This window comes from Balearica regulorum, chromosome 5 (genome assembly GCF_011004875.1).
Source record: "Balearica regulorum gibbericeps isolate bBalReg1 chromosome 5, bBalReg1.pri, whole genome shotgun sequence".
In the NCBI taxonomy this organism is placed as follows: Eukaryota; Metazoa; Chordata; class Aves; order Gruiformes; family Gruidae; genus Balearica; species Balearica regulorum.
Genome location: NC_046188.1, coordinates 45,260,430 through 45,541,501, shown reverse-complemented (window position 1 = coordinate 45,541,501; position 281,072 = coordinate 45,260,430). Strand labels below are relative to the sequence as shown.

Below are 281,072 nucleotides of genomic sequence, written 5' to 3'. Positions count from 1 at the left end.
CCCAACTGTTCTCATCCCAGAAAAACTCAGAGGTTATATCATCTTCCAAAGAGATAAACAGACTTGCTTTCTTTTGTAATTTATTCTCTTTCTGGCAATAATCTTCAATCACATTTTCGTCTAGAAGAAACTATGTTTTTTTTTCTTATTGAAATGCCTACAACTTTTTTTGTGAAAATTAATAAAATCTGGAGTGAAAAGAATGAAGGGGATGTGCACTGCAGATTTTTTCTATTTTTCAGTAACTGAAAATCTTCAAAAGAAATCTGTCACACATTGCCCTTCATCTCTAAAAAACCCTATTTTCTTGTCTGGTCCCTGCGTTTATGTAGAACACCTTACCCTTTCCCTTCTGTAATGTTAAGATTTGTAGGCTTCCTTCCTGGCTGCTAGCTTTTCCTCCATTGAAGAAAAATAAAACCAGCAATAAATAGATTGAGAGTACTAAGGCTATAAATTTCTAAATTCAGTTGCCAAAATTAATTCATCATTTGAACATAGGCGCAAACTCTGATAAGATATGGACCTGTAGCATTCAGCCCATTCCACAAATTTTTATTTAGTTACTGCAGTTACTCCATTGGGAAAAAATTCTACTTAAGCCAAAAATTGGTGGGTCATTTCCTAACTAACATTTCCATACTGATATCAGAGGTGTTACCTACTAGGCCCCCATGTGACAGAGCTGTGGTTGTTTGGGAGCATTGTTCTGTTGCTCTGTATTTAGTTCAAGTCTCAGTACTGGGTATATAAATTTGAGATGTGTTTCTCCTATCTTTTCTGCTAACTCTTAATTTACAGCACTATAAAAATCCTCAGCCTATATCCCAGGTCCCGGTAAATATTTAGCTGTCTTTTAAATCTAGTACACAAGCATTTGTGATAAATAAAACAATATATTTATATAAACTATCTCATTCTCCTAATGGGTGCTCACTAAATTAACTTATATTACCAGAGTAATGTGTTAGTACATATATTCATATTCCTCCTTTTCTTTAATATCTTTTCAGGAATTTTAAAGAAATTATGTCTCCAAGTCTATCAAACTTACAAAATGATTTTTCCAGTATCTCTCCATTAAAAATATACACATAGGTTAAACTTTTAGAAGAACTGTATGAGATACAGAGTGTTCATACTGTGGCCCACAGTAAGCCTCCTGCTGTATTTAATTTCTTTTTTGCTAATAACATTTAGCTTCCTTACTTCTGATCTGACCTGGCCTGATGTGGTATTCATTCATGAGCTACCATTTATCCTGACATACTTTGGATTTAGCTAAATGAGGAGGCATTTTCTTTTATGCTCAGGGAGTTCCTGTGAAAATTAGTAAACCATAATGACTCCCTTGGGGTCTGACTTCAGTGGTAGTGGGGAGAGAGGTGGAGGTAGGGGGAGAGGTGTGGAGGTAGGGGCAGGAAAGGAAGGAGCCATAAAATTCAAAGAACAATTTAAGAACCTTATTTCAAAAGCTAAGAGTTCCCCAAAGTAAGTTTCATCTCTCTACCTTCAGGAACATACCTGAGATGCCTAAATTGATAGGCTAGCCACAGTTGAAAACCTAATCTGAACTGAGAGCTGAGCCCTTCATTTGCTGCATTGAGACTCAGATTGCAGAGTAGAGGCACTACTCAGGGACATTCGTATCTCTCTATCCATTGCCTATGGAGTCTGAACATGGGCAACTCTGTTACACTTACCACACAGGGTTACCCTGTCCTTTGATTAATCTCAAACTTAGCTGAGTCTTTCAAGTTTCCACTCTTGAGTAAGATCTGGAATGTCTCTTGGGCTACACTCATTGCAAACATATGTTGGGGTGTAGACCACATCTGTGGTGGTGATGGGGGAGAAAAAATGGTATGTGGAAACTTTTCTCTCCACTCCACCCTCATTGTCACCAATCCATCTCCATGGTTTAACATTTGTGATCTGAAGAATCTGTTCCCCAGGCCCTATTTCTGGCTTGCTCTGCAAGTTATTCCATTTAACAGGCCTTGCCAAAAGTGGTTGATGCTAGCATGAGGGAAAAGTCTAATGGCTTTCAGCTACACTATTCACATCAAACCCCTGCTATAGAGCTGACATTAAGTGAAATGACTGCTGAACTGGAATGTTCTAATCTCATTTAGTAGAACTTGCTCTTACTGAGGTGTCACATCCTTCCCACAGTGGCAATGCATGCCATGAGACTGTTGAAGATCTACAGATCTTCCCTATTTACAGGATTATCTGGCAAATATTCTGCTTTGCTGACTATACTAGAGATGTGCTGTTTGTACTTCACTGAAACTAGCCAATCCCAGACTACTAGGTTTTTTGTTTTATTTTGCACTATAGTTGGCTTGGATCTAGGAACCTCAGGTAAAATATCATTCATGTTGTCTGTGATGCCTGTACACCAGGCAGGAAAGGCTGTTTCAAGCACTATCAAGTAATGATTGTGAGGAGACTCCAGAATTCCTGGCTGAAAGCAGGCTGTTAGCCATGTTGTTTAAAACTGGAGAAATCAGTTAGAAAGCCATGAGAATTCATTGCTGAGAAGCAGAAAGATAGGAGCAGGGATAAGGTCGCATAAGCACTGCTAATGTCTCAGTTCCCTAACTCTTGAAAGCTTGGGAAGTCCTAGTGGAAATCCAAGGGGCAGTTTCAGAGATAATCATAGAATGAATCATAGAATGGTTTGAGTTGGAAGTGACCTCAAAGATCATCTAGCTCCAACCCCCCTGCTACGGGCACGGACACCCTCCACTAGACCGCGTTGCTCAAAGCCTCATCCTACCTGGCCTTGAACACTTCCAGGGATGGGTCATCCACAACCTCTCCGGGCAACCTGTTCCAGTGCCTTGCCACCCTCATAGAGAAGAATTTCTTCCTAATATCTAATCTAAATCTCCCCTCTTTTAGTTTAAACCCATTACCCCTTGTCCTGTTACTACACTCCCTGATAAACAGTCCCTCCCCATCTTTCCTGTAGGTCCCCTTTAGGTACTGGAAGGCTGCTATAAGGTCTCCCCAGAGCTGCCTTTTCTCCAGGCTGAACAACCCCAACTCTCTCAGCCTGTCCTCATAGGAGAGGTGCTCCAGCCCTCTGATCATCTTAATACATAAGGTGGGAGTGGTGGGTGGCTCTGCCATGTCACTGCTCTCTACATCACTGAGGTGAGCACAGAGTCAGCATGTGATGGTGAAAGAAGGATGAATGTTACAGCTTTTTTAGGTCCTATAAATGTAAGTAGTTCACAAGTACTTCATAAACACATGGTTAATTCTCACTTAAATCAACAACTAATCACATTTGTTCAGCTCCTTACCCACTATGCATTGCAGTAGCTTTCTGAGCATCTGAGTTCTGGAAACTGCACTCTTCCTAGCAACCCCACAACCAAGGAGAGCAATTCTGCTGCTCTGGTAGGGTCTAGATCTATTTTCCTGCTGTTGGCCCATGAAAGGGCAGAAAAGTCAAGCTTTCCACCTGAGATCCTTAGCAGACCACAATTCTGATTAGTGGTGGCTGGACAAGAACACCAGACTTCATTAGAAATTTCATCCTTTCAAACTTTTCCAGGAACCAAGCAAGGATAAAAAGAGCATCTACCAAATAGGGAGAATAATCAACATGTAGGCTGCTGGCAACAACACGCAGAATGAGGTACATCCTGGTGTTGCTCCCTAATATTCTCCATTAACAGCCCACAGGCATCCTGGGGAAGGAAATACAGCAGACCAAAGGCCAGGGAACAGACAAAACAGGAAAGGGACAAGCACTCAAGACCCCTTGTAAATTAATCTGATTTATTAAAATGCATCCCACCTTCAGTCAGAAACTTTATCAAGTGTCCTCCTGACCTTTTGTCCCTCTGCCTCTGTGCTTGACGCCTGTTTGCCCTGTATGTTGTCTAGCTGCGAGTGCTGCTTCAGCATTTGTACCCATCCCATTTTATCAAAATTGCTTCTTCTTTGACCAAATCTTTTTCTCATGCCCCATCAATTGAGCCATGTGAATTTTGCTTGGTCTCCTGTAACTATTTCTTTTTTCTGCTTTCAGTGAGTTAGGGAATGGAGGAGTTTGCCTTCTTTTTGTCATTTCTCTAACTCCTTCCAAGCAGCTGGAATCTATTTTAATAAAGTTTATTTCAATAGAGCCTGGAGCCATAATACATGAGGCTGTGATCTCAGAAGAGCTCATAAATTAAGTGGGGTCAGCTCTGGTCGATGCATGCATAGGAGACCTCCAAGGACACCCTGTGTGCTGATCAGCCTGTGCCAAGGATATAGCAACTGCCAGACTGTGTCTGCCCAGTAGGCTGTCTCTTTTGGTATGCTGTCTCTAGCCACTGCCAAATGCTTCAGAGGAAGATACATGATCCCAGTGGTGGGCAAGTTATTCTTAACTGATCATAATATCCTTCTAGACCTTTGTGGCATGAAGCTGTTGGTCTGCTGTCTCACTTGTGCAAGGGTAGTTGGGGGGCACTGGACCCTGGCTGCTTACACAATGCCTGGACCACTCTCTGACACTCGTACCAAAGGCTCTCTTGTAGGCTGCTCTGTGATCAGCCCCATTTCAAAATTCACTGCCTGTCCTGAAGGATGAACACACCACAGAGGTATCTTGACTTCACAAGGGAAGTAGCCATCTTGAACATACCCTTTGCAATTTTTCCCCTGGAGCTAAATGTGTTTTTAAAAGATATACAGTCCTGTCATAAAGACTCCAAAAGGTGGTGACCTCCACAGCTATGCTGTTGTAGTTCTAGCTGCCCAGAAATTACATCTTATTTAAATAAGACAGAATTTGTCTTGTTGAACGTCCAACTCCTTGCTCACATTATGTCTTTGTCAGAAAGACTGAAACGCCTGCCTGCTTGCCTTGTCCTCCTATTAAATGCTTTTCTATGTGTAAATCCCTATATTCAGCAATTATGTCACCTCTAAAACTTCCCTTCTGTAAGCTGAATTAATTGAATAGAATAAGCCTTACATTCGAAGTCTCGTTTTCTAGTTCCTGTGGTCTCTGCTACAGATAGCCCCACTCAGCGATAAAGCCTGTGTGCTTTGAAATCCAGCTGTGTGTTTTTGATTCAGATTACAATAAAATCCACTGATTAACGGTAAAATAATCCTTTAGGCTATTTTTGTCAGTAATTTTTCTTCATCAGTGAACATACTAATTTAACCTTTCCCCTCCCAAGTCAAGGAAGCTTCTGAAAATACTAAGCATTTTTTCTAGTAAATGTTAACTGCTTTCCTACTACCTTGACCTTGACTTGGTGGCTGAAGTCAGCTATGAGGCATGGTCTCTGTTTTCTGGAATAACACGATGTGGAAAGAGTGGCACTCAAAGAGCAGGAAGGCCTCCAGGTCAGTAACTTTCAAAAGCTGTCCTGTGACCTTCCCACTGTAGAGGGATGTACCAAGCTCTTTTATAGTCTCTGGTGGTGTTGAGTGAGATAGGACTATTTGTTTTCCTTCTCTTGTTATTCTAGTCCCTTTTCCTTTTGCCATAATGTGTTGCTTCACCAGCCTTGGAATCAGAGTTTGCACAGAGCTATTATTCACCAAAACATTAAAATCTTAGCACTGCTTTGCTTCCTATATCTCTCTCTTGGTGGCTTTTTTTTTTTTTTTTTTTTTGCATAGTTCCAGAATTATCTCAACACTTCTAAAGCAGAAGCAGCAAACTAGAGCCAAACACTTTTAGACCAGGCATTAGGTGGACTTTTTCTAATGACAAAACTACTAACATTTCTCATTTCTGACCAGAGGTTCTTTCTGTGATTCCCTTAGGTTTTTTTCAGTCTAGGGTGAAGAATCTGCTATCCGGCTAGACTGTTTAGTGTTTCAGGTTTTATTGTTTTGAATGTGAAACACATCAACAGCAGCTTTTAGGTAACAGACAAGCAGATGTTAATCTCCAAGTCTCACTTGACTTTGTTGGGTATCTGAATCCAAGTCTATAAAGGGGCTGTGATAAAACACAGCATTAATTGGTGTTGCCAGTTAGTTTCATCATCTTCTGAATGTCTGTGCCATTACCCGAGTTATGTTCCTTGCATGATCTAATAGGAGTGGCGAATGTTCTGGATCTGGATACCAGTGCTGATGCATGCTCCTGAAGTTTTGGCTGAGCAACGACAAGGATTCAGCCAGATGGTTTTACTTGTAGATGACTAGATTTACTCTGTAAGGGCTGTATTTTATTTTCTTCCTGCAGCAAAGAAGATACTCTCCAGCACACAGCCTGTGTTTCAGTTGTAATTTTTCCCAGGTTCAATTTCCAGGGCCTACTGCACATGCCTGCATATCCAGTATCTCTTGTATTTTGTGCTGTTGGTATCAGGAGACTGTCCCTTAAGTTTCCAAGGCAGCTTTATCCAATTTCAGGTACACTACAGGAGTCGTCTTAATAGCTATTAGGTGCCACGGATGACCAGGTTGAAGTCATAGAGACTGTTATGCTACTTAAATGGTTGATGTAGAAGAAATGTATACTTGGTAGAGTCAAACTGAATGGAGAGTGGGAGGAAATTGAATCAGAAGTTCTAAACATGTGGTGAGAAGGAAACTTCAAACTTTTTTTGTTTTCTTTTGCAGAAACAAATATAATTCTGTAATAGCCTGTGATGTGTTTTGTGAATGGGTGGGGATGTGGATGTGTCTGTTTCAGAGTGTGTCTCTAAAACCTGCTACAGATTTTTTTTCTGTTTGCTTCTTTGCTCTGGATGTTTATTCATTTCTTCTGCTGAGCCAGTAAATAGTGATCTGTGTATTGTTTTCCAGATCATGATAAAATAGATCATCCTCAATCACCAAGCACTGCTTGATGGGGTGTAGCATCCACTGATTTGAGATTTACCACTTCTTGAGATTAGGAGGAGCTGGAAAAGAAAGAAAGAATGTGGTATCAATATTAATACATGCATGATGGCTCTGGGGTGATAGAGAAGAGTCATTGGCATGAACTAGGTCGAGGGGCCTCTCCTGTGCAAGAGCCAGAGTTCAACAGGTTCTGTAACCTTTCTCCCCCTCCCCGGCAGGCTTCTGCTGCCTGTGCCCATGGCCAGCTCTGGTAAGCACAGCTGTCACCTGGGGTTTGGCTGCTGGCAAACAAGCTGTGTGAGAGCTGTCCGGAGCTATGTTGCAGATATGCCTGGTCCCTGACCCAGTGACTTGGATTCATGGCTTGACTTCAGACCTGCCTTGCCTTTGTGGACTTGGCTGGCAACTGCTGCACTGAGGCCGACCCTGCTTAGAGTCACTGGACCTGCTCTGCTTTCTTGCTCCTGTACTGTGGGTCTGCACTCTGGTTGGTGAGGGCACTGCCCTGCCTGCCCTGCTGTCACCCTCAGCCCCTTGCAGAGCAGCCCTCTCTTGCTGCTCTGACACCCCACATCTGGCAAAGCTACGAGCGAGATGTGCAGGGCATCCCTAGCTTGTACTAATAAAACCTTTACAACGTCCCATACCACAGTGCGGTTTTGGAATGCATCAGAGAAGTTAAATGCTTGATTTGGAATACTAATCACCTCCTTTCTATAAAGCCAAGATCTTTCGGTACTATCAATTTAGCTGTTCGAGGTTCAAGGGGAAGGAAAGCCTACATAATAGATGTGGAGAGACTTTTAAAAAAGATAGGGTTTTCATACAAAATGTCACAACTTCAAAGTCCACTAGCTAGCACTAGTAGTACATGATTTATTCCAAAATAGTTCCATGTGTTAATGTATTTTGAGAGGTCATCTGTGCCTTTTGTGGGATTGTGTAAATATATTAGGTTTATGGAAAGTTAGTTAACAGCAGTCCCAGCCTCAATGGATTAATGAACTATAGAGTGCATTTATACAGATCCAAACCATACAACACGTACAGTGTCTCACGTCACTCTGGACATGTATCACAGGGTTCTGCACCACACAGAGTGTTTTCAAATAGGATGTCTTTATAGTTTTTATTTCCAGTCTAATCAATGGCAGTGAAAACACTTCAGAGATCTTGCAGTTCATCTGAAAGAAGCCCTTACCACACTTCCAGCAAGCAATAGGAATTACTGTGGTCATCTTCCATGTGTGCTGGGCTAAGCTTAGTTTACCACTGTCTTTAGGAAAGTGTTTTCCAGCTGCTCCTTTATTATCTGACCAAAGAGACTGAAACCAGAGGCCGGAATAAAAGCCTCTTAGAGGCCACTGGAGGAGATACGGGGAGGCTGTGTGAGGAGGAATTTTCTGGCTGTGATTCCTTTTCTTGCTTCCAAAGCCCATGCCACATTCTGCATTCCACCTAATCCCCCAGATTCAGATGCCAGCACTGGGGCAATCTGTGGGTCAATCGGCAAATGGAGCAGCTTGCTGGCTGGGGATGACTCTCTCCTCATTGCCAAGAGATTTTCTTGACTGCAAAGTATTCCCACCACACTGACTGAATGCACTTTGCTTACAGTAACAGATCCTGACTTCTAAGATGAAGCCAGTATGGAAGAGTACACTGACCAAACTGACCCCAGAGTTCCCAACATGTAAGTATGCCAAACTGTGGGAAAAACTCATCCGTGCTTCTTGAAATCTCCACAATCCCTTCTTTGTGTCCTCTTCCAGTGCAGAACAGACAGGAACTAAATGAGACAGCAATCAGCCTCTATACTTAACTAGTGCAATTTCCCTTGAGTGGCCTGTTGCTTTTAGGCATAGATGTAATCTCCTGTGTATGACATCCATATCCTAGATATTAGAAATAAAGAGGGGGAAATGGTCTCCTGTTTCTGTACACTATCTTATCCATTCTCCTTTGGTCATGGACGGATTGTTCTCTACAGTCAAAACAGGACTGGGGAAAAGTACTGATGGGATCTCAGATGCACAGCCTAATAAAACTTGCTAAAATAACTACTTGGGGAAAGGCAGAGGATCTCCTCTGTCTCTGTAGTCCCTCCATGCAGCAGAAACTGGGTGAGTTGTTCTGGGCGAGTACAATTAGAAGGTCCATACTTGTGTCTACAAGGAGGGTCTAAATACCAAGAACGTGAGCTTGGAAGAAGTTTTAAATTCCCTATAGAAGCTGTAGGACTAGCAACTCGAGAAGCAGTTAGAAGCGCATCACTGAAGAAGAAAATTTCCTATGTAGTGAGTATTACACTTGTGTAATATTGCCAATAGAGCCATAGCACTTAAGATACCTCCCAGTTCATGAAATCCACTTGTCTTACTGTATCGGCGCTGCTACGGACCCTCAGTTGTTCCCCTGGGCAGCAGTAGAAGTCAGCAGAGCATGAATATGTACGTTCCCTGCTTGGTCCCTCCTTGCCATGGCCTTGTTATATAGGCTTGCATATCAAAGGCCTTTGGGATTTCCTTGCTTTTTCCCTGTTCCTTTTGAAAAGGTGGCACAAACTGAAATTTGCCCAATGCTTGCAATAGGTACACAGCTATATTCTAACTTGTTTTCTGGCAATCTCCCTCTTAGCCATTGGGACCACTTAACAGTGGGGGCATCTATCTGTGGGCCACTATTCCCCATGTCTTAAGAGAGAAATTTTATCATTAAAATTATTTTACCATGCCATGCTCTGGTCGTCGTCTACATGACAATCACACTGGGCTTTGTCATCTTCAAGTCTAGTGATCTGGGATTAAAGCAGCTCAGATTCTTTCTGCTCCTATAAATTAGGTCATTAGCCAATGCTCAGCAGAGTCTAGTTCATTCAGTTAAACTGCATTTGGACATGGGAGTAGCACAGCAGCTCCTGAGTCAAATGTAACTGAACTCTACTATGGTCTACATATCCACCTATCACCATCGGCAATGGATAATCCTATTATATGGTGTAAATTACTCCACTACTTTTCTTATCTACTTCCTTTGTTCCTAGCCACATTTCAAAAAGATGGCTTCTTAAACTCTGATCCCACTTCTCAATTACTGCCATTTCTGTTTCAGAGAGTAACCTGCATTGTGATAAGGAGCTGTTGAAAACTCAAGGGGAAGCTTAATCAAAATTTTCATTTAGAAACCAGTAAAATATGAGTGATAGTTTTGCTTCCGCTGAGGATGAGGAAGAGTTAACAATTTCACGACAGTAAAACCCCATTCTAAATGGGGCTGCACCCCTTTCAGATTGAATGTTCTTTCTTGATAGGCATTAGGATGGGTGGACTTAAAGAGGCTTCTAAGTAGCAATTTGGAAGGTAAGTATTAACTAGTGGTTAATACTTTATTACAGTGCTAGAGGGCACTGTACTGTTGAAGGTACTGTTTATGATTCAAATATAATAGCTAGGAGCTAGACAGTTTAATGGCTTGAGATTCCTTTGCACTTTTTGTTAGAGAGACATGTTAATCCTGACAGTGTTGTAACTCATAATAATTCCACTCTTCCTGTCTCATACATGCTGTGTTTAATTCTTTGTTGTCCTGACCCCGTGGACTCCTTTCTTCTGAAGATGTGCAAGAAAATGTAAACTGCTGCCATTCTGGATCGGAAAACATTCTGCATGCAGTTTGCACTAGCGCAAATGCCTACATGTTGTTCAGGCAATGTAAAGTCTGTAACGTCTGGAAGGCCATTAGCATTTGCTTGTGTAAGTACAACTGTGGGCAGCAGCGCTCCATAAAAATGGTCTCCTATCCACTTAGATCAGCTTTACACTTGATAGATAAGGATGAAATGTACTTCTAACTGCTGTCAGTTCACATAAACAGAACTTAAAACCCTTTTAACAGAATGCCACCAGTTGTCTTCTAACACTATCGCAAAGCTGGTGTCCATCTCTGTGACTTTAAACAGTTCTCACCTTGTGCACTTCAGTGTTGTGTGTTTCTCTGGGGAAAATTGCTTGTTTCATCTCCACTGCTGCACTTTTAAATTGAAAATGAGAAATAGTGTCACTATCTGAAAAATTCATACCTCGTCTACAAAGTTCTTACTTTTTGCTTGTTTTGTTCACACTGTTTTTTCATAAAATGTTCTTTCATAAACAAAACATTCATACGTTTGTCTAAAATATTATGATAGGGTTTTTTTGAATCAGAATTCCATTTTAAAGTTAAACATGAATCTTCACTTTTGAAAATTCATTTTGATTTTTTTTATTCTTGCTTCCATACTAGAAAGAGAAAAAAAGGAAGCTGGGATTTTTACCTGCTTTTTCAAAATTTTTGTAATTATTAAATTTCATACAAGTATTTTGTTTCTTCTTAAAGTTTTGAATCCCCATGTTTTCACTTAGAAATGTCTCTTAAAGTAACTTGACTAGTTCTCTTTTTGAACTTCAATCAGTGTTTATAATGTAAGTTCTTCCTGTATATACAAAATGTGAGGAAAACTAAGCTGTTGCTGTTTTTGGCTGATTCCATTACCAGAAATATCAGTCCCAGACTGTGATATCACGACAGCAAGCAAGCCTTGCATGACGAACAGTCTGTGTTTTTACATTGCCCCAATTAGAAATCCACACAGTTAACAGATCCATGAAATCTACTGTCCAGAAGATCTGTTGCAATGGGAGAAAGTGCCTTGGGAAAGTGTTTTCTGGCAGCAAATAGGCCGTGGGTTTGGACTTGGGTCACTACTCAAATGTAGTGAAGGGACAGCATGCAACTGATGGTCAGGGAGACTCGAAACTGTGAGGGCAGGCACCAACAGAGTAGATGCTGCTATAAAAATAACAGTAATTTTTATTGCCATTTTCTTTTTTCTTCTCCAAATTGTGGGAATTAACTCTGAAGAAAGAAGATCACACTGGGCACCTGAGCACTCTTCAGTGGACTTTCCTACCCTGCAGAATATGGCTTCTTTCTCCATCTTGCATAGCTGTGCCTGCAAATCCATCTTGCATGTTCCCAGGTGCTTGTTTCCAGTGCAATTTCTGCTTGGCGGTGAACTGCTATTTTTCCTGTTTCCCTTCCCATCTCCCAGCTTATGTTCTGAGCAGCTGTGAGGTGGGCCGATCCTTCTCAGAAAAAAAATCTAGCTGTTGGCCTGTCCTAGGAAGAGAATTAGCTATCTATGCTGCTCTGCATCCCATGCTTCTTTCTTCTTCCTTCCCTTTCCGTCTCATCTCAGCTTCCCTTTTTACTCCCCTGCTGCTACTATAGTTCTCTCTCATTTTAAGCTCTCCTCCCCCTCTAGCAGCTTAATGGATTGAAGATGCCAGAATCATGTAGCAAATTATTCCAAGTCCTAAGAATTCTTTCTAGAAGTGGTGAGAATTTTTGACATATTGGGGTTTTCTGGGGAGATATTTTATGAGTGTGCTGGGTTTGATTAAAATTTCAGCTCATATCAGGAAAGTGAGAAAGACTCCAAGCACTGTCTGACAGTCACCTGGAAGGTAGAAAAGAAACTTGAAGCTGGATTTACAACATTTCAGAAGTTTCTTCCAGGTTGTATGCATCTCCCTCTCCAAAATATGAGAAATATCAAAGATATCCACATACTAGAAAATGTTTTCCTTACTAGCTCTTGCACATCTGTGATTAGTTTATAAGGGTTTAATTTTGATCTTAGCTCCTTATGCTACAGTACGCTGAAGTATCTGAGTTGGGTTTTTTGTTTGTTTTGTGACAGTGCCAGTGGGTAAAATCTTTACGCACAAAATCCTTCTCGCAGGAGATCTCATCATTCTGTATAGCAGTGGATAGCACAGTCTTGGGTGCTACAAGATCTTGCAAAGCTGCAGAACTACTAAGAAAGCCTCAGGTAACAGCGACTGCAAATGCTCCTCATTAACAGATACGTGCTCCTGCTTTTCTGGCTTATTCAGTCCCCTCACAGAACAGTTGTGTGCTCCTGGGTGCCATTTCTGGTCTATGCTTCACCTTTTTTTCAAAATGTAGATGAAGCATGGGATGGTGGCCAGCACACAGGGAAGCAGCTAATGGCTGAAAGCGGGAAATAGCCAATTAAAGGATCAAAGTCAGGGAAATTAAGCCTTGAGAGGAAAGGGCAGAAATAGGGTGGGGTTGGGAAGAGGAGTGTAATAGCGGCCCTCAGGGGAGACACCAGAGTAGGAAATGGCACTAGAATCAAAGAAGCAGGGGGCAAAATGCAACTGCTATCCCTTGCAGGGATTGTCTAAGAAGGGAGAGAAGCAGCACAGGAGGAGGGAAACAGTAAAACTGTGTAATATATATACTGATTTTGAAAGTTGTTTAGCTACTGCACTCTCAGTGGGGTCTACCTGTAAGCAGGGCTGTGCAAGTAGACCTTCCAGTCTGGTTCGGTAGCTGAATTAGCCGGCAGTGAGCGCTCCCACTTTGCTCCTCAGCAGCCTCCTGCCACCACTGCGCTGCCTTTCTCTCTCCTTCCTTGCTGCCAGTGCCTGAGGACTGATTCCCCTAGTTCCCCAAGAGCCCCTATCATCTGACATCTACTTTTAAAGTAATGCTTCGAAATGCTTACTAATATGCCCCTGCTTTTGACAAGCTAGATCTTTGTTTTTATTGCCCTGACTATATGTAGTTTGTGACCCTTCCTAACTAAACCAGATATTTTTAACTTGGTGCAGCATGGCAGTGAGAATATTCATACCTTGGAGCAGGGGGATCCTACACTTACTCTACTTAAATCAACATGAGGTGGCTTGAACAACACTGAAATAGGACATTCCAAAGATTAAATAAGAGTGTCCTTCCTGCTTGGGCTTTACTGACCTCTTTTTTTTTTTTTTTAGGAATGAACTCATATTGTGCATAGACTAAAGTTGCCCAAGAGACACTTCTGTTGTAAAAGGTTTTTCATGGAAATTGAGATGTTTACAAAACAGGGAAAATACTGAAATGTTTGTTTGGGTTGATTTTTCCCCTGAATCATCTTAAATGGCAATATGCAAAGCAAAGCAATTTTTCTTGTATGCCACACTGTTTCATTAAGGCACTAACAGAAGACACTTGATCTAGAAATTAAGATAAGTTGCTTCAATCAGTACTAAGTAGCAGGTGCCCTTAGTGATTAAATGTAATAGAGTATTTCCATTATTCTATTAAGCTTTATGTCAGCAGTTGTCATAGTTCCTCTCATATCCTGAAATACTGTGAAAACACGTTCAGAACAACATTTCAGAATCTTGGAATGAATGCTTTCTGAAAGTGAGGAATATATAGATTTTCACTTCATAGAAAAATTATAAAATTCCTGTTTGGTCTATAGCAGATTAAAACCCAGGAATTTAAATATTTTCTTTTCCTGTGAAGGATAAACTATTAGGTATGATAATACAATGTATTGCTGACACAGTCTAGGTGCTGTTCTGCTTCTTTATTTACTATACTATTTGTGAGAAGCACAAAAGCCCCTTTCTGCTGAGTAGTGTGCTCTTTCCCTGCCCTTCGGAGCTTCTCACATTTATTGAGGGTGTCGAGGAAAAAACCCAACACCATAAACCCATTACACAGCAAGCTAATTTATTATAGCAGCAGATACGGACAGAGAAAAGCAATGGAAAAAATATTTGAATGATGATTAGGTCAGTACACTGGGCTTTTAGCTGCCATTTAAATTTAAATATGCACTGCAACATGAGGTAAATAGGCCAAAAGAGTCTACAGAGAGCCTTGGTAACATGCAGTCTGAGATCCTCATAGCACTCATACCTTGCAGATGACTATGGCCTGGCTTCCTGTGGTCAGCCACTGGGAGTGACTAGCCTATATCACACACTCCTGCATAATGCACTTGTGTGGAACAAGATAAACCTGTAAAAGCTGATAAAACTGTAAATGATACCTTGAGGTGGGTTATTGAGGCAACAGCAAGGGGGCTCATGCTCGGTGCATTGAGTGCTCTCAGGCCTCTCATTCACATCACGTCTGCATTTAGGTTTGACAATATCTTTTCTGGGCGTATATTACATTACAGAACTTGACAACTATAGAATTCCAAGTCTGGCGATCTTGTAAGTTAATAATGGACTTTTTTTTTCTCAAAGTAACCAGGAGGGAGGCATAGACAATGACTTATCTACTTAATTGAAATCTGAGGAGTTAAGTTCTGTTTTCATTTCTGTCAGCACAATCCCAGGGAAGTCAATCATATGGAACCAAGTGTGCAATTTAATCCTAAATTGTTTGTTATATTCAAGATGCCTGTTTCCACACTGGGTGGGATCCTACCAATCCAAACTGAAATAATTTAATTTCTTTCTCAGTCAAGCTTTCACTGATTTGAACAAAACCACATATTTTTCCTGACAACTGGTGCAAGACAGATGAGGTAGCAATTGTGTAGGAAACAGGGCTGGGGTACGTACCCTCTCCCACAGCCTAGACTCTTGCAAAGTGGGAGGGAAGCGGGGAAGGCTTGTGGTAAGACATGGAACTCTCTTTGATTCATCTGCTACCAAAATAGTAATGTGATTCTGTTATTTTAGATAAATATCTAAGGGCCTGGTACAACTTTGGCTTACGTCAACTGTTTGTTATACTAATGTGTAATATAAATGTTGCCAATTCTGAGATAACAGAATTCAGTGTCCATTCTGGCTGCATTACTGATCTGAGAGACTTGCTGTTTGCCCAGAAACATGAGTGAAAGAAACCCACAGGCTGTGGTCAGGAAAAATCGCAAACCTTTGAAAAGGTTTCCCAAATCTCCAGCTAGGCCCATGGTGACTGAAATCAAATAGATATACTGGTGTTCCATATATTCGAAACAAAAAGGCAAATTCAGTGGTCACCTGATGGCCCAGGTGCTATCAGGCTGCCTGGCCCCATCTGAGTATGCTGGCCCACGTGCTATCCGGTAAGACCTGGCTTGCCTGCAGTACTGAGGAGTCCTCGGGATATGTTCTGCCTGCATCAAGTGTCAGCATTCATCTGTGGCACTGATTTTTGATTTCTGCAGGTTGTGGTGGAAAAAACTCCATAAGCAAACCAAAGGTATACCTGGCCTTCCTGAGACTGATGAAAGCCTCATGGATGCGGGAGCCTCTCAGGCCACAAAGCAGGGAAAGACACTTAAGCCAGGTTTCTCTCATTCTCAGGAGATGGCTTTCCTGGAGGACCATTACAAGGAAGATAGTACTATAGAAAGCCTGGTCTCAAAACACAGGTATGCTTCTGGGCTGAATGCAGGATGATGAAGACCATGTTTTTTGGAGTAAGTTGTAGATCAACTGAGGTCAGAAGGGACCTCTGGAGGTCATCCAGTCCAGCCCCCCCCAGTTGAAGCAGGGTCAGCTTTGATTAGGTTACTCAGGCCTTTGTATCCACTCAAGTTTTGAATATCTCTGAGAATGGAGATTCCTCCATTTCTTGGGGAACCTATTCCAGTGTTCAACTCCCGCATTATGAATTTTTTTCCCCTGAATTTCTTGTGTTGCAACTTGTGTCCATTGCCTCTCAGACTGTCACTGCGTACCTGAGTGAAGTCTAGTTCAGTTTCCTCTATGGATTCCCATTATACAATCGAAGACAGCAATATCTCCCCCTAATCTTCTATTATGGGGAAGAAACCCAGCTCTCTCAGCCTTTCCTTGGTTTTCGAGTGCTCTGGCTGTCCTCTTAATTACTGTGGCCTCTGTTGGACTTGCTGCAGTACGTCATTGTTCTCTTGCGCTGACGTCCCAAAACTGACACAGTACTCCCAAGTGTAGTCTCACTAGTGCCAAAGAGAGGAGAATAATCACCTCTGACTAGCTGGTCCCATTCTTGCTAATACAGCACAGTATGGGTTGCATGCCTTTGATGCAAAGGTACATTGCTGGCTCAGGTTAGATTAGAATCATGTTAGACTAGAATCCCCAGGCCTTTTTCTGCAAAGTTGCTTTCTATCCAGCTGGTGCCCACTGAGTGAAAGAATTCCCTGGCTGTGGTCAGGACAAATGGCATTGACTGAAATATAGATTCTCAAACTTGCATGGAATTATCCTGTACCAGCTGCAGGACTTTGTCTTTCTTGAAACTCCATCTGGTTCCTCAACCCATTTTTCCAGCCTGTAAATGTCCCTTTGGATAACAGCCCTGTCCTCTAGCATCCAAATTTAGTACCATCCACAAACTTGCTAAGGTGCACTCTCTCCCAAAGTCCAGTTTATTAACATAGACAGCACCTGACATGAAAAAGTACTGTTCCCAGTCTTGATCCTTAGGGACCACTAGTAACCAGGCACAACCATTTGAGCCTGGAGGTTACTCCTGTTTTCCACTTACTTCATAGTCCACCTATTCAGATCAAATCTCACCAGTTTTACTACAAGGATACTATGGGAGACTGTGTCAAAGACATTTCTGTACTCAAGCTAAAACAAGATTCACCACTATCCTCTCATCCACAAGTAGAGCATACAATTTGCTAAAAAATGGTCACTTCATAACAAAATCCAGACACCAGTCCTTAGGGAGAGGCAGTGCTGATCATGTTCTCGGTGTTCCCTGGCTTCTGCCTTCCCTCCAGAGGTCTTCCATGTCTGAGAGCAGTTCCAGCGCTTAACTTCATTCTTCCAGGCCCCAAAGCTATACACTAGTTTCCCATGCAGAGCTCAGCTTCCACATGCTTTTCTTCTCATGTTATTAAGAAAGGAAAGACGCCAAGTACTTGGGAAAGCACGTCCCAAACCACAGTCGCACGTAGGAAGTCTCCTTTTGGCCTCACTTGATAGTGTTTTGTTTCCATCCAGTCTCTGCACATAATCTGAAGATGATAACATCCTTCTGTGGGGAAAGCATAAATGCTCTGTGTCAATCTGATAATCCCAGTTTATCTTGCACATAGTACTAGAGATGTTTATCCCTCTAGCTATCTCCTAGCATCCTGGTAAGTCTCTCTCCCATTTGTCTCTAATGTACTAATCAGTGTGATCTTTAGAATTGTTACCAAGTTGTCTGGAGATATCATGAAGTTCATGATGCTGCTATAGCAGGTGGTATCTAAACACACTTTACGCAGATATTTTTTAGCTAAATAAGACAAAGGAAAGGCAAGATGAAAACAGAGAGTAGTGAAGCAACTCGCACAATATTGTTCAAATCAGGAGCAGAACCAAGATCCAGGGATTTTACATCCATTTGACCACCTGCACCACAATTTCTGTAAATACGCTGTGGTGGTTGTCCACATGCCTCGATTGCTGGTCCAGGCCATAAATGCCTTTTATATTCCTTTAATTCCTTGTTCTTTGACAGTGCCCCAAAGTTACCCAGCTCTTCCTAACAGTTACTAAACCTAAGGTCACATAATTAACCTCACAAGAACATAGGAGTTGTGTACATAAATCTTAATTCCTGCTCTTGCAGGCATTTCTAGAACCCAGGTCCTATGCATACCAAGCTTTATCTCTGAGTCCTTTTGTTTGCCTCCCTAGACTTTTGGGTTAGGATTCAATGCTGTGTGTCTCCATGCTACACATACCATAACTGTCCACTGGTCTCAGGAAAAGCTCATTCCAAAAATGAGTGGAGTCTCTGGCCTTTGGCAGGCCAAATATTCCTCCATTACCTGCAGAAGAATGAATTCTCTTCCTGGTCCTGCAAGTACGTTCCCCCCCCCCCCCAATTTAAATAACCATATTCTGCCAAAATTTCCTCAAGAAAAGAAAAATATATTCCTTGCACAGTGTGATTAATCCCAGGAGCTTTTTCTAAAGTGTGCCCTCCAGATATATTTCTATTATTTCCCCTGCAAGGTCGCCCTGGACACGGCAATAAATGTAGCCTACGTTCAACCACTGAATTAGTGCACATGAAACCATGGGTAAGGGGAGCTGGAGTGCTGGTGATGTATGTTTATTCTGAGTGAGTCGTGGGTTTGGATTCTGCAGGACCTGGAGGTGGACCCTGGTTACAGAATGCACGACCCAACAACATCATTCTGCTGTTGCCATATCCATAAGGGGCAGAAAAACAAAAGCAAGCAGGAGCCTAGGCTGGCCTTGAAATGCTGAGTGGGGCTTTCGGAAGGAAAGGAGAGGATGAGGTGATTGGATTGTTTAAACAGCTGCAATGAATCAGCAGCTCTCTTCCCCTGCCCCTCCCTTGCTGCACAGCAGCCCCCTCCATGCCAAGTAAAACAAAGTAATCCGAAAAAGTGCCATCTACCACAGTGCAGCCGAGTCACGCTGAAGGACAGAACCAGCCCACAAACTAGAGAGAAAGAAAAGTGATGTTTTCAGATGAGATATGAAGCTGATGTGATAGTGGATTTCTTAACAGGAACTGCAGGAATATTTGTACCAGCAGCAAAAGAGAACAGGAGAAAAAACAGAGAGGGAAACAGACAAGGGAAAGGGCCAAACTTAGCTTTGCTGTAAGCAGAGCCAGCTGAGCTAATCACAGTAAAAGTTCATTTCAGTTAGAGCAGGATGAGCTGTGCTACTGCTGCCATCTGTAACTTGTGGTTCCTGCTTTAGCTGGTTACCCCAACAAGCTAACAAGCTGCTGCTAGCTTAAGTGGCAGCTGCTTTGTCCTGACTCAGTACAGCTCTCTGGGAACCTATAACCTCTGGAGCCATACTCAAGACACAACTGAAAGATTTGGAAGCTTGTAAGAATCACATAGATTAAAGAGGGAGCTTGGGGGCTGCTGTCCCGCATGGATCAAAGCAATGTTTTGAGGAGAACCCCAAATAGGACGATTCATAGGAAATCAGTATGAGAAACAGGTGAGTGAACATTGCTAATACTCAATATACAGTAGTGCTCAGTTTATTGCTACAAGGCATCTAATCTTCACCCTGCCCCCCCTTCCCAGCCGCTCAGCTCAGCTTTTTGTCTGGCTGCTGCACAATCTGTTAGGCCAATGCCCACTTAAGGATAGTTATTGCAGGGAGTGCAGTTAGAGTCTTTGTAATTGCTCAGCTGATGGTGTAATAGTCTCTCTGAGGATTCAGCCCAGCAACAGTAATGATACAGCTGGCCTGTCTTGCCTGATGGGATCATTTCCACTTTATTATAACTGCGATTTTCAGCTCAATAATTCCAGAGTATTTTTAGACCCTCGGAGATGAAAAAATATGCTGAATTTGCAATGTTGACTTTTTTGTTTTGGTTTTGTTCCCTCTTAACTGGTGGCCAGGAGAAAAATAAATTTCCAAGCAAAGTCAGGCAGGGATCCCCCAATTCAGCTTTCTTCCTGCACCCTTTCCAGAAGAGAAATGAACTCCCAGCAAGCTGCTGAAAGAATGGAAGAGGTCACTATGTTTCTGGGGATGAACTGGGAGCCCAGGCATAAAATAAAGTGAAGAGGAATTTCAGCAGAGACCACCTTCCATTCTGTCATCCCATGGAAAAAATCTCCCAGAGAGGTGAGGGGTGAACTTCACTTGTTCATTTAAAACCAGACTATAAGAATCTCTGACCAGAAAACTGGACGAAACAACATAGGCCTAATCGTCACCACCAGCAGCCATCTTTCTCAACCTCCAATTGCTAGAATCACCTCAATAGCCCTGTGCTTGCTCCAGGTCATTTGTCTCCCATGAGTCCCAAAAAGAAAAAGCAAATGGTTGCCCCTTGGCAGCTCCCAGAAGATGCTTCCTCCTTCTTCTGGCACATGATGGAGCATGACAGCTGTAACTTGTTTCTCTTGCACCTCTTTGACACAGGACAAAACAGTGCCCTGCTACATCTAGGGGAGCGTAACACAGCTGTGAAAGCTATTTCTCCTTTGTCATGTGTAGATCAGCAAGGGATACCCTGTCAGTTGTCATTTCTGTGTATGTCTACTTCATGTTCTGGTATTAAAGCCCAGGGCCTCAGGCATCTATTGGATTTTGTTTAAATGCTTTATTGGATTTTATGAACCTCATATATACCAGACAGACCATAGGAGACATGTCCTGGTGATATCCACAATAACCAATTAAATTCTCAGCCGTGTTTTAACTCCATTTTCAATGAACTATGGAGACACAACCCTCTTCTCTATAGGGTGAACAGAGATCTCATTAACTACATTTAATTGAGAGTGGCAGCTAGTGGATTTTATACATTAGGGAGCACTTCTGTAGACATTGCATCTTTCAAATGCATACACTGAAAAATTATAATGAATCCCATGATCGATACAGAATCATCTTTCTTGTTTCCAGTGTTGCTTCAATTCCAAGGTTACTTGAATAGATGAGCTTCAGTTAATAAAATTCACATTTTCTTCACCTGATAATATTTTTTACAAACTGACTTTTATTTTTTATTTTCTCTTTCTTCTGGCATCATCTTTATCAATTGGTCCTTCAAAATAACCTAAAAGATTCTTTTTATCCCCCTTGCTTCTTTTTGAGAATTTCAACGCGCTCAGGAGCTGCAGAAAGTACTCTTTTCAAGTATATGCTATTGTTTCTATTTTAGAAAAGGAAATTAAGGGAAAGCATGGTTAGGTGTTTCTCACACCGTGTGGCATGCAGGAAGGCCGTGGTTGAGCTGTGAGCCCCAGGTCTCAGAGCATAGCAGTAATACTAAACCATCTTTCCTCCATAATTCATTAGAGATTCCAGGGAAGGTGTGTGAGCTCCTTCACGTTATTGAGTGAGAGAACCCACCAAGAATGTCATTTGAGGTCAACAATCCACTGAATGCAATGAAAAGGTAGTGGGAAGAGCAGCCATATGGCATGCATGCTTATATGCATACACACACCCACGTACACACATAGATATGCTTTCCCATACCCTGCTGTGCCTGAGTCACAGTAATTCCTCATGTCACCTTCTCTTGAAAACTGTATGAATGGGAAGGTATGTGAGAAGACAGTATATTAGAGACTGTTTGAGATGGTGACAGCCTTTCTTCAAAGAACTGTGCTAACCCAGTTAATTCTACAAGAGTCAATCACTGTTTCGGTCATTTGGTATATAGTCTTTAGAGAATTGTATTCATCACTGTAGGTCAGCTTCACCCTGTGGATTATCGCTTCCTGTGGATGTTAATTCCCTTTTGAGCAAGATAGCTTTCTAAAGGTAGTTACATACTTCCTCCAGGACTTTCTAAGCCCCATTTTGATGTATGTTCAGAGCTTTGAAAACATCTGCTTTCTGACTGAAATGCTTTAGGCTTGGTCTCTGTTTGAAGTTTAATTGTTTTGGAAAGTTTGAAGAAATTCTTTTCTTCTGTTCATGTTTTTGGGTCAGGAGAAAATGAATGTCTGCTTGAGTCTATCAATAGTAATAACAGTATCCCACTGAAGATGTGCAGGTAGCAGATCCCACTCTAGCGGGGAAGGATTGGGAGCAGGAAAGCCAAGTTGCCCCTTCTGCCTCTCTTCCTGGTCCTCTGTGCCCTCACTGTCTTGCCACTTCAGAGCAGTGACAGGAGGTGCAGCTTGTGCTTATGAAGAGCTGGAGGCAGTGGCTCCCTGGCAGGAGAGAGGTGTGAGGCAGCTGCCAGGCTTTCATGCCATCAACTCAGTGGCTAATTGTTTGCATAGCTTTGCCTTTCCCAGTGATCCTCCCCTGTGTCCTGTGTTCCTCATGTGGTTTCCATTAAGGTCAGGAGGGGGGAAGGGAAGCATGTGAATTATCGCAGTATTTACTCTCACTTATCACGCCAAAGCTTGGAGTGCTCTGGGGTACAGAGGCTGCAGGGAGTTGCAAGCAGTGCACAAAGATGGTGTTTACTGCACTGATCAAAAGGCAGAAATTTCCCTCTGCCATCCCTTCACAAGACCCTGACCCTCCCTCTCCTTTTCTTACTGCAAGCTGCACGATAAGGAACACAAAGTTGACTCAAAAGTGTGTGAGAACTAGATCCTCCATCAGCTACAAAGAACATGACAATTTGAACAAAGTGGTAATCCATGGAATATGGCTACCATTTCCAGGTGGGAGAGATGGGACTGCCAGCAGAACCAGCATGAGCTCACCTCCACAACAGGGCAAACAACTGATCTCCCTCTATCTTTCCTTCTTTGTGTGTGTTCTGTGGCCAGCCTAAGGACCAAACTGCTGAGCTGATCTCTTCCTGAGAGCCTTCTCTAGCAATTAATGAACCTCTCAGAGTATCTCAGTTGTCATCTGGCCCCTTCTGGTGCATAAAATTAACAAGGTTTTTCAACCCTACACATGTAAAATTACTTCTAGGTAGTCCAAGTAGGTTTTATTTGCCCTCCTTTTCCTTTTCTCCTTTCTGCAGGTGGATATTCCTTGCCTTTAATGCCAGTGGTATGGGTAACTGGTAAAGCAAGTTGAAGTCTGGCAGTATGTGCCTGCTGATCAGTCACGGCCTTTTACTGGATGTGCTGCAATTGCAGGAGTCAGGAGGATAATCCTCTCTTAGGATGGGGTCCAATGAGCCTTTTCTTATATGTGGCTCCAAAGTGTGCACCTCTCCTGGTGTTCTGAATACTCTTCTGCTAAGTAGATTCCAGATTAGAAAGGGTACTGGATATAGGTCAGAGACCCAGAGCAGCTTGATACTGATAGATGTTGAGAACACAAAAGCTTGAAAGGGAGATAGCTACAGCCTGACAGCTCCTGGATGAGTTTCCCTAGACAAACTCCCCATCCTTCTCATGCTTAGTCCTTCCTTTGATGGATGAAAGGGCAACATTACATGTTGGGGGTTCAACAACTTGCATGAAAAAAAAAAGCTGCCCAGAGTAAAGATGAAAAAAAGAAGGAAAAAGCTCTCCCCTTTGACAGAGACACCTGAAGAAGTGGTCCTACACAGTCTTTGTGTATATTACAAACCTCTGTAATACAGGTATTGTTCCTAATGAGGAGGCTTTGTGTCTCCCTCCAGCTTCCTTGGGGAATGGTTTACAATGGGGTTGTTCATAAACTGGTCTATGTATAGACCAAGAAGAACAGAGAAGGAAAATCAAGGACTGGAAGGCAGAAAAGTTCAGCTTCTAGTATCTGCATGGACTAGAAATGACTCATGATACAGGCACAGCTCCAGGAGTAGCCTACATGTTGACTATTTTGTATCATGAACTGCACCTTGCGATGGCAGGAATATACTGACATTTTCTCTGGAGGCTGAACTGTTATGCAAGTCCCCACACTCTGAAGCTAGATGCAGTGGTTTTTGTAGAAAGATAAACCTAGAAGCTATTCACAAAAATGGCAGCAAGACCAGAGCAAATTGGTGCTACTGGTCTGGTGTGCATCTGGGACTGGGCACATCAGTGCTTGTATGGTTGTGTGCCAGGGTACGAGTACAGGTGGGCTCACAAGCAGGTGCATCAGTGGGGTTAGAGTGTACCTGTAGGTGTCAAAGCCAGATGGAAGCTGAAACTAAGTATGAGAATTTTCAGCCTGTTCATGGTGTTGTTTTCCAACTAGACTGATTTCATATTCTTAACTTTTTCAGCAGAACTGTGATCTTCAGTGTAATAGTGCCCACATGCCGTGTTATGCTTGGTGAAAATGAGTATGTGTGTAAAAAGCAACCTGCTGTAAACAGCTTCAGCTGTAAAGGCCAGCAGGTGGGTCTCCAACAGCCAGAAGGGACAGTGCAGAGTACTGGAGGGGTAGAAACCGGGAAGCCTAGGTCCCAGTCTCAGATCTCATTGTGTGAAATTGCTTGGGTTTTTTTAAATAAAAATGCCTATATGCTTCCCTAATAACCTAAGCACGTCAGTCATACAACATTAAAAAAATGCTAAAAATGTATAGTTCCATGAAAATCTGTTTTTAGTTAACATTACACTTCTGAAAAGCAATCTAATGAAACAAACAAATAGCCACATTGGACTAGTGAGGCCTGGCTTTCTACGATTCTTTCAAGGTTGACAGGGTTCTCTGATGTGTGATAAGATGTAAGTAGCTTTCAAAGATATTCTCACAGTGGGAATATTTATAACGATATTCTCTTCCATGGAGTCTCTGGTATCTGCTGAGTCCCAAGCTCACATTGCAGCTTTACTTCAGCACAGGATGGGTGTACTTCGCAGGGTTTCTCTCCTATACCCAGACACTGATTTTTTTCTGAACTTGTACAAGCCGCATAGTTTGGGGCCAAAAAGACCCCTTCGAGTTGGTTTAAACTGGCCAGCAAAATCAAAGTTTTGTTGGGATGGTAAAGAGACAAAACGTGAACTAGGGGGTTTCTGCCTTATTTCCTTAGTAAACCAGGCTAAAACCAACTTTGAATGAAAAATTCCAACCAACTCCAGTCACTACTTGGCATACCATCAAAAGTTGCTCCCTTGCTGTAGAGAAATAGGGCTTCATGGCTTCTTGAAGCTTAAAGAATGGGCCATAGCTTATAGTGTTATATAGGCTATATTGTCTCAGATTTCTATTTGTCAGGGTCACCAACAGTAGGATAAAATACGATAGCTGGTAACAGGATTTACTGAAAATATTTCTGAGTGTATTAGTGTGCTGGGGTGGAAGTGGGAGGGGATGAAGGGGGCAATTTTATGGAGTTTAATCTTCCTGTACACATAGAAAAACACCTGCAATTTGTTAGCAAGTCAGTAAATGTGGACTGGCAGTTCTGACATTTCCAGGAAGGTTAGGAATGAAACCCTAACTAATCACAGTTTCTACAGAGGACGTGGTGATGGTTTGTCATGGACTGGGCCTGCGCCTTTCAGCATGAGATTCTGCAGCAACTCCAAATTCCAGCAGCAAAGCCTTGCATCTGTCTCACACATGATGCATTTTCCTCCCACAATTCCTGATGAAGATTTGCTTGGTAAAGGAGAATCTCAGAGACAAGACGTTTGCTTGCAGGTCCAAGCTTTCATAGGAAAACGCTCTCTGCACATCATTAGTTTGCGGCAAGCTGAGTGAGCTAAACCTAATGGTATCCCCGTCCTTTTCCAGTAACCACTTGATACATAGATGCGATCATTTTGCCATTCACGAAAGTTTCTTGTATGTCATCTTCTTGCAAGTGCAAGCAGACTTAGTGCATTTTAAGGTACAGTCTAGCGTTATCCCAAGACCAGGCTCTCTGACTATATAGTGATTCAGCCAGGAGGGGCCCTGGTGCAGAGGTGGCTGTTCTGGAGAGGATGTCGCAGCCTCTTCCCAGTACCTTCAAACAGCCCGAGACAGGCAGACTGCAGGCTGCTGGGGAGCTGTAATAAGGATGGTAGATCACTGGCTTGCTGGGAATCAATTACATGCAGATACAGCTACCATTTCTAGATGCTAGGCATGCTTGAAGAGATCCTACAACATACTCCTACTTAAGAAGAATAAAAAAACTTTATGCTTAGGTGAGCAGGTTTTGATTTAGTGGTAGTCCATTGATTTCGGAGGGAAACTCTCCAGTTGTTCCTCACCAAATCTTTTGCCTTTTCTGGGTGCTGGGATTTTCAAGTATAATGAACCTTTCCATGAATTTAGAGATGAACATTATAAGACAGAGATCTGTATAGCAAATTTTGCCCAAGCACGCATAAGGCAAATTTCTCACATCCCAACCTTCACCACTACACGCTACACAGGATTTTGAGTGAATCTTGCTGGATATTGAGAGGTGGATCAACTTCTCTGGGTCACTAAAAGTTTGTAAGATTGTCAGTATGTCAGTAAGTTTTAGTGGTAGTTTTTTAAGCTGTACTTTCTGTTTTCTAAAATTAGGAAATCTATCCACATTTTTTGTTAAAGGGATTCCTCCCCACCTTTTTTATCCAGTAGAACTCAGACTGACATTATCCTCAGGGAAGGCTAACTATTCTATTCCTTTTGGAGCAATGCATTCTCACTGGAATTGAGTCTATATGCAATTTCTCTGAATTATAGTTTGGGATTGTTTGTGTTTAAGGTTCCTGTATTATAAGTTTGCTTCAAAAAGAAACATTGTGAGTTAAAGCAAAAATTACATAAGCCAAGGAGAATTAAAAGAGTCTGGACAGAGATAAATATTATTTTTCTATGAATCTCTAAAGCTTTCCTGAAAACATTTCAAACCATCCAAATGCCACTTTAATCTGTCAGTCCTAGAGAAATCCAGTAGTTTGGTGCAACAAGCTGCTGGATAAGTTGTTCAAAGCAAGGGAGACTGTGTCTTTCTCTGTGCTTCAGAGATACTTGTGTCGGTTCTCTCCTTCTTACAGTTGCGTATGGGCTGAAGCAGAGTCTGTGTATTCACCAGCCATCAGAAACAGAAATTTTAAGCCTTCTGTCACCAAACCCAAGATGTCGTGAAACATTCAGCAGCCAGGGAGGCAGTGGAAGTGTGAAACAGCATTTCACCTCTGGAGCTTTGGGATTAGGTTTTGACAAGGTCATGTCAAGAGAGTTTGTTTATCTGATCCTGCTGATGCAGACTCCTCCACAGATTTATTCACACTATTTTGCTACAGTCGGTAGCTTTGACTCCACTGAGGTTTTGGACTGGAACAGAAACAAGAGAGTTCAGGACTGAATCTCAAATAAGATGAGACAGGGCTGGAATAGCGGGAGGGTCAGTCCCAGAACAGGGTCAGTCTGTGTGCATCCATGAGCTGAGGCACTGGGCACAGGGGGTCGTGGGGCTCTGAACTAGAGTAGTGAAAGTTGTAGGGACCTGAAATGCCTAAGCTGAGCTGCAGAACAGAACCAGGCATGATCAGTTTCTGATTCAGCTGGGCTCCACATTGAAACCATCCTTCCCTTTCATTCATTTGCAGTAATGCAAGGTTTTAAATGAGAGTCCAGGGCTCCTCAGCTCCTGGATGGACTTACAGCAGATGCTGGCTCAATTCTGCATGCAATTTACAGTATTCTCGCCTAACAAACAAAGCCGTTTTGCTGTTTGGATGCTAATCTGATGTTTTGGCCATCTAAGTGCTTCATGGGCAGTCGCTTGCAAGGCTCATGGTCTTTCATCTATGAACACAGCCTGTGCAGCCACTGCCATCTTTCCTTGGTTCAGTTCCCTGCTGGTCCCTCCGAGCCTCCCTCAGCAATCCTACTGTGGACACCACAGGCAATCTCATTCCTGTTTCACTGCAGCTCCCATTAGAATAAATATTCTTCTAAAGGCACTTCCTTCAGAGGAGGCTTCTCCTCTGCAGTTGCCTTCAGGACTTGCAAAGTCTCCCCTCCTCGTGTGTGCTCACAGGACTTCCTTTTTATTCATTTCCTTTATTTGGGGGAACAGCTGGACAACTCCAGCTGTTTCCCTCCACGAGCAGTTTTGGAAATGAGGTGATAACCTCAGCCCTTCTTGAGCCTTGAGGTTAGCTGGGGAAGGGTTGCAGATTAAATTAACAGTCTGCAAAATATTTGAGGTTAAGAGCAGAGAGGTTGAGAACCAGTGGAATTTTCCATCTCGCCTGGGCTGTATCCCTTTCACCCTGTGCTGCTTGTCAAGCCTCAAGGGCGCACAGCTTGCCTACTTTTTTCCAATTATTTTAATCCTTTGGTAGTGTTAAAATTGGAAGCCTTCTAATTAAATCTGGAGCCTTGCACATGAATTATCCCTTAAGGGCCAGCGGGATGCACTGCCAGAGGAGCAGCACATTTTTTGGCGGGGGCGGGGGAGGTTTACTGAAAGATGATTTTACTCAAGTGCAACCCCTTTGGACTTCTCTCAGAGCACTGGTGCTGAGGGAAGGATTTGCAGGGCTACTTGCAGTAAAGGATATGCAGGTTAAAAGATTCTTTCCCTGTGTATGTCAAAATGGGAAATAAAATTCGTTGCTGTGGAAATGGCAAATGTGCATTTAATCTACACTCAGAAAACACAAAGACCAGTCAACAGCCTGTATGAAAGCATTGCTGCCTTCTGCTTTGACTCTTCTTTTGTATGCTACGAGGCATTGATTAGCAAGGTTCGGAGAAAACTATGATAAGGATGAAATAAGTAGTTTTGGAAGACACCTTTTATACATCTAAGGTGTCAACAAAAATAGAAGAAGGTGATTTACTGTGTGTTTTGTTGTTTCTGGCAGGTGTCACAAATGTAGTTCATCTGCCAGAGGTGTAAGAGATGGCATCATCTGTCAGGTGATATCCTGCAGCTCTTCAGTATACACTGTCATTTCTGGAGCAGCGTGAGGTCTGGAAGTTGTTTTGTGGGATGTAATGTTCTTCCCCCTCTTAAGGCCATGATCACTACAGTTGATGTCATGTGTCAGATACTGCAGCAGCATTTTATTACCCTTGATGCCTTGAGCAGTAACCACCCCATCTGTCCAAGCTGTTCTACTTTTGGGAGTCAGCCTCCAGATGACTAGCAATGGCAAGAATCTGCATGGACCAACTTCAGCCAAGCTGAAAGTGGCCTGCTTTTTTTTTTTTTTCCATGACTGTGGAGATGTGTGAGGGAGATCTACTCTGGTTACTTACTTGTCAAAAAAAGGTATAAGATGTGGCAGCATCAACTGTCCTTCATGAGGCCAGTGAATGACTAGACAGTGGCTTTCTTGTGGTCTGTGTATCATTGGATTTTTATGTTTAATGATCAGTGAAAGGTAACTAAGAAAGCAAGCCATCTGACTTACATTCACTATGTAGAGAAATTACATAGCGGGCTGCAAATTAAAATATACTTTTCTTTGGCTTTCTGGATTGTTTCTCGATAAACATTAAGTGGAGAATAGGTCTGTCTGCCATGTCATCCCTCTTACCCCATGTTTTGAGAATCTGGTATAAGTGTTTGGGTTCGTGCAACAGAAGAGTACAGGGTTTAAGAGTGGTGTCAACCATGATCATGTGGAACCACAACACACTTCCGTTGGATGCCCCCAAAAGGGCTCTGAGACAGTTTATTGAGAGTATGAATTGTTAATGGCCCTGACTAGGAACCTGACTTTGAGCTCAAGAACCAATTGTTTATTGTCAAATGGAAGTTCCCAAGGTGTTGCCTGTCACAGACACGGGAGAAGAAATGCCCAGGCTGGTGAATCGAGGCCCACAAAAAAAAAGAGCAGAGGGATTTTTGTGGAGTCATTGAGAAAAATCCCACATTAATTGACAGCAATAATTCTTTCAGGCCAGTTTTATCATTACATGAGTTCAGTCTGATTCATATTTTTGCTAGTAATACAAGAATTTATTAATGAGGGTGATCAGCATGAGGCAGGACAGCAGAGGAGATTGGGAAGTTTTTATGTGTAACTTGCCATTGCAAATCCAGTTCAGCTCAGCAGTGACGGGTAGTTATTAGTGTCTGATATTTCTTGGTAGGCCCTGCATGAAATAAATTAGCAAATCTTTCATTCAGTTCCTCCCCCCCTAGAAAAACATCAACCATAACTGACATTAATTAGATGCCTCATTGGCAGTCTTGCAGGGAGAGCAAAAACAGAGACCGTGCTCTCATTTTCCCCCTGAGTTATCAACACGTTCAGCGAAAGGGTCCTTGCCGATCAGGTTGGATGTATAATGGTGACCTGAGCAATAGACTGGAAAAGCTTGTCTTGATGTAGATTTAAATGAGGTTTTGATACCTTACTAGCATTGCTTGTAATACACCAGAAGTTTTGTTTAGCTAGAGAGCTGGCAAGATATCCCACCGCAGCCACCTACTACTGGTGCCAGCTCTCTGGCAGTCTGGACTGTTATTCCAAGAGTAACTATCTAGATGGTAAGCATCTGGTTCTTCTCCAGAAACCCAGCTGGCTTAGAGTCTCAGCCAGACCAAGGGGCCACTGAATATTTGTTCCATGGATAATAGACAGTTTTCAAAGGAGAAAAGCATTTCCTATCAGGGACCATGAGTACAGCCTCAGAGGCTGATAAAAATGTTGTGGGTTTTTTGTTCTTGAAGTGATTATTGGATGAAGCATGGGAGAGTTCTTCACCTCATAACCAGAAAAGGTGGAAGTTTAGAATTAGCTACGAGCAAGTGAAGGTGACATTTTTTTCCTTACAGACATACTCCTCCTTCCACTCTAGCACGGTGGTTTGCTTATTTCTTTGGCACCTTTTTGATACAATTGTAGGACCCCTTGGAAAAACTCCCACTTACACACCTTTTCCCCAGAATATGAGCCTCTGGGGGAGCCTTCCTGCACACTGTTTGCTTAGACACCTGTGCACTATAATGTATGTCTAATTGAGATTGCATTAATGGTATGATTCCATTACAGGCAAGCAAGATGCTTGCTGCAAGAACACTCCCAGCGGGCCCTGAATCAGCTGCAATAGATAATTTATAAAGTGCTGTGGATCTGCTCAAAGCTCCAGTGTTAAGTACAGGAGGCACAGGGCTATTCATTATTAACAAGACATTATGCTTTTTGCTCAGCAAAAAGTGTGGGTCTGGGATGAGCTAAGCTCTATCAAATGTGAGATTTGAGACTGCCAGTTTGACTGAACTATTCCTCAGACACTGCTTTTAAGTCTGTGCCAGCTTTTGAATTCTCTTTGAAAGGTAAAGTTCCCATCTCTGTTCTGACCTAGTATTCCAAGACTTTTGTAGGTTCTCTTTGGATTTCCTTGCTTTGCGTTGTAAGTTTTATGAAAAGACCAGGAGTGAAAAGAACTAACAGCTGCTTTGAGGTAGGCCTCTTGTAAAGCAGCAAGTCAGGCTTCTCTGAGCCTGGTTTTCTGTTATCACAAACCTGGGTTTCTCTCCTCCCTTATATATTTCTCCATGTATTTCCTAGTCTGAGTCTTCAACAAGCTCTTGCTATCTCAGGCGCAGGCTACCACTGTTCTGATAGGAAGAAAGATGTGGAGAAAGGAGTGGTTTTCTGGTGTGATTGTAGGGTGGTGAAAGGGTATTCACCTTAGGAATTAATATCCAGACTAAACTATAGTCCCACACTATAGAAGTGCCCAAGTGGGAGGAGGGAAGAAAGAAGAGGTGAAAGAAAGAGGGTACTGTCTGCATCTGAATCTTCAGCTCCCTGTTCCTCTTGCTGTCATTCTGCCTCCCCAGAGCCTCCTGCCATACATGCCTGGGGAACACTGCTCTCTTTGCCAGCTCCCTTCTCTGAAGCAAAGCCCCAGTTTCTACCTTTGGGGGAAGTTCAAAAACACAGACATAGGCAGCTCTCTGTGTTGCCAGAGAACATGAAAGGAAGACATATGCAAGGAAAAACAAGATGTAGGTTTGCCCACTCTGAGTCTTGCCTGCCTTCTCTCCAGAACTCTGCAAGTGTACCTATTCCACTGCATTTTAGGGGTTGACCTGCTGAGAAGCAGCTCTGCAGAGAAGGACTTGGGAGCCCTGGTGGACAACACGCTCTCCATGAGCCAGCAATGTGCCCTTGTGGCCAAGAAGGCCAATGGTATCTATCCTGGAGTGCATGAAGAAGAGCATGGCCAGCAGGTCGAGGGAGGTTGTCCTCCCCCTCTACTCTGCCCTGGTGAGGCCACATCTGGAGTTCTGTGTCCAGTTCTGGGCTCCCCATGTCAAGACAGACAGGGAACTACTGGAGACAGTCCAGAGGACAGCTACAAGGATGAGGAAGAAAGGCTGAGAGAGCTGGGTCTGTTTAGCCTGGAGAAGGGAAGACTGAGAGGGGATCTGATCAACACTTATAAATATCTAAAGGGTGGATGTCTAGAGGATGGGGCCAGACTCTTTTCAGCGGTGCCCAGTGACAGGACAATGGGCAAAAGGCACAAACTGGGACACGGAAAGCTCCACCTGAGAAAAAACTTCCTTATTCTGAGGGTGACCGAGCACTGGAAGAGGCTGCCCAGAGAGGTTGTGGAGTCTCCTTCTCTGGAGATGTTCAAAACCCGCCTGGACGCGATCCTGTGCAACCTGCTCTAGGTGATCCTGCTTTATCAGGGGGCTTGGACTAGATGATCTCCAGAGTTCCCTTCCAACCCCTGCCATTCTGTCATTTTCTGTTATTATTTGTGCTAGTGTCCTGTCCTCCTGCAACAGAGCACAAGCAGGGTGACTTATCCTTTTGCTCTCAGCTGTACGTCACGTGAGTGTATTTTGCTGAAGTGTATAAAGGTAATAAAAAAAAAAGTGTATAAAGCAACCAGAGCTGCTTCAATTTGGAAATTAAAGCAAAAATTGGTGAAAGCTGAAGACTTTCCAGAAAAGTTTTGCATGATTTTGTGAGGATGCTCTGGGTTATTTATCCTCTTCTCAATAAACTGTAGGAAACATTAGATGTTTTAATCTTCTAATGTTTTAATCTTCTAAAGAGAGAGAACAAAATTCTCACCTTCTTAGCCTCTTTGTAGTTAGCTCTACCAACAAGTCATTAGCAATTGTTATTACAAGAAAATTTCAAGTTGGAGGTGGAGAATCAGTATGACTTCCTTATTCTTCACTCTTCTTCCTCCACTCCACTCCACATATGTAGTCAGAGCTACCACCAATGTTTTTTGTAATATTTGATTTTTAACTGTGCATTTGAGAGGAAAGAAGGGGAGGTTCTTTTGGCACTGGATCTTCCAAGTCTACGCAGAGCTTTGGGTCTCTTGGCAGGAGGATGTGCATTTTTAAGGAGTCACACATTGAAATTATCAGTAGAAAGTTTGCCCTCTAAATGAAGACACTTAGAAAAAGATGGTTTGGTTTGGTTTGGTTTTTTTTTTTTAAATTCTTTTTCCTTTAAAAATAGAAGGGAAGTGCTGGCTTCAGAGCTTGAGAACTGAGATCAGACACACGCCAAGAAGTGTGGCCTTTTCAGTTATTTATTGGGTTGCATTTTTCATTTGTAGAGCTTGATGGTTGATCTTTATGAACTCCTTCCTCTCCTTCCACTGTCTTTTCTTCATCTGTCCTTTAGACAGCTTGAATACTTGTGGAAGCAGCTGGATTAACAGCTCTAGAGACTAGTAGGGAGAAATGGACATGTGCATTTGATGGGTCTAGCAGCTGAAAGTCTGATGCAGACTCTACCAAAAGTCATGGAAGAGAAGAAAGAATCAAAGTAGGGACATAGGCACTGTACACAACTGCAGTTCCTATCAGATCTATCCAGTCATACAGCTGCACACATAGAAATCCATCTGCTGGCCTCCCGACTCCCTAGAGAGATCACTAAGGAGTGTGGCTCTATTATATTGGCTGTCTAATGTAGGCTGCTTAGCCTGCCAGTTTGCTGCTTATCACTTTGGATTTTTTTTAAAGTAATTGGTGGCTTTTGACCTTCTGCTTTGGTTCTTCACATAATCTATCAACACCAGTGGACTGAGCAATCAAAAATCTCTAATAAGGTCAGCATGGCCCTCCCTTACCACCTGTCCTTGAAAAAAGCGCAGATGGGCTGCTATCAGCACAAACATCTTCAGATGCGCCTTCCTCCTGCTGAACTGTTCTTGTTTCATCGCTCACCTCCAGATGTGAACATGAACCAACAGGGAAATCAAGACAGTAGGCTTGACTGTGGTCTGCCTGGAGCCCAGAACACCACCCTGGCAAAAAGTGTAATTTGAAAATGTAATCCAAATGCCTTTCTTGGAGTTTTTTAAATGAAGTAAACTTGTCCAAATGGCACAAAGTTGCTGTCACTTTCCTTTCAGGCTGGCTGCCACACAGCTGGGATCCTAGCAGTCCTGGTTGTCCTGGCTCAAACAGGGGTCCTTGGCTTCCAGGCTTCCTGCCAGGAAAATCTTTAGTATCCCAGCTGGAGGTAGGTTTGCCAGGCTCTTGATTCTGCTTACTGATCAGGTACACAGGAGAACCTGTGAGGAACTGGGCAGATTTCTGCCAGAAAATTCAATTAAGCAAGTACATTCCCATGAAATAGTTTGATTCTGTTAAACTGGCATTTTTCAAATGGAAAACTGTTCTATCAGAAAGCTTACATCCAGCTCTGCTCATTAGTGCATCCATCCATGAACAAAAGGTAGGTTGTGCTGGAGACCAATAATTGAAATGCCTAAATCCCTTCCATCAAGAGCAGAGCACAGAGTAACGCTTTAGTGTCTGGCTCCATTTTAGCCCTTTAATGTTTTCTGCAGATATTACATCTTACAAGACTCCTGTAAGACAGGGATTACTGTCCCCATTACAGATAGATACAGGGCTGAGATAGATAGAGCAGGGAATAACTTCGTCCTATAGTGAGTCAGTGGAAACTCTTCAAGAGTTTCCAGTCCTGATAGAGCTTTCTGCATCAGCTGTGCCAGGTTATAGAAACTCTTGCAAAAACCAAAAGGATCAGTATTGTACAGGGTTTGTGCTACAGGATACTGATCAGGTTCAATTATAACAGTTTTAGAACAAATTCATGCCTAAGTTTAACCTCAAAATAGCAGCATCAGAAGACCACAGGGTAGCAGACAGCCCTACAAAACTGTATTGACACCATCAACTTGTGTTACATGACATCATTCTCTAGTACAGCTAGCAAAAACTACTAGGAAGTAGCCTGCAAGTTTCTCAGCACCATATGTACTGGGTAGAAGTACCTGTAAGTCTGTGCTGAACAGACAGTAAAACATGCTAACCATTTAATCATTGCTTTCCATTTGTAGCCTGCTTTCCTAAAAAAAAAATATTTTTTTGTTGTTGTTCTGACACCATTTGAACCAATTTCAGTGGAATTTTTCAGAAGCAGCAGTATCAGAGATTGTTAAACCACTACAGATTTTTTTGGAAGTGGGATGGTTAGGAAGAGGTAAGTGTCCTTTCAACGACAATGGCAATATTAGTTCACCTGCTATTAGGCATCACAAAATCCATATGAAGGGAGAGAGGCAGAGAAATAAAAAGCCTTAATTAGCACTCTAACCATGGGACAAGCTTCAACTCTATTTTGAACCTTAAACATGAAAACAAATCAAACCCAAGTTCATTTTTGGTGCCTGTGAGGAAGCCTTCAGCAAGGTGAAAGTGGTGGCATGAAACAGTGGATATGAACCTTCTGAAAATCACAGGAGCTTTTATTAATAACAAACATCTCTAGAACAAGAGCCCCTTTTCTTTGAAGGTTCTTCAGGAAGACTTCTCATGGCACTAAGATGTGGGGTTTTTTGACAGCAGTATTCAGAAAGCCTTGCCTCATCCCCTTTACTGAGGGCTGAAATTGTTTGTCGTGCACCTTCCATCCGAATCACATTTTCATACTGACTGTCCTCCTGATTCTCTCAGCTGCCTCTGTCATTGTTTGCTGCCTTTACACCCTCCAGTGGAACTGGATCACACACTCTCTTGTGATGAGTTCAGGGCAAGAATTTAAATAGGAAACAGGAAAAACTAAGCACGTAGCCGCTGCTGACGTCCCACTCAGCACTTCTTCGGTTACTGGCTGATTTAAGTGCTTCTTGCTGGTAACCACTGCCTTCCAGATTACAACTTCGAGAGATTTCTTAACCTATTTTGCCATTTCATCCTGATTGATGGAGCCTTGCAGCTGAAGTGGATGCAAACCATGGGAGGAGGGATTTATGAAAAGGCCCTCAAACTAAATTGCATGTGTGTAATGAAATTGGTTTTATTCTTCTACTCAGATTTTGTGCTGCACCAGTTAACACTGGCATATGAATTCCTCACTGGTGCAGTGAACTGAGAGACTTTCGCGTTAAAAGCACCAAAACCCAACAACATCAAAGATATATAATTTAACAGGCTCAAAGGTAAAAGGCAAATTCTTAGCTGGGATTGCAAGCAGAGATGAGGAGTGGTACAGTTTCATTATTTAACACCTTGTGATTTTTACATTGATGCAAACTGCTACCATTCTTATTTAGTATCATCTTACAGTCACTTTGCAACTGATGTAAATGACTGCTGGCAACTGATAGTTACACCAGCCATCCAAGTGTGAGGTTAGTAAGAGTGTGCAGACAAGTAACAAAGGATTCCCTTTGTTTCCTCCTATCTGGAGGAGAGGAGAATAAGGATAGATACCCTTGATCTGAGGAAAAAAGTCAGCCCCACTGTACATTAGGTATTAGTCTTTGAGGACAAAAAATGGAAATGGGTTTCGGTTAGTGTGTGGTTGATAATTTCTAATTAAGATTTATTGGCTAGTTTCCAACTCACTGCTAGAAATCAAGACATTTATTTTGGTACAATTGCATTTTAATTGAGCCTTGTTGCATTTTTAAGTGGTGTGTAAGCCTTGAGTTAGGTTAAATTTCCTAAGTAGGATATATCAGCTCAATGCTTTTTAGCAACAAAGCAAAGTTCCTGTTTAGGGAACAGGGCTCTGCAACATGTTCATAAAGCTTTGTTGTCCCTTCTACAGAGAAGGGACAACCTTCCTGGGGAGATTCTGATTGGACACAAGAGGCAAATTTTTCACAATGAGAACAATCAGCCATTGGAGTAATCTCCCCAGGGAAGCAGTGGATTCCCCAAAATTGGACACTTTTAATATTCAGCTGGACAAGGTGCTGGGCCATCTTGTCTAGACCGTGCTTTTGCCAAGAAAAGCTGGACTAGATGATCCTTGAGGTCCCTACCGACCTGGTATTTTATGATTCTACGATTCTTCCCACTTGCTGGTGTTCTTGTACCAAAAGTTGGAAAGAAATATTTTGCCTTTTTTTTTTTCTTTTCCTGCTTATCTTCTCTAGGGAACTTGCTTTATAAACAATAATAGAATAGGGCTGGGAGGCCTCCTACACTCAGAGAAGTGGTCCCAGTGAAGACTGTCTCCTCCATATGGCAGCATATGTTTCTGTGCATTTCCTGATAGAGCAGCCATCTCCCTGTGGCATTTGGGCACGGTATAATTAGCTGTGTACAGAAGAAGAGTGTTGATAACATTTTGCTGGAAGAGTGCCATCAGCATGACTGTTCTTGGTATTGGCTGCCGTAAGTAACACTGTCTTTAGATAACAGTCATTGGAAATCTGTGGGCTGCTGTTGCACACCCTGAGCTCTTTCGTGATTTTATCGTTAGTGGTGCCTAGAGAGTAGTCCTTTGAGTTTTGAATGTTTAACATAAGAGAGTTTCTGGCCTGTTTGTTTAGCTATGTATCTTCTTGACTGCAGTTTGACAGGATTAAGCCCAAATGCAGATTGGCATCATGACTGGATATACAGACTACTCCCTGTCATGACATACTTGCTCCCTGTTTTCTCCCAGCTTTTGCTGTCAGTACAGAACATTACCAAAAAAAAGGGGAAAAAATATCCACGGATATTTCTCCTTAAGAAGCTCAGTCTCCTCCCTGCCTTTCCTATAATCAGATCTTCCTGCCTTTTTGCCTCTTTCCCATGCAGACAGAATGCGGTGATTACAATGCACCATGCAAGAACTACCCAGAGTGATATATGAAAATATGATATACATATATGAAAATAAATACATATGATATACATATGATATACATATATGAAAATAAATACTGTCTCAGAGAGTATCCAATAGCAGAGCTTCAAAGAGTGCAGAAAATGTAGGGTCATCACTGATGAGTAGGACAAGGCAACTTCCATCTTCCTGTAGAAATTAGAGACTGGTTTATGGGATTATAACTTCTTTATCCATTTTACACTTTTTACAGTAACCTTGCATGTCCCATTATCCATGCAAGCATCCTGTAATCTTTTGAGTACTTTTAATCTGTTGACTTCTGTGATAACTGTAGAGGCAAGTCCCAACAGTTAAAAATATGATGGTCAAAATATTTTCTGATCATAAATGTACTGCTTTTGGCTTCCTTTTCTCCATTTGTAAAATCTCCTTCTATGCTTACACAATGCTCAGTTTTCAGCGAAGCTGCTGAGGCATGTCTATAACATCTGTGAGGAGAGAGGGGAAGAGCTAGTCCTGAGTTCTGAACCCATAATTCTAGGCAATGCAGCACAGCTCTGTGATGGCTTTCCTGTTTATTTGCTCACCAATAGCACTGAGTGATGTGGCTATGTTCCTCCTGAACCCAAGGTAATTAATTGCTTTGATGCCTCAGCATGATGCTCTCTAGTGTTTTCAGTTCCAAGAACATCATGCAAGGTGTTGGCTTGGAATTACAGTGCCCACAGTACATTTATATCCTACTGGTGGCTGCTCTGCACCCATGACAGATAGCGAAACACAGCACCACCTCCTCTAACTGGATATTCTTTAGACACAGAGGTACTATCAGTTATTTTATTCTGCATATAGTAGGGCTGTATAATCTCACACGCAGTCAGAGCAGGTACCCTGTTCAACAGACATTCTTGTGTGCTATGTTGTCATTGAATAATGCAAATGGATTTTCAAAAGGAACAAAAGGAGCCAAAACTTTAGACTTGGGAAAGGAGTTCTCTGTATTTCCCTGCCTTCACTTGGAATACATCAGGGTGTCCAGGAGAAAGCTAAAGACTGAAACTGGCTCATTCAACATAAAAGGACTGAAGTTGGAGAAATGAAGGCCAAGTCCTTGTGGCATGGTAAAATGATACAGCCAAGAAGATTTTAGAGCACAGAGTCCTCAAATGTGTTTTGCTGAGGTACTACTGGCAAAGACAACAGCAGCTCTTGCTTCTACATGTGTGCTGGAAGAAGCTTTTTTTTTATGCTCAGTAGGTGTTTTTATGCCAGTTTAAAACAACCTGTGTATCACACCAGAGCTTGAAAGCCCAAATATTCTAGACTGTGTATTGAAGGAGGGAGTGACAGGGAGCATATGCCTACTTCTCTGTATATATCTGATTTGGGTCTGAAGTCTAATCCTTGGGGCAGCATTTAACTTGACACCTTGCTAGGTTTGAATTTGGAGAAGCTATCAGGTCAAAGTAATGGGTGTGGTTTTTTAGTTCGTTCTCTGTTGCTTAACACCTTCTGACCTTGGAAGAGCAAAGTTTACCAAATATTTTGTCCATAGCTGCAGATAAATGCAGAGAAATTCGTCCTGACCTTTTCTGATTCTGCAATATTAATAATGGTTTCTTCTTTGCTGTGTGAACAAATATGAGTTTGGTTGCCTGTATATTCTACGTGGTAGGTAAAATTGCTGGTGTTGTGTGATAATCCTAGAGTTTGTGTAATTTTTTTTCACTTTACTCCACAGCTCTCTTGTAACTCTAGAAGCTGAGCAAATAAACTTTTGGAGAAAGTACGGCTGCGATCTCAGTAATAACAGAAAGAAAGAAAGAAGTTGGAAAGTATAAAATACTTCATTTTCTCAGAAGTTGTCAGTTCCTCAAAAAAAACCCAGGGGCACATAAAAATCTGCTTTTTCCCCGCAAAATTACTAAAGAGATGCCTGGGATTTGTGAAGCCGGAACAGAGAAAAGCTATGTTTTGGGGTTGTCTGCTGGGACATTGACTGGAAGGCTCAGGAAAAGCAAGGTCAAGTCCTCCATGTGTCCTGGGGCTGTGAAGTAGGAATGCTGACTTGTTTTAAGTAATTGGAAAAGCAGTCTGTATCCCAGCTCCCACCCTCACCTCTGTTAGTCTGAACTACTGGTGAAAAATAGCCATGCGTGCCCAGCCACGCTTACGGTATATTCTCTTTCCCATACGAACCCATACCAGAGTGCAGGGGCTGTTGGGCTCCATCTGAGGTACATTTCTTGGTCAGAATTTGGCAGTCACAGAGGTACAAAGAAATTTCCGGCTTTTCTGACCTGCAATCTTGACAGGAAATACAGTGGAGGGAAAGATAAAAACAAGAAGGGAGCAAATGAGGTTTTCTCAAGCCAGGGTTTCTCTGCCTTGAATTGGTGCAGATAGAAGAATGGGAGGAAGCAGCCTTTGAGGGCTGCTTGGGAGGCACGCTTCTATTAATAACCTTGTTTATGTGATCCCAAGGCATTGTTAGAGGAATTTCTGCAGACTGCAAGTTTCTTCTGTTGTTGCTTGGGATTTACCCACCTCAATTTTTTATTTTACTCTAAACAGAGAAATTTCAGAGAACACTCTTTTGGAGGAGACTGCCTTTATGCCCTTTTTATCCCCCAACTTTTGCTGTCCTCTAAAAGGGCATGAAAATCCTCACCTTGCCGCATGCTTCGACTTAAAAGAGCCTCCCTTTTTAGCCACAGTCCCAGCTGAGAAGATTCTCTCCTTTCCGCTGCAGAGCAAAGAATGTTCTCTTGTAATTGCAAAAGCCTTTCCGTGCCAGTTCTCCTCTCACCTGTGCTATTCTCAACTAGTGTTTCCTTTAAGCATTCCCTATTTGTTCCCACCATAGCAAACATTCAGAAAGGAATCATGGTTGTTTGTTCCACATCCTCGTGAGCTGCCATTGTTTGAAGCAGCAGTGGACAAAGGCTTGGAGAGTTAAAAAAAAGAACATTTGACAGTAATCTTTGGCAGTACGGTAGAGTTGGAAAGTATGCTCTTAGGCAGTGTTGCATACTGTTTATTGGGATATATTGTAAAGTAATGAGTTAGGGCCCTCTTTAGCCCTCTCAAAACAAGGCATCTGTGATAAACTGTCCTGCTATCCCTCTATTTCCCTTTTTCTGCTCTTCCTCCTTCCCAGAACAGTGCTAGCTTCAGATATTTTCTGGTGATGATTATATGCAAAAAACTTTACAGTGATACAAGTGGATGTTCTAAGCTAGTAACCGGGTGTCTCCAAATCACAATTCCTGAGAAGACTGGGAGCGTCTGCTGCTATCAGACCAATGCTTCCACACCAAAACAAAAGGAGTTTTAACCCTTCACAGTGAGAGCCTGAGAGGATGTGGAGGTGCACAGCAGCTCTTGAAACTGAGTATCTGAGCTTGGAAATACGACTGCAGTGTTCAAGCTGTTGCTGAAGAACTTTGAACACAGCTGGAGTAGATGGAAAAGACATTTACCTTGGTGCTGTTAGGATGGGAGAGCTTTTCTGCAGGGTTTGTTGGGTTGGGGTTTTTTTAATCTTTGCTTTATATTTTATTGAGATACTTTCTATATTAAATTAAATTGGCAACTACATTAATTCAGGCACGCAGCTTCCAGCAGCAGTCCCATAGTCACAGGGGTTTCTCTCTGCATTAACATATCAATGTTTAAAGCTAGGCCATCTCAGCAACTTCTAGAGCAATGTACTGTATAATTTAACAGAGGACAGAAATGGCACAAAACAAAGAACTACAGTATGTGAGAGAAGAAAAGCATATCAAGAAAAGCCTTTAAAACATTAGCTTTTCCCCAAAGTCTACCAGAAGAAAAAACCTCAAGCCCTACGATCTGCTTATAGCCACTGACACCCAGCAGTTACTTTGAGGTCTACTGGCAACAGCTTCCCTTCAGTTTTGAAAAATTCAGAAATCCAAAAGCTGATGCAGCTGCCCGAGAATCGAGGCAGGAACATGCTTATAAGGACAAACATGCTATATAAAGTACATCTGTATGGTCTGGTGACCAGGCTTGTTATTTGTGGTTTGGTATAGTGTGAAAGGTGAAGTCCATGTGATGTGAACTGAAGCCAGATTGACAAAGTTAAAATCATCTGGTAAAGCAAATTTTTTTGCCAGCTGCTTCCAGCTGCAGCCAATACAAAAGATTTTCAAAGGAAGATAAATATGTCTGAATGCTGCCCTTGACTCAGTATAGCGGGTGGGTGGCAGATATCTCAGGAATTCTTCCATGGTGATATCTGAGATTATTTTAGAGTGCACCTGTAAAGATCTGGAATATCAGAAGTCTCAGGAGTGTCCTCCCATGTGCCTCCTAGGCATCCCCCACATCCTAAAGGAATTGACTGGCTGAAAGATTTACAAAAGACCCCACTCTGTATGGCCTCTGCTGTTCTCAGCCAGAGCAACTGTTCTGCTGGTGTTCTCTGTGCTTGGGCCCACTGGGAACCTATAGGAAAATCCTGCCTGTCCCCAGCTAGCAATGAGTAAGTGCTGGAGGCACTTTCCTGTATGTATTGACGCTATGTCTTTTGAAGCTGAAGCTCCCACAGTGTATAAAGGCTGTATCCCTCTCTTTGATGCCAAATGAAGTCTAGGGTCACTGTATTTGACCTCAGTAACTCAAGGTTTGAAACGGAACAAAAAAGAGTCAGTAACCACTAGAAGTGGCCCATGAGGTCTGGTCTTGTGTAACACAATACTCCATGACAAGAGCTTCCACTGTTGCCGGGGCAAAAAGAGTGTGACATACGGCATGGGCAATCTCAATTTTTCACAACAGAGAATTGGGGCAAGCATATCTGTAGAGTGATACAGAGATAAACATCTCCTCTTATCCCATCTGTAAATTTCTCCAATGTGATTAAATTGTCACTACTGGTCTACTAACAGAATGTCTAAAGCCATCTGGCAAAATTGTAATGAGTAGGATTTGCCTCTTTTTGCAAAGTAAATGTCCAGGCACCAAACTCCACAGTATTTCTAAACTATTTTACATGGGAGAGGCCTGTAAAGGGCTCCCTTCTCCAGCTTCTGGTATAGTAACTAACAGTGCTGACTTTCATTTCTTGAATCAATCACTCTCATCTGGGTGATGATGCTTCCCTGGGCTGTGGCATTATGCCATCCCATTTTCCATAAGCCAGCGTGCAGACACAAAGAGTCTGGATTGCTGGCCAAGTGTTGAACAAGGAGAAAATCAGCAGGTCTAATGTTGAAATTATTGATATTGTTTTAAAGTGGTCTAGTAAATAAAGTGGAATCAGCCCTGTCATCTCCGTCAGAGTAATCAAAACAGTCATTAAAGCTTAATAAATTCAAGTGATTCATCTTTTGCTGTAATATTTTCAAATAATTATTCTACTTAAGATTTAAGCTCCTTGAGAGTGTAAAGTCTAGGCAGAAGTGACAAGAAGGGCTGAGTCTGAATCCAGTGCTACCTCCTGCCCCTAATGTCTCCTAAACTTTGTACCTTTTATTCCTGCTACTAGTACTCTGCAGTACTTAGAGTTTCAAGCTCATACTTGGTGAACACTGTAGATGTTCAAGCAGTTGCAAAACCCAGATGGATGCTTGGTCTAGATAGTCCAGGATCTCATCTCCAACAAATCCCCCTCAAACCATGCATCCTTGTACCCTGCAGGTGGCACATGTCCAACATCCCCAGGGCTTCTGGGGAACATGACAGTCCTGTCGTGCATACAGCGATGCAAGGCACAATGCTGCACAGAGACATGCAGATGTGGAAGCCGGCCAAGTGCCACCTACAGTGTGGACTAATGCAGATCTTCTCATTTATTCTGTCTGGCAGGTGTTTACTTCCAAATGTTGATTAAAACTTGGAACAGCTTTCTGCCCAGAAGAGGATATTGCTGTATGCACCTTGACTCTCTGGTACAGCAGATGGTAACAGCGACTGTTGTGGTGTGTTCAATGGTTAGATGTTTCCAGAGCCTCAGGTTGCTGCTTTGCTTGGCTGAATCTCTCTTCATAAATATTCACTTTTGAAAGACATTTATATAGAAGGGGGAAAATATGGCACAGGTAACTGCAGTCACCAGAAGCAAGGAGCTTAAAGGCAGGTCCTTATTTCTATCTGAAAGGACAACAATAAAAAGACTCAGCAGGTTAGCTATTATATCTGTGTATTAAATAAAAGGTATTCACTGTGAGCAGGGAGTGTACACAGTTACTTCAGTTCTGCTGGTATACACTCATTAAACTGTAGTAACTAATTTACTTGCAATTGTTTCTCCAAGCCCTAAATCAGAGCCTTTCAAACTGTGTTAATGCCAAACCTTCCTTTCCCTGGCATAGAAGGAAAGGCTAAGATGCTGATTTATCAGAGGCAGGAAAAACAATCCTTGCTAAAAGCTGAACAGTCAGAAAGTACACCTTAGATCCCAGCTAGGCATTTCAGCTTTTTTTCAGCCCAAACAGGAACTGAGTTCGTAAGAAATTCTGGTCATGGCATCAAAATATACTGTCCAAGTTTTTCTCTCTGTGTTATGTGTTATCCTTGGTGATGGATCACTGGACTACGTCCCTATATCTATTTCGCTGTCATGAAGACTTCCACCAGAAGGAATCGTATGTGCTTTCTTTGTGCCCAGGCTGAAACTATTTCTTGTAAGGAATCTGTCAGTAAGATGAGCTTTTTAACAACGAAAGCCTGGTTATGAAGCAATGGGACCAGGCACCTTGATAAAGACCAGCCAGCTTATCTTCTCCACAGCGCCCCAGAGTGGGCAACAGTCAGGCATCTGTCCAGACCCTGGAGTACGAATCTGCATTGTAGTAACGAGACCGACTACTTTGATAACACTTGTAACACACAAGGGGTAAGAAATGACTGAAGAGCTCATGGAGTGGCTTGTCAGACCCCATGTCAACCATTCTGCTGTCTGCTGAGGCACCAGCCTGACTGGGTATTATTAACCACTTAAAGCTCTTTCCTCACACCGATGGGAAGTGATTCAGAACTGCATTGCTCTCCTCTGGGTGAAGTAGAGAAAGTATGTGAAGAAAACACCCACCGCCTTGTTTTATTTCCTGATGGCTCCACAAAAATTGAACTTCCCGTGAAAAATGTTCTACTAAGAATGAGAGAGGATTTGGCTTTAAATCACCCTGGTAAGGTGCTTTAAATCCCTAAACTAGATGGTCAGATGTATCTCCCTTACCCAGGGCAATCAGAGACTCAAATACGAAGTATCTTTCTTTGAGAGCTGTGCATCCATTCTGCCATTCCATGATTATATCATGTTTGTGGTATTGGACCGATAATGCAGAAAAAACATTATTCTCTCACAGGGAGCACGTACTCCTTGACCCTTAGCCAGAGAAGCTTGCTTTTCACCAGGGAGATGGCATCTTTATGGATAGGATGGAAAATCCCCTTCTGGGGAAAACTGGTGCTTGAAATTTCAGACCTTTGTATGAGACAGAACTAAAATACATCCATTTAGTTCATATAGGAAATTAAGCAGCACTTAAATGAATTGTAGTTATCCAGCTTTCCAGTGATGAGTTTTGTTCATTTTTGGAAAGCACTGCATTCAGAGTGACATGGTTCAGCCCCAGCCGGCAGCTGAGCACCACACACCACTCGCTCACCCCTCCCCCGGCGGGATGGGGAGGAGAAGGAAAAACAACGGCAAAGCCTCGAGGGTTGGGATAAGGGCAGGTTACTGGGACAGCAAGGGAGAGGGAAACAATCAACAACAGTGCTGATAACAGATAGTAACAATGGGTGATAACAGAGAACGATTTACCAACCTGATGCTCAGCCCATCCTGGAGCCACACTGAACCCACCCCTACCGACTAGCCCCCTTTTATGGTGAGCATGACATCACATGGTATGGAATAGCCCCCGGCCAGCTTGGGTCACCTGTCCTGGCTCCTTGGGAAATTAACTCTATCCTTGCCAGAACCAGGACAGAGTGAATGTCTCTTAAGCCATCCTCTCAATGCATGCATTTTTGCATTTTCAGTGCCTAAATATTTGCCATTCCCCACTCAGGGATGCTGACATGGCATTAACTTTCTGCAAACATTCCCCGAAATGGCAGTCTGGGGACATTCAGCAAAAGGCTTAGTCTGGGTTATAGAACTGAGCATGCCTGTGCTCTGATGCTTGAATCAGCAAGAGAAAGGTTTAGGTCCATTGTCCCCACACAATTATTCTTTTTTACTTTGTACGGCATGTGACTCTGCCAACTAGTTGCAGAGTAAAAGCTGTTCTAGAGCAGTTTTAGGGTTTGCTCTTCATTTTCAAATGTAGGGAAAGGCACCAAAAACCAGCTGAAAATGATAGTCCAAGATTAGAATTTGGGATCAGCTTCTCATTTCAAGTCATTGAGGGGATTTGCTGGGTAGCTTGTATCCTTGTGCCTTGATTTTCTCCATATGATGGGAGAAGCACCTAACAGCTCCCATAGTTTTGATTTTGATGCCAGCATGTTTTGCTTTCTTTTCTCTCACCAGGAGAACATCTTGTCAAACGGAGATAGCTATTTTGGTCTGTTTACCTCCATTGGGAAGTGGGTAGAAAATGCAGAGTTGGGAGATTCAGCAGGAACAGCTGACACCCACCCCCTTCCTCCCTGATAACCACCATGGAAGGGAAATAATCTTGACCCCATAGATGGGTGACTGCATCATGCAAAGTGCCTGGAAATCGTTGGCCAAGCAACAGCAGAAAGGTAATGCAGAAGCATCTGCTCACTCAGAACTGCCCCCCATGAGATTGTGTGTTTTTTTCAAGAAGCAGAGACAGCTTTGTGTGATGCCGGAGAGTTTACCCAGACAATTGCACAAGAACAGAGACAAATGTACTAGGAATTTCATGCCCAACATTTATATTCTAGGAAGAGATGAGAAGAGAGAGACCTTAGCAGTGCTCCTCATCCCTGCCTCTTCCTGTATCCTGAGCTTCCATGTAGTGGTGTCTGTTTATTTGACACAATCCAGAAAATGTAAACAGTTAGTTTAAAATTAGATAGAAAACCTCTAGGGAATGATGAAACAGAAATGTTGTAGATGGCTGCACTTGTGATGTATGTTCACTTAGTAAAGAGGCACAAAGATGAATGCAGTGGCTTGTTTATCACTCACTAAGTGTATGTGGACGACTTGATGAAGTGACACGAGCCTGATGTACCTCTTTCAGCAGCCTGCAGAGACTGCACACTTCGGTATGCCATGAAACCAGTTACTTTCATCGAAGAGGCATGTTGCACCCTCGATCATGTGGTCTAGGAAAGCTATACTTTTGTATTGTGGTAGCTTGGCCTCAGCTAACAAACTCCCTACCAGCCGCTTGCTGACTCCCTTCCCCAGCAATAGGAAGAACAGGAATGAGAAAGCTCATGGGTTGAGATACAGACAGGGAAATCGCTTACCAATTACTGTCATGGGCAAAACAGACTTGACTTTGGGAAATTAATTTATTGCCAATTAAAATTAAAAATGGAATTACTAATTTGGGTAGTGGGAAACAAAAAAATGCCAAACATTAAAACAACACCTTTCATCCCCTCTTGCCCAGGCTCAACTTCGTTTCTTCATTCCAGACTCCTCTACCCTGCCCAGGTAGCGCAGGGGGGGTGAGGGGTTATGGTCAGTACGTAGCGGTTTCTCTCTGCTGCTCGTTTCCCTCTCATACATTTCCTCTGCTCTGGTGTGGGTTCTCCATGGGCTGCAGTTCCTGTCAGGAAACTCTGTTCCTGCGTGGCTTGTGTGTGGGCTCTCCCATGGGCTACAGGGAATATCTGCTCTGGTGCCATGGAGCACCTCCTCCTCTGACCTTGGTGTTCCCTCTGCTGTTTCTCATTCTTTTTAATCCCTCCTCTCTCTCTCTCTGGCATTTTCTGCCCTTTCTTACATACTTTTTCATAGAGAGGCCACCAATTTGGCTGATGGGCTCAGCTGTGTCCTGCAGTGGGTCTGTGGTGGAGCTGGCTGCAACTGGCTGCATCTGCCATGGGGCAGCTCCTGACCTCTTCCCACAGGGACCACCACTGTAGCCTCCTGCCCCACTACCAAAATCTTGCTACATACACCCAGTACATGTATACTGGATACTTTCGATCTCCAACCACTAGAAGTACCTTGATGGCTGTACAAGCACCAGGAAAGGTGAGCTGTGTTTGCCCTGGCCCTCCCCTGTTTGCTGGGGAAAAAGTCCTTCCTGCCTGTTGCAAGGTAGTGCATGGGAAAGAAGGACTCCGGAGCTGAGAAGCAGGCCCTCAGACTGAGGTGAAGTCTTGGTCACAAGGTTTTTGTGTGGTTGTTTTTCTCGGTACATTAACACTACCAGAGCATCCTCACTGGTTCCTAGGTGATATTTTCATAATTTTGTGTCAGGAGTGGCCTGAGCAGTGAAACTTTCAGAGAAAGAGCACAGGAAACTGTGTGCAAGAGATGATGAATCCAGTGAAGTGAAGTTGAGTGGAGACACGAGGAATATGCCAGTATCATGAAGGCAATGATAGCCGGCAAACTTTTTCCAAGTTGCCTGGTAGCAAATGTGGTAGGATGACCACCTGTGTTTGGATCTACTGGGAGAGGAAGCCTGAAGACTTAGTGGCATCTGAACCTTGTATCCCTGCTGGGTACATTTATTCTCTTACCCCTTTTCTTCAACCTCAATTCCTTTTGGCTGGTTTTCAATCCACCCCTCCAAAGCTATCACATCCCTCCAGCCACCATGACTTCCTTGTCATGCTGTATCATGCTTATCTCTTGACTGGTGCTTCAGCTGTAAGGTCTTCGGGCTAAAGGGAGATTGTTCTGGTCACTGTAATGCAGGGAAGGAGGTCATGGTCCACAGCTTAAGACTTCTAGAGGATGCAACATTATAAGAAAGAGATGAATCCAAACTCCCTGTCACTTTGCATCCCCTTATCCACACACTGGGATCTACCACATTGGTCCCAAAGACCTTATCACCTTTAATTGCAAATTCATAAGAAGAACAACCCAAATGTCATTTCTAAACTGAATGCACATGGAAGAGCAACACTAGCAAGAGAAAGCAGCGTGCCAGGCTGTGGTTGTGCAGGTAATGAGGGAAGCGAACCTGGCCCCTTTGGAACTCCCTTATGCTCTTCTCTCCACCCAAACCCCACAATGCAATGGCATGTTAGTGGCAAGGAAACAATAAATCACTTTTTTTCCACCCTGAGCTACAATCTGTGGCAATCAGACCCCTGGGAATTCAGACTTCTTCTCCAGCTCAGCTGGAAGGATTAATGCAGCAGAGTTGAGGGGGTTCTGCTTCAAATCCCAGCTCCCTTGCCTCCCTAATTACTTCCATGTGTATTTGTGCAAGGCTGCATGTTGTCTGGGGTCTGCAGGTGGCATAGTGACCTTTGGGCTATAGGTGGGTTTTCCAAGCTTCACCATATGTTACACAAATGAGCCAAGCAGTTAGAAGGCAATTGTAAGTATCCACGGCCAAGCAATCTCTCTCTGTACAGTGACTGATGGATTCTGTTTCTTTACCCTCACTTCTCCCTTTATGCTTTCTCCAGCTGTGAAAGAAGAAGGAATTTCTGGCCTTAGTTTATCATGTTTAATTAAAAAGAAAAACCCTCATGCAAAGATAGCTTATTTCCACAGCTTTGATGTTGGTGCCTGTGGGAAATAGATGAGTTTGAAGTGCATTCTGGGTAACAAAATGTAAATGAGCAACTTCCAGCATTCTTGTGAGTTTCCCAACTCTCAAAATCAGTACAGCCAGATCAATGTATTTTCCCAGTGAATTCTGTTGTGCTCAGTGCACTTGTACTAGTGATGGTACTGCTTTCTCCAGCTCCCTTAGAAGGTCTTTCCAGAAGTCTCCTCAGATATATTTTAGCTTTTTTCTCCATCAGGCGGCTGCATTGTTATGTGAGTGCTCTTGCAGGGAGTGTTGTGTTTGCAGGGAAAAAGCAGCAACCGTGGGTGCAAAAATCTGCCCATCAGTGCTCCTAGAGAGCACCCTGCCACTGGGGTAGAGTCTAGCTTTACAACAACTTCTAATTGTTCTTTACTTTGATTGTAATTTGGAAGTGCAACAGAAATTCATCTTTGGTTTTTGCCCTTTATCTTCTTGGGGGCTTTTTGACAGAAAAAAAAAGAAAAAAATGAGATCATGTCCAGTATTTTAGACAATACGGAAAACCTGTCAAGGGCTTTGGGATCAAAGGAAGTCACTCAAAAGAATGGCTCATCTCAGAAGTTTGGAGTACTGGCTACTGGTTCCAGTGGGATAATTCACATCCACCACTCAGGGAAATGTATGTTCTGCCTTATATTTTAGGCAGCCTGGATAGAAAACATGGTAACTTCTAATTTATGTTTTTCAGCAGTTTCTTCAAATCTTTTCTGCTAAGATCTCTGGTCTAGTTTCAGAGGATTTCTTTTTTTCGCAGTTTTGTTAAACTCACCTAAGACGTGTTATACACTGAAAACAGATGTACAAAGGGAATAGGTTCACTAGGGTTTTTTCCCCCATCTTCCTGGAATGAATGCTTGCCCCTGGCTCTTGCCTCCTTCCTGCTGTTAGATTGCCACCAAGACAAATAAGGCTGAATGAGAAGCCTCTGCCTACCGTGGCAGGAGGGACTAGCCTCAGCGAGCATTGCCACAGGAGGTTTGGCTCAAATGCCCTGCTGCCTGAATGATCACATGGAGGAAGCCTTTTGGGATGGGCTAAATTTGTTTATTAGTGTCTCTGCAGCCCTGATGGCTGCCCAGTTGTGTAGCCCTGGCTTGAATTCTTGTATGTGTCACTGGCCCTTCAGTGTATCTCTGGAACATGTCCTCTGTACTACACAAGAGCTGTCTTCAGGCAAGGCACCATCCCTGCAGACCTCGTGGCAGTGTTGTTAAAGCCCTCTCACCCTTGCACTGTCTCTGATCCTCTTTTACCAGGTTTTCCTTGTGAACCACCAGAAAGTCTACCTAAGATGTGCTGCCTGACTTATGCTATTCTCCGTCTGTGGCACAGAGCAAAAGGGAGCTGGGATCTCTGAGTGTTTGGCCTTTTCCATGGCTCCCCCAGCACATCTCTGCTGGGCCCTGTTGGGTAGGGCCACCCCTCTGGCTTTCCTCTGTCCCCATGTCCTGTCTGCTGGCACGGGTTGTGCCCGGTCTCTGCTGGTTGAGAGAAGATGGGGCATGGGAGACATGTCTGAATAGATGTCAGGACATATTGTCCAGCAATTTGTGACAACCTTGACTCACTGCTTGGTGCACAGTGTTAGAGAAGGGCTCCCAAACAAGTCTGAGCTGTCTATGATGGCAACTGTAGGTGCAACTTCTGTGGCCATGCTGATCTGCCAGCAAAATGTCTCCCTTCTCCTCATCGTAGCTGCGTTCTTCCTTTGGGGGAGACAGGTAGGGAATCCTCCTTTGACATGGGGTTTCTTCTTGCTGACATGCATCCTAGGACAGATGTAGCTGATCAGTGGGCCCCATAATTTGGAGAGCTGACAACTTTGCTGTGGTATAAAGGAAAAAATCTTCACATATGGAGTGGCTGAAGTAATTCAGAGCCCTCCCGGCAAGGTGCTGTGGTTTCTGCTGTGGTGGCTTACACAAGTGCTTTTGCTAGTGTGGTTTGTCCAATTTGGTACCGTGCTTCACTCTGCGTGGGGAAAATGGTATGAGTCAAGGTCACACAAGCTTTCTCCCCTAGGACTACAACTGAGGCACTCTCCCACTTTCCCTAAGGGCTCAACAGTGGGGACAGCCAGAAAACGGGGCCAAAAAGCGCTGTCGAGACACTGTAATGGTCCTTTTGGTACAGGCCCCAGTCGCTGGTACTCTGTTCTGCAGGGTGTCGGACTCCCCTCTCTTCTCGCAGACCAGATGGGATCCTGATGATTCCCTGATTGTATTTGTGGGTAGGCTGAATCGGAGGGAACATGTGCAGAGGACAGTGTCTGAGTAGATTAGGGCCGTTTCAATCCATTTGTTTTCAAATACACCATGTTTGGTTTGGGCCATGTGGGGTTTGTTTGATAAAGGAAGAACCATACTAATTGAATTCGCCGGGTCAATGGCAGTTCACCCGGGGGGGAGGGCAAGGACGCTGCCGGAGGGATCCGCTATTAGGCAGGAAACTGGAAGAGCTTGGCTTTTCATTCTGGCAAAACTCATGGGTCCTGATTCCCTGATGAGCCTCATGTGACAGCGGGGAAGCCCACTGCTAGGAAACTCACTACGTCGTCAACGCTTTTGCCTGATGCAGGAGGATAAGATGAGCGCAGGCTGTGTCTCTGAGCTGCTAGTCCAGTTTGTTGGTGGTGAGGGAAGGATCAAAGCTAGCTGAAGAAAACTGCTTAACCATTTCAGAGCCAGTCCCTTCTCCTTGCAAACCTGATCAAAAGGAGTCTGGTGAGCAGCAGCAGCTCCCCTTCCAGACTCCCTTAGCACAAAGGCTCTGTATTCCCGCGCTAGTTGTGGAGAGAGTGAGCCAGTGAATGGAAAAAAATCAGGCAAATAGCGAAGATAAAAAATGAATGAGTGTCTCTACCGCAGACTGGAGATGGGATCACTATGACTAGAAGCAAGAGGTGATGCAAATAATTATAAAAAAAAAAAAATCAATGAGAATAGAAGCTTTCATTTATCTGCTGGAAATTGCCACAGGCTATATTCAAGGGCAAAATCTATAGCTCTGTGTGTCCGTTCTAGTGGGAAATATTCCATCTGCCCCAGTAACCTCTCTTAATAGTCCCCACTGGCTTCAGGGGAGGCTGGCAGTGTTGACTGAACACAACTCTAGTCTGATGTGATTGCCCTACAAATGGGAGGTGAGTAGAAGAGCAACGGGGAGTCCTTAATTACTTCCACAGAATATAAATCCATGATGGCTTTGACAGCTTCTGGAGCTGAGAGCCGTATCCCATTGCCTGGCACACCTCATGTCAGAGAACAGCTGGCTGTAGTCCCACCTCCTTCGACACCACCATCAGCACGCTGGGAGGAAAGGGAGAAGCAGGAACATGTGAACGGTGTGACACTTGATGGAGAAATTGCCAGCAGGGCTGGCCTTATGGATCCTGAGGCTCTGATACTTCCTGAATTTCTACGCCTTTCCTCCTTGGCCTGCGATTTATGCTCGGTACCTAAAGTTCCTGTGAAAGACGTGGCCTTACATGTGTAAAGAGGATGTTTTGTTATTGTAAAATCACGCTAGAATGTGAAGACATTGGTCACCCATTCAGTGGGGACTCAGCCTCATCAAAGTGGTGGATTCAATTAATCTTCAGGACAAATCCTGGAAGATGGCAAGTCGTAAGTCTGTAGTCCTTTCCTCCTCCATAATTGCCCTTTATAGTGATCCTGCTAAAGGAAGCAAGCTTTAATGACCATGCCTGATTGATGAGGAAACCCATTGTGAACAGAAAAACAACAGTTCCTCCTGCCTGTTTTGGAAGCTGTTCCATCTTCCTCAGGTACACTGGCATATTCCAGTGCAAATATACAGGTAGGGATAAATTGCTTTGGTGTAGTTTTATCTTGGGTTCAAGCGATACATTATGACAAAGCATTTGTATCACCTGGTGGTGTCTGCAAGGCATTGTTGAGGCAGAACTGCAATATGTGCAGCAAATGTTGGTGTGGGTATGGCCCAGCAGATATCATGATGAAAGACAGTGGAAGCTGGCTGGTACCTGCTGTTTGAAGAGCACCCCAGTGCAGTCTCGAGGAGCAGCAGTTGTTTCCCGGTGATAGGATTAGTGGCTGCTGGAATCCAAGATCAGGGTGCTATAGGAAAAGGGTCTTGATATTGTTCTGAAGAAATTATTTCAGTAACATTTACTCTCCAGATACAGACAGGAATGCTCATGTCATCCGTGTATTTAACTGGTTTGTTGGGTTTTCCTACAATAACAGATTATTGCTAACTTCACTGACCAAAATTAAACTAAACCACCGAATTCACACAGGCCCTTGAATATGTATATAAATCTCATTCTGAATCTCACAATTTGGATGCATCTCTAATGTAGTGGAGTTGTTACTTTAGTCTTTACTGAAATGCAGCTTCCTTTGGGTGAATCACGGTAGACTGGCAAAGCAATGCTAAATGACACTCTGACAGGAAGTAAAGAGGATAATATTTCACTAAAGGAAAATTGCAGGAAGTCAGTAGAATGTCTGTTATCTTAGCTGGAGCTGGCATTTGGCCTGGTTACTAAAGATAACACCTTTTTTTCCCTCCAAGACTTGTCACTAGCTGCTTTATGACCATGTATCTTGTTTTACATCTCACTCAGAACACCTCCAGCTGCAGAGCATCACCAGTGCCTGGGGGTGACTCAAGGCTTCTCAACAGCATAGACCAATTTGAATTTTTCAGCCCCCAAGATGAGGGACTGGTGGGAGACTGCTTTTTCTACAGACAAGAGGAGAGGAGCGGGAAGGGGTGCAACTGTAATTGCAGGCTGAAGAGGAGAGCACTGGGGGACTGGGATTGCTACAACTACTGCTGCCAGGCACCTGAGAGAGATCAGGTAAGTGACTGCTGCATCTGTTCCGAATAACCCTGACTTCTGTCTGAGCAGCCGCAGCCACTGCCAGTCTGCCTTTCCAGAGCTCCCGCAGAGACCAAGTAGGCAGCACGCTGTCCCTGAGCGCACTGCTGTCCTAGGCAACTCTCTGTTTTGCTTATTTCTATGACTGGCATCACATTGAGATTGTGAATTCTCATCTGGCATAGAAGAAGAAAATCACATCTGACTCATAGCAATTGTTGTGATCTGGATTTATTTTCCAAGGCCTAGTCAGTGCTAGAAGCTGCTCAATTTCCAGGACCTAACAGGACTACTGCCCCAAAAAGATAAGTGCAAAATGTGCACAATGATCAGTTGGATGTTTCTGATGATTTTTATCAGGAATAGGAAATACTTAATTTTAGAAATTCTTGATCATGGATGGCGGTGTATTTTGTGAATTGTACACCACCTGTCATGCTGAGCACTAAGGAAATACCACTCTTGCTTCATAAATGGTTGATTTAAGTAACAGGGAAAGCTACTTGTCAAGGGACATGCATTTACTCTACAGCTTGAAAAATAAAAAGGTTATATCTCCAGCTGATCTTCTCGTAAATCAATTTCTGACTAAGTCCATGCTGACTTTGACAGGCTGCGATGTGAGCTTACAACTTCTCTTGGTGGCTAAGGGAAGTTGTGTGCTTTCTACCACAAAGATCTCTTGTGACCTTGATAGCAGCTCGTCTTGGATGACTAATTACAAAGAATTTAGAACTAGGTGTTTTGCCGCTTTGGTATTTTTGTTCATACTCCTCTTCTGAACTCTTTTCCTAGTTTCCTTGAGCTTCTCTCTTTCTCTGTTGCCAAAAAGTCATGTGTGCATCTGGGAGGCATTCCAACTTCCACTTGCAGAAGTGGGTCACTCCTCATACACGCACATTTAGTCTTTTGCAGATGCCCAGGCTCTAAGCATAGCACTAGGACAACCTAAGAAGTGCTGTCATAGCCTGTTGCTTTCAAAGATTCACAGTATTGCCAGCCGGCATAAACTCTTACATTTGTTCTCTCTGAATGTCTGTCTACAAAAAGAGATCTCGTAATGATCGCCCAGCTAAGGATGAATTATTAATTTGAGATGCTGAAGGAGATTTGTGTCAGAGCCCAGCTTTGGATGGGTGACTTGCACAGATCTTAAAAGCATCTCTAGCTCATCTCCCTGCTTCATTCTGCATTCTGTGCCATTTCTCTCACTGCCTCAGGGCAGAATGTTTCAGAAAGTTGGAGTGGGAATATTTTTATTCATCCTGTTACATGAAGTTAATCTCGTGTAGCAAAGCAGCTGTGTAATGTTTTGTATTAAATCTCATGTCTTCCCTTGGGTGTGATTAAAATTCAGGTGAAGGGGTTTTTTAATTTTATTTTATTTCCCCACTCCCAATGCTCTCAAGGGGCCATTAGACTTCATTCTTAATAGCTTGCCATCCCCTCGCCTCTGCCGGTCCTGCTGCACATGCAATTGCACTTCTCTGACTGATGAAGGGTGAAAGCTCTTTAGTGACTCGTGCACATGCTGCACATTAGTGAAGCCATTTCTAGCTCAGGTGAAGGGATGGCTGCTCGCTGGCACATTGGATAAAGCCTTGGTTGGCAAATTCTGTATTTGCCTGATTACAGCCCTGGAACACAGCGAATCCCAGTTGGAAGGAGACCAGCTGGTCTATCAATACCCTGGGCTTCCCAAAACTATTGCTTCATTTCAGTGGCTGTTTCCAAGAAAGCCAGAGTTTCCATTCTCATCCTTTTTAACATGCCATTGCTTCTGCTTGTGACATAGGTTTTTGTCCTGATTCTGTCAGGTTAAAGAAAAAAGCCCCTTCTGTCTGTCTCTGACCCTCCTTTCCCTACTCGCTGCTTTGTGCCTTTATCTGTGGAACCAAGATGAGATCACCCAGAAGACAACACAGGGACCTGAGAGTGAGTGAGTGAGTGATTATCACAGGGATACATGGGGGAAAGTAAAGAATTAGAGTGAAAGTCCTACAGAGAGCACATCAGGGCTGGAGACAGAGAAAATGAGCCTAGAGAAAAGAAGAGGAGATGAAAGCAGGAGAAAGGCTGTGAGTCGTGTACTGAGGAGGAAAATGGAAATGTACAGACTGGATTGCAGACCACCAGAAGGAGCTAGCCTGAGGGCTTGCACTGCTTCTTCCCCTCCGCACCACTACTAGGCCAATCGACACTCTCTTAAAAGCAGTGCTGCAGAAGTGATTTGGGCAAACCCCAGTTCCCCTCTGAACTCCTTAGTCGTGACTCAGCTGTACTTTTCACGAGTTCGGGAAAGTCCATTTAACATTTTCTTCTTAATGTTTTTAACTTTCACAGCCACTTCTGCAATTTGTTGTCACAGCCAGGATCACAAGTGCCAAAACCTGGCCTGAAAGGCTGTGCAAAGGGGCTGGTTACAACAAGAGGGAGGAGCAGGAAGCTTCAGAGCCCTTGCCTGGCTTTCCATACTTACAGGTTTCAAGGATTTGCTGGATTCAACCTTCTAGTAGACTGAAGAGTGTCTTGGGGATCTTTCAAACAGAATCTAGAATCTGGATCCTTCTGTGAGGGTAGGTCAGAAAAACAAGAAACAAGGAGATGCTTCTTTTCTCTTGCTTTGTAAGCTTTTGTGATGTATGTACAATAAGTTAATCTCAGTAGGTGGCTAAGGGCTACTTAGCTAAGAGAATGTGTCCTTGGCATTATTTCATTGAAATCAGTCTAGTAAAACCAGAGGTGAAGTTGGCTCCAACCTTTAATAAATCTACAGTTTATCTCTTCCTGATAGGAAACAGCAGCTAGTAACCCACAATGTTGTTTAAAACATTCACAGCAGGAATCAGTCAGATAAGGGGCTCGCATAGTTCCAACCTGTGTTCCACAGTGGCCTAGAAAAATCCATATTTATAAGCTGTAAAATAACCATATTTGTACAACAGTCATTCTGACTAATGAGTGTTCAGCCAGTGAAACAGGTTTCATCTTCAGGTAAAGAAACCTCATGTCTGAAGTAGCTGATAGAGGTGCAATCATGTGGTTTGATCACAGGTTAGGAGCCCTAAATTCTAATCCTGATGCCCACTTGGGGAAATCACTGCACATACCTGGCATTCATTTGCTCTCCCTTGTAAAAATGGGAGGCTGATTAATTAGTGCCTGGTGAAGGGTTCACAAGGACCATTCATTTTATTACTATGCTTTTAAAAATAACTGATCTTAACCTAGCACCAAGAGATGGCATTCAGCAATCTCACAGCTCCTATAGCCAGCATGGCTGCTCTTTTCACTTAGGAGTTCCTTTTGTCAATAGAAGAGCAGGGCTGCCTTACATACACATGCACACAGGGACTCTCGAGACTGAGGAAAAAGAAGCAAAACTTGTGCAGTTTTGTTTCTGCCCTGGCTGTGTGTATGCTTGGAATGGGGGTAAATGACAAGTGAAAAGAGGTCTGCAGAGAAGTACTATCTTTTATTAATGAAAGTAGCATAACAGAGAAAAAACAAAGAAACTTCTGGGAACAAAAGCAAGCTGTGTACTTTTTGACAGCTATCCCAATGAGGTTATGGTAGCATCACCATCCAATCATTTCTTCATGGACTTGTTAGCATATGACATGTCCATCTGTCACTGGAGATCAGTCCAGATCTTAAAAGCTACACCCCACTTAGGGCACTGAATTTGATCATGAAAAATTCTGGGATTGTGTGTGATGTCCAGCAACCTTTACACAACGCAAACTGAGTGCCAGTTGTAATGCTCCAGGTCACTGACGCTATGGTTGCATTTTACAGCCTTCTTGCAGTCATTTTACACAGCCATGAGTGTTTATCCCAGTGTTTAGACAGCAGGTAGTCTGACTTTCTGGATTTAATAAAATTCTATTTCATGTTGCACCAGGAAACACTTTAAGTCCCTCCATGCCACAGGTCGTAATTTCAGCAATCTCCCAGCTAACCTGGTGGTGCCTGTGTAAACCAACTTCTGCAGAATGGGGAATAGGTTTGCCGTAAGACACCATGCTATCCCCTTTCACCTGAGAGTCCAGCGGGACGACTGATTCGGAGTTCTGATGATGTGCTGCTTTGTTTTTCTCCTTAACCAAGTTACATGTGCTTCAGAAGAATTTGCTTGGATAGGACCTTCTCGAGGTTCAAGGGGAGCTATCGCCACTTTTTTTGGCTAGGGATCCCTTTCTACATAAAGACATTAGGATCCTTTGCTTCAGTTGGCTCTCTGGAGGGAGTCATTTGGGGAGAAGGGAAGCAGTGAAATAGTTTGATGAATAGCATCAAGTTACATCCCCCAGGAGGATTCCATATGTTTTTAGCAGATGTTTAACAAGTTATGGCAACACAACTGGCTGTGTTGAAACAAATTGCAGGGTGACCATCTAGCTGTTCTCAGAAGTGAAGTTTTCAACACTTCCATCTGCCCCTTGGCAGTTACTGCTTTTCTCTGTAGATATCTATGAACTACATACCTTTTTTTTTGTCAGAAGAAGCATGAAGAACTCTAACTGTCCAATAAAGTGTTATTTAATTGGAACATGTCAAGGAACAACAAACCCTGGAGCTATGTTTGTTAGCTTTCTGGGTTTTTTTAAAAGGAGAAAGGTGCTTTGTAAAATCTTATGAGAATAAAAATAGCTTCAGGATTTTAGTGTCAGCTGGAGTTTTATAAGTGCATTTGAGCCTCCTCCCTTTGTGTTATAAGAGAAATGCAAATGCCAAGAAGCGTCAAAACATTTGAGGATAGATGTTTGGATGAGTAAGGCGCTTGTCTGGGATCCAGACTCTCCTAGCTTATGTCCTGGAGCTGCCACAGGTCTCTAGTACTTCTTCAGCATTCATTCTTTGTGCCCCAATTTCCTATTTGTAAATGGAGATAACTGCATTTGTCTCTCTTGTCATATTTAAACGTGTTTGTCTCTCTTCCCATATTTAAACGTGTAAGGGAAAGGGACTGCAGGGTTTCTGGTACAATGCGGGCCTCCATTTTGCTTGCCCTCAGTGGAAATTACTAACAAGGTTGTGGGAAACAGAGTTTGTTTCCATGTAGAGTTCAAGAAATACAGAAAAAGCTCAGCTGCAAATTTCAGAGGAAATATGAACGTGAAGAACTTTCTCAAAGGATGTGCAGTCGGAAATCTTGGGGTTTTGGCATAAGGTCCATTTTAGGAAACATAAGGAAAAAAAAGCAAACAGTGGACAGGATATTTTCTGGTGTGGTTTTTTTTTTACCAGTTCGGTAATATACAGCTTTACCTGTTGTTAGCAGTGGAAATGGCTATCATCTTAAATATGTTCATTTTGCTTTAAAAATATCCCTTCAATGCTGAATATTAAAATTATTACGAAGAATTCTCTTAATTGAGATTTTTCTGGACAGAGTCCAAGGGTTCATTCAATCATTGCTTCTGGAGTTTTGGTTTTAGGTGCCACTGCCAGTTCTTTTGTGTAATCTTGCAACTTCAAAGATAAGAAAGGAGGGAAGTGGGCAGAAAAACATTTAGGAAAATTATGTCTACCTATTTGCGTATCTCAATGAGCATGAAGTGTTGGTGATGGATTGGATAACCTTAAGAAGAGGGTATCTTTTGCCCTAGATGCCTGCTTTCCATCTCGTGGTCTGTGGGTCTGAGAGACATGGGAAGGTCATATGTGAAATGATGACAAAACATGCTTTTTCACGTCAGAAAAACATGCACGTATGTTACCATGTGATCAAGTAAATACGGAAACAAAGTTGGGAAAAATAAATCTGTAAATGAATATTCAAAACGCAGCTTAGTTCTTGATTAAAAAAAAATTAGCATGGCAAAGCTGCATGAGGGCCTGTGATTTTTTTTCTCCAAAATGTTAGTTGTTGCTTGGATGAAAATGATTGGGAAACACTGCTATGGACAAAGAAACCAACTCATAAACAACTTAGCTTCAGTTTTCCCAGCTGAGCCTGGGAAAGCAAAACTGGGTTGAAAAATACACTGGCAAGGTTTTAATTATGATTTTAATAATGAAGTTTGAACAAACCTCCCACTACCAGTACATCAACTGCCCCTCATGCTGTTTTCCCAGGCCTGATGGAGGGGCCCTGGGAAAGCAGTGTGATAGCAGATGAGAGAGCATACTGATCAGTGTAACTTCAGTCAGCACTACAAACGCTTGACATTTCAGAAAAACCAGGATCGCTTACTTTGCTGTCTTTATCTGGGAGCAGGTGATCAGGTTCAGACAGTCAGTTTGTCATCTTAAGCTCTTTGTGGCTAAGACCTTGTTTGTTTTGCTCTCTCAGAAGTGCCGTTCAGTCTCATGGCAGAGTTAATAACACTGTGCAATTTCTACTGAGCACAGATTGCTCCTGGAATGTGCCGTGGTTATCTGGAAATAGACTGGTACTCAGGTTCCAGCATGCAGATGCCAGAGAGTTTCCTTCTGCCCATCTGCCTAGGCAAGGAGCTGGGCTGTGTGTCAGTCCAGCTCTGGGAACCACAGCCAAGCTGGATCATGGTTGGATTCCTGCTTTATCTGACTTCACAGCAAATTGGGAAAGACGTTGGTAGAACTATTGAGAGAAAATAATAGGAAAAGAAAGGGAGCAGTTTGAAGGCAAAGGAAGTGGGAGGAAAGGTGGGGAGGCCAGGGAAGGAAGCAACAGGGAAACTGTGAAGTTGAGAACTCAGATGTGAAGCCCAGACAGGAAAGGGTTCATAAGTATTGGGTTAGCTGTATGGAGTGAAATTCAATTCTCCCAAAGTCCATACAGTTACACCAGTGAGGAACCAGCCCCGATTTGTTCATGGCTTCCCAACATTGCAGTTCCTGCTTCTGAAAACTCAAGCCTATCATCAGAAGTGTAACAGAGAGACTGTTTGGATTACGGTACATAGGATGTAATATTCAAGGGCCAGACCCTTCCAATAGGAGGGCTGCAGCTCTAGGCACTTCTGAAACAGGAGAAAGTGGCTTTAGTGTTTTGGGCTAAACCATGGAACTATTTCCCTGTTCTGATTTCACTTCAGTGATGTATTTATCAGAAAACAAGTAAAACAGCCCTCTCACAAGTTTATCTATGGTAAAACTGGTTTTATGGAAGATCGCTATTATGCTTTAAGTTCACAGAGGATATACTATATCCTTTACACATAACAAAGAATGTAAACCCCAGCTTTAAATGCAAAACTCAATTCAGTGCTGGCTGGGATTCACAAAGGAGTTCCTTCATGACAGTGAAAGCACTATAAACTTGGGAAGCTCATTTTCAATAGTGGCCCCTTAAATTGCACAGTTGAGCATGTAAGAGCACTATTGTGTCTATGCGAGCATGTGGAAGATTTGAAAGCTGGGGTCACATATAGTTGACTTTTGTTCATTTACAAAACAGTTTCACAGAATCAGGATGGAAAACAGAAAACACATACAAGTCTTAGGATACATTGCCCTACACTTTTTTGCAAAATATCAGAATAATGATGTCACTGCAGGGAGGGGGGGAGGGGCAGTTGTTGGAAAAATACCAAGAGTGTCCCGGATGAGAAAGGGATCTTGTCTATAGAATTTGGAGCTCTTTAAAACTGTGGTGTTTTGGGCAGGACTGAGCCCACTCAGCTTCCTAGAAACCCTCTGCATGAGGTCGGTGCATTAGGCCGCAAAATAGAGGTAGGAGTTGGGCACACACATTTTCATGGTTTATTCACCAGGTACACAGCAAAATTGCCTGGCGTATGGGGTCCTGAAATGGTCCTGTGACAGTGCAGGGGTAAATGTGTGAGATTGTTACGGGGGGGTGCAGAGGGAGGACCAACAGAGCCCAGTTTGACAGGTCTGCAGAGCACAAATGTAATCTCTGCCTGAAAGAACCATGATATGCTGCTCAAGGGGTATGACAAGCCAGCCTCCTGGAAAATAGCACTCTGAGTCTTTTGCAAAGGAATCAAATAAGGAACAAGGCTATTACTTCGTGTCAAACTGTGTCTAATAAAGAAATGGAAATCCCCTACTCTGCCACAAAGACCAAGGAGAGGTAGGATCATGCTGTGACACAAATAAATGAATAGTGAAACAGAAATGGAAAAACATGGGCCCAAACATTACAAGAGAATGTCAGACCTTGAAATGATTGCCTGTCTTAAGCAATAGACTATAACAAAACATACATTACAAATATGGTCTGGTTGTGTAATCTAGTTTTGCTATTACACAGAAATGGATTTGGGACCATAACTGTTAATTTCTATGTGTATCTCCCTATTTTTATATCACATTAGGAAAAAAAGAAAGCCAATGCCAACAACTATCTGCACCTGGGGAGCCTTGTAACTGTTCATTACCAGATAGATGAGACATTAGCAGAGATATTTATACAGAGACACTGGTGCATCTTTTTTCCTTTGCACTGCACTGTTAGACATTCATGTTGTCTCTTGTTCTAATAAGCTTTGAGGGTCCAGATCCACATCCCTCATCGTGTAGAGCATCATGGACACATCACCACAAGGACCCATCTGCATTGGACCACTGGCAGGATCTGGCCCTTGCAGGACAGCAAATTCTTTAGTGCTATCTCTGTTGTTATATGTGAGCACAATGCCCAATTTACTGACACCCTTGTTCCTGATTGATTGTTACTGAGTAACAGTGTTACTTCTGCACAGTATTTCCTCCCTCAATTTCTTTCCCTCCAACCCAGCAAGGACCGTTGTGAGCATCAGGACCAGTGGAGTGTGATTTCCCCAGGGGATAGTTGAGTTGACCCCCCTCTGTGCTTCCCTGGTGTCCATTGGATGCTGTTGGACTTGGGATACAGTCGTCCTATGAGCAGTAAATGAGGTGACCTCTTCTACACAGTTACCTATTTTTCTGAAATTTGTAGTTGTCAAACTTAATTGAAGTTGTTTAACTGGCTCAGAAGTTATTGGCACGCTCACCGAGCACAACTGCACAAGCCATGTTTCCTTAGGGAAGCAGGGTTAGGAGGGTTGGCTTTTCCCGTGTCACAAACACGGGGTCTTCATTTGGTTTGGTATGCATTTTTGAAAGGCTTTCCAATCCCGCAGTGTCATTCTTTGTTTGAAGTTTCTCTGACAGATCTCCGAATGCATTTAGGCAGCTCTCACTAAGATACCGGCCAACAAGTGGCCTCCCACCTTCCCGGTCTCTATCTTTTGCATCCCGGGGATCGCCCCCGGCGCATCAGAAGCCCATCAGGCGTTACGGGGCGCTCCCTGGAGACGAGGATTAGTCAGCCCGCCTTCCTCCGGTGCCTCCTGCGAGCTCAGGACTCATTCCCCGGCCGTGGGGGGGTCCCAGGCTGGCTGCCCCTGGGCCACCCTCCCCGGGCTGCCGCTCCCGCACCCCCAAACGGCCGAGCCGCCGCCGAGGCACGTTACGCGAGGGACGAGCGCCCAAACTGCCTTCGGCGACTCCCGCCGAGGGCACCCGGGAAGTTTTCTGGCGAGGGACGGGGCAGAGGAGAGGGGCAGGCGGCGGGCGGGGGGACACAGGGGTGATGGAGCACGGGCAGAGGCACGCCCAGCCGCCGGGGCCGGGCCGAGGCAGGCGGGAGGACGGGCGGAGTTGCGCCGGGCCGGGCCGCGCCGGGCCGGGCGGGGGCGGAGAAGGGGGCACGGCCGGGAGGTGGAGCCGGCTGCGCTGGCGGCTCTGGCGTTCCGCGGCTGCCGGGCACGGGGAGCGCACGGCAGTGGGAGCCCAGCGCCGCCGGGAGCCGCCCGCTCGGTCTGTCCCCGGGGAGCAGCCGCCGCGGGAGCCTGCTGCAGTCGCCGGCAGGTAACGGGTCGGGGTTCGCTTCTCGGCGCTTCGGTTGTGCGCGGCAACCTTTCCTCAGCCAGCCCTGCCGAGGGTCCCGTCCCCCTGCCAGGGGTGCCGGCTCCGGCGTGGCGCCACACCGCCCTGCCGCTGCCCTGGGACGCCGGCTGGGGGCACCCACGGGAGGGGCCTCGCCTCCCCCCTGCCGCCGCGTTGTTGCCCCGGGGGGAGTGCGGGAGCGCCGTGGCTCCCCGGGGTGCTGGGCGTGCGAGTTTCTCGGGGCTGAAATACCATCCTGCCTGACAGTACCGCCGGCAAGGGAGCTGGCGGGGAGGCTCCCCGGGGCCCGACCCCGGAGAGGTGTTACCAGCGGGGCGAGTTCAGCTGGCTCGGGCTGCCGGGGAGCCTCTCGTGGTCGATACCCAGGAGCGTCTCGGGAGCCTCAGGGCCTGCCCTCCGTATTTCTGTATCTCATTGCCCCCCGCCCCGCGGGAGCCCTCCTACTGTGAAGGCAGGCGGCGGCTCCGCTGGGTGACCGGAGGCTGTGCCTGGGGCGCTCTGCCGCGCGTTTGTAGCGTTTTGGGGTGCGCCACCACCCCTGAAGTTTGGATGGGGAAGGTGGGAGAGTTACCCGTGTTTCTGACTTCGGTCCGGTCCGGTAGGAATTTTCTCTTTCACGCTTAGCTGATCGGCAAACTGCAATCCCGCCGCTCTGGGTCAGTCCCTGGTTTCTAATAGAGATTTATAGCTGTACCAGCATGTTCGTGAGGCACCACCCCACTGAGATGGGTGAGGTTTATAAACTGTACAGCTGGGCACTTAAAGTTTTATCATAACTTTTGTATTTAAATGTTGTAGTGAGAGAGTAGACGTTTTCAGATGCATTGCACTTGGGTGGTGTTCTGTGAAGTCTGGTAATTGTAATTTCTTTTTTTGCTAACGCTTCTCAGCAATTAGTAAGCTCAGCCAGATGACTTCTTCTATTACAATAAGGAAAAATTGAACGCAATTAATAGACTGTAGGCACGTATTTCCCTGAATAGCCAGTGGCTACCAAAGCTACTTGGGCAGAAGTGTGCTGGTGATGGCTGTGTTCCCGCTGGGTACATGCTAATTGTGAGCACGGGCTCGCCCTGGGTTTTTACTGGTGGGTAAAAAGTGTGTGGAGTTATTAAAGAGTTGTCTTAATTCAACAGGATGCGTCCAAGTGTTTGATGGATTCTACCAGTAAAAAACTTATTTTGGTATTTAGTGCTTTTGTAAGGAGCAGCAGTTGTTCTGTCTCAAAAGTATACAAACTGAGAGCAAACGGTAGGGATGTCATTGGGAGAACTAGGTGCGTTCTTTATCTTTTTCATAATTTGGGGGGAATCTTTCAAATTCGACTGTGTAGCATAATGTACAGATGCACTTCTTTATCATCTGCTTTCACTGAAGTATTTGTATAGTATGTTAAAATTATTCAAATGTTTGACCCTCCCTGGAAGGCAGTGAATGTTTCTGTATTTGTTGTGGCCGAGGTACAGCTTTTGTTGGCGTAAGCTAAAATACCATGCAATGCAGTTGCCATGAATTTAAGCGTAGCAGGGTGAGAAGAAGAAAGGAAGAGCTTTAACTTTTCTGAGATATTGCAGACTGCCAGCAAAATCAAGATCAAATTTCTACCGATTGTCGCACCCTTTCTGCCAAGCAGACCCATCCTGCACGCTGCTCAGCTACCCAAGTTGCTGTGTGTTGAAACCCCTGAGAGATGCGGGTGAACGGGTAGTTGTTACTCCTTGGGAAAGGGACGGATGGGGGGCGAACCATCAGCCCGCAGCCCAGAGGGGAACGGGAACGGGGGGGGAGCCGGGCTGGGGGGGCGATGCGCTGGGGCGCGGTGCCCTGGGCAAGCCGCGACCCCCCGTGCCGTGGCCAGGGCCGGCTCCGAGGGAGGAGGGCTCGGGTGGGTGATGCTGGCAGTTTCCACGAGAGGGCTTTCGTGCTGTGCCGTGTCGGCGCGGCTCTTCCAGCCCAGCCTTTGTAGTGCCGGCGGCCCCTCCGCTTGCCGGGTAGGTATGGAGGAGCGAAATGAACTTGGGGGTGGCTTTCCCTCCTAGGGTAAGTATTTCAGATTTCCTTTGTAAATTATGGGGAAATCCCTTTATTCCCTCTGGGGTGTGAGGGTAAAGCATCCTGGGAAGAACACCAGTCTTCCGTTTCCAGGCTTGCTTAAAACTTAGAACGGATCCCAGGAACTTAATTTCCCCACAGTGGAAACCGAGAAGAGGCTGAGTGTGTTTTTCACAGGAGAGGAGCGGGGTCTGAGTGTTTGCATCCTCGCCTCAGCTGATGGCAGTGAATGACTGTATCCTGGCGTGATCTCATTTTTGGCTGCTTTAACATGTATTATACTTCTCGAGGTGGGGCTGGGCGAAAGGGAAACGGGAATCATTGTGTGCGTATGAAAATGCTGAGCTATCCTTAAGTCCTTTGCCAAGTTGCCTGTGTGTTGTTTAATCCAAACAATTTCATACATGCAGCATTGCAGGTCTCTCTTAAAAGGCAGAAACTGTATCTGTAACCAGGAATAATACTGCAGTTCATAAAACACGAGTAACATCTGTTACTGTGACTTCAATTTGTTTCTCTCGTCTTGGAATAACCACGTTGACAGCTCAGACAGTCAGGTTTGATGTCCTGTGCTAAACCTTTGGTCCTGCGTCCCGTGGCTAATTGTGACTCACAGAATCAATAAACCAAGCTCTCGTTCCGCTGCAGCAGCTCGATGGGGGAGCGGGAATGGCTTCAAACCACCTCACTGCGTGGAGCTAGCCCCTGACAGCAGATGATGGTGGACAAATTTGGGTTTCTGTAAAACTGGGTCTATCATGTGCACTTGCTGCTTTCAGCACGGCAGAGCTGGCTGGGATCTTGGCGTTATTTCAGCATCAGGGCTGAGCAAGTGAGAGAGAGGGTCTGCACTGCTGTGAGGTAGTGTTTTCCCTCCTAGCACTCTTATCTTGCCTTAATCTATGCCAGGTTGAATACTGTAGGCAGTTGAAGTAGAGCCATCTCATGCTTTGATGTGTGTTTATTGGCTCTAGCGTCTCATTCTCGTCTTTTTTTTTTTTTTTTTCTTTTTAAGTTAGCTCACTCTCTTCCCACCCCACCTCAACCAAACAAAAAGAACTAGAGCAGAGGAGGCAAAAAGTGAATCAAGTGACTTTGTATTTTTGTGAATGGGTTTTCTTGCTTTGCCCTTGCCTTCCTTGCTGCCTTCTGTAAGATCCCTTCATAATTAAAATATTATGACTATCCTTATGGTAGCCCTTCACTTATGGCAAGAATCCTAATTTGACATCAATGCAAAAATACTAGTTTCTGGCATAAGGGCAGATGACATTTCATCAGCTAGTACATGCCCATTTTTTTTTTAAACCACAGTGCTAAGACCATATGGGCAGATAATGAGTTTAAGCTGATAAACAGCTTACAGATTTGCCCAAATAAAGGACTTTCTTCCTAGAAGACACGTTTTCCTTTAAAATAAATAATGCAGTTCCTGTGTTTTTATTTAATTATCTCGAGTCCTGTGTGTTCTCACCAGGCTGCGGGAAAACAGACACAACTGCTCTGGGAACAGAAGCTACTGGATTTATGGGGCCATGGGTCTTAAATGAGGAAGGACTTGAAAAGAGAAGTTCAGATGCTACAAAACTGAGGCTTAAGGTATCTAAGCAGATGGTGGTCGAAGTTTGGATTTGGAGAGTTTTGTGATGTAGTGCGTAGTCTTGACATCTTAAAGATGAGTCATTGCATGAGGTGGTAGCAGGTCCAAGGTCTTCTTGGTAGCTATAATTAAAACAGATGAATATCTATACACTTTGCTAATCCTGTGAGGCTGCAGAAGCAGTCCTCGTTTGGGGGTATTGTTGCAAAATAATCCCTACTTTTGCTTTTTCAAGAGTTTTTCACTAATGTTAGTAAGATGTCTTGTTTGTTTAACTTAAAGTGACTTATCAATAAAATGTGACAGAAAGATTTTGGATCCATTTTTCTTGATTTTTTTTTTTTTTTGAGGGAAAAAAAGCAATTAGTACAGTGAGGGTTGGAAAGTAACTTGCTTTGGGAAGTGATGGTCTTTAGTTTTCACTTTAAAATAGTGACTCAAAACCAAGTAATGTATTTGCATGAGAGGGCAAAGCCTGTGTATTTCTCCCCCCAAGATGCATAGGAATGAGTTGTTTGGCATCTGAAATTGCTCATTCCTTAGGACTTCTCTTTTTTTATTTTTTTTTCTTGCAAATGATTGCTAATCTTAATTGGAAGTAGCAAATGAAGGAAAAGAAAGGTTGTACAGAAAAATAAGTCCAGACAACTTCATTCTTTCTCATGATGCTTATTCCTTCTAAAACTTGCTTAAATATTTTGTGTTGTCTGTTCCCTCCCTTGCCACCGCTTCTCAGCACTGGGAAGACTGTTGGATTTTAATTGTATTTCATATGAGGATATGTTCCAGATGTCTAGACCTTTGCTTTCTGATGGCTGCTGCCATCATTTGCCATCTCATTTGTAATTGATATGACAGCCAAGTTGCATTTGGTCCTACCATTGCTCGTGACTGCACAGTTCAGCATTCCTCTTGTGTCTGTTCCTTCCCCTACACCAACATTTCTTATTTTCTTTTCACTGCTCCTTCAGTCTCAATTTTCCAAAATGGTGAATGAGTGATCCTATCCCTTAGTTCCAGAGAATTTGGGTGAATTCAGTGCCACCAAATAGTTGATGGGACTTCCCCCTCCCCAACCTCTTGCCTTGGAGCATTTAGCAGCTGCTTTGCTGTTTATCATTTCTGCATTGCTAAAGATCTGTCATGGGCTAATTTGGTATAAATTGTCTGAGACTGAAAGAAGTGGCTATAGGAAGGCAGTGCATTGATCTTTTTTTGTTAACCACACCAGCTGCTAAACCAGTTTGTCAGCATGTTTGTTTATTTATTATATTTATTTATTTTTGCACAGATAAGATTTAAAGAAACAAACGATAAAGATGTTTTACTCTTACAAATTGCTCCCAAAGGAGATTTCCTTCTGTACCTCTGCCGCCTTCTGCTCTCTAGCAATGGCCTTGAAGGATTTCCATTTTCCCAAAGTTTAGAAGCAGCAGTGTGTACTCTTCCAGGGCAGTGGAGCTGTGCTGGCAGTGCTGTCCTTCGTTGGTCTTCCTCAGAGCTAGAGCCAGAAAGGCTTAGTATCCTGGTGAGTTGTATATGTGTGGGGTTTTGGGATCTGAATTGTCTCTGCAGGTGTCTTGATACAGGAAGCTTTGGATGACCACGTGCCTAAAGTGAATGCTTCATGGTTGGTGGACTAATATGCAGTGGATTATGTGACAATTGAGAGGAGTCATGTGGTGTCAATTTACCCTCCCCAAATTCACAGAATGGCAGGGGTTGGAAGGGACCTCTGGAGATCATCTAGTCCAACCCCCCCTGCTAAAGCAGGATCACCTAGAGCAGGTTGCACAGGATGGTGTCCAGGCGGGTTTTGAATATCTCCAGAGAAGGAGACTCCACAGCCTCTCTGGGCAGCCTGTTCCAGTGCTTGGTCACCCTCACATATTCAGACAGAACTTCCCGTGTCCCAGTTTGTGCCCGTTGCCCCTTGTCCTGTCACTGGCCACCACTGAAAAGTCTGGCCCCATTTTCTAGACATCCACCCTTTAGATATTTATAAGCGTTGATGAGATCCCCTCTCAGTCTTCCCTTCTCCAGGCTAAACAGACCCAGCTCTCTCACCCTCTCCTCATACGAGAGATGCTCCAGTACCCTATTCATCCTCATAGCCCTCCTCTGGACTGTCTCCAGTAGTTCCCTGTCTTTCTTGAACTGGGGAGCCCAGAACTGGACACAGAACTCCAGATGTGGCCTCACCAGGACAAAGTAGAGGGGGAAGATAACCTCCCTCGACCTGCTGGCCATGCTCTTCTTCATGCACTCCAGGATAGATACCATTGGCCTTCTTGGCCACAAGGGCACATTGCTGGCTCATGGAGAGCGTGTTGTCCACCAATTCAGTTAAAACCAAAACCAGTATCTTGTCATTGTCCTTAGAGATGATGGATGCGTAGTTTTGAGTATCACAGGTTTTTAGTACAGGTCTTGTTTCTGCACAGGATCCCTCCTGTCTGTGTAATCCCTCCAACAAGGATTCCAATGATTGGTAAGTCTCTGGAGGTTCTTGTCCTTTGGGGCTTTTTTGAGCCATCGGGATGTTCCCTTTGCTATATATTTACTAAATGAGCCTGGTCTAAAATGGAAGTTTCTAGCTACTTGAGACATAAATTGAAAGGTCACTGTAGAAGAGTCAATTCTTAAACCCAAATGAAGTTCAGATTTTTTTTAGACCAGTGTATTACTTCAGGAAGAAACAGAGGATGCGCGTGATGAAACAAACAGTGCTGAAACTGAATCTTGTCAGATATTACTTGATTCTGTGATTATTAAAGAGCTGCATGATTTTGTGAATTAGGGCTTAGGTCTCAGTTTGCTCAGCTGTTGATTGACTGTGTTTAGCTCATCTCTATTCCTGTTCTTCTGTCTCCTTCATTTAGTTGGCGCATAGTCATGTTAGAAGAGGGCTTTCTTGGAGTGTCTGTGTGGTGCCTAGCGTGATCTGTAGTGTGCCCTAGTTAGTCTTCTGGAAGCAGTATAACCAGCGTCCTCTTTACTCGTGATGTCTGTGATATTAGTGTCAGGACAAAATCTTTCAGCGGTTGTTGATCCTGAGGAAGTGGAACTGAATCAAGCTGCTAATGTGAAAAGTCATGTAGTACAGAAATGATAATAGCTCTTCTATTCTTTCAGACTTCTCACTTGAGTCATAAACAGCTTTAAATACATTTTATGCCATCCCAGATGTCTGGAAAGCCAACAAGACAGATGAGCGGAGTGGCGTATGGGACCATATGGTGACTTGCTGACTGTGGGTCAGTGGCACAGCCTGGCAGGGGCTCAGGAGCTTAGAGTCCTTGGCTGCAGCTTGGGGTGTATATATTGTGCATGATTACAGTACTGACTGTTTCTGCAGCTCTGTGCTTCTCATAAGGCTCAGCACTGAAATTGTAATGCTAGCAGCTTTTTTTCATGGCCCAATGCCCAGTTTGAAGAAAGGTGATTTTGGTCATGTTGCTAGACATACGTATTTATGGCCTTGTTTCATCTGTTGAATTTAATCTGTTGGGGTATTTTTAATGTTATTATGGAAACAGTTACTATATTTACTCCTTATGAAAAGCTCAGTGTATGACAGTCTAGGAGGAGGGAGTTTTAGAGTAATAAAGATTGCACTAGATGATGATGTCTACACTTCTGCAGGAAGAATGGTCTAAATGAACTGACTGGCAGTTTGCCTGTTCTTGAGACATGGACCTCACAGGGCACTGAACTGGAACACGCTATGCTGGGAAAGCAACAACAGGGTTTGTTCTTGGCTCGCTTGATGGCACATCTCATTTTCTTGGGGAGCGAAAAGAACCAGATCTTCTTGTACGGAGAGAGCTTATGCTATACTGGGCTGGTTTCTCAGACCCGCTGAGAACCTGTTTCTCATGGAGGTCTCTGGGACCTGTGTGCCTTTCAGGTGGACTTCTCAAAACCTGCTGCCAGGGTAGATGAGATGGTGGTATGGAAATGCAGTGTATTTTGGAATGCGAGTCGCAGTCACTGTTGTTGATGTACTTATTTCTGTAATCATTTGAAAACAGTATTCTTTTTGATGTCAGTCTTAGCTGATAGTAATTGGTGAGATTTAATAATGATAATAGTGTGGTGGATCCACAATGGACATGCATGAGAAATAATTGAGAATAAAGGATTGAATGTCTCACAATGTTCTTAAGAGTTTGGATGTGATGTATTTTTGAACTGCTGACTGCCCTTTGTTCCTGTTAATGTCAGAGGGGATTCTGAGCTGCTTAGAATGAGGCGCTTGCTTATTTTGTGTTGATCAACAAAGCTTTGGCTTCCAATAGGAATATGGCTGAAGCACAGACACATAACAGAGATCTTCTAGAGTTGCACCAAGTCTTTTTTTTTTTTTTTTTTTTTTTTTTTTTCCAGAATAAGGTACAGGAAAAGCTGAGAGCTAGTTCTGGAAATACTTGAGGCACAAGGCTGGAAGCACCAATAGATCTCTTTGACCTATGTTTTACTTTGGCAGCCTGAGAATTGACAGTATAATATCTTGCTGATGTGATGAATGACTCTGGGTTTGCCGTCTTGAAAAAAGACTTACCAAACTGATAAGGATTTCATCTTATAGCGATGCTTTGCCAATTAAAAACGGATTCTCTTCTTTTAAATGTTAAAGGAAGTATCAGTCATGAAAAACAGTCTGATGAGATTAAGAAAGAATAGGGCTTTCCAGAGACTGGGATTAAGAAGGGTTTTTGTTTAGTTTCGTGTCTTTTTTTTTCTTTTTTTTCTCCTCACTGTGCTGAAAGGAGCGGGTTTCATGCTTTGCATTTTGTGTGTTCATATTTTGATACTGCAGTGGGAAGGGCTTGGCAGAAGAAGAATGAGAGTTTAGTTTAAAAACATTAATTTTCTCTGTTAATACTGCTGCAGATAGTTCCAGGTTTCAGATTGTAGTATATTTCTTGTAGCATTTCTGTAACATGATGCTCTTTGGGAAGAGCTTTGAAGCTCTGCACTAGCCTTGGGGAGCAGAGGGCATCCCAAGTGAGGTGGGACTCTCACTCCCAAGTCCTAGCACTGACTTTACTGCTCAGAACTGAGAGGTGCAAACGCCCGCGTGACTACCGTCAGCCTGCTGTACAGCCTCTTTGGCTCTGGGCAAGTTGCGTTGCTTTTTCTGAGCATCTGTTTCGCCAGCTGTGAAAATGAAGACAGTACCCCCAGCACGTGGGTATGATGAACATTCTTGTTAGCTCATCTCAGTAAAATGCATTGGAACTGTGAAGCGTCATCGGTTGTTGTTTGAAAGTGTGAAGGTTTAAAATGGTGTAAGCCACAAGCCTGCATCTTTGTTAGGGAAGAGAAGTAATAACTGGGGGTCCCTCTGAGGAAACAAGGGCAAAGGGTGTGTGGGAAAGAAGAGGAATTTGTCTAAAAAGGAGAACGTGAGTGAGAAATATGCCTCATTCTAACCTTTTACACAACGCCTAGATGGATTTACTGGGAGCTTTGTAAAGCATCTGTCCAGGGCTGGATTCTGCCCTCATACCACAGGGTGATGCAGTTGCATTTCCTTTTGTTGTTTTTCCAGTTCCCCCCTCCACACACTTGCTTTTTATGATCAAAGCTCCATTCTTTAAAGATATGCCAATGCCTTGTAATAATGCTCAGAAGATCCCCTATGGGGAACAGCTCTGATTAGATACTGAGGAATTCTTTAATTCTCTTCATACTTCTTACTATTAGGAACATGTGTGGCTTTTTTTCCCTTGCTGTTACTACCTCTTCTTTGGGTCCCCTCCTCCTCAGACACCGCTCATTCTTTATGCCCTCCCGTTGTCTTGTCTCACATAAACTCGGTTCCTTGGTTCTTGCATTCGGTTCATTCTTTTATCTTCTACAACACTCAATGCATGCTTAAAAGTAATAAATATTAATAGTAGGGCTCTTTGAACCAGCAGGGTCTTTGCTGCTTAAGCTCACCTTTTCCTGCTGCTTATCCCCTATTAAAAGTTGCTATAATCTGCAGATTGTAGCTGTAATAACTTTTGCAGCAGTGGCTCAGTTTGTGACAAGTGTAAGATTATAGCTCCAGGTGGGGAAGTGGCAGCAGGAGCAGAGATCCTCAAAGGCACAAAGATTTTGTTTCGATTGAAATATTCTTAGCAATAAAGCAAAAAATATTTAGTGTGGGAATAGAGCTATTTATCTAAATAGCCCTTCTTACACAGGTTTCCACGGAGTGTCAGTGACCTATATAGGATAATCCTGTATTGCACATAAAATCCTGTGTTTAGAAGGGGAAAAGCATTCTTTCTGGAGAATGTAGTTTAAGACGACTGTACTTTTGGAGATGCTTTCAAGTCAATTCATAGGAAGTGTCTTAAATCAGCAAGACCAACTGTGAGATACATTTGTGATATTACTGTATGTTTTCTTTTAATTCCCTCTGCAGACAGGTTTACCTCTCCTTAGAGCTACAGAAGAAAAAGATGTTGTCTGCCCCAGTGCGTAAAGTTGTCCACATAATGTACAGGCCAGGCTCTAAAGCTTTTACCACACACATACATACATGCACACACTCTTTTGGACACCAGCAGCATTTTTACTGTCTCAAATCACACAGACTAAGGAATGAATAAAGTAAACAGGAATGGAGTATGTGAGGTTTTCCCACCACACCTCCTTTCCTCTGTTTAACAATACAAGCTGCTGGTTTAGGAGAAGAAGAGAGAATCATGAGGTGTCAGGACAAACTTCAGGAAACCTTATTTGTTTCTTCTACACAGTGTTGGCTTGGCCCTACTTAGGGGAAGCAAGCTGTTCCTAAGCAGAACCTCTGTTGGGCGAGTTGCTTCCAGGCTTACGTCTTCAACAGAAACCACACTAGTTACTACTTGAGGCTAGGACTGGCTGGGAGTTTTTCAAGGAAACAATTTGCCTGCAGAAAATGCTGATTTATTGAAACCAGTACTGCTTTGTGGGAAGGGGTTGGTCTCCACTCATTTCTCCTTGGGTGAATTTCTTGCATTTGGGATAGAATTTCTTAGTCAAAACAGAGATGCTGGTTAGGAGCCAAGTGGTTTGGGTTTTTCACCTATGCTGTCACAAATCCAAAACAGGATCCTGAAGCAGGTCCTAACCGCTGTTCTAGAGCACATGGGTTTTTGCATGAAGGGTTCCGAGGTGGATTCCAAACCCTCATCCCTGTATGAAATGAAGAAATATTTTAAGTCTCAAAAAATTTGGTGGCATGAGAAACTAAGTTCCCATCCAGGTGTCCTTGTGTCTCCCTCAGCGCCCTTGCCGTCTTTCCTCACTGGGTCTGCAGGTTTGTATCTCCCCTGGATGTGCTCTTCATGGAGTGGAGAGAAGAATCTCCGGAGACCTTGGCAAAATAATCAGCATGTCAGTCACAGGAGGAAAGTGACTGACCCTGAAGCACTGCCGGTATATTTTGGCAGAGTCAAGGCTATACAAGGCTATATAGCTCCTAAACCCCTGCTTTCTCTGAGGAATATTATTAGAAAAGCACCTTAAGCAGCCAAGGAAAATATAGCTGAACCCTGCTGATATGTTTGTGCCTGGCCATTATTGTTGGGCAGGGTAGGAAAAAATAATGCTTAGGGCAAGAGAGGAGCTCCTTGGAACAGGATGAAACACTGTCCTGCGGGTTTGATTGCAGTGAGCTCAGCAAAGGCAGGGGTAACACATGGTTTGAGTAATAGGCCTCTTTCTTCCAATTTCTTCTCTCCCCCTGTTTTATGGAGAGGAAAGTGGTCCTCTCTTCATCCTTTCTTAATTCCCCTTGGAGAGTGAGGAGACAAGAAGAAGAAAGCCAGGAGGGGATCTCAGATAAGCTAGGTGCGTGCTTAGCTAGGGCATTTGTTCTCTGTGGTTGCTCTCTGCATCGTCAAAGATCCTGGACCTGGTTATTCCAGCACCCCTCAGCCACCGAATCCTGATGCACTGTGTGCTGCTTGGCTGCCAAGGGGAGCTTTCAGGGGCTTCCTCTGTTGTAAAAATCGAGATTGTGAAATTGAGGTGCACACTCCAGTTCTGATCATGTGAGAATGCTGCTCTGCCTTTACTTTGTATTTTGTTCCTCCTGCTTTAAAAAAAGGTGGGGGGGAAGCTGGAGGTTGAAGCTTCCTTATTGCATAGGCAAAGACAAAACACTCCTCTTAAAGGCAAAACATTCCGGGCTCTTGCTGTGTATTTGAGGTTTAAATAACGGGAGTTTCCTGTTTCCAAGAAGCCAAGTGCGTACTCAGATGGTCTCTGCTAACCTGTTTTAAGAAGACTTTTGTTCATCTTGTGGTGGATGAGGAGTCTGAGCTTGCCTTTTTGGTTTCACCCCTCCTTCTCCTTCAAGTTAAAGTAGGAGGCATGAGGTGTGTTTATAGCACACAGAAACATGGGGCAGCAGAAGGCCTGAGCTAGTGGAAACCAGAGCCAGGATCTCCATACAGCTCTGATGGGTGCAGCACAGAGGAATCCACAACATACAGACAACTCTGGAAATCATGCAATGTCAAAGTACTCCTGGATGTGAGCTCCAGTGTGTGTGCCCACCAGGCAAAGATGCAGACCCCAGATATGGAGTGTTTGAAAGAACAAATGAAAACAGCCTAAGCCTTGCTTTTATGGTTTTTTTGGTAATAAAAAGGCAATACTTGTTTTCAAATCTGGGATATTCTTTTAATATGTTTTCACACAAAAAAAATGATCTAAGAAAAGAAAATATTTCTCTTAAATTAATCAAGTCTAAGTCTTCTATCTTTGGTTGAAATATCAGCAGTTTTCTGCCTCTCGCTTCTTCTGGTTACAGTCGTTAAAGGAACCTCTAAGAGGCTGATTGCTAAGGTTCCTTAGATCTCCAGAAGGATGAAGGTAAGCTGCTGCTTTTCTTCAGAGGCTTAAACTGTGCTGTTAATGATAGCTGGCATTTGGGAATTACATGAGACCTTTTTAAGGACTAGACTGTTTGCCCACAAAAGTCAATTTGTGTCTTCTAATCAGTGAATGACCAAACTTCTTTGCGTCCATTTCATGTCCATATTCTGCACGTTTGTTAAGTATATTTAAATTATTGAGAAAAGCAAGCTACTGATATAAGACTTCACTCTTCTTCTGCATCAGGGATGGAGAATGGAAAAAACTCAGGTTATTGTGAAAATAGTTCAGTAAGTTGAGAATTTAGATGTATGATTGAGCTGCACTGCAAATTCATCCTGTTGAAAAAAGGACAGACTCTAGGATAATGATGTGGAGGGTTTGCCAGAACCCAGATCAGGGCTGCGTGCCCCAGCTCTTCCCTGAGACTGACTTGCAAAATCCTTTCTGTGGCTAGAGCTGTATTCCTGTGGGCTTCAGTATGTGGTCTAGGACTGGTCATTTAAAGCTGAAGGAGCCCAAAAGAAGGCATGTAGTGCATCTATTTCCCTAGCATCCTACAAGATTACACCTGTAGACTGTCCTTTAACATGAAGCTGCTATCTTCAGCTGTAATCTTTGATTCTTTATGAAGTGCAACAGTATGGAGTGGGACCAAACATTGATTTTTAAATGGAATATGATTAAATGTAAGAGTGCCTGAGTCTGTCTTGCAACTTTGTAGGTAACAAGATTTGTCACTTTCTTCCCCTTTCCCGTTCTGCTGCCCCTGAGCTTTTTTCCTCGTGATGAATGCTGCCTAGTAAAGCAAGGATTTGTCCAGATCATAAAATCATAGAATGGTTTGGGCTGGAAGGGACCTCAAAGATCACCTAGTTCCAATCCCCCTGCTATGGGCAGGGACACCCTCCACTAGACCACGTTGCCCAAAGCCCCATCCAACCTGGCCTTAAACACTTCCAGGGATGGGGCCTCCACAACCTCTCTGGGCAACCTGTTCCAGTGTCTCACCACCCTCACAGTAAAGAATTTCTTTCTAACATCTCATCTAAATCGACCTTCCTTCAGCTTAAACCCATTACCCCTTGTCCTGTCACTACACTCCCTGATAAACAGTCCCTCACCATCTTTCCTGTAGGCCCCCTTCGGGTACTGGTAAGCCTCAATTAGATCTCCCCCGAGCCTTCTTTTCTCCAGGCTGAACAACCCCAACTCTCTCAGCCTGTCCTCACAGGAGAGGTGCTCCATCCCTCTGACCAGCTTCGTGGCCCTCCTCTGGACTCTCTCCAACAGCTCCATGTCTCTCCTGTACTGGGGCCCCCAGAGCTGGACGCAGTACTCCAGGTGGGGTCTCACAAGAGTGGAGTAGAGGGGCAGGATCACCTCCCTCGACCTGCTGGTCACACTTCTTTTGACGCAGCCCAGGACACGGTTGGCTTTCTGGGCTGCAAGTGCACACTGCCGGCTCGTGTTGAGCTTCTCATCAATCAATACCCCCAAGTCCTTGTCCTCAGGGCTGCTTTCAATCCATTCCTCACCCAGCCTGTAGTTGTGCTTGGGATTGTGCTGACCCATGTGCAGGACCTTGCACTTGGCCTTGCTGAACTTCATGCGGTTCGCACGGTCCCACCTCTCCAGCCTGTCAAGGTCCCTCTGGATGGCTTCCTTTTCCTCCAGCGTGTTGACCACACCACACAGCTTGGTGTTGTTGTTGGCAAACTTGCTGAGGGTGCACTCGATCCCACTCTCCATGTCACTGACAAAGATGTTGAACAGTGCCGGTCCCAATACTGACCCCTGAGGGATGCCACTCGTCACCGTTCTGCACTTGGACGTTGAGCTGTTGACCACAACTCTTTGAGTGCGACCATCCAGTCAATTCCTTATCCACCGAGTGGTCCATCCATCGAATCCATGTCTCTCCAATTTAGAGACAAGGATGTCATGCGAGACAGTGTCAAATGCCTTGCACAAGTCCAGGTGGATGATGTCAGTTGCCCATCCCTTGTCCACCAACGCTGTAACCCCATCATAGAAGGCTACCAAATTTGTCAGGCATGATTTGCCCTTAGTGAAGCCGTGTTGGCTGTCACCAGTCACCTCCTTATTTTCCATGTGCCTGAGCATAGTCTCCAGGAGGGTCTGCTCCATGATCTTGCCAGGCACAGAAGTGAGACTGACCAGCCTGTAGTTCCCTGGGTCTTCCTTTTTACCCTTCTTAAAAATGGGGGTTATGTTTCTCCTTTGCCAGTGAGTGGGAACTTCGCCGGACTGCCAGGACTTATCAAATATGATGGAGAATGGCCTGGCCACTTCATCCGCCAGTTCCCTCAAGACCCATGGATGCATCTCATCAGGTCCCATGGACTTGTGCACCTTCAGATTCCTTAGATATTTTCGAGCCTGATCTTCTCCTACAGTGGGTAGTTCTGCATTCTCCCAGTCCCTGCCTTTGCCTTCTGTGACCTGGGCAGTGTGGCTCAAGGGTTTGCCAGTGAAGACTGAGGGAAAGAAGTCGTTGAGTACCTCAGCCTTCTCCATATCCTGGGTAACCAGGTTGCCCGTTTCCTTCTGGAGGGGACCCACATTTTCCCTTGTCCTCCTTTTATCACTGACATACCTATAGAAGCTTTCTCTTGTTGTCCTTAACATCCCTGGACAGATTAATTTCTATCAGGGCTTTGGCTTTCCTAACCTGCTCCCTGGCTGCTCAGACAGTTTCTCTGTATTCCTCCCAGGCTATCTGCCCTTGCTTTCACCCTCTGTAGGCTTCCGTTTTTTGTTTGACTTTGCCCAGGAGCTCCTTGTTCATCCATGCAGGCCTCTTGGTGTTTTTGCCTGACTTCCTCTTTGTTGGGATGCATCGCTCCTGAGCTTGGAGGAGTTGACCCTTGAATATTAGCCAGCTGTCTTGGGCCCCTCTTCCCTCCAGGGTTTTGTCCCATGGTATTCTACCAAGCAGATCCCTGAAGAGGCCAAAGTCTGCTCTGCTGAAGGCCAGGGTAGTGAGCTTGCTGTGTGCCCTCCTCGCTGCCCTGAGGATCTTGAACTCCACCATTTCGTGGTCACTGCAGCCAAGGCTGCCCTTGAGCTTCATACATTATTGTTTAGCAAGGAGGTGGTGAAACAGATGCAGTTGTTGAAACTGATAAAGGTAATTTTCTCACCCTTCCAATAACTATAAATGCATTCAAAAGAGGATTCGCATTGCTAGTAGCATTAATTATTGTGTGTATACTCCTAGACATAAATCAGAGATTGACTGGTGGGTAATGGAACAGTGCAGCGTGCCTGAGTGAACAGATTGGGCAGGCATCTGAACTATCCATGTACTAGCCCACCAGAATGAGTCTGTTGCTCAGAATTTTTCTGGCAGATGTAGCCTCTCTATTTTGTGCCACAGTGATTATCTACCACTTGTTTATTGAGTTTCTGTGTGGTCTGCATTATCTGAACATCTCACAGTTGCAAATGGATTGTGTCTTTGTGGTACCTTTTTGAGGCAGAGAAGCCTGTTATACCAATTCCCATTTTACTGATGTAAGTGAAATCGAAATGACTTGCCAAAGGTGTCACAGGAAACTTGTAAAAGACTAGAAAATAAGAAATCTTGCTTTTAAGGAGGAGCCAGAGTCAGTTTTAATTCCTTCATAGCATCTATCCAAATTTTGCTCTTAGAAAAGATATCTTTGGCTAAAAAATGGGGAGGGAATATTTCCTGTATTATAGGACAATTTTTTTTTTTCTCCAGCTAACTAAATGGCTTGCTTTGCTGTTCTCTTGGAGCCAAATATCCTGTGTAGCACAATGATATGTTGTTAAGGCCTTCTTTCTTTTGACTGTGTTAATTGTGCATTTACTAAATTTAGACAGAGCACCTTTTTTTGTGTAAATGAAGCTCTGTTTGTTGGTTGTGTTTTCTTTGGGGGGGGATGAGGGAAGGGTTGGTTGGCTGCTTCTCCTAGAGAAACAAAGATCATTTGAAGTTTTGGAAGGATTGGAGGGGGAGTTGTTATCTCAGTGAAAATAGTCAATATTTTGTGGTTTGGGATATGCATTAGAACGCAAGAGGCTACAGGTCATGGCCCTGGGACCTCAACCTCCTTGTTCCACATTGTACTGCGGTGCACTTGCTGCTACTCTTGCTTTCTTTTGAATGCCAACTCTTGACCTGTATAACAAGCTTTTTCCTTTGAACAGGCTGGCTTTTTCAGACTGTTTATGCCCCCCCCCCCAAAAAAAAAAAAAGTGTTTGCAGAGAGGATCTAATCAGGCCTAATAGTCCGTAACAAGTTAGTGACTCCTTGAGTCCTACCATTTAGTGGTATCTGAGGAGTGATGTGGTCCTGAAGCATTCGCCTATTTTCAGTGCAGCAATCTTAATCAAAGCTGCGAAGTGAGATGGCTGCTTTCTCCGCCCCAAGGCACTCCTGGGTGCTTCCTTGAGAAAGCGATTTGCTTTGGAGTTGTTAAACAGGCACATGCTGTGTTTAAAAAAAAAAAAACAAACCAACAAAAAACCCAAAAAAACTTCCCAGGCACAGGTGTGGAGCTGCTGAGTATTAATGCCAACCGTGCAGTTCAAAATCACAGCATTGTTCTTGAGATTGTAATAGTGTTAAAAAATTCATCCTTGATCTTGAGAGCTCAAGTCCCTGAGCTTGTGTTGAATCAGGGTCAAGGTTTTTCATTTTTTTCGTTCTTCAGAGATGCTGAGTACCTTCCATGGCAGCTGAAATTAGTGGGGGCTGTGTGTGCTCAGCGTTTTGGAAGGAAAACAGTGTGTGCATGTGTTGCAAGCTGCGATGTACAGAAGCCAGGATCTCTAGGGGGCTTGCAGTATTTAAGATGATGCCCCTATAGTTGTTTCTTAATTAAACCCCAGACACTTTACATGGATTCTCTTGAACTTCAGGACTCTGCCTTTCTTGAGCATATTTGAGACCTAGCCTGGCAGCTCCTTGGAGCTTTCTATTAAGGTATTAAGGGGAGGAAAACCAGTTGGTTGCCTCAAGCTGAGGAGGAAATGCTAGACTAGAAGGATTATCTCAGTGCAATGAATTTTAAAGACTTTTTGCTATACATGTGTGGAAAGCTATCAAAATGCTAATGGTTCTGCTGTCTTTTTTAACCCTTTCAACATATGGAGCTGTTGGAGGGGAGGGGAGAACGCAGCTATTCAACTGCAAAAGGACAATCCAGCCAGAAATTGTTTTAAATAGCTTTTTATCTGTTAGCCACAGCTTCTCCCATTGATAAAGAATAATGATGCACGCATCATTTGGACAGACCAATTCTGTATGCTCAGTTGAGCCAATCTGCAGGTGTGGTGTAGGTCAGGTACTCCCTGCAACCAAAATCCTGAGGAGCTGAGGAGCTCCCCCCACCCCCTGAGGGGGGGAAAAAGAAAAAAAAAAAGGGAAGTCGGAACCAGGTTGCTGTGGCTGTATGACTCCTGTGGCCCCTTCCTGGGGTGACTCAGGGAGCAGACTGGAGGATTGGTGCTTCCCTACCTGTTTTTTGGGATACGCACCCTGCTCGCAGTGTCATGGATGCCTCCATTGTGCGAGATCAAGGGAAGATGTGGGCTTCAGGTGACCACGCAGATCAGAGCGTTGTCTGTTTTTGCTACGTGGCAGCTGTGACCTGGGCAGCAAGGCTTGTCTCGTGCTGAGCGGATACTGTCTTTGCAGTAGCTCTGTGCTGCTGTGGCTACCCTGCTGTTGCTGCCCAAGCAGCTGGGCTGGTTACGCCTGCACAGGAGGCAAGCAGGCATCTTCCGCTGGGGATAATGTCTGTATCTGTGAGGAACTCCTGTTCCATTTATTTAGGTTTTTGGCTTAGGTTTTTGACATGTTAGGAATATCTCATTCAACTCTACAGAGATTCTGTTAATGTTCTGCTTTGGAGCCACGTAAATACTTGGATAACTGGTGATATAAATAACTGAAATTGTGAGTGTTATTAAACCCATGAGACTCAGTCATTCCTTTAGCTGTCTCTGAAATATCTTAGAGCAATGGGTCTGTCTGTGCCCATCTTTTCAATCAGGACTAGCCAGGCAATTTCAGCCCCCAGGAGAGCCCAAATCACTGAGCTGCAGGGGTATTTTTGCCATTAGGGTTGTGGCTTTCAGGTTTCAGTGAACTTTCAATGTTTTGTGGGGGTTTGGGTTTTGTTTTTTTTTAGGGCATATTTACTGTTAAATATTAGCTGCCAGCTTATTTCATCTCTTTAAAGCATCAGTGTTTTCCATTTTGCAGCTGAAGAGTATGGTTGTCAACATGTACTACGTGGGGGCAAGAGCAAGGGCAGGCAGTATAAAAAAGGTTGCTGCAGGGATCCGTTCAGGGTTGGTACCAGGAGGACATCAGATGAAGCAAGGTAAAGAGACAGGATAGCAGTGAGAGACTGTGGAATAGGCTTTTCCTTTCTCATTCAGCATGAGTATGAGGAGGTATTGCTTTGCTTGGGGCATCCTAAGCTAGATTGGATAGGGCATGGGGAAAATCAGCTTTAGGGAAACTTTTGACTTGGATTCTTCTAAATGATATGAAGGTATGGCTGGTGCATACTGCACTGAGCATTGGGGTGTTTGTGACATCTAGTATGTGTGCTGACCATGATTTCCTGTGTGGCTTTTAGCAAATTTATTATTTTGAGACTGTGTGTGTATTTATACATTGGGAGAAGGAATAGATAGTCTCCTTCCCTGCCTCTCCCCTTTGTATTTTTCCCAGCATGGACAATTACAATCTGCTTGTCGATCTCATACATACTTAAAGGCTGTTTTCAGTGGGCTCTTCTCTTTCTGATTCTTACATTTCTCAATGGGTAGCTTTAGGTATTGCAAACAATGCCTTTTAATAAGAAATTATTCTCCCTGAAATGTTTGTGATCACTGGAAAAAAAATCTCATTACCTTTTTCTAACTGAGTTACTTGTTTTCGTGCACAAAGTATCTTAAGTATGCTTAATATTGACAATTTAAGGTTGTGTTCATAAATAGATGTCTCTTATTGTATCCATAGTTGTTTTGCAGACAAAAATCTTAAACTGTGCAACTACTTTGCTTTTTGTGTTTGTGTTTTCCATTGTGTGTAAAGAGAATTGAGTCTGAGCTGCATTCTTCCACCACAACCCCTTCTTCGATGCTAGAAGATGAAGGTATTGGCAATGGGAAAAGTAGGATTTATATAAGAATGCATGTACATGACATATCAACCTCACTTCTGTGATTAATTATGCAGTTAATCTCTGCAGATTAAATACTAAACACAAATGCAAAACAAAAGTCCTCTACTATTTCTGAAGAAACATGCCATTTAGAGTTGGGATTTTTGATGAGCCTATGAAGCAGGCTGCTGGGCTGGCCAAAGGGGTAGTAGGATATGCAGGCATGGTCTGCGAAGGGTGTTTATTGGAAGGGGACGGGTCACCCTCTTTGATAGAAAGCAGTGCAGGTGTTTGTTTTACTTAGTAATTCTTGTGCAGAATAGAATAGGAATGTCTGGCTTCCTCCTTTTTTTTTTTAATTTGACTGCATGATTTAAAAGCCCTAATTCTTCTTTCTGTTGACTGAATGAGGAAAGAAGGGGTGCTGAAATGCTGATTGTCAGAAACCACAGTCTAAAACTTGCAAGTTGCTATCCCACAGCTGCTGGCCTCATTTGCATGTACTAGTCTATGTTTCTGAAGTGAGAAGAATTGTAGGAGATCCAGCCCATGACACTAAGCAGGGAAAGTTCCCCATTTGCTCTGACTGGACATATATGTGCTCTCCTATCAAAGAAATAGAGGCTTGGCATATTGGAGTTGTTATGCTCTGAGAGATTTCAATCTAATTATAGCAGTAATTATTTCCACCAAGGAGCTTTGTATTTCCAGATTCCCAAGACTGAAGGCACCTTGCCCCAGGATATGACACCTTCTGGGAAGGGGAAAGTGCTTGGTTCGAATATTGGCTTGAAGTTAGGAAAAAAGGGTATATGAACCAGTCTGCAGTATTCCAGAAGCCAGGCACTCAGTCAAATTACCAGCTGTTGGATGAGCTATGGTTGTTGTCCATGTGTGTGGTCTTAGCCCATGGCAAATGAAAGGTAATGCAATTTAGCTGAACTCTATCATTGCTAAATTAAATTACCTCACATCAGCTGCAGGGGATGAGCATGCACATGGAGAGCTACCACAGCTCAGTTGATGTACAGCCTACTGTAACTCCAGTGTACCGTAACTTTACTGGGGCCTCCACTTGAGTAACCTGGTGACCAAGGAATAGGTAATAACCAGTTGCAAGGAGAAGGAAGATCTAGTTGTGCCTCCGATTAGAGAATATTGTCCCTAAATTTAATAACATATTTAGTTTGGGGAGTTCAGGCTGTTGAGTTTGGTGTTGATGAAAATAGAGAGCAATTATTGTACTTACCGTACCCACTTCAAAAATAAAAAAGTTTGCCTTTTCCAGCAGATGTTGACTCCCTTGCCAGTGGGAAGGTCCTCTTGCCTGTAACAGGCACTGGTGCCAAACACATTTTTGTTCTCTTGGGGATGTGTTTCCTGAGAGGGTCCTTTCATCTGCAGTGAACTCTGTGCTTTAAACAGGAGTCATTACCAGGATTTTTTCAAATATCTGAGAGAACTTTCTTTAAACTGAATTAAAATTGTCCCACTTGACAGCAGACCAAGCAGCAGTGAGTCTGTCCTCATCTTCATTTCCTTTGTCTCTAGGATCAGTACCTTGCCTAGGAATGCCAGGAGGTACGGAATGACCTGCTTTTGCCCATGGACAATTCAGCAAGCCTTGGCAGCCTGGAGTCATGCCTGATTTGGCTGCCACAATGGGGTTTGAAAGGGAATTGGTGTAAAATTATGTTGGAAAGGACATAGGATGGCACTTTGGCTCTCCTGCATTTGCAATAGGAAGAGCTATTAGCTCTTAGCTTTTGTAGTGAGCCTGTGTCAGTGCAACTTGGGGAGACTGAGAATTGCAGGAGGTGCCTTTGCTCTGGTGCGCAGTGGGAAAGCCTCGCCTGGGTCTGATCTGACCCCCAGAGGCTCAGCAGCTGGGGGTGGCAAGGTGGGCCATGCCAGCTTCAGAACCTCTAGGAGGAGAGGGGAACGAGGGTGTGCTCAGAGGAACTGTTTCATATTTTGTCCATATTTTACCTTGGCAGAGCAAACGTGAACATGGTGATGGGCAGTGCTTTCTGCAGTCCCAGTGGTTATCATCTGAGCTATTTGGTACTGGTGATGTGACCTGGCAGCACCGCCTGCAGCATTATGGGGTCAGTGTCATAGATGCTTCTATGTCCTTGTAATTTGGATACGCGTCCTGTTTTCTTCCAAGCCAGGGGTGAAATCTCCTGTTACTGGCTGCTAAAAGCTTTTAGGCTGGAAATTGTCCCATTCCCATAATCTCCCAGAAGTCATTCCAGCTTCGCTCACTCTTTTCCCCAGCTCCAGTCTTTCTCCTTTACTGGGATTTTCTGGAAACCAAGGTCAGAATGTATTTCTTAAACATACATGAGGTTTAGCATCTGTTGTTTGTGACACAGATCGTTGCATATGGCAGAATGCATGTGCAAGTTCATGCACAGCCAGCTTTCACTGCACAATGAAGATGTGGCTAAATGGGAATTAGGATTAATACTGGATTTAGGATTCTCATAGCTGGCTGGTAATAACCTAATCTCCTCAAAGGGTGCAGGCTGGCTGGCAGCATTCAGCTCAAGGCTGTTGTTTGCAAAACCTGAAAGAAATTGAATTTTGATACTAAGAGCTTTAATCAGAGCCTTTCAAGATAGTATATGCCCTTCCCATCCCTATCTCAAATGCAGCCTTTTAATTTCTTTAACGTATGACAGTCATCTAGGCTTCTAGGTCTGATGGGCGTTTGACAGTAATATTTTTCATTTCCTTTTGTAAGAGCTTAGGGATTCTGATTGGTTCTAGAAATGTATAAATTGCATTCTGAAAGTTGATATACAAAAGTCTCTGTATAGGCAGAGTGAGATATGTCCATGTAGGGCGGCAAGTGTTCAGAGTGTTAAATGTCCTTCAGGTAAGGAGGCTCAAGAGGCTACAGAAGTGTGGAGCTTCTTGGTGTGATGTGGTCAGTTCAGTCCAGCCTGGTTTGGTTGTTGCTGTGGTAGAGATGACCGGTGAGAAATGCGTTGGTGAGTCTGTGCAGGTCATAAAATGAATCACTGTTTGACATTGACCCATGTTGGAAGGCATGTTTTAAGATGAATAGTTCTTGCTTCTGCTTTTTACTGTGGCTGCAATGGAATTTTCTGTTCTCTACTGAAAGTTCTCTACTATTCTGGTCTCTACTGAAAGTCAGACATTTAGTTATCTAAATAACTTGTATCTTCAATTAAATTTTGATTAAGGTAGAGTTTATGCAGGCTTAGCCCTGCATTCTCAAACAGTACAGAGGTGTAAAGTTTACCTATGTATCTACTTTTGATTCCTTGCTTCCAGCCTTCTCTTGGATAGCAGTGTTGATTGTTTCTGGCCAAACTTCGAGAGTAAAATGCTTTTCTATCTGCATCACTGCTAGTGGTAGCCTGGCAAAGTGACATGCTTACTCTGTCTGCTTCTCCTTTGTTTTAAATCAACAGCCCATCCTGTGGATGGGTCTCCTTTGCAGAGTGTATCAAAGGTCTCTATAGTATGATGATCTATGCTGCTGTCAGTCAAAGTCTCTGTCTGAGCCACTGAAGCTGGAAGGAGCAGACACGCATCACCTAGATTTGAGTGGAAACCTTATCCAAATGCTGCTGATACAATTCAATATCCATGTTGCCAAAAAGACAATGACTCATTTGCAGAGGTGATGATGAAGTGCCTTTATCTAGACCTGAATACACTCTATCAATTTGTTTTTTCTTAAGCCTACTTATTCAGCCCTCACCTTGATGGATTTCTTTTGATTGTTTTTCTGCTGCTCTTATGTTGGTCTTACTTGCTAAGGTTGCCTTTCCTCTCACTGTCGCCTTGGGCAGAACCCGTTATCAAATAATCCTATTAATCCTCTTAGATAATCTTTAAAACACTTACTGTCAAGCCGGACATTTTTTCTGAGGTATGAATTTTCCTTGCATACCTTAAGTCACCTGGCTCTCAGGATGTGAAATTGAGAAACTCACTGAAGTTTTGTCTTCCCAAGGCGCAGGGCCCACATGGTGTCTCAATTAAGATTTGAAAGACAGTGACTTTATTTAATGTATTGTTGCAAATGTCTCTGTCCCGTTGTTCTCAGAGAATAAGGGAGCATCAGGAACATGAGGTCAATTGGAATTCAGATCTCTGCAGGGCCTCACAAGTCCCTTAAAGCACAAGTTCAATGAAGGCAGGTTAATGGGAAAGTTTCTGGTTTAGTTTGTGTTCTGTTTTTAAAAGCCATAAGCCAGGCAAGTCTTTGATCTTTCAGCTGCATTTCTTCTTCTCTTCCACAGAGATTAATGGTAAGGAAGAGTGGATATAGAGGGAACCCAGACGAGCCCAGCACCTATCAGCAAAGGTTAGTAGAGAGATGTGTGAAACGTACCAGCACAAGGAGGTTTGTTTTGGTCAGTGAAAAGTGTCAAATTTTCACTAAATCTAAGTGAACTGCAGGAGCCAAACAGCTTGGTTTAAGGTATGCAATTCATGGAAGTGCCTTGTGAGCATCTTAAAACTGTTGCTTTTGTGGAGGGTTTGGTCTGTGACTTTTCTGGTGTTTGGTGGGAGGTGGGAAAGACTGCTTAAAACAACACTTAAAACAGCACGCTGGCTGAGACCTGGGGGGTGGGGGGTGAAGCTCAGTGATTTCTAAGCCTGTAAAAATTCAGGAGAGCGTGCAAGTAATGCTATTACTCACTGTTCTAGCCTCTAGCAAGCAGATAGGGAGCTATTAAACCCCTCTGAACAGAAATAGGGGTGAGAGGGATTATCTGTGTAACTTCAGCTTGCATCAGTTGTACAAATAACTTAGAGAAGAACAAGCACAGTGATAGTGTTTTAAAAAAGAAACAAACAACAACCAGAACAAAAGAAAAAAACAAACCAACAGCCACAAAACCTTCTCGCGCATCAGCAGGATGTGTCTACTCCAAACGTGAGCCTTAAGAGGATCCAGGTTCTCATGCTGGTTGGTTTGAACTGTGCAGCTATTGGTGGGGGAAGTGGCATGCTGACCTGGGCATTAGCCAGTAGGTGCAACCAGCCCCTTAGGTTAAGCACTCCTTCAAGTTGAGGAAATTTTGATGGCTGGTTTGGCCAAAGCCTTGGTGTTACAAAAAAGAAACTGTGCTGTGTCTCTGTTGTAACAGCTAATAGAGATGTACGGGTGTGAGTGAACTGCTGTCTTGCTGATAGTACCTTGGAGAGCCCAGAGTGATGGAAAATGTGTCTTATGAATGCTCGGTGGCAATTTCTTATTCTTTCTCCAACTGAGTCAGCTCTGTGCTCAGCAGTGAGACTGAAAGGGCCGACAGAGACTCTTCACCAGCACTTGCAGCTGTACCTCAAAGCCAACTCTGCTCAGAGCAGATCTGACTGACAATGCTGTGCTTTTCAAAGCATTTGTAGCCTTGCCTGCACAAGGCCAGCCAATGTCACCACAGCCAGTACAGCTCCACCAACACTTTTTCTTTCAAGATTTCCCAACTGTGGCCAGGAATGCACAGCCCCTGCGCTCTGCTGTGCCCTGGCCAGCTCCGTGTTTTGATGCAGATGAATGTGGTGGGATGATCTGTAAACATTGCTGTGCGTTCTGATGGTGAATGTATGCAAGCTGCTTGCACAGCGTTACTCATTCGTCCCCTGCCATGCCCCCGCAAGCTCAGCTGTTGCGTTATCACTCCTGATACGCGGGTGTGCGATCTGAGGCAGAGCCATCAGCCAGAACTGAAGGCAGGCAGGAGTCCCACGTGCATAGTCTGGGGGCAGCTTGGTTTCTTTTCTGATAAGCCTGTGCCTCTTGTGGCAGTACAGTGCACACTCCTTTTAAACCGTGATCATAATCCTCTTTGCAGCCGGCGCTGCTATCCCCACAGGAAGCATTAGCAATATCGCGAAGTGCCGAGACTTCATTGTTTTCCCCTAATCTGCAAAGGGAGCTGAGGAAAGACAGAGGAAACTTTAACCTATTCCGTGCCTCAGTGGTAAATAATTAGTTTTTTACCGAGTGGGAGAATGGGGAAAGCCTCTTAGTTAAGATAAAGAAAGCGCAAGGCTCACAGGCTTATCTTGCTCTGTGGAATTCAGGAAAGGACGTGTCCTTGAATTCGCCTGTCTGGCGTGCCCCGTTTTTGTGTTTGGGAGAAATGACTGTATTAGAGCTGCCCTAAATGATTGCTAGGTATAAGGCACCTCTTGTCAGGAAATGCTGTAGTTATGCTTTTGTTTAAGGGCCTTGAACAAAAGGCTCTTGGATGCTTAATAATGTGCAAATTTGGGTGGGTGGGATATGGAGAAGGTTAATAGGGCAGACTAACAGAGGAGGAGCTGAGCTTGGGAGAGGAGAGGAGGAACGCCAAGGACACGACAGCAAAGGGAAGTAAAACAGGAAAAACAGCCTCTTTTTGCCACGTTAACTTGTTAACTTTAACTTAGTCACCACTGACAATTTTGGGGTAAGTGTAAGCTGTGTCTGCTGAAATAACGGTGTTTCCGACCACGGCAGCGTGAGAGGCCACAGTGTGACTCCAAGGGGTGTTGGTGTGCAAGTCTGCATGTCGTTTAAGTGCCGTCTAGACCCCAACCCATCACAAGGGGGGACTTGCTGTGGGAGCACTTGTGGGTGGGAATTTACTTTGGGTCAATGCTTTGTGTTAGCAAAACTTCTCTTTGCAAGCTGCCTGCTGTAAAATCTTCCTTGTCATACTTGGTTCTGCAGCTGTGCTGAGCTTTCCCTGGGCACATCTGGGACTGAAGGTAGGGGGCTGCACCAGCCTGGCACGGGGGACACAAATCCGGCACAGTGAACGTTCTGCTTGCACGTGTGCCGTACCTGTGGAAGTCCTTTAATCCAAAACATGACAAGAGCAAAGGAACAAAACAAAAGCCTCTCAAAAATAGCATAAGATAAGGATCTGGAGAACTTGCTTTTTATTTTTCTCAAGAGTCCCTGGAGACTACTTCTTTTAAGGGAAGAAATGTAGCTTTCAAGGTTGAGCCTCTTTTTTTTTTTTTTTTTTTCTTTTCCTGTCTTGTTCTCCAGACTTCAAAGGCAGTCAGCTGAGAGCTTCTTAGGAATGTTACATCTGTTCAGAGTAAACATGGATTGGAAGGAAGGCACTTTTCCCTCTTCCAAGTGTCTGAAATTTGTACATGAATTTTCTTGAGAGTGAGGTAAACAAGACACAGCCTCAGTGGGGATGGATGGCATGCTGTGAAGGGTGGAAAGCCAGCAAGTGGGAGTAGTTTTCCACAGAAACATTTAGTTGAAACACAAGTTTTATTAATAGAAAACATTTTAATGTCTGTGCCTTTAAATAAAATTGATTCAGAAATTGAAACTGAACAAATGGACTGAGATGTGAACTCCTGATGCTTGCCTGCTCCTCCTCAAACTCTTAGCTTCTGCTAGCTTTGTACCTGCTGACACACAGTCTTTTCTTTTTATTAAATAGCTTGTCCTTTTGCTTTCAATCTTAATCTAAATGTATCAAACGGTGAAATCAAACAGTTTCGCTTCCTGACTCTTAATGCTTAACTACTGTTCCTTCACTGACTGATGCAAAGCCCGTTGGCAGTGGAGGGGCTTTGGATCAGGCACTCGACATGCCACAGAAAAATGGCTCCTGGGGGATATAGCAGGTGGGGTCGGGAATTGGACCTAGTTTAACTCCGCTCTGCCTATAATGGGTGGGAATATATTGCTGATTCTGATGAAAGCTTATGTGTGGCATTGCTGAAAGCCTTTGGAAATCCTCTCCACAGTTGGACTTACGGACGGGATCAGGTCTCAGACAGCCCTGTGCATAACTGCCTCTTTACATCTTGAAAGTGTAACTGAACTGCAAATGGTTTTCACACCAATTATTTCCCTCTTGGTTTTGAATAGAACCAGGAGGGGGGTTGTTTATCCCACTTCCCTGGTGCAGCTGAAACTCAGAGCAGCAAGCTTGTGCTGAAGCTGTTGTTTCCTCTGCACGTTTCCCATAAGGAGGCCAAGGAGTGTGAGATTTGTGATTCAGTGTGTGGCTTTGTCACATGCGTACCCAGGCTGAAGATGATAGAAATCTTAGTGCTGTCTCACTTCGGGTTGGGTAAGTATGTTTCGTTTGTTGCTTTTGTGGGTTTTCTTTTAAACTAGGCTTCTTAAATGAAGAGCAGCGGTATTTAAGCTTCTGAGTAAATAAGCAGAGAACCCTGGCTTCATCTTGACTAATCTGTTTAACCTTCATCAGCCCAAATATTTACTCTAGGCATTGAATATCCAAGCAGTGTAATTCTGATGCTAAAATTCGTGCACCGAGAATGCTGTAGATTGACTAATCCTGCAGAATTCCAAAAATCCCTGTCTGTATAAATAAACTTCCTATATAAAGGATTATAACTAAATAAATGCTGTGAATTCAAATCAGCAAAGCAAAAGTATAGCAGTTGGCCCTCTTCTTGTGCTGCTTACTTACATATTTTTATAAGGATATTCATCTAAGTCTAAATAGATGTGTAAAGAAAACTGCAAATATTGAAGCACGATGCTGTCGTATACTGCAGGAAGAAAGTTTACCTCTCTGCCTTTTTGCTAGCAACTTTTCTTTTATCAGTTTTCAAATTTCCATCAGTTCAATTTACCCAGGCTGTTGAAATTGCTGTTCTTTTTGGGTGTGGCATTTCTGGTGAATCTGTGTTTTATGGGTCTTTGTCCCCTTCCTGCAAGTGGGCAGTGTAAATAGTTCATGAAACTGCTGTATTGGAGACATAAAATTTGTAGCTTGGCTGCTGAAGACACATACACACATGTCCCTCCTGCTCCCCCAACACATACATTCACACATTCCCCCAGGTGCAGAGCAGAGCCTATAGCATTCAGATTTACCAGCAACGAAGTTGGCACCTTGAGAAGTCTGGTCTGTTGTGGTCATCGCAGGGAATACTGATACGCTTCCAGTGTGTAAACCTGTTGGTAAAGGTATGGTGTAAGCAACCTTGTGAGCAGTTTGGCTTCTGTTCTATTACTATATTAATTATCCTGTCTTTATGAGATTTATGTGCAGACTTACCTGGGATCCTTATCTCAGAAAAGTTCTGTTAATATCCCTTGATGTTTCCCTGTCTGTTATGGGAGATCGTTCCAGAGACATGAAGGCTGTAAACACCCAGGGGAGAGGAGTTAGTCTGGGTATTGTAAAGGGAATAACTAAAAAGAATGGGATCAAGGAATAACTAAAAAGAATGGGATCAAGTTAGAGAAGTAAAATCAAAACTGTTTGAGGAGGATGTCCCAACAGCATTGTTCATTAGGTTAATTGTTCATCAGGAAAGCTAATGTGTGCTCTGCCATCAGAATTTTGTGAGTTGACTGCAAAAGTGAAACAGCAGGAAGGACAGCAGGATGGAGTTGTTCCCTATCAGCAGGGAAGGGTCTCAGCCAATCTTACTGCTTTTTGCTTATAAGATTTGTAACAGTAGAAAACTAGAAGGAAGAAATTGCCCAGCTGCTGTCTTGTCGGGAAGATGTCTAGCCAGGAACCTGTGCTGTTCATGGCCACTTGGTCCTACCAGATAATTCTCCCCACTGGAAAGAGACCAGAAGGGGAAGAATTGCACCTCGCTTTACTTGCCAACATGCTCCGTAGGGAAATTCCTTCTCTGTCCCATGCTGCATTAGTCAGTCCTTTTAACACTCTATCTGAGGAAGAATCACTGCAGCTAGGCAGCTAATCTCATTTCTGTCCTCAGATAAGATTGTTATCAGAGTAATTGTCTGTTTGCTCCCCCTCCTGAGTCTAATCAGAGTGGATTGTGCCAGTACCTCCTGGGGCAGAGAAACTCGGATGTTGATTGTCCTCAAAAGAAAGAGAAAATCCTCAGTGTATATTTAACGTAAACTTCAGTTATGTTATATGTTCACAGGGAAAATCGGTTGGAAATAACTTGCTCAGACATGTCTTGCGCATTTCACAGTAATATATTTGTTCTGGTTTAAAACCTAAGTTCAGGCAGGCAAGTTCATGTAGTGCATGCTGTGGTGAGGCTTTCAAACAAGAGTGCCAGTGGAACTGGTACTTTCCCAAGCCCTGGGATAGAGCAAGTTCATGGCTGCAGAGAATGCATAATCTTAATGTTGGTGTTCCAGACAGCGAATAATTCTGAACAATTACTGCTCTTTCCCCTATTTCAAAGCAAATTACAGGCGTGGGTGGATTTTGCTGATGGGTATAAAGGAGGCTCAAAGATATTAATTTTTCATATATCCTTCAAGTTGGGACTAGAGCTTATATCTTGATGTGTTTACCTGAGGAAGTGTACTGTTTGGTCTCTTTCTAGCACTGAGCAAACCATAGGTAATGCAGCACTCCAGTGAGATACAGAAATGCTGTGTGCTCCCCCTGTTAACATGGATGAGAAAGCTGAGACACAGAGGTACCGTGAGCTGCCATGGGAGTTGCCAAAGCAGAGTTGCATAGATAAGGAGGTCTGTGCCAGAGCCATCATTGCTAGCGCTGCTCCTGATTCCTGGTCTGGGTTACCATCTCCAGCTCCAACAGCTGGCCCAGTATGAAAAACAAAACATGATCCTGCTCTTAGTGGTGCTGCTGCTGTAGAAATGTTGTCTGGCTCGATCAGAGCTGTATCCCTGGATAGCTTAATGAAGCTCTATAGCTTTCGAGTGTGATACCTAAAGCAAGCGTAAAGGGCAAGGGCATACCACTGCAGAGAGTGCTTATAGCTGCTGAACTTGTGTGCCTTGTATGTGAGAACCGCTGAGACTGTCTGATTCAATCAGGCTTAAAAGGTGTTGAATGAAGGAGGTTCTTTTAGGCACATGTAAAAGTCATCTTGGGGACCTTGAAACTGGTATAGCTACAGCTGTTTCCAGCCTAATGTGCTCTTGGTGTACTTAGTGTGGATATTCTCTAAAACTTTTATTGCATAGTTTGCTGCTTCCTGCTTCATTAGACTTCAAATCACTAATTGCAGTGGTAGCTTCATGGCTTAGTGTCCCTTTTAGAAGGAACCATAACCACTTTACAGTTGCTGGGTGACTTAACTGATGTTGCTCTACTTCTTACAAGGAGAGAAACAGAACTGCAGAAAGAGGGGAAGAGAAATATAAAGAGGTATAAATGCTATTTTCACCCTTGACTGTACTGCACTGAAGAGGTGCCAGAGATAGTGTCTGGAAAAGCGCTTCTGGAACTGGGAGTAATACAACTACATCAGTGCGACTAGTAAACAGAGCCTTAAATAGGTAGGATGCAGTGTCCACAGTGCTGCTGGAACTTGAGCTTGCATCTCCACACAGTGCTGTGATACCACCTTACTCAGACCTAGCTGTGGTGTGTTTGATTTGGCCCTGCTGCACGTGCCGCAGATGTGAGTGTCCAGCAGTACAGCTTGTGGTGCTGAAGGTGCCTTTGTATGATTTGTGGCCTCATGCACAGGAATTTTTTATTTATTTTTTCTTTTTACCCCTTCTCCATTGCATGTGTGGCTTCATGTGTTTTTTGTTGGGGTTATGTTTTGGTTTTTCACTTGAAGTGTATTCTGGCAGCCTCTGGCCCTTTAATGGGTTCTCCTGCTATCAGGCACCACAGCTATACATACGTTAAATTGCTTTGTTATCTGAATTACAGTATGGTGTTCACTTTCTTTGCAAGTAAGTGATTCATATTCCAGAATCTTGTCTCCAGCTGTTCTTTTTCAGTAATGGTACTGAGGACAGTGTTATAATTTACTTTACTACTTCTGCTGGTGTAGCACTTCGGAGCCATCCCTGATTGGATGCATCACTCCCCATGTTGCAGTGTTGATGGTGAAGTTGTACATTAAGGAGCTATGGGCTGATTTACGAAAAGCGTGCTTTTGGAGGCTGGGAGCAGATTTTTCTGGAGGGGCTAATGAGCTGTAATCCCTGCCTGCTCCCCTTGTCCAGCATTAGCCCTATGCAGTGCCTGCAGCACGCAATGCAACCACGTGTTTGTTCTCTTACCTCATTCAGGTTATGGCTGCATCTGCCCTGTTTAATGCTGCTCTCCAGTCTGTCACCCATGGCACTGCTTATTCAGGGCATAATAACTATTTTGAAGCCATAACTTAGATATCTGTCTCATAGTCCGTTCATGCTGTACTTTGGACTGACCAACCAGCTTGCAGAGTGGTGAGTCACAGTTACTCCTTAGCAAAATTACCAGGTAGGTCTTTGAATCCTTAAAAGTAGCTGTCCTGGTCTAATCTGAGTGTTCACTGGTGAGGGGGATCTACCTTGAAAATTTATGAAAGTACATCATTAAACCAAACACTAGCAAAGTAAGTGTAGCATGAACATACCTCAAGTTAGTATTACTCCTTCTGCCCGCTGCCATAAAAAGCTTTTCTAGACTCTATTAGCAAGTGAACAGAAGGGATGTCACAGAGCTGTCAGGCCCAGACTGTCAGCCTGGTCTCGCCACGCTCAGGAGTACGTGACACAACCAAGGCGTTCCTGCATCAGAGTTGATCTAAGGACAGGTCTCTCTCTCCCTTGCTGCCTCTGACTGCAATGCCTTCTTTCAGTAGCAGTTGGAGATGCTGGAATAATTGAGTATTCTCCATAAATTAGTTCTACTTAGCCATAAGAATGGCCATGTATAGTGCAAACAGAGGTAACTAGTCTAGCTAAATAATAGTTTTAATAGGGACTATAGAGAGAGGTTTATAGTTGAGGCCAACAACTAATCCATGTGGGAAGTATAGTGTCAAATAGCAGAAAATAAGAATAAGAAGAAATATTTTACTTGTAACCTCTTAGGCATGTTGCAAGGAGATTTGCCTCAATTTTGTGGGTCTTCAGTTATCTATGGTAATGATCTTTTTTTTTAATCCACAGAGGTTCTGTGCAAACTATGGACAAACTTTACATATACACAACATTTCAGTTAAGATGGCTCTAGCTTGGAACTTGGTAGAAGATATCTGACTGACTTCAGTGAGAGCTGAGCAAGGCTTTAGCCTGCTTTTGAAAGAAAACTTAAACAGAAATGATTTCGTGTAGGTGGGCACTTGGGTCCTGCAAGACACTTCCATTACAGAAGTTGCCTCTTACCTATAAGGCATAAAATTCAGGAGAAAGGAAATAATTTTTAAGCTAACTGCAAGGAGGCATGAACAGCACATGGGAAAGCACAGGGAATAGTAAACTTGTCAGGTGATCTGGGGAGTCAGGATCTGTTTGAAGTGAAACCAAATATGATCAGTGTGAACTTTCTGGTTATGACATGTCATGGCCTTTCTAGGGTAGAGGGCTTGTTTCTAGCCTTGCTGTCTATTAAGCACATCATTTTATGTATATTTAAGACTGGATTGTGTCTTTGGATGTTTCTCAGGTGGCAGATCCCAAAGAATCCTCCTTTCTTCTGTTGAATACTAGGAAGGGGCCCAGTTTCTCTTGTTTCTCAGTTTCTCCAGTTTCCCAGTTTCTCCAGACTTATTTCTCTTCCATTGCTTCCAGTGGTTCAGATCTATCACTAGTATCACACTGGTAGTGAATCACAGGAATAGCAGTATTTTAAGCACTATAGTTCACAACTTGTTCATAGTGAAAGGCCTGTCCACTTGCACTCTATTCCAAGAGACTTGTGGTAGAAAAAGTCTAGACAGAGGCCTGTCCTCCTACCTATATCCTTTTGCAAGTATGAGCATGATGACTACCATTATAGTTAGTACCCGGGTCTCCATGGGTTAAAACGCAAATCTAAATGTCTCAAGTTAAGCCCTGGCTAGGGCTGGGACAGTCCCCGCAGATGGTCCCAAACTGCTGAAAGTGCTCTCACGTCACCGGGGATGTCACAGGAGATGGGGAGCAGCCCTGTATCATGGGTTAGAGAATGCTACTGCTGCTGCAGCTACGTACCTTCCCGGAGATAGTAGTGCCAGATAAATGTGGCTGTGGCTCCCAAAAGCATTCAGCCTTGCCTTGCACACAGCTTCTAGGAGAATTCTTTGGTGGGGAGAAGATTGATGCTCTCCTAGCCCTGTGAATTAGACATGCTGGACTAGAAGTTCCCTGAGAACCTTTCAGTAAGGACCCTGGTCAGTAGATCATTCCTCTATTTTTGTGGTCTGTCTTTAGCTCTTACTGCCTTTGAGATTTGTACCTGAACAAGGACTTTGGTTGCCCTGTTCAATAATAAAAATTGAAAGCTAGTTTCCTGATGGCTTTTTGCTTCATATTTGCTGCCGCTTGCCATCATTAACAGCAGTAAAGTGGCATGGGGTGAAAATCAGCACTAATTTGGGAGCTTGATTGCCTGTGTAATAAGCTTCTCTCTTATTCTTTGGCAGGAGCAACAGCTAATATAAATTTTTTGCTGTCACTTCTGCATGGGCCATGTACCAGCGTTGAAGTTAATCCCTCAAAATTATGTTCCATTATAAATCTCTCTTCACAGATGAAGTGGATGCAATTAGGCAGAGAGGTCCAGAACCATTAAAAAAAAAAAGCAAAAAAAAAAAGCTCTGAAGGACAAAAGCAGTCTGCCTGTGCATCACAAAGTGCTGTAGCACCTTGCCAGTCACCTCCAGAAAAGAGAAGCTCCTTGGCCACAGTGTTCTTGGGGCTTGTTTGGCAGTGACAGTATGTTCTGAGTTGACCAAGTTGAAGTTCCACCTTTTTGTAAGTACAAGGTGTAGGATCTTAGGAGTAATTTGAAGCTATTTGTGTCAATTGTCCCTCACTTCTCTTCTTCCAAGTACACACAGAATATTTAATGTAGTTATTCCTGTCTGAGCCCTGGGAAATCAGAAAAGATCATCAAGACCCTGGTAATAGGCTGACAAAATCCCCAGCATATTTAATTAGAGATTATTCTTTTGATGTTTGGGTTGATTTTGATGCTTGTTTTTTATCAGGTTACTCTTGGGTAACCTTCTGTATATTGAACAACTTCCCTGCTTTCATGAATGTCAAAGACCCTCAAGGCTTAAATGTACTAGTGTGGTTAAATTATTTTGATTTTTGAAGTTTAGTATTAAATTCCTTTTGGCTAGGGAAAATGGAAATGTTGCCTCTGCTGTAACATTCTGAGTATTGTGGGCAGGGGTGTACAATGACTGACTTTCTACACCCAATTTAGTAACCCAGCTTAAAACTGGTGCCTGCTGAAAGTTCATTCTTGCCTCTTTCTAGAAGGGGATGATAGTAAGTGACTTAGTTCCTGGGGGTGGGGTTTTTTGTCGAGTCTACATTGAGAGTGGCATGGGCTATGCAGAGAAGTGAAAAGTTTGTTCCAACCCAATGAACACTAGGGAGATTCTCCTAGTAAAAGTCCCATTAAAGAGATGATGTACGTGGCTGCACATACTGAGTTTTATCTACCTGTTTCTGAGCGTAAAGCTTTAGAGACATCAGAAATCCATTCTAAAGTCATCATTCAATTAAACTTTACTTGGGTCAGACTTTTTTCATCAAAGATGGTGACAACATTTTGCTTCATTTTCTGTTCACTGTCTGCAAACATTCTGAAAAGTTTTACTTTCAGAAATATTTAGTATTCAGTATTTCAGTTTGAATTTGATAGCATTAATTTAAGAAAACCTGCAAAAATTTCACATTAAATGTCTTATTGCTTATATGGCAGTCAGACATGAGTTACAGTCACAAGGACATGGGGTGAACGTGAGAAGCTCCGTCCAGTTTTTATCTGGAAGTACTACTATTCTGCACATCAATCAATTGTTGCCTTGTTAAATTCAGCTGTCCTAATGGTAAATGGCTACCTGGCATGCTATCAGCTCTACTCTATCCTCTTCCATCATGAGATGATACGCGTGTTCTTCTCTACCTTACGCAACCTTCAGTGGGCTTGGGTCTCCTTCAGGCTGCTGTGTTCTCTGAACTGTGCAGGCAATCAACTCTTATTGCTGGTAGACTCAATATATCTGATTCTTCTTAAGAATTCAGTGGCTGCTGACTCCAAAGAAGCTTCCTAGATTCCTCTTGCAGTGTTTTGCCAAGTACCAGGGGAAACTTACAGCACTTGATTACAGGCTGCATGTCCTGTTCTTCTCCAGTTTTCCTATGTGTTTTCTCAAAGTGTATTCTCCAAGCATGCTAAAATGTCTAAGGAAGGGGTTAAAGTGTTTTGTATTTTAGAGCAAAACAGGGCTGAGGTCACCACCCAGTTCTTACTATTGTCAATAATGATGTATTGCATCATTCGTGAGCTACATGTGAGAACAGTGCAGGGAAACAAACTAACTGAGCTTTTTGTAGATGATAGAATCTCCAACTGTGGCACTGAACCACAGAGTAAAATGCAGACTAACAATGCACTGACGTCAGGCCATCTTGATGTGACTTTTTGTCCATGAATACAAATATTGGAATAAATCACTAACTGGGTTTTAACAATCATGGTGCTTTTGGCCTGGTTTCTGACCTTGGAGATAGACAAAGAATGCAACATAGCACCTTGTTTTCAAATGTGTGACCAACCAGCAAATGGGGTCCTACCTGTGCTGGAGTCTACTGAGGTAGAAGTCTTGACAAGCTCCAAAACAATGAATTATAGTTGATAGCTGATGCTGGAATATGGGCCACGTTAACCACAGGAATGGTTTCCTCCTCCTGCTGTACCACAACAACTTTAGGCAGCTGTTTAGGGTGGCAGAGAGAATTCAGCTGCTTTGCACACCAGACGGCTTGAGTAGTGAATAGCTATCGTACACAGAATCCATCGTCTCTCATGAGGGATGTGACTGTGAAGTAGCTGACTTCTGAAAACAAGCTTTCTGCAGATACTTTTTCCCACCCAACAACAAAGGTCTTGTTTGGGAATGCTTTTTGGCTGCAGTCCTCGTGACCCCCCTGGGAAATGCACTGTGCATTTGACTTGCACTCACCAAAGGAAAAAGCGAAAGTAACACAGCTGTAGTGATTTACTACGAAGTTTTAAGGCTAATTGCCTCGTATGTTTAATTAATAACTGACACATTCTGTCCCTCAAAGAGCTTGGAGATCTTCCATCTGGACCCCTAGTGATTACAGCCTGGAAGCCATCCCTGTAATTAAGGAGCAGGCTATAGGAGGCCTGTTCCCATTATGGGCAATTATTGTGCTTGCTACTTTTTCCCTCCTTTCTTAGAAAGGACTGAGAAAATAGGGCTTAAAGACTAATCTGACATAAAACCCTGACTAAAGAGGTGCTTTGTGCTACCCCACCTAGAGTGATGGGGTTATGTTTTGGTGCCAGCACTCTTTCTTTCAACAGGCTGTCAGGAGGCAGGTTCTCCAAACAGCAAAATGTGTCTTACACCAAATTGAAGTAATTGTTGGTCAATATTAATTGCCAATGCAGGAAGCGGATTTTTGCAAAGAACTGGGCATTTCTACTGTTACTTCTCTATCTCTCTCTCAACTTCAGACTTTCACTAGGTTTGACAGCTGCTCATCTGCGAAGACTCTGGCTGGCTCAGAAGCTCTCAGAGCAGAGGATGCTGTGTCTTTAAGCCTTCGATACAGTGCTGAAATGTTATGACAGAGCATCTCACAGGGGGATGCGGTTTCCATGGCAACCCCACACTGTAAGATAAGCAAACTGGATTTTTTTTTTTTTCTGAGAGGTTCAAGAGCAAGGAAGGAATGAGGCGATCTGTCAGCGGGCGAGACTTGAAAAGAGGAAACCATGTCCATTAATCCTGCAGCCCTGGCTGCTTTGTGTTTTAATTAGTGAATGTTATTATGGCAGAGAGCACGGGTGCCTCACCCTGTTGTGGGTTTTTGAGGGCTTTTTTGTTTGTTTCTCTTTTTATATCTCCAATTAAAAAAAAGGGGGGGGGGAGGGGGAGAAGCTTTACTAGGGCATTAAATGAAGGTCTGAAAATAAAGAACCTCAGGATCTTGGTTCCAGAGCTTGTATTCCAAGCCAGGGATGGGAAGTGTAGCTTGTCTGGTGGGAATGAATCTGCCATTCTCAAATTGAGAGTACATCTTAAATTTATTTTGTCTGTCTTGCCACTGATGTTTAGCAAAAATGGAAATCCCCCATACCCTCACGTCCTACATATGTACCCATGGCAATGTGAAAAGTAAAGCAGGGGAGTTGTGACTTATTTTTGTCCTCCTCAGCCTGCCCAGAGGCATTATGTGTTACAGAGCTATTCTGCTTTCCCCTGCCATTGTTTTGGGGTAGTTGACACCTTTGGGATCAGTAATTACCCTTAGGTGAGAAATCCTCCACTACCCAAATGCCACCGCTCGTGAGAATGCAGGGCACTGTGCATGCTAAGAGAGTCAACAAGTAACAACAAGGAGGAGGAATGCTTCAGCCTGTAGTGGGAAGGCAAGCTCCCACCCAAGCTGAGATGGCATCTTAGTAATCAGAGAATCTCTTGGTAGCAGCTAGTGCACCAGCTGGGTAGGAAACTGTGCTGGTCTTGTAAATGTGCTGTGTGTAGGAGTTTATTATGGAAAATATTTTGACAACCTTTATTATTTTCAAATGCTTCTATGTGTCACTAGAAAATCAGAGTTAAAGTAAATGTTATCCCAACAGCAGTCTTGTCTGCATAGTTTTCATGTCCATCCTTTATGGAGTTCTGCCTGCTCCTTTGCAGGGAATTAAAGCCCACTGTAAATCTTCATGTGGAATGAAAAGGAAATTATTGTAAGCCTTTGAGAAAGGAATATACCACAGGTATTCTTCAGTACTTTCATAAAAGCAGCAGTATCTCAGCCTATTTTTCAGGGGCTGGTGCTTACACGGAATTCTCATAAATGTAGTTCCTCCTACATTCCTGCTAATGTCTTCTTCAATGCCCTTCCACCATGATTTGTGTCTTTTGGGTGGTTTTTTGGGGGTTTGTTTTTGGTTTTGGTTTTTTTCCCCCTCCCAATTAGGGGGCAGAGTTGAAATTCAATAGTGGGCCTGTGATCCTTTGCTAGTTTGAATTTTTTCCATAGTGCATGGGATGGAGAACAAACTTTCTGTTCCTGTACTAGGTATGAGGGTTTTTTAAGGGGGAAGGGAGATATCTCTGTCCATTTCACCCTCTAGCCTCTTACCGCTCAAATACTACATTTGTTTGGTCTTATCTTTTTGTTTGCTCATGCCCTGCTCTACCATTAGCTTTTCTGGGGATTTCACAATTCATGAGCCCAGCAGATAGCACGGAGTTACTATTCTTTATCAGGTACATAGAAAGGTTTGGCGATTTTCCTTTTCTTTGCAGTTTTTGCCCCAGTTCTCTCCTGTTTCTCTCCTCTTCTGCCCAGGACAAAGCAGATGCCACTATACTGCATAAACCAGGAGATAAATTTCATAATTAAATACTGATATTCTGTGAAGAGCATTTTTAATCATCACTTGAGTGTCTTACAAATAGAAGAGCATCAGCAGAAGGGTTTGAAAGTCAGCAGCATCAGCTGGAGCAAGGCACTGCTTATAGTCAAGAAGTTTGGGGCCTGCACTCTCTCTGTAGAAGTCGTGCTTTCACATTCCTTTACTACCAGTGATTCTGGTATCTTGGAAAAATAAGATCGACCAAGGAGTAAATGATGGAAGACATCACTGGTAACACATGTACCTGCATGTGGGAGCTCTTCCATCAGGTTCAGTTTGGATAGCCTCCATCGTTTTCCACCCTCCTTTGCCCACCCTGGTTTTCAGTTTAGCCATGCAACACACAGTGGGATTTGCAAGCTCAGAGAGGTGACTTACGCAAATAACTCAGGAAATCTGTGGTAAATCAGGGCTTGAAACAAGGTGTCTCACAGGATCCATTCTTTCCCACAAACCATTGGACTCTTCCTCTGTGCTACCATTGTGTACTAATGCAGATCAGTGAGAACAAATATTGCAGGAAAGGGAAACCCTCCGGTGTTGAGGTATTGCATGGTACTGCAAATTGATTTTTGCAGAGCTGAGATCTCTCCCTTTCTGTTTGAGGTTGCTGTAGTTAGAATTTCTTTCAAATGAGCCCAAGCTCTTGAAGAAGAGTTCAGCCAAACAAGTTGCAGATTGAAGACAGCCATACAGCCTCAGAACCACTGTTCTGGTTTTGAGTACTTCCTCTTGAAAATAGTGTTTTCCTATGGGTGCAATCCATGTAGCAGGAAAAGCTGTTAGCAAAGTTTGAAGTCAGGGGCCAAACAAATGTTATACCTTATGCGGGAGTTCAGGGCTAGGACAGAGTGGTATATAACTCCTTGTTGAGTAAGCCATCAAATGCTGTAATTGACAATAAGCAGGGTCACAGGCAGCTTAGTTTCTTTGGAAACTGTTCTCTTTATTCCTTCTTCTGGCTGTATGGATGAATTCAGCACTTTCGTGGAGATCAGCTCTATTTAATGTTTTGAGTTAAGCTGCCTCCATGCCCAAAGATTATTTTTGCCTGTATTCATAAAGAAACTGCTTTTGACAGCTTAGATCAATTGTACTTTACTGTCAGCCAGCGCTAGCTGGAAACATGGCACGGTTTGGGATCCTGGTGGCTGGGGCAGAGCAGGCCAGCAAAGCTTTTGCTGTGCATCGCCCCCCGAGCAGAACCCGCTGCTGCCTGCCTCTGCCCTAGCAGGAGAGTTCTTCACATATCTGCTTCCTAATGTGGATTTCTCCATTCATGCCATTCTGGGGTCTTCATAATTTGCCTCAGACTGAGTGTTGTTAAACCCTTGCACATTGCTTCGGTTTGTTGTCCCTCCAGGTACTGCCAGTGCTGAATCCTTGCCGAGCAAAGTTAGTCCACCTGCTTCTCGGCTCTAAGCATCTAGTCACCCAAGCCCAGCAGAGCTTTATTTAAAGAACAGAATAATTGTGGTGCCACACTGATTCACAGGAAGTGCGAGCAGCGTTCACGTGACAGGGTGAATTAGGGAATGGAGAAGAGCCTAGGAGTAGCTGCATGCCTCATTTCGCCTGTTTTTCATAGGAGGGAGTGTTTAGTCTTTCAGCAAGCAGGAAGACTCTCCTGTGTCTGCCCTGCCCTTTTTGGTTAAAGTTGGTGCCCCTGAGTTTAGGGTGAAAAGGAGCAGCTGGAGAGTATTAGGCTCTGCTCCAATTATGATTTCCAGAGGGCCAGTACTCCACAGCTAAAGCTAGATGTTTTAACTGATTACTTGCTGACTCATCACTTCATGGTTTCTTTCCCACACCATTTTTAAACCCCACCCCTCTTCCTGGAGATAATGAATTACTTGTGCATCTGAGTAGTTTATTCTCAGATAATTCTTTTAGCCATTGCTGTTTCACACATCTTTTCCCAGTCTATCATCTGTTGTGCCCAGCACCCACATGGAAGGTGAATTTCTGGCCATGAAGCTGTTGAAATACAGACTTCTAAATCAACTAATGTCATCAATCCAAAATTCTCCTTCCCTCACCTGCTTGCCAGCCAAACTTCCTTAAACAAACCCTTTAGGAACAAATGCAGGTCATTAGGTTCTTAAGCTCTCCTTCCCTTGTGTTGGTGATACTGAGTTGAGTCTGTGTGCTAAGTAGTGTAGTGCTTACTTGGGGTCTATCAATCACAGCTGATTTGGAAGATTTTTGCTTGCTACTACAGTTGCATGCTAACTTAGCCTGGAAGTCATTTAGACTTACAAACACAGAGCAGTGCTGCTACTAATAAAGAGCTGCCTCTGGGAGGCTCGTTAGCGATGCAGCCAGTAGGCACTACCCTGGTTACACAGAGACCAAGCGTTTGAGGCTTGGTTGCACCCTGCAGAGTCCATCATGGACTCTGGGCAACCAGATGCCTCTGAGAGCTCTAGCTCTCTCTGTAGCATCTAGACTTTCTCTGGCTCATAAAAGCATTGCAAGGAGAAAATACACATAAGAGACCATGATCCGTAGTTGTAAGGGAGTGCACAATCTTGAAGCAAAATTCTCTTTCATTTATCTTTGTACTTATTTTGCTGGTTCAGCACAGACCATGCTGGTGTATCCTGTTTACATTCAGCTCTTAGACATCCAGTGTAATTCAAGAACATTGTAACTGTGAATGCTTGCAATAAAAAATATTTTCATACTCTTTTCCACAAAATAACCTTGGGTGTGGAGTTTGCCAGTTTGCAGTAACTGCAAGGCTTTTTCTAGTGTACAGAAATTTTTTTGGGAAAAAAATAAAAGGCTGGGAGCTGTATTTATGTTCTACAAGTCCTATTAATCAAAAAGCATTAATTTCTTTTAAACCTTTCCAAGCAATTTCCCCCAAAACTTCCCTGTCCAAAATTGTTTCTTAAAACATTCCTAAAGCTTTTCAACAAAATATTAAAGAAATATTCTGGTGCTATGACAAGCCAGGACCACAAGTTAAATTAGATGGAAAAAAACAGGTTGATCTGTTTTGTGACATAAATGAAAGACATTTTGGAAAAAACAGAAAGAGGAGTCAGTATTCTTTCTGGATAAGGCCTCAGCGTGAAAACATGAACGGCAAATGAGTTTATTATTGAAGCCACATACATCAAAGCCAAGTTGACTGAGAAACAATCTGGCCTAACCTACGGTTGTTGTCTTTGCTATTATTAAATGTCATGTGGTGGTGTGCAGCTAGGAGACCGAGATATTTTTCCCATTGAGAGTTTTATAAATCTGATGAAAATGGCCTTGGCTTCACAAACCCCCTTGATCTTTGCGTTAAGCCTGTGTAACATAAGTGAGCCACAGACCTCGGGCTGGCCTCTGGCTGGTGTGACTTTCACTCTTACAGAGCAAGGGTGCAGATTCACAGAAAGTGGGGAGACACCAGCTTGAGCAGAAAATGACCTTGAGGTCTTTGGCTTGTAGGTTAGAGGAAAAAGGAATGGAGCATTTCTCTAAGACAAATATTTTCTTTTGACTGTTCCAGTTGATGTTATTTGTAGGGGGAAAAGGCTTTCTTCAGAAAGAGTGGAGACCAAGCGTATGTCTCCATTGTCTTCTAACTTGCATAAGACCATGAAAGTCTTTGAGGAAAGCTAATTTTCTGAAATAGAAAAAAAATTCATTTTGGGAACTGATTTTGATTTCCCCACTGCTACGACCGGGCTAGAGCCAGGACAAAGTTTTTAAATTTAGAAAAATTCAGAGACCTTTTCCCAAGATCTGTTCAACTTGAGTTTCTGTTTCTTTCTGAGGAAGGGAGCCTGCCCAGTTTCATGCACGTTCATTGATTACAACTCTGTAGGGCTCAGCTCTTCCCAGACCTCTAAAATCATTGTAAGTAATTGGGTTAAAGTCATCATTTATCATACTTAGTTCACCTAGATCTAATCGTTCTTTCCAGAATTGTTTGCTGAATTGCTTGGCATGTCTAACCTTATCGGTCCCGTTAACTTCTTATCCCCATTTGACAAATCTGATCTCTGTCTTTCTGCAAGGAGAGAGACAGGCATCCTTAGAGGTTTCAGTTACTTGCTGCGCAGCTAGCCAAGAGGTGTCCAGAAACTTTTAGAAGGATGCTTGCAGCTGCTAGAGAAGATTTGAAATGGTTTCAGGTTTAATGGGCATGGAAAGTAGGCTTTCTTGTCAGGATGGTTGGCTTGTTTACTTGGTTTTATCTGTTGTAAGTACTTGAATTTCGCTGTTTTAAAAACAGAATTAGAAAGTCTGCTAAAGTTAACAGATGTCAGCAGTCAGAGATTGCTACAACACGCCTAGGGCAAAGGGTATATATGGTGTTTTGTGCCTTTTGCAACCCACGCCATGGTGCCTTGCTTGAGACACTTTCCTGTAAGCTTATAAAAATCACTCTTGGCTCTAGTTATTTTCAGAGAGTATGACTGAACCACTTTACAGGAAAACACAGTGTGGTGGCTGAGTTGCACCCTGGGGAACCTGATTTTTCCCTCCCTCATAAACCAGGAGTGACGCCACCAAAGCAAATGAAGTCACAGGGTTGTGAAACTGAAGTCAGCAAGCAGAAAACCCAGCCTATATTCTGTATCATATGCTCATTTAAGGCTATCTTTACTATGAGAAGCTTTCATGAAAAGGAGGGTGGGGGGGAGATAGTTTATCTGGCCCTGCGTATCCCTTCTTTTGGGGATTTCAGGGAGTTTGCAGAAGAAAAGCTAATGTCTGCCACAACTGGGAGAAGTTGGATTCTCCCCCTCCCCTGTGCATTTGCATGCATAATTTTACATAATTCATATTCTGATGCACAATGCTGTCATTTGCCACTCTGACTTCCAGTGTGCTCGTCACAGTTGGGTGAGTCGGAGGATTTTTTGTTACCCTCGGGTGGAAAAAAGGCTCATCCTCTGCGCACTCTTGGTGCAGGGACCTTCAAAGAGTATATTCCCTTGTGTCAGACGTGATGGTCAATAAACGATTAATCTGCCACACTGGCAGTTGAGGCTTTAACTTTTTGCGTGCTTCAGCCTGTTCAGAAAGGCAAGGGCTTATTTTATTTATTTATTTCATTTTCCAAAGGGAAGTTTGCTCAGATGTGAACATTTCCCCCGAGATCACTTGTTCACAATGGGGCTCTACGTCAGAGCTGGGGCTTGAGGCCCAGGGAGGGAGCCCAGCCAGGCCGCTTGGCCCTCCCCTCCCTCTAGCTCTCCGTGCAGTACTTGGCAGTCCGGTGACACTCTGTGCGTTCATGTACCCAAATGTAAACCTTAAATCACAATTTGAATGTAAATGTCACAATTTAGACCTTATCTTTAAGGCCTCTAGGCCTTAAATTTAACTCTGTGCTGGGTTGATGACTCTGCTGATGACTGCCTCTGACTCACAGGGCAGCTGGGCTCAGGCAGAGCCAGAAGCGTTTCCTCTGCCGAGGTATGCAAGGAGCGGAGGCCCAGAAGTCTCTTCTTTTGCTGCCTCGAGGAGGGCAGAAATAGGGAATCCAGTGCGTACCTGCAGCTGAGCTATGTCTCCTTTTACCTTTTTAAATTGACAGGTTCTGCTGTTGGAGGCCACACGGGCAGTCGTGTTGATAGGGCTGCCCGCTACAGCCAGCTGCCCAGAGGGTCTGAAGGGCAGACTCCTCTTCCAGAAGATGCTGATGGGGGTAGCAGCCACCTCTCCCCTGTCTCCCCAATGTGCCTGACAGCACCCACGACGCTTGTGCTTGGAGGAGAGGCAGCAAACCCAGCTCAGTTCAGCTGAGGGCAGCTAGGATGAAGTGGCATGAAACTTCAGGCACTCTTTCAAACCCAGCAGCAATGTATGGGACGAAAGGGATGAGAGAAAGGAGGAACTGCACATTGAGTAAATCCAGTGTTTTGCAGGAGAGTCAAAGCTCTGGACTTTCCAGTGGACTTCGTTCAGACCTGTGTCTCTCCCTTTTCTTTGATCTGGGCTCTCCTTCATACTGGATATCTGAACAAAGACCAAGCAGTGATAGAAATCTACTGGCATTGCAGGATGCTCTCCTTTTAGTTGCCCTGCTATCCCTTTCTGCTCTCTTCTCAATGAAATAAAGGCATTAGATGTCATGCCTTAGAAACCGAGGAATTAAAATATGCAGTGTTTGCAACCATGTTGATTTAGCATAGTTGTTAGCTACACCTGAATGATTCCCAGAGGATGGGAAAAAGAGCTGTAGAAAGAGACTTTGTGTTCAGGGGCAACAGGAGGTTGTTTGAATTCTTCCAGCACCAGTATTGATGGATGTTTGTAGCTGTGGCAAAGGGCTGATCTGACTGCTAGACCCAGGAAGGCTTTGTTGAAAACTGTAGCACTGTAGTTAGGTGCTGTGGCTGCCTATATGGATGGATGTCTGCTTCCTCTAGCTACCTTCAGTGGGAATTGAGGCAAGTTTCTTTCCAGTAATACTTAGAGCACTTCCCTGGGGGTAGATGATTCCCACCCCCCCACCTCCCCCCACTTTCATTCTGGTGTGTGGTGGGAGTGGCACATGATTAGAGATCTAACAGCTTGGAAAAAAAAAATAGGTCCATTCATTCCTATCTATCTACTGTATCAGACGAAGGCTTTAGCTTATCCTCAGCTGTGGCCAAGAAGTGTAAAGTTGGCCTCTGCAGGATGGCTTGGCACTAGCGTGGTCAGCAAAGTGAAGCAAGTTGCTGCAATTGCAAGCTACCATACAGGACTGACCTAGCAGGTGGGTCTCAATCAGATATGAGGCTGCTATATTGCATGACACAGGCTGGACATATAAAAGTTACTACCCTGTCTATGTCAGTGCAAAGTTTCTTTATGTTTACCTGATCCTATACTAGAAAATTAAGATACATTTGCAACTAGAACCCCCAAATTTGGAGTGCTTGGTGGCAGCCCTGCAGAAGGGTTACTATCTCTACTTTGGGGGCAATCACATTCAAAACAGCGCCTCCTTACCAAGGGAGAATCAGAATACTTCAAGCTCCCCTGGTTCCTCGTAAGATGTGCTCTGTTAGTTCCAAATAGTCTTTGAACACTATCTTCTTCAAAGCTGCTTTTCAAGTAGAGTGATTTGAAAACTAGAAGAGATTACCATGGAATGGGGTTTTTTCCTGTCTAATTTTGGTTGAGAAAGTTTGAAATTCAAAATGTTTTGACTGGCTTTGTTTTCAGAAAAAAGTCACCAAATATAGATGTGTGGTCTTTAGTATAAGAAAGGTAAAAAGGATACAGTGCTTTGACAGTGATCCATCTGCTGATTGCCGCTTGTACCAAGTGTTGGGATGAGATTGATGGCCTTAGAATATAGATCCACTGAGGCAGGAAGAATGCCTTTCTTTGGTTTTTTTACAGTGCAAAGTGTGTGTATTGTCCGTGCTGAGCCAGTGCTGAATAATAATGAGTGACTATAGCTAGGATCTAAATCAAGCAAATAACCTCTCCTTCTCCTTCCAACTTGCTTTGTTTTGAAGAGGATGAAGCGTGACAGGATTTTCACTCTGTTCAACATCTGAAAATCAGAAAAGGAAGGGTTCTTGCAAAGCCTTGTTCCCTACCTAAGTACAGCTAGATTTTTCCCAGCCCACCAGAGTCCTGCTGTTGTGCCTATGTCAGACAACAGTGCTTATCTGGTCTGTCTCAGGGATGGCAGTCAACTTGCAGCCTGTCACCTGAGGAGGTGACCAGGGTAAGAAAGTTCTAATTCCATCTCTCAGCTAGATCTCATTTTAGACTTCCTTGAAAGTGTATCTGCAGCAATCCAGGACCTAACTGGAGCGGATGGAGGAAAAGGATTAGGGATTCTGCCTACTCCAGCTCAAAACTCTTGACAGCACCCAACAGAAATGATTCCCTGGCACCTTTTGCAGTCTATTCCCTACTCAAAGCAAGGATTTGTCCTTGGTGACTGCTATCAAGTAGAGAGCTGGAAGTCTGACTGTATCATGGAACAGCTCTGCGTTCGTGGGTATTTGGAGCTTTGTTTATTATCAGCTGTGTTTCATTTTGGAAACATGATCGTATCCCTGAAATAGAAGGCTCCTGTTTCCTTTGGGGAGGAGAGATTGGTAACTGCACATGTGGCAGGTGGTTTCTGGCAGCATGTTTTCCTTTCACATGTTTATGATTTTGACCAGGTTCATAGCTGCTATTTGTAGAATCCTCTTCTCATTGGGCTAAAGCACTTCAGAATTTCAGGACCTGCTGCTTTTGTCTGTTTTTCCATATTTCTTTTCCTCCCCAGCCACCTCCTGTTTTTTCTTGCTTTGTGCTGAATGAGCCCAGTTGGTCTTGCCTGCACCTGGCTGTTGCACATGGTGTCAGCACAATAACCTCTCTACAGAACAACCCGGAGGAGAACAAGCTGTACAAAAGAGGCGATGGGGATGTTTTGCCAGGTGACCAACCTGGGTCACTTAGCCTTGCTTGGGGGAGCAAGGTGGTAGTTTGTGCTCCCTGGCTTGCTGTTACCTAAAGAGAATTTTTGCTGCTTTGGTTCATGGGGAAGGCTGCTGCTCTGAGGGTTTCCTGACTTGGGCAGAACAGGCTGTGGTTGCAGATCTGTTGGGTGCTGTTGTCAGGAAGGAAACATGGGAGAGAGAAAACACCTATCTTTTGTTAAGAATACGAAGTCGTATTTAGAGCTTACTCTTCCATCTTGTGTTGAGGATTTTATGAGTTTCGAGGAATTTGGGTGCCTGTTGAAGTTTGAAAATGTGGTATTTTGTTCTGAAAATATGGTATTTTGTTCTAAAGGCAATATGGATAAAATGCATTACTTGGAAATAAATTTTTGAGAGCTGAATTTCTTAAGGGAAATGAATTATTCCCTCACTTGCTTGTTACTGTTTCTGCTGGACTAGGAAGACAAATTAAAGTGAGACTACATCACTGGAGTTGCAGTGTGAGGAAATGAGAAGGCCTTCTTTGATCCCAAATGCTTGATCGAGAAGCGTTTGCCAGCAATGCCAAATGGGATGGATGAGTTTGTCAAGTCCTAGATAAAGGCCAGCAGGGCCTGGAACCAAACAAAAGGAGGAGGTACCATACTATAAACTTGGATTCAACGTATTCACTGTTAATCTTCTTTTACCTACATAATATGAGGGTTATTAACCTGGCTGCAGAAGGACCTACTGGGGAGTTAAGTGTCATGTGGAGGGGATTATTACATTTTGAAAAGAATTTATGCTGGTGACTGTAACATAATAAATGTATTAGGTGCCTCTCTAGATCTTCTCTAAGTGCTAAAGAAGCATTGATCACCCGGTGTGATGGGGGTTGGGGAGCTTGTTTTTGATGTTTCAATACCAAGTCATAAATGAGAGCTCAGAGTTGTTAATGAAAGGAGCACATACATTTATTATTATTATTATTCATTTTTCTGTCTTAAAGAGACCAAGAGGGAGTTGGTGCAGAGGGGTGAGAAATAAATCATTAGCATCTTCACATTTGCACTGCAGATTAATCTGGGGAAATGAGGCTGGTAGTTTTTAAGCCTCTTCTTACATTTTTGCCAGGTGAACTTTTTAACTTGAGCCCTCATTTTACTTTTTTTCTAACTGAAAACCTTTCCACTTACAGATTTAAAAGGTCACAAGGTTAAAGAGAAATCAGAAGCTGATTTATTGTATAAGTACCCTTAGCAGGCATTTTGGCCAATGCTGTATGAAAGTTATTTTTTTCCTTCCACTCAGCCTCTGAAGAGATGCGATTATTTTTTATTTTTTTTTTAAATACGCTCGCTCCACTTGCCTCATGCTCACTTTGCTGAACCTCACAATATTCTCAGTGCCAGAATGATTTTCTGATTGTTTCCATGTAAATGTCCAGCTTGGGGGGGTTGGGGTGGCAATTCCCATATTATTTTATGCTGACCTCAATATTCACATTTTGTTTCTCCTGCCGGTCAGTAGATAACAGGGAAATCTTACGCTTGTCAGGAGCAGAGCACAGATCTGAGCAAGGCTGTGCTGTGTGAGGGAAAGGAAAACAATGGCTGTTGCAATACAACACAGAGCGAGGGCTCTGGCTGAGGGAGCCATGTTAGTTATTTAGAAATGCATCTTTAGCGGAGACACAAAACAGAGATCCTGACTGCTTATGAACACTAGAGATCCCCTAACACGTGTTGCAACAGCAAGCGCCTTAGCCAGGGTATCCGAGGTAATTAGTCAGTCTGCCTGCATTCCTCCTGCAGCCTCAATTAATTATAAGGTTCTCTTTAACTTCTGGTCAAAATCGTTCTGTAGTGGTGTTATAGGATGTTAACCAGCTGCCACCTACTGCTTCCATCGATACTTTATAAATACTGTACAAAGGACTTGAAAGCAAGCTCTCTTGCTTGTTGAGTGCAAGCTCTGCTCCTGCTGATCTCTTCCTCCCTGAGCACTTGGTCTAAGAAAAGGATGACACGATCCTGCCTGTACTGATCGCAAATACAAATGCTACAGCAAGCAAATGCCTTGGTGTGCTTCAAGGGGAAAGCTATTGCTTTTAGTGTTTCATCCTTTATCAACTGAAATACGAACGCAGGGCAGCAAAGAGACACATAAGAAGATTCAGTGGGAAAAGCTGTACTGAAATACATCTAGTGGTGGCAGTTTCTTGGGCAAGGTTGACAGGGAAAGTAGGTTGTATCTTTTATTAGGCCTATTGATATTGTTGGGGGAGGTAACCTTTTAAACGTGAAAATGTGGTTTCTCATGTCTGAAATAGAAGTACCAGCCTTCAAAGCTAAATAAATACATGTTGAGAACACTTTCCCTGAGTTTAGCAAAATTATGTTAATTACTTAGACCATCTGTTGGAGAAAATGTAGTTGTGAAGCTGGGATAGGTTAGGGGTATGTTAGTGAGAGAAGAGGTAATAAAGTTGTTAATCTCTAGGACAGTCAAGTGACCATTGTAAAGCTCTTTGGGAACCGAGTTTTAATTGCTTGTTTTTCCTGGTGATGGTACAGTTCCTTTTTGAAAGTAAGTAAGGCTATTTTTTCTTTTTTTTTTTTTCTAAGATACATTTTCTGTGAGGCCCAAAAAGTGTGACGTGTGGCTTGGTATCCTCGTGACAGCAAAGTTCCTCAGTGTATCAGGAGGACGAGGCTGGGAGCTTCCTTGCCTGCCCCCCTGCCTGAGCTGGGAGAACTCCGAGGTGCCCTGGGCAAACTCTGCTCGGTCTCTGCAGCTGAGGGATGTGAGGCAGTTACACTGCGACTTTATCCTGAGGGGAGGCAGGGCAAGAAATACAAAGAAAAGAGTTAAAGTCAGTCACCCCAAGAAGTGTGTCTGGTTCCTAATGGCCAGCTGGCTGAGCTTTTCAGCCTGACAGCATCTCTCCTCCTTAAACACATTGTGAAATGTTGAAAAATGGTTTGGATGTCATTATGACACTGGCATTTCTTCAGGAGGAGCTGTCTGTTTGTTTAAATAAAGCCCCAAAGGAGGTGTTTGTTGTTCTAGGATTGCCTTTGACTGGTGACCCAAACAGGAGAAGAGAGAGTCCAGGGAAGGGACATCACAGAAGCGTGGCTGAGTGCTGGCAGAAATGTGATTAATCTTAACTAGACAACCGTGCCAGAGCCAGTTCCAAGTTGTTGGACTCCACACATAACACGTAGGATATTTGTGACCACTCTCCTGTCCTTTTCAATTACCTTCTCTCTCTCTCTCAATTCCAAAGACATTAGTTTTGTTTGAATGCTTCGTTATACCACACTGATGTGCTAATGCAAGTTGTAATCTACCCTTATTACAGCAGTTACTACCAGTACATCTCATGCGGGCCAGGAGAGGTGCAATTACAGGGAAAACCAATATTTAGCAAAAAGTAACCATCTGCTTAGGTTGCCCTGCTGCTTTTCTGGAGATACGAAGTTACACTTGAAAGCAAGTTCTTCATCTAGTCTTGTACCTGATCTGAAGGAAACAGAGTTACGAGTGTTTGAGATCACTTATAAAATATACAGGAAGTATTATAAGTCTCATGGTTGTTAATATTTCCCTAAATGTGTAATTTATGGAAGGTCGTGGAGATGACACATTGTACTGCTGAGGTGCAACAAGCAGGGAGCTATAAACCTGTTAGGAGAGGCAGGTGGTAGAACCCCAGATGCATGAAGGTACTTGACCCAATGAAGAGCAACGAAACCCTCAAATTGTTTGGGAGCAGCACCTTTCTGCTGCTCTCGTTTCTGTGATTTAGCGAACTTGGTTGTTTCACCAATGTGATTAGTGCCTCCGACACCATCTCTGCAGTTCTCTAATTTCAAGTCAAGAGGAGGGGAATAAAGGCTTCTGTGTGAAACAAAGGATGTCACTTACCGTTCTCTGTTGTTATGTCAATAGAAGAAGAGAGAAAGCAAATGAAACTCAAAATTGATGAGAGAAGTAGAACCACAAAATTGTTCTAAAATGTTGCAAAATCTCTGCAGCAGTGTTGGTTTCTGCCATTTTATTACGGAGGTCAAGGAAGCCTAATGCTTTTACAACATCTGTGGCTCTGGGAATTCTCTCCTTCAGAATAAAACCTTTCTAAAAATGTGTTTCCTGTTCCTCCTGGAGTAGATCTCATCACAGTTGAACAGGGCCAGCTTTCCTTGTATCCCATAATCTGCTGTTTTCCTCATGAACTGGAAGGCTTGTGAAGTTTCCACCAGGAACTGCTGCTGTGAACACGGGGGACTGAGGCTTCTTGGCAGCTGCTTGCTGCCTCTCCATGCAGTACTATGGTAAATCCAACAAATAATCAACTTATCGGTGTAGAAAGGTCACCAGTCTTCTTTTTCCAACTGTCATGTCCAGCTTGGGATCCCTGTCCTGCAGCTCTTTGAGAGCTCTTAGGGATGCTTGGAGAATCCAGCTCTAGGAAGGTTTGGGGTTTTTTTTTTGTTTTGGTTTTTTTTTTTGTTTATTTGGTTTTGGTTTTTTCCAGTTGTACAGTAATAGCAAATCAGATGCTTTAAAATTTTAAAGGATTAAAGAGGATTGTGCTGCATTGAATTGAAGGTGTCACTGCTCTTCTGCAAATAAAGAGAATGAAATTATTATCTGTTATGACCATCTACAAGAATGAGATTGAATGATGACAGTAATACATTCAAGTACAGATTCACTGACGTCAGATTTTGCTCAAACTTGGTGAGAGCGAATGAGACTACTTAGCCATCAAGTTTCATCATCTTGCCTCTATCACTCACTAATGGCTTATGCTTTGGGGATCAGCAGAACTGTAACTAAAAATATTATCCTAATACACCTGATCAGTTACGGAATATAATACAAGAAAGAAAATGCCTTTTCAACTCCTGGTATAATTACTTATGTCTCTTCATGATGAATCATAAATGTTCTTGTGATAGTTACATGAATAATTTGTGGCAATTTTAAAATATAATTTTCTATGTAAGTTCTTCTATTGACAAATTTTCTACAAATAGCTTATTGACTTCTCAATTCCATGAGTTATTTGAAATTATTCACAGATTGTTTCTTGGTTTGCTGGTTGTTTACAAGCAATTCCTTTTTAGTATTCAGTGGCTGGTATTCAAGTGTTCAGCTTCCAGCTGCACAATTCAGTTTGTATTTTGACATATAGGTCACACAACAGTGTTTCTGCTCCTTAACTAAATGCATATAATTCATAGGATCTAGCTTCTTGCACGAATATTTGCATTGAATTATAAAATTCTTATTCTGTAGCCATTCTTTAAAATTTGTTTAAAAAGAATTGTTTCAGTTTCTGCTGGTAATCTTATTTACAAAAGTATTTATGGAACTACTAATACACAGTGGACATTAACATAAGTGAACAAATTTGCTGTAAAGCTTCGGCTATGCACTCAGTTGCATTTTTTTATTACTTTAACTGTGTTTGCATATCTTCTATGATATTAAAATATTAATCTTTGCAGTACTTACTTTTTCCACTATGTGAAATTAAGCAATTATATGGAAAAAGATCCACATAGGTATTGTTAACAGCTAGAAGCATTTCCTGTGGAAACTGCATATAGTGACCTCTATCCTCAGAGCTGGCTGCCCCCTGCCTTACGTGTGTTCTTCCATATGATTTTAAAAGACTTTTCCTGTTATATGTTCCTAGAACCTCACAGTTCTGTTTAAAACCACAGTACCATGAATATAAAATCAATAGATAAATAAAGTCCAACACTCTAACTGGACAAGCCAAAGCCATCAAAGGAGCAATAGCCGGCTGCTCTCCCAGCTCCCAATCTTTGTTCTGTGGTCTCTCAGATCCATTTCCCTTGCCCTCTCCAACTGCCCCCCCTGCTCTGGAGAGAGAAGATAAAAAGATTGCAAGTGTGGAGACATTTCAGTCCAAGGATTGCATTGCAAAGCAATGCAGACAGCATGTTTGAAATTCTTTTATACATTTCTAAAATAACTGAGAAGCATGCTCTGTTGCTGTTCAGAGATAAGGGAAAACTGCCCTTGAACTACAGTGTCCAAAATAGAAAATTTCATTTCTGTTTCTTAGCACACAGTCCATTTTGAAAGCACTTCTATTTTTTTCTTTGCATATTCAAATAACTGCAGTGGCATTGTGGGTCTGGATTCTGTGGCCTCTCTGGATTCTGTTTGCTGTGTTTCTCTACACTTCTCGCTGGTCCCTGGGGCTCAGGAGGGTGTTTATTACACATGAATGTTTAATGTCTGCCTTGGAGAGCTACTTGAGTGGCTTGGATTTTCTGGTTGCAGTACTCTGGAAACACAGAGAAGGGCCCTGTTGAGCATTATCTGGGCACAGAGAGATGCTCTTGCATTTTACAGGTGTTTTTAGTGGGGGCTTTCTTGTTTTGTTAGTTGCCAGAGGAGAGCTTGGTGAGGAGATGATGCCGAGTATTTTGTTTGACCTTCTTCATTGCCAGTTAATTCCTGGTGCAGGAGTCTGCTGGCTGAGTGTGGGCTGTGGGGCCAGGGTGGCTGAAGGGGATCCCTGACTCCTCTGGCCTTGAGTAAGTGCAGGACAGTGTGGCAGCCATTCAAAGGAGGAAGAAAAGCTCATGGTGAGCTAAATGCTGCCTCCACCTGTCTTGCTCCTGGTCCAAGGTGGAAGGAGGCCTCTGGTTCTAAACACTTGTGCTGTAACATTGCTCTGACTGCTTTCATCTGGGATGGCAGCTGGTGCCTGAACTTTAGTTGTCTTTCTTACCTACCTTTCAATTAAATGCAGGTGGTTTATGCTGTAGCTAGAAGATAGAGTGGGCTGAATGCTTTAGCAACATGTATCTTTCTAGCTTTCGCAACTCACTCTGAAGTGTGCTTAGGTGAGGGATACGCACGCCTCATCTCTCTTTCATTACTGTCTTGAGACTGACTTGTTTGTGCCTAGGAAGCTGTGTCTGATGCTTTGCCCGGATGGACTGGAGCTGTTAAGTGTTTAGAAACCTCTCAAAGGCTGAAACCAATCAGTACTGCTTGATTGCACCATCAGTGCAAAAGAGCAAGGTTTCACAGCCTCCTAAGGCTTCGTCCCTCCTTCCAGTTGCTGGGCTCACTGTGTGCCAGAAAACATTTCTGAGCTGGCAAAAATTATTTATTCATGGTCCTAGCTTGAGCTGTCTGCAGACTGCTGTATCTTGTCAACTGGTTGCCAGACATTAGAGCTGACTTAAGTAATCATGGATTATAAGCAGCAACTTTCACCAGGTGAGCCAAAGGGAACAAAGGTTTCACCTTGGAAGAGCTCTCTTCACCTTATTGCAGCGAGGAGCTGCTTTCTGAGGGCCTTTAAACGCTTAACTCCACCAAAGTGAACTACAGCTGTCCAGAGCAGGTAATGCTTTCTTAGCGGCTATGCCATAACTGTGCTGGTGGCCTTTTTGTGTGCCCAAGAGTCCAAACCAGATAATGCAGGAGAGAGTTTTTGTGCAGTTGATAGTTTCCTTGTCATGGTTTCCTGACTGCAATCCCTGCCTAATTAGCTGGGATGCTGCCTCCTCTAGACTCTTGTGGAATGGTGCAGTCAAAAGCTAAGTGCTAGTAAAAGCTCCTGTGGTGGATTGTAAGTCCACTAAGCAGATTTATGTTCACACCCTGTCTTAATCAAACTCTTTTACAGATAGTGTTGGCCTTTTTCCTTGTCTCTCAATCTCACTGTTTCTAGGCTGGTGCAAAATGCTGAAGTGCAGGTGTGCCATTTATTGAAGTGCTGGAAAAAAAACAGTAGCTGAAATAAAAAAAAAAAAGTGGGGGGGAAGGTCAGGCAAAAGGCAAGGCCGTGTTCATTTTGAAGACATTAAAAAGTCTTGCTGGCAGCTCTGCAATAGAAAAGCAGAATGTATGGTCTTGGCTGGAAGGAATAGCCCCTGCAATGGCAAAGAGTATTTGCAGTCCCATTGTCAGGAGAAAACCTGAAAGTCAGAAGCCCTCTCTATTGCTCAGGCTAATAAAAAAGCTGCATTTTGGCTTCCACAGCCTATATAGTGACCAGGCTCCAAAAGCAACATAGATAGTAACATCAGCATGTGCAGTATTTTGGAAACACTTTTAAAATTGTGGGGTAAATGAACAAGGCAGGGATCCCACCATTTCTTCAATGACATCTAAAGGTTTTGGGAATGGATCAGATTTTTTTTACTTCACTTGAAATACTTTCAAAGGGCCAAGTTGTCAGAAATGACTAAGCGTTTCTTGCCTGAGGAGTCTTGGATACCACCTTCAGAAATTTGTATAGATGCATCCCCAAACCACTGATCACTTCTGAAAACATTGTCCTTCCCAGGGAAGCTTCTCCCTGTCCATCTGTTTGGGATCTGTTTGTGCTCCTGTTGCTAACATGGAGTTTTGCCCTCAATTTCAATGGAATTGTCATTTCCCTTGGCTGTCCCTCCTCCTCTTGTGTTCAGCAGGCTCAGAAGTGCTCCTTCACTAATTGCCTAACAGAGTCCTCCAAAAGAGTATTCTCTGATAATATAGTGGTTTTCAACAGAAAATACTGTCTCACATTTTAATAACTGTATTAATAAAGCAAGGAAGCAATGTTCCTTTGCTGACGCACTGTGCCAGTGAGCCAAAGAGTTTCCTTTCTTCAGCTTTCAGAGGGGTGGCATCCCATTTCTCCAGTTCTGGGACATCCTTTGGGAACTGGGTTCATTCAGCATTGTTGCAGAACCTGCAGTATTTTCTTCTGCTTGTGCCCTGTAATAGCAACAGTAGTCCTTGAACTAAACTGCCTGACCAGCTCCATGCTTGCAACTTCCATTATGACACCCTGCTTTGGATTACTAGTTGTTTAAAGCTGCCGAATAGGAGGGCAGAAGAGAAAACCAGTGGGATGGTTTGGGGGGAAAAGCAGCTGATGAAAAACATTTGCACATAGGGGACATGCCCTAGTAATGAAAGCTGGTATGAGTCCTTGAAAGCACCATCTTGAGAAAAAAACAGCGCGAAATAAATAGTTGTCTTCTCCCTAGCCGGTCCATTCTGATGTACTGTAATTTTGCTGAATGCCAAGCAGTACAAAATGGCTTTAAGGTGCTTGTACAACTGAGCCTTAGCTAAGGGAAAAATTACCTCATCTCTCTATTTCTAACGTGCTGGAATTGCTAATGCATTTACTAGTAGTCATGTTTCTTTTGGACCATTGAAAAGCTTTGACCATTTTTACATTGCATTCCAGAAAATGGTCTGTAGATTTGCTCTTTCCTGAAGGATTGGTGATTGGAAGTTCATTCTTTTCTTTTTTCTTCTTCTTCGTTTTTTTCTTCTTCTTCTTCGTTTTTTTCTTCTTCTTCTTCGTTTTTTCTTCTTCTTCTTCGTTTTTTTCTTCTTCTTCTTCGTTTTTTTCTTCTTCTTCTTCGTTTTTTTCTTCTTCTTTGTTTTTCTTCCGTTTTTGTTTGAACATACAGGGAGTAGAAGGTAAAAAGAAAAACATACCTCTTAGTCACAATTTTAAATTTTTATTTTCTGGTAGAAGAGAAAAGAATGGATGTATCCCTTTGCCTGGTGCTAACTTGGAGTTCTTCCTTATCTTCTGCTGCTGTTTGTTTGGTTGAGTCTGTATGTATGTTCTTCATCCCTTCCCATTACTGGCTTTCTGCGATGAATAAGTGCCTTTCTTTTGTGCAGAGTAAACCTTTTTGAGGCCTTTAAGATTTATGTTGTTAATAGTATTTACGTTCTGGCATCTGATTCTTGGTACTTGAAAATCTAGTAGCTATTTCTGTGGGGCTCAGCTCTTAATTTACTACTGTTTCCTCCCATGAAGAACCCTACTGCACAATAACAATATAATTTCCAACCAAGTCAGTTAAACTGTACTTCCATGTGTGGTATGTGTCTTTGCACGTTCTAATAAAGTTTTCTCACTGATATCTTTGGAGCTGCTCTAATTTTACTGACTTGGACAGGAGTTGTATTTGCACTGTAACCTTCTATGGTAGCCTTTATTCAGAAGTTAAGTGCAGTAATTTGCAAAAATCAAATCTTTATCATGGTTTATTCGCACCTATGCACAGCTAGAGCCACCTCAAATTCTATGAAGAAGGCAGTTAAGAGCAGCAGCAGGTTGGACACTGAGTGACAGAGGTTAGGGGGATGCAGCATGTGGGCAAAGAGACCTGACCTCAGCGAGGAAAATAAAGAAGGATATGAAGGGAGAGAGTGGATTCCTCTGTGTCTTGGAAAATTATATTCCTTTTCTCTTTGCACTTAGCAATCTGATTTCATGTGCTGATCACAAGACTCATTAATCTGAAGGGCCGAAACCTTTGAGCCATGAGCTAGATGTTTGGAACATGATGAAAATGCCAAGACACACAGTATGTAATAGCTTTGTTACTGTGGTCAGGAGGATTTAGGTGGAGTTGCAGGCACTGGAATTGAATTTCACAAATTTTTACTCTTCATTTCAAGAGGATAATGGAACAGCACTGCATATCCTTTTCCATAACTGGCTGTGGCTTTTTCCTTGGCCTTTACCATTTGATTATTGGGTTTTTTGTGTGCTTTTTCCTCTTGAAATACTACTGCTAAGTCCTTTAAAATTATTGTGTCTTTCAAGAAAAACAATCAGGTCCTAAGAGGCATTTTTTGGGGGTGTGTGGGGAATCTGGAGTTTGTTTAAAGAAAAGGGATCTGAAGAAGATAAAGCAGAAGTATCAGCTATGTGGAACTAATGATGCATTCCAAAATAGAATTGAAGAGCTATACAACTCCATGAAATGCTCCGTTCTTTATTAGATTTTTCACTGAGAAATCTTCTGAAGGACCAGAATCACACACACGTGTGTTATACATAAAACTCTGTAATGCATAAGAGTATATTTGGATCTAACAGTGCATGAGGAAGCTCATGACACTCTCGTGGAGCAAGCAAATGACACTAAATTCCCTAGGTGGGAATCAAAGCCTTTCCAAACTAACCTCACTACCGGCAGATGTTTGAATTGCTAGTAGTAGACATACACCCTTGCTGCACATACAGTGCGTGCTGCCTTGAATGTCTGTTTTCTTTCCACCCTTGGATGCTCCTGTAATTCTGGGAACATCCTGCCCAAAAGTGTCAATGTGTCTGCTCAGGTGAATCCAAGGAAAGAGATACGAGAGGTAGATGAGAGCCTTAGAAAAGTATGATACAAAACAGCCAGATTGTCAGAGCTAATAGAGTGACAGCTGGAGTGTGAAAATCCGAGTGCTGTGCCGCAGTATCCCAGGGATCAGCCAGCCCTTTATTCAAGGGAAGGGGAGAGAGCAGAAGCAGCAGCAAACCTCAATTAACAGTTCAAGCTGACAGAAAGCATTATTTCTGAGTCAAACAAGAAAGAATAACTTGAAAAACAGTTAGACTAATGGTTGTTGTTTCTGCACTACAGATGTTTCAAACCCAAGAGAACCTAAGGAAGTAGTAGTGCTTGTTAAAAGATGATGTAAAATGATTGAAAATTGCTATTAATAATGTAAGTACTTCTGTTAGACAACCTGCTTCCTCGGAGCAGGTAATTTAATCCTATTGCTCAGGAAATGCCATGGGTTTCTTTTTCCAATAGGTTTAGGGCACGGAGGGCATTTGGATTAATGAGAGGCAGAGATGGTGGTAAAATACCCCGTTATCCTTAGCCTTTGGTAAGCCTGGGTAATTAGTGAAACCTTTGCAAGAAGTATCTTTCATTTCAATGTAATTGTAAAATAATTGTCTCAGCTGGGAGGGATATCATCTGTGTTGATTGATAATACACAGGTAATACATCTGAATGAAACATCTGCTTCAGAAGTACGTGCACTAGTGTAGTTCTAACCGAGTTGGTCAGCTGAAGGCCCCAGCATTAGGTATATTAAAAGCCTATATGAAACAGCACACACTAGCATTTGCTGTTCATTTAAAGGGGGGAAATTGGCCTCTTTGGGGCAGTTTTTGGGTGTCAGCTGGGAATTCCTTGTGCTCATTCACATCAGAATCCCTAAGCCTCCTCCCCCTGACAGTGAGAAGCACTTCAACAGGCTGGCGACTTTGCTTTTAAGGATGAACTTTACAAACTGTAAAAGAAACAACTTTCAGGGAAAGACAGAACAAGAAGGGAAGAAACAGTGATTTCCGTACTGAAGGAATAGGCTCGAGACTGAAGATTTTCCCTTCCCAGTTCTGTTACTGGCTTCCTATCTGATTTTTACCACCAGTATCTCTTTGCATTTCTACTTCTCATCTTTAACAAGGGAAATATTAGTATTTCCTTTTTTTTCTGCTTTTTGTCTGTTCAGGCAGCAAGCTCTTTGGGCAGGGGGCTCTCTCATGCTGCACACAGTAAGTGCTTGGTTCTGTGGGGCCTCACGGGACTCTTGTAATACAAATAGTAACAGAGAGGCAGGAGGATGTCCAAAGGTGTGTTTTTGAAAAGGTGGCCAGTAGTTTTTTGTTTTGTTTTCTTTTCTTTTTTTGGGGGGAGAGAAGACTCCTTTACCTTAGCAGCCAGGGAAGTTAGTGCATTTCTGAAATGTAGCTTTTAGTAGCTTGGCACAGTTCAGTGTGAGGCTCTGTGGCTTCTTCATGGTAGCAAGCCCGTATTGAATCACTGCTTGCCTTGTCATTGAACCCAAATCAGGTAGTCTTTCTGTTGCAGGGGATAATCTGCATTACTTTGTTAGAACTGAGTAGTACTTGTAAGCGTTAACTCACAGCAGCCAGCAGCGTTGGTGGGGAAGTCAATAGGGTAAAGTATGGGGATGCGGTCAGTGTCTGTGTCATTTGATGTACACCTAGATGTGTGCTGGCTGTTCTCGCTCCCCCCAGCATGTTGAATAAAGCTCTCTCTCTCACACACACATGTATATCTAAACACAGGTTTCGGAGGTGTGTCAGATCAACCTGCGGCATTGGATGTTGTGACCAACAGTTTCCCTGGGCATAACTTCTGTGGGAAAAAGTTATTCTGCTAGATAGGTATGTACTTTTCATTTTCATGCGTTGTGATGATACTGTTTTCAGCAGGGCTGTGGTTTGCCTGGGGTCTGGTCTCTAACTGGAGCTGCATCTGCCGCTCCTGGGAATGCCAAGCTTTGCATCTGATCTGGAATGCCAATGAGCCCGTATAATGCTGTTAATGTCTGTGTGAGGTTTTTTAGTCCTCATTACCAACCTGATAGAAAGATAATTCTTTAGCTGCTGTTCCAACCTGTGGGATTTTACCCACTTAATTAATTTTCTTTCTTGTTAAAGAAGATCTCTTTTTATGCACAAGAAGCTGTGCTTGACTTGCTTTTGAGGGACTCTTCTCATGTCTGTATCAAAGGTACAGAGGCCCCAGAAGTTGGAGGGTGAGCCCTAGGGGCAGCGTGCCTGTGGAGGCTGAACTTGGAAGCTCTGCCTTGTGTGCTGAGGGCAAGCTCCTGGAGGAGAGCCAAGTCTGTGCAGCAGAGGGGACCCCTTCCCCGCTCCCCCCCGCTTTTGCCACCACTCAGCAATAAAATGGAAGCTTGTGACATGACCAAAAGATAACAAACTGCATGCTGAATGCCTGCTGAGAGTTAAAAATGCCAGCCTACACCACCCTCCCCAACCTTTCAGCGTGTCAGTAAGCTGTCTATGTAAATAAATACACATATCAAACAATAAGCAGATGCCTTTTTAACATGCAGCGTTTCAGGCTGAGATATTCCTTTCTGGTGCAGCTCATCTCAGCATCTGTCAAGCTAATGCCAACTCCACAGCTCCCTTTCAGTTGTATTTAATGCACAAAGATTTCTGTTGTGGTAAGTGTAAAATATAATGAGGAATTGGCTTGTTTTACATCTGTTTTGGTCTTATTTGTGATGTATAAAATGTTAAAAGGGAATGCTTTTTGTTTCTCCCAATCTCTGTGTCAGTATATAGTGCAAACTCTTATTCCTTATGCTTGATTAAGTGGCTTTATACAAGCATGTGTATAATTGTAGAAGTGTACAAGGATAAAAAAAAGTCACTTGCAAAATATACAACCATCGGGATCTCAAAGCAAACAAACACTGAAGTGGGGAGGAAGCTGTGATGAGGGTTGGACTTAAAATAAAAATTAAACCCCCCCCTTAATTCCAGCAGATTCTGTTGTACTTCTTAAATCAAACCAAACTCAGGAGCCACAGAGTCTAAAGCCCCAAGGGTGTACCTTAGTACAGTGCTGTGGAAGGGACACAAGAGCTGCTAGGCCAGGTCACATTTTGTCTAATCCAGGGTCTTGTCTCCAATAGCAGCCAGCAGTGAATAGAGAGAATGTAAGACCAGGGTAAATAACCAGGAGAAATTCCACGTTAAGCTTTCGTTTATTTTTGTTTTCATATTAAAAATATATTAAGCCCAGATGACCCATAGTCTACTGGCTCTACTCCTCTTTGAAAATTCACCTATAGGGCTAAAGGAGTGCTGGATCCCTTGGTGTTGCTGTCCCTCTCTGTTCCTCTGCACCAGCCATGGAGAAGGTCCCTGGTTTTTATTGTCCTTATTCAAATTTCACACAAGCGTCTGCCTTTGCTCTAGTCAGATACAAAGGAATCACATTAACTAAAATAAAAAATCAGACTGTTTATGTAGGCAACAAGTCTTGAAGACAGCTCTCTGTCAGGCTTTTCTGATGTCTGCTGAGAGAAAGGAGAATATTCCAGCTGCTTGAGACACTCTCAATTGGATTAGATATAAACAAAGCAGGGGCAGGGGAGAGGCATGATCCTGCACTAGAGAGGAGGATTTAGATGACCTGAGATACCTCCTGTTTCTTAATGTTCCTTGAATAGAGATGATTGAAATGTCTCATCTGAGCAAGTATGTGCAGAAGACAAAATACAATATTAGTGACCCTAAATATGTTAGAGCTCTCTGCTTCTGATCACAGCAGTACATCGTCTGGAATAGTAATAGGGAATGAATGGGTTTTGCCTACACGGACAGCACTGTTCTTCCATAATGGAAAGGGAAAATTGGTACTAAAAATGCCATTGAATCAAATTTTTGATGATTCTCAGTACACCTGCCTGTGACACTTTCCATCTTGTAGTTTCAGAGCACTTTACAAATTTGAATAAATTAATCTTTTTTTCCTCACTGTCCTCAAAGACTGGGAGTTACTATCCAATACTGCATGTCTGAAAGTGCTAGCACTGCGTTCAATAGAGTAGTTTTCTATTAGGCAGCAGACACTTTGTCCTGTGCAGAAGTATATGGATGTATGCATGTTCTACATGCAAGCACTTGCACCTCTCAAATACTTGCCCTCCCCCTTTAAAGAAATGAGGATGTGGTCAGTATGTGTGTACGTGAAATGCCAGGTTGTGCAGAGCGGGGAAGAAGCTTGTAAACACCCGCAGGAGGCTGAAGCTCAGCTGAAAGTGTGCAAGTCCACTAGAGACACGGCCAAGGAGAACATCTGCTTGAAGACCTCTTTGATGGGCCCTTGTTCTGCTCACTAGACCACACTGCTCCTCTAGTGCATGTAAGATGAATGACCATGATGCAGAAGTGCTCCTTGGCAGGCTGAGGCTGGACACAGCGCGCAGTGCTCCTGTGTCCCACAGCCCTCTTTGTTGTCCTGGGGAAGTGTGAAATAGTGCTTCTGTGAAGGGGAGCAGAAGGCTGCTGACAGAGGGCCGATACCCACGTGCACGGCAGGAATTTCCATTCATGTGTTCTGGCGTGACGTTAGCACTTCCCACCCGGCTTGTAATCTGCTGTTGTAATCTGCTGGATTGACAAATGAATGCTAACTCAGCTCAGTATGGCTGTCTTCTCCAGAGAGCATAACAGAGGAGGGGAGCTTGAGATGTCTGGCTGTATCCCTGTCTCAGTGCCTTACAGGACTGCTGGGTGGAAATGCTGAGAAAGGACCTTCTCCCCCAGCTTTTCACCTTGACCCTGGAGGAGTTACTAAGCACTGTGTTGCATGGGAGGCACTGGTGTTCCCTGATGCTGCATGTGGACAGTTGGCATTGGCTTTGAGATGCTGGAGGGGCTGGGCAGTGTGGAGCGTTTTGGTTTCAAAAGAGAGCAAAGCAGCAAGGTAGACTGGGGGGGGAGAGAAGTAATGCTATGAAATGGATTTGCGTGGCGCCAGCTTCATATCTGAATTGGAGCTGTCAGGCAGAATGAGATCCAGACTCAGTACTGTTCTCCAGAGAGAAGCCGTTACGGAGCGATTGCTCTGTTAAGTGCTGGCTCCACCTCTGTGCCCCTGGTCTGGCTGACTTCTGCAAGGAGAAAACCGACAAGATCTGGCATGATCCCTCCTCCTTTCCCACTAGTCTTTCCTGTCTTTAGGCTCTGATTTACCTTCTTTCACTTGCTTATTGCTTTCACTACCTAAGCATCTCCCACTGAACCCCTCTCCTCTTGTCTCTGTTGGTATCTTCATCCCACCCTTAATTGCCTCTCGGCTCCATCACCCTACCCTCTTTTTCATCTTCAATCTTTTCTGGCTCCCTCCATTCAGCATGCAGTTGTACTCTATCCAGTAAATGAACGTGTGTGTGCATATTTGCTGCATACCATACAGGAAGGTGCATGTGTGTCTGTGTCTTAAACATTTAACTACCTTTGATTTTGTCATGCTATTTCATGATATTCCATTCTCTATTCTGGGACTTACCTTTGGGGGACTCACGGCATCTCTCCCTGGTGTTCCTGTCCTCTCCTGTTTCCCTGGTGACTCTCCCCTGCTGCACAGGGGAGCAGGAGGGGAAGATGCAGGGTAACTCTTGTTGCTCTTCTCTTATTCTTCTGGAAATAGTCTTCTTCCTCCTCATGCCTTCTGGTCAAAGCCCTTTTCTGGCCAGTCTAAATGGACTGGAAAGTAAGGAGGAAGATTTTGCCTTCAGTCCAGGCCTTGCCATGGTCTTCATGGTCTGCCAGATGCTTCCCCTCACCTCCTTCATGTGTGCAAGAAAGAGTTGATCTTTACCTAAGTGGGAAGAAGTGAGTAAAGCAAGATCATGATCTCCTCAGGCTCAGTATGGAAGTGTGTGTCTTATGTATTTGTCATTGCTGTTTCTGACAGGTTGACCACCCTGGATTACGGTGCTAGGGACCTGAAACAAGGACCGACCCTGACTGATGCATGTTTAGTACGACCTGATTTCTTGAGAAGAACAAGTATTTCTCTGAAGGCCTGTCCCCTCAAAGCAGCACACAGGTAAGGCAGACAGCGCTCCTGATGCTCAGGCTCTGCTGCTGCTGGGCTCTGGTCTTGCAGTGGTGGACTGAGCAGAGAATTTCTACCATTCATTTGGCTCAGGAGGGGCTTTGTCACCTCTGTCTGGCATATTTATAGGGGTGAAACCTTACATTGTATTTACAGCATGGGGAATGTTTTCCAGCAAAAATGTACTTTCAGAAGATCAAGGCTGCTCATAGAGTTTAGGTAAATATAGACTAAAAGTGTGGGAGGAGTATGCTGAAAAAAGAAAAATGTTACAGATGGGGTAGTAATAAAATAATACTTAGACCTCTTGTTCTAAAATAATTTTATATTGAAAATTGCCTTTATTTAAACAGAAAGATTTTTAAGAAAAGGAATAAAGAAGTGTGTGTTGGGGGGAAGGGGTTAAGTAAGAAATCAATTAAATCATTTAGTTTTCAACTGGGCAAGATGTTTCAGGTCATCCAAAAGTGAAAACAACAAACAGAGAAGCCCTGCAGTTCAAATCGCAATGACTCATGGAAACCAGATCTAGAAAAGATGAGGCCCTTCAGTCCAAACCCTTAATCCCCTACTAGTATGTAACATCGTTCCCAGCAGTGTCTACCCATCCTGTTTTAAATGATGGGATTTTCCCTTGTCCCCTTGGGATACTATTGCACAGTCTAATAGAATTAATCTGCTTACTTCTCTTTCAACCCCTGACCACTGCAGATGCAATTAGTAGTAGGCGATGGGAGGATTCTGTTTCCTATGCTGTATTATGAAGGCTTAGGGCTGTATTGTGTTAAACCAGACATCAGTTGCAAGCATGTATGCGTGAGTGTGGCTTATCTGTCAGTACTCATTACAGCCCCATAAACGTCTCTGAACTACAGAGTTCTCAGACTCGCAGGAGCTTTTCTACAATAGTAATTCAGGATCTGATAAGGCACAGACTAATGTATTTGAATGCCTGTGAGAAAGATAGTATGATTGGAAACTAAAGCAAAATGCAAAGTCATATGCTGCTCATGCTAGAGACTCTCAGAGGCAATTTACTTCTCTGTTTCTGGAGCATTTGCTGGCCTCATTTTTGACTTCTCTCTCGGACAATTTGGTAGGAACTGTATGAAATAGCTTTTTGCCGTGTGTAGTGTTCCTGGAGGTACCGCTGCATTCCATCTGCAAATTTCAGGCCTGTCTTAGATGAATATTGTGGGATTCTGCTGATCTTTACTGAAAGGCTCCAGTCAAATAATCAGATGAATATAAAGTCAAATAAATTGGAGCTGAAAAATCGTAGCTGATCTTATTTAGACTGTCTCCACTCAACAGAAAGTAGAGCTTCCTTCTGTGACATTTCATGCATTTTGCTCCTTAAATTTGGAAAAGTTTTAGTAGTGGGAACTGTTACTCAGTTTCTAAAGCACAGAATGGATGGAGTTTCGACCTGTTTACACCTGGAAACTACAGTAACAGCTCATCTGTACAAACTCTTTGTGTGGGCACTTGTATTCATCCACTTCCAAAGTGAATTAAAAACCACATCCTACTACAGCAAGCAACTGCACTATAATTGCTACTGGATGTTTGAATGAGGCTGCAATGTGAAGCAGGGACGGGGTCCTGAAAAACTGTGTACATGCTACCCTTCTGTACGGGCCACATCCAGTGGCACTAAAGGAGATTACCTTCTCCCTCCCAGTAAATCCCTGGCTCTAACATGCCATAGCTTTTCTGGAGTATTTCCTCAAATAGAAAGCCTACATAAATGTTAGCCACTGGTCTAGTGTCTCATCATCAAGATAGGTTAATTAAGCCTATTACAATCTGACTAGATTGCCTGTGTTTGTCAGATCAGAATTTCTTAAACACTGAAGATGGAGTTGCAAAGCTTTGATGTGTTCAGTAAGTCCAGTGCTAATTTGCCCATTGTTTTTAATCGGTTGAAATTCTTTTCCAGCTTGCTGCTTGGCTGCTTCATGTGGTTTTGTAGCATACTTTAAAGGATGGGGAGGTGGTGACTAAAGCGAGGTGTAATGATCCGTAGCGCTTCAGATCATCTGCAGCTTATGTTCGCTGTCCCTGCTTTGCCAGTCAAGCTTTTTTCCCAGTGAAAGTGTCGGTAAACCAAAGCAGAAAGGTACCATTTCTCCTCTACTCTTTCCTTTTTTCTTTTCCCTGAAAGTTTATCTTGCTGCTCGCTTTTTAAAAGCACTGTATTAGCTGGGGGGGCTGTGTAGTAAAAGGCATGCTTTAAATACAGATGCTGGTGATAGTCCTTTCAAAAGCTGCATTTCTCAAGCTGGGAGCTATTGACCCCTTTCAGTGCAGTCACAAAGAAATCCAAGAGAAAATGGAGGGTGAGGGCCAGCAGGGAATACATATATATATATAATTTTTTTTTCACCCAAGTTGTCTTCTTACTCCACCCCCTGCCAGGCTGGCTATTGTTTGAGACTCTACATGGGATACCAGTTGCCATATAAGGAAAATGGCATCATGCCACATTCTTTCTAAAAATTGATTTTTTACAGTTGGCTTTTTTTTTTTCTTCCTTACTGAAAGTTGTTCTGCTTTTGTGGAAGATCTAGGCAAAAGGAAAGCAGTAGGCTACAGTATGCATGTATACAGTCTTGGTCTGTGCAAAAGATTTTGCTGTGGCTCTTTTATCACGGTTTAGGTGATTAAGCAAAGCAGCAATACCAAATGAGGTTCAGCTAGTATGACAGGAGTAGATGATGTTGCTGTGATCATCCACAATCCTCCTCGCCTTTTGATTTTTCTTGCTTTAAGAGGATGTTCAGGCAGTGGGACAGAGGCATGGAGTGTCCCGTCTGTTCATTCACAATCTATCATTTATTCCATGTGTATTTCCAATCCTGATGCAAGCACACCTGGATTCTTACAAGGGGATCCTGCCTTTTGCTCCCAGGGTGTTCCCTACATGACTGCCCCTATTTCAGTGCTTGGAATTTTAAGGGGTGAACATCTCTTTCCACCAGAACTTTATGATTTGTGATCAAGAGCTGGGACAAAAACAGTGCTACTGAACTGGGGCTTCCGTTCCTCCCCATTGCCTGAAAACGTGGTTTATGAAATGGTGCTAATCCTGATTGCGCTGTGTTAGATGAGAACATGGGGCTGCAGAGACCTGAACCCTCCTGCTCCCAACTTGCGTTTTGTTCATTCCTGCTGATGTGCTGAGTGAGTGACATGCACCAGTTTGGGCCACTGGCTTCCTCTGCTCTGCTCAATGACCAAATCTACTGCTGGGGATGACCATAGTCCAATTATCCCCAAAGGCAGCTGAAACATTTGAGCCCTCAGGAAGCAAGGCTCCATGCAGCAATAATTTAGAGGCCGAGGTGCTTCCGCAGGCAGCAGGGGTGAGTCTGAACATGTGCCGGCTCAGGAAAAGGACTGAAAACACCCCAAAGGTTTGGGGTCTGTTTCCTGGTGCCACCATCACTTGTTGATGAACAGAAACTGCCCGCTTTTTGGAATTAAGTCTGAACTCCAAACAAATCCACTTAGCGTCTTCTGCAATGGAACAGCTGGAGCAACATGAGCATAAATAAGGCTGAATCCCCTGACTCCGGAATGCAGAGGCAGAGTCTACAGTGGGAAAAGCATAGGTCTGGGAGCTGGGAACACAGCCTGCTCTTGGAGAGGAGTGAGTGCCTGCTTGTGCATGTGTGTGTAAGTTGGTCACTCTACCTCTTGTGTCCTCTTGTATCAGCAATTGGGATACAATCTTTAGCAGTGCTCCCTGTGGTTGCCATCACTTCTGACTCCCTGTGATGCCCTGTTGATTATCCCTATAAAAATCTGTTCTGCAAATGACAATGTTGCAGACTTCTTGAAAATAAAAGCAGACAAAGAAACACTCCCTCTTAGAAATAGCAGCAACAAATTTTGGGGTTCATTTACCACAGTCATGTCATAATAATCTGTGTAATGCTGAGGTGTGATTACAGAAGTGGAAAAAAGGAAACAACTTTCTATAAACACCTTTTTTGCAGAAAATTAATTGTTTGGTATCATCATCTGTGTATGCATTGGCAATAACATTTTTTCTTTTTAAAATGTTGAGCAATTGGACAACTTTTAAAGAAATTGCATTTTTATGAAAATAGAGTAAGGACTTTTTAAAGATTCAGTGTTTTTTATAAAAGCCTGGTAATGGAGGCCGCATTGACCAAAGGAAGCAGACACCATATTGAGAAAGTTCTAATTTTCTTTAATTTTTATTTAGACTGACTTAAATTGTTTGGAGAGGCTGTGCTACTCTCTTATCTCTGCAAAATCAGTCTCCAATATAATAGATTATATTTTTCCGTATAATGGATTGTGCTTATACTAGATGTGCAATTGTGGAAGCCTTTAGGGCTTTACTAAGATGCTTGAGTTTGCACCAGTATGGCAGGGGAATGTCATAGAATCATAGAATGGTTTGGGTTGGAAGGGACCTTAAAGATCATCTAGTTCCAACCCCCCTGCTGCGGGCAGGGACACCCTCCACTAGACCACATTGCCCAAAGCCTCATCCAACCTGTCCTCATGTAGCTTTTTTTTCACAAAAGATAATTTGGTGCCTCCCAAATGCTGTCCACTGTGGTATCAAGGAGATAAGGCTCACAGTGAGTGGTGTGGAACGATGCAATGCCCCATGTGCTCAGTTCTCAAATTACCAATGAAGCAGCTAACGACTTTTGACATGCCTGTTGTTGGATGTCTGAGTTAACATTGTGCAGATAAATGGGACGCTCCTCACCTGACAGCTATTGTTTCAAGCTCTCTGCAAACTCCCAGGCCTCGTGTTTCGATTACAGTCTGCTCACATTTGTAACTGTCCTAATAGCTGTCATGGCCAATGATGGTATGTTTGTTGTATGCAGATTTATAAGTGAAGGATGAGCATGAAGGGTGAGCGTCAGGTGAGCGATGCATCCAGAGGGCAGGCAGAGAGCGTGTCGCCACCACCATTTCAGTTTTGCTCCAAGTATGCCTGGCGCTGGCCAGCAGCCACCTGCGAGCTCTGGGAGCTGAGGAACCCTGCTCAGGATCTCAGCTGGGGTAGCAGGAGGTTTAAGCTCTTAATTTCTGCTGCTAAAGGTGCTGTAAGCTAATTCATCAGGCTGTAAGTGGCTGCTGCTGATGTGGTGCGTGTTTGCTGCTTCTGGCTCTTAGGGTCTAGAGGTGACACAAATAGCCAGAGGGCTCAAACATCGCTGTAGCTGACTCTGCCAGAGGTGGATTGACCTTCTGAGAGGTATTGCCCCAGAGACTTGGAGTCGGTGCTTCTGATGTTAACCGTGGCGCGCATGGGGGCTGGTTTTGGCTGTGCATGTTTTCCTATGGAGTCGGGAGCTGGTGTGACATGTAAATGATAATGAAGGAGGAGGAAATAAATTGTCATTAGAAATATATCTCTATCAGTTCCCATCACTTAGTTCTAATGCTACAGTGGTAATTTAAAGCTTTTTTTGCCTGACTATATCACAGCTAAAGTGCTTTGCCAAGTAAAAATAGGGTTTACCCCAACGTGACAGGGCAGGAAAGCAAAGCTCCCTTTCATTGCCATGCTGAGTTCTGGGTGGAGTGGCTGAGATACGGTGTCACTCAGAACGGCAGTGAAGGCTTTGCATCGCTTATTTTGAGACCCACAGAAAGAAGTACATTTGCTTTTGATTTGCGAATTTTGAAAAATACCGAGTGAAGCTGGGGACTTAGTGTAAGAGCTGCTAGAATTATTCTCTCACTGTAGAGATTTCTCAGGAAGCAGATATGTAAGAGGGGTATATGTGCATGTATTTGAAGCTTTTTTTCCTTGGGCTTATGAGTAAGAGCTGGGATCAGCGAAAGGTGATAATTGTTAAAATCAGTAATAAGGATAGTATTACCCTGTAAGTAGTGAAATGGGTTTGGGGAATTTTGCATTCAATTACTAGCTCTGCGCCTAGCCGGCATTCTGACAGTGGGAAGCAGCTTGATTCCTGTCTGCTTTTCTTCCCCATCTGTATACAGCTGGTAAGTTTTCTCTTGTAGGAAAAGGTGATAGAAGTATTTTATTTTGTGTAGAAACTGGCTTTGTGAAACTTTGCATTCCTTCTCAGAGAAACCTGAAGGTGAAAAAGTTTTCATTCTGGAGGGTTTATCTTCTTTTTTTTTTCCCTGTTGCTCCTCCTCTCTGTGACAAAGCAGGAATGGGGAAGGGAAGAAAAAAATGAAACAGGTAATCCAGAAATTCCCTTTCCTCACATGAAAAACTGCCCATCAAAAAATGTCTATGCATCTTACATTAAAAAAAAATAAATTGAAAAACAGTTGGAAAACTTGCAGAATATGAAAAAGTTTATGCCCTTGAATGCCCTGACCTGTTTTAAAGCTGAGGTTTCTTTCTTGCATTGCTGTGTCTATTTACTTCAAAATCTTGAGAGCTCTTTTGGAAGAGGAGCTTCCATGTAGGTGAGCTGCTGGACAGGCTTATGCACAGTAAAGATAATGATAATCTAATGGCTGATTTGTCCTTTGTAAAATGGCTTATTCTCCAGTTAGCTTCTAATGGATGTGAGCTGCACCCTTGGCAGACGTTACATTTGTTGACAGTACTGGCAGATAAGAAACCAGGAACTGAACAGCCTTGGACATGCTTGTGCTGGACGGTCAGGGCCGTTCTCCTCGGTAACGCGTGGCAGGAGCTGCAAGGTAGAGATGGCATGCAGGCATTTTGTGGCCGGATGACATGGGGGAATGTAATGGCAGTGCTCTGTCTGTATTTTAGCTTTAGTGCCCAGCATATGGAGGTCTTGAGCTGAACAGGGAACTGTCTGCAGCTGGTACTTTCCTGAAAAAGCAGAGCACAGCACATGTATGAGTTGACCAACCCACCCCAGCAGCATGTGCAAAAATAAATAAATTCCAAAGAAGTATGTTTAAGCAACATAAGCTTCCTTTTTTAATCATTTCTGGAAGGTTTATAGTCAAATTGCCCAATGCTCACCAGGTGCTAATTTTCAGACTGGCTGTAGCACTGGCTTGAAATTTTAAAGTATATAGGAGCTTTAACAAGCTCAGTCCCTCTGTGCTGCATGGCATGAGCCAACCCCTGAGCCCAGGAGGGTAGGACGCAGCTTTTCCTGGGAACTGACTGTTCTGTAATTGCCATCTCAAACTGTTCCGGCAACTTTCCCTGGTGACTGTTGATGACAGGATATTAGAGTTTATGGCTACCTGACCCACTGGTTTCCCCATGTTCTGCGGCAGGGGTGGTTATCGGGCGTGGGCATTCCTGCCTACTGTCTGGGTACCCCTTGCTGATGCTAGAGAGAGACAGACAGACAGACACCAGTGCACTACAGATAACATGTATGTCAAGGCAGAATTTGTCACTGACCCTCTCAAACTGACCTGTACCATTTATAACCTTTGTGCCTGCAAAGTACATCCAAGAGTACATTTCAAGGAAGCTAAAAATAATATCCTCAATTTTAAGCTATTTCTCCCACAAGTATTCAGTCAACAAGAAGAAAAGGCCTCAGTTTGTCCTTTTTTTCCCATGCCTAAGTGTTCAGCTTTCAAAAATGGAGCTATAAGTTTATCGCAAGTTATTGGCCTGTTAGTTGAGTTGGCTTAGTGTATGGATCACGTTACTGGAAAGTGGAATCACTTGCCAGAACTGCCTTTACTTTTCCATTTCCCTTTCCATCTCCCAATTCTGTTTGTTATCTGGTAGCAGCACTGAAGGCCAAACTCTCACTGAACTGATTGGAACCAGGAGTTGGCGTTCTGCTCTTCCATCTCCTCCTGCCAAAAGCCAGTCTACAAAATAAAGACTATATGTTCAGATTACTTACATGAATACAATTTATTGTGGTTTAAAATACCTGAGGATCATTACAGCAAAGCTCTGATTCTTCTAGTGACTTAGTATGACCACATGGTGGATAAAGTTGAGTATATTCAACAAGTCCGAATCCCAGGAAAAGCGTATAAGTGATAGTGACTTTTACAAAGGAGTAATGAAATGCTTTTTTCTTTATTTTCTTTTATTTTTTTTTCTTTTTTCTTTTCTTTTATTTTTTTTTTTTTTTTTTTTTTTAAGATGTAGTTGGAAAATACTTACTTGGAAAACTTCAAACTAGCTAGATGTAAATGTAAACCTGAATCCAGATGTTTAGGACTAGCAATATAAATCCCTAGAGGTACTCAGTAGCCCTGAGTATTAGGTGTACAGAGCTAAAAGTGCTGCTTTAACTATTTGGGATCTTAGTCCTTTACTATATGTTTTTTCTGTTGATCAAGAAAAATGGTAATTGATTAAAAGTGTAGCAATCTGATATTTCTTCTCCTGTGAATAGAAAATCAGCTGTGTGTACCAAATCTGTGGATCACATCTCTGTATGAGATCTTTTTTTTTTGAAAGACAGAAATTACACAAACCTTTTTTCAAAAATCTTCACAGAGACCATAAATCTTCATAAAATCAAATTGAAATTAAGCAAATAGTTTCAGTCAACAAAAGAGTTACACAAAAGGTAAACATAAAAATCTTTACTTCCAGATTTTTTTATGCAACATATTTTTGTTTTAGAAATGTCAAAGCTGATCCTTTCAACATTTAAAAATAAAAATCACATTTTCCTATTAAAATTTGATCCAAGCTTTTTATAAAAAGAGGTTTTGCTTTGTTTCGTGTGGTGTTTCGTGTGGAGGGAAGGTTGTGTTTTGTTTTGGTTTTTAAGTTAGGAAATGTAAAAAAAAATTTTTTGTTCATCTTGCGTTGAACAAAACTTTGGGGAGTTGATGTGAAGAAATACCTTTATATTGGGGGGTTTCTCAGAAGACAAATCTTCCAGTTCAAACTGAAGCAATTCTACACCTCTGGTTTTTGGTTTGTTTTTTTTTTTGTCACCCAAACAGCAAAATCTGTTGATCTTTCTGATTATACAGATGCAGAGTAATTTTTCTTGGTTTTTGCTAATATAAAATTTGTTTGTGCTCTGTTATTGGAAGAGTTTGGGGGTTGTCTGACAGGAGAACAACCATTAGGGAGTTACTCTTGCTTCTGCTGATGAGTTGCTTTTGTCACTTGCAGTTGCAGGTAGTCTGTTTGCCGTAGCTTTTCTTGTTCCTATTTTCCCATCCACCTCTGAGTTACTGAATACTCTCAGCTGCAAGTCAAGGAATAATGCATGAGTGCTCATAGTTATCATTAAATGTTTTCTTTGCTAATTCTTTTATTGTGTCCCAGTGACTGCAGCTGAGGAGTAAAATGACTGCCTTCGGCACCAGCAGTAGGCTCTGTTTGAAACCTCCAAAGGATATTGTTTATATTTTGCTCCTCTTGCCTGCATCCCTTGTATGATGCCTTCCCCAACGAGCAGCTCTCTCCTCCCCATCTCAAGTGATGCTATTACTGAGGAATGTTGGATGGAGACCATTATACACATACTGGAGGTGCCCCTAGATTTGGGATTTGAGCTTGATTTAAAGGAGAGGAGATGCGGGAAGAGAATGTTGGTTTTAGTAGGGACCCAGGCTGTAGTGCTTTGCAGAACTGTTTTAAATATGTTCATCAGGCAGGGAGGTCTGTGGGTGGAGGGGAGGGCTCGGCGAGCTTTTCAAACATTTCCATGCACTGCTCAGGGCTGCTGTCCCAGGCACGTACTTCGTTAGTGCTTCTGGGAAAAGCATTCTGGGAGTAATCAATCAGTGTTGCTCTGGGTTTGTTCTCAGTCTAAGCTGCTCTGTCGTGTCTTTCAGTGCTGCTCATTTTGGTTTTAACTTCTGAACAAGGGATCAGTTTGCACAGACTAGCACCAGGCAGAAGAGTTTGTTCTTGCAATGGGCTAAGCCATCTGGACTTTTTTCTCTAACGCACTTAAATGGGTGTTTGAAGTTGTAGGTCCTGAAGAAGCCAGTGGTGGTAGGGCTTTGCTGAAGTGTGATCTGAATGTCTCAATGGTTTCCTCGATCAAGATTAAGTTGTCCCCTTGATCTTTGCTGTCACCTCCAATCTGGAGCACTCCTTATCTCAGAAGGGACCTCTGTGCCTCAGCTTTGCAGAGGTGCCATGTCTCTGACCTGGCCTTCTCCCCACCTTTTTTCTGTCTTTCCTCTGCCTCCAGATTCTTTGATGCAACTCAGCTCTGCCACAGTCAACTGCTTATTGTCTTCTTGCTTTTGCTGAGGTTATGTTGCAAAGGGCTTTTTGCGAAAAGGGCACGCTGGGGAGGGAAAGGCTGTAAAGAAGATTTATGTGATTCAAGGTAGTCTTTATATGTCTGAGAATTTTGGGGGGAAAGCTGTAAAAGATAGAGAACCTTGCCTCCCCTCCAAGTGAATGGTAAACCGAGATTAAAATCCAGAAGCACCTGGTACCAAGGTCTCAGCTCATACTTCTGACTTAAGCAAATCATTGTAAAATAGGTGTAGTTGGCTGGGGTGGACACACCCTGAATTGCAGAGCATCTGGCCCTCTGGCACTAGAGCTGCCCTTCACAGCAGTAGTGGGAATTGGATACTATGAATCCTTGAGGATACCTGTGTAATGTGCACTTTGGCTGGTCCCTTCTGAAGTTTCATGTCATTGCTCACAAAGGAGCAAGGAAGGACTGTACTTATTTTTCCTCAGAGTTCAAGTGGAGGTGATGCTATATTCCAGGAAGGTAGTTCTTTACCTCTCTTAATGAGTAACTTTATACCATGCTGTCTCCTGCAATAACAGCTGTTGCTAGAAGGAAAAGAAGGTATTTGCCAAGGCAGTGAGGCTGTATAAATTGTTAAGAGAGGAGGGAAGGCACGGGCAGGGAGCTGAGATTACAGTAAGAGTTGTGAGAATTCCCAAGTTCCACAGAGTGCTTCTGATTTTAGCATTTCATGCACTCCTAGGTAGTGTTTGTTTAGCGTTTCTAGTCATGGTAAATGAAAGCAAAAATCCTGACTGGATAGTATATCAGTACTGGGATGATGAGGAAGGTTAGACTATCTGTTGTGTTTGCTGTACAGTGTTGTATCATGAATGATGTTTATGGCTAAGATCCTCAAATGCTGGCACAGCATCAAGTAAGGTGGGAAAGGTGCCATTGTAACCTCTTTTTCATAGTGGACACAGGGTTTCTTTGAATTAAGTCTAGTTTGAATCAGAACATCTTAATGTGGTAATTTGTCATACACTTCTTCCTTCTATGATCATTCTTCCCTGCATATCTGCAATTATATCACGTCCATCTGGCAGCTCCAACAATTGTTTGGGAGGCAACTGAACGCTGCAGAAGCTGTATGAGTATACTTCCAGATCCCTTCATCCTCTGCAGCTTGTGTTCTGAATGACAGTGGCCGGTAGATCATATGTGAATTGAAGATGCTCAGGGACCAGGTTTGTGTGGTATTAGCTCATGTCCGTAACTTTCTTAGTTCAGGGTGTTCTTTGTTCTTATCTCAAATACTGAACCTCTGCCAAAGTAAGACCATCCCAATCTCTGTCAACATCAGCTGTGCAGGGGAGGAGAGTGGAACAGAATGTCATGTGTAAATCTGCCCCAAAGCACCATGCATGAAATCTGGATGTCACTGAAGTGAGCGTCAATACTCCCACTCACCTCCCTGGCACCAGAAGTTTATCCCCTTACCGATAAAGAACTTTTTCCCCTTGTGAATGTAAGGATTGATGGATCATTTGTTCTCAGCTGAGCTTTTCTCCCACTGACTGTCTTTGAAGCCTGGTGATGTGTGTGCATGTCCATTAATCACGACATTGGTAGGTTTTGCCTGGCCAAAAGACAGCTCCAGGAATTGAGACTGCTACCTATAGGTGGCTAGTAAATTTGGAAAGTTCCTGCAGTAGGAGGAGGTGAACCTAGGTGAGAGCATACACAGCACTGAGAAAAGAAAAAGTCATAGTAAGTTTTACAGGTTGTCCCTGGCACCTTCCCAGCGAGCAGTGCCGGGAAAGCAGGTAGCCCCAGGGAGACCTGGGAACATGCTTTTGTGTCAGAAGGTAGGTAGAGATCTTGCTTTATTCTTTGCCTATATTCTTTAAAATTGCAAAAGCTCCTTCTCTCCTGCGCTCTGTGAAGTCGGAGGGGGTACGTGCCCCAGCTGGTCCGCCCGTGCATTGCAGAGGTTTGCAGAGCCTCAGCAGTGCCCGTTGCCTGGATACAGGGCAGCCCTGCAGCTCAGCCCCCCAGCCAGCCCTGCCAAAGCAGGGGGCTGTGGCAGCAGAGATGGGGGAATTAAGCCTTGCGTGCTTGGAGGTAGGAGCATTAAGTCCACCTGATGCAGCTTGTAAGCTCAGGGTTTCCTTTTACTTTGCTGCTGTTATTATTATTTATCATTATTATTGATAGGAGAAAAGTGCAACCCAGCTGCTCAGTGCAGAGAACTGAGGGCTCCTGCAGGGTGAAGAGCTTCACGCCACTTAAAAACCCAGCCATTGTGCTCTCTCTTGAATACTCATTTTATTTCACATGCTTGTTCTGAGCATCCTGCTGTTGCTCACACTACAACTGCTGACAAGTAGCCTTCCTGGCAACACAGCATCAGGGCCTGTGAGCTGCCTTCCCTCTGCCTGAGACCCTGGGAGAACAATATGAAGACGACAGTGACTGTTGAATATTTAAAATAAAGTATTTCCTCTTAAACATGAAAATGCTTTTTGCACTTCATGCACATCACTGCTTGGTGACAGCAATTGGCCAAGTCATGCATTATTCCTGTGTTTGGATAGGATGATGCTGACTGCACTGCAAGAACTTTCTCCGCTCTCCTTGGCTGACCACATGAAAGCTCATTGCTAGTAGGACACCCTACTAGGACATGCCTACATGTATAGCATGTGCGTAAATGAAGTTTACCAACTAGGTTCAGTCAAAAATAATTTTTAAGCTCAGTTACTTTAAATTTGGGCTTGTTCATGTTGTAGTGCAATGGTTTTTGCTGTATGTGTCTGTAGAGCACTGTGGTGTTTCAAACAGCACTTGGGAACTGTGTCAGTGAGCTTTAGTAAAGTGACAGTAATTAACCTTCAGATTGAGATAGCACGCAAGATCTCTACTAATGAGCCGATGTCCTCTTGTTTGAAGCACTGTAAATTTGCAGGACAGAAATATCTGATCCAAGAACACATACATTCAACTTTAATATAAGATGAGAAAACAAATGAGTATAATGCAGCAGGAGGAAATTAATACCTGAGCAAGGCCACATTGAAGTTAATGACCTTTCTACTGACCTTACTAGGCACTGGATTTGGTCTTAAATAGGTTCCATGTTGGGCTTCTAAAAGCATATTATCATAATTTCCATGACATGGAGCTCAACAGTAGACAAAGTTTATCCTACATGAAGACTGGCTCATCTTCATTGCTGAAGGAGGAGAGCACCTAAGTTTGAGCTAATATTAGAAACAAAACTGTTGGAAGACTGAAAACTTGGACAGTTTCAAGACAGATAGCAGAAGGTCAGGAAACTTGGAGCAATTTTTCCTAGGTCTTTAGAAAACATTTTTATGAAGGTATTTGCATCTCTACAAAATCAGTGCAAAGTGATTGATGATGCAAGTGTATTGTTCTGATATTCTAGTTCACACTTTCTATTTCTATTTACACATGCATGAAGAATGGCAGAGGATGAAAGATGCAGCTCACTGAGACTCCTTGTGAGGCGACCGTTGAAAAGCCATGCTGAAGATTAGAATCTGCTTTGTCTTGGCTCTGTGTGTGTGTGTATAAATATACATATATACATACATATATATGTATGAAAATATGCACACAAAGCCACTGATTGTCCGCAAATAACACTATTCACAGAAGCTTAGTATCTGCTCTAAGCAGAAAGGACAAGCCCCTCCCTCTCCTACTGAAGGCGAAGTTAGACATGAAATTACTATAGACTGGTACAGGGTTTTTGTCACATAAGTTGTTTATTCATCTGTTCTTCCTGTCTTCATAAATAAATTTGTTAGGTGTTTTACCAGCTCATTTGTTTAGGTAAAACAAGTACATACTAACTAAGGATATCAATAAAATGCTATATCTTAATCTTAAAAATTTTTCACAATGAGAACTATCAGCCACTGTAATAATCTCTCCAGGGAAGTGGTGGATTCCCCGACATTGGACACCTAAGATTCAGCTAGGCAGGGTGCTAGGCCATCTTGTTTAGACTGTGCTTTTGTCTAGACAGAGCTTTTGCCAAGAAAGACTTGACCAGATGATCCTTGAGGTGCCTTCCAACCTGGTATTCTATGATTAATCAGATTTTAGTATTAATATCCCTCTGACCTGTTGCAGTAAGCACCTTACACCGTAAAAAAAATTCCTGTTTAAAAGTAAAGACGCACCCCTTTCTCTTCACTGATTTTTTTTTTTTCCTGGATATAGACAGTAGACAAAAGGGCTGCACAATTTCTGGAATGAACGAGTGGATGGGAGGAGTGAGTGTGCACTCTGGTTCCTGCTGAAATGAAGAGTGGAGTAACATTTTTGGGAACCATATTAGCATGAGGGAGCTTTGAAAGACAGTGACCGAATGGAGATGAGATTCTTACTACCATAGGCAGATCTATGTGAATGACAAGCCTGGGCTGAGCATCAGCTTTATTGAGAGAGTAAGGAGTTGTAACTACTCAACTACTTCTTTACTAGGAAAAAAACCCCATAGCTCACAACATACAGGAACACAAATAGCTATGGAACTGCAACAAATTCTGAATGAAAAAAATATTTGAAAGAGTTCTAAATCAGAGTTAGCTATGCCACACCACCTCTTCTTCTAGCCAACTTACAGTAATAAGTGGTGTGATAGGAACTGAATCAAACATGTGCAATACTGAAACACTGGATTATAAAAAAACCCAAAAAACAAAACCCAAACCCAACCTGATTTCAAGTTTTATTTCAAAGAAATGGGGGGGGGGGGGGGGGGGGGGGTGTTCCACAGTACATACAACAGGGAGATCCAAAGTCTGTAAAAATCTTGAAGTCTAGTCTCAGATTTTTATTTAGTGAATCCACAGGTACAGTACTCATTAAAGAGTTTAGCAGTGTGTTGAGCTTCAAATCCTTTGGGAAACTAAAAATATAAAACAGGCCAAAAGACAGTGCCAAAAGAGACTTAATTATTTTTGTAAGGTTAAACAATTAACCTTACAAGTCAAAACTGAAACTAATGAAAGGGAAATGGTACAAGATTAGTGGACTTTTAACTATTGTCTTTCCCTCCAGCTGTGGGACATCAAAGATGTATAAGTCTTCATTTTCTGTGGCTTTATTGAAAATGCTCTCTTATCCTTCTGAGTGATGTGGAAGGGATGGGATGTTACAGCTATCTTTGGGCATGGCCTCAGAGCATTTTGCTGGTCTTTCATGACATTGCAAAAGCTTCCTTTGCCCATTATTAATTTTTTTTTTTTGTATTTTTTTGAGACAATTTGCCTGGAAAACAGAAGGTCTTGGTTGTCTTCAGTGTGATTTGTGTGATGACGATGATAAGTTAATGTAGTGGCGATGTCATATACATAACCCAACTCCAAGTGTAACTGAATTAAATTTTTTAAATGAGTAAGACACAGTGTATCAGCCTATCAGAACCAAACCTACCCTCAAATCATTGATTAGAAGGAAAGAGTTAGGATTGAATGCTAAATTTAGATTCAACTGCAGTTTACAGGAGTGTTTGTTTAAAGAAGAGCCAACACAAGGAATCTTGGCTCTGAGGAACACCAGGAAAAAGCCTCCTATTTATATATTATGGCCCTGTAGTAACCAGCGCCAGAGATGAGCTGCTGGAAGTGACATGTCTGATTTATTGCCCGGTGCAGCTTTGAGAGCATTTGCAAGCTGAAGTATCTGTTATGGTTAGGATGATCATAACTGGGGTTTATTTTCATTTAGAGGGAGAAAGAAAATAAGTATTTTTTTGTGGCTTCTGGATGTGGATGACTTCTGTGGTTACTTTTGGTTCTTAAGTAATGCCAGCCTGGGCTGCTCGGTGTCACTTGTGCTTTCTCTACAAAGAGAGCTTTTAAATACTGTTAACTCTAGTACTATCTTTCATCCGAAGTTCCCAAAATGCTTCCTAACCTGTACACAGTGGAATTGCAAGTGGCCTTTTGAGTAGGGACATAAGCAAAACATTGATGCCTTTCACTGGAAAACATTGCCTTCCAGACTCGAAAGACTAGGAACTTTAATCTGTGTAAAACATTGCATCATCTTTAGGTTAGGGTGCAGAAAACATGTATTCTGTTTTATCTGTCTCTTGAAGCAGATGTAAGGTTTTGAAATTTTAGAGGAAGTCTCTTTTCTTCTCTTGTGGTCCAAAAATACAAACTCTGCTATAGTTTTAAGTAAAAAAAAAATATGTAGGTGTCTATCACTACAAGATGCCTTATCCAAGAACCACCTTGGTTTGGCTTCGTGAAGTTTTTGGGTCGACAGCCTAGCTTGTGTGGGTCAAGCGAAGTGTTAATTCCATTCCTTGGTGAGAATGAATTGAAAGCAGCCCTGAGGAGAAGGACTTGGGGGTATTGATTGATGAGAAGCTCAACATGAGCCGGCAGTGTGCGCTTGCAGCCGAGAAAGCCAGCCGTGTCCTGGGCTGCATCAAAAGAAGTGTGACCAGCAGGTCGAGGGAGGTGATCCTGCCCCTCTACTCTGCTCTTGTGAGACCCCACCTGGAGTACTGTGTCCAGCTCTGGGGGGCCCAGTACAGGAGAGACATGGAGCTGTTGGAGAGAGTCCAGAGGAGGGCCACGAAGCTGGTCAGAGGGATGGAGCACCTCTCCTGTGAGAACAGGCTGAGAGAGTTGGGTTTGTTCAGCCTGGAGAAAAGGCAGCTCCGGGGAGATCTAATTGCGGCCTTCCAGTACCTGAAGGGGCCTACAGGAGGGACTGTTTATCAGGGAGTTTAGTGATTGTACAAGGGGTAATGGGTTTAAACTAAACCAGGATCGATTTAGATTAGGTATTAAGAAGAAATTCTTTACTGTTAGAGTGGTGAGGTACTGGGACAGGTTGCCCAGAGAGGTTGTGGAGGCCCCATCCTGGAAGTGTTCAAGGCCAGGCTGGATGAAGCTTTGGGCAACGTGGTCTAGTGGAGGGTGTCCCTGCCCACAGCAGGGGGGTTGGAACTAGGTGATCTTTGAGGTCCCTTCCAACCCAAACCATTCTGTGATTCTATGATTCTAACTGGGCAGACTAGGAACATCAGCTGAATCTTCTGTATCCCAGGTTAATGCCCCATCAACCACACCTCTGGCTAGTTAACTTTCTGTCTTGTTTTGATTAAAAGTTCCATGCTGATTTCACAGAAATATCACAAGTCTTAAAATGGGACAAAACAAGAATTCTCTCTCCCCAAACTGAAAGAAATTCTCAGCTGACAGATTCAGGCTTCATCTGGAAGATGCAACAAACTCTTAGGAAGCCCATGGTATTCCATCATGCAGAATGACAAGAAATAGGTGAGTAGTCCCCCCAAACTCAACACCACTAACAGTGCTATCCAGATAGTTATACTTTCAGAAGGTCAAATTTTGTGTAGTAGCAGAAACTAATAAGCTGTTCATATATCAGCATCCCTAGGTAAGCATAAGATTTCACTGCACAAAATTGCGCTTAAAATCATAGAATCATTTAGTTTGCAAAAGATCTTTAAGATCATCAAGTCCAGCCATTAACACTGCCAAATCCACCACTAAACCATGTTGCTGAGCCCCATGTGTACACATCTTTTAAATACCTCCAATGATGGAGGTATTTACACCCAGTTTGTACTGGAAGGCAGTCGCTTTTTAGCTAAATATAAAAGAAAAGCTGTAAAGGTGAGTTGAGCAGCAGAACTACAAAAAGACACAGAGATTTCAAGAAGTTATGAAATGCATCTCAGAACTCACGTTTTCAGCTTCCAGCTAAGCTGTCTTACAAAGAATTTGTGGTTCAAACCTTTTTCTATCATTTTTGTTTGTGCTGAGGAGAAAGAAAAAAAAATCTAGTTAAAGGAAGTTCTTTCAGATAAGATCCACCTCTTTATGCCATCTCTATTGCCAATACAGGCTTGTGTTTTGCACAGCCCTGGATAAAATTAACTGGATATCCAGCATAACCAGAGAACATCCTTGCTAGGTTGACTAATAATGAAGAAAAGATGAACTATCCCCTTATAAACTGTCTGTTCATTGTACTTGGCTGATCTCCCTCCTGCTCTCTTTTAATATCCTTGTCAGCCTGCTGGCCAGATGCTGAAGCAGCACCAGCCATCCAGTTAAAATATAGAGTAGCCAGAAGTTTCAATCAACTCAGATTTCCTCGAACACTTACTGGACATTCATTCCAATTCCTATAAAAATGTCTAGGCAACTCATTGCTTCGTGTTTCACCTCATTTTGTGAATCACAACACTCTGATTTTAAAATGCAGTTTTACAAGCGTTACTTTTACTGACTGTGTTTTCTTTTACATTGTGCATTTTTAAATGCCAAGAGTACGAGCAGGGTGGAGAGTGGAGGAGTGTTATAACAGGTTATCAGAGTTCTGGTCATTCTTGATTTTGCTGCTGTTAAATATATTTCCACTGCTTCAGGTGACTGTAAAAAATAGTAAATTATGAATATTCCAAATATATTCAAAAAGCAACCTTTTATTTGGGAAGAAATGCTCCATGTTTGGTCAGATTGACTATAGCTAAAATCTTTGCTGGTCTTATACCTCTGGGAAAGAATATTCTATTATTTTCCTCTTCTCAGAATAGCAGAGTGGATACAGAAAAGTACCTGCGATAAACCAAATCTGACCAAGAAAAGGGGAGGGGTTTCCCCTGTAGACACTTTTGTCTTTTATCAAGTTGTGGGGTCCCAGGATTTGGCAGCGAGGAGGGTGCTTCGATGCGAGATGTAGATGTATCTTCAGGAGAGTCTGGGTGAAATGTGGAACCAGAAGAGGAGGGATGTGGTGTGGCGACTGAGTGCCACAAAAAAAGCAATGTGTGGGTGCCCTGAGCAGGGCCCATCGTGGGAGCTGCGTGTGATTCTCTCCTTTGATAAAATGGCCTGAGAAGGGAATGACAAAGGGGTTTGTGCATTAGAAGGATAGCTGGCTCTGTCTCCTTTGCAGACAGCCAGCACGCCTCAGATCTGTGCCTTCTGTGCTTCCTATCCCTTGTTTTCCTGAACAGTAACCTCCCCACGCTCCCTCCATAAACTTATAAGGAAAAAGGGGGAGGGAGGGCAGAATGGTTTATTGAAAATCTTATTCTGAGTGGAGCTGCATTAATAAGCCCATGTGCCTGATAAAAAAACCCCACCCTCAACATGATGAAAAATAAATCCCACTGAGTCGTCAGCATCCTGCCTGAGTCACTAATTCCCCAAGGCAGAAAACAAAGCAAGTAAAAAAAGGTTGTTTTCTCATAGCAAAGCCAAAAAATGTCCAGTTCTGATTTAAGATGTGTCTTCAGAGACGTCTCTTCTTTAATGTTACATGAGGCCAGTATAGATGAGTTGACAAATATACAGATTGATTATTTTTTTTCCTCATCCTTTAGCGAAAGCACCTATTAATTTCAGTGGGACTTATGCCCACATGTGTTTTGTGACTGGTGCTGCCCCAAACTGTATGAGGACCAGTGACTGCTAGCACTGGGGTGCAGGGAGGGTTTAGATGCGTGAGTCAGATTTTCCACAAGCGCAGCTCCTCATCTGGCTCCAACAGCCAGCACCAGCAGGATTTTGTCCTGCTCCTTCCTCCCTGTCTGGCTGCCTGCACGGGCTCTCCCCATTACTCTTCTTCTGGGTTTTTTTGCCCTTTCCTGAAGTCCCTGGTAAAGGCTTCAGCATCATAAGTTTTCTACAAATAATATCTGCAACTCATGAGGGAAACGTCAGAGTACTCCTCTGATTCCCTGAGGCTTTATAAATACTTTCCCAACTAAAGGCAGTTTATAAATCTACTCTGGTCCAAAATTACACAAGTTTGATGGAAATTCTCCACTTACGATGGGATAAAAGAGCAGAGAGCGAGACTTTGTGGTAGCAAATGACCCCTGGCTGGAAGCACTCTGTTGATGCTTCTAAATGAACTACTGCTGCAGAGCTCAGGGCTCAAGCCAGAAGCACAATAGAAGGTGCATTATTATTACTGTTCTGATTATGGCAGATAATTTTGCTCTTCTCATTTACAAATTTAATGGCTTGTTAATAATGTCTGATGTGGGAACATAGTATAGCCTATCAACTAAGGGTGGCATAATGGCATAATAAGGGTAATTGAGGTTGTTGCTATAATCTTGTTTGCTCTTTGGTTTGTTAATTGAAAATGTCTTATCTTAATATAAGATAGAAACAATGTTATTCCTCTGTGAAGCCTGGGCATCTTGAAGGAAAAAGGGATGTGTCAGTCTGCACTGTTTATACGTTGTTGCAGTATCTATACAACAGTGAGCATACAGAAGTGAACCAGTCTAATACGTGTCAGGTATTGTGTGTCCGAGTTTATGTTTTGTACAAATAACAGCATGTGCTGTTACGTACGGCTGCGCGTGTCTCTTGTTGCAAGACTGTGTGTGTAAGACTGTCTGGGATACGTGCGGTTGATTAGAGAGCCGTTACAGGAGGAAATGGAAATGAGAAACAGGCTGCCGAGTATTTGATCCTGGAGAAGAAACTTGGCATTTCGTCTTCTATCAACGTTTGCCTGTAACTACTATTAACATTAATTATGGAGATACTTACGTGAACACCCTGTTAGCCCTAATTAGAGTTAATGGAAGATACGTGTGGATGTTAACAGGACAAGAGACAAACAAGCTTCCATTTCTAAGGTTAAATATTCAGTAGCTCCCTCTTAGACATCTCCAACATCCTATAATCATGCAGTCAGACTTATGCAAAAGCAGAACAGTTTCTCCTGCCTTTTTTTTTGCCTTTTTCTCCCCTCCCCTCCCTACTTATGGCCACCTTACATTATTTTTGCTTAAATTAAAGAGAAAACAACAATGTGGCTGTGGCCTCAGTTACCTTTACTAATGTAATTATGCTACCTCTCCTCTATTCATAATGCATCTCAGAATCAGACTTTATTAGCAAACCGTTTGCTGTCCCTTTTACTGTCCTTTTAATGAAAGCTAGAGGAGTCACTTAAGAGGAGCTGGAAGGACTTGGCTTTGTTCTGAACAGAGACCTTGTGATAAAGAGCTCAGGGCCTGAGCTCTTGAGTAGGTCATGTAATACCGAAGGTCTGCAAAGTTGCTGTCACTGTGCTGTTGTTTGAAGCTGTAAAGACAAAAAAGACCTTCCTCTTGCTTGCACTCATTAGCTGTCTTCAGTATTTTGAAAACCAGCGTTGCTGAAGAATTGAGGCTGCAAGAGGTTGTCTCGTTATCCTGCTGATGTGTATGATAGCATGTCCCTGTCACTAACCTCTGCCCAGCAGGTCACTGTCCTTGTGGAAAGTGTCTTTTCAGGACTGACTTGGAAACTTGTAAGCCTCCGTGAGAGCCCTCAGCCTGCCTTAGGTGGTGTCATGCACTCCTCAGGGCAGGTGTGCTTCCTTGTGGTCCATTTCCTTTGCCATGGACATACATGATGATCTCGGATGGTGTATTAGGCAAAAAGTGCATTTTTTTCCAAGATGATCTGTTACATAGTTATGGGGCTGCCTGTTCATCTGATCATCTCTTATTACTATGCAAGTACAGCAGAGGGTCCCTTTGAATACCGCCTAGTTGCAACCTTATTACTTACAACGTGTAGCTCCTGGGTGCTTGTTGGCTAGAGCCACAGGAGCAGCGTTACCCCAGCTTTCCAGCTGCGGTGGCCTTCTTTTTCCTGAAGCAATTCCAAGCGTAAGAACATCCGTGCTTGGCTCAGGTCTTGCATGTGCCTGTTTGCAGAAACTGCCCGATATCCCATTGTTGGCTGAGGTGCCTGACATCCACACGAGTGGGGCAGCAGGCTCGCGAGGGGACTCTGGGGATGGGACATGGTACTCGACCTCTAGGGCTGTGTGGGAAGTCAGTCTCTGCTCACATTTACCTGGAGGATGAGCTGGGGAAGGTCGGTAGATTTTGATTTAGCCATTTGTTAGTTTATTCTCTTGATGTTTCTATCTGTTTTTCCAGTTGTGTCATTGGAAAGTGCTGGGGTTTAAATTTTATTTTATTTTTACAAGTGCCTGCTTTATTTTGTGGTGGTCAGAGAATCTGTTCAGCTTTATAATTAATACTACTTTCTTGATTTAATATGTAAAGTAATGCTTTCACAGGTCAGATCTACATGGACATTTTTTCCTTTTTTTTTTTGTTTGTTTTGTTTGTTTGTTTTTCATGGGCATGTATTTTTAATGGCTATGTAAAGCTTAAAGTGCCTGTATTTAAACTGGTGGGACAAAAAGTCTTTTGATGGTATTTTGCTCTGGGATTTGTAGTAAGCTGTATTGGTTGGACGTTGTTTAAAGTGGACAGATGCTAAGAAACCTTGTTCTATGCTATGTAGGGTTGCTAATTTAGCTCTTGCCTGCATAGTTAAAGTGGCAAAATTGTCTACTGCAATATGGCTTACTCCAGTTTATGGGAAAGAGCAAATTTTCCTGGTGTGTCTACATTTAGATTTGTTAACAAAAAGGATAGATACATCATCTTTAAAAAAGGAAAAAGCCCGTGCATTTTAAAGTTGCTATTAAAGTGCTTGCTAAGCCTTCACGTACAGTAGGAAAGAAACTGATGCTGTAAAAGGAACAGAGTTATGACATATCATTTTATTTCAGCTAGAAAAATGTGGCCTCGCTTGGAGCAGAAGCTGCGTCTCTGATGAGGCTGTGGTCTGGTTGTGTGGTTGGGAAAATGAAAGGCAGTCTGAGCGAAGATATTGTCAAACTCACCCAGGTTAAGCACCCTTTGCCCCAGGCAAATTCCCTTGTTTTTATAAGCCACTACAGCTAGGCTGTAAAATGGAGGTCTCCAAGGAAAGCTGAGGTAATAACCACAGGTGGTGACTTAAAGCTGCCTTCATGAACTAAATCCTGCATTTTCTGTCCTTAAAATAAACAGAGGATGTGTGAAGTAAATTCCTCCCTATCTTGCCTATGACTCTTACAAATTTATCATACTTCTTGAAACAGATATTCAAAGTCTTCAGCCAAACATTGACACCTTCATTAAAATCAGTTTGTTTTTTAGTTTAATTGGTGGTAGCATATCTACCAGTGTAGTCATTTTGTCCTGTTAAATGGCTGAATGAGATCTGACATTAAAAAAAAATCCTGCCTTAAAATGGATTTTTTTTTTTTTTTAAATCTCTAGACCAAACAATAGTCCAGTTGAAAGGACTAATTTCAGAATCACTGAGCCAACAGTTACGATTTAAATACCGAGAAAGTCATTATTCTGGGTGTTTGGTATAGGCTTAGCAGTATTACATTGATTTACAGAAATTAATCTCCCCCCAGTCAGTACTGACAGATTCTGTAGTTATCTGGTCACCTCTGACTTGCCTTCTTCACCAGAAGGATATCCTGGCCATCACTGCAAAATGCTTTGGAGTCACCTAATTCATTTGTAATCTTCCCAGGATAGCAGGGAAAGCAGCAGATAAGTATTAGCAGAGAAACCTGAGTGGTTTCGCCCTGGGATAATGGAAGGATAATGTATTATATGAGACGATGTCACCTCACCAAAAAATGAATTTCAGAAGCTGGTATTTCATACAGGATATGTAAAGCGCTTAAATGGGGGCTTGCTTGGCGTTTGCTTTTATTCTTTCATTCATTCTTTTTGACTCACAGATTTGTTTGGATGCTTCTGAGCAAAATCAGATTTGCTAAATGACAAGGCATATGCAAAAATCAGATGACAAAAAGATTAATATGATATATGATATATGGTGCAGATAACAGTGTCGAGACAGTGCATTGCAGAAGAGAGGGGAAGCTAGGAAATAAAAGATAAAATACAGCCTCTCAATCAAAATTTGAAGCAGTGGAATTGATGAGGAAGAGAAATACCAGCAAGCTTGGGGATGGTGGTGGTTTGGTCAGTCAGGGCAAGGTGAGCCCATGCTCATTTCACCAGCTGCAAAACTCTGGGGAAAGCCAGCACGTCTCAGTGCGCTCACCCTTCTGGGGCTCAAGGGGCTGAAAGAGGGAAACTTGGCTCTGTTGATGAGGTGTGCTGAGCTCCAATGAGTAGCAGCATTTAAATAGCAAAACTGGTAAAGGACAAACAAGAGTCAAAGCTGTTCTGCAGGGTTTTACAGGATGAGCCAGCATCACCACCTGCTTTCTGCTTGGCCCATAGGGAGTGTGCAGGCTCAGAAAAGGAGTGCAGCCTATCGAAATGGCAGATCCCTAAGCACATCTCCTGCCTCTCGTATTTCTCTGTGCATCTCCGGTACCTTGTCTTCCATGTCATCAGTCAAGCTGCACTCGCCTCCAGGGCACCTGGGTGCACAGCTTGAAAGGATGGAGGTTAAACATGGGCCCTGAGCAGGAGGAGGCTAGTGCCAATAAACAGAAACAGAAATATTGGAAGGCCAATTTACATGAGTGCACCCTGTGTCCAGATTAATATGCTTCATCGAAAAGATGTAGGAACAAACCTGTTTTCCAAGGGCTGCAAATAGGTGGTCCCCTATTTGGGGAAGTTTTGCACTGCAGCTTTTCTGCTTTGAGTATCAGATAATTGGAAGTGCCTGTCTCAAACTCCTGATCAAGTCTGTGCTGACTGGAAAACTTTTGTTCTTGAGCGACTTCTGAGGGAGCAGCTGTAAACCCTGCATTTTCTAAAAGTGCCCCCATATCCCCACCCCACCCCCCCACCCCATGACTTTATTAGCAGCTGGGGCAACCAGGATACTGATCCTTGATCCCAAATGCCCTGAAGATTCTCATGGCTGTGCAGACCTCCTGGAAGAGCTAGTTTGCACCATTGTCCATGGAGAACAGCAGGCAGGGTGGTGTGTGGGCTGCTGTGCTGAAGGTGAAGTTTCAAAATACGTGTGGTTGGCAATAGCTCTCAGCTCCTAACAAGAGTGCCCTTTCCCTCCAACACACAAATGCCTGTAGTGCAACCTCTGTGCTGTCCAGGAGCCCTGGGGCACTGGTAATGCTGGTCAACGAGGAACCTCAACTGTGTGGTGGGTGGTGTCTGCTTTCAAGATGAAATTGTTTGCTGTGTCTCTCTTCTGATCAATAGATTATTCATTTGGGATTTTCCTAGTGAGGAGGTGACACTGTGAACCTGCAGAGGAAAACTTGCAGGGGGGAGGTCTGTGTGAGGGCTGCAGGAGAGCATTTTTGGAGACATCAGCTCTATATGGATACTTCCACAGTTTTGAGCACATCATTGTGGGTTAGTGGCAAAGGTGGAGTATAAGCCATCTGATCTTTTTTTGTCCAGTTGCCATGATCTCAGAACTGTGTGGTTCATATGAAGGACCCCACCTGGGGTTTTGTACCTGAACATTTTAAATACTGGCAGTCACTCAAAATACTTGTTTTCATTAAAAACAACAATATTTTGAATACTACCTTTCTATGTACTTCCTTTCTCAACTGCTTTCAGTGCAGGCAGCCTGGCACTCTCATAGGATACTGATTAAATCTTTCAGATTCCAGATTCCATACGTGGCAGATAAGTGTTGTTAATTATATTAAATACGGGGGTGGGGGGACAACGATGGGGACAATACGGGTGGTGACACACCAAGTTGAAATAACTTGCCAGAGTCTGTGAGTTTCTGAGAGAGATATTAGCAGGACTGGAGCTATAAAGTGGTCTGAACACTAGATGGGACCACAGAAGGTGCCCAGGACAGGACACTTGCAGGGTATCCTGGAGCAAAGCCACGTCAGCTTTACGAAGGACATTGAGCTTCAGAAAGGGCTCTCAGACTGTAATGTGGAAGGCAATCTAAGGCTTAAGTGGTATTAATGTTCTGATGCAAGGAGGTTTGTATATCATCAGACACACAGAATGGTGACCACAAATCTTGTTTTGAAATTTGTCACAAAATTTATCATCAAATGTGCTTGCACAGCAAGACTCCGCAATGTTTTCAGAACGATTCTTCTCCCCATGCTGACAGCAGTGATGGGACAAGAGGGTGTTAAATGCTGTGTCACTTGAGGCAACTTTTCTTGTCCTTGATGTAGAGCTCCGAGCAACTCTGCAGCCTAACTGGGAGAATGCCCCAGAAAGGCTGTCTCTCCATGCTGGGAATAGCTCGAACATCCTGTTGTTCCCTATGTTTTCTCAGCCTAAACCTGGGCTGCTTTGGCTGTTTCCCTGCAAACCTGGTTTTGATACTTTTAAAATACACACTTTTTTAGTGGAAAGGCAGCATTTCTTTCAAATTTCATGCTGATTGAGAAAAGAGACATAGCAAAGGTGGGAGTATAGTGAACTTTAGCCACTGAGAACGTGTGATTTTGGCGTCAGAATTCAGCCCAGTCCTGACTGATGTGGAGGTTAGCCTTTGGGGTCCTGCCCCTCGCAGGAGATCTGTTTTCATCACTATGTTCTGTTGTCCTGCCTAAAAAGGTTGCCTAGACTTTGTAAAAATAGGAATTGCCAGATTGGGTCAGACTGCATTTTTGCTTCTTTTGGGTGCGAAGAGCAAGGCGCTCAGCAGCCCAGCTACAAGTTGGCTTTTGTACTGTTTTAAGGCCATGTGAGCTGCTCATGCCTTCATCATTCACTGATACGTTTGGAATTATTCCAACCCTCCTGATTTGAATTAGAGGAGTTTTTATGTCTTCAGTTTCTAACTACTGACTTCCAGCAAGTGAAATATCAGTGAAGACCGAGTAAAGGAAAATTTATCAGCATTCAGGTATTTCCATGGTTAAATTTGCTGTTTAAGTTTTGAAAGAGTCCTTATGATACCCTGTTAGTGCATGCCAATTCTTATGTATATGTATGATTGATGGTGCTTCAGGTTTTGCCCCAGGCTATTCCCAGTCTGCTTGCAAGTGATGCTGGTAGTGAAGTTTCCACTGCTGTCCTTATGTGTTATTTAGATTACAACAGAGCTAAAAACGTGCTGGCCCTGAACGACTTCACAACAAGAGATACAATCCTTTCCCCCTAAATCTCACAAACGTTAAAACAAAGCCTGCCTGGGGAGGCTCTTTGGCACTGTATTAAATATCCTTCCTGAGAAATGGTTTCTTATAATTATAGCCTTCCTAACAGGCACTGTGGGTATCAACACAAAGCTATCTGTATTACATGGTTTGACCTGCTTTAACCCCAGCCAGTCTCCTGGAGATGTAGAAAAGATCTGTTCCATACAAAGGTCTTGCCTTTCAGGCAACGTAGAAGCATTTTGTTTAGAGTGCTACCTGTCTAAGAGGAGACATTACACTTTTTGTGGGTGAAAGTCACCCCACTGAGGCTATCTGAAAGCCTGTGCATCCCTGTCATCAGCATTTAAGCCGCTGTCTGTGTGTGCAAAAATGAATTGCTCCCCAAGTTGCTCCGCTTAAGACCGCTGCAGATGCACTGTGCTTAGGGAATAAGGATATTTTGGGAAAGCAGGTATATTGTTCATTATGTTGTCTTCATTAAGGGCAAAAAAGGTATGCTCTTTTAACTTTTAGCTAACATGAAATATTTGACCCAGATTCAAACCAAAGACCAAATCCCCAATTGTGCTAGGTTTTTACATCCTTAAAAATTCTTCTTTTTTTTTCTTTCTCCCCTGAAAAAGTTTTAAGTCTGTCAGCAACGTAAGTGGCATTTGGATCAGCCTCTGAGCAGTTAAGTGGTAAGGAGCTTTCCATAAGGTTATTCATTTCCCCTCCTCACATGTGGAAGGATGAGGCTGTTGTGGGAGAAGTGCTATAGGTGGTGATGGAAGTGAGTTCCCCCATATTCTCACCTCAGCAAAGTAAAGCTGTTGCCTCCTCAAGACTCTCCAACATACATACCCCCAGCTGCCCCGTTTTCCTGCAGCGTGAAGCAGATGCCTCCAACGCCAAGAGCCCTGAGAGCGCAGGGGGCTGTCTGTGTCTCTTCATGAACATGGTCAAGGCATCAATGGAGGAAGTTTAATTAGGCACCTTTTACTTCTTAATTCCTGAAAGCACTGAAGTGTGCTTGCCTGGTGTCGACCAAAGGCTGGCTCCCTGTGAGTGATGCTGGGAGTGGTGGATGTGTTGCTATGGTGCTGGGAGGTGTCTCCAAACCCCACCGCTCTGGCAGCTGAGCCGGCTCCCGGCAGCACATCCTAATTGCGGCTGTGCAGCAACAAAACAAATACTCACAGATTTCCATAAAGGCCATAATCAAAGGAGCATCCCTTGCTTTTTAATATGTGCTGAATGGGTTCATTTGTAAGCTTATTACGACTTCAGAGAGAGAAGCTATCAGGGTGATCATTAGCTGCCTGTGCGAATAGCGAGGAAAACTGTGGCACGTTCCAGAATAACCCCCTTTTTAATGTCTGCACTTTCAGATACATTAACAATAACCAGCCGTGCTGTCTTTCATGTTTCCCTTGCCATGAGTAAGGACAAAAGAGAAAGAAGAGGGACAGTGAAGTGTGTGCTTTCGAAATAAGTTCAGATGAAGAGAAAAATGAGGTGTTAAGAGAGCAGCAAATTCACTCACATGACATTGTGTGTCTTGATGCAGTATCTGTTATCCATTGGGAAAGCAAAAGCAGCTGGGAGCCAGCCTGCAAGTCTTGGCTCATATCTCACTTAGTCCCTCTACTCCTGTCATCTACGTATGAATTGTGCTGAGGGTCTTTTGTCTGCCTGGAACCTGATCGTTGCTGGAGCGCTTAGATTATACATCTTCTGAAGGAAGAGAGAACATTTAGAAACACATATGCCAAGATTATGGGATTTATTAAGTCTCGTTTATTTTCCTCCAGAACATCTGAAGCTCTATTGTGGGCTGTGGCTGTGGTTCTCTCTCTGCTCCTTCTTACGCTTTCTTAATCAGAAATACATGTAGCAAAAGATGTTGAATGGTTGGGTGTTCATACCTTAATAGGGACAGGTATGGTTGAGATCAGTCATATTTACCTTTCAAACCACATTAGCTGAAGTTTTGTGCCTTAGACTGAGTTAAAGATGCTGATTACAGTGAAACTCAGTTTAGGTTTGCTCATGGAACATATGTGAGATGTGTATCAGTTTGGCTATAAGCAGGGTAACTTAGACTTCACGTCTGCCTCTCTTCCCTAGGTCGTTTCTCATGACCTTTGCTGGATTCAAGTTTTCCTGGACATATCATACCTATAGCTTGTGAAATGTATTTATTTCCTAAATAAATAAATCACTCTGAATTGTGAGCTCTGTGGGATAAAGAATTTCCTATTGTATTTAGAATCAATGGTACTTTGGGATGCATTATTATTATTCTTCTTAAAAACATTTTTAAAATGACCAGAATCAGATAAATAATGCCGCTTCTCAGGTTTCCAGCAATATTATTTTCTGGTTTATTTAGTATTACTGAGATCCCTCATTTAAGGTCTGCTTTTCTTACAGGATGTTTTTCCTAACCTTTGCTTCTCTAGACTGACTAAACCTGACTGGCTGTTCTGATTTTGCATCTGTGTAGGCAGTTATCTTGAACAAAAAGAGTTTATTTTTCAATTTATTTTTTTTTTGTAAATTAGTTAATGCATTCAAAGTTCTGTTTGGGATTTCTTTCTTAAAAGCAATTAAGATTGTTAGTCCCCCAATTTAATGGTGTTAAAGGGTGGGTTTCTTTTTACCCACCCTATGAAAAAGCACAGAAAACAACAAGTTAACCTACTGATCTAGAGTTCCGTTCTGTATTAAAATGGATGATAATAGCAGGGGTTTCATATTCCCTTGCCCATGGGCCCTTACCTATGCCTCTGCCCAGCCAGTCTGGGGCTGCTTTCCTTTGCTAAGGAAAGATCATCATCATCTTTTTGATCGGACAAGGCCCTGTGGCTCTTAGTAATCCATTCTGATTGCTTCCTTACTTTAAAATCAATCATTTTCCTCCTCTGCATTGTTTTCTTGAAGCCTGCAAAGTATCAGGAAACTTCTTAAAATATTGGAAATCATGGTCTGAGAAGGACAGGGTTGCCACAGCAACTGCCCAGTGTTTCTGGGGTGTATTCCTGCATCTTTCAAAACAATCATGAATGTCACAAACTGCTGCGGCGTTTGCTGCAAACAAAGCAAGGCTATAGTAGAAGAGAATAGAAAAGAGCATCGAGGAGTCAGTTGTTGTAAAGGTGAGATGTGTCAGGCTCAGGGAAAAAGCAGCAGGCATTTACACTTTGTGTTAAATGCCCTTAGCGTCTGGAATGCTGTGCAAGCGTATGGAGTGTTTCAGCACTTGACAGTATCTGACATGACAGTGGATAATGTCACTTGGCTTGTGATGCAACTCCATGATCCACTCAGGAGGATGACATTTATTCCATCCTAAAGGGAAATATTTTCAGACATAGGAGGCCTAAGTTAGCCGCCTCCCTTTTTGTATGCTAAATAGACCTCTTTCTGGTACAGAAGATGCCTGTCAAAGAGTGTAACTTGTCAGCCAGAAGTGATCAACTTTTTCCTGGGTTTGGGACTGGTCTCAGTATAGACTGGTGAACTGTGGATCAGGAGAGCTACCACATCCATTCCCCTTTTAGCCTTGGTTTTCTTATCTGGTAAGCAGAATTACTATTGTTATATTATCAGTGCATAGAATCTTTGGATCATCTGTTCAGAAAGACAATCAGTACCATATGGTTCTATTGCACTGTGGTTAATACAAGGGAAAATTCACCTCTGAGCTATCTGAGGACTCTTTTTTTAAGGAATAGAACTTAAAGAGTTGCAGGCTATCGGTTGTGTTGGTTCTGTATGCAGTATCTTCTTTTCTGAGACGGCCGATGTCTGTGTGTGAAAAGCTGTATGAAAGAGCCAGACATGATTACCTATTGAACTTTGCTTGGGAAGCAGCCAAAGTGAGCAGTTTGTGTTTCGAACAGAGCTGTATGCACATTTGCGCTAGTTGAAATGGAGTGGTTTGTGCCTGATGCTATACTGACACTTCAGACACGCACCCTAGCACTTTTCCAAACATTACAGCAACTGGGAGAATCGGTTCTGCTCTGGGACTTCTGAATTTCCATTTTGAATGTCTGTGTAAATGTAGGAGATTCTGCCTCCCCATGATCTCATGTATTCTGTGCACACATTGTGCAAAGTTGCAAATATAAAACATAGATGGTAAGTGTTGTATTATTGGTTTTGTTGCAAAGCTGGCGTAATTTATATGAAGCTTTAAGGGGCTCAGTCCAGCCCTCTTTTTCCTCCTGTGTGTGACTGATGTGCTCTTTATGCACAGCCTTTTGGTGGCAGAAATGTGTCTTCATTAACAGCGGGCAGACAAGAGTCAGGAAGTGATGTGACCCAGTTGTCCTGAACGCTCTGCTTTCAGAAGGAAAAGGAAACTTAGGGTAGTTTTAGCAGCATCTCAGATTCATTTACACACCATCCCAAGCCTCATATGATTTTAGAGTTATAAAAGCCAATCAGGTTATTGGTTTAAGGTATAAGATGCCCCTAAGGGCTTTGCTCACTCAACTGTACTGAGGAATTAAATGCTCTCAGGCAGTGCAACAACCTCATTCACTCCAGTGTTGCAAGGCAAGGCAGTCATCGCTGGTAAATGGGCCCATATTACAGTGACATTAGCATTTTAATACAACTAAAGAGGAGGTAGATTGACTGTAATTTAGTATCTAGTTGCATGGCCTTGTGCAGGTCCCCTCACGGCTGCTCCACAGGGGCTGATTATAGTTACACAGTGCACTTTGGAATCTAATTGGATTTACATGCAGTAATGTAGTCGTGTCACAGCAATGACTCTGCTATGCAAGCACTATGAAATTCCAGTGCAATTAGTTATTTATGTAGGAGCAATAGTTACAGGATATGCATGGGGCTGACAGCTTGGGCCAAACTCCAGTTCAGGAGCAGCAAATGTTTTACTTTTTTTGAAGCCGTTGCAAAGGAATATTAATCTGATCCTGCTTCCACAGAGATGTTTCTCCTCACCCTTCACCATAAAAGCACTGACCTGTTGCAGAGATCCAGCAGGACATGACTTCAGTCTTCAGCTTCTCCTTTGGCTGGCATGTGTTTAGGTTTCTCTAGATCCTGCAGCTGTGGTGAGCAAAGGGGACTGGCAGTAGCTAGGGACACTTGTGAAGCAGGACACCTGTAAGCCATACATCTGGTGGCCTTCCTGCACTAGTTAACATGCAGCAGACTGGATTTCTCCCAGAGACAAGCCTTGCTTCTCCATCTTGCACCCTCCATTCATTTCTTGTTTCACTTGCTACCTGTTGACAATATCAGCCTCTTTTCGCCCCCTTCCTCTTATCTTGGGCTCTCCAACTGTCTGTCTTGCTGCGTGAGACCAGCAGGAGTCATGAGTTTAGCTGCTTTTCCTTCATCAAAGCCTGCTCCTCACAAAGAGCGGCTCTAAAAGCAACGAATGTGAAGAGAAGCCAGTGCTCAGCAAAGACACTCGATGCGGTGGCTGTGAGATGTGTGAGGAGGCAGGACAACGTGCCAAACGCAGCTGCTCAGCCAGCTGGGGCAGCACGACTTGCACGCGTGCAGCCCCAAGGAAGGAGGCTTGGCCTCGGCCGTTACTCCAGCTTCCACTGTGTTTCCCCAGCGACTGTAATTAAAGGCATCGGCTTGCTTGAGTCGCAATTAGGCATGGTGGTTTTGCACTTTCTGCAATTCTCCCTAATGACAAAATCGTAGCTATTAACCAAAGAGAGTCTGTTTGGCAGGGACTTCCTCCCCTTTAGGGCCATAGAGTAAGATGGAGTATTGCTGTTGTTTGGCACCAAACACACTCTTTCATCCCTTCTGACACAGCACCTGCTGGTACCTACTGAAGCATTTAAGTTCTTCCTCTCTGTGGTGCTGTAATTTCTTTCAAATATTGTGACTTAAGAGGAATAAAAAAATAAAATTCCTCTCCCACGCAGACCTTTGAGGGCTTGTAGGGATGTAATTATATGCAAACTCAGTAGGAACAGGAATCCTATCATTCTGGTTATTTTCCTAATGATAGGTTTATATAGCACAGTGTCATCTCTGCTTTAAAGTTAGAGCAATCTTCTCCTGGCAGCAGCTATCCCAGGATAGTGGCATCACAGGATAGGACAACTGAAGAAACTATGTCTCAAATGCACATGCAAAACAGAGGATGAAGTGTCCCCACACACAAAAGAAAAAGATAAAAAGGTAAGGGTGAGCACTGGGCTGTGACTGTCAAAAAGGGGCTCTCTACAGTGGGGCAGTGACGCTGTCTCTTGTCCTAGCTGTAGACTCTCCAAGCCCCTCTCCAGAGGTCGTTGCGCCTGCTGCAACCATCTCCCAGCCAGTCACGTAGCTTCCACGCTGGTGGTAAAGCTGTACTGATCTGGGGCAGCCTTCATACACGGTATTGTAAAGCGGGGTAATTCAGCTGCTGCTTGGCAGATGCCTTTAGTACTTTGCAGCAGGGATTGGGTCGATTTGCTGTAGATGTTTGTACCTTCCAGATTTCCAAAGGGAAGCCATCCCTCCTCATCATTCAGAGATGCAGGTCCACAGTGACAGAGGAGGGGCATTAAATGTGAGAAATTAATGCAAAACAAAAAGTCTATGAATATTCATTATGTGTTTTATATTGTAATAGTCTCAGCCACCTTGAAACTCTTTGTTCACTTCCTGCCAACAACAAACGATAGACTTTTACTCACAGAGGTCTTAATGGGAGGCAATTTTCAAAGGCGCATTCACAAATGTTTGTGGGGAAATAGATGTTAAATGCACCCCCTCCAGAAATCGTGATGAAATGCTGGCAGTGAGAGAGCAGGAATAGACCCAGGTGACTTATCTGATCCCTCACAGGGAAGCAATGGCTTCAGCAAAGCTATGAGTATTCCAAAATGATTTGTGAAGGATGAGTGCTGAGTTACAGTGTCGAGCAACCCTATGTGAATATTGGACCCTTGTGGCATGGGGCGCCGTTAGAATAAAGGCTGCCGCTTCCTCATGGGCCCTGCAGTGTGGGGTTGGGGCTGTGTCGGACAGGTGGAAAAAACAACCTGGGAGAGGGTGCCCTGAGAAAGCAACAGTCAAACAAGCATGTCAGTCTGTAGTCTCACTTCACCTTTACCTAGGCGAAGTCTGTCATTAGCATTGTACAGGCAGAAACTAAAATTTACTGAGAAAATTTTAACTGTTAGCTCAAGGGCAGTGGTAGTCTGCACCCGGGTCCCTCTGCCTGCACCTGTTTATCTAATGCCTTTGGGTGGGCAGTGCGGTGGCTTCACCGTTCCTCTCTGTTGCTGCTTCCCAGGCAGTGATAATGAGGCAGAGGGAGAGGAAATAGTTTGCTCAACTTGGCGTGAGAGCTGGCTGGAAAAACGAGGGATAGCGCCCAGTGTCTCAGGCTGTTGCTCCTAATGGCTGGGCTGGGCTTCCCAAAGATGCATTCCATCTCCCTTCCTCTGCCTTTTCCATTTTCCTGGTAAATGGGCTGTAAAGTCACAGCAGATTAAAGTTTGTCTAAACCTCCTATAAAATATTGAAGGTGCAGCTGGTATTAATCTAGTCCTGTTGTGGTATGAGGTGCATGTGTAATGGGACTATAAATTTACATGTGGTCTGTGGGCATTTAAAACACCCCGAAGGTTGTTAAAGACATTCTGAGGAACTAGATCCCTCACTGGGTATTGAAAGCTCTTCATTAGTGCTAATGTACACTAAATTAAGGTGGCAATTAGACTGAGCATATTCATCAGGATGGTGTGTTTTAATAAATTGTGTATTTAACATGATTGCATTTTATTGACTTCTGCAGTAATTGCATATTTTTCTCTTACAGGACAAGATTGGCTAGAAAGAGATACATGGGACATACAGACAGTTAAAGACTAGAATAGGCACTTCAAGTCCCAAGATCTGTGAAGGTGAGTCTTGTTTACAGCTCTTTCTTTCTGCATGTTGGATGCTTTCTCTGTATCTCTGTCAAGGCTGGTGAGGTGTAGCTATGGTGTGCAGGAGGGGGTGAGAAATATACAGCTCGTGCCATCATATCACCTGCAAGGTGTACTTCAAGTCGTCCCTCTTCTGTCTCCTAATTAAACTGCCCCTATCTCTGCTCTATCTAGAGGAGCAGACTGTATGGAAATAATACTCTGAGAGGGTTTTCTGGAAGGTACCACCTGTTAGATATGTTCTTTTAGCAGACTGTGTTGGTTTTGCGTGGCAAGGTTTTGGTAGTGGGGGGGCTACAGGGGTGGCTTCTGTGAGAAGCTGCTAGAAGCTTCCCCTGTGTCTGATAGAGCCAATGCCAGCCGGCTCCAAGACGGACCCGCTGCTGGCCAAGGCCAAGCCAATCAGCACCTCTGTGATAACATATTTAAGAAAGAGAAAAACAGTTAGAGAGCGTTTTTGCAGCCAGAGAGAGGAGTGAGAAGATGTAAGAAACTCTGCAGACACCAAGGTCAGTGCAGAAGGAGGGGCAGGAGGTGCTCCAGGCGCCGGAGCAAGATTCCCCTGCAGCCCATGGTGAAGACCATGGTGAGGCAGGCTGTCCCCCTGCAGCCCATGGAGGGAGGATGAGGGGGTGTAGAGATTGCACCTGCAGCCCATGGAGGACCCCACACCGGAGCAGGTGGAGGCACCTGAAGGAGGCTGTGACCCCGTGGGAAGCCCGCGCTGGAGCAAGCTCCTGGCAGGACCTGTGGACCCGTGGAGAGAGGAGCCCACGCCAGAGCAGGTTTGCTGGCAGGACTTGTGACCCCGTGGGGGACCCATGCTGGAGCAGTTTGCTCCTGAAGGTCTGCACCCTGTGGAGGAGACCCACGTTGGAGAAGGCCGTGAAGGACTGTCTCCCGTGAGAGGGACCCCACGCTGGAGCGGGGGAACGATGAGTCCTCCCCCTGAGCATGAAGAAGCGGCAGAAACAGCGTGTGATGAACTGGCCGTAACCCCCACTCCCCGTCCCCCTGTGCCGCTGAGGGGGGTGGAGGTTGAAGCCGGGAGTGAAGTTGAGCCCGGGAAGATGGGAGGTGTGGGGGGAGGTGTTTTTAAGATTTGGTTTTATTTCTCATTCCTCTACTCTGTTTTGCTTAGTAATAAATAAGATGAATTCCCTCTCTAAGTTCGGTCTGTTTTGCTCGTGATGATAATTGGAGAATGATCTCTCCCTGTCCTTATCTCGACCCGTAAGTTTTTTTTTTTTCACTGTACCTTTTCTCCCCTGTCTAATGAAAGAGGGGAGTGATAGAGCGGCTCTGGTGGGCACCTGGCCCTCAGTCTGTCACCACACAGACCCCACCACTTTGGTTTAAAGGAGTTGCATACTGCTTGCAGATAGTGAACACAGAAATTCTCTTGGGAAAGGGGTACTCCATGAAGGAAGGCAAACATGCTGAGCCAAGTCTCCATACCTGCAAGCCAAAGGATGGGCTGCCATGTTGCTGCGGAGAGGACGCAATGGAGCGATGCCAGGTTGTGGTGGTCCTGCACCACTGGTGCAGCTTAGAGCATCAGTGACGTTTCTAGCGACATCTCAGCTGGGACAGCTTCTAGAAATTGATGCACTGACTTAGCAGAGAACCTGGTCCACATTTTCTAATTCTCTTAAAGGCTGTCTGGTAGTGGTTCTGGAGAGCTTCAAGTATGTCTTCTGCTTTTACTTGGTTGCATTGTGCATGAATATGAAAGTAGGTGTGAGTTAGCACCATTTTCTCCTCAAGCTGTTGGCTAATATTTTGTAGGAGGTACTGCAGAACTGGTTCTTAGGTTTTAAAGGAAGCAGCGACTCAGTTCAGTGGACAAGGTCCTCATGCTTATGGATGGCAAAGAGATAATTATATGAAAAGAAAATATACATGGACAATATGATAGAAGTGACTGAAAAAGTGGTTTGCATGAGGGTTGGACAAGATGACCTCTGGGCATCTCTTCCAATCTTGGTTATTCTGTGATTTCTGTCAAGTATGGGTCGACTGTGATGTGCCATCAGGCAAGTGCACAATGCCTGAATTTTATGTAGTGAAATACAAATAGTCAGCAGAGGTATGTTAGGTGTAGGCATTACATGGTTAGAATGGTAGGCAAGGAAAATGGCTCACACACTTGTTTGCAGTAGAGGGTAGGAGTGGTCTGGTCTGGTACATGCAAGGACTGAGACTGGTGAAGATAAGGTGCTTCTGAGAGTTCTGATAGACTGGCACATCTGAGGGATGGTCTTGTTCCTTTCGCCACAAGGTAACTTGGACACACCTTGGACAGCTGTTTTGAAAAATCTTTTCACAAGGAGGGTGGTCAAACATTGGAAGAGACTGGGAGAATCTCAGTCCTTGGAGATAATCAAAACTTAACTAATGTGACCCTGAGCAACCTGCTCTAACTTTGAAGTTGGATCAAACTTTGGAACTGGCCCAGGTTGAATGCAGTGGATGTTTGTACCTAATGACATCCAGAGGTCCTGTCCAACCTAAGTTTTTCAGTGATTCCATCTCCAAGGCAAAAAGCAATCAAAGTGAAACCATGGGTTTCAATCCAGTGTGAAAGGGAGATGGGGATAGAGGGAAATGTCAGTGGTAGCAAAGAGAAACTTGGAAGCGGTTTTTGAGGGTGTGGTTGAGCAGCTGCCTTTAGGTATGTGAAGTTCAAGGTAGCTGCAAGGCGTGCAAAAGCAAATGCCAGAAGGAAGGAAATAAATGGTGGCTGGAGAACAAAAAAATGCATTGCCTTGAAAAACTAGACTTATTCCTAACTGTTTACAGCAGCTGGGGTATGTTTTCTGGCTACACTGCTGTGGATTTTTAGCCTCCCTATCACTTTGCAAGATAAAATTCATATTAGGGGGGAGAAATGTACAATAATCTGCCTAAGAAAAAGCTGAACATTTATTGCTACATTTCAGACAAAACCAAATGCATCTCATATGTCTCACAGGTCTGAGATGGGACAAGCCAGGGAAAGCATCTGTCAGCCACTGTCTTCTGCAGTTCTGTTAATGTTTGCTTAGTGTTAAATGTCTCCTGCAGAGGAGAACTTAATCTGTCACAAATTTGGGGCCTGGAGGAGGGGAGAGAAGATGTTTTTAAAAGGTAGATTAAGACATATGCGTTCAGTTTTTATTGCACTTGCATCAGCATGTAGTAGGAGTTACTTACAAAATTTGCCTTTTGTGTGTGTGGCTTAAAAAGAAAAGTGGAAGAAAAAAGCAGCTCTGTGGGTCAGGATTGTCCTTTCATGCCAGTTATTTTCTCCATGCATCCTGTCGTCAGGCACTTCAGGTACCTTCAGCTAATTTGTAAGGCAGCAGTTGGCACAAACAGTTTCATAATTACATTATTTGTAAGTAACATTATTTGCATTTTGCTTGTTTGTAAATAGCATTAGTTATATACTCTTCAAAGTCTAGAGCACTACTACATATATGAACTAGATGGTAATATATTTCATATACACTGGAGTGCTTGAGCTCTGACATGACCAGTTTTAAGTGCTGCATAAAAGGTCAGATCATGCTTTTGGTTGATTTGCCCTGTTTTAATCAGTGTAATCAGAGAATCCCAAATGGTGATCTTGCATGTCCTGTTTGGGAATCTGGGTACCCAGCAGAAACTGGAAAGGGTGTGTTATGCTGGTATGTGAGAGTGTCTCCAAGCTCTAAGTTTCAGCACTGAAACAGTTGCTCAGAGCTCCTGTTTCTCAGGTTAGGTCAGTGGGTTGGCATTTTTCAGAAGTTTGCATTGAGCTCTTAGGATGTGGAAGCTTTGACGTGCTCTGTTCTTGGCTTTGCCGCCCCAGACCTCGCACTGTTGCTACTGACTTCCATTTGCACATCCTGAGTTGAAGGACTTAGGATTTGTAAACTGTACATGTGTGTGTACGGGTGTGTTTGTGGCTTGAAGCACAGCACAATTAGTAGGGTTGCACTTAGTTGTTGCTTTGCTGTGTGAAGCATGATGGGTTTAGAAATTACAAGTCGGAGCTCAGCACCACCACTGGGGACAATTTCTTGCCCAGGCAAAGAAGGGAGTCCTCACCTGCCAAAGCTGAGTGTGCATGTGTTCGTGCTGCTCCCAGGTTACTGTGCCTCATGGCCATGCCAGTGAAATTTTCAGGGCCTGATTGCTCAACAGATTTAGAGTCTGCCTTCCCTGCTCACACCTAGAAAACATTTTAATGTACTGAGTGGATGCCCAAGCAGGAGCAATGCAAGGAATGGTAGTTTAGGTTTGTCTTTGAAAAGAAAAGAAGGCCTGTACTCGGGTTGTGTAAATCAGAGTGGCTCCAAGCGAGCCTGCTCGTCTTGCAGAGGAGGCAGACCCAGACATGGAAAGTAAAGTAAGGTGGGAATGTGATTTATCAACACTACAAAGCAGCCAGACAGCATTAGACTCAGGAGCTGCTGCTTCCTGGACCACAGGCAGTGTTTCTCATGTGGATGCCTCTGCAGTGAGATGACGTGGCACTTCGCGATATGGTTTAGTAGGCATGGTGGTGTTGGGTTGACGGTTGGACTTGATCTTAGAGGTCTTTCCCAACTTTAATGATTCTGTGATTTTATGAGTGTAAATGATGCGAAGTGGCACAATTCGGCTAAACTGGTTTGCTATTTATGCCTTTTTTGCCTAAGGCTACTATGATACAGATCATGTGGGTGGGTGCTCGAGGCAGCAGGACTTAGAAGTTTCTCAGCTAACTTTCAGACTTTGGCTAATATACTGAGATTCAGCCATCCTTTGTTTCATTGAAGCATAACTTTTTTGTGTGGTTGTCATGGTTTAATGCCAGCCGGTAACTAAATACCACATGGCCGCTCAGTCACTCCCCCCTCCATGGTGGGGTGGGGAAGAGAATGGAAAAGAAAAACAAAACCTTGTGGGTTGAGATAAAGACAGTGTAATAGGACAACAAAGGAAGATAACAACAACAACAACAAGAATAATAAATATATATTAAAGAAACAAACAAGTGATGCACAAATGCAATTGCTCACCACCTGCAGAGGAAAAAAAACCCCAAAATGATGGCCAGTCTGTTTCCGAGCAGCAATCCCGCCTCCCAGCTAGCTTCCCCAGTTATGTACGGAGCATAACATTATATGGTCTGGAATATCTCTCTGCCCAGCTCAAGTCAGCTGTCCCGGCTGTGTCCCCCCCAACTCCTTGTGCACCCCCAGCCTACTCACTAGTGGGGTGGTGTGAGAAGCAGAAAAGGCCTTGGCTCTGTGTGAGCACTGCTCAGCAAGAACAAAAACATCTCTATTATTATCAACACTGTTTTCAGCACAAATGCAAAGCATATCCCCATACTAGCTACTATGAAGAAAATTAACTCTATCCCAGCCAAAACCAGCACAGTGGTGATGGGAACATCTGGCTGCCAATAATTGTGGGACTCTTCAAGTTCCAGTATTCTATCGATTTGCCTGTATTTTCTTATCACTCTCTACTATAGTGTCCAAGCTCATGGGTTAGTGGTGCTGAAGGTTCACCTTTCTCACGAAACTCAAGAATTCCCTCTCCAGCTCTTTACCCTTCTAGACTTCAAGATCTCCTTTCTCTGTGAGATTTGCAGACATGGGTTTAAACACTGTCAGGAAGCTGTGGGTATCTCCTCCAAGCCCATGTCAGAGCTCTGTGCCACACCATCTCCTGCAGTCGTGGTCTTGGCTTTGAGTCTCTCTGGGCAGAACAGCTGTTTATCAGAGGTATAAGAAAATAAACTTTGTTAAAGGAAAATACTGCTCTTGTTCTCAGGTTCAGATTCAGGTTTGTGTTTCTCCAGAAGTGAGGTGGACTGTAAGACTGGCTTTGTGGATCTTCTCAGGATTCCTCTAGCAAAGGGAGTTCCCTTGGTGGTACCCAGCCAGCACAGGCATGCTGCTGTCATACCTCAGGCACATGAAGGTGCAGAGGGAAAGCAGCTGCATGTCCACATAAGCTTCTGCGTCACACCATGTGTGTCTCTGCCTGTTTTGCCACTAGGAAGGAACTGATCTGATTTTTAAACCAAGTTAAGGAAGTGCAGCAAACACACACTGTATGATGAAAATATGGCTTTTACCTCAGGCAGCCCCTTGCTGGGAGCACTGCTTGCTATGGGGTTTCTCAGCTCTTTGGCTAAAACAGAACAGTTCCCATGGTCACTGGGGGAAGCATCCCACGAAGCTCTACAGCACTCCCAAGTTTTGTGGATTAACAAAAACAATGAAGGAGTGAAAGAAAGAGTTTTATTTCTGGCCTGGTGAAAACCTTGGATAATTTCTGGTTTTTCTTTTCAGTGAATTGAATGTACTTTGCTAACATACCATATCATTGGATGCAGGTCTATTTAGGGAATGGCATTCTCAGTGGAGAAAGAGATGGGTTAAGAAGCATGTGGGCTTCAGGAAGGCTTCCCTAGGGAGCTAAGCAGACTTGTGCCTTTGTGCTTGCATATGTATGCATCCATTTGTGCACGGTGCCATGACTGTATTATCTTATGTTTCAGTGGAAGTTTTACTATTTTATGTCTGTCCCTCTAGGGTTCTTGGTGATATAATTGCATATTGGGAGACACAGTCACTTCATTAAACAGCAAGCAGAAACTTTCTTCCAATGTAGCCTCACCTGGTCAGGATTTATAGCTGCTCTTCCAATAGAAGTATTGCTCTAAACAGTTTGTTTTCTATTCAGACATGAAGTTTCAAAACTCGTTAAGATTACGTAGCATTTTTCTCCTGGCCTTAAAAGCTTACCAATGTTGATCCATGGGCTCTGCCTGCAAAAGACCTGAGCAGGGTGGGATGTAGAGCACCAGGACTTCATGGGTACAGTAACATTTCACACTGCATGACAAGCAGGTGGTGTGCTCCAGGCTGAGTAACTGTGTAAGAACATCCTCCTCAGGCCTTCCCATGTCCACGCGCTGCTGTCATTCCCCACCCAACTCCTCCAAATGTCTACAAGTTTCCCTGAAAATGTTGTCCTTGTTTGGGTGGCATTCATTCTGTAGGGGAAGCTTGTTTGGAGCCAGCTGCCTCAAATGCTTGCTTGTGAGTCTTTCAAACGGGCACAGCTTCTTCTGGCTCCTATGTCAATATGACATTTTTTAGAGTGAAGTAGGCAGATACATTCAGTGCTTCTTAGACCTGACAGGCTTTAGGGACTGGGGAAAAAAATATCTTCATGTGCAGAGGGATTTTTTTTTTCCCCAGCATCTCACTTTGCAAGCAAAGCTAGAGCTTTCCTTTTCACATCTGCATTTGCCTTTAGACCTGGGAGAATGCAAAGGAACTTAGCAGTGATCATTTTCTCTTACTAGCTTGTGCTATGTTGCCTTGTTCAGGTAAGAAATGAGCTCTTCTGTATAATGAACTCCATGGGATCTTGGGGGAAATACAAATGGAGATAGGATTGTGTCACTCCAATAAAAGGAAGTGCTGGTGTTTTGCAGGAAAAATTGGATCAAGGAGCCTGAAGACCATGGAGGGAGACTGTCTGAGCTGCATGAAGTACCTGATGTTTCTTTTCAATTTTTTTATATTTGTAAGTATTTAGAATCCATTTTCTCTCCTGAATCCTATTGTTTCCAGCAGCCTGCTGCTCCCCAGCAGGATAGGCTGTAATTTCCCTCTCTTTCCTCTCCTTGTGCCGTGACAGCTGGGAGGAGCATGCCTGCTGGGAGTTGGGATCTGGGTCATTGTGGATCCCACAGGTTTTCGAGAGATAGTGGCTGCCAACCCTCTGCTCTTCACGGGAGCATACATCATGCTGGCTATGGGAGCGATGCTCTTTCTGCTGGGTTTCCTCGGCTGCTGTGGTGCCATCCGTGAGAACAAATGCCTCCTGCTTTTTGTAAGTGTCCTTGCATTTTCTCTTTACCTTTTCGTGCTTCCCAAGAAAGGGGGTGACTGGATGATGCTCTGATAAGTACACGAACAGGTGTCTGTTATTGTAGCCATCATTCCCTTAGATAATAAATAGGCTTAGGCTACTTTTACACACAGGTAGAAATAGACAGAATTTGCTTTTTTCCCTATACCAGATTTGAGACCAGTGGGTATGGAGTCTGGGAGTGTATTTTGACCTTGTTAAGCTTTGTTTTGAAGCAGTCCTATTTGTCTATTTGGGGTTTTTTTACTTTTATAAAGTGACCAAAAATGATCCTCTCTTGACTGCCTAAAACCCACTGCTCCACTTGTGGATTCATTCCTCAGTGGTTCGCAACAAAGCAGAGGGAACATGTAGAGCAATGCATTTGTGTAACGGAGCCCCCCACATCAGCAGAAATGTCCAGCTCAGAACTGCGTGGTGGCCTACTATTGTGGCTCTCAATAGCTGATCACTCCCTTATGCAGCCTACTTTGCTCCTAAAACGAACCAGATTTCTTATCTTTGGGCAAATTTTCCCCTGAATGATAGGGTTAAATTTCAGCCTGTGTGGTCATCAAGTACTATTTACAAAGAGCTAGCCTCTAAAATAAGTCACTCTTGACCTCTGCCATAAGTTCTGATACTGCAGGGTTTCCAGCCATTTTATCTTACTGGAAGGCATTACCAGTTATGTATTGAAAGGCAAAGATCATTAGGTTTATTTTTCATTTTTGTCAAATGTGACCTTCTGTTTCTCCCTCTGAGTCTGTTGGGGCTTTGGGATTGTCTTTATTTTTTTTTTTATAAATCGTGATGCTACAAGGTTTTGTTATGATTGTATCTTGCACAGCTGCTTCATCATGCAAAAGAGGCTTATCTCTAAACAGAACAGGAAAGTCGTCTTTCTTGAATGCAAAACCATTTTTTCTTAGAGATGAGTGTGGCTTCACTGAGATAAATTGTCTCTGGCACTTGGCTCACCCACTCCTTGAATCCATAACCTCCAGATGAGATCCCTTTTCTGGAAGCCATTGTGGGTTCGATTTCTAGTGACTCACCTCAGAAGTAAATCAGAAAACCAAATGTTTCACCTGTGAAGTCATGGAGATCTGCCCAGAGGAACCTAATAAAATGCAAAGGATCAGGCCCACTGAGCCTGAGGTTACTTCAAAGCCTGTCCCTGTCAGATTAAGAAAAGTAAAGTTGAGTTTGTTGAGAAGTATTGATTGCAAGTGAATGGGAGAGTAATATTTTCAGTTTGGACCATGCCCACTGCATACAGATTGGGGGCCTGGCTGGAGGAACAGAGCTCTGGGCCATGCTCTTTCCTGATTTAACATCAGAGTTACATCATGGTTTGAATGTTCCTCCTGGTGTTTTAGATACACTCCAGTGCACTCAATTTTGTGGTTATTACTTTTCTGATTCTTAGAGATAGTTCTGAGCCCTGCTGCTTTATTTATTTACTTTTATTATTATTTTATATGTGGAATGTGAGAAATACATGGGCTGGAAGTAATGCCTTAGACTAGGAAAAACTCTAAAAGTAATTAGTGGTTCAGAAATTAGTGTTCCACTTTGATCAAGTCTTCCAGGGCTTCTGGTATCAAAGTCAACTCTGTTAACCTGCCATCTCATGTCCAACAGCAGTGAAGCACTTGGACGAGGATCTGTGCTGATACCAAGTGAGAAGAGATATGTTGCTAATTTCTGCTTTTTTGGGGGGTCACACCAGCTGATGTTAAAATGCATAAAACATCTGTGAAACCAGAAGTCTGATGGGAGTAAGTTTTAGGCATTGAAAAGGCAAACCATTCATGAGTGTATGCAAGAGAGACTGGGAACACCTTGCACAAAGGAGAGTGTTGGGCTTTGAGGGGAGGGGTGGTACTTGGGGAGAAGTTGCTAGATCAAATCAAGTCCTCTTACAAAGTTGTTAAAGAATTGATGAGACAGAGAGCTGCTTGAGTGAGATTTCATGGCAATGCATAATGTATATCTGAAGCTTTTAGTCCAAATGTAAACAGAAGATAGAAGGGACAAGACAGGTACACAAATGCATGTTCTCTAGGTTCTGGCTTCTGCGTTTGCAAAGACTTTTCTTTTTCATTAAGCTGCTCGTCTTTTGTTAAAATACATCACTGTGGAACCTAACATGTTGCATTAAGTACAAGGCTGTGAAGTGTTTCTAGATTTCCCAGCATTTGGGCTTGGCCCACAACAACAAACATTGACCTCCAAATCAGACATTGAATAACTTCTGGATTGTCCTAAAGACTCTCTGACTGCAAAAGAACACCATAAAAATCAGAATCCAAAGTGCTGTTGAGCATACAACAGTGCACCACAGGACTGAATTCAGCTTTGCAACAATAGCAGTCTGTGTTAGCTTCCTTTGGCTTAGTTTTGAGTGCAGATGTCTTGTTTTGCACTCTTGTAAAACGAATGCAGTAGCCCCTGAAACTTCTCAGCATGAAAATGTGGGTCCTTTGGGTTAGAGGCAGTTGCTGCTCTTTTTGGAACAGCATTGCTGAAACTGGAGGACTAGGTGAGTTGTGAAAAAGAAACATGAAACATTGATTTGGGGAAACTTCTGATAAACCTGTAACCATCACCAGAAGCTGAGGCAGGATTTTTGACCAACATGCAAGACCCCGCTCCTCAGGATGTTCACCTTGCATGTGGCGGGTACCACATGAATTTGAATGTGAGCCTGCTGTGTCACATGCATTAACCAGTTGGCTGTTTAACGCTCTCATATATCAGTAATCAATTTAATTTTGGGAGGCAAAACATAATAGGCAGATTTTGACTCTCCTTAAAATGCAGAATGAGAGAAAGTTCTGAAACACTGATGATCCATCTTCTTTTTCTTGTCAGCCCTAATGGCTGCTCGTGTTGTTTCTACAGTTACAAATCTGTGATGCAGACTGCACAATGTAAGTGTAAATCAGTTTGGGAATGATAATGAAGCTTATCAGAGAGAATCTGGGAATGGCTGCTTCTACTTCTGCACAGACCTGTGCTGGAACTTGGGTGAACATGTGCCTCCCAGTAATCAGTAAATGAAATGCAATTAGCAGGGTGATGGGATTAATCACTTGATCACCACCTCAGACCTCTTAGTGACTATGCTGAGATCCCTTGATGGATGATGATGTGAATTTGCAAAGCATCGTTCATTCTCATCACTTGTTCTTTGCCCTCCTGTGGTGAAATTAAAAACAAAACAGTCTCTGAGCAGGAAAAAAAGAAGCCACACAGAAAACTCCAGCAGTAAGAATAAATTACAGAGTTAACTAGTTCAGCAAAATCAAGCAACAGCATTCTGTTAGCAACCAATATCCCTGCTCATCTGACTCTTCTTGTTTTGTCATTTGAGCCCAGGCTCCTTTTCTTTTGTTTCCACTGCAGAAGCAGGAAGACAAATGGGACAGGGTGGTGCGTGCACTTTTCCAGTGGGGAAAAATCACTTACAGCTCTGATAATTAACAAAACAACATTTCACCCATTCCAAGCAGGTAGTCTGAATTCTCTCTCCATTACCAGAATGCATGGTGCACAGTATTTGAGACACTGTTTATAAATCATTGCTTGGGGATCACAATAGTACTTCTGGCCCCATCTGCCTGCCTTCTGTTTCAGAAAGACGTTCAATAACCTTCTCACACAAAAAAATCCCATCCAGACTTCTCTTGTGTTTACTTCTACTTGTTGCTTCAACCACCTTCACTGGTAACATGTACCGCATGTTTATTACCCTCCATGTGATGCGGTCTTATTGGGTTCTCCATTCACTCCCGTTTTTCTCAGATGGTGCCAAAATCTGAGTTCATTTCTAAATGTTCACTCAGTTTTGTAAAATCATCTTTGAATCTGTGGGCTAATCCTTGGGATCCTTGAATTTTAGAAGGGGTGACTCTCAAAAGATGATTTTATGGTTAGAAGAGCATAAAAAATATCCATCTAGTTAAGACTTACGGTTCTTCAAGCCCGCTATTTTGTCTCCAAGAATGGAAATAAATGCCATTTCAGGAGAGGGTGTGAGCCTAGCTACTTTTTGCTCTTCCCATACTAGTTCCTCAGCACCAACATTTGCTGTTTTAAGGATGTTAGAGGGCATATCCCTGCCTGTTCATTTTACTGTTTGTTATGGACTGAAGCAGCGTCGAACTAACATGAGGCATCAATGTAACTGAGAACTGGTCCCAAAGACAGGCTGAGTCCTGAGCTCTTTGATGTCAGTGAGTGCTTTCCTGCCCTGGGAGATTTGTTCACGTCAACACTCTTTTCCTCTCTACTTGAGTACCAGCTTTCTATGCCACCTCCAGGCTGGAGGATCTGAGGTGGAAGCCCGCAGGAGTCCCGGCGTTCATCTCAGGCAGGAAATGCTCCACAGTACCTGAGCACTCAGGGTAGACAAGGTCCCGGAGACAGCACCCTTGCAGCAAGACATCAGTCTCTCTGGGGATGAGACCTCTTAAGTGCATCTGATTTACTTCTGTGGGGTGGGTGGTGAAGGCACAGTGAATCGCAGAAACAAGATGCCTTTAGTAAAACTGAAGACCAGACTTTTAGACTGAAGCAGCAGAAGGTTGTAAGGACAACAGGATGAAAATACAGTTCTAGCTTAAAATGAACAACCACGTGCCTCTGTTTGCTTTCATTTCTCTTCCCTAGAATTTTGATGGTATAAATGTAATGGTTTTACTTCAAACTGGATGCCTGTTTCTCTTTTACTGCCACTCAATCTGCTGGCTATTGCTTTCTGTCAAGTCTGCAGTGCGCCCTTACTTTAACAATATGAATATGCACACTTTGGGTACTATACAAGACATGGAAGATACTTGCATTATAAAATTAAAATTATGATGGTGTGTTACCAACTTTCTGTAGAGGTAGAGGTTAATACTTAAGTCAGTACAGAGGGGGGATGTTAACCAAGGCTAATTTTGCCCTGAAATGCGGAATATTCTGAAAAGAGTCAATTTTTGGTCATAGGTATAAATATTTGAGTATATGTCCTGCTACTTCCTTCCATACAAAATGAGCAATGATCATATTACAGTAAAATTGTTTGTTGTTTATGTTGTGGTGAGAGCTGTGTGTGTATATGTAGGTGTCTGCATGTGATGCATACACCTGTGTCAAGACCATTTAGTGCACCGTATGAGCATCTACACAAATCATGTAATTTCTTCCATCAATGTAGGCTTTACTGGTTTAACCTGGTGCAGATTTATCAGGGGATGTTATGAGTCCTGTAGCCTTATTCTCTTTTCCCCATTAGAACCAGGCAAAAGTGTCACAAGCTCCCATGTCCTGTGATGTGGTCAGAGAGGGGTTTTTGTGTCTGCTCCAGGTTACTGTCTCATAGGGTTTTTTTAATTGTAAGGGGAAAAAAAAGTTTCCTCAGTTACTTTTCCTGTTGTGTTGGTGACTAAAACCCTGTGTTTCTATTACCTATTGCAAGCACCTAACAGTATATCTGTGTTGGTTTTTGGATGTTTTGTTCATCTTCTCTCTTCCAGTTCTTCATGTTCATTTTGTTAATCTTCCTGGCGGAGCTTTCAGCTGCAATCCTGGCTTTTATCTTCAGAGAAAATGTAAGTATCCGATGGTGGGCAAACTCTGAACCCCGGTGGGATTGTACCCAGGTGGAGCACGGTGTTAGACGGTGGCTGATTCGTTTGTAGAGAAACTATTTGTTTCAAATACCAACAAACCTGCTTCATTACTACCCTCGGTCTGCAGAACTGCCAGCAAGCTGGTGAATGCTAACTAACCTGGTGTGTACAGGGTGGATGGTTTATATACACAGGAGATATACACCAAGGGACTACTTAAATCCTGAAGTTTTTAGAGTCTTCCTGATTCTTTTGCAGCCAAACCAGCTGCACATTCCATCAGAGAGAAGTTTTATAATAAAGTCACACTAAGGTTAAAAGCAACTCTTTTCCTTTTCAGTATAGCATGTGTTTAATATTAATAGTGAAACCTCCTGTTTTCCCAGCAGAGCCAATGCTTGCTCTGCAGTGCAAAAACTCTCTTATGCATCTTCTAATCATATTCCTTCTTGAATTTTCATGTTCTGGTGTGCACCAGATTCCTCTCAATGCTGCTTTTAAGATACTCCTCCTGCCCTGCCCTGAGCAAGTCTCCCCATGGCCCATTTTGAGTCCCATCAATGGATCCCTTGCCTATTGCCTTGCTTACAAGTTTCTGGTCCTTCTCTCCACAGTTTCGTATGATGTAGCCTTTCTCTACATTGCTGGTACGCATATTATTATATGGCCGTCATCCCTCCCCTACACTAGTAGTAAGCTTTTATTACACTCGTTTCTCTAACTAGTTTCTCTACACTTGTTTGTCTAGCCAGCAAAGGTTTGTGCAATTTTTTCACGTTCCCAAATATGCAAAGAGCCCAGCTGAACTAGGTCCATCCTTCTCAAGTCAGCACATCTTTGAAATATGAGTCTGAGTGATGGCTGTGAAAAAACATTGGCTAGTAGAGATGGTCACTAGTGATTGTTAGTATTTATTTTGTTTATTTGGCCTCTGCCAGGAGTAAGAGCATACAGCACGTTCCCTGTACTGCAGATGACAGAAATGTGGCACGAGTATAGAAGGGCCATGTATAATGATGACTTTCTTGACCCAGGATATACTTTTAATTTTATACATATAAAAAGATTTTGATAAGCAAAGAATCAAGACTGAGGAAGCTCACAGCATGACAGTGTGGTGTTTGTGCAGTAGGATGGTCTTGGGGGGAGGTAGTGAGAGGAATTTTTTTCCCCTTTATAAGCTGATGGTCTTCTGTCTTTGCCTCAGATCTGAAGGCAGTGGGGAAGGGATCGCACTCTGAACACAGAGTGGGTGCCCCATTCCAGCTTAGGCTTTGAGACCATGCCCTCGTGGGAACAGCTACCACTCAATAAATAGTTTGCAGCATGGGGGGCCTGGTGTGTTCTGGTCGTAACAGCTCTGCTGTTAGGAGATTTTCGAGAATTCCTTTGGTACAGCTCAAGCAGCAGACCACACACATAGAAACTGGCCTGCAGACCCAGGTACAGGCTTCATGACAGAGAGAGAACGCAGTCCCTGGTGAGCAGGGTCTGGGCGAGCAGCCGGCAGCTGATTGCTCCCACCTCCCACCTTCCCTGTGGGAAACTGGAAAAAGGTACGAGAAACTAGCCAGGGTCACTGCGTGTCCTGCAGGGCTGGCTGTCTCTTCCCTCAGTCACGAGGAGCCTGCGACGTCTTGCTTCTGGGCAAAGCATCGGTACCGTCCACTCCCATGGAAGCCATGGGACGCGTGAGGATATGTTATGCTGCAAGATAAGGTCGCAGTGGTTATTCTAGACTTCTCTGGCATCTGGTGGTGTTTTGCAAGATAAAACTTGAAGGGGAACAAACTTCTATCTTTCTTGAGCTTGTCGCCTTGTTTGTATCACCAGCTTCCCACTCTGTCAGAATGACTGACAGGAAGGGCTTAAATGGGAAGGAATGAAGAATGTCAGATCCCAGCATAGCTGGAGATGGCTCTATGCAGAAGTTAAACTTAGTCTGCAAATTCTTGTGGTTTGTTCTCTCCTCAGGTTTCTTCTGAAAAAACCCCTTGTTTTGCTGTTGCTATATATTTTGGTGGTAGCTCCTCTGGCTTGGTAACTACTTGTGGCTAATTTTGCTGTCATCTTTGGGTTAGCGTGAGTCTAGATGGCTGGACAGGATATCCATGGGGACAGAGGTGGTCTTTCAGTGACCCTGTGTCAGGAAGAATTCTTCACAGTAGCAATTTAAGGTCAGGTTCAGATGTACTTTTCTCTTCCCTGCGAAATAAGTTACTTTCAAGGTGTGTGGTGGTAAATGCACATTTAGGCAACTTAAATTTCTTGGAAGCTTACCAGGTGGGTTCCTGTGATGGTCATTGTATGTGTCCATGTGGCTGTGACTGCATAAAATGAGACAAAAGAGAAAGATACACTCTATCTGTTCGCTTTCCAGATAATGTTCAGTGCAGCTTTCTCTTATATAGTGTTTTACATCCAAACTAGCTCCCAAACACTCAACAGAGTTAAATTATTAATAGCTGAGAAAGTAAAATAAATTAAGAGACAAAAATAAGGGAGAAAAGAGATGTTTTCTCCTGAGATGTGACATGAGAGTAAGAGTCAGTGAAGCTGAATGTGGTGATTGGATTAGTGAAAGTGGTATTAGTGATGGTAAGCTACTGTGATCTCAAGTCCAATTGCACTCCCAAAGAACTGTTTAAAAGCAGTCTCTGAAGAGGAAAGCTGTTGTTAATCAGCTCTGGGAGTACCAGAGTTTCTCTTCCTTTGTAAAGGAGGTTTTGGTGGGTGGAGAACCCTTTTTCATCTAGAAGACCCCCCCATAAAATAACATCTTCCATGAACAATAGGGAGAGGCTGTGAAAGAGTGATTTGATTTATGTACAGGAATTGTTCTTTATATGCTCTTCAGAGGTCTGGATGGGGAAAACATGGGAGGGATATTTGACTCTTAGTGAATTGTCCTAGCAAGCAAGAAAGCAGCATGGTAGGAACAGATGAGTCCAGTGGCAGGGCTCTGGATGGAGTCAGGACATTTGGATTTTTAGCCCCAGTTCTGATATTTAATACACAAGTCGCTTTGGTTCCTGATACCTCTGTTTCCTCAGACATAAGGCAAAAATTAAAAAACATGAACCGTCCATCCCTCATTTGAGCAGCTGGAGGGCACTGTGGGAGTGAAAAGTGCAGCACTGGTGACTGTACTTACAGTACAAGCACTGCACTGTGTCAGAAACATTAGGATGCTTCAGGCAGATGCAGATGGACAGGAGTGTGTCTTCCTTTCCAAGCAGGCACCATGAAGCCAGCTTCTTGCACAGCATTCAGTATTCTTGAACACAGTGCTGCATGAGAAGGTTGTGAGCTTCCTGGCCAGTGCCGGCACTGGTGTTGTGCAGAAATGCCCTCTTTTTCCTAAGTTCCCTTCATCTGGCTGCAGTAATCCCAGCCAAGCTGGTTTTTGAACCAGTGTGACAGAACAGTCCCACTTCGTTCGCTGGCATGTCAATGTACACATGCATGTGCTTCTTCTCTATTGGAGACGTTCCCTTCAGAACAGCTAGAAAAAAACACAGCTGAAAGGCTCTTTATTGTTCGTGACTGTGGCTGATATAACTGTGTTGCCAGAAGTGTGTGCGAAGATCTAGTTTTGTTAGCAGGCCCTTTGCTCCCAGCTGAATAGTTCTTGCCATAGCACTCCAACGTGCACGGACCTCATCAGTGCCGCTGCTGGCTTCAGCGACGGGGGGGCGGTGGGCATGTGAGTAGGACTGTCTTACGGACTTTTATCCTCCTTTGTCAGCAATTTTTTAAAAGAAGAAAGATGCTACTGCTGATCCATTTTTTTCCTTTTTCTTTTTTCCTTTTTTTTTTTTTTTAAATGTTTTTCTGAACTGATGCTCAGGACAAACAGTTTAAGAGCAACAAAATGGAATCAGTTATTTTCCTGGCAAACTTACCCTTCCAGCACTAGGCTTTGTTTTAGGCCAAGTCTCGTAAAAATCGCACACAAACTCTGAACAATTTCCTCTGGGGTTGCTGCTGTCAAAATAAAGGTTTCGCTTTATATTTAAATGACTCTCTTGTTTTAGACCCCGCCAAAGGCAGTTGGCTGGGATTATTACCAACGTTAATATCAGTTTCAAAGTCCACGCTTCAGAAACAGGCAAGCATTAAAAAAATGTGCTGCTGTCTCTGCAGGGTAGGGTGCTGCGTGGACAAAATACACAGAGAAAGGGAAGGAAAGGAGAACACTGAGGATGTATTTCAGCATCTTCTAACCTGACCTTCCCTCAGTACACCAAATTCCCAAAGGAAAATGCCATGTCCTCTGGTATTTTAATATTCAAAAGCAAAAAAATGAGTTAATATCTGGCTCATAAAAGTGATTTAGGAATTTAGCAGCATATCTAATTAAAAGGTAGTGAGATTGAGCTACCTGCATCATTTAAGTCTTTGTGACAAAGTTTTACCCAGTATTGATTTAGTCATTAATTTTGGCCTTAGTTTGTATTTGTAAAAGAGAAGTCAATATTAAGTGGTATTCAGGGGTCTTTTAAAAAGTCACCACAGCCGCCTCTTTTTTTTTCCCCTTAAATTTTGTGACACAGTTACAAAGGAAACAAAGAATTTTGTACTTGTGCTTTTGTGCCCACCCATCCATCTCGGACATATGTATGCGTATGTGCGATATTTCACTTTGCATGTCAAGAACCTGAAACCAACCTGGAGCAGTGTATGTTACAGCATCTGCAGTGCTGTATGAACAACAGAAAAAAGAAAAAAGGGTATTTTTCAGACAGCTTAATTCCTGATCCTGCAAATATGCAACACTAGAGCAGTCCAACACTAGCAAGTCCAACCCACTTTGCTGAGGCTTTGCAGTGGCAGAGATTTTGTCTGTGTAGATCACAAATCACAAGGTATTTTGGAGAAGGGACCACACAAGTCAAGACCTGTTGGGAACCTGAAAAGAGATTCCTTGAAGTTTTCATCCTGAAGTGATAGAAAGGCAACAAGATTGACTCTGAGTGTTCAGTTTAACAAGACTATTAAGTTTGTATATTTACTATTCCTCCAGAGAGTGATCCTAAGTAAAAGTAATTTCAAAGTGTCTGACTTTCTGAGAGGACTCTGAGCCAAAATATTCATTTGATTGTTCTATTTTACTGTAAATGTAAACAGGAGTAAATGAAATTCCATTTGTTTCTGTTGTTGACCTTAGGAAAATTGTTTAAATTATCTAAATACTGGAAATATAAAGAGGATTTTTTTCTTCATGTGTGTGGGTTAGTTTAGATAATCTAAACCGTTGTCAGGGAAATGGCCTTTTTTTCTGATTTGTAAGTTGACTTGAACATTTAATATTAATTACATGCTTTTTACTTCCTTTTTATTCCCAGAATTTATCTTATTAGGGCCTCATTCTGCTTTCTCACACATGGAAGTAAATTCAGAGCAGTTCCCCTGTCATTAGTAGGAACTTAACTGCTTTAAAATTAAAAGTGAGGGCAAAATCATGCTTTGATTGCAGCAGTCATGAAGCATAGTAAGTTAAACTATTATTGGGGTGTGGATTTGGCGATCTTTCTAAAATCTGTTTTAGTCCTGTTCCAACTTAGGAAGCACTTTCAAGTAGCACTAAAAATTTTAAAAAAACAAAACCCAACTCTTAAGTGTAAGCATTACCTTACTAGTATAGATATAATTCAATCCTTGATTTTTAATGAGCAACAGTTTCATTCAACAAGTACCATTCACCTTGGATATAGTTATGGTTCAGCCAGTGCCTTTTCCTATGTTTCTCCTCTGAGGTTTGCAAAAAAAAAAGAACCAAACCAAACCAACCAAACAACCCCCCAGGATTCACAGAAGTGAGCTTTGGGAAGTGCTTGGGAGAGGTGTTGGCAGAAGCCTTTACATTTCCACCTGTCTGTGCATTTCAGCTGACCAGAGAGTTCTTCACCAAGGAGCTAAAAAAGCATTACCTGAGGAACAACGACACTGATGTCTTCTCTTCCACCTGGAACTCTGTTATGATCACAGTAAGTCAGGCTGTGCCAGTCCGGTGCTGCCCATGGTCAGCGACCATCAACATGGTGCTCGGCCCACACCATCAGCTCGCCCAGGGTCAGCCTGCTTCAACCATCCCGTCATGTCAAGCGTAGCACCGGGGTTTGTGGTGGTGGTGGGAGGGAGATGAGAACTCAGCTGGCAGCCGGTCTTTCTCAAAGCGAGCTGCTGTCAGTCCTGAGAGGGACAATCCCAGTGACTGCATCAGCCTTCGTGCTTTGCCAAAGCCTGAGGCATTTGACCTGACTGGGTATCCCCAGCTTTCAAATGGCGGGCACAGACATCCATGGAGCTGTCTGCAACTGAATATCGCTGCGTTTACCCTGGAACTTTCCTCGTGCAGACTACTTCAGGACTATTCCCAGCCAACAACAGCCAAAACCTGGTGCTAACTAATGGCTTTTTGTTAGCTCTTGTGAAATGAGTTGGTAGGTGGCAGATTAGGCAGGGGTCTGCCTAATGGTATATTTTCAGTATAGACATATTTGCCATCAAAATTGACTTTGTTATTACAATCCTAATCAGGCAGGTTAAAGATCGACTGTCATTGAAATTGCGGTTGTTATTATCTACTACAAGAAGTTCTGTATGCATGTGTGTGTGTGTGTACACATGTGAACTTAGTGCTCAGTACAGCCCACAGCGTGTCTCTTCAGCAGGGAAGAGCAGGATGTCAGGCTCTGCAGATGAAAAGTCAATTTTAATCTTAAAAGAAAAAGATGATTGCTGCCCTTCATGCTGATTCAGGACTTTAATAAAGACATTTCCTTTTGCTGACTGAAAGGAGACAGAGTCAGAGTATGACTTGAATCCTTAAAAAGGACCTGACTTGAATCCTAAAAATGGACCTCACTTGAATCACCTAGCAGTGCCTTTCAGCAGCAACAATCCTGGCCATTAGCTATAAGGAGAACAGACGGTCGGGAGCCTGGATTGTACTGCTGGCTCCCTTACAGACTTGCTGGGTGATCTCAAGCAAGTCATTCTGGATGTGCTCCAAAGCCCTGTGTAGTTCATGGCAATATTCCCAGTGGTACCTTAGAGTCTACAGCATGATATGGGAACAGTGGGACTTTATAAAAAGGCTTTGATGAAACAGAAGCTCCAAGGTACAAGCACAACTCACAACAGTTGTTTTTTGTCTCTGCTTTGACTAAAGCTTTGATCCCTACAAGAATACGTCTTTGGAAGATTTCTTGTATCTGCTTTCACGGCAGTGTCAACTCTGTCTTCGTTTCTCTCTGTGCCTCTCTCTCCCTAGTTTGCCTGTTGTGGAGTGAATGGACCAGAAGATTTTGAAGCTGTCCCTCATCTTCCACAGTCCTCTTTGGAAAAGGCAACACCGGAGGCTTGTTGCCAGAGAGAGCTCCAGAGCCGGGAAGGGATGTTTGTCAACAAGGAAGCTTGTCTCATAGGCATCGAGAGGTATCAGAACCGACAGGTAAGGGAGGCCGAACGCCAGGAAAAGGAGTTTCACAGTGGGCAGCAAGATGGCTGGGGTGGTCATGGGTAGCTAGTGAAGCTGGCAGGTCATGCCATTCTGACTGTAGCTCACATCCTAATTGCACTTCTGCTGACAGCTTTTGAAGTCATGCCATATATGTGATGTTGAAAATCCCCTTTCATTGAGTGCACTGCTAAGTGTGTGTTGTGCTGTATCAGCAGAAATACGAAGATTTTCCCAAGGGATTGAGAGCTGGGGTGGAAATTTACATCAAGTTTTACTGTGTTTCTGAAGGTTACTACTATCTCTGAGCAGTTAATTCACAAGCCAGCACAGGTCAGCAAGTTTGGGATGGAGTTGGCTCTTACTGGCTGTGGTAGTGCCTCCACTTTAGTTCACAAAGACTCCTCATCAACAACATATGCAACCAAGAGATCAAGGTTTAAACGGCAACTGCAAACTATGTTTTACAAGGAAGAAAAATGTTGGAAAGCTCCATTTCTCTGCTCTTTTGCTCTTTACAATCAAAAAAGGGCATTTCTTTTGCTAGGCCTCTCGAATTGGCAATTTTTACCAATACTAGACTGGAACAAGACAGTTCAGCATAATGACACTGATACTACAGTCGTGTTTCCTTACATTGTCACCAAGATGTGAAGTTTAAGAAACTTTCCAGCCAAGTTCCTGGCTGTGTTCACCTCAGCATTAATAAGCCAGCTGAGCTCTGTACTGACCATATAGGTACACACGCCTCCTTTTCTCTCCGGACGAAGGAGTGGTTCTCTTTTCAGCACTTGATAGCAGGTTGTGAAAAAGAGTAAAGGAGCTTGGAAGCAGCGTGTGAGCTGTTTCTTGCCTGGCAGCTGGAAATGGTTGGCAAAGGCACTCTGGGTGAGAGATCATAGCAGACAGCACCGTACTGCTTCTGCCAGGTCTGATTGCTGTGAATAGATGGGAAAAAGAGCGAGGAGAGAGATGACAAACAGCAGGGAGGGAAAGAGAAATGCATTTTGAGAAAGAGGGTTAAAGCAGATAACAGATTTAGCTTTCCCTAAGTGGTGATGCTGATGCCTGTGGGAAGGGAAGGTTTCCTGTGAGCCCTTGTCATCACAGTGTTGGTGGGAAAAGCTGTGTGCACAGCAAGTGTCACCAAGCACACATGAGGCACTTCTGTAAAATGGGAGAGACGGTCTCAAGCAACTGGTGGCTTAATTCAGGCATTCCTGGAGCCAAGGTCAGGCTCTTGGGACACCATGCTGGTAGGACAGTCCTCACCCCCGTTTGTAGCCAGCTGAGCAGGGCATGCTGGAAGTTGGGTTAAGGTTGGAGCTGTGACAACCACCCAAACATTTTAGTGCTGGGCTGGATGCTTTTCCATGAAAATTGGGCTGAAACATGGCTGGAACAGAGCTGCTGCTGAGTGGTCTCATGTTGACAAGAGCGTGGTTTTAACAGCTTGGTTACTGCCACAGCAGTCTGCACTCCCTCAGTCTGCCTCGTGAGTGGGTCCCCTCTGTCCTCTCCTTCACTGTCCTCTGGTTGTGTCTCACCCACAATGAGCAGGTCTGGCACGAATACCAGTACATAACTGTTGTGCTGTCTTCGCAGTTCAGACGTTTTCTTTTTCGGTGGAAGGAAAAAAATCAGGTGATCGAAACATGCCAGCAGTATGGATGGGATTAAACGTGTGTGAGTGAAATATATGCTCAGTGGAGACAAGAGCTACTTTTTACATGGGACAAACTCCAATCTACTTTTCTCTTTATATGTGACGTATTTGCGGAAATTTGCTGGTGGGTTGGAATTTTAGGCTGGGAGAACTGAGGGCAGGATAAGCTGGTGATTTCCAGAAAGATCCTGAAACTTTTGCAGAAGATCTACCTGCTGTTAATTGTATGAGCAGTAATAAATGGCATTAAAGATGATGGTGGCTATGCTGCATAAGTGGAAGGACTGCTGTAGTGCATGGCCCTGAGTTCTTCATGAAATTAATTCTCCTATAGCCAGAAGATCAGCAGGTGTTCATCTGCACTCCTTTGGGTGAAGGCACAGTGAAGTAGTCCTGGGGTGTGAAAGAGCTGCTGGCTATGAGAGAGGATTCAAGAATCTCCTATCTTGGCTTTAATAAATGGTCCTTATTCCTAGCCAGCCTGGGCTGGCTGTCATCTGCCCTGAGAGTCCTTTCCCCTGTGCTTAGTCTCTGCCCTTTGAAGAGGGAGTGCCTCTCCCGTGCTGCTCCTTTGTGCCCTGCAAGAAGACACATTTTTTTGTGGTCAGTGAGGGGTTGTGGGTGTGAACCACTCCCATCCCACTACAGCAAAACCTTCCCCTCCCTGGCACTGTCCTGTGGGTCCCTGCTCCCTGTGCTGTGGGGCTGGGTGAGGGGGTGAGAGGGAGCCATGCTTGTGGTGCCTGCATCTGAGAGCATCTCTTGGACTAATGAGGGCTGTGCTGCAAGAACAACACAATGTGCCAGTCAGCTGTGTCTCACCTCATTTTGTCCTTCTTAGGGCTGCTACACTGTGATCCTGAACTCCTTTGAGACCTACGTGTACCTTGCAGGAGCCCTTGCCATCGGAGTGTTGGCCATTGAGGTACTTACCGTTGCGTAACTAGAAGAAAAGCAAGTGTCGGTAGATATCCAGCAGTGAGGCAAATGGGCAGGTGCTCCCCCTTGCCAGGGGAAGCTGGTTCTGCAAAGTGCCAGCAGGTTAATCAACTTGTGGTTTTAATTGCCTAGAAAGAGGCGGGTGCTTGGTCCCTTGCCACAAAAGGCAGGGAAATAACGGGTGCCACACGCCTGCAGTGCCGCAAGCCTGCAGTGCCGCCTCGTGTCGGGCTGCCGCAGAGCTCGCACCCTGCCACGCTGGCCAGAGGGGCTTCGGGGACCCACTGCCTGCCCCAGGGCCCCACACAGTCACTGCCCTCGTTGCGGCAGCACCCCAGCAAGCCGACTAATCTGTCACTTGGTTAATGTGTTCAAACTGTGCCTTTGCTTTAAAAACTTCTGTTCAGAGCCTGAAACTGTACTGGCTCCAGAGCATCTCTGTTATCCAGCATTAGCATCTGGCTCTTTGGTGATGTTTCTGAGGAACGGGCTTCCACCAGACATGACATTAGCCAGAATGTCCCTGCAGCATTGCTAGGGCAAGGCCAGGTACTTTCCCCAGTGCCCTGTGTTGTGCAAAGGAGAAGGAGCTGGGCAGAGCCCCAGCAGCCCCCACGAAGGCCCTGCTGTGCCTGCTCCAGGCAGTGGGAATGGTGTGCAGAGCAGGGATCGCAGAGCCTGCTCCCCTGTGACCCCAAGCGTGGTTCAGGAATGAAGCCAGGCTGCTACTGTAGCTGCAAACAGCTAGGGGGAATGGAGGAAGGAGGGGAGGGATGGCCTTCAGGAAAAAAACAGAAGTTTTGCCGCAGCCTCCCCTCGGTGGTGGGAAGGGTCCCCTTGCTGCGCCACTGACTGCTGGGCAGGAGGGAATCACGGGAGGGGACCTAGGGCCAGGGAGGGCTTTGCCAGTCTTCTGGAAGATGCAGCTGACTCTTGTGGTTCTCTGTTTTGTTTTTGCCCTCTTCTCCCCCTGCTTCCTCCTTCCCAGCTGTTTGCCATGATCTTTGCCATGTGTCTCTTTCGAGGGATCCAGTAAGAGGTGGCCCGTGAACCACTATGTTCCCCACGTACTCAGAAGAAAGAAGGAAAATCAGAAGAAACAAAACCTGAAAACACCCAAAAAACTTTATTTTTTTTAACAAAATGGGGTAGGGAGAAAAGAGGGTTGTAATATATGAATGACCAAAAGGATTGTACTTCAGGGGCTGGAACTTTGAGGTGATGTGCACTACACTGTACACCAGACCCTTGCCCAGAGCCACCTGCAGCAGCCGTGGAGCAGGAGCCCAGCGCAGCTGATTGCACTAGAGACTGACAGAGACGGCGGGGGGGGAGAGCGGGAGGATGAGCACCTCTCGCTGTGAGGCTGTGCCTACCGCTCGCAACTTCATCGTGTTTTAGACAGCAAAGGACTGAAGAACAGCCATGCAGGGGCTGGATGAGGCCACAGGTTGGCCAAAGTCTGTGACTGTCCAGGTGGGTTTGAAACAAGCAGTGGTGGCTCATCTGAGAAGTAGGTAGTCATTGTTTGTGTGATTCTGGCTTTAATCCCCAGCCACAGAATGAAAACACGCATTCTTGAGTGGAACCTTTGCCCCTGCCACCTGAAACTTGTCAGAGAAGTCAGGCACTTCAGTGAGGCTGGCTTTCCTCTGGAGCCCCAGGCAGGGGCAGCATGGTCTCACTTAGGGATGGGACTCAGCTAAGGCTGGCTGATGGTCAAGAGTTTGGTGCCTACCTTTCTGTTTTTACTGAGATTTACTGTTCCTTGTTGTGAAAAAGAAATAGAGCATTTTTTTCTCCTGCTGTGTTCCCATCTCCTGGGAAAAATAATGGCTCTGGTCAAGAATTGTTGATACTGCTGCCTTCCTGAGAAGGGGAGGAAAGAGTGTTTAAATCTTGTCAGCCTTTGCCTTTCCCTTCATACTTGCAAAAAACGGTTTGTGGTGCTCTGTTAGCATAAATATTTGCAGTGGATTCCTACATGCTTTCCAGCCCTAAGGGGAGTTCCAGGCATGGTGCTGGATGGAGGAGTCAGAGGTTTGTCAGCCGCTCCCATGCTGTTTGCCTGAAACAGTCTTGTGGCGTCATTTCTGCTCAGAGGATTTCCCCCCGAGATCCTCCCATGGGCTCGTGATGAAAGCATCAAGTCAGAATTGTTTTTAGTCTGCCTGCTAGTTGAGAGTGTTTCCTCCCTTGAGATAGCTTGACATTTAACTAATGTATCATCTACTTAATAATTTGGAAGTGAACTTGAGAAAGATGCCTGGGACTGGACTTTGGTCAGAGTTTAAGACGAACTGCTGAGGCCCCAGGCAGGCTTTAGGAGCACGTGGCGTGCAGCCAAACCGTGCCAGCCGCTGCTCCAGTGGTCACGGTTATCGACCCGGACAGGTCGCTGGTTTCTCTCCTCTGGAAGCCTCAACCCCCATTGCCTTAATTGTTCATCTGGTCACTCCCTGACCCCACGCTCATTGTGCTTGGGGGTGGACAGAAGGGGTTGTGGTTTCTTACTTAGCTTAGGTCTTTTTAGAGATTTTATAGGCTCAGATTATGGAGCACTTTTATATAGGCTTAAACCAGCCCCTCTGAGAGCTGTAAGCACTGGCAAGGAAGGCGAGGGGGCAGAAGGCAGCAGCAAGGACATGAGCAGTAACCTTGTGCCCAGGTTTGGCAGCAGCAGGTGGCTGTTGCCTTACACCACTGGGGCTGTGTCCCTTCAGCTCTCCCAGTGGCACTGCACAGGCTACAGGGAAGGAAGGAAAGCAGCAGAAGGACTGGTCCACGATGGACAACAATCCTGGCTAAATGTCCAGGTTGGAGAATCAGGATACTAAGGAGCAGGAGGGAGGCATTAGAGCTTTTTCAAGCTTCATTTGAGAACAACAGTTTGCTCAGCAGCAGCAGAGGGCCCAGGCAGGTAGAGCTGCAGCCCCCCCGTGCTGCAGTCAGCATATTCCAGCAACGGAATAGGAGGCCAGGGCTGCTAAGTGGCCTCAGATGTTGCACTACACCTCGTGGAAAGCTCTTCTGAACTATTTCCCTCTGGATCTGCTTTTAATGAGGCATTTTAGCATTAAATTCTGGTCTGTTGTTTAATGAAGGAAAACAGTTTTGCTAGCCAAAACCCAGCAGTATTTGTACCCGACAGCAGGTGCTGTGCTTAAGATAGGAAAAAATCTGTTGCATCTACTCATCTTTCAGGGAATGGGCTGAGCAGAAGCTGAGTTTTTATCTGTTCTGCTTCTGCCTCAGGAGCTGGTGTCAGCAACTGTTCTGGGAGAGCAATTCCCAGGGGAGGAACAAAACCATGAGCAGAGATGGTAATTTGGCTGGAGGTGAGCAAGAGAAGCAGAACTGCCTCCCCCAGTCTCCAATTTTTTTTTCCTTTCCCCTCAGTTTATTAGGCAAAGGCCGGGCTGTCTGAGGTCAGAGCCTGGAAGGCGAATACCCTGATTTGTACATGGTGGGTGGCTGAACGAAATATAAGAAAAAAAAGCCTTAAAGCCTTTTTCTGCTACCCGTGGTGTGGGGGAAAAACTATCAGAGCTGAGGGAACCGGACCAAAGCAGACAGAGTGCTAAGTGATAAATACACACTCCTGAAGCAGGATCTCTGCCGGCTTATTTCTCTTTGGCTTTCCTAATTCTGTACTCATGGCTTTTATCTTTCTCACTCTCCCTCTCTCCCTAATAGTAGTCCCTGTATCTTCAAAAAGATCTCTTACTCGTCTGTGTTATTCTGGCCTTTGCACAGCTGTTTCTCCTCTTTTACCTTGTCTGATCCCCCATTGCGCTTTTCTGGATGAAGACTTCAAATCCTCTCTGCAGCTGGCTGGCGTGCCACTGGGAACACAGCTTGAAACCCCAGCGACGGCCAGGCAGCACGTTTTAAACAAGAACTGGACGTAGCTGTAAAGATACGTGCAAGTCTGAGAGGACCTGTGGAAGTTGGTAACGGGCAGAAGGAATTTCTCCTGGGGGAATTTAATGAACAGTCAAGCCCAGAAAGCAGACTCCCGCTGTATGGCAAAGCATGTAACGTTGTTGGGTTTGTCCCTTGGTTGTGTGGCTGCCCCCTACATTGTACAGTAGTTTTCAGAACAGTAGGCAAGAGAAACAACTGTATTTTTAGCTTTAACAGCTCTGGTGAATATTCTGGGGCCAGGGGCTAGATTCCCTGCTTGCTGGAGAGCTCTGGGCAGGCTGGGGACCAGAGGGAGCTGCCGCCTCCTTCGCTGTAGCACCGTGACCACAGCCCAAGCACCTTGGATGGAAGCAGTAGAGAGCAGCCTGTGCCTCCGAGCCCACAGCCCCTCTCGGCGCCCCTGCCTCCCGGCTGTTATTTAATGCTGACTGTCACGAATGCCTGGGAAAAGGGCTGCGTGTGAAATAATGTTTGAAATCTATTTTAAAAAACTGTAAATGTTCTTTTTATTAGATAGTGGAGCTAATTTATCCTGTATTCCCTACTGTAATGCTTTTTTATATTGAAAGGATTTTTTTTTTGTAATATAAACCAGAACACAAGCCTGAAGCACTCTCTGCACGGTTTTTGTGTGCGTTTCTTAAAAAAAAAAAATAAAAGAAAGATATTGTGACAGTGAAGTGAAACGGCTTTAATTTTCACTATTTGCTTGGTGTTAAGTACAGTAACTTTCTTACCAGAGGAGAAAGAATAAACTCAGGTACAGCAGCTAAAATGAGGTATAAACGGAAGTGTCCCATTCTCCCCTGCCCCCTCCCCCCCCCCAAGTAAAAACCCTTGACCAGAAAGGAGAGGCCAGCTTAGGTCAGGCAGAGCTTCTCCTTTGCCACCAGCTCCAGTTTGTCAGATACTGGTTAGCCGTAAATAAGGTGATGAAGGGAGTTATATGTGATCGATGAGCTTGCTTCACCCTCAAAAGTGAGGGCTCTATGAACACAAGGGTTCGGGTCCATCTCTTGCAGAGAAAAGGGGGTCAGCCTTAGTTGTGTGCCTGCTCAGAGCACAACCCTCCGGGGAACACGGCTCCCAACCCTGCACAACATTATACAAACGCAAGCAGGTAATTCGCTGCAGACTGTCTCCTGTGGGAGATGACGTCAGTCCATGGTTTTTCTCACAATTTAACAGATAAGGAATCTGAGGCCTGCAGAGATGCAGGTTTTTTCTCAGCAGCTCAGTAGCAGAGCCTGAAGTGATGCCTCAGGCTTTTGATCCCAAATTACATGCTCAACTGCCACCTGCAGCTGTGATGCCAGCACTTCTGTCCTTAGGGATGCAGTTCTGTACAAACGTTTCAGCATCCTCCTCCCTTTCCTCCCATTCACACCAGAGTCAAGACAACCAGCCACAGTTGGTTTCCGGCAGTGCTGTAGGTAGACTGCCTGGGCTCCATCCTCAAGCCACCCTGAAGAAACTCCCTCCTAGACCTCACCTGCTACAAATTCACCTCCTCAAGTAGGCCTGGCCATGTTTCTCCTGCAGCACCTTGCTGATGAGAAGGGACTATGCCAGGGACCACAGCCTTTTTGTGGCCCTTGTCAGGCAGGGCCATACCTTTGCCCCTTCTCACTTAATTTTAGAAGAGGTGTAGAGCCCCAGTCCACTTCCATACTTGCTTTCTGCGTGGTCCATTTATAGCAAGATGGAGCAAGAAGCATGAAAATAAAACAACTTCATCTCTCCCCTTTCAGGACTAGGTACCAAGTAGGATGAAATCTTTTACGTGGCCACTCCGCCAGGCTTTGCTCTGTGTTGGAGCAGAGGACATTGACTGGCAGAGCTAGATGTGGCTCACTGGTTTAAGTTTTGCAGAGAGGCAGCTGCTAAGCAGGGGACCAGAGGAATCTGACACCACCTGATTTAAAGCCCCTTTGGAAAGCTCTGCTTCCCCCACCCTCCCACCTGATTTAACCAGCAAGAAGTCTTTGGAGAACTGCTCTCACATAGTGCAGTAACTCATTTCTCCCACCTGCTGGATGACATGCTAGGGTATGCTAACCAAGCAGCCATCTACAGACCCAGAGTCATAACTAAGTTCCTAGGACCTGCGGCCAACACAGATGGGATGACAGCATTAAGAAGACCCTCCATTTCCTTCTTTTGCAAGATTGCTTTTGCTGTGGTCAGTTTTACTTGTCATTCCTGGAAACACAATTATTTCCCCTCCCCCCCAAACCAACGATCAGTCTGTGTATACATTCATGTGACCCCCAAAACACAAAGAATCAAACTTCACGTACCTCTACCAACAACTGCAGCCAAAGTGCTGCACTGAGGCCATTGCAGCTGCCTGTGCAGATGGCATGCAGGCTAACGGCAACAGCCCCAGCATGACATGCTCCAGCTCTTAGACGCAGCACCACTCGATCTAATTGGTCACACTCTCCAGGCTGCACTTAATCAGTTCCTGTCTCACAGGGAAACAGTTTCCCTCTTGGAGCCCAATTCTTCTACCTGAACAGGAAGGCTCCTCTTACATATAAGTTTTAGTTGCTCGGTATCGTATTTTGGACATGTTGAAAGCAGCTTGGCAGGCATGTGTTGTTGGGAGGCTCCAGAATTTAGCCTGCTGTTGGATGTTGCCTCTCCATTCGATTTACTTCTTCGGAAAAAAAGATTACTTGTGATGTTTCCTGGTTCAACTATTTCCAATATTCTTACCTGACAGACATTTTGCATGGCCAGTAGGTACAATGCACACAGTGTCCCAAGTTTATGTAGCTGCTTCTAAATGCCAAAAGCACTAACACAACATAAACTACCCACTACCTTCTTCTAACTCTACTAAGATTAAAACAGCAATAGCCGTAGATCCCAGTGTCACCAGTGGCTTGAGGGCTGTTGTTCACACAAGCACTTCTGTTGGCGTAGGCATCTCTCTACTGGGATTTTGGGATGTCAGCTCTATTCCAGGGCACACTTTGATCCAGTCAACAGCAGTGCATAAGTAGTCCATATCCTGTACACACACACACACCCCTGCTGGCTTTAGTCCCATGAAGAACAAAAAAAATGCCGCCTCCAGCTGTGGACAGGGATAATCCGCAAGGAAAGCGCTAGGAAGTAGGGCAGCCAATGCTGTTAAGCCCAGTAAATGTTGGAGAAACTGGTGAGTACTAAAGCACATTTAGTCTGTCCTTGACTGAGCTAGAGAAGGCAATGATGCCATCATACACCCTGCTCCTTGCTGTTCTTCATCCCAGTTAAGTATCTTAATGCTACAAACTTTGGTCCTCTCTTCTCAAAGTCAGAAGAGATGAGATGCCTGCACATTAGCAGAGCTGGAACACCACCTCCCACAGCTGGGGCTCATCTCTAGAGGCTGCTCACTGACCCAAGCAGCTGTACTGATGCTCGCTCTTACTAGTGCTGACTACAACTGCACACCAGCCCTTGCTTAAGTAAAGCATCAGACGCTACCTCACACCCGCCACTGCCTCCACCATCAGTAAAGCTGCAACTGCAGGAAGTGTTCTGGGGTGAAAGGGACAGGACCCCAGCCTAGAAACTTCATGAAACATCCCAAGAAAGGGGATGCCTTTGTGCTTTCCCATAGCTTCCTTCACTGCTAAAATATTATAGGTCAAGCGGCTCCGCTGTTCCCAGTGCTGTCCCTGCGAAGGGAACGAGCAAAGGGTCTCCCTCTTCTTTTGCTCTGTCTCCTGCCAAGCTTTGCACAGCACCCAGTGCAAAACTATGAACGGGAAGAAAAGCAGAGCCGTTCGCAAAGCGCTGAACTCGACCTAGCCCCGTCCAGCTCCCAGCTACGTGGACAGTCAGTACTTGCTAAAAGGGGAACGGGCTGTACACGAGGGCACACTCCACCAGGCAGGTGCAAGACCTACCAAGAGGAGTAGCTGAGTTCTTCGGTGGTTGCCTTACTGCCCTGTCTCCTCAGGGATTGTGTTTCAATGTGCTGGTCTTATTTTGTGCTTTGTTCCAGCAGGTTCAGAGCCTGTGATCCCACCGGCCAGTTTTCCCTGGGAAACCAGCTCTTTTCCCTGAGCCTTTCTCCCACTGCTCCTCACCTCCTATGGGGAGGGTGCGGGGGGAGGCCTGCCTGATGCTGCTCCCCCCCCATTTCTCCTGGCAATGCCACCAGCACCGGGTTACACACTGATTCATGCCGGTAAGTGGAAAAGAAGGAAACCACTTTAGAACAAAAAGGGACTAACAAAAAAAAAAGTTATAATTATAATGCAAAATTACCGACACAAACCCCCCTCCCACCCTTCCCATGACAAAAAGCCCAGGAATTAGACTTTCTTGGGACGGCGTCCAACTTGGTAATAATAATAAATGCTGATGAGGATGAAGAGGGCTCGGCTGACCAGGAGGAGCACGGCACCTGTGGCTATCCGGCTACTCTCGACCAGGGAGACAGTGGTAACTGGAGGAGAAGGAGGGAGACAAGGCAGAGGTTGGTGATGAAAAAACAAATGGAGACAAGTAGCACAAAGCTGTTTTCTACTTCCCTCTAATGCAGAAGCTTTCAGCACAGTGAACCCATGGTAAGGGCTTGATTTCACAGCCTTGAAGTCAGCCACAGACTCACGGTCCCCAGAGCTCTCACTTTCAGAACCCCTGCTGTAAAGGCATCCCCACGTTCAGGGAGCCACAGCCCAAAATGGTCACTCGAGCAGATGTGAGTTTCCATCCTGCTGTTAATTGTGGAATCTACGTGTTCCTGAGCTTGCTTTGTGGCTTAACCACTTCAGTGCTGATAAACATTTTTCAGCTGCAGAAGCATCTATAAAATATGCATAGTTCACACACGCTATCTCTTTTCTGAGCATGTCTCTTTTTTGGCTACCAACGTGTAGCCCATATCTAAATCAGCTACCTTATAACACAGTTAGTGAGCTACCAGTACATACAAAAACCCCCTTCATTGTTAAATATAGACAAGCTCCCTAGAAACAAGCTGAACTGCTATTCTCTGTTTTGGTAAGACTGAGCACCCGCCTTTTTAGTGTAGGTTGCTACAGTGTTCTCTTGTTAGCCCCAGCATCTAGGCAGCCCACTCCAGCAGATGACCTGAGCTGGCTGTGAAGGCCAGGAGAAAAATAAGTGAATCATCAGAGGAAGGTGTCTCCTCTGCACCTGAGCACCCTTCGGTGTGCAGCCCAAGGCAGAGGCTATTCCATGGGGAAGGAAAAGGGAGAGCAGCTGGCAGGGACGATGCTCCTGGGCCCAGGTCATCTTTGCCAGTCCTGCAGAGCGAGTGATGAGGTGCCGCTGTGGCTGTGCCAGACAGGCAGCAGAGACACCATCTTCCATCAGCTGAGTCCACTGTGACTCCCAGGGCCCCACCCCACAACTCCTTCAGCCTGGAGTTTACTCCATCAGACCCAAAGGCACCACTCCAATTTTGCACGGGGTCCCACCACTCACGCCGGCTGTCCGGCCCACCTCCACTTCTCTTTCCTCCCCCACGGGGGGGGGGGGAGAACGCAGCACCGTGCACCCCCCCTCCTTTGGGTCCTCCCGCCTACTGGGTGGCTGCAGCTACTCACCCAGGAACTGCACGGCAAAGTAGCACGCCTCCGTCAGCAGGGTCCAGCGGATAATGACTTTTTCGGCCGTGTAAAGGGCATTCCACATGATGAGCAAGATACCTGCGGAGGGACAGCAGAGTGCGGCTGCCCGAAGGCCGGCGGGGATCACCGGGAAGGGGCAGCCCACCCGCCCTATGCCCAGATGAACCACTTCGGCCTCCCGCGGGGGGCCGGGGGGCGGCGGCGCTCTGCCCGGCCGCTGCAGTTCCAGCCGGCCCCGCGCGGTGCTGCTGCAGGCCGCGGGAAGGAACGGGCCGCCCCCGCAGCGCAGCGCTCCCCACCGCACCGCCCGTCCGCAGCCCCAGCCGCCACCCCCCACCCCCGCCCCCGCCAAAAAAGCACCCCACGGCTTGCAAGCACCTGCCTGCCCTTTGGTGCTGGGCGCCACCCTTTGCAGCGTGCCAGCCCCGAAGAGGAACCTGGCTGGGCACCCAGAAGGTGCAGTCCCCTCAGCCTGGGAGCACCAGCGGCCACAGCGTGGGGTGCAGAGCGACGCAAACCCCGTGTCTGTAATTCCTCCCCTCGTTTTCTTCTCCAGACTGTTCTTCGAGGCTCCCCTCACCTTCCTGTGCTTTGCCGCCCACCTCTGGGGCCCCTCGCATGGGGGCCCTCCTGGGATGCTGCCGCCTGCCCCTTCTCACCCCCCACTCCCACAAGAAGGGTCTGGCCCCATCTGCAGCCCAGCACCCCATCTCCTGGCCCATCTGCAATCCTCCTTTGCTGGGGCACTTGGGGGTACTCCCCCAGGTATTTAGAGTGTGCACAGCCCTTCTTACCCTGCCTGCAGTGAGCCTGAGCCCCTAGTAGGAAAAAGCAGCAGTAGCTGAGCTTCTTAAAATACCTCTAAACAAACCATTTCTTTGCTAAGTGTTGTCCTGCTGGGCACAGACTTTGACCCCTCCTGCCATTTTGGCCTCTCGTCCCCTTAATCTGTGGGGCAGCGACGTGCCCCAGGCCCCGTGGCATGGCACTCACTGAGGAGGGCTCCTCCATAGAGCCGGATGGGAGTCTTGCTGCTCGCGGATTCCTCATCAAAGACGGTGTCGTAGAGCTGGTCAGGGAAAGCAAGGGCCTGGCAGAGGCAAGGGAGAGACTCAGCAGCCTGCACCAGCCAGAGCCATAAAAACGTGCCTTCTTGGGCAGCAGTGCTCCAACATCAAGCTTTTATGGGATCAGAGCTGCTGGCCAGGAAATTGGAAATTAAGGAGGCGCAAGAAATATCAGCGTGTCAGCTACTGGCTTCACGGCCAGTTTCTATGCCGTGTGTGGTTTATGACCCTGCTAATGAAAACAGACTCCGGTGATGGGAACAAACCGCCAAGGACACTGCCAGCAAAGCCCATTACTGAGACATGGTGAGGGCAAGGGCCTCGCAAGAGAAAGTGGCGGCAGCTGCTGGAGGCAGAGGAGGGGGATAAGTGCCGGGGGCCGAGGAGCCACGCTGGGGCACCCCTTTGGCAGCTGGGAGCTGGCAGTGCCCAGGACCACGTCCCTCACTTACCATGATGGCGACCCCAGAAAACATGACGGCAGAAACCAGCTGCCAGACCCTGCGTGGGAGGAAAGACAGGACTCAGCGTGAGCATGGGGGTGATCCTATCACTCATACTTCGCAAAGCATTCCTGGCTGCCTGCTTGGTCATCATCCCCCCATCTCGCACAACCGAGGCAGACAGAAGCCTCCTGTGGGAGGACTCAGCTCCCCACACCCTGCTAGCTCCAGCCTCAGCAAGCAGACCAGCCTTGCTGGTGAGAGAGAGATGAAATCCTCCTCACCCAAGCAAAGGAGGGAAGTGGCCCTGCCAAGAGCATGAGAGCATGGTGTGTGTGGGGGTCCCCACAGGACGCACCATCCTGTCACACATGAGACCAGGAGCTTCTCCAGCCCCATTGCAGGCCCTGTGGTTCCCAGCACCTGCTGGGACAAGAGCTTGAGGGCCTCAGGCTGATTTATGGGGGAAGAAAGCAGAGCTGGTGTGGTGCCACGGCCCCCTGAGAAGCCCCTGCAGGGAGCAGTGATGCTGGCACAGCAGCAGCACTGGTGTCAGCAGCCAGAGCTATCAGGGATGCTGTCGCCAAGGGCCCTCAGACCACCCAGCTCCAAGGTGGCCCAATATCTTACCTGAGCCCCAGCGGTTCCCGGACAGCAAACTTGATTTCATTTCCCAGTACTTGGCTAATCTGAAATTGAAATGAAAGACATAAAGTGACTGAGCAGACCCTTCCCCAGCCTTTAGGCAGTATTCACCAGCCCAAAAATGCACACCTAATCCCATGTGGGAGTTTTTCCTCTAAGAGGGCTGGAAGGAGGACAAGGACAAGAGATTAATTTGTGACCCCTTGATCCCAACACCTGCCGAAGGCTGCCTTGATTTCCCTCAGGAGCTGTAGCCTCTACTGCTCCCTTATCACCCACGTGCAGCGTGGGGCCGGGGCAGGGTCAACATCAACTCTTGTTTCCTTTCCCAGTAAGTAGGGAACTGTCTCCTCCCACACTCCGCCTGCATGTCACCCTGAGGGCTCTGCTGCTCTGTGTGTCACCCCAATGGAGCGCAGGCTCCAGCAGAGCCCTCAGGGTGTCACAGCGTCTGTCCCACTCTTGTGTTTGCACTGCCCAGAACGATGCCTGGCTGTGACTTACCCAAACCACGTGGATGGGGAGGCTACACAGACCAGCAACAGGGAAAGGTACTATGGGACCTTTTGGTTGCAGAAAGCTCTTGGACAGCTCTGCACTGCTCCCCATGTGCGGGCAGGAGCCAGGCAATGCCCTGCCAGCAAGTTCTCCAGAGAGCATCCAGGACAGGGCTCCTGCAGGGCTCACCCTTGTCCTCCAGCTCTGGTATTTCACCAAAACAGGTTGTTCACGTGCAGTTCAGATCGTTTCCGAGAGGCACTGCAGCACCGCTCCTTAAATCGCTGCTCCAGTGTCCAGGCCACTGGCTGGTGGGCACTGGTGGTGCCACGGTCCTCTGGCACCAGCTCCGAGCTAGCTCATGGTGCCTCGGCAATACAATTTCAGGAACGGTTTAAAGCAGCTTGAGGGCAGAGCTTGCCTCGTTACCAAGAAAAGCTGTTTCGGGCAGCTCCCATGCACCCAGAAGGCTGCATCGCCCATCACTGCTCAAAGGCAGAGTTGCCTGTGCCACCACAGCCTTCACCTCTCACTTCATAGGAGCCCCACGGAGCTGGAAACCCTTTTTTTGCCAAAGAGGCTGTAGAAGTTAGATGCTAAAAAATCCCCAGACCAGGCAGAAGGTCTCTTTTCTACCATTACCGCATACGCGCTTCCCTCTCCCCCGCCCTCACCTTTGAGCGATGGACCTCGCCATCATCGTCCTCCCCGCCGACCCCCAGGATCTTGCGTGTCTTCAGCCTGCTCACCAGGTCGGTCTGGCTGTGCTTCTTCATCAGCGGCGGGGGCTGCTTCGCCGCCATGGTGGCCCTCTGCCACCCAGCCCTCGGCTGCGAGGTGGCGCAGGAAGCTGCTCCGCTGTCACATGAAATTTCACGAGGTTTGGGGGGGGGAACCAACAAAAAAACCCAAAAAACAACCACCGCTAAAAATCTTCCTGTTAGGCCAGCAGACAGCTCCTCATCATCCCGGGGCAGGGAGCCCTGGCAGCGGGGCCGGCCCCGGCTACGGGCGGCTCATCTCAGGGTGATCCTGCCGTCACTGGGATCTGTTGAGGGGGAAAGGAAAATCAGAGCAGTGTGGCTTTAGCGTGGACATTTAGCTATAAGTGCTTTTGACCTACAAACCGTAGTCTGGTCTATCCCAGCATGAGGCAATGCCTGGTACCTCTTTGCTGTCTCCCAGATTAGGGGAATTAAATGGTTCCCGGACTAGGGAAACTAAAGTCATTAGGTGATGCTTTGCCTTTTGTCTTTTCCCATGCCATACATCACAGCCTTCAGCTGCCACTTCAGGCTGAGTACCATGCAAGTCTCTGGTATTTATTTGGTGTGTCCCCCCAGATGCTGCAGCTCTCGGGTTGTGCCAGAACACACCGGCCCCTGAACAACAAGAAGGCAGAGGCAAGGCTTTCCTCGAGGATACGCTGCTTTCTGGGAAACAGAAGACTGGGGCAACTAGAAACTACAAATACTATCTGGGATAAGAACAAGACAAAGATAATTGACAGAAGCCACGGTGGAAGAGATAACTTCTGCTTTGGCATGGTGATATAAAGGTAGAGGTGTCAAGAGTCCCATGAAATCACTCTATATCATCCTGCAATCCTGAAAGCCTGGAAACCCTCAGTTCAGAAAGTCTTTTCTTCCAATTTGTCTTCATTTTATCTTGACTCAGCTGAACACAAACATGTTTTTCCGTTTGCCACTTCACCCTCCCAGAGACCCGCAGCCGAATCCCCACAGGCACCAGGCACAGCTAATCCAGCCCAAGCAAGCGCAGGGCTCGAGCACCGGCCATCCCGCGCCCCTGCCGAGCCGTCCCATGGCTGCCGCAGGAGGAGAGGATTTATGCTTGTGTCTGAAGAGTTCACGAGTCTTCGGGGAGTAATGAAAGGAGATGCCGGTCATTTTGGCATCTTGTATGCAAGTGTTGTCCCGCTGCTTTGCGAGGGATTTCCCTCTAGCAGGAAAACCCTTCCCTGCGTTTGTCCAGACCAGAGCAGGCAGTCATGTCTGCAGGTACCTGACGTAACTTTTTCTGCAAGGCAAAGCCAAGAGGTCTCACTGGGACAGTGCAAAGACTGAATCCTGTGATCAAGGGTTTATTAAGTCCCTTGCAGCAGGCCACAGGCAAAATGCTTTCCAGCTAGCCAGTTCAGCTGCTCACAGCTTTGCAGGTGCTTCTTTTGGCTTGTAAGGGGTTTTGTTTGGTTGTGGTTTTTTTGCTCTTATTCCTCTGAATAACGAAGCCCAGGTTCCTGGAAAGGCAGCACAGAGCCAGATGCAGCAGCCAGGTTCTAGAAATATTTCAGAAGGGGAAAACAGCCGCTCAGGAGGAAGGTAGAAGCTGTATACTCATGCCTACGCTCGAGCACAAAGCAAGAAGCTCAAAAGGTAGCTGCTAGTAGAAAAGTTTGGAAGATTTATCTGAAGTTTGCTGACCCAAATTGTCACAATAATTTGTGGGTAGTCAAATGTAGGTAATCTGCACACAAAATCCACCCCAAAGCCAGAGTGATGTGTCAAAAAGAAAAGCTTGACCTCTTTTTAATTTCTTTTACTACAGTTTCTGCAGTCCGTTCTGCTCCTGGCAGATCTAGACTCACAAGGTTAGATGCCGAGTGGTTTCCGACCAGAACTGCACTGCTGCTGAAACCAGATAAGATTTGCTGCTGTGGTATTTCGAGCCTGGCAATTTCTGATCAAAGCTACCCGGCCCAATCCTGCAGCAGCACCCCTCTGCTGAACGCCCTTCTCTCATGCTGAGCCTCAGGACCACTCTGAGGCCACCCCACACCCCTCACCTGGCCCAGCACAGCTCCTGGGACATGGGGAGGACAGCCCCAAGCAAAGGGCTGATGCACGGTGCCCGAGGTATGCCACGCTGTCAGGAAGACCCTCACACCCCTGTAAAGGCACTGGGTACCTATTCGGCCACTCTCCCTCCCCTGCATGCTTTGGTGGGGAGCAAAGCAAAGTCCTTCCACAAAGACTGTCTAGCTGAGGGAAACATCTGGCAGAGGGCCTGAGCAGCAGCATCCTACTGGCCTTGGGTCACCAAAGCCCTCCCCAGGGATGCGAGCCCTGAGGCTTGCTGGTTTTGATAGGATTTGGGGTGCTGAGCATGCTGGCCACACCAGCCTGGCACCTCTATGTCCCCCTTGGTTTCTTTCCAGGGAAAGCCTGCTGCCTACACCTCCTGCTCTGTCCTCTTCATGGTCAGAAATGGCAGCGGAAGGGAAGATGGGATGGGGGAAAAAAAGAAAAAAAGAAAAAAGAAGGAAAAAATCCCCCAACATCTTCCTATCTAGAGAATCTCTCCTGAGGGCAAGAAGCAAAGGAAGGTGATGGGGGTTGGAGTGGGGACTCCATGACTCACCAATGAAGACAGTGATGAACAGCTCTGTGATTACAGAGGCACTTTTGCAACTCTGACCACAGGCCGAAAGATCAAAATTTTCCTTCCTCAGTTGCCTCGCCAGTTGCTTTCAGGGCAGGAATTGGTGGAAATTTATCCACATCACCATTAGCACTGCTCTCCCATCAAGAATTTTCACTAATTTGTGGTAAACCACTGGCCAAGAGCTGGGACAACATAGACCAGATACAAGTGCCAATAAAACAATCACTGAAGGCCATTCTGGTACATAAAACCACACTCCACCACACTAAGCACAGCTATGGCATGGCCCCACAGCCAGTCCCACATCTCATTATCCCCATCTTCCAGAGAAAGAGCCAGTCTAACGAATACTGAATATTAATGAATAATGAACTAACGAATGCATTAGTGCTAATTCAATGACATTCAGATAGAAGATGCCAAGTATTTGAAAACATTGCACTTACTTACATTAATGTATCCTGACACACTGAAAATTTAGAGGATGTTTTCTATTAGCCCGTGTGTTTTCAAAGAGGAACCTCCATCTCCTTCTTCTCCCGCGATTCTTTTCTCCTTAATCCGTTTTCTGAGCATCCCAGGGGCTGCGCAGATCAATCACCATAAACAGGCAATTCCTACTCCCCGACACAGCTCTCAGTGATGGGCAGTGCCAATGTGCAGTTGAAAGAGGGTTTTTTTCCTCCACAATCCTTTTTCTTTGCAGGCTCCTTTCAGTATCTGTTCCCTTGCTCAGCTGTTCAGCATACCGCACTCAATTTTGATAGCTACTGCTTCATGGTGCAAAGAAACCTTACTGATGCCACGCTGATGATAGCTCAATCTCTCCCCACCTCCACAGCTCTTCCCTGAGCATCTCTGCTTCCCTCCCACCGTCTGGAGAGAAGAGGAGCTCTGCAGCATGGGAGAGGGGAGACTCAATCACACACGCGATGATGCTGCAGCAGCCAGAGCCGTGCACCCATCGAGGGAGGCGCACGGGGCTGCGAGGGGGGAACCAGACCCCGTTCCCATGGGCACCTGAAGTTGACTGCCTACAGCTTCAGCAAGCCGCTGCTGAGCGGCTGATGGGTGCTATCCTGCCCGCCTGCAAGGACACAGCTCCCCAGGGATCCCTGGGGACGGGGCTGCTGCCTGTTGCTTAGCTAGATGTTGTTTTGGTGGCACTGCCATCCACGGCGCAGCCTTTTACCCGAAAAAGCACTGCTGCTCAAATTAAAGAGGTGGCACTGCAGTACCTCTCACTCCAAGGGTTTGAGGGCACTTCCAGTCTGCAAGCAGAGGAAGAAAAAATGAACCAGAGTCAAGCCAGGGTAATGAGTGAAAGGTCTATACAGTTAAGCTGGCCACAAGTTTGTTCAGCTCTATCATGCTTAGGCCAGGGAGGAGAGTCTTGCTATCCTGTCAGACTCTAGTTTTAGATTTCCCAAGCCAATGTGCCTGAGATAACTCAACATCTTGAGTTCACTTTGATCTGTTATGCCAAAGAGTTAACCAAGAAGGTGCAGTGGACGCATGTCCTTTCTAACAGGGCATATGCGAAGCCTAAGCATCTTTATGGACCACAGGTTGAGAACCGCTAGTAATTATGAAGCAGCACTACCCCTTTACAGTACTGGAGTTCCCCTGGGAGGGGAGGTCTCCAGCCCTGCAGCAGCACAAGGGGGTCCGCGCATGAGAAGGGTGCCCAGCCCTCTCACAGCCAGGCTGATGCCCACAGCATTTCTCTTGCAAGGTCCTGGCAGCCATAACGCATTTGTCTGGCTCTTCCACTGTTTCTTCAGGATCTGGTGGTGTGGTGGGTTGACCCTGGCTGGGGGCCAGGTGCCCACCAGAGCTGCTCTATCAATCCCCTCCTTCATTAGACAGGGGCAAAAAAGTACAACGAAAAGCTTGTGGGTTGAGATAAGGACAGGGAGAGATCACTCACTAATTATCCTCACGAGCAAAACAGACTGAACTTAGAGAGGGAATTCATCTAATTTATTACTAAGCAAAACAGAGTAGAGGAATGAGAAATAAAACCAAATCTTAAAACACCTCCCCCCACCCCTCCCATCTTCCCAGGCTCAACTTCACTCCTGGCTTCAACCTCCACCCCCCTCAGCGGCACAGGGGGACGGGGAATGGGGGTTACGGTCAGTTCATCACACGGTGTTTCTGCCGCTTCTTCATCCTCAGGGGGAGGACTCCACTCATCGTTCCCCTGCTCCAGCGTGGGGTCCCTCTCACGGGAGACAGTCCTTCATGAACTGCTCCAACGTGAGTCCTTCTCATGGGCTACAGTCCTTCATAAACTGCTCCAGCATGGTCTCTCCCATGGGGTGCAGACCTTCAGGAGCAAACTGCTCCAGCGTGGGTCCCCCACGGGGTCACAAGTCCTGTCAGCAAACCTGCTCTGGCGTGGGCTCCTCTCTCCATGGATCCACAGGTCCTGCCAGGAGCTTGCTCCAGCGTGGGCTTCCCACGGGGTCACAGCCTCCTTCAGGTGTCTCCACCTGCTCTGGCGTGGGGTCCTCCATGGGCTGCAGGTGGAATCTCTACACCCCCTCATCCTCCCTCCATGGGCTGCAGGGGGACAGCCTGCTTCACCATGGTCTTCACCATGGGCTGCAGGGGAATCTCTGCTCCGGCGCCTGGAGCACCTCCTGCCCCTCCTTCTGCACCGACCTTGGTGTCTGCAGAGTTTCTTACATCTTCTCACTCCTCTCTCTGGCTGCAAAAGCTCTCCCTAACTGTTTTTTTCCCTTCTTAAATATGTTATCACAGAGGTGCTGATTGGCTTGGCCTTGGCCAGCGGCGGGTCTGCCTTGTAGCCGGCTGGCATTGGCTCTATCAGACACAGGGGAAGCTTCTAGCAGCTTCTCACAGAAGCCACCCCTGTAGCCCCCCTGCTACCAAAACCTTGCCACGCAAACCCAACACAGGTGGTCTTGTCTCTTTGCTGGTGAGGACAAGCAGCTGCTCTGGACCCCATACTTCCTCAGCCACAGAGATGGCGAGAAAGCCTGGGCTCATACACATGGGCAGGGCAAAGAAGAGAGGCAGTGGATGTACAGGTCAGAACAGTCATACAAGAGCAAGACCAGCCAGAAAGGGAAAGATGAAACTTTCTGCGTAGGATTTTCAACCAGACAGCTGTCTCTTCCTTCCTCTTGTCCACGAGGCTTATTAACAAAGTATCTCAGTGTCCCACAATCTCACCTTACTACAGCCCTGCACTTTCAGAACAGATGATATCCCTTCTTTGGAAACACCAGTAGATTAAGGACAGGATCCACAGATGTGGTAAGTACCTTGGCTCTTGCAAACGTTAGGCTGTTGCCTAATCAAGTGGGATCTAAGACTCCTTTTCTCCTCCACATATTAAAGCTTAGTCTGCTTACTTCTACATGCATAAAATCTCTTGGTAAACAACCTCAGACACTTCAGGACTCTGAAATCCCAAGGGATGAGGCAAATCCCCTGTGTCTAACCCAACAATACACCTGAGAGCCACAAAGCATCTTTGTGCATCCTATCCAAACGGCCTAATAAACATTTCCCCAGGAAGCCCATGGTGGAGCAGACCTCGAGCCAGAACTCTCTATGTCCCAGGTAAGTACCAAAGTACAGCTATATTCCAGCAATGTGCGCTTGCAGCCCAGAAAGCCAACCATGTCCTGGGCTGCATCAAAAGAGGTGTGACCAGCAGGTCGAGGGAGGTGATCCTGCCCCTCTACTCTGCTCTTGTGAGACCCCACCTGGAGTACTGCGTCCAGCTCTGGGGGCCCCAGTACAGGAGAGACATGGAGCTGTTGGAGCGAGTCCAGAGGAGGGCCACAAAGCTGATCGGAGGGCTGGAGCCCCTCTCCTATGAGGACAGGCTGAGAGAGTTGAGGTTGTTCAGCCTCGAGAAGAGAAGGCTCCAGGGAGACTTTATTGTGGCCTTTCGGTACTTAAAGGGGCGTTGTAAGAAAGATGGGAACAAACTTATTAGCAGGGCCTGTAGCAATAGGACAAGGGGTAACGGTTTTAAGCTAAAAGAGGGTAGATTTAGACTAGATCTAAGGAAGAAATGTTTTACGATGAGGGTGGTGAAACACTGGAACAGGTTGCCCAGAGAGGTGGTAGATGCCCCATCCCTGGAAACATTCAAGCTCAGGTTGGATGGGAGTCTGAGCAACCTGGTCCAGTTGAAGATGTCCCTGCTCATTGCAGAGGGGTTGGACTAGACAACCTTTAAAGGTCCCTTCCAACCCAAACTATCCTATGATTCTATTCTATGATTCAAGCTGTATTTCTGCAACGGCACATCCCAAACCCATGGTGACTGAACCAGCTTCCTGCCTAGATTTCTATCCAGAACAGAGATCTAGATGATTATGTCATCTAGAGAGATGACCTCTCTGCCACCAGCCAGCTGCAGCAGTCCATCTCCATCCCCATCTCCCAGTGGACTTCTTCCATGCCAGCTGCAGCACACAGCTTTGCACACTCTGGGCCAGCAACACATCTTAAAACAACATCAGAATAATTTGCATTTTTTTGCTGGGATGAACATACTGTGACTCATGCCCTGGATGAGGGGTGTAAGTTCTCCACCCTAAAGAAAAGAAACTCTCCCAAAGCTGTTTCTGCAGGCTAGGAAGCCTCAGAGACCTGCAGGGAATGAAACTTGATCAAGCCAAAAATAACCTGATGCTCAGGCAGTAAAAACAATTAGCACTCAGCCACCACGGCAGCATAATGAGGCTGCTGCTCCCGCCTCAGTCTGGCACAGTCTGTACACCTCAGCAATGGGGGATACTTCAGATTTCTCACCTGTAACGTGCTACATACATGGGACTCCCTTCCCACATAAACACCAGCCCTTTCAGTACAGAAGGCTCTTTGCAAAACCAGTAGGAAACATCTCTTAGCAGAGGTTATTCTCTATTCTGCCACAGCCCTGCTGCTCCCTTAAGCAACTCCAACAGGCACAGGGACACTGTGTCCTCCTTAGAGAAGAACCTATCAACCTAGACAGTAGATGTCCTGCCCCTACACACAATGAAAACCCAAAGCAAAATCCCTAGGTCAAAAGGCATCTTTACTAGGTGCCTCTAGATCACCTCCTACAGACAAGCCAGAGGAAACCTCAAAACCCAAACTACCCAAGATGCACGAAGAGTTGCCTCAGGGACGTCCAAAGCCCACCTGCAGGTTAGACATGCCCCATGGCCAGACACGTCTGGATGCCCTCCGATGCTGTTTGCGAGCAGCGCAGAGCTGGCCCTGGAGCCACCACGTGCAAGGCGGTGACACCCTGTGCCTAATTGCGGCTCCAGCAACCACGAACGCAACAGATGCAGCCAGCATCACCACTCAGTAGGGGCAACCTACAAGGGAGGGAAGAGTTAATTTGTGTTACTTACTCTGTTACCACTGCAGACAGAAAAGGACATCCAAAGCCTGCTAAGCCCTTCCCACACATCCTGAACCCTCCCCTCCGCCTACCTTAAGGCTGCATCCCCTGGGCAGGCTCAGCCCCTGCATCCTCCTCCAGACAGCTCTTCTCCCGCAGCCCCAGCTCTCCTGCTACCCCCAGCCGCTGCGGTTCCTGCCCGCAAGCTCCCTGTGGCCATAAAAACATCCTGCCCCAAGAAGCACCATGATCGAGGGCCTAGCCATACCATCTGGGAGGTATGGTCCAGCTCAAGGATTTTATTGCCCATAGGTTTCACATTTCCTTTCATAGGGAGCACAGGAAAGTTTCTTTCTGTGTCACAGGACGTGTTATATAGCAATCAAAAGCTGCAAAAAGTGCTCAATTTCCCCACAACAAGATAAAAAAGCCCTGTTGCTCTAGTAGTTTCTCAAAGGGGAGCTATAATTAAACATAGCGACCACACTCCTGCCCGCCTGCTAACTGCCACCTGCAGCAACGCACCAACCCCTCCGCCCCCAGCAAGAGCACCAGGGCTTCGCCTCGGGGGAGAAATGCTTGTTTGCTCCCTGCAGCAGCTGGCAGGGCAGCCTTCGACATGCTGAGCACCCTGCACGGCTACAGCGACCGGCACACACGATACCCCACAGGTGCCCGGTCGGACACCTGGCCCCACCGCAGCCCCGCTGCACATGGCTCAGTGGGCTCCTGATACAGGGGACGAACAGACTTCATGTTTCATCCATCACACACACGCACACACACCACACACCCCCAAACCCTCAAGTACAAGCTTGGCCATGCTACCCTGCTTTCTCAAGCAGCCCATCCCTTGCTGCTGAGGCGTGTTATGGCTGCAAATACAAAAGACGTAAGTTCAGCGACTCCCATCTGTATTATTTACATACGAGTCCATCCCCTCCATCATCCTCCTCCCTGCCACCGAGGCTCTCAGCCCGGCCGACTGCAGCAATCCATCATCCCAAAGCTGCCCCCGCTCTCCCTGATGGCTCGGGCAGCCGCGGCCCAGCCTCAGCCCACAGCCAGCACCCAGCCCCTCGCCTTCACCCCGGGCAGCCACCACCGAGCAGTTAAGTTTCGCAGGGAGCTGCGGGGATGGACAGAGAAGGAAATAAGATGTATTGGCATTGGGTGCTGTTTTTCTTTAAGGGTATTAAAAGAGGAGAATTCCTCTTTGATTGCCAAGCTGCCTTAGACAGGTGTTTGTGGGAGACAGTCCCAGAAGCTTAGTGGGCCATCTGTCCTGCAGATGATTTCTACAGGGAAACATTAGAAGGAAAAATAAACCCCATATGCACACATACACACACAAAAAGAAAAAAACACCACCAAAAAAACCAAGTAAATCAACCCTTGCTACTGGAAAAGAGCAACTTCAAAAAGCCAGGAGAGCCCTTAACCAAAGTAGTAAGACTCAGTTTTACAAAAAATCTGATGCAACTGTGTATTTCATCTTCCATGTCTCACACCTAAGGAATAACACAGGCTTAGAGAAACTCTATGGAAAGTAACCAGGGAGAAGCCCAGGCACACACTGCATACCCACAACACCGCCGAATAGTGGATCATCACAGTAAAATGAGGCTTCTTGGCACTTTTCCCCCCAACAACCTCAAATCTCCCTAGACTTTCTTTCCACTGTTCCCCCAGACACTTGACAATTTTCACTCACAAACCCTGCAGGAAGCTGATGCCCTTTATTCCCAGCCATCCTCCAGCTCTGTCCCCTTCTAGAACTCAAAAGGAAATTGTAAGAAATTACAATTTGGGAGATTCAGTCCCCTCAGCCACACGCAAGCACAGCATCCCTCTGTATACCATCACTGAGGTGGTGATTTCAAAGCCATTCTTCACGGACTCTCCCCCAAAAGAAGATCTCCAGCGACATTATTTCTTTAACTGCAGTCTAGTAACTTACCCAGCACAATGCAACTACCACAATTTATAAACTGCCAAGATGTCTACAGTCATGAAATGAAAGATGAAACGAATAAGGTTGTGCCACTCCGGCACCCCGAAAGCAGGTTCCTGACTGGTACCACGCCTGGATGTGCAGCCCCAGCCTGAGAACAGATGCTGCAGGACACCCCAGCACCATCAGATTTTTTTCTTCCATTTTTGTAAAAAACAAAGGGTTCCTCTTCTCCCATAGTCTGTCACGATATGACCAGATGTGCAGTCTAGGCGCACACAAAGGGGGGGAAAAAAGGGAAAAAGACGAATAAATTTGCATTAAGCAGGGAGATTGCCTTTTGGTCTAGCCAGGACATTTCCTGAGTCCCGGCACATAAGCACTCACAGGACTCATGCCTCTTGTTGTGCAAGCAGTAAAATTTGCTTCTACAGCACAGAAGTCCTGTAAATCAGGCCTGATATAGAATGGCCCAAGTGACCATCAGCCAACAGCTGAGTTGTCACCAACTCTGTGTTTTAGAGCATTTTCCATATTACGTGATCACATCCACACCCTGTAAGAGCATATTATTTAAATACATTATTTTATAACTATCCATAAATCATATATTAATAAATCAAGTATATATTATTTTTCTATAAATATACAAATAAAAGATATGGTTTGATTTGTGTGGACTTACTTTGGGTCCCACAGCATGGTGACGATCCCTTGAGACTAGTTAGTAAAGACAATTTAGGTTGCCAGACCGGATGAGTATTTTGGCATTCACCTACATTTTAGTCTCAGGGGAGGGAGGACCCACAGGAGCAGTTTGTCTCCGACTCCCTGCTGGGAGATGTTAGCAAGAGCCTTGTCTCCTGCTTCTAGGTTAACCATTTACTGTCCTAGAGACCAATACCACCTTTCAACTCTGGGCCCTGGACCACCACCCTACACACCACTCAGACCCATCACTGCAGCTTGGGAACACATTCTCACGTCCTCTCTAAACAATTTGCCAATATTAAGCCCTGCTCATTCGCACGCAATTACAACTCCAGGTTTATCACTCCCTCGTGGCTCCTTAGACTCGAAATAAGCACAGGCATGCAGACGGGCTTGGGGAGTTGCTTAGCAAAAACACGATGGAGAAGGTTTCCCAACAAAACATATACTTCAACTACTTGGTAGCCTATCCCCAAGTGGCAAAAATCTCCCTCTGACACCTTAGCGGTTTCTATAGCAACAGGTTAATGCTAAAAATGTTAGATGCAAAATTCCCCATGTTGGGCAAACAGGAGCTAGGAGGACAGATTTAGAAGAGGGAAACTTCTAAACAGCTGCTAACAGAGCTAGCACAGGCTCTGCTAATTCACAAGTCAGTGGCAAACTGCCTCAAAAGAAATTCCTAGCAATCCACTGGTGGGGCAGCGCGTGGTGCATGGGGACATGTCTGTGGAGCACCAGCCTGCAGCATCGCCCAGAACCGCAGCATCCCCCGGAACGGCGAGGAGCCACAAGTATTGCTCTCTCCTGCAAGGCAGCACTGAGAAGTGAAACCAGCAGTTTTCAGGAGCAGAATTACAGTCCAGCATACAGAACAGCAAACCTGAAAGCCAAAATACTAGATTATAAGTTTGACAGTGCAGCTGCCCCTCCATGCAACCAAGATCAGGTTATTTAACCTCTCACACCTCAGTTTCCCCAGCTGTATACGAAAAGCAAACCTACTGCCCAAGTTCACATGGCTTACGCTCAGCAGATACAGCATTTCAAAGGCGACTGCGCAGGCTGTACCCCACCAGTGCCAACTGCCTGCTTGTGATACCCTGCTGCTAAGGACGGCTACGGACTCCCGAGCGGCACTCGGTTCATTACACATGACGTGTCAGAGGGAGAAATGCCCTTCCTGGCCTGAGTAACAACCAGCTTAGCATGACATCAATTTTTTCTGTCTGTCTTCATTCTTTGCTGGCAGGAGAAAGCACTGTGGAAACCTTCGGGTGAACCTCACATCAATACCGCCTTCGCACACGCCAGAAACTCTCCAAAGATCCTCCTGGTCAGATTAAACCCATATGCATAAAACCAAAGCAGCCACAGCTCAGTGTGGTGCCACGCAGGGGAGGAAGGCGGAGGAGAGCCCACCGCACTCCCACGAAAGGATTGCTTTCGCCAGTGTGGTTTTCAGGTCAAACAGCCCCGAAGAACCCACAGGCTTCCCCCACAAATGCTGCACCCACCCACAAACCCCCAGGAGCTGATACAAACCTGACTTTGCTTTTACTTGCTGCTAAGTCAGGGGAAAAGACTCTGTGCGTGCACACGTGGATGTGGATGTGCGCATGTTTGTTTATGCATGAGCTGTCAACCCCCAAATTATGCACAGATCAACAAGGCTCTTTGAATTCCCCGACTGTGAAGTGTGTGACATTTAATCTCAACCTCCCTTTTGGATTTCATAATGTGCATTATCAGCAATGGGTATTCAGCACACAAGTACCCTTTAGAAAGCTTTCATCAGAAGAAGGAAATAATATAAAGAACATTGAAAAAGACAATGCCTCTGATGCGTGAGAGGTTCTCTAGCTTCCACAAAAGGCCAGCGTACGTGTACTGTGAGGATCACACACTGAGACAGTCTGTCCCCAGTGCAGGATAAAAACCATTTCACAGGTGGAGAGAGCAGGGCTTGGAAGCGTCAAATATAACATGAACCTATACTCTCCTCACTTCCCTCCTTTTGGGTCCCTGGGGAACAGGCAGGGTGAGCCATATGCCAGAGGAGGCTATTTTAGGGCAGGATGCCTCATCTCCTGCAATGGCTTACCTCTTTCCATAGACCACAGGAGCAGCCTAGAAGATGAGTGAGACCAGGTTTTCCATTGCTTTTATATGGCTGGGCAAAACAAATTCTTGATCCTTGCAGTTAACTTTTCACTACCCAGTCCTAGGCAAACACTGTATCCCTTTTGCCCATCTCACAGCACGGAGTCACACTTTGGGATTACAAAAAAGCTAAACAACAACCTGCAAGGAAAGGGATTCCCTTCTCTTCTGCTGGGCATGGAGAAGCTATGTCCTAAGTAGACCTGTTCTTATTAGTCACAGCCACAGAGGACGCACATCAGCCTAAGGGACTAAAGCAAGAATTCTCTTCTTATAGCAGAGAGGAGACAAAGGGGTGGCATTAATAGCCTTGGTGATGGGGGATATCTGAGAAAAAGTGAGAGGTCCCACAGTCAAGGATCTACCCCCATCTCACCTGGTGCATGCGAGAGAAGCCTTAGGAAAGAAAGGATAAAGGTACTACTGGGTAGTCCTTCTCCTTGCCAAATCACACACTGGCTCCCTACCTTTGCTTGACTCCTGTACCCAGCGAGGAAGAGGCAACAGGACGCCTGGGAAGCCAAGTGCTAGTGGCACCAGCGCTGACAAATCAGGGTCTCAAGTAACCGTGGAAAACACAGAGTTGCCTGATGTCTCATCTCTATAATCCAGGGTTGTTTAAGGACCTTCCCTTCTTTCTAGTGTTAAGTCTCAGACACGAATGCAACAAGCTCCAGTAATCTGCATGTGTAGACACACACATAGTGCTTTGCTGGTGTGCATGTATGTATATATACATCTCTATCAGGAAGCATATAGCACAGCTTCCTGCTTAGAAGAGCTCATGACATAGAAGCGTCAGGTTTTAGTCAACACTTTTGCCATTACCTTATCTGTAATGTCATTCCCATGCAGCAGTGGCTCTGGGGATTGTAGGCTGGTCTCTTCTTCCCCACGTTCTTTGCAAGAGCCAACGAAAGGCACTTGATTTGCACGGTGATGTGGAGCAGGGAACAAATTGGCTGGAGGAGATAAGCTCAACTGCTTTATTATTCCTCCATCCATCAACCCTCAATATACCCTACTTGTCCAGAGATTTAAACAGTGTATGTTGATGTGGCTCACGGAAGGAACTTGTTGAACTCGTGATGTACAGCAGCTGGGTTTTTGCCAACAGACAAGGCAAGAACACATTCACACACCGCCACGAGCAAAGGGTTGCACTGGGCAGGGCAACGGGTGAGGAAGGTGGGAGGATGCACTACTGGTGCCTACTGTTCAGAAGCACACTGGGTCTGTGGCCAGCACTTCCAGAGACTCCACCAGCAATGCTGGTATCAAAGGCAGCTAAATTTTATTCTCACTTACCATGAAAACAACCTGGGAACGTGCAGACAGATGGTCTAAATTCTTCAATCCTGTTCCGTGTAGCCTTTGACTCCTGGCAGATTTCCACTTTCTGTGAAGCAATGTTTGGGTGCTCTTTACTGCTGTTAAGCAGCTTCTACAGTAACTTTTTTTCTCCTAGGCCACAAAGAAAATTTTGGTGAAAAGGCAATACCACCCATCTCCTCTGGACTCACTATTGCGGTTTTTGCGTTCACCTCTCCCCTCCACGAGGAGGCAACTCGCATTTCTACCTCCTGGGAATACACCAAGCATTTATGCTGAATGATGCGCCAGGCAGCCAAAATTAAATGTCCAACAGAAGGATTCAGAGGAACTTTATGGAGCTTTGAGATACCTTGTTTCCTAAGAGATAGCCTGGTTCCTGAAAGTCCTTTACTGCTGGCAATACGGCCCCCCATTTCCATAACGTGTTCCTCAGGGCTCCGTATAGCACGGCAGAGAGTCCGCGCCCAGGCTGCGCCCAAGCCGTCACCCCTGCATCTCTCACAGCCCTGCAGCAACACCGTGCATGGGACCAGCGAGGCTGCTGCCGGGATGGGTGTGTGTCGTGTACAGCAGCCAGGAAGGCTGAATTAAAGACATCTTCTTGGCCATAAGGAAGATGGGTTAGGAAGCATGGCATGCACAGGCTGACCTCAGGAAAGCTGCTGCTCTTTGTCACAGCCATCTGCATCTACAGCAGGCCCAGCTGTGAGCCCAGAAAGAGACTGCAGTGCCCAGCAAGGGCTGGAGCGATTTTAGGGCTCAGCAGTGGGATTCCTGACATAACCTCTGTCAGCTGGAAAAGCTTCTCAAGTCTTTCCACCACCACAAACAACCGGAGACCAGAGGTTTGTATTTCACTCATAAGATGGCACCACTACAAAAGAGCACTTCTGCTGCCATCATGGGTTACTGAATGAATGTGTACTCAGAAAAAAAACACCGGCTGAGTCACCCACAGAGTTTCCTGAAGACTTGTGGGTTTTCTCTGTAGGTCTCTTCAGCTGCTGACACGGCCTCAAACTGTTTACTTTCTCAACCCAGGCAGGATACGGCTAAAAAAGAGCGGGCTGCAAGCCTTTGTGTGCTGCTCTGCCTGCACCTGCCTTCCCCCTGCCCCTCTGGGCCGGCAGTTGAACTGCTGCCTGATTTTAATAAGAAAAGGAGGGATTTCTCTGCTGTACGCAGCAGCAGGCAGCTGCAAAGGGGACTACCCGCTAATCTCCCCATAAAACACAGAATCCCTTCAAACAAATAATCAGGTTGCCAGTGGCCAGTATTATCTGATGCTCCTGTGTGCACATCTCCTGCTACATCAACTCACACTGCTAATACCATTCCCCAGGAGACCGGACTACCAAATCATTGTTTGATTTATATCTAACTGTCTTTCTCCCCATGCTTTTCTTGGTGTCTTCGACTGGAATTATCTTAATCCAAATCCCTAACAAAAACTTCTAGGAAGCCCAGCAGCAGCAGACCCAGCTACCAGTCCCTCCGCTTAGGCTTCTGATTTTTTTCCCCACAGGTTCAGAAAGCGAGCACACAGTTTGCGACCACCACCATCAGCAGAAGCCTCTCACCATTAGCACTAAACTCTGCTACAATCATTTTGACCACTTCCCCACTTTGGAGACAGACCTCCCCTCCCTCCTGCCCTGCAACCACAGCAGTGGTCAGTATAAATCTGGATTAGAGCTTTCTTACAGACTATTTGTGGCTTTGGACATCTCTTTGGGTCCTTGGCTTTGCCCTGTAAGATCAGCTGGGTAAAGCAGAGTACACGCGTCCAACCAAGGTCTGCTATAGATGAATCAGGTACAGCCTAGGCAAGGATTTCTCCATCAAAACCAATGCACAAATGTGCTCAGTAAGTTCCTATTTTGCATACTGAGGGATAGAAAGGCATTAACAGATTTACCTAACTGAAACACACGCCCCTCACAGGATGAGGGTGAGAAGTGTACCCACGTTGTGAAACCCAGAGGGAAAGTGTGCTGCTGGGGTTTTATCAGGGAGGGCTGTGGGGCTACTGCGGGCTCCCGCATGGTGGGTCATCCGACAGAGACCCTACGCATCTTCAAGTCTCATTTTCTCCATCTGTCATCCAGTGGCAGCCACGCTAACTGGCACCACAGATGGGCACACTAAGATGCGTTAACCCTTGCAGATGACAAAGAGCTTCACAAACAGAAGAAACCCAAGAGGGCCGGAAAGTCATTTATCATTTCCCTTCATATCTGAACCATCAAACTGTCTTTGGTTATAGCTGGATTTGTCTTTGAGAACATCTTTTAGCATCTTGAGTGAGAACTCTTCGAACATGGTACGAACTCATGCTAACGTGCGATCTCCAGGACAGAATCAAACCCGTATTTTCCAAGAGAAGGCAGGAAGCAATGTGAACAGAGAACACCTGGTCACATCTTAAGTGTTGTTTTTCCTGGTCTGGAGAAAGTCCCAATGTATTTGGGGGCCAGCATTGGGTCTTTTCCTCCTAAGACTTGTTTTCACATTCCTACGTCAAAAATACAAAACCCAGAAGATCTACTTGCTATAAATAATGTCCCAACAGTGCCAAGGTCATCAAGCCGTTCCCCCTGGCACCAGGCCAGAAGCAGAACATAAACAATCTCAACATCTTTCTGGTGCACGTGTGTTTTTTTTTTTTTTTTCCCCCTGTGCCAGGAGAGAGCTTGAAATCAAACACCTAGTGCTAGTAAGACAGACACCTCCACTTCATAGTCCCACTGATCTCTTCTCACTTTTGACAGCTCAGAAAAGCCCCCAGGTGCAGCTTCACCTCCACCCTGGTCAACGTGCAGCCCCCTGGGCAGCCCACTGGTGTGGCAGCCCATCCTGCCTGGAGCAGAGGGAAATACTCTTTGCGTTCTAACAGCATGTAGCGGTTCTCATGAGAAATGTGGGTACTTATTGGATAAGGCATTACCAAACACATAGCAAGGAACAGATAGTGATCCAAACAGCTCAAAGCGATGCTTGTAACCAGCATGTGGAACGATCCCTCCCAGCCCCTACTATTAAACACGTTGACCTTCGGAGAGCTGCAGGGCAAACGAACACCAGCAGCAGATGTATTCTGGACATTTTGCACACTTCAGCATTCTATGTTGATTGACAACAAGAGAAAAACGTTTCACTTTGGATCAGGCCCTTGACTCCAAGCAGCATCAAATGGTCACAAAATCTCAGGGTAGAGCATCTCTGTGGTTTATTCTTCCACAGATCAACAGCCCCACCAACACACACCCCCTCCCTGATGTAAGTCTCCGGAGATGCTCTTCTGCCCACCTCTCTCTGCAATAAATCCTCACTACAGGTCTGCAAGCAGAAGGGATAAATTTCCCTTGAGACTGTACAGCAGACATCGTCCTTTCAGCTTCCTGGTTGGGACAAACCACCTACCCAGAGAAGAGCTCCCTTGACTTTGCTCTGCACAGCAGACAAAGAACAATGACACACAGACACATTCGAAAGCAACCAAGCCCCACTTTTCCTGGCCACCATCAGTACCCAGCCCCTCTCTGCTGAGGGCACCAGGACACCGCAGGTTCACAGCTTCCCTTGCAAACCACTGTGCATACATCAGGTGGGTTTACGTAGCCCAGCTGAGTAGTTAGGGCTAGCTGAGGTGCCTTCATGCCAAGTCTTAGGATCTTGTTTATTTTTTGTTTTCACCAAAATCTTTCTAAGAAAATTTCCTCCTATGGGGGGCTCCCCTGCCTGAAGTGTAACTACTATTTATTTGTTTAAAAAACACTTTCCTCATCCACAGGCCCTGAAAGTCATTATTCAGCAGACTCTGCTTTAGTGCAGATAGAGTTACTGAGCAAGTCAGTTATGCCAAGTCCAGAATAGCCAGTGCTCTTGCATGCTTTGTAGTTTCTCATGGCTCAGCTGTACTGGTGGTAGCCCTAATGTCAACAAGGGTTTGGTTGCAGCTGGCGTTTATACCTCCCAGCCTCTGTAGACAGAGGAGATGGATTAAATGCTACCCATTTAATCACTTGCAGCTCGAGCTTTGCTGGCTCTGTATCTCAGGCTGCTGCAAGACGGACAGGGACATTGCTCAGATAAGGGAAAGGCTCGGTGGACTCCATCTCCAGGCAGTGCTGGGGCAGGGTGCTGAATAAGGTGCTGCTTCTTCCTCAGCTCGGTTTGCTCAGTCGGAGCTGTACTCATCTGGAAAGCCTAAGAGCTGCTCCTGCTCTAGACAGAGCAGCACACCTGCTCAGCGGGGGCAGCCAGGCCCCACAAGTGGCACAGCAGACATCTCAGCGTGCAGGGACGCAGAGCCTGCTGAGAGCTGGCTCACCTCCTCACCTTCCCCGCCCTGTGAGGGCAGAAGCTCTGTCCCGTCTTCTCTCCCCAGCTCCCTTCTGCATCACAGCTCTCTCACCTGGTCCCTTTCCCTCCATCCCCAGGCCAAGTACCACCCTGTCCTCCATGGCCAAGCCCTCCCTGCAGTCAGGGCTCCCCAGCACACCTACAGGGCTGCATCCCATGGGATTGCAGCCGTGCCAGCCTCCCTTGTCCCAACCCCAGGCACGGCTCAGCCATCGAGGCTGGCACCCATTTGTGGACGACAGTCCTTCTGTGACTCTTCCCCAGCAAGCAGAAATAGATGGGCACTTCCAGGAAAGAAGCCACATGGGACCCCAGCCTTTGAGTGTTGTGACAGCCTGGAGAAAGCCTTTGCCACAAAGCTCCCAGCCGAGGGACCCACCTGCTCATCACTTCGCAGGGTGGCATGCCGACTGTCCCCCCCGTGCGTCCGGGTGCCACTCTCCCACCAGGACGCAGCACTGCACCACCTCCTCCTCCACCCATCCCACCCGGACCGCGCACGGCCAGGACGGAGGCAGTCCCGCCGCAGCCGTGCGCAGCCAGCACAAGGGCTGCTCCCTCTCCCGCCGCCCCTGTCCGTCCGTCCGTCCATCCATCCCCCGCCCGCGCTGCCTCCGGGGAGCTCTCTCCGAGGGCACGCCAGGGAACGGACGGCGGCTACCAGCGCCGGGGCGCACGGCCACGGCGGGGTCCACGCCCCCGATCCCCCCGACCCGGGTCCCCGAGATCTCGGGGGGTGTCGGCGAGAAAAGCCCTTGGCGCGGAGGGACGCGCACGGTACTCACCGCCCTAACGCACGTCCCGGCGGCGGCGGCGGGGGGGAGTCCCGAGGGTTCGGCGCGGCTGACCCATGGGCAAAGGAATTCGGGGGCGGCGGGGGCAGCCGGCCAGCTCCGCGCAGCCCGCAGGCGGCCAGACTGAGCCCGGCCCCCGCGCGGCGCCGCCTTTACCGCGCCCGCCCGCCCCGCCCGGGCCGGCCCATGGCGGGCGGGACCCGCCGCCACCGCCCGCCCGACGGGGCGGCCCCGCCGCCAGCCCCGGCACCGCGGCCCCCGCCGCCGGCCACGTCGGAAGGCAGCGGCTGCCCGCCCGGTCTGGACGGTGCGTGGGTTACCTGTGGGTTACGCGTGGGTTCCGTGTGGATTACGTGTGGGTTATGCGTGGGCTGCGCCTGGCCCACGGCGTGGCGCGTGGGAACAAAGAGCAGCGACCAAGGGCCTGGCTCCTGGGAGGGAAGGAGGGGCGGGGGGGTGCCGTGAAAATAAATCAGTAACTGGGAGCAACAAAAGGCTCCTCGCCCCACCCATCCCTCTGGGTGGTTTCAAGGTTTCGCGCGTGGTTTCGAGGACTGTTATACAATTCCCTGTAAAAAAGCAAGAGAAAAGAAACCTGGGCACAGGGGAACATGCATATTTTTTCCAAGTGAGTTCGTGCCGGGGAAAGCCTGGCTCTGCTTCTGTGCAGAGAGCTGCAGGGCCAGCTCCCCTCCCTGCCCCGTCAACCTCTGCCAGAGCCTGTTCTGGAGAGGCTCCCATCACTAGGTCCCTCAGGAGGGATGCTCGGAGAGCAAAACGGGCGTGCTGGCATTTCAGTGTTGCAGTTAGCTCAGGCCAGATGAGATTGTAATGAAAGAGAATGACAACATAGCAAACATCGGGGGCAATTAGCAGATGGAGGGGTGGCGGCGGAGCAGGGAGCAGCTCTGTCTCTGTCCTGGTGCCACTCCTTGGTTTTCCAAGTGAGGTTTCTGGTGTGTTTGTTTGACCCAGCTCACTTTGCTGATCCGGTTTAGAGGAGGACCATGCAAACAGGAGAAGAGCAATGTGCCCAGGGGAGGGACAGGGAGAAGGAAGCAAAGAGGGGCAGGATGGGGTGGGAACCTTTGAACTCACTTTAACCCCATGGACAAACCCTAATGGGGAACTGCATCCTGAAACGTCCAGTGTGATGAGGTCATTGCAAACACAAGGGTGTCCTTTTAGAAACTGAAGGCTCATCCACTGGGAATTGGGCTGAAATCTCTCATTTCACAGAGGCTGTGTAATGAATCTTTGGGAAACAGAACATTTCTTCAGGGGGAATATCTGACATTTCAATAGCTGGTTTTTGCTGCATAACGGGGCGGGGGGGAAGCTGAAGATTTTAGGTTTAAAAAAAAATTTCAAAATTCTCAAACAAATCTAGTCCTGACTTGGAGCTAGTGAAACATTTTACTGTGGTAAAGTTCAAAATTTTCAGTGTGATTCTGCCAGAACATGTACAAGAGATGAAATATTATACGTACTCCATCTGGGCTCTGTGGCATTGAAATATGATAATGTAAGATAAAAGCACACAGAGCAAAATGAGAAGGCAAAGCTGAAACAATCATGTTTTACATTATTGAGATGAAATAACTATGATATTGTCAAACAAGGAAAGTCAAAATATGTCATGCTGGTTTTTTTTAGAGAGAAATTTGCATTCAAGAAAATCTCAAAATTGTTTCAAAGAAGTAACAAGCAGGCAGTTTTCCAAGGATAGCTCAGGCTGCAGCATTGGGGTAAGAGTTTCAGAAGTAGTAAACGTCATTTTTCAGAAGTGATTCAAACATTTGTGTCATCCGATGTCACAAGGATCTTCAGGGTTATTTCTGGCACATATAAACGTGCTTTTGAAAATATTACCCCCAGACAAGATTTGAATTCATACACAGAGCCAGAGGCCTTCTGCAGCAACTGCTTTATCTGAGCCGGCCCCGATCTCCCACCCACCCACCTTGTCCTCATTCAGAGGCCTGGGAAGAGCCTTTGTCCTCCCTGCCGAGTATCTCAACACCACAAAGCACGCTCTCAGCTCTGCCCCTCTCTCTCTGATGCCGTATCGCTAGGGCGGACTGTCACAGCGTTAGTATTGGTCTGTGCAACCACGGTTTGATAAGTAATCTCGGGTTTTCGTGTGCATTTCTCTCCAGCTCCCCAAGCAACAGGCAGCATCTCTGCCGTGACTCCCTCCTTGCAGGCAGGCATGGGGTGCGACACAGCTCGCAGGAGCGACCAGCAGCCCTCTGCGGCAGGAGGCACTTGCGAGAAGACCTACAAAAGGCAGCAGCCGGTCTGCGGGAGGCTTTCACCTGCGCAGTGCTGGAACCTTACACAGGTCCAAACAATCTTTAGTTTTCTTGACAGCAGCTTTAGTACGTGCGCAGTCAAACCTTCGCCGCAGCATCTCTAGCAGGCGCTGGTGACTCGGGGCTAACGTTGTCATGCAGCGTTGTACCGCAGGACTGAGGAAATCAAGCAGTTCAGAGTCACCAGCTCGCCATCACCAGCTCACCGCCCCCCGGGAGCCCCCCTTCGGCTGAGGCACTTAATCAGGCAACCGAGAAGGAAGGATAAAAAGTGAACTCCGAGCTGTGGGCCTGGGGGTAGACCAGGATGGAGGTGGTGCAAGCAAGGGCAGGGGGAGGGGAGTGGGGAGAGGGCTGCGCTCGCCACTGGCACCCGCACGAGCCAGCCAGAACCTGGCACTTGGATGAGAGGGAAAAGGGAAAGGAAACATTTGTGAACTGTCCCTAAGGAATGCCCTATGCTTGGGGGAGAGTCTGTGGGGAGAGGGGGTGACTCACAGAGAGGGGGACAGAGGCTCTGAGGCCCTGGGTGGCAGTGGCCCAGGGTGCCGCCCGAGCTGCACTCATGAATATCTGGCGGAGAAGCATCTGTGAAGCAGAAAGGTCTTGCAGCCTCCCCCCATCGCGGGGGAGAAAGCCTTTTGTGTAATGTGTGGAGCCCTAGATCAAAGGCATGACATGAGTGCTGTTTGTGCAGTCCTGGGCTGGAGAAACACCAGCATGCCTTCTGCATCTCCAAATAGGACAGCCTGTTAAACATGATGCCTCTGAAACGTGCTAAGGCAGATACATCAGTAGGATTTGTTATATGCAGTGTTGAACACATTAAAATACATGCTGGGAGGAAGCAGCGCGGGAACCTAGAGCGCAGATACCCTGTTCTGTTAGATTGTGTGTGGAGCCCTGCGATGCTGACGGGGAGGATTTGGCTGTTTCCCCAGGGAGTGCTGAGTCTTCATTTCTCCCCATGGCCAGCTGGAAACATGGGCAGGGGGAGGGGGGCAGGTAAAGCCCAGGAGTGGCACTGCCTCCTGCTCTGCCCTGGGGGGCTGGCCCCGTGTGTCATTACTCCCTGAGAGCCATGTCTGGTGATACCCGTGAGGGGTATGAGTGGGTGCGCCCTGCCTGTGAGAAACAAACCAGGGGCAGCGTATGAAGAGGCAATACAGAGAGAGCAGGGGGCTGCAAGGGGCTTGAGCTGGCAGGAAGGTGTGCTGCTTCCTCAGATGTCCCCTCCCAGGCTTTGGGGGGCGAAGGTGGTCCCTGCCGGAAGGGCTGGAGGCTGTGGCCATCCTCAAGCAAATCCTCCACCTGTGCAGCACCTGGTGGGTGCAGAACTGCTTTATTGAGTTAATGTTACCAAAGCTTTGGGTGGAAGGATAAAATTGTTTTCTGAAAGGGGCTCGGGGAGGGCAGTGTGTCCTTCTCAGCCTGGGGGAGCGAGGCAGCTAGTGTACATGCAGCAGACAGCTGCTTGCAGCAGCGAAGCAGGAGAAATAATCAATACTCGGTAGATGAGTCTGTTTTTTTTATTAGCACCTCTCACAGCTCTGACCATCTGTCCCCTTGTGTCCCCAGGGTGCAACCCCAGCCCGGCAGGTCCTGTGAGACAACACGTACTGTTTGGGCGGAGATCACCCCTTATGGATGGACCTAATTCTGCCACCAAGGGGGGGATGGAAGGTGAAGATGATGATAGGGACACTGTCTTCACAAAACCCAAGCTGCTTTAACAGCAAAGTAGCCTTTTTGTCTGGGAAGGGAAGTGCAGGGATGTAGTGCAGGGTCTGTGTCCCCAGGCTCTTTTTCAAGGATGCTGCACAGTCAGACAGACGTTGCAGGAAAAAATGCTGTTGAGAAAATTGTGTTTTCTGATCTGTGAAAAGTGGTGAGGCCTAGAAAGAAAAAAAGTAGGTTTCAGATTGGCACAATCTTTTTCTTCTTCTTTCAAGGAAATCTCAAAAACTGTTGTTTCAGGTCAGGGCATTTTGATTCAGGGCATGCAGAGTGTTGCATTTGAATCTCTGTCTTTAAATAATTTTGTGTATACCCAATTAAACAGGAAAAAAAATAATAAAAACTTTGAAAACAATCTCTTCAACCTTTACCTAAAGCTGCATAAAATATACTCAATGTTTTTGCTGAAATGGCATTTTTAGGAGAAAAAAAACCACTACCCCCCCCCAAAAAAAATGACAGTCAACTAGCTATTCCCAGAGTGTCATCTGAAGGAGTCGGAAGGTGTCTCTGCACACCCAGGTATCACTGAAAGGGGCTCCAGCACCTGCGCGAGGCTCCTGCAGCAGCTTTGTTGCCTCAGCAGGATGGGCGCAAACTCCATCCACTGTAAAAGAAGGTCACATCAAAGCAGAGCAATAATTTTTTTCCTCTTTTTCTTGCCCCTTCAGCAGCCTCCCACGCCCTTCTGGATTGCCACACTTGTTTTCAAAATTCTGCAGTGCTTTTTTGCTGTTACCCTATAGCTGCTTTTCCCTCTGCCTACTCGCCCCATGAGCTCTGAGCCTCTTGGAGCATCCATGAGCATCCTCTTTTCAGTTCTTTCATGCTCTGTATCTGAGATTGTCTTGTTGTCCCTATAGCATGTTGAGATACTTGCTGACTTCAATTTTCAGCCTTTTGATTGTCATTTTCTCACACTAGGAAATATTTCCTAGTGTTCCCTTTGAAAGATGCTACACAAAATGCACTGAGTGGCACATCCGTAAGGTGTAAGATCAGAAGAGATGATTAGACTATATAGTCCAAACTCCTCTATCCATCACAGCTTCTTGAATTTCATCTAGTTAGAGCTGTATCGAGTGTGACAACCTGTGCTTCTCCTTGGCTGCAGCATACTTTCTGGAAAGGCAGTCAGCACTAGCCTTTACCATAAAGCTGCTTTGCAGAACTTACCTGCCTAGATGCTAAAGGCCTCCCGTCAACACACAGACAAACCAAAATAGTTTGTCCCTGTGACTCAACCCACAGGTCACCTTCTCCCTCCCCAGCCTTCCACAAGGCAGGTGGGTGGCAGGGGAGGAAGCCATGTCGTTGTGCATGTCCTACAGGCAGCAGCTGTCTGCAGGGTGGGCACAACCTCCCTCTGGTTATGGAAACCTGGTGGGATGGGCAATCGAGTGCCTCTTCCATTCCAGAAACACATTATGATGGTTCATCAACCTCATGGACAAAATGTGTCTAATTTCTCATTGGAGTTTGCTTGGCATCTGTCTCTGGCCACTGGTAGTTGCTGTGTCCTGTTCTGCTGGCTTAAAGGACATGGCACGTCTGGAAGCAAGGGATGACGTGCTCTTCTGGATGGTGCTGGGCTTGCAGTGATGGAGCAAATGCGCGGAGCAGTTGTGTTGGATGAGGTATAATTTGAAGCTGTGGCATCTCAAAGTTTCTCCATGCGTGTTTTCTTTCTTCTGGACATCTGTTTTCGGCACCGGGCAAGCCTCTTCCTTATCTGCAGGAGTAGCAGCTTTGTGGCTTCTGTATCTAAAGGTCCCGCATTCGGTCTTCCCAGGGGGCTGCTCTGAGAGCATAGATGCAATAACGTTACATCTCCTGCTAATAAATGAGACACCACAGGGTCACCTTCTGGATCAACACTTTGTCTTTCTCTAGAGCCTCCCACCTAAAGTAAGTTATCTCCCAGGCCCTCCTTGGTGCTCAGCAAACACTGAGCAACCTGATTCCCCACAAGGAAAATGAATGAGCCGTGCATAGGACGTCAGAGAAGCATAAATCTGAATGGAAAGGTATTTTCTGAGAGTCGACTGTCAAAGTGTGGCAATGTTTAGAGGTAGCAGATATTATCCCAGCAGGGTCTGTCGCCTGCTGGCATTCCCAGGTGCTGTGCCGGTGAGGGCAGCATGGTGCTTATACCTGGGATTAGATTTCCACAAGACTGTCACTTTTAAGTGGTGCATGATCATACCTTGCACTGCGCTTCTGCTCCCCTGTGCTCGCAGGCAGGGTGGGCAGGGCAGGGCAGGCAGGCGGGCGATGGGCTGTGCTGGCGGGGGGGCCGCAGCTCCTGCCCCCGCGGTTCCTACAGCTCCAGCTCCCCCTCCCGCCGTCACCCATCGCTGGAAACCACAATGGCTTTAACCCTGGGATTGCCGCCGCCGCGAAACAGGAGAGAAGGCAGCGGGCATCCTCTCCCCCCGGCGGCAGGGAAGGATGGGAGCAGCGCCCAGGGGAGGGCAGGGCCGCAACCCCTCCGACAGCTTCTGCACTTGCTGTGGCGATTCCTTGGGGAAAGCAAAGCTGATGAAGAGCTGCCCGCAGGAAATGAGCTGCCTGTGCTTGGATCTGCAGGTACAGGCGGAGGCAGGCGACACAGGCAGGCTGCCCGTCCTCTGGTACTCAAAGGGAGCACGTCTCACCTCCCAGTGAGGGGGTCTCCCAACCACAAACAGGAGGGACAAAGCACCGGGAAAGGGGCAGAGGGCTGTGGAGGGCGGTGTGGCAAAGGTGTCAGAGCTAATGGGATGAAGCGGGATTTCCACTAAACGCCAGGCACCGTGCTGGGGTTGGTGATGCTCTCGCCCATCTGGAAGGCTGTGAATGACGCTGAGGGGCTGCAACAATAGGACCTGCAGAAGCAAATGAATAACATACAGAAACAGGGACAGAGCTCCCTCCCAGCCCTCTCCTCTTTGATTTCAGCTGGAAAATTAATGAATAATCCTCGCTCGGAGCCCTCACTTCCAAGGGCAGCTGTGCTGGCCACTCAAGTTGTAGCCACCGCATCCTCCCACTGCAGAGTGGCCATGCTGCTGCCCCAGGCGAAACCAGGAGTGAGGGGCTCCCGTCCCTGCCCTCCCCCCCCCCCCAGATGCCTCCCAGCCTTTTGCTGCTGGGGGTTTCTGGAACGGAGGGAAAGCTCAGGTGCCAGCTCAGCAGAGGCGTTTCCAAACGGCAGTAGTAGGAAGGTGCTGCCGGGCTGCTGGCAGCCAGGTGTCCAAGCTGCACCCCGTGCCAGCCCCAGTGCTCCCCATGCCTGCACCCTGCACACTCCGGCAGCCTGTACCCTTGATGCTGAGATACTCCCCCTCCCTTTTCTACGTTAAAGTAAGCCAACTTAGCTAACGATTACAAAGTAGTAAGAAAGATGGGTACGTGAGCAATGCCAGACGTTGGGGTAGGCACCACAGCGGTTTTACATTGACAAATATGAGGCTGTGTGAGCTTTTCCCTTCTATGTCCCTGCTTCTGGTTGTTCGTTGTTCTTCTTTTCTCACCTTGTGGGCTGAGATTTCCTCGACTTAATCTCTGATGGAAAGTGAGATGCTTCTTCTTTGTGTTAATTGATTTCCTCTGCTGAAGGTGCAGGTCAAAAGGATGGGAGGAAGCGAGGAGAAAGAAAGGAGTCACCTTCTCCCTTAAAAGAATGCTGGCTGTCTATTTTTGCAAAGCAGGGAGGTGAGCTGCCATTGGGGCTCCTCGTGAGCTAGGCTGGGGGCTGGCACCTACCTGGTAGGTATGCACGGTACAGCTGGGGCGTGTGTTCCCCACAGCCTGACAACTGTTAAGCAACAATTTACTTTTTGAACTGCAAGATAAAGACTTCAGAGATTGTTGCTACAAGGCTGAGAATGAAAGGCTGCAAGAAAACCAAACCAAGTGAGGCTGCAGACCAGAGGCATCTTAACACGGTGTCACTCATTAGTACTTCGCCTAAAATGCATGCAGCATATGCCAGCCCAAGTCCTGATGACCCACTCTCCATCAGGTAACCCCATTATAGCCTCCCTGTAATTCTGGATGGCCCCTTTCTGGTTCAGCTCCCAGATATGCCGGTTTTCTATTCATGCTTTTGTTAAAAAGCAAGTGCATCCCCAGTGTCCAGACCAAGTGTGTGTCTCATGTCCAAATCACCCTGGGGGTGCTGGTGACTGAGAGAGGGCCTCTGTGCGTCTCGCCGGGGCTGACAAGGACGGAGGGAGAAACCTGTGCGCACAGGAGGGGGGATCTGCTCAAACTGCGGCTCGCTGGTTGGAGATGCTGTGATCCCCAGGGTGGTCCCCCCTAACACGAGGGAGGCAAACCACTGTAGCGGAGCCTTGCAGCAGGATTTCCCCCTGCGACCTTAAATGACTGCATACAGCATTTATAGTGCTGCCCGCTGTTCTCTGCATGCATGACGAGGTCTTTGTAATTAATTTATAGGAAATGCACAGCCAACCGTACTTACACAGCATACTACAGATTAAATTTAACATCAAAGAGCAATTACAAACGTTTCTTGGCATATATAGGCCACCTACTTTTAACATTTCAGCTATCTCTGGAGTTAACTGCTTCAGCCCCTGGGCTGAGCTGGGTAACTGCCAACAGCTGGAAGGCTCCGGCAGGCTGGGAAGAGCATCCACTGCAGACCTCTTCCCCTACGTGGCACTTTCAGAGCCACGACCATGCAAGCCAACTCCCTGCAATATTCAAAGCATGCCCATGAAGGTGAATATTCAAAGCGTGACCCTCACTGGAGCTGGGACTGCTGTTTTGCTGCAGGTGTGGCTTCCTCGGTCAACAGCCGGGCCCTGCTCAGAGGCGCTTGGTTCACCAGCTGCGATCCCTGACGCAGCAGGGCTGCTGCCAAGCAAAGTGGCTCCTGCGCTCTGCTGAGTTTTTGGTTGTTCACATGAAGTGGAGCATCGCTGTCTGCCTCTTGCTGCTCCCGGCCGGCGTGTCAGCACAGCCAAAGCAGGGCTTGCAGAGCCTGGCCCAGAGTGTGCCCACCTCGTCTCCTCAGCTCAAAAGCTCAAATTCAGGGATTTCTGCCAGTGACACTGAAGGCTTCAATGGGGTTCCAGTCCTCCTTGCAGCCTCTGGCATGGTCGCTATCCATCACTGCTACTGCAGCAGCATCTCAGAGGAGCAGCCCCCAACAGAGGTGGGGGTGCCTTCTTTAACACCAGTGTGTACCCCTGGGAAAAACACACCCCATGAGCAGAGCCGCTCCTGGCCTGCAGTCGGTTGCTCTGGGCTGCCTCTCTCCCCTGGCCCAGGCCCTCGCCACCACCATGCCCACGAGCAATCGGTCACACTCCCAGGTGAAACTGGGATGTGCACATCCACCACCAGCAGCTTTCCTCCTGATGGTAATGGTTTATTAGACAGAAACACAGAAAAAAATCATAAACAGTGAACCAAACCCAGGGCTTCTTCAACAACTGCACACTAGGAAAGGGACCAATTTTGTTCACTGGAAGCCAAAAAATAAATTACCCTTCAGTGTCCTTTAGTGACTGGGGTGTGCTGGAGCACCTCTCTGCAGACAAAACAGTGCTCGTGAGGAACAGGCTGCAACAGGAGGAGTCTCTGATGCTGGAGGAACAAAAAGGGGAAAAGCACTTTATAAGAAAACTGGGAGTTAGTGGATGGCTGCTCAGGGTCAGCAGGGTCCAGGGCTGGTCTTGTGCAGCGCCGACCTGACAGCTTGCTGTGTGCAGTGTACATGATGGGGACACAGAGTGACAGTGCTGAAGCATCCCCTTGCAAGGGAGAGCTGTAACCTGCTGCCCACAGGCAGATGTTGGGATTTGCAGGGTCCCACACCTCTGCTCTGCATCAGGCTGCGGTCAGGCAGCGCTGGCTGAGGCTTGCCAGCTCCCTCTTTCCCTGCGGACTGGGAGTGTCCGACGCTAGGGCAGCTCATATTGTAGCTGTAGCATTTGCTTAGCACATGGTGTTCACCAGAATAAGGGTGGGTAAATGGTATGAGCTCAGTCAGTGTAAACAAGGGAAAGTGGAAAAGAGAGACAAAATGTTTATGCAGGCTTGCCCTGGTGACAGAACAGGGATAAAGCCACATTCCTCAGCCCTTGTTTGATGAGGTTGGCAATGGATGGGAGGTCAGCTCTGATCTCCACACCAAAGGGGTGCTTAGTCTCTTGCTCCCTCTTCAGTCACTTCTGCCTCTTTCACCACCAGCCTGGAGGGCAGCTTGGTTCTTCTGTCAATGCTGGCCTGCCATCCGCCCTGGCCATGGGGCGTCCTGCCTGCCCTGTTGGACATCAATGCGTGTAGCCGAGTACACTTGGCAGCTGATGGCTGGATCCTGAGGACATCTTTGTCTTGGAGAGCAGGGCCTTGGTGACCATCTAGCGGGGTGGAAATGTTCCACCGCCTGCTAGCTATATAAATATAATGCTTGGCACCTTTACCTATATACTTTTAATGCCATGAATGCCTTTGCCAACTCCCGTACTTTCCAGCATGCTGCGTTCTGTTCTCAGTATATTTTGCCAATCTCCTAAACATATTTTCAGTCCCATTAGGGTAAATAAAAAGCTTCCTGCATCTGGCCTCTTCATGTCTCTGGGCACTCAGACAGCCACTCTCTTGCCAAAAGGGGGGCCATTTCCCGGTGCGGCCATTCCTGGGGTCCAGCCTCCTCCCAGGGAGCAAGGAGAAACAGCAGCACTTCTCAGAAGCACGGCGGAAGGGAAATGGACCCCTTAAAAGTGGGATTCAAAGTCAGGACTATGTTTGAGGAGAAGCAGCTTGGGAGGAAAGAACAAGAGTTAATGCTGATGGGAAGCATCTGGCAGGTTCTTCATTTTTAAGTGACACAGACTTTGTCTTGTCCCTGCCTGTCCCTGCATCCCCAGACACAGGGATGTGCAGACACCTCTGATGTGGGAGGTGTAAAGAGCAAGTGAAATCATCCATTGTAGCTCTGGACAAAAACTGCGGTTCCCCTCTGTGGCAAGAGCCAGTCCAACGCCTATGGACCACTTCCATTTTAACTAGGGCTGCAGTAGGATGCTGTGTGTAGTGCTTCTGTCTGATATGTTTTAAACCTAAGTGATATAAGAGGTAAATTAGCAGCACAAACGGTGACAAGTTGCCTTCCTTTCTAATCATCAAAATTAAATTTTAAATATGAATTAATAATAACAACAAAAGGCAGGCTTGAAATAAGGCTTTAGACCTGCCTGTGTTTCCCGTCACCCTCTTCCTGAAATTTCTATCCGTAGCCAGAAACGGCCAGTTTTACCACTGGAGGAACCTCATGACAAGAGGCCGAGTCTCTGGAGACGTCTGTTGTTCAGGATGGGCTCCAGCCCTCACTCCTAGCCTTGACCTAGTGCAGACCTGGACTGAGTTTTAAACACTGTACCTCTACCCCCACAGAAAGAGCCAGGAGAAGATAAATCCCATATCAGGTGGCAGTGGGACTGCAGAAAACAGCTTTTCTTTTTGGATCTGTGGGTCGGCCCCTAGGCCGGGCACAGCTTGGACAAAGCCATGGGGTGGTCAGATCTGCAGGGGTTTGGGCAGAGCGAGGTCCCGCCTTTGCTCACTTTTCCAGTGTATCCTTGTGGTCAGACGTGCCTTCAACTCTTCTCCAGCGTCCACCTTGCTGAGAGGCAAACTGACCTCTGCCCACACTTTCTAGTAAAATTACAATGATATTTTTCCAAAGAAGGGTAAAATGTTATTTGTCTGGGGCACTGGGAGGTGAGTGGGGCCAGGTGGCCAAGGAGAGAAAGAGCATAACATTTTAAAAAATGCTGTCAGGGAGATACGAGTCTGCTTTATGGGAAATACTGGAAACTATTTTGAGGGAGTGCAATTAGCAGTCTAGAGCTCTACCTTTGTGGGAAGGACATATGGGAGAGAATGAGGTGTTCATCATTTCAACCCAAACTTGCTTATTACAAGTGCAAGTTCCAGCTTGCGTTTGGGAGTGGATCTACAAAGCCTATGCACTCCCGAAGTACACTGAAAGTAAATAGAAGCCAATTAACACTTAGCAGCTTTCCTAGGGTCACATCTGACAAATATCACTCATTTTATTAAGAAAAATCTTTATGGGGAAATACAAAACCCCACAATGTTCACACTCTTTACTCCTAAAGCCCAAAGTTACTTGCTCCAGTAACTTCAGCACAGGCTAGTGGAAGCACTTTAGCTGGGTGTCCAGAGACCTAAGCCCCTTGCAAGGTTCATCCATATCTTTTTAACCCTTATACTGATTTTCTGAGAGTTTCTTTACCCAGTTTGATTTGTGCATTAGTGCAGAGTTCTTTTTGACTACACAAATCAAACATGCTATTATTCCTCAAACATGCTATTACTGCAGTTCAGCCTTGCACTTGCTTATTCAGCAGAAACAGCTCTAGCAAACAACCCAAACATCTTCACTTAGCAAAGCACCATGTTTGCGTCATTCTTACTAATCAACAGAGATTTCCGTTGCCCTTTTGGGATAACAACATGTCAACATACATCCAATCTAGGCCTGCACAGTGGTGGCACCAACTCTGCAACGAGTTGTGCATGGGACTGTAGGCGCGTGCCCTCTTCCAGCATTATTGATGCTGTACGGTCGGACCCTCAGCCACGTGCCTCCCTTGTTGGGTGTAGCGGTGAGGGGTGCAGAGCATCCCCCTCTGCACACAAAGGCTGTTGCAGGCGTACTCGGTGCCAGCAATGTTGTGTTGAAAAAAACAAAACCAAACCCCCCCTGTATCGAGGTCTCAGCCGTTTCCAGCCAATCCTGAGCAGGATGGGGTTAGGGATAATTGTACAGATGGTTCATCCACTTGGTGAATTAACGCAAGAGAGTAGAGATTCGGAGGCGGGAGGACCAGCAACAGCACTAACATTGAGGCTGCTGCTCAGGGCGAGTCCTGCGAGACGTTCCTGCTCTCGCTGAAGGATGATTTAAGGAGAGTCCAAGTGCATACAGAGAGTATGGAAGGACACATGCCACTCCTAGGACTCTACATTCAATTTTGCACTTTTGTTTTCCCCTCCTCTTTTGGTGGGTTTTAATGTTACCTGCAAATGTGCCGTTAGGTGGACTTGTACCACTGAAATGACCCCTCTGATTGTAAAAGATCTTCATTTAATTGGCCAAAAAAAGCCCCTAGGCACTCAAGAGAGCCTTTGCCTGAATGATAACAAACAGCAGTCACCACGGTATTTTAAACTGTCTAAGGCAATGTGTACCTTAATGTAAAAGATGAGTGTTTTAAACTGGCTTCATGAGCATTTGTTAAATCTCACATACTTACACCCCATGTGCCCAGCATAAACAGTGGTTTCATGTTTTACAGACATGTGAGCTCATCAGGGCCAACTTAAACCTCCTGGTGCAAGTAACTGCAAGGTTCTCTAAGGGGACAGCCAGGAGAATAAAAATGAATTAATTAAAGCCTAACTGCTTTAATCCTATAAAAGGAGTTTTGGAGGAGTTTAATGAGATCGAAGCGCACATGTGTTGCTTTTCCACGGTGTGTTGCTTTTGGTGGTGCAGTACCCCAATCTGTCTCAACACAGCATGACATTCCCCTGCTGCTACCACGTCAGTAGGACAGGCTGTGGGGTTGTCTCCTAGACCAGACCACCAAAAAGAACCTTTTGCTCACACTAACTGAAGGAAACAGTGCCATTGGATGAGCTGGATGGCTCCAGCATCCCAGCAGCTGGGCTCACCTCTTGGGGTCAAACCAAGTCCCTGGGGCTGGGGCAGAAAGGAGAGAACATGGTAGGACAGTGCTTTTCTTCTCAGGTGGCAAACAGCTAGATTTGCTGCGTTGTGCCTGAAACTGTCTCCTGAAGAAACCAGTGCTTATGGCAAAACCCAGCAAATGGTGGCATAGCTGGGCTTGGGCATACTCCAGGATGTTTGCTCTGGGGGAAGAGAAGATGATGGCTGGTTTTCCCCCAAAAACTAGAGTGGGAGACAATAAGAACAGCAAAAACCAGCTTGAATTCCAATGGGTCCTTGACTTTTAGAAATAACGTAGGTTGCATCTGTCTTTTTTCCCATAATACAAGAGAGAAACCAATTTAATTCCACTTGTAGTGAAGCATAAGATTAGATGGGACTAAATATGTGTGTAGGCTGTTTATTAGCAAATGGAAGCGAGCAGTGAAGGAAAACAAACAAGCTTGTTTTAGGGAGACTTTGTCACTGTATCACCGGTCACAGGCTCCCCAAGGAAAAGCAGGCAAGCTTCTAATTGGACTTACGCAGCGATGAGCAGCTGGCGAAGATCCCTTCTCAAGAGTAGGAGAATTGTGAAATTAGGCTTCATTGAAAAAAACGCGCCATTTCGCCTAGTGATTGCAACATCTAAGCGGTTTGCAAGCATCAGTCGTTTTGAGAATTGGTTACCCAGCGGTCAGTGGGACCGCTAGCACAGCTGGGGGGGGTGGCGGGGTAGGGAGGGTTCAGAGAGCTGAGCTGGTCAAAATACTACCCCTGTGAAGTAAAAAAAGGATGGGTTCATTTCCAGCCACTTCAGCTACTGATGAGAGGCAGCAAAGGAAACATTTTTGCAGGGCCGCTCGGGCTGCACCATCACCTGAGCACGTGGCACGAGGGGGCTGCACCACTGGCTGGAGGTGTGAAGGATGGAGGAAGGCAGCCCTGATTTTGCTCAGTTTAGGCTGCTGGGGAGGTTTACCCTTGGGATGTTTTCAGGCATTTAGCGGTTGGTTAAAGCACTCTGAGTGGGAGAACTACTGCTCCCAGCCATCTCCCCCTCCCATCTTCTGCAGACCACCTCTCTGGTGACAGGGACACCCGTGTGGCTCATGAGCCACCCCTGAGCAGCAGTGCCTTGCTCCAGCAAGGTAGACCCACTTCATTTGTCTTACAAATTATATTCATACATCCGAATATGATTTTGATTTTTGTCCATCAAAACATAGCTATGGTCTGAAGTCTGCATATGTGATGCTTTATAAGCCCTTTTCTTCCAGCAGACCTGCTACCCATCCTGCCATCTTCATCTATTTAAGAATTTGATTATTCCTTCCTAAGTATACTACTTTGTACTTGTCTTTATCGAAGTGCCTCTTGTTATTTTTAGACTATTTCTTTAACTTATCAAGACCATTTCGAATTCTAATCTTATCAAATGTGCCTGCAGTCCCTCCCAGATTAATGCCACCTGCAAATTTAATAAGTACATTCTCATTCCATCATCTAAGCCATTAATGAAAACATTGAATAACATCTGCTACAGGAATGATCACTGCAAAATCTCAGCTGATGAATCATTCCAACTTGACAATTAAACCTCAGCAGTTTTAAGCTACCCTTATACTCAGTCTATAGAAGCTGCCTTTGGGCCATGCTTCCCTAACTTGTTTATTAATATGTCATATAAGACCGGTGTCATAAACCTTACTGAAGTGAAGACACATGGCATTGACTGCTTCTGCCTTGTTCCGCAAACCCTATTACCCTGTCAAGAAGGAAATTGGATTGTGTTGACATGATATATGCTTGACATATTCCTATTAACTTCAACTTTTCTCAACTTTATCATCTAGGTGCTTGCAAATAATTTGTTCGATTATTTGTTTCAGGATTTTTTTCCAGAAATAGAAGTTCAGCTCATGGCTCCATAATTTTCTGACCCCCACTACTTCCTCCCTTTCTTCAAATGAAAGGCTTTTTGTCTGCCTGGGGGCAGGATTTGCAAAAGCTCTCCATGATGGCCATTATCTTCAGAGAGTAGCCTTAGGTCAATGTTTCCTTTGGACTTTTGAAAAAATCTCTTCTCCATCTGCACAAAAGACTATGAAAACCAGGGAAGATGTTGTTCCTGCAGTGTCTTTCTTTAATGCTACCCATTTTTGTGGTATGCAAAACAGGAGGACTTGTCCCCTCCACTCGGAGCACCAGGTAATGCCTACTGCTATAACAGGAATAGAGATGCTCTGCTGCAAATACACTGAGCCCACTCATTCACCCACTGCTGTGTTACGAACCTGCGCTGCGCATCGGCAGGCTCACCAGCTGCACTTGGGTTTAGCGGAAGCCCATTAGGCTGATTTTAGAATAACTTGCTTATCGGTTAGCTTCTTCTAAAGAGAGCTCCGATGCTGAGAATTAGTAATGGGTGGTGCCATTTGCATCGTTCGGGAGGACAATGAGAGAGGAATTAACAGCACCGTGATAGCACCGAGTATTATGATGCTAATTTTTCATCTAAAGGGTCAGAGGTCTTCAGGCGGTTGTGAAAGGGAGTCTCTTCTCGCTCACCCTCCCACTCCCCACTGCATTTTAATTGGCGGTGGAAGCAGTGTACACGTCGGTGCTGGGAGCACTGGGAAGCCACAGCCCCTTTGCAGCCTCTTTCTGCCTTCCCTGACTGTTCTGGGCTCAAGGTTTACAATGTGGCCACCAAACCGTACTCACACGTATTTATTTTGGTGGTGCCAGATGCAGTTAGAGCCACTGTATCACGGTGACGTGTGTGCTCAGTCTGGGTGCCCAGAAGCAGCCTCACAAGAGCAGAGCACTGAGCTTGGCCCCGCTCCTCCTTGGGACAGCCGCCCTCATGACCTTCTGGAGCAAACTTCAGCGCAGCGCTAGTAACCCTGCAATAAGGGTTTAACCTTCAGTGGTGGCTACTGATCACTGACAGCCTTCAAACACTGCCTGACATGAGCAATCTGGCATGGCAGTGGGGCAGAGAGTAACCGTATCGCAACAAATTTACCCATCAGGCATGACATATATCAGGCCTCTAAAATAAATGTATTATGGGCAGAGAGGAGCAGCAGGGAAGGAAGGCAGATGTACACAGTGGAGAGGTCAGCTTGCCGTGTGCGTGTGTCCATCTTAAACCCTTTCATGCTAGATGTGCCTTGAGGAAAACCAGTTTACATGAGGAGCTTCAGGCACAGTCAGTGGCATATGTGAACAAAGGTCCAGATGCTGTGGCTGAACTGAGAGCCTTTATCAGTCAGCACCATTAAGACACAGGCAGCTGAGCAGCTCTGGGGTTAGACACTGAAAAGCCCCTGGCATATGGGGAGGCGAGCCTCCTTTTTTAACCTCTCCCCACCCTGAAAGATCGGGGTGTGAAAAGGAGTCGCTGATGAATTGCCAGAGCAGGCGGTGACTGTAGGCAGCTGCAGGGAGAGATAATCCCCCAGGAACTGCATGGAGCAACGTCTCCTTGTCCCCCCCGCACGCGTGGCATGGCAGGCGGTACAACAGGATGAAGGTGCCAGCGTGGACTTACAGCTGAGCATCCCCACCGCTGTGCCCAGCCGCGCGACCGTGCTGCCACCTGGGGAGCTCAACTCAGGGCTTTTCCCTCCAGCAGACATGGAAGATGAAGCTGTCAAAGCCACGGAGCACATGGGTGGGACCAGGTGACTGAAAACACAGGGACAGGCACATCTCCACCTCTTCTTCAGGTGGGTCTCTTTGACTGAGCATAAATTATTTTTAAGTGGATGCGAGAAGAAATCACCTTGTTCAAAAGCACTTTGTAGCACAGTTCTCCCTCCTTCCTCCACAGTCCTGGGAGGCAGCAAGGACAGCAGCAGGCACGGGGCTGTAGGGCATGGAGGCCATCTTTTTTGCATTACAGGGCTTGGTACCTGCTCTACACCAGGTGGCAAGGGTATGTCCCCCTCACCGCTGGGACACGCGAAACTGGTCCTGTTTGGGAGGGCTGGGTGCAGGATGAGAAAGGGCTGTGCAGGCAGTGAGGCTGGAAAGGAAGGCTGGTTTTGGAGAGGCAGGATGGATGCAGGGAAAGGTCTGGCAAGGTGCGAGACTGGGCAAGGCTGGGGGGATCAATCTGGTGCTGAGAAGCTGGAACTGGAGGAGAAGCACTGGGCAAGAGAGGCCAGGAGGAGATGGGGAGGGGGGGAAAGGTGGGGGGACAGGCATTGTGCCATTTGGAATTAAACCTTTGGGATACCTTTGAGTATCCTGTCCAGCTTTGAGCGATGCCCACAAAAGCCTTACCCTCTGGGGCCAGCATCGCTGAGCCCCGTTGGTGTGTGAGCTGGAAGGGGTCACCCTCTAAATACGCTCGCAATTACTGCTGGTGAGAAATGGATTTTCTGCACTTAACTAAAGCCCTATTAAGTTGATATGAATCAGATCCAATAAATGATTCCAAATTAATTTGGGGAACCGCCTCTGTATGAAAAGTCCAGTTAATGAGAGAGCATTGTGCCGAGAGGGTGATGGGTGGGCGGAGGAAGGGACTGTGCCGTGCACAATGGTCTCTCAGTGTCATATGCTGCACAGAGGGGATTTTTATTTATTTTTCTCCTTTTTCATTCTGGGATGGCACAAAGGAGGAGAAAATAACTCCTTTTCTGCCCTCGAACTGGAAATGAATGTTGCAGCTGTGCAAGCAGCACCCGCCCTGATCTGTCTGAGAGAAAGGCCCCAGTTAAATGAGGGGAGGCTCCCAGCAGCCAACAAATTATATTACAGGGGAAGAAAGATTCAAGCCTGTCTTCTTTGATGCTGGTTCGTTTATCGAGCAGTATTAACCCTTCTGTCTGCTGCTTTGTTTGCTGGCTTAAAGACAGCCCAAACGGGCTCCCTGGATGAGCCCGCAGTGACCTCACCCTGGCGCAGCTTCCCCGCACGGGTCGGAGGGGCTCCTAGAGCCTCCGAATAACCCCGGCATCTGCTGCACTGCTTCATTAGGGGACTGAGTGTTAACACTGTATGGCCAGCTCCTGCATGCCCTACATTGGTAATTAGCTTTGCAAGGGAAGGACTGAGACCAGCTGAAAAGGAAAGAAGATTCGTTACCAGCAGTGGGGAGGGAAGGGGTTTCTTTCCATGGCTAACCATGCTGGCTTCCCGTAGGATCTGCCTTTAAGATCTTCCTTTTGATTTTCTTTTGCTAAGCAGTAAGCTGAGCTATGGAGATAATTTGTCTCCTAACACTTTCAGCTCTGTCTTTGCCATACAATGGGGTATGATGAGATGCGATGCTTAAAGATTCATGGGATGATTGAGTGGACGCTGGTATTTCTGCAGGGGAAAGTGTAAGTAAGTAAGTGAGGTGAATGTTTCTGAGGGGTAGATAGCAACTCCAAGCTGAGGATACAGAGAGGTGTGGGATCCTGGGCTGGAGAAGAACCTCCCAACCTCCCACATCCCAGAAAAAACAAGAACTGGACAAGAAGAAAAGAAAAAGAGTTAAAAAATGAACTAAAAATAGAAATGACATAAGTGCTTACAAATGAAAATAAATGAGGATATTCTGTGGTTTAAAAAATGAATGCGGGTATTGAGAAGTAAAATGCATTATGGAAATAAACAGAATGAGTCAGGGTTAAAAATAGGTAAATATTGAGAGCATGCAATGTTTAACATTTACTAATTGTAAGAGCAGGAAGGGATTCAGACCCAAGCAGCAATGAAAAAAAAGAGCATTTTAGGGAACAGCAGCCCTTCCTTCCTTTCCCAATTAAGCAGCTTTAGCTGCAGAATGGGACAGTCAATGACTGGGAAACACGCAAGAAAGAAGGAAGGGAAGCGACCAAATGAGATGAAGGATCAGATGTATTTGGAGTCGGACAGAATTGTTACTTGAATTAATAAGATACATCCAACTTTTAGGTCAGACTCTGATGCTTTTGTTTTCCACTTTATTCTCCTTGGAGAATAGTTATGCAACTCAGTGTAAGGGTAATGGCTTGCAAGTCTGCAGTAGGCATCCACAGTCCTCCAGCGGCTGAGATGCTGTGTCCCTCCTGCCTTCTCCCCAGCCTGCGTCTAATCTGGTTGTTGCCCAAGAGGCTCTTCTGGACTGTGAGTTGTTCAGAGATCTTCCTGTTTGTCTGTGCAGCCTCCGAGCTGCAACTCGAACAGCAAATTGTAAGAATTACAGGTCTGAGACAGCAAACTTGTTCTCTGTGAGGGTTAACATGTCCGCTTGGATTCAGGGAATGCAATTACATAGCTGCGTACAATGAGGAGGGTTGATGCTCATATTGGAAATAGGGAAAACTACAATAACAGGACTGAATTCAAGAAAATTGCTCTGATTTTTGATTTATGAAAGGGAGAACAGCATTCCTCATCTGTCACTGACTTCAGGGATCCTGAGCCTTCTACCCTATTCTGTACTGTGTGTGAGGGATTAAAGAGCTTTTCCACTGTATTGAAGATTATTCTCCTTTAAATAGAATTGAAAGAGAAATAAAATCCAGCTGCACCTTCTCTTACAAGAATTGAGTGGGACATGTTGAGATAGTCCCTGCTATGATTTATATGCACGAATCATATCTGAGGGGGAGTATGAATAACACTTGCCAAGAAGGGACTGTGGCACATCCGCCTCTCTCCTCGTTACTGATCCCATGGGCAGAGGGGTTTTGTCATTAGCCTCTTTAGCTTCATAGCCTCCGGCTCAGGGACTGGCATGATCCCCCAAGGAGGGACCTCCGTGGTCACTCCAGGCCACTCATCCAGCTGGGGCCAGGGGAAACCTCTCAGCGCATCACAAGCCCCAAAAACCCTGTGACAGAATAAGACCTTTGTTGCATGGGACGAGCCTCCTTAGTTTCTGTATGACAGAACAGAATATTTTTATTGACAGGAACAATGTAGAGGACCCCCCAAAAGGAGCCCCTTATCACCAGTAGGCCATTATAATACTCAGAGGAGATTGCTTGCTCCTTCTTATTACCATCAGTTTAAGCAGTTTGTTAAAGAGTGAATTAAAGAAAAACTTAATGTCTGTCTGTGGTCTAAACCTTCTAAGCACACGGAAGCAATAGCTCAGATGAAAATCAGAGTTTGTTCCCGGCTGTCACGGTTAGGGATCCAACAGCCCAGCAAGAACTCTGGGATCATGGCTGCACGGGCTCCATTACAAGTCCACGGTACTCAGCACCTTACAGCAATTGCACAGCACGCTGCCAAATCTGACCCATGCCCCCAAAATAATGCTAACATCACAAGCAGGTGCATTGCGTGCTCTAGAAACACCACAAGAAGTACATCTAGAGCACTGGTGCTGCTTGTTTCTACTCATCCAACCATTTATACCAATGTTTTCCCTACAAAACTGCAGTGAAGGGAATTAGATGTTCAGGCAAGGCTCCTGTTAGTTTCTCCCCATCCTCCTGCAATGAAGTGGGACACATTTTGTTTTAAGATCTCTGGGTTATTCTGATCATGACAGGATGGTCTTGGAGGAGCACTGGGGAAGGTCAGACCATTTTTAGGCTCCATGTCATGAGAATCATCATGGAGGGACTCAGTAGTTCAGTACAAAAAGATGAGATGGATTAACTGACAGAAATAATATGGGAGTTTTCATAGAGCGACAGGAGAATTCCAATTTTTAACTCATTTAGTCACAGGCTATCAAATATTTTCAGCTGAGTCCAGGCCATGGTGCCAGGTCAGGTGTCAACTGTCCTTGCTGCATCCACCAAGGTGATGAGCTGCCTAGACCTGCTCATGGTAAGACACACCCAGTGATATGGAATACCTTGATAAGTACAACCCTTCAAGGCCAATTTGTGCTTCTATCTATTTGTTACAAAGGTGAAATTCCTGCAAATCTCATAGTGCAGTTCCCTCCCCAAGAAACTTCTGGTGGCATGAAGACATCATTCTCATTGCATGTCATGTTATTGCTCTTTTTTAATACTAAGGGAATTTACTTGGCATAGTACCCGTAGTGCCAATCCCGTGTTTGTAGCATCATAGCTGGCAGCCATAGGGATGGCTGTTTTGTCATAAAACAGAGAAGTGTAACACCAAGGTGGAGAGTAAGGGCTAAGAGGAGCTGAATGATGTAGAAACATGGGTCATATTTTGATATAGTTGCTGCCGTACATAAAAGCAACACATCACAAGCTGTACTGGGGTGGCATGTTTCCCACAAATTGCTGTACTGCTCTGACTTAGGCTTTTGGGGTCATCCAGGAAACTCTGCTGGAGACAACAAACCAAAAGGCCCAAAGGAGAAGAAAAAGGTTATGCAAGACTCTGTGTTACCCCATTAAGGTGTATGGTTCCTCTCTTCCCGGACTCTGGATCATCCTAGCTCAGCTCTCATGTGGTGTGAGAAACCAGCTTGTCCCCAGGCCTCCGGAGAATATAGGGTTGGAAGGAAAACATAGTGTAAGTAAGGGTGCCTTTGCATGGGCTGATTAGGATTCAAAAGCTGAGGTCAATGTTTGTCTTGAATTTGGCTCCATCTCCAAGACTGCTAGGCGAGTTGTCCTGCAGAGTTTCTGCCTCGGCTGTTAGAGAGGAGAGTGTTTAGAGGGAAGGAGATGTGTTATTCTTTCCACAGAGATACAATCCAGACTGCCTGGCTCAGCCACGCCGCGGCTCTTTTGCACCCAGTATTAAACATGCAGAGACCATCTCAGGCCAAGCACGCAGCTCCACGATCCAGCCCCGACACTGCTGCTGCAAACACCGCTGGGTTTGCAGCCCTGGGGATGCAGCCCTGCTCTGTCTGAGGGGGCTGAACATCAGGACCCTTCCTGTGGCTGCTACCACTCTGTTAACCAGGCAGTGCCAGTCTGAAAACAATGCTTCTGTTACGAGAAGGAATAGAGAAAACGTGGCGAGATACTTGGATGAGGCAGAGGTTACAGACAGATTTGGGTTCCTGTATTTGCAATGCCACAGGTCAGCATTTTATAATTTGCAGGCAGGAAGTTCAAAGGGTGTCTTTGCTGTTTCCCATCTTGGCAAAAGGACCTCACCAGCGCCATCCCCTGAGTTGACCATCTCTTTCTGTGCTGGCAATTCACTGCCATCACAGCGTGACGTGCTTTCAGGGCCTTGTTTTCTTGGAGCCACTGCCTTCAGTGCCTGTTTCTGTTGGCTACGCAAATCCATTCTGTTGGCTGCCAGACCCCATTTTGGTCCCCACACAAACTCTCAGAAACAGCTCTGTGCAGCTGCTATCCACGTGGATTCACCTGCCACCTCTGGAGACACGGACACACGTGGCAATGAATGCAGCCACCCAGCCCCTGCCCAGGCATCGCACCCACCTCACGCGCTGGGAAACCCCGCTCTCGGTCCCTTCATCCATCAACACCTGCCCAAGAGCTTACAACAAACCAGCCAGAGTCAGAGCCAGAGGTAAAGATGATTCAGCTTTTTGCAGACATTTAAGTATGAAATCGAGGTGATCTTATATCATACATGAAGGAATGAGCAGGAGTCTCTATGGAAGGAGAGGTAGTACCTGTCATGAGCATCACTCCTATAAGTGGGAAAACCCAACAAGTCTTTTCAGAGAGTTTTAAATTTTCAACCCAGATCTAAAAGGCATGTTCATGTATATCTATTTCTATCATTAATTAAGATGTCAGAAGATGCTAATTAATTTCAGTGGATTGGGCATTTTTCTGGGGGGAGGTAACAACTGGGAAGTTATTATAACCCGCCCTTTGTGGTGTCATTCAACCTGCCGAATGGCATTCTGTCTGGGTAGCTCTACATAAACACCGCTGAGTCAAACCAGAGATTATATTTGGTCTCTAACAAGTCTGTCTCATATTCTAATCTTGTGACATGAGCTACATGGGTGCACAAGTGGGAAGCAAATATGATGAGTATATAAACAAAATAGGGAATATGAGTCAGATCCAGCATTCAAGTGACTGAAACCAAGCCACATACATACTCTCAGGATTGTGATTGTGGGGATCAGCAAGTTTTGGTGGGCCCTGTGCTGGGGATCTGACTAGTACAGAAGACGACCTGGGGTCTTGCATGTTGGTCAAAAGAGCAGAAATCTTGGGCCAGTGTGATCACTAGAAGAAGGCTTTGCCCTGCAGTGGTTTGTGCCTAGTGTATGGAAAGAAGGACAAGAAATTTGTCACCTTTTCAAAATCTAACACTGGCTTTTTTTTTTTCTCCTCCCACAAAATGCCCTTTGTGGATCATGCAATCATGAGCCTTGCTAATTGGCTTCATCCTGAGGATAAAGATTTCCTTTCTGGAATCAGTTGGCAAATATACTCCTGGATTTGTCTCTCTAATATGGGCAAGTGACCCTTCCCTTTTCTCAAGTTACTGGGGATCTAAATCCTCTATTTAGCCTTGAAGGTTCTAACAGCTTTCAGAGGCTCTTTCTTCTTGAGGAGAAGTAATGTTATAGGGCATTTTAATTACGAGGAGATAATAACCCAGTAAGAACTAAAACTGGATTCCATTCTTGTCTTCAGTCCAGCTGATGACCACCACCCCACCCCCCCCCCGCCCTTGGCCATGCCCAAAGGAAGGGAGTCCCACTGTCTGGAAACTGGCAGACCAGGGGCCCTGAGTTCACAGTGGTGAGAGCATCATTGGCAAATTAATCTCATTTTCTTGGCTTGCTACTGAAAACTGCAATCTAAACTTTTGAATGTTGTTACTAGTCAGCTGGTTCTTCTCCTTGACACTTCCTTGTCCTTTTGGTTTTAACAATTTATTTATTTTTTTGCAGGGAAAAATCATCTCTTGGCAGCTGTTACTATTGCAACAACTACTGAGTAACAATTTTTTTACCTAGACAACTGATCAGGACAGGTTAATTGGTGTTATTTCTGTAGGCCTGTATACAAAATATTTGCCGTGCCTTTGCCCTTTTGAATGAATACAGCTAGAGGTGCATAGGTTTTTCATTAACAACTGCACATGAATTCAAATTAGATTAGATTAGATAAAGCTTTTTTTCCCTTGTTCAGCCATTGGTGTCAGTCCTGATCATCTAGCTGTAATTTGTTGAGGAGCATTATTTCAGGCATCTCTTCAATAAATGCAATAATTTTCTATTAATGTGTTTGTTCTTAATGATATAAAGCCGAAGCCTGCTATCAGACATTGACCAGCAAGATGAATGGATCAAAAGCATAAGCCTGTTGATTGTGCAGGAGAACTGCATATTTAAAAGGTTGTAGGTGAGTGGCAAGAACATCCAAACCCCAGTGGCTATCCAGCATGACCCCTGCAATACAGGAGCACTTTGTCCGCTGTTTGGCTTGAGGAACGTGATAAAAAGGCATTTGAACCGGACTCCAGCCCATCCCTAAGCCAAGAAGATCCCATTCAGTGCCAGGAGTGGATAAAGCAAAACTGAATATTGTCTATCATTTCATTGCCTTTGTGCTTTGTGGCCTGAATCTCACAAAGCCCGTTTCAAGAAGCACATTGGGACCTCTTGCCCATCACTGCCACCCTTGAGACATTGTTGAACTTTATTGCAGAAGAGTCTAAGCAGACATTGAGCCCATCAGCTGCTTCCCCTGGCTCAGTGTACAGTCCTTTCATACTGTTCTTTTATTAGTTTGTGGCTGTTACTATCTCTCCAGTGAACAGTGCTTCTTTGGTATGAAACTGATATCAGCGGTGACAGTTATGATTACCATCCTCACTTCTTTTGGTTATTTGTATTACTACACTATTTATTCACCTGTCATGGCTTCCTGATATAGTATTCACCTCTGTTTTGGGTCAAGTCTGCCTGTCTTCAGTCCTCCTCTATGATTGTCACAATCTATCTTAAGCCAGACTTGAAATGTATAATGGAAGCTGAAATACTTCTTTGAGATTGCTGTTGCTGTGTTTGTCTTATTCCACAAAATAAATTAGAAAAAAAAGAATAATCACCAAAACCCAGAGCTAAGGCAATTCCTCTGGTGACTAAAATTTGAAAGCTAAGCAACTAGAATAACTAACACAGACGTCCCTGACAAAAGTCAGATTTACTTTGTCTAACTTAGTCCTACAACGCAAAGAGTTAAAACGGATGTTCTTCTTGAGTTCAGTGGAAGAAGTTCTAGGTAGAGAGACTAGCAGGTCTCTGTAGAGCCCACACCGTTACAACAGGAGTATGGAGATTGCATCAGAGCTGCTCAGGGATGAAGGTGATGAACAACAGGGTGGGACTGTTGCAGACAAGGAGGGTCCATGATCCTGCTCTTCTGTTTGTGTCGCTTCACAAAAATGTGCATAAACCTAGATAAGAAATGCTAAGAAGGGCTAAGAGAAAACCACCTAGGCAGCAAGGAACAAAGAGAAACATGAGAAGAAGAAGCTAGACTTGCAAAGTCTGAATTGTGCATTGTACAGTGATTGCAGAGGTGAGGAGAGAGACTTGGTGAGAGATTATAAACACTCAGAACAGCAGCAGTGAAGGAGGGAATTAGTCACACCCACAGAAGACAGTAAAACAAAAAGAAAGAACTGATGCTAAGGAAGGATTGGTTTTGCAACTCTCTGCCACTAGATGTGGACTCCCCAGGAGCAGGACAGTATGACGGAGTCCTTCTCACCAGCCTGCCAGAGATGTGAAATGGGAACGGCCAGCACAGCCCGGTGCTGCTCCCGGCAGCTCTCCCCGCTGTGGTGGCTCTGGCAACGCGTGTGGCTCAGTTACTGACTGGGAGCCATCCGAGGCACAGGGACAATCTCGCTGTAATTGCATTCTGCGTTGCGGGGAAAGCTGCTTTCCTCCCAATAAACCTGTGTGCAGTTCAGGGTAAACAGAGATAAAGGAGATTATCTGCCTCCAATTTAGGGAATACAGAGTTAACAGGCTTCTTGTATATACTCAGCAGGTAGGTTTATCCAGTTTTTATTTACTACTACACCATTTAAAGCAGTGCGATGGTGCTCCCTAGGACATGCCCTGGCACTCTGCCCAGAGGAGACCAATCCATCCATCATTTATCTGCAATACCACAAGGGGATTTTGCCTTGGCCTGACTAGGTGTATCAGCCCTAAACAAATCCAGTGCTCACCTGAGCAATTATTCTTTTCTCTTTCTCTTTGTGAAATGAATATGCCACAACATCCATAGTGCAAATAAACTCCAAAACCCAAAGATTGCATCAGCACCATCTTCTGCGCTGCACCAGAGAGCAACCTTATTTGTAAATCACTTTGGCAATGCTATTAAAACTTTTTTTTTTTTTTTTTTGCAGCCAAAGGCATTTCCTAGCAAAGCGTGGCAGTATCTGTAACCGACCATTTGTTTGTATCCTGCTAATATGTGCTGGCCGGCACTGTGTGATCTGATCTTAGCATGGATGGAGCTCCAATGCAATAAAACCAGGGCACAGAGTAACCATTAACACTCGCCACGATGAATGGAGGGAAGGTGAGGGGTGAGGCCCCCTGAGCCATACTCGCTTCTAGGGTGGAGAGCTCCCGGCTGAACCATGAAACCAAAGGGTGCCTGTAAGTAGCGGTACCGCTGACACTACCCTGTGTCTGCCAGTGCAAAACAATGGTAAAGTGCTTCAATAATGTCTTAGCATCTTCTGCAAATAAGTAAGTGTCAATACATGAAGTAAGGCACTCTCAATCCCCCACAGCATGGCTTTATTAACATTTATTGCATACATACAAAAGATGCAACTGAATTCATCTGAGAAAAAAGGATGATGTTGCTGCAATGTGTTTATGAGTAAAATTAGTCAGCTACTTACTTACTTGTAGGCAACAAATGTGTGAGTGTTTAATCATAAATATTAGTGCTTTGGGTTTGATTTTGTTTGGAAGGGAGAAAAAAGTCAATCTCTGTTTTCTGATGAGCACCAAAATCACTAATTGCTTCTGAAAATGGTTCCCCTCTCTCTACATCTTTGACATTTAAAAAACGTATGCCAAATTCTGTATGTCAAATATTGTTCACGTCTGTATCCCCTGAACGGAGTACCTTTGACCCTGGAAATTGCAGAAGCCTTTCCATTCAACTGACGGGGGAGAGGCTCAGCCCCACGGCTCTTTGCAGGAGAGCAAAGACAGACCTGCAAGCAAGACCGTGGCCCCTGCTCTTACAGCGTGTCCATTAATGGCAATGCAGAGCTGCTCTTGGTAGTAACAAAAAGTTTTGAAACTTCAGAGGAAAGGCATAATAAATCCCAACTGGTCTTAAGTGGTGGGTTTGAGACATTGCTGCATCAATCCTATTACTACGTAATCACGCAGGTAAGGAAAAGACATTTTTCATGCATTTCCTTGCTCTTTCTTCATCATTTCTAAGAGGTAAGTGGTGAATGTGTGCTCAAGCTGTATTTAATGAGACTGGTCTTTGACTCGTCTTGCTTCACTTAAAGGTCCCTTCACCACCCCCAAATCTCTAGGTGTGAGTGGTAACAAACCATTTACCGACCTGCTACTAATAGGTGTATTGATTTCCACTAGACAGTCCTATTCATACTCCTGATTGTATGTGGTTTTTCTCCTTTGAATTAGTTTCTGGCCTGAAGCCATATGACAATAAGCAATGGAAAATGTTCCAAGAATAGATAGCTTACTGTTTCCCCTTTGTCAAATATTGCCACATGGGGAACAGACAAGTTGAAAGTAGCAGCGAATTATGCAAAATGCTTGAACGAGAATTACAAGATGTGCCCAGATAATGATATATTTTTTGTTTGCAGTCTTATTCAACTATAGAGCATTAAAATGAGCCTTCTGTGGTGCTTTCCATCTTAGGATGGGGGCTCTCTCAGCATGCTAATGAGCCCAGCCCCGCCGTGCTCCACCACAGGGGCCATGAGCATCCTCGCCCTGATCTAACCGTCTCAGCTCTGGCTGAGGCTGCAGAGCATAGCGAGGGAGGCCGGGGACTATTTTGCTTGAACCAAAGACAGTGTGCAATATGTTCTCTCGTTGTTGATGTTGTTGTTGTTGTTATTATTATTATTAATGTATTAGAGATCTGACAGCCAGATCTGATGTTATCTAGTCTGAACCACTTCCACAAAGCACAGATGTTTTTCCTATGCCAGCATGAATGAATTTTAATCCCTGAGGGAATTTGGAATTGGCTCTACTGACATAAAAAAGTAGGAGCATTCTTGGGACAGGTGCCATTACAATTAAGTAGATAAATATTCAGAGGGACGGAGGGAGGGATGGAGGGAGGTTATCCAGTCCTACAGGTAGGGAATGGGACAAGGAGACTTTCATATACGTTTATGGCAGATTAGGAAAGTGAGTTTACAGTTCCAATCCCGTGATGTTGCTTTCAATATAGATTCAGCCTGATCCTTCTCCATAAATGTAGTGTAAAATGGAATTCACGCAAAAATAAATGTGCATGCGTGTGTGTACACAGAGCCACACGAGTTTCAGCTCTGTTCACCTCCAGATCAGACCCTTGGTGCCTAAACCATACCCTCTCCCAGTACTTCAAGAGCATCTTGAAAGGCCTGTAATAAATCACCAAGAGCCACACAAGTGCTCAGGGTTCATTTCTCTAACGCTGAAGCATTCATCTCCCAATGAATCAGCTGGCAATTGCTGTTCCTCTGCTGCTGTACAAAGCACCAGGTGCTGACACACTAGAGTCAAGTGTGCTGTTGTGCAGAAAGAAAGAGACCCTCTCCCACCAGCTTGCATGAGTACTTGTACTGGGAAGGCAGCGAGCTTGCAGGGTTTCCCAGGACAGAAATGTGGCTTTTGGGCTGCCCCTTATCTCCAGGAGCTGTTTCACCCTGAGGGAGCAGTTGTTCCCCTTTCCATCTTGCATGGTGCTTTTAGATGGCTATTCTGAGCAGAGACCACACTCCTGATCCCTCCAAAGACAGTGCTGGTCCTCGTTAGTAACAGCATTTTCATTGTTCGTTTTCTTTTCTCTCAACGACAGGCTGCTGGCCTTTCCCTCAGTGTGCATTGCCCCTGTCAGGACCAGAACTACAAGCCCTCTCCAAAGGAGGCTTTACTCCTGCCCTCAATCCTGCTCGTCCTTGAGCTGATGTCGCTTTCTGCCTGCCTGTTGGTCAGGAAACAGAGTCCTTAGTTCCTGTGAAGGAGGCCCTAGTGGCAGCTCAGCAGTTCCGTATACCTCCATTTTTATTATTATCTCTGAATTTCTGAGCTGTATCTTCCAAAGTTGGGATTTCAATACAAATATAGCTAAAAGAATCTGCTGTCACAGTTAGACTAACTGCACCAGTTCATCTGATGAAAGGCATCACCCTCCCTTACAGTCCTTGCCTTGTTCTATTGATGACCCCCCTCTTTGTGGGTGTTGGGGGAAAATGAGTGTACTAATGGTGCCAGAACAGAGCAACCATTTTGCATTTTACATATATCACACAGCTTTATTTTTCTCTCACTTTTCAGCTGTTATCACAGCATTTATGGAGGAAAGGAAATGTGTGGATGATTTGTGGAGGAACAGAATGTGCCTCGAATAGATATGTGGGTTTCCAATTACTTGGGAGCTGTCAAGACGAGTATTAAATGCTGCACGTGAAGTTGTGTAGGGCAGTCAGGTTTAACTGTTACCACTTGGGTAGGGGCTAGGAGGGCTTTGTACACTGCCGAGGCTCTTTGAGCTTTGCCTTTTAAGTAAAGGTATATGGGGCCTTATGATGAGTTTATTTGGAATGAAGCAGCCTGACACCATAGGCAGAATGGTGTAGGGAAGTAAAAATGTCAAGTCTAAGCATTTAAAGCACAGCGTTTTCAATGCCGTTCAGCTAATTTGCGTGTCTCAGCTCTGGGGACATATCCCTCCACGTCACTCAGCATTTCTGACCCACATGAGCCAACTCATGGACTTTCTGCAGGGATATTCAAGAAGATGGCAAAGAAGTGGTTGCAGGAACTTGAGAAGTGTAAGACACCGCATTTTGGCCACTACACAGCCTCCTGCTTTCCAAAATGTTTGATGGATTATGACAAAGGCACAGTTCAACCTGGTGGGGAAAAAATGTGTGGATAATTTGTAATGAATGAGGACTTACTTAAGTTGTTTAGTCTCTTCTCCCTTGACTGTATATTTTCACATATTCTTTCATTTTGTTTGTTTTTAGTCATCAAACAATATTCACAGCTCTCTTTTTTACATTCCTGTTGGGCCACTAACCGGTCCCTGCAAATCAAGTTCTTGTCCTGAGACTGTTCAAAGCAGCCCCCACTGCACCAGTGTGGTGCTTCTGGCATAAAGACTCTGTGAATCAATCCAGAGCTCCTTGCTCAGGAACCGCTGGGCACACAGCTCTGACAGTCCCATTCGCAGCGCTCCATGCCAGAGCGACTACCCCGTGTGAGTGTTCAGAGGAAACAAACCCCAGTGAGACGAAACCAGGCCAAGGCAAGTTAATTTAAATGAATATTCAAGAGGCATTTTTTGGCAGTAACAGTCCATTTTTAATCAAAGGTGAAAGGCTAATTGAAGACAATTAGCTTCAAAAAGCATTGCTTCACACTGGTCTTGCTGCTGCCTTGCTTCCCCCCCTGCACCCCTGCGTGCACCGTTCACTTTCTTTCATCAATTTTGTACATAAAAGCAGGTACGCTCTTCGCAATAGAAGCCTGCTTAATGCTGTAACCCTTCCAGCAACTCAGAGTGGGAGTTCAGAGAGTGCGTAACAAACAGGAGAAGCACAAGCTCACGAGAGCAAGCTTTCTGAGGTATCAGCTTTTAGCTTCATATAATTTAAACTGCAGGGACTTCCAGTGCTAGAAGTTGAACCCAAATCATTGCATTTAGTTGTCATTGGCGTTCCCATTGATAACATGGCTTGTATCTTTAAAACCGTTTCTGCTTTTGATCAGAATGGTGTCCTGTGGCAATGAATTTTGAAGTTTAATTATTGTGCAGCATTCATGCATTTTTCTCATCATTGTGAATATAGAATCAAAGTACTATTTAGGTCTGAAGGGATGTGTGGAGATTGTCTAGTACAATTCCACAATGAAAGCAGGGCCAGCTTGGACTGGAGCGCTTGGGGCTGGCTGGGTCCAGACAAGCTTTGGATAGCCCCCGGTGTGGGGATTGCTTCCAGGAGTTCCCACAGGTAGGTGAGGCATGGCTCTTCTCTGCAAAAACCACGGTAGCTCCTCCTTTCTGTACTATTTAATGGCATGGCCAACAGAAGTGCTGGTTTGTAGTTTCTCAGAACACAAGTTCTGGTTTTGAAAATGGTGCCATGGTTCTCATACTCAGTTCTTCTGGCATCAAGACCAGTTTAAGCAGCAGGTAATATCCCAAAATCAGTAGTTCAACAGTATGATATTTACAGTCCTCTTAAGGTGTGGGGGAAGGCTGGTCCTGGTGATTTGTTACTGTTCATTGCATTAATTTGTTCCAAAAGTTTCCCTACCTTTGAATCTGAGAGAGTTTGACTCAGTCCCTGTATAAAATCACTCTGCTGTAGAAACCTCCCTGAGCGATAAACATTGATGCAAATCATTCCTTTTTTTTCCCCCTTCGATTGTTTCTCCCCTGAAGTGCTCCTTTGACATCTTCATCATCTGTTGGACCAGACAGCTCTCTAGCAGGCTGGTGAACCCTGGCAGACAAAGTCCGTGAGTAGACAGAACTGTTTTTTCACCATGGATCCGACTGGTATCTAGCAAAAGGGATCTCAGCTCTGATTAAGGCTCCTGATGATTACTGCTGTTAGCCAGGTGCTATTATTTGCATCTAGAATTTGGAGCTGTTTTCTTTAAAAAAAAACAGTAAAGCATCCCAGGTCTGATTTCCTGCAGATGTCGTATTCATACACAGTGGGACAGCCTGCTTTTGGGGGCTGTGTCCATCAGAGAAATGTTTCTCAGTGGTAACTGCCACAGGGAAATGGCTGTGGCTTGTCCCACAGAGGTATCATTTTCTTTTGTGTGAAAACAATTGGAAGCAACAGATCTGCAACCACAAAGAGCTTTTTGCTTACCTCTCTGAGCACATGCATTAGAGGAATGTGATGACAATAAACTTGTCATTATCTGCCTACGCAGTCCCAGCCCTGCCCTCCATGCAGCGGAGCTCAAACCCAAGTCCCTTTGGCAGAAATGACAACCGAGCCACAGATACGGTGCCGATGCAGCGACGACACAGGGTGTTTGAGGCGAAATGACGGCGTCTGCACCCTGTGCCCAGCAAGCGGCTGTGTTGGGAAGAGCTCCTCTTGCTGCAAATGCTGCAGAAAGGGTTTTGGGGTCACCGGCTCAGCCGTACCTGTCAAAAAATTGCGGTGGACTGCACTGGAAGTGACACCATCATATTCACAGCTTCAGAGGCAACCTTATAAATTAGCGGTGGGTGTTACTACACAGACTTGCAATGAGGGATCTTCTGGAAATACATCAGTGACCAAATTGGACAGGGTAACAGAGGAGTCCGTCAAGAACAGAAATTGCTGCCCTCCATCTAATGTACAACAAACACACAACAGTTCAGATTCGTGGATGAATCGATTTTAAACTTATTTCAAGGAAGGAAGTTGCATTTGACAGCTTAAGAGCTAATCCGACCTTGTGCATGACCACCTAGCAATGAAGGTTAAAAAAAGACGGGAAATATGCGATAACATAGGCAAAGGAATTCTGAAATCTCATAGAATTCGCGAGAGCACAGGGGGATCAAAGCAATCATTCTTCAGTAATCTGACAGGAAAATAAACAGCCTTTTTTCACATCTTGTCAAGAAAGTAAATAGATAATTTATGAAATAAAGTGTTTGGAAAAGCAGATCTAGACCTCTGTCACACCATAATCAAGGTGTTTATCACAGTATTAAAGTATACCTATGCAGTAAATTCATTATCATTAGGTTACACTGGATAAAGCAATGTGCACATCTATAGCATAACGAATGAGCAGAGGCACTGCCAGGTTTCTGAGCAGTGAATTCAATTTGGTGCCACCAGAAGACCTCCATCAACATCAGATGTATTATAGGGATGCACATGAGCACCAGAGAACTGGAAAAGAATCAGAGAATAGGGATAATTGCTGCCTTTTTTTGTGAGGCAGATTGCATTTCAGAAAGAGTACAGAGAAAAAGGAGACCTATTTAGATAAGACTAATAATACTTTTCCTGGATTTTGGGCAGGCATGCAAGTATGCACCATGTGCCATAGATCATAGCCATTTTTGTTTTTAATAATGCATTCCAAATTTTTTTTGTAAGAACTTTACTGAGCTTGTGTATACATAAAAGACTAACTAGATACCAGGAATAGATTGTCCTAGGGATGACATGTCCAACTGTGCAAAAATAATTAGTCTAGGGCATGAAACCTGGTTTCTGTCAGCTTGATGGATGTTACATGACCAGGCTGTTGGAGCTCCTCCACGCTATTCATCAGTGCTGGGCAATGTAGCACATTTTTACATTTCAGCTTTTGGATTATTTCCTCATGTGCAGTGACACTGGGGGAGTACAAAAGGACCCATTTGGGTTATCCTGTAACTGATCTGAAGAAAAGAAATGTGCTGTACTAGAATGGCATCATCAAAGTGCACCTGTTAATTGGATGGACTGCCTTCAAAAGATAGTCATCCCTGTGTGGCTTTATTTTTCGTAAGGACTCTCTAATTTAAGTACAGGTCTTGGATGATTGTCCCTAAGTGCTGGAGAGAAACCTACCTCACATTCTCATGCATGAAATGTACTTTGGCAGGGCAGACAAAATCAGCAGAAATATTAATTTCCCTGCCTCCAAAGATAGAATGGCTGAGCTAGATGGAAAGCTGAGATCATCGCTATGGGTAAGAACAGGCAAGGCAACCTGTCACAGCTGATGGCCATCTCTAGCCCGCTCCCTCCAACTCGTGCAGCGCCTACCCTTCCTTCCCCCACTTCCACGTCACCGGCACTTTGGATCGCAGTCCAGAAGTGACGGGTTGGTAACACAGAGGCAGGTGTGGATGCTCTGAAAGATGCAGCTGCAGAACTGTGCCGAGATGGCTCAGGGCCCAGAGCTGTTTTCTCCTGCGCTGAAGTGTAGAGAAATCTGACAGCCCTCCCAGTCACTGAGAACTTCAGTATGAGAAAGGATTTGGAAAAACTGCCCTAAAAAATAGTCTGTTACATCTTTCCCAGAGCTGACAGGGACCTGACATAAATGGGGTGAGTCAAACTTTGCAGCAAGGTATAGCGTAAGCACCCCTGAGGACAGTGGCTCATTCAGTGGGTGCATGAGGTGAGTTAACCTCAGCGGGTCACCAGCGTGGATGGTCTCACCGAGGCCGTGGTGCACTCACGGCTGCTGGAGTGTGCAGGGGGCTCTACGAAGCCATCGCTGGCCCCGGAGGGCTTTGGGTGAAGCTGGGGGGACAAGAGAGGCGCCAAACTTGCAGCAAAACTCAGGAGGCCACAGCTGCAGGGTCCCTTGCAGTTACCACATTAACAAATTAACTTTTTTCCTACTACATGTTTCAGAGAAATTACAAAAAATGGATGAGAGTATGAGGTATCAGGCAAAAGTCTGACGTTAGATTATCAGTATTCAGTAGAGACAGCTCTTGTAGAGACCTGCCAGAGAAAGTTCAACCCCCAAAATGCCAAATTTCCACTGTCCCGCTGGGACCTGTTGCAAAACTGATGAAAGACAAGGTATGATGATCTGATTGCATTATCCAGCCCCCAAAAGACAAGTAAAAAATGCCCGCAAGGCCGGCCTGGTTCCCCCGGTTCTGTGTGAGTGAAAACATTCATCACCATGGCTGGACTTTGGATAAGAAGTCACCATTAAAGTTAACGTGGAGAAGGAATTGCTGTTTGTCATCACTGGCAAAGATGGGCAACTGCTAAAGCTATTACTTGTACCAAATACCATCAGTGGTTAATAATGTGGGGTTTTTTCTGTCTGAGATGATGCGTATCAGACTGCAATATTTAACTAGAGTTCAGCTAACTGAACGGCACACATTGTGCATAGCCTGTATGAATCTTAAAAGCTTTCAGACACAAAAAAGGAAATTATATTGGCATCTATATTTGGATTAATTACCTTATCATTAGTTAATATTAGCCACAGTGCTTCTAATACATAAAATCCTATATTAGTACCAGGAAATAGCATCATCTTGTGACTAAGTCTGTACTGCAACATATGCATGTTTTCGCTGAGGTACAGTGTAGACACTGGACAAGATTTATTGCTGGCATCAAGATATATTAATGAGAGTTTTGTTCACATACAACAAAGAGTATTCTGGCTCACAAATATATACACGAAACAGAAACAACACAGGCAATTAACTGTGAGCAGACAGTCAAAGGAGAAAAGGGGGTTTTATTCAGTTGTTCAGAAGAAATCTGGTTGCTTTTCTAAAAACTATCTTTTACTTAAGCAGGAGTTATTACACTCACTACTGTCATAGATGAATGAAAGTCTGTGGCTTCTTACCCTTTAAGTCAAACTAGGCAACGGCATAAAATCAGAGATCCTAAAATCAGCTTCATTGTAATACCACTGGATCAGAGGTCGTGTCCGTGATTTTGCAGTCTCTCTTGGTGTTGCACATTCCACTTGTCTCTCACCTGCCCCACGGGATGGGTCTCTGTTGGGAGCTGCTGACATCCAGCTGGTTTCTTCTCTTTCAGGGCAGGGTCAGAGCAGCACTTGGTGCCCGTGGCAATTTTTTGCCCTTACTTTCTATTAGTGTGTAGCTTATGTCCTGGAACACGACAGCATATGGCCCTTCCAAATTCTTGTAGTTTTCCAGCTGTGATTTTAACCTTTGCCGTAGTACTTGAGAGTATTCTCTGTGCAGCACGCACTCGCTCCTTGGGTCCTGCTGAGCTCCTGACTTAGCTACAGTGAATCTCACAAACTGAACGTGTGCTGTGCAAAAATGGCATTTTGTCCCTAGGTTTTACATTTACTGAGTATCAGCTTCACTGAATGTCTTCTTATTTTTCTATTAGGAGAAGGCATTAAGGATTTACTGTTTCTAGCCTGTTCATTTTTCATGTGGTTGCAGCATGTCCTTCTTACTCATTTTCTTTGTAAACTAGACAGTTTCTGTGTTTTCAATCTGTCTTCCTATGAAAGTTTTCCAATGCCTCTAACCAATTTTTTCATCCCGCTCTATACCCATTATATTACTCTACCTCACGTCAGAAAACAGCTTTATCCTAGTTAAGGCTGAAAGTGCTTTTCTGTTTTGTAGCTGAACTTTTCAAAGCCTCAGAAATACACACATTTGCTTACGCAGCCTGCAAATTTGTCGTGAATCACAGAGGTGCTGGAGGTCCAAATGTATGGTCATTAGAGACAGGGGTGTACGATCTAGCCCCTCTCTGAAAAATTTGTTTCCTCATTCCTAGTTAAGGAGTCTTCTCTCTTGTCCTCCAAAAATGTCAAGAATTCAACATATACTGTAGGTAATTTTCCCCTGGGAGCGTGGCCCTGGAAGGATGCGCACTGTGTTTCCGAGGCTGACAAGGACCTGGATGCTGCTGCGTAGGAGGCAAAGGGCACTGCCGAGACGCAGGGCCATGCGCCGGAGGAAGGACCACCAACTTCTCAGTCGTCTTGTGCTTCACCGAGAAGACCAGGCGTTGAGATGGCACAGGCTGGTTCCCCTTCCAGACCGCCGTGACGTGCGACAATCCCATGCCCAGGAGACCCTGAAGCTGCCAGCTGCCCGCAGCAGTGCTCCCTGTCCTCCTCCGGGCACGTCGGGCCGTGGTTTGGGAGAGGAGGAGATCTGTTCCCACCCTCAACTTTCCCAGCACTAGGGGTTTTAGCCAGCTCTGTTGAGTGGCAACCACGCAACTCTGTGAAGCAGCTTGTAAGAAGGATTTGGGGCTCATTGGACTGTAGGAACTTGATTTTAAAAAACGCACAGATCAGCTCTGCTTGTGAGGCGATCTGCTTGGCGGTCACTTCTCAGCTGCCCCCGGCTCAGCAGGGGACTGCGATGTGGTGCTTATTTGGGCCATGAAGTCATTCACACCGGCACAGACCAGGTATCAGGTGCTAGCAAAACCAGTGGTAGCAGCTTGGCTTGGTGGGCTGCATCCACCTCCCATCACCATCACAGAGAGCATGGGGAGGGTACGCTGGCATGGCCACCGGAATGCCAGTCTGTCTTTGTAGACTTCTTGAGGCTTTTTATTTCTCTGCTAACCAAACAATTACAAAAAAACATTTTTCACTAGCTTTGTTGGAAATACAGAACTGGAAGTCAGAGCAGCCTTCATCAGATGCTGGTGTGAAAACGCAGAGTTTACGAGATGTCAGAGTAGGAGTGAGGGGATGCTAGGAATCTCTGTGGTTTATACTAATCTCCATAAAAATGAAGTCAGTCTGGTAAGTCACAAAAGAAGACACCTAAGTCCTTGCCTCTTTTTTTCTTTGTTAGAACAGAAATTTTCTCCTCACTCTGGTTTGAGATTATTTAAGTATTTTCTCAATGTGAGATTTCTGCTCAAGTTTTCCTTAATAGCTAGCCTTTCTTGCTTATAACACATACCACTTGCAGGGAAACTATTCACTGATATTTTGGTTTTTTTTTTCTCTGAACAGCAGGAAGAAGAATGGTGAATTCTCCCTCTCTCTCCCTCCCCCTGGTTTCAGCCACGGTAATGACAAACCCTGAGGTATTCGGAGACTCATCAAGACCAACTCTGCTAACATTTGTGTTTGTTTTCCCACTTAGAGTGAAAGGCTTTCATTTAGAAATAATTTCATATAATGGCACTGAATAAAGAGAACTTCTCACATCTGCCCTTTGCGGGAATGATTCCTTTGTGCTGGGATGCTTCAGTGTGTACTTTCTTGGAAAAATCTTTTTTTTTTTTTCCAGAGCAAAAATTTAGCTTAGATCATTTGGTGGGGTAAGAGAGTGTCTGGGGGACAATCGCAGGCAGTAGCAGCTCTAGCGCTTTTTAGCTGATGGGGAATTTAACAGAAAAAGTTGTACGAGGTGTACGTGTGTGGGGATGGGGGTGTGTGCACATGCATGTAATGCAGCAGAAGTCTAAGAGAATAACAGTGTACAAAACATGGCCATATACTAGGTTAATAATTAACATGGTAATGGTAAGAAGGTGAGGATATGTTCTTCTACGTGTCCCTATTCACACTCAGCCCAGGTTGCTGCTTGCCTGTCTCTGCAAGCGTGGAGATTGCCAGCAAAATCCCCATTGAGGGCTACTGTGTAGGAGCACAAATGCACGAGAACTCAGTTACATGAACTTGTTATCTGTTGCTACAAGTTCGAAGGAGTTTTTGTAGTTACCTTAGTTGCACAAGACAAGTAAACCTCCACTGAGTTTTGCCACTTCTGTCACTGATAAGAACAATGCAGAAAAATTTTAAGTTTATAAATTTCTGCTGGGTTTCTCCCACCACCCCAAGGCAGGTGCTCTCTGGTCACAGGCATTTTTCCAATGAAGTGGGGATTTTTGCTGTTGTTTGGTGTGGCTGGGTTTGGGTTTTTTTATAACCTTGTCTAACCTGGTGTGTTTCTGGGGACAAGAACGTGTTCTCTGTCACAGTTGTCTCTGTCACAGGAGCTGTATTTAAGGAATGCTGAAGTAGGGTGAGCTATTTTGGGGTGTATGGATTTGCACTATGACTCCAGAGATCTAGCTTTTGTCTCCAGCTGCAGTACTGCCTGGATATGTGATTTTCACCAAATTATTTCATCTCCTGTCCTCTATTTTATGCCGTTAGACTGCAAGCCATTTAGGTCAAGACCTGCCATTTCCTGCCCTTGCACAGAATATGTTGAATGCCTGCAGGAAAAATTTTAATCAAGAAGAAAACAACCCAAAGTAGAGAGAGAATTCCCTCTCAGCCACACAGAAGTTGGGTGGTGAAATTGTAAGAGGTCCTGGATATAGTCAATTCTCTTCTAGGGAGTAGGTGACTTCAGTGTTAATCCCTTTCATCCCTGGGGCTTAGAAATTATTTTTCCCTTCCCGTGAGAGCTAGTTGTAACCTGTCCCCCTTCACATCAAAAGCTGATGTGGCTCCAGGCTTGGGCAGAAATGGACCCATGGCCCTTTCCAACTGTGCCCACACATGACAGGCTATTCTCTCCCCTTTGCTCCAGATGACAACCTTTCCCATTCTTCTCCTCCAGCATCTGCTGCCTATTTTGATCAAACCAAACCTGCCTCTTCCTTTTCCTTTAATTGTGTTGAAGAAATGAAAAGCATTTGGCTGGGAAATGTTTCCTCAAAAAGGCAAAAATATGTTCCATAAGCAATACTGAGCTTTTGGCTTCCTGCACAAAGCAGGACAAGATCCTTTCCTCTTGTCCTGCCTGTCCCTTTAGAGGTCTGAGGATGAGGTAGTGGAACTGATTCATCAAAAAGGGAATCCCTTGACTATTGTCTCCCACAGGGACCTATTTGCAACAAGAATTTGAGAAAGTATCATTTTATACAGCGCGGTAGTCTAGTGCCATGGGTCATGACCAGATTTGACAAATTCTCTTCTCCTCCACACTCTACACCTTCAAATAAATTTTATTTTAAGATTTTCCACAAACAACAGACTAGTGCCTGGGAAGGTAACTCAAGTTGTCTTTTTTGGACATTTTCAGATTTCTTCGTTGTCACTGGAACTGTGACCACATGAAGATCAAGAAAGGATGTCTTTATGTCTTATGTTAGTGCCTCCCAATGGCTTTTTTTTTCAAACCTGTTTGGTTTTGAGATTACTTTGCTGGTGAACTTAGATCATAATATTGCTGTTGTAGGCCTGGATGACTAATTAACCTAGAATTAGAATATGGAATTTTTGCCATTGAGGTCATAGGCTTCACTCCAGTCCAGGCTCTGTGTTGTCTTTCTTTGCCCCAGTGGATCTCACACGATGGTTTTCATTGGTAGGGACCTTGGGAGGTCATCTGAGCTGACGTCCCTGCGAAGGTACAGATGTCTTCACAGTTCGATCAGGCCACTCAGGGCTGTGTCCAGCTGAGCTTTGAGTATCTCTGAGGTTGGAGATACTGCAGCCTCCCTGGGCACCTCTTCCAGTGCATGACCGCTTTTACGGGGAAGAATGTTTTTCCTTACCTGCAGCCAAAATTTCCCTTTTTGCAACTTGTCTTCATTGCCTCTTATCCTCTCCCTACCCTGAGAGGAGCCTGGCTCTGTCTTGCCCCATGAGGTAGCTGAAGTCGGCAGTGAGAAAACCCCCAAGCCTTCTCACCCCGAGGCTGCAGGAGCTCAGCTCCCTCAGCCTTTCCTTGTGCATCATGCATGGCAGCCTGCCAGCGCCCCTCCGATGAACCTGCTTCAGCTCTACCACACACTGTCTTCTGTGATTTGGGAAAAGCTGTTCACACATCACCTGAACTGGAAGCTCAGCTGGCCAAATGTGGCAGGAGAAGGATGCAGGATGTGAATCTGCCCCTCTGGGTGTGTTTTCCCAATTTGCAATTGTAAGAGAGTACCTGTCACCCATGAATATCTGTACCACTATGTGAGAATTGTTGTCTGGAGCACGGGAGATATGTTCAAAGACCTGTGTTTATCCTCTGCTATTTACCTGAAAGCCAGATATTACCTCCCCCTGGAAGTGTGGTGTCAGGACAATAACAAGTCTGCCCTGTTCCAGGGATGACACTAGGCTACATTATTTTTGACAGTGCTAGAAGGTGGAGAACAGCTGGACATGAGTAAATTCTGCAGAGAAAACATGTGAGAAGAACCTTGCAATATTTTTCCGTGATCTTTGTGCTCCTGGATATCTTTGCCTGAAGAGCTATTCCTCAGTGCTTGGATTACTGTCCAGAAAATGCTTCTGTCATGTACTGTTGGTGTGGCCATCCAGGCAATGGCAGCGATACCTAACAGACGGTGGGATCTGCTGGGAAATCAGCTTTCCACACACAAATGGGAACAAACAGAAGAGTGTGACAAGGCTCACTGAAATGGAAACTAGCCAAAGAAGATAAACCAGGAGGAAAGGCTAACCTGCCTACGAACCCAGAGCTAAAGGAGAAGTACCAGAGCAGGATGGCTTAGGAAGAGAAAAAGTATGCACCTGCAAGGACAGAATGAGCAAGGAGCCTCCATCTTCCCTGCCACCATTGGGTGGTTTGAGAAAGTCCAGACTGTGGGTGTTGGGGGCTTCAGGTGCTCCAGCTGTTCCCTCCATGGTCAGTGCCATGGTGGCTAGGGGCAGGCGAAGGGGAGGAAGGGAGTGCTCTGCCTGCCAAGGGCACGTCCAAGGAGAGACAAATTGCCAGAGGGCTCTTCCAACCCACTGGTGTCCCTTTGTACTTGATAGACGTGCTAGGTAAGGTGTGTCCTCCCCAAAACCGTAATGGGGAAAACAAGAAAAGAAGCAAAGTTTCTCTCTGGTTTATGAAACACTCAAGGTCAAAATCAGGCATGCAGTTCTGCCTGCGCTCTCCCATGTCTCTAGACCCTCACCAGCAGTGCTTATCAAAAGGATGTTAATTGCCTTTCCCCGCTGCATGCAACCTTTGGGCTATATTTTGCCTTGAATTCAGTGATATAATGTATGAATCGTCTCGCTAGCACAGTCTGCTTCCTCTGATGCATCTGAGGATTTCCTGCTGGCTGGGGTTGCATTTCCCTGTTTTGTTTGTTCTATATATATGAGTGCTTTTACGGCATAGGGTTATTTCAGGCAGAACAAGACATCTCTATAGGACAGCTGTCATTTGAAGTCGTTTTGAGTCTTCATTAGGGCTCATAAAGTACTCTAAAGCTAGACGGCACTAAACACAGCTTATCAGTTAATGTTACTCCAGGATCTTGCCCTCCCTTTTCCAGATTGGCCCCTCCCTCCTGTTCACACAGATTTTGTATAAACTGTATTTCCATCTGTTTGGCTTTGTGGACATGTATCAGATTCCCTTTCCCATGCTGAATTACAGCAGCTCTCCACTGAGTCCATACTCATATCCTACCACTTTATTCTCCATAAGCTGGCCAAATAAAAGAGATTTTTGATTCATTATTATTCCCACAAATATTTTAAAATTTTGCATCGAAACAAACTCCTGCAATTTTCAAACATTTTCAGCAAATCCTAAAAGTCCCTCCACAAATATTGCTTCTCATACATAGAAACATTATGACAACATCAAACAAGAATATATCTGATCTTTCCCAGATCAGGAAATTGAGAGATGGCCAATTTGGCTTCTCTCTTTCCTCTACAGTTTGCAGGCAAAGGAGACAGAGGGGAGCGAGGGCCTGGAGATGCTGTTTGCTCATTGTGAGATGTGTTTGTTCACCGTTAGTTGATAGCTAATTAAGTTAGCTCTGTTACTCTGCTTCTTCCCTGGGAACTGCCCTGGGAGGTGCTGAGAAAGCTCATATGTTGCAGTGATCCAGACAGCCCTGCTAGCCAGAAATTTATCTCCCAGCAAGACTATTCAAGTCAAACAAAAATTACCATGCAAACCGGACAAACTCCAGACTTGCACTGAGCGATGGATCAACGAACCATTAAAACCAGAGCACTCTGCTTTGGGGGAGCAGCACCAAACCCCATACTACAGAGGGGAAGGAAGCAAAGCCCCATCGGTGCCGTAAGTCACTTGTGGTGGCAGAGGATGCACTCAGCTGTGAGTTAGGAGCTGGCCTGGTAGCACAGCAATCCTTCCTGGTACATCTTGCTGGCTTTCAGACAGGCTCAGGGTGCACAGGTACACATTATCTCAATGGCACCTATTGCAACATGGGTGCGCTTTTCTCAGCATCACCTTCCCCTACTGCTGTGATGTGAGGGCAGTCAGGGTGACACGGCTGTCTGTCCCTTTCCTTTTCTCCCATAAATACGCTTTATTTAAAGCATCTCCCACACGTATGTTTATTTGAAAAGTTCTTGTACTAACAATCGCTTACTTACAATGCACTCCTGTCTTACTGGAACTCGAGGAAATGTTAACCATAGCTTCTACCGCTGGGTTGTGGAGGGGTGACAGTTTTAATACAGGCTTTTTAAAACTATTCTCCCCCTTCAAAAGCACCACATACCTCTCCCCACCTGCCCTGGGCTCTCGCACAGAAATCAGAGCTAGGCCAGCTGACAGAAGGTGTGAGGAATCTCAGTGATCAGCGAAGCTGCGAGCACAGACCGCACACAAACAGGAACCAAATGCTGCGTGCAGCCACTGCGATGCCAGAGGAGGAGAGTGGCAGTTAAACTGTTGTGTGCCTCCCTCCGACAATTCATCCGGGATTATGTTGCCTTCCAAATCTGACCCAAAGAAAGCACATTGCTGATGGCAGGATATTAGATCTGTGGATACGCACATTATGAGTTGAGCATATGTGGTGTGAAACCACCTGCCATTTCTTGCTCTGGGAATGAAATCATTAAAAAAAGGGGTGGAGAGAGAGGAAAAGTGTATTTCCTGCAAAGACAGCCTCGCCTCTCTACACACACCAGATGCATACATCCTGCAAAGAGTCTGCAGCAGACAACTAACTAAGCCTTCTAACAGGAATTTAAAGACAAAAACCCTCAACTTTCCCCATTTTTGGACTTGAAGAGGCGGGGATGTGTGTGTGTGTGTTTCACTGCTCACTTCCCTCCAAATAGCCTCACATCCTGATGTCACTTGGAGAGCAAACAGCAATAGTCATGTGAGTGAAGAAACATGCTGAGAGATAACGAGGGATGTGGCCATCACTGAGATTATCAGCTAACAAGGCCACCACAGCCTCTTCCCTGTCCCCTGCCTATCTCATCCCTTCTCTCTGTGCTCCAGGCTATGTTGACACTGAGACACATATCTAATAGCAGATGTTCTTGAGAATAAAACCAATAGCTCTTTCTGTATTATTTGGCATTAAAGAGTGGGTGGCGGCAGCAGCCTGCCCGGAAAGCGATGCTCCACGCTCTGCCCCCCTGCAGACAGTGGGCAGGGCCCACCCAGGGCACAAGGGCCCCCCTGCCCCAAAGAGCAGCAGCCTGTACCTGTTCCTTGCTGCTGTTTCTGATATGGGTCCTGCTCCAGTTTTGCCTCCTGTCGCTGCTGGTGCTCTGAACAAACCTGGGCACTTGCTCCAGCCACTGGGACAGCCCTGCGTCTCTTCCAGCTGGCTTGTTTTTGCTTTGTGGGTCCCTGCCCAGAGAGTTTTTGAGCTGTGCCCTAATAAGCTGCTAAACAGCAGGCACCCGCTGTCTCGGGGAGCCGCTTCCCAGGTGTGCAGGCAGCGTGACTCAGGCAGGGGGTTCCCAGGCACCTCACCCTTCTCCAGGCACAGAGCTGCTTGTGGCCAAGGTCTTCCTCCCCAGCAGCTTCCTCAGGGGAATGACCCAGCCTTGACTGCCCTCACTGTCACTGCTCCAATTTATTTTACCCCTCCCTGAAGGGCTAAAGGATGGTGTTTAGGTACTTCCTTCCTTGTTCTCAAACATGTGTCATCTTGGGGCTGGCATCTAGCTGTGCTTGGCTGACCCCATAGAAGCAAGATGATGGTCTCTGTTCAGCTTCCAAGGCATCATGCAAGTGATGAGTTTGCTCTGTCCTTTTAATTTGTCTATGGCAGCAAGAGCTTATGCACTGCCATCCTCCTAAAGTCTGCAGTGTGAACCCCTTTGAGACAGCTATAGACATCCTCCAGGTCTTTATCACCCATGTTTCTGCCCCACAAGCCGGTTCTTCCCCACAGGGTCAGAAAAATGCAATGAACAAAGTGAGGGACAGACTGCCATCACCGCGATGTCCTGCCTTTTTGAGAGCTGTTTCCTTGTCACTACAAAGCAAGTGGTGAGCTTTCCCAGCCTGAGTCAGTCACCAGCCACCTCAGGCAGGTCATCAAAGGCACTACTGGAGACCCAAAAAATCTGCATTCTGCACGGCACGGTCTGCACCTTCAACGGTGCTGGTCCTGCAGCCCCAAGTCTTCCTGCTTCCCACGCCAGCTGCCACTGCTGCAAAACCAGCCTGGTACAAGCTGGGAGAGCTGGGGCTGTGCTGGCTCATTTGGGAGCTGGCTGGTGAGAAAAGATGGTGACCCAAGTCGTTTTTTCCATTGTCAACCTACATGGAAAATATTTAAAATACAAAGAAAGAAAACCCCAAACCACAAGCCAGACTGAAAGGAAACAACATGGCCAACAGGGTGGGTTGGTTTTATTTTTAGAAATCGAAATCTGCACAAATTTAAGAAGGCTGTGCTCTAAAACATACATATTTTTTTCAGTCTAAACTGGCTACATTAGCTGACAAGTCCTCGTATGTGACTTGTCATACTTTCTTGCTTTTCCTTTATGTTGGACAATGCTGCTTCCAAACACTGATGCCACGTGCCAGCCATGTGAAGAAAAATGATATAATTATTTTGTTTTCAGGAGGTTTGTACTTCTTCTGTACTTGGTAGCTCCCAGTTCTTTTCATGTTTTAGGGAAAAATATATTGTTTAAACTTCAGCATTATGAAAAAATCTGAGTTACGCAGCAGAGGAGGTTGTCTCCTAACTGCATTTAGAAACAGGGTGGTTCTGTAATGTGTACGCAAAAGCCTCACCCTTTCTTAATGACCTTTACCACTCACGTGGCTATAGGTTCCAGAAATTAACATGCAAAAATGTAAATGTCTGGAGGACAATGTGGATGCAGGATCTGGGGCCAGAGGAGCAGTTTTCCCCAGGGGATTCCCTGCTACATCTCACCTATGAGAGCAGAAAGCAGTCCATCTCTGGCCGCATTCGCACCCCTCTGGCTCAGCTGGCTCCGCTTGCCTTCCCCAGGAAGGCTGGCTCACAGGGCTGCTTTCCGGGGTGGCAGCGGACAGCCGTGCCCTTACCCCTTCTGTATTCTCCGTGCTTTGGGGCTGGCTCGGCTGCTGCCCCGTGGCTGCACACGGCTGAGGCATCCCCGAGCCCCGCTCTGCTTTGCAGCAGTGCAGCCCCGAGCCCTGGCCCTTGGCGTTTGCTTCCCAGACCCTCCAAACCTCAAGCTTCAGCCCCTGCTCCTCTGCAATGCCTGCTTCTCAGTGCAAGCAGAAAAGGCCTGTGAGATAGGATTTTTTCCCAAGTACTGAGCTTGCTGCCCCTTGGAAAGACCACCCCAAAGCAGCTTTTCCAGAGAGCACAAGCTCTGCCCATGACAGATACATTCAGCTACACTCACAAGCGATGGGATGTCACCAGGGGATCACAGGGGGCTGGTTGAACAGGAGAGCAAGAGGGAAGCAGCCCGGCTGCAGGCTGAGCTGGACACCTCCCCTCCTCGCCAGCTGAGCCACTTTTCCCACACCGGAGGAGGTTCTGCCCAGAGCTCTGCCCACGCACCGCTTCTCCATCGCCTCTCCGAAGAGTGGAGCCCTCCTCTGGGATGCTCTGCATGGCTGTACCAGCCCTGGCGATGCCTGACAGCTTTGCTGAGGAGCCAGCAGTGCTGGGAACTCTGAGGGGGGCTAATTACACTCTTATTTATTTAGATAAATGTAAAGTAGGCTTGCAGCTGGTGACCGTCTTTTTCTCTCCTCAGGGCAGAGAAAGCTGCTGCCTACTGCACAGGCAGCGTCTCTTGCCTCTGATTTAAGGGAAGACCTGAAGCACTGAAGGGATAAGTGTATTTCCTTGACCTAACTCTTCCTCCAAGAACATTGTGACAAGTAGACTATGATTTGGCCATGATTTACCATGGAACATTTGTGCACAGGACCTGGATGCATCTACCAATACATAGAGCTCACTCATCACCAGTTTGACCGTAGGATTTTGCTTACTGATTCCTTCATAATTAGAATTTTTGAGCTATTACTGGTAGAAAACACTGTGTAGGTAGGTGGTGGTGTTTTAACAAATTGTTTGTCTAATCGAATCTAAATGATGTTGTAGCAATAGCAGCAACAATCCTGGATATGGGTTCAGACCTGAAATGTTAAAGCCCTTTGGTGCTCATGGTTCAGCAGTTAGCTGGGAAAACAGATGTTTGTGCCCAGAGCAATGGAAAGGGACGGTGCTGTGACTCATCATGTCAGCACGGAAGTCCCGGGGAAGCACCATTTGGACTGGTGTGCTCCCAACCTGCATCTTTCTAGCCCAAGCACTAATGCTGTCAACTCAATTTAAGTTCAAAATACCTCTGTGCTTCCTTCCACCAACAGGCCACGTGTGCTACAGGCTGCCAAACAGCAAATAACTGTACAAGCCTTTAAAACAGCCTGGGCAAGAAAAGGTGGAGGAGAGGAAGGGTGGCAGAGTCTATTGATGTAACAGAGACTTCCTGGGAACCTCTATCTCCAGCAATGATGTCTTGGAGTAGGTGAGAGCCCAAAAGGAGCTGGAGGAAGAAGGCAAATAGGTGAGTCAGTAGGCACATGGACCCTTGAACATGAAGATGGTGAAAGCACAGTGCACCTAATGATGTCTCACTCATGCTGCTCTCTGTCTGTGTCTATAACACATTAGGGCAGCTTTACTGGGGAGTACGTTAAAGACAGGCTGTAGACCATTTGATCCAGATGTCCTCTGATTTCCTGGAAGAGTCCTGATAATCACAGGAGCTAAAGGTAACTATTTATAGTAGGACACTCTCAAACAAATTGTAGTATAGACATGCTGTTTGCGAAGGAAGCCCTCAGGAGCGGATTGGGGAGGAACCACAAATAGATGTGACTTACCATGAAAATTCAAGGACCTGGTATGCATTTTGTGCATTGTAAGATCATATCCTAGTGTAGTGGTCTTATTACACTGTGTCACAACATGTCTTCACCAGCTTAGTTAGTAGGTTAGTTTCAAGATATCACTCATCTGTTATTAAAACAGTGTGTTTCTTCTACATTACGGCTTGACATCATTTTGATATTGGGGAAAAAAGGATACTCTGTGGCTCTCAAAGGTATTCTGAATCAGATATCTTGGTCCATCCTTCTCCTTCTTACCTCTTTTGCTTCTGGATCCTCAGATGTAGGTAAGTTTTTTCCTTGACAAGTCTCTTTGGTGGAGCCGGTGTGTCAAACAAGTAAATCATATTTCCTCTTCTTTCGCCACAGACTGACAGCACTGTTTGTGTGTCAGCTGGGGAGGTGAAGGTGTATGGAACAACAGTAGATTGCTTCCCAGCAAGTATGTGAAGTCATGAACTCAAATGTGAGAGTCTGCCCCATAAGAAAAGCTCCCTCAGAAAGGGTAATGTTGACAAATATTGTTGTTCCTAACCTGGTAAGTTGGACACGTCCAGACTCTGATCTTGGGATGTGATCTGGGAGAGTCATTTTTAGATTCAGAAAAAGTGAAATAAAGATGATAAGTTCTACTGTCTGCACTGTCAAGGATCAAAGTCTATCCATATTCCAACAAGCTTCTCTAATTTTCATATTTCTGTAGTATCAGAGATGCTTTTCTAAACCAAACTTCTGAACTGTGCACAGTTCAAACCACCATCTGATGGGCAAAAAGGGAGGAAGTAAATGCACATTACATTTAATTCTGTTTGTAATTAACATGACATTTTATGGTTAGTGAAACTAATTTTCTCCAAAGATATTAGATATGGGAAACATAGCTGACAATTTAATGTAGTAGGAGAATAAAACTGGTGCATTAGAGGCAGGCTGGAGAGGTTTTGATGAACTGATGTCCTTATCTAGTATGGCAACAGCTAAGACGTGTAACTACATAAACCACTACCCTGTTCTTGTGGGCAGATGCTCCCTTCTAAGACGGTTTAGAGATACAATTTAGCAGTATCTCAAGACAATATTTTGCAACCCAACTGAGATGGTACATGCCATGGACTTGCAGCTAAAGTATGCTACTTAGAGCTAGGTGCAGGTGGTTTTGCCCTTTCCTGCCCGATTCACAAACAGCTTACAAGTATAGTCATTCACTGAATAAATAACTTTCCCTCTACATCACTGCAGCCTGCTCCTGCTCTAATGCATCCTATATTACAGTGGTGAATGTACTGAAATGGTGAATCGGGGTGTCCCACGTATGATTCCTTCCACTACACAAAGCGACAGTGAAAAGTTGTTTAAGATCCATCAGCCACACTATATTTAGCTTTTTTTTTTTTTTTTTGGTTGGTTTAAGATTTGTCAGGGAAGAACAAATTGTGTCGTTCACAAGAATAATCTCTCCCACAAGGAAGCACTATGAACAATGGAGATACAAGTACTATAATTATAGAAACTGCAAACAATCAAATCACATCACATCATTAGCTAAAACAATTAGGGCTAAATGACAAAGAGTTAGGTACAGATGCATATACCCCAGCATCTACTCAACATAACTTTTCCAAACTTGTTTGAGGTATTTGCTTCCTGCCTCACACACCTTGCCCCAAAAAGGGTGTTATATTGATGCCAGAACTATCCCTAAATTAACCTCTACAAGGACTGTCCAGGATAAAGACTACCACATGATAATCACACAGAGATTTACCCATCTTCTTATTTTGACTTTGCTGCCTGCTGGGAATTTGGAGTGGACACAGCAGTGCTGTTATTTGGATCCATGTAAATAATTTCAGTTAAATTATAATTTCAAACTAGAGTAGGTTTATCAATGCATGCCATCTCTACACCTTGACTCTGTATTTTAGAGTTATCCTCAACTCTAGCATGGTCTTTTTAGGAACTTTCTATTCCTAACAGCTTCAAACATGTGTCACCATGTCTCTATCAGGCCTTGGGATATCCATTATCATCACATTTATGTTTGTTTCCCAAGACGACTGACAAATGGTAAGAAGTAAGGAACAGAAGCTCCAGTCCATTTAGAGATACTAAATTTGATGCTACCCATCTGTTAGCTAGGAAGAAGCAGGTTTCATGGGCTATTTACAGCCCATGAGGAGGTAAGATTTGCTGAGATCTACCCACCTGGGACAGGCATTATTTTTACCTGAAAATGGCAGAACTGTGTCAGGCAGAGTACCATTAGCAGAGCAGAAGAGCTGAGTGGTTCAGTTATCAGGACCAGGGCTGGCAGGAAGTCCCGAGGTTAGGAATATACTCAGAAGAAAGCATTCTGGAAAATGTGTAGGGGATATTTCATGCTGCACTTTAGGGGAGGGCAAGTAAAAGGAAAAAGCTTGGCACAAGAACAGGACTCAGCTTTGGGAAGCTATTGGGAGAAAAGACTTTGAAGCTTTTTGAGTTGGAGTAACTACCTACACAGCTGAGGAGCAGAAGTGCCTTGGAGTAAGACCAGAGTCATAGGAGTCTGTCTCTAAATACAGTAGCTATTTCATTAGGCAATGCATTGCAGTAAAGTCAATGTGATTTTTTTTTTACTTAGTCCTTGTCTATTGCTAAGAGTGATTTGGAGGACTGGCGAACTATCATCTCTCCTTTCTGCTGGGAGCAATAGGCTGAAACGGGGCCAGTGCTTCACTGCCAGTGCTCAGCCCTCTGATGCAAGACCCGAGATCCCCAGGATCCCCAGGCTAAGCCCACTAAGCAGCGAGACCACATTCGGAGGCGTAAACCCCATGGCGAGGTCATCATAAAGCATCTCTAGATTGTAAAGTAATCGGTTTCCAATACAGAGGATGATCCAGTATTTTTGCATTTACAGTCTGCTTCATAGGACCCCAGGGTACTCTCTGGGCTGGCTGCCCCTGTAGAATATCTCTGGGGTTTGAATGCATGTTTCATTCATATGTGCAAAGATAACAGCTGTTTTTAACCAGGCTTTCTTCCTCTCTTTTATCCATGTAAAATTATCTTTCTTCCTGAAGAATTGCAATGAGGAAGAAAATGGCAAAGTTAGGCTCCTTTCATTTTTTTTTAACCCAAACATAAAAATAGCTTCCACCAGTGCCTGCTGTGCAGCCGTGTTTCTCCTTAATGTGCATCCTCTGGGATGCGTTGGTTCTTTTGGGAGGGAGAGAGGAGAATACAGAAATTATATCAATGTGGCCAGAAAACGGGAGAATAATCAAGTTTGCCTCTGGTTCTCAGCTCTTTCTCTGCTCTCCGCACCAGGGAATGCTGCCCTGCAGACCACACGCTGAGGTCCGTGGGGTGCGAATGCTGTTCAGAGACAGGGACGGGCCAGGGGACAGGCAGAGAGAAGGGCAGCGAGAGGAAAGGCAGCCCAGCAACGGCCTTCGGAAAGGGTAGATTTATTTGCATCATATGCATAACACCAGTGGGGATGATGATTTTCTCTGCAGTTCTTAAAACTACTCACCTCCTGCCTTGAAGAAAACACTTCAAAGCATGAGAATAGGTCCTGCCTTCTCTCACAAAACCACATAGAAATGCCTGTTCTGGTTTGACAAGGCAGCGCATGTCCCTGCATTGCAAGCAGATCCACTAAGGGTTGAACTGCTGGCCACCAAATTGTTCTTATGTGGGCTAACACACGAGTTTCTGATGCAGTAATTTATTGCTATTATTTATTTTGGAATGATTTTGAATGAACCCTCTTTACATAAAAAAGCTTTGTACTTTGGCCTCTCAACTGCTGCTCGTTAACAGAAAGCCAGGCAATACATTGAAGTGAGCAGAGCTCAATCACGCTTTAACTATGTATAAAGCAATAAATCTACAAGGGCCAGGGCTGGCAGAAAACCCCAGGTTTCCCAATATGTGAGTGAGTCTGCTTTGTCATCTCCTGCCATCTGGAAGGCTTTTTAGCTTTTCCCCTGGTTGCAGATATCCCACAGATTTGGGTTCTGGTTCCAAGCAAACGGTTCCCCTCTCCCAGCTCCTGTTGTGGGTGAAGGTTTCCTCAGCAGCAGCCAGCACAAGAGCCTGCTTTCTGCTCCGGCATTAACTCCAGCAGTCACAGTGCTGTGTGAGAAGGCATGCGGCCTGGAGCAACTCATGTCTCTTAAATTAACTTGCCTCCTGGCTTTACTGCTTCCTTTCCTGGTCTCTGTGCTTTGCTTTCTCTCTTTTTGTATCCCTGACCCCAGTCCAAGATAGTCTTTCTTGTCAATCTGTATGCTTTGGTTTTAATTCAACATTGGGCATGCTGTGTTTGTAACTGTCAAAGCCTTTGCAGGATGGGTTACTTCATTTAGAAGAGTCTCCTGGGAGACAGAGATGAGGTTTATTTCTTGCCATATCCAAACTAGTACCACTTGCACTTTAATTGTGAGAAAGCAAAGTGGTATTGATGGATTTCATACTGATACATCACAGCTGAAGGCTGCCGACTCTGGGCAGGGTCCCAGCCCAGGTGAAGAAAGCAGTCCCCACAGGTATGACCCCTCTTTTGGCTTTCTCATCACAAGCTCAGGGTGCAGTTGTGAGCTGTATCGGTCTATAGAGACTGTGAACCAACAGGGGGATCACCAAGCAAAAGAACATTGTCCTGGTTTTGGGCTGGGGTAGAGCTAATTTTCACCAGAAGCTGGGAGGGGACACAGCCAGGGCAGCTGACCCAAACTAGCCAAAGGGGTATTCCATACCATGATGTCATGCCCAGTATATAAAGGGGGCTGGCTGAGGAGGAAGAGTTGCTGCTGAGGACGGGCTGGGCATTGGGTTTTGGGGCAGTGAGAAAATGTCATTGTGCATCACCTGCTTTGCATATTCTTTTGTTAGTATTGTTGTTGTTATTTTCCTCTTCCTTTGCTGTCCTAGTAAGCTGTCCTTATCCCAACCCATGAGTTTTACCTTTTTCTTCCAATTCTCCTCCTCATCCCACCAGGGGAGAGGAGTAAGCAAGTGGCCGTGTGGTGCTCGGCAGCCAACTGGGGCTAAACCATGGCAAACATGAATATCTAGAGACATTTGGTGCTTGTCACATTAAAATACTCTACTTGAGGAAGACGAGTTTGAGGGTTTATCTGACTAAATACCAAACCTGTTTAAAGATTAATTCCAACTTCTTTAATCAATCCCCTTGATATTGGACAGAAAGCAACAAACAACCCTTGAAGAGTGCCTTTCCCTGCTCTCCCTCCTCTGCAACAACCTCAGCAGACCACCAGGATATCCCCAGTGGGGATGGGAAGCAGCTCATAGGGTGATGTCAAATGGGGACTTTCAGCTGGAGGCTGCTGAAGACTAATAATGATTCCTACCCAGATTCACATCTTTGGCTTTCTTTTTTCTCCCTTCCTGCTTCTCGGTGACATAAGAAATAGGGTGATGACATAAACAATGAATGAAAAAAAATAGGTCTCCCCAAAACATTCCACAGAATTGTTTAAGAATGTACCAGGAGGGAATGGGGACTGTCAAAACTTAGTGAAAGAAATAAATATTTTCTCTGTGGGAATGCCCAGCCTGGACAAGGATGGCATATAGGATGTCTGCAAAGGGTCCTGTGCTAGTCCTGTGCTAAGCCAAGGTCAGCATGGGCTGGCAGCTGGCACCTATCAGCCTAACCTGCAATTCCCACCTCTCCGGTGGTCATCCTCCTTCTCTGAGACATGAGGGACCCTTTTCAGTTCTCCAAGCACCTGAGTTACACTTTTGTAGCTGCATTTTGCCTCCTGAATGGGCTGTTTGGAGAAAAGCTTGTTTTATAAACGTCCCATAGATTGCAGGTGCCTGCAGAGCATAGTTCACTGTTTGCCCGGTACCCTCACAGCTTTGGCTATTTCTGCAGCAATACCCACAAGCACACTGACAATGCTTCATGCAGAGCACAGGCAAATTAGACCAGCGGGTGCTGAAACCACCATACTGCCTGATGACACTATGCGTTGTTGCCACAGCAGGAAATTATAGACCCTGTCACTTATTCAGATTTTTTTGTAAAGGATTAAATTTTTGTATGGATGGGATTTGCATGTGAAATGATACTCATTAGGAAATAATTATGAGATAAGGCCATCATTGTGCTTCAAGGCAAGGCTGATTTCCATCTGCATCAGAAAGAAATCAACGCCTTCCCACTCCTGGAAACTCTCTTTGATGGTCATGCTTTTGTCACTGGTCATTGAGTCAGGGATGGGATGGGATCTCCTGATTCAGCAGGACCCTCGATCTGTCCTTAAATGGAAGTAAAACATATATGTGAGGCACCAATGCTTTCCTCTAGTTTGGAGGTGAGTTAAATACAGGCAGCGTTCCACGGTCTCCAGGCTCCGGTGCCTGCGGCTGTGCAGCTCAGTGGGATCAGCCGGGACCAGGCTGCTGCAACCCGGCGAGTGACGTGTGCCTTGCCCGCAGATCTCCTCTCCCCGGGAGCACCTCAGCTCTCCTTGGGTGCTCTGGGTGGCTCAGAGTTCCTCACCAGAGTAAGTTCTCGCTACTCACTGGGGATGCAGGGAGCCAGTGCAATGCTCCCGGACACGCAGCGAGCCCATTCCAGGGACAGGAATAATCTCCAGACCCCCTGGCCGTGCCAGTAACACCCAGCCTGATGGAGCCTGGCATCCCTCCAGGAATATTGTTTTACTCTATCCCATCGTGAGACCCTTTTGGGAAGGGCCGTACAACATTAATTTGTTCTTTCATTACAGAACACCCAAACCCCCTCATTTTTTTTCAGCAAGTAGAACAAAAAAGAACAGGAGAGAAAAGCATGACTCTATCTGTGAGTACATTTAAAGGTGGCAAAGAGCTTCTCTATGAGAAATGGATATTGAAACATGAAACTTACTGTGAAGAGCACTTTAGTAATGCTACCTTGTTTGCACACTGAGTTCCTGCAGGATTTTTAAGTTAGGGCTCTAAAGAAAACAAGCAAACCTCATAGTGTCTCAGCCCAAGTGTAAAAACAGCTTTAATAGATCAGAGGAAATTGTTCTAATCTAGTTTGGTTCCTGCAAACCCAGAAGATTTGGAGATTTTTCTGAAAAGAATTGCTTGGAAGCAAATTAGTATTTGCCTCAGTTTCAGGTAAGACACAGACTGACTATATATATATATATTTGTATGTACTTATGTACAGGTATAGAGGAATGACAGGACAAAGGGTAATGGCTTTAAACTAAAAGAGGGTAGACTCAGACTAGATATAAGGAAGAACTTTTTTTATGATGAGGGTGGTGAAACACTGGAACAGGTTACTCAGAGAGGTGGTAGATGGCCCATCCCTGGAAACATTCAAGGTCAGGTTGGACAGAACTCTGAGCAAACTGGTCTAGTTGAAGGTGTCCCTGCTCATTGCAGGGGGGGTTTGGACTAGACAACCTTTAAAGATCCCTTCCAACCCAAACTATCCTATGATTCTATGTTGATATGAAATCTGAGAAAGACATACTAGTGTGCATGCACCACTTACCCACAGTGGCACGTGTACACTAGTGTGAGAAGCCCTGAGTGACTCTCAGACACTGGCTCAGATGCCTGGCTCTGCATCCCATCCCTGCACCTCCCGGCCCTGTTGCACCAGGGAGGGAGCTTTGTTGCAGCCCGCCCTGGCTGCTGAAATTGCTCAGAAAGGTCTTTACATCATGGATTTGTTTGCAAAACTCACAGAAAGACTTTGCAGAAGCAATACTAACTAGAAAGTTAGAAAGGAAAGATACCGACAGCCTCCTGCAGGTGAAATGGCATACAAATGCACATAAAGGGAATACTGTTGTGGTTCATAACCGACCCAGCGAGCTGTTCATACCTGAACTGTTACATCGGTGTGATTAACAATCACTTTGTCTCCTACGACAGGCGAAGGTGTATTAGCAAACGAAACACACAGGTAACGTTATTATACAGCAAAGTAATTAAATACAGCCCTTCAAAAGCATAGCAGTCTCTGCACCTCCTGGCACACAGAGTCCTGCTCCCAGCTGCCGCCTCCTCCAGAGCAGCTGGTACCCGGGGGCTCTGCGTGCCCTCAGAAACGCCAGGCTCTCGGGAGCCTTCCCGTACCCTCCAGAGGGCAACCGGAGGAGTCGCCTGTCCCCAGCCCCAGTCCCTCGCTCCAGAGGGCAGAGATGTTTCAACAGAGCACGCCAGCTCTTCCAGGTCCACTTTGGCAAACGCACGCACACTCCTGGTGCCACGGTGTGACCAGGGACTGGTTTTGCAATGCCCCCCCCAACCCTGGGGCACAGCCAGCCACTGAGAGTGATTCATCTCCTGCCCGACCTTGCTAATGACAGAAATGTTAGCCAGCTCAATCACTGAATCAATTAACATTTCCACTTACTCCCATCCCCATTAGGATCAGAGTCCTGGATGCGCTGGGCAGGCACAGCCTTTACCTGAACTTGTTATTGATGTGCCTTTCCCTTCAGGCTCCAGCATCATGCAAAAAGAATGTTAAAACCCTCCAGCTTCTCCCTGGCAAATGGCTGTTGCCCGCCTTTCTCTTGATTCTTGGGATGGCAGCTACCAACGGCTGCCTCCAATCTCCATGTGTTCCTGTAACAAGCTTTCAAAATGGGACAGATGATGGGAACGTGGGACGGGAGAAATAAAACCTGTTTTGTTCCCCCTGTGTTTTTGAAAATGTTCAAAAAAAAAAAAAAGAATCAAAATAATGTCCACTTCAAATGGCATGGAGTGAGCAATTTCTGGCATGGGCTGTGAATTCCAGTTCTGATTCATGAAAACTTGGATACAGAAAGCACACTGTGCAATGAGAGCTAGGGAAGGCAACCCAGCATCACACTGGACAGTGAGCTGAGCAACACAGGGGGGTTCATTTGGGAGGATGCTTCACCCCTGCTTTACAGACACATCAGCTCAAAGATGCTCTCTAAATGTGAGTGACGTAGCCAACTGCCCTGCTTTTCTCTCGCCGACATTATCTGTCTTGCCTTTTCAGCAAGATGCAATTTAGGTCTAAAATGTTTCATCTTTTGTGCTAGCTGCAATATGAGGAGCAAAGCAATATGGAATTTGGCCTGGAGAATTCATTCAATGATTAAAAAAAAGGATAACTTTTCATTTGAAGCAGACACATTACCATGACAGTGCAGCGACAGAGGCAGAGGTGTAGGAGCAGCCTGACAATGCAGACAGGATCTTTCTCTCCAGAGGAACTTCCCACCCAGCGTCAGAGCACGCGGATGTATAGTGAACATGAAACCTGGCTCCCACCGCTGCGGTTTGGACTGTGGTGTCAGCACTTCTGCTCCTCTCCTTGCCACGTCTTTTAGACAAGGCTAATCTGTGAGTGCTGAATCCCCGATCTCTGCCAAGGAGTGAGGGTCAGGGCACGCGTGGTCGCTCCGGTGGTCATGGGCATCAGCGGGACGGTCACCTTTCGCTCCAAACATGTCCCTGCTCAGAGACAAACAGAACGAGGCCAGGCAAAACGAACATCCCTCTTAATGAGCGGAAAGGACTTTGGGGAGAACTGACCCAGGACCTTGTGCCGCGAAGTGTAGTAACTTGCAGTACTGGGGACAAGGTGCTACGTGTGACTTCTTCACATATCTGAGGCTTTGCTGTCAATGGGAACCTGCCAACAAGCAGTCCGAGAAGAAGTAAAGTGGTTAGGATGTCTCAGAGAGAAAAGCAGATCACGGCTTGGCACGAAGCTACTTTTGTTGGCAGTGCATAATTGATGTGAAATAAATTACAAGCAAAAAAAAAAAGAGAAATCAGCCTCTTCTTTAGGGCACTGCCTCTAATGGGGGTTGAACACTTTCTGTTTCTAGCTGAATTATTCTGATGTGTGAAGCGTGACAGATTGAATTGCTGCCCAGCATCTTATTAGGTTTATTTACTAAAAGGCAAAAAAGCATGGGAAGACAAGATAATCATACCAGAAGTCTGTCTACCCCTCCCCACTGTCTCCCTCACCCAACAGGGCAGCGACATGCTCTTAATTCTATTAGAGATCCATTAGAAACGGGTGTCAGGGATCCTTGGCAGGCAGACCGTTGGGCTGTGTCACCACGGCATCACCAACTGATTCCCTGTGGCTGTCCCCGAGGCCGGGTATCCCCTGCGTAGAGGCTCGGGGTGGCAAACAGCCCGTACCCCATAGTGCGATTTGGGAGGCACAGCCAGGATGCTGATGCTCTACCCTGCTCAGGGGCTGCGTCTTGTGCTCTCTCAGGTACTGCTTGCTGAAGCACGTGCAGTCACCTTTGGGGAGGCAGAGAATGGGGAGGGGGCTGGCAGACGGTCAGCTTTTCTGCTCTTTCTCATCTTTGAGTGAGAATTCAGCCTAAATCGCATCTAATGGGAGGCTGTTCCTCTACATACCCAGCCCTCCCCATCCAGAGAGTCCCCAGGCATTTCAGATGCATCCTCACAGCTACACTCTGCATATGAAATTACATCTGTACGTGAACCCAGAGCTCCCAAAATGAGGAAACACGCTTATTAAAAACATATTTATTACTTTAAAGGAGTCCTCAAGCAGCATTTTTATTAGCCTGTAATATTGCTGTTTGCTCCCCGTTGCCTGTAGTGCTCTTTCAGAAGTCTGAAAAGAACATTTCTTTCCCTGCCAATTTTCTCTTTTGGCTTCACTAAACATTTAAGGGTTAGTAATGGTTCTGTTCATGACTGCATTATTGTTGACGAATTCAGCACTGCGACAGGAACGGCACTTGTGCAAGCTCTCAAGTGATCCTCTTGCAGAATTTTGTTGTAGGCTGTATCAAGATGAGTTCCTTAGCCTGCAAAGAAGGGACAGTGTTCTTCCTGCCCCATTTACAGCTGCTATAACACGAAGGCCCCCAAGAGTGACTCCTGGCAAGGCCACCCAACCTATGCTTTAATCCACAGACGAATTGCAGCAGGACCTGCTGTGTGTGTGTAACCTGCAGGCAGAGCGACAGCCTCAGCCCCTGCTTCACTTCCCCAGCAGAGATGGGAGCAGTAACCTGGACTGTGCATCTTTACAACCTGTAGCTGAGAAGAAAAAGAACATGCAAAAATCTGACCCAAAGCAAAAATGTAGGACCCTTTCTTGCAAATATAAAAATTGCATTAAAATGTTTCATCTCCACTCAAGACTTGCACTCTTGTGCTGTTCTGAAAAGACTCCCCATCTTACGTAGCTAATGAAATTCTGTTGGTCAGAGTATGTGCTTGTTTCAGGGAGACTAATGCATTACCAGTGTAACTGAGTTTTCTTCAGTTCTTGGGTTTACGGGCTCAGATCTGTCATTCCATTCCAACTATGCCTGGTACAGGATTCAAGTGAGTGTGCTTTTGGATGAAGGCTAGAGAACAAAGCTGGCTTTTTCCTCCATCTGTCCTTCAGACCCTGATTCCCTAGCAGACATCAGATCTCGGGTTGCGCTCAGTCTATCCTATGCCAAAACAAATATAATTAAAAACACTGGCCGTATAATGAACCAGAAAGAGTAAAGGTCTTAACTCTGGCTTGCCCATACCTGACATAAATGCTATAAGCACTGGGCTGTTTGGATACTTCTGTTGGTTTTATAATTCCTGGCTGTGGGTTGTGTGTTTCAGGGAGGGAGTGGTGTTATGGGTTTTCTTTCTTTCTTTCTTTCTTTCTTTCTTTCTTTCTTTCTTTCTTTCTTTCTTTCTTTCTTTCTTTCTTTTCTTTCTTTCTTTCTTTCTTTCTTTTTTTTTTTTAAATCTTTAAACAGGTCTACATTTGATCCTTTGTGAAAAGCCTTTCTTTCTGGTCAGCTCTAGTGTATAAATTGGATTTCTTCACTATTAAGTTACAAGAAAACCCCAGAAGAATGAATCAAAGGAAAGGCTAAGGTGAGCAGTGAAAAGTAGCAATGTTTTTAAAAGACAAGACAGCCCATTTACATCAGTGGATTTGGGAATTTTCATCACTTCTATTTACCTAAAGGTTAGGAACAGAAATTTAGGTGCCTATGTTCAAACATTTTGCCCAGCATGCATTGGGAATATTCATCATTCCTTCAAAAGCCATGTCATCCCAGCATGACATCAGAGTGTCAGAGGGTAATTTGGGTTGGAAGGGACCTCTGAGGATCATCTGGTCTCAGTCCCTGTTCAAAGCAGGGCCAGCTTAGGTCGGGTTACTTACCCTTTGTCCAGCCAAGTTGTGAATATTTCCAAGGATGGAGATTTCACAACTATTTCAACCAGGCAACTTGCTGCAGTGCTGCACTACTTATCACTCTCGTGAAATGGCCACAACTGAAGTTGTGCATTCATCTCAAAAATTCACCTCTTGTGCTCTAAATGTGAGTCCTACGTTTAGGATCCAGCCTACTGCTCCCTTCCCTAGGTCTTAGGAGGTTGACCTCCCAGGAGACTGCTCTTTAAATACCACCACTAAGGAAATATCTCCAGCAGGTACAGAGGAGGATGTCCCAGTCCACAGGTGACATCTGAAGACATGCGTGGGGTGCATTGATTGTGTCTGGTTTCCTCCCTCCCTGTCCACCTCAGGAGCTGATGGAGCTGATTCAGGAGCAGGGATTGTGCATGTCCTGCTGGCAGCGGGGCTCCGTGTTCGGCAGCCACAGAGTGACCTTTGCCTATGGCTGGTCCCACCAGCAGATTTCTGGTTGTTTAAAATTACCTGTGACCCTTCCTGCATTTAGAACACCATCCTCTCTTGCCAGAGACTGGAAAGCGGCTAATGGGCACTATTACAGATTAAGCAGCAGGAAAGTGGGGTGCTGCTGAGGGCTCAGTGTAAGCCTGCCTCAACTGCACCTACAGCCAGCCCAGCCCATCTTCCAAGAAAATACGGAAGAATTTAGCCACAGGATGGAGTCAGTGCCCGCCATGTCTGGCACAA

At 45.1% G+C, this 281,072-nt stretch overlaps 2 protein-coding genes and 1 long non-coding RNA gene across 9 annotated transcripts; 2 read left to right on the top strand and 1 right to left on the bottom strand.

The window, feature by feature from the left end:
• The first annotated feature begins 12,607 nt into the window (after window positions 1–12,607).
• LOC142602067 (uncharacterized) lies at window positions 12,608–14,232 on the top strand. The gene is made up of 2 exons (XR_012835728.1): window positions 12,608–12,697; window positions 13,671–14,232. It is a non-coding gene; the product is annotated as an uncharacterized LOC142602067 (long non-coding RNA).
• A 49,911-nt stretch (window positions 14,233–64,143) lies between these two features.
• Window positions 64,144–192,081, top strand: TSPAN18 (tetraspanin 18). 4 transcript variants are annotated; one of them, XM_075754675.1, is made up of 10 exons: window positions 64,144–64,294; window positions 128,787–128,921; window positions 163,797–163,881; window positions 171,380–171,471; window positions 171,586–171,780; window positions 177,330–177,404; window positions 183,317–183,415; window positions 184,705–184,884; window positions 187,398–187,481; window positions 188,484–192,081. In XM_075754675.1, the coding sequence occupies exons 4-10, from the start codon at window positions 171,409–171,411 to the stop codon at window positions 188,529–188,531; spliced, it is 744 nt and encodes a 247-aa protein (XP_075610790.1). In that variant the 5' UTR covers window positions 64,144–64,294; window positions 128,787–128,921; window positions 163,797–163,881; window positions 171,380–171,408; the 3' UTR covers window positions 188,532–192,081. The 4 variants fall into 4 exon arrangements, with proteins under 4 accessions (XP_075610790.1, XP_075610793.1, XP_075610792.1 ...); XM_075754677.1 differs by lacking the exon at window positions 64,144–64,294 and adding an exon at window positions 66,355–66,373; XM_075754676.1 differs by lacking the exon at window positions 64,144–64,294 and adding an exon at window positions 124,640–124,711.
• Window positions 192,082–192,092: 11 nt separating this feature from the next.
• Window positions 192,093–220,221, bottom strand: TP53I11 (tumor protein p53 inducible protein 11). Of its 4 annotated transcripts, XM_075754681.1 has the most exons (8): window positions 219,780–219,976; window positions 214,603–214,693; window positions 200,350–200,707; window positions 199,163–199,221; window positions 198,542–198,590; window positions 198,016–198,112; window positions 196,999–197,100; window positions 192,093–195,872 (listed from the first exon to the last, which is right to left on the bottom strand). In XM_075754681.1, exons 3-8 carry the CDS (start codon window positions 200,476–200,478, stop codon window positions 195,739–195,741), a joined length of 570 nt encoding a protein of 189 aa, XP_075610796.1. In that variant the 5' UTR covers window positions 200,479–200,707; window positions 214,603–214,693; window positions 219,780–219,976; the 3' UTR covers window positions 192,093–195,738. The 4 variants fall into 4 exon arrangements, with proteins under 4 accessions (XP_075610796.1, XP_075610798.1, XP_075610794.1 ...); XM_075754683.1 differs by lacking the exons at window positions 214,603–214,693; window positions 219,780–219,976 and adding an exon at window positions 220,109–220,221; XM_075754679.1 differs by lacking the exon at window positions 214,603–214,693.
• Between the last annotated feature and the right edge of the window lie 60,851 nt (window positions 220,222–281,072).

Coding starts and splice junctions, on each gene's coding strand:
- TSPAN18 (XM_075754678.1), top strand. CDS start 171,409: ATGGAGGGAGACTGTCTGAGCTGCATGAAGTACCTGATGTTTCTTTTC. Junction 183,416..184,704: donor GGAACTCTGTTATGATCACA/GTAAGTCAGGCT, acceptor CTCTCTCCCTAG/TTTGCCTGTTGTGGAGTGAA. Junction 184,885..187,397: donor AGAGGTATCAGAACCGACAG/GTAAGGGAGGCC, acceptor TGTCCTTCTTAG/GGCTGCTACACTGTGATCCT.
- TP53I11 (XM_075754683.1), bottom strand. CDS start 200,478: ATGGCGGCGAAGCAGCCCCCGCCGCTGATGAAGAAGCACAGCCAGACC. Junction 199,222..200,349: donor GCGAGGTCCATCGCTCAAAG/GTGAGGGCGGGG, acceptor TTTCAATTTCAG/ATTAGCCAAGTACTGGGAAA. Junction 197,101..198,015: donor CTATGGAGGAGCCCTCCTCA/GTGAGTGCCATG, acceptor GTCCCTCCGCAG/GTATCTTGCTCATCATGTGG.